At 40.4% G+C, this 288,358-nt stretch overlaps 1 protein-coding gene and 1 pseudogene across 8 annotated transcripts; both read left to right on the top strand.

Annotated features, from left to right (window-relative positions):
* Positions 1-31,885: 31,885 nt before the first annotated feature.
* Positions 31,886-31,982, top strand: LOC131764685 (U6 spliceosomal RNA; annotated as a pseudogene).
* Positions 31,983-57,903: 25,921 nt separating this feature from the next.
* HIVEP1 (HIVEP zinc finger 1) lies at positions 57,904-195,641 on the top strand. 8 transcript variants are annotated; one of them, XM_059075407.2, is made up of 9 exons: positions 57,904-58,257; positions 61,859-62,001; positions 126,528-126,581; positions 158,586-164,557; positions 167,754-167,887; positions 168,603-168,778; positions 173,294-173,395; positions 192,151-192,662; positions 194,250-195,641. In XM_059075407.2, exons 2-9 carry the CDS (start codon positions 61,962-61,964, stop codon positions 195,423-195,425), a joined length of 8,166 nt encoding a protein of 2,721 aa, XP_058931390.1. In that variant the 5' UTR covers positions 57,904-58,257; positions 61,859-61,961; the 3' UTR covers positions 195,426-195,641. The 8 variants fall into 8 exon arrangements, with proteins under 8 accessions (XP_058931390.1, XP_066862865.1, XP_066862868.1 ...); XM_067006764.1 differs by lacking the exon at positions 57,904-58,257 and adding an exon at positions 58,541-58,781; XM_067006767.1 differs by lacking the exon at positions 57,904-58,257 and adding an exon at positions 58,871-59,029 and having other exon boundaries at positions 61,925-62,001.
* The last annotated feature ends 92,717 nt before the right edge of the window (positions 195,642-288,358 follow it).

The raw sequence follows: 288,358 nt of genomic DNA, 5'->3' as shown, positions 1-288,358 counted from the left end.
GCATAATATGTATCCACTGTACATATGATCCACAGTGTCATGCAGAACAGTTTCACTGCCTTAAAAATCCTTTGTGTCCCACAAATTTATCCCTCCTCCTACATAATCTCTGGAAACCACTGAACTTTTTACTGTCTCCATAGTTTTACCTTTTCCAGAATGTCATATAGTTGGAATCATACAGTATATAGCCTTTTCAGATTGGCTTCTTTCACTTGGTAATATTCATTTAAGGTTCCTCCGTGTCTTTTAATGGCCTGATAGCTAATTTTTTTTAAGCATTGAATAATATTCCATTGTCTGGATGAACCAGAGTTTATCGATTCACCTAACAAAGGTCATCTTGGTTACTTCCAAGTTTTGGCAATTATGAATAAAGCTGCTATAAACATCCATTTGCAGGTTTTTATGTGAACAGAAGTTTTCAACCCATTTAGGTAAATATATACCAAGGAACATGATGGCTGGATCGTATGGTAAAAGTATAGTTAGGGTTTTTTTTAAACATCAAACTGTCTTCCAAAGTGATTGTATCACGTTGCACTCCCACCAGCAATGAATGAGAGTTCCAGTTGCTCCATATTCTCATCAGCATTTGGTGTTGTCAGCGTTTTGGATTTTGACCATTCTAATAGGTTGTAGTGGTATCTCATTGTCATTTAAATTTGTAATTTCCTAATGCATTATAGTGGTGAGCATCTTTTCATATGCGTATTTACCGTCTGTATATCTTCTCTGGTGAGGTGTCTGCCCAGGTCTTTTGCCCATTTTTTAATTGGGTAGTTTGTTTTCTTATTGTTGAGTTTTAAGAGTTCTTTGCATATTTTGGGTAACAGTTTTATCAGGTATGTCTTTTGTAAATGTTTTCTCCCAATATATAGGTAGATTGTGTTTTCATTCTCTAGATCTGAAGACATTTTTGGTCATCACAACTTGGGGCTGCTTCTGGCATCTTGTGAGTAGATCCCAGGGGTGCTGCTAATGTCCTACAATGCACAAGACAGTCCTCCAAAACAAAGAATTATCCAGACCAAAATGTTAATAGTGCTGAGATGGAGAAACTCTGAACTAGATAATTTCTTGGTTGAGATAGATGGTGACTGTTGAAGTTGATAAGCTCCATGAAGGTAGGAACTTTGTTTTATGTTTTTCATCTCCATATCCCAACATTTCTCTCAATGAGCATTTGATGAAGTCTTTGTAGGGTTTTGAGCACAGGAGAGATGTGAACTTGCCTCGCTTTTAAAGGATCATTCCAGTTGCTGGATTGAGAAAATACTATAGGGGAGCCAAAGCAGAAGCAGTGAGATTGGTTTGGAGGTTATTGAGTAATTCAGGCAAGAAATGATGGTACCTCAACTTTGGTGGTAGCCATGAAGGTGGTGAGAAGTGGTAAGAATCTGAATATCTTTTGCAGATAGAGCCAAAAATACTTTCTGAACAATCAGATGTAGGGAGTGAAAGAAGAAATGGAGCCTATTATCAGCTAAGATGGGAAGACTGAGAGGGAGTGGGTTTGTGGCAAAGATCGGTTCATGTTTGGATATGTTGATGTTGATGTCTTTATTAGACATCTAAGTAGTGATGTCAGGTAGGCATTTGTTATAACAAATCTCTGGAAATATGCTGTGGGAGCCATCAGCATGTAGAGGGTGAAGCCATGGCACTAGATGAGATCAACAAAAGTGTGAGTGTGAATAGGAGACAGAGGCAAGGGCTGAGCCCTGGAATACCCCAACTGGAAGAGGCCTGGAGAAGAGGAGGAACCAGCAAAGGAGAAGAAGACAGAGCAATTAGGAGCATGGAAGGAATAAACAGAGTGTGGAGTCCTGGAAAGCAAGTGAGGAAAGTGTATCAGGATGGAGTGATCTGCAGTGTCAAATCCTGGTGAGACATCAAGTCGAAAGAGCCCCAAGAACCGACCATTGTATTTAGCAACATGGAGGCCCCTGGTGACCTCGACAGGAGGAATTTCAGTGGGGTTGTGCGATGAAAGCCTGGTTGGATGTGTAACGAGGAAGCTGGAGGAGAGGAAGACAGCAAGTAACAAAAACTCAAAGAGTTTAGCTGCAAAGGGGAGCAAACAAACAGGACCATAGATAGGAGAGGGGGTAAGAGGAAGCTTCTGTCAGGGAGAAGAAATTACAGCAGAGTGACCCAGTGGAAGGGGGAAATGATGTTGAAGAGAGAGAAGAGAGACTTGCTGGAGTAGATCAGAGCAGATGGGATTTAGTGCAGGAGAAGAACGGCCATCTTTACCGAGGAGTTTGGCTAGTTCAGCTGTGGTGAAGGGCAGTAACACTGCAGAAATGTGCTGCCTGTAACACTTGATGTACTGCTGTGATGCTGTCGAAGGGCTGGCTGCCTTTACAGGGTCAGAGCAGGCAGAAGTAAATGTTGTGGAACTTGTCCTTTGGTAACTTCAAATGCTCCTTTGTTGATGTGTTCAGAGTTCTGTTCCGTAGGCAACCTTTTCCTTCATGAGAAGGCAAAGGGCACATATGTTTTCACCTTGACTGTCTCCAAAAGACAAACACCACAGGGGCATTTGAGGCACTCAGCTAGGACCCTCTCTGTGTTTGGTTTCTAAGCTACTTCTATTCCATTTCCATGCTACCAAGCTCCTGCCCTTGGTCTTCATCTCAAATTTTGGTCACCTTTTGGCCCTTCAGAATTGGCACTTGGATCCTGTTTCCCTGGTTGGATTTCAATACTCCCTCCTAACTTTGGCCACAACTCCTCTCCATAGCAACTAGCTCCTGAGAGGTGCATGACCTGCACTATTTCCAACTCTTTCAGGCCCAGCTCCTGACTTTCTTGGCTAATGTACTGGCCTGGATCTCCTCCATCATCCCTCAAAAGGAAATAGATACATTCAGTGATAGCTGGGATGTTGTGGTAAAACACAAATTCATTCAGGACAGCAGGATAAATTACCACTGATAAAGAAATAAATGTATAATTGTTTAGCAGAATGTAGCCCAGGCTCATTAATCAATAACAGGTGAAAGCATCTTACTGATGAAACAAATCACATGAGATGCTGCAATAGGCGGAATTCCAAGATGGGCCCCCAGATTTCTCCCTCTCTACCCAGTGTACATACCCCCACATAATACTTGGAATTGTGAAGATGATGGATTTTACTGCCACGAAGAGGTCATGTTATATGGCACAATTGACTTCACAAAGGGAGATCATCAAGATGGCATTGACCCAGTCACACGAGCCCTTTAAAAGCAGACAGTTTTCCTCAGCTGGTCTCAGAAGAAGAGTCAGAGAATCGAAACACAAGAAAGAGTCCATGGGCATGCTGTTGCTGACTTGAAGATGGAGGGGGCCTTATTTCAGAACTGCAGGCAGCTACTGCACACTGTGTGTGACCCCCCAGCTGACAGCCAGCAAGGAAGTAGAGACCTCAGTTACAAAACCACAGGAAATGAATTCTGTCAACACTAAGAATGAACTTGGAAGCAGATTTTTACCCAGAGCCTCCAAATGGGAACTCACTCTGGCTGACACCTTGATTTCAGCCTTCTGAGACCCTGAACAGAGAACCTAGTTATGCCATGCTCTACTTTTGAACTACAGTCTGTGAGCTAATAATTGGGTATTGTTTTAAGCCTCTAAATTTGTGATAATTTGTTACACAGCAATGGAAAACATACAGATGCCATTGGCTGATAGCAAGGGGTGCTTGGCAATTAGGCCATAGAATGCCTTCCCAGACAAGGTGGGTAGCCTGTAGAAAGTAGCTACAGAATATCCCTGCAGCCTCTGGGAAAGGCAGATTCCACCTTTTGCCATCTACTCCAAACCCTCAGTCCCTGTGGTCCTATTTCCCTAGTTAACAGCCCCCCCTCTACCTTAGCTCCTCTGACTATTAGCCAATATGGACATTTTATGGGTTTGGGCTTTGGTTTCTCACGTGGAGGCTGCTACTCCTTGAGTCACTCTTGATTCTGCACTTTTCACACCAGGACTAGACTAGTCCCTTACCTACAACGACCAACCCACTCCTGCCACTTCCCACCCCAGGACCAAGCTAATGTTCTTAGAACTCTGAATCCCAATCTGTACCGAGCATACTGGGTTCCTGTTTGTCTGGGGGTGGGGAAGACGGGTGGGACTGGTCAAGGCTTAGTTTTATGGAAGGAAAATGCTGCAGATATGCAGTACCCTTGCAAAGCAGGAACTTCTGCTCTGGTTTTTGAATTAGACTCACCTCTTCCTTACTTTAAAAGGAATTAATACCAACAGCATTGATGTGAGAGCCCAAAATGATGATACTGGATGTTGCAAATTCACATTTTTTCTCTTTACCTTGGATATCTGATGTTTTGAAATGACAGAAATTCTTTAAGTTCCCTTTAGATATTTATAAAATACAAAAGTTACAGGGTCTTTTCATTCCCATTGGGCTATGCTAGAAATAGGCCCAGTGGAGAAGCCTGTAGATTATAGGTAGAGCAGCTGACAGTGCTGATCCGAGGCAATGGCATAGCAAGGCACTCACTACTGCCAGGATCAGCCAGGTATGAAGAAGGGGCAGGTGGAGCTTGGACAGGAAACACCCGCAGTCACAAGAAGAAAGTGCCTCCATTTGTGATATTCTATGAGTGGGTAAGGGAGGCCAGGACTGGATGAAGTCCTGGCAGGAGGAACGAGAATAGCAGTAGCATGCCTAATTGCTGTCCAATGCTGAGAGCCACTGAGCTGGCTTACCAGGTCCAACAACATAGGGGGCCTGGGAAGATTGGGGACCATGGGACAGTTGAGAAAAACCACAGGAAGTTAGGGCGGGGGACTTGAAATTATTGAGTTTCTACATCTTACCAAGTATCATCACAGGTTCTTTGCATAGGCATTTTCTTCTCAACCACCTTATAAGATTAGGTACCATCATTTCAATTTTACAGATGCAGAAATGGAGATGACTCAATGGATAAATGACTTATCTTTGCTCACATCCCTAGTAAAGTGACAGTTAGACTTAGAATTCGTGTGACTTCAATTGGCATAACCTTGTCTTGCTGTTTCCTGATGGCTACTCCATTGTGTAACAGAGGCAGCCCTGAATCCATGACAATTATACTAATTCTATTCAGTAAAGTTTCTTGAAGTACCTACTACATACCAGACACTATACACAGTGCTAGAGATATCTGCTTCTCTTTGCTCTATCATCCATGGTCTAGTGGGCACTCATTATAGAGAAGGACTAATGGTGAACAGGGATTTTTGTGAGCTCTGTGAATATGGTAGCAGCAATAAAGACACATCCAGCATACCGACTGCCACTGTGCTTCAGGCACTGTGCTAAATACCAGAAATGCCAAAGGCAACAAAACAGTACTCTTGGTTTATGACTATGCTAGTATCCTTGCTGTCTTGCTCTGGGGGACAGCCTTTACAAACTTGAGAATGGTCTTAAATGGTCTCAAAATCTTTAAAGGAGGTATCCTGAGGAATTGTTCCCCCCTAAAAGTGAAAGTAGACGACTTGGCCTGAATGGGATCAGTGAAAATAAGCCAAGAGATTTCCAGTAAATACAGGACTGGAGAGTTTGGGCAAGATCCAAGCTCAAAAAACCTCTGTCAGAGTCATATTAATCAAACGAACAAAAATTAAATTCAAAGAAAAAATATTAAAAGCAGCAAGAGAAAGCAAAAATTAACATACAAGGGAATCCCCATAAGGTTATCAGCTGATTTCTCAGCAGAAACTCTACAGGCCAGAGGGAGTGTCAGGATACATTCAAAGTGATGAAAGGGAAAAACCTACAGCCAAGATTATTCTACCCAGCAAGGATCTCATTCAGATTCAACAGAGAAATCAAAAGCTTTACAGACAAGCAAAAGCTAAGAGAATTCAGCACCACCAAACCAGCTCTACAGCAAATGCTAAAGGAACTTCTATAAGCAGGAAACACAAGAGAAGAAAAAGACCCATAAAAAGAAACCCAAACCAATTAAGAAAATGGTAATAGGAACATACATCTCAATAATAACCTTGACTATAAATGGATTAAATACTCCAACCAAAAGACGCAGACTAGCTGAATGGAAACGAAAACAAGACCCATATATATGCTGTCTACAAGAAACCCACTTCAGACCTAGTGACACATACAGACTAAAAGTGAAGGGATGGAAAATGATGTTCCATGCAAATGGAAATCAAAAGAAAACTAGAGTAGCAATACTCATATCAGATAAAATAGACTTTAAAATAAAGACTGTTACAAGAGATAAAGAAGAACACTACATAATGATCAAGGGGTCAGTCCAAGAAGGAAGATATAACAATTATAAATGTTTATGCACCCAACATAGGAGCACCTCAATACATAAGGCAAATGCTAACAGCCATTAAAGAGGAAATCGACAGTAACACAATAATAGTGGGGGGATTTAACACCCCACTTACGCCAATAGACAGATCATCCAGACAGAAAATAAATAAGGAAACACAAGCTTTAAATGACACAATAGACCAGGTAGATTTAATTGATATTTACAGAACATTCCACCCAAAAGTGGCAGAATACACTTTCTTCTCAAGTGCACACAGAACATTCTCCAGAGTAGAACACATCTTTGGTCACAAATCAAGCCTCAGAAAATTTAAGAAAACTGAAATCATATCAAACATCTCTTCTGACCACAACACTATGAAATTGGAAATCAATTACAGGAAAAAAACTGTAAAAACCATAAATACATGGAGGCTAAACAGTATGCTACTAAATACCCAAGAGATCACTGAAAATCAAAGAAGAAGTAAAAAAAAAATACATAGAAACAAGTGACAATGAAAACACAATGACCCAAAACCTATGGGATGCAGCAAAAGCAGTTCTAAGAGGGAAGTTTATAGCAATTCAAGCTCACCTCAAGAAACAAGAAAATTATCAAATAAACAACCTAACCCTACACCTAAAGCAACTAGAGAAAGAAGAACAAAGAAAACCCAAAGTCAGTAGAAGGAAAGAAATCATAAATATCAGAGCAGAAATAAATGAAATAAAGACAAAGAAGACTATAGCAAAGATCAATAAAACTAAAGATAGTTCTTTGAGAAGATAAACAAAATTGATAAATCCTTAGCCAGACTCATAAGAAAAAAAGGGAGAGAATGCAAATCAATAAAATTAGAAATGAAAAAGGAGAAAACACAACCACAGAAATACAAAGGATTATAAGAGACTACTACAAACAACTATATGCCAATTAAAATGGACAACCATGAAGAAATGGACAAATTCTTGGAAAGGTGCAATTTTCCAAGACTGAACCAGGAAAAATTAGAAAATATAAACAGACCTATCACGAGTAATGAAATAGAAACTGTAATTAAAAATCTTCCAACAAACAAAACTCCAGGACCAGATGGCTTCACAGGCGAATTCTAACAAACATTTAGAGAAGAGTTAACACCTATCCTTCTCAAACTCTTCCAAAAAGTTGCAGAGGGAGGAACACACCCAAATTCATTCTACAAAGCCACCATCACCCTGATACCAAAACCAGGAAAAGATATCACAAAGAAAGACAATTATAGACCAATATCACTGATGAACATAGATTCAAAAATCCTGAACAAAATACTAATGAACAGAATCCAATAACATATTAAAAGGATCATGATGGATCCTTGATCACCATGATCAAGTAGGATTTATCCTAAGGATGCCAGCATTCTTCAATATACTCAAATCAATCAATGTGATACACATATTAACAAATTGAAGAATAAAAGCCATATGATCATCTCAATAGATGCAGAAAAAGCTTTTGACAAAATTCAACACCCATTTATGATAAAAACTCTCCAGAAAGTGGGCATAGAGGGAACCTACCTCAACATAATAAAGGCCATATATGACAAACCCACAGCAAGCATCATTCTCAATGGTGAAAAACTGAAAGCATTTCCTCTAAGATCAGGAACTAGACACGAATGTCCACTCTTGCCGCTCTTATTCAACATAGTTTTGGAAGTCCTAGCCACAGCAATTAGAGAAGAAAAAGAAATAAAAGGAATACAAATTGGAAAAGAAGTAAAACTGTCACTTTGCAGATGACATGATACTATACATAGAAAATCCTAAAGATGACACAGGAAAACTACTAGAGCTAGTCAATGAATTTGGTAAGGTTGCAGGATACAAAATTAATGCATAGAAATCTCTGGCATTCCTATACACTAAAAATGAAAAATCAGAAAGAGAAATTAAGGAAACAATCTCATTTAGCATCACAACAAAAAGAATAAAATACCTAGGAATAAACCTACCTAAAGAGAGAAAGACTTGTACTCAGAAAACTATAAAACACGGATGAAAAAAAATCAAAGGTGACATAAACAGATGGAGAAATAGGTCATGTTCTTGGATGGGAAGAATCAACATTGTGAAAATGACTATACTACCCAAAGCAATCTAGATTCAATACAATCCCTATCAAACTACCAATGGCATTCTTCACAGAATTAGAACAAAAATTTTACAATTCATATGGAAACAAAAAAGACCCCAAATAGCCAAAGCAATCTTGAGAAAGTAAAGCAGAGCTGGAGGAATCAGGCTCCCTGACTTCAAACTATACTACAAAGCTACAGTAATCAAGACCATATGGTACTGGCACAAAAACAGAAATATAGATCAATGGTACTGGATAGAAAGCCCAGAGATAAACCCACGCACATATGGTCAACTAATTTACAACAAAGGAGGCGGGAACATACAGTGGAGAAAAAACAACTTCTTCAATAAGTGGTGCTGGGAAAACTGGGCAGCTAGAATGAAATTAGAACTCTACATAACACCTTACAGAAAAATAAACTCCAAATGGATTAAAGACCTAAATGTAAGACCAAACACTATAAAACTCTTAGAGGAAAATATAGGAAAAACACTGTTTGACATAAACCACAGCAAGATTTTTTTTGACCCACCTCCTAGAGCAATGGAAATAAAAACAAAAATAAACAAATGGGACGTAATTAAACTTAAAAGCTTTTGCACAACAAAGGAAACCATAAACAAGATGAAAAGACAACCCTCAGAATGGGAGAAAATATTTGCAAATGAAACAACGGACAAAGGATTAATCTCTAAAATATACAAACAGCTCATGGAGCTCAATATCAAAAAAACAATTAAATTTAAAAATGGGTGGAAGACCTAAATAGCCATTTCAGCAGAGAAGACATACAGATGGTCAAGAGGCACATGAAAAGATGCTCAACATCACTAATTATTAGAGAAATGCAAATCAAAACTACAATGAGGTATCAGCTCACACTGGTCAGAATGGCCATTATCAAAAAATCTACAAACAACAAATGCTGGAAAGGGTGTGGTGAAAAGGGAACCCTCCTGTACTGTTGGTGGGAATGTAAATTGATACATCCACTACAGAGAACAGTATGGAGGTTCCTTAAAAAACTAAAATAGAACTACCACATGACCTAGCAATCCAACTACTGGGCATATACCCTGAGAAAACCATAATTCAAAAAGAGGCATGTACCCCAATGTTCATTGCAGTGCTATTTACAATAGCCAGGACATGGAAGCAACCTAAGTGTCCATCAACAGATGAATGGATAAAGATGTGGCACATATATACATATGGGATATTACTCAGCCATAAAAAGACATGAAATTGAATTATTTGTAGTGAGGTGGATGGACCTAGAGTTTGTCATACAGAGTGAAGTAAGTCAGAAAGAGAAAAACAAATATCATATGCTTACACATATATATGGAGTCTAAGAAAAAATGGTACTGATGAACCTGTGGCAGGGCAGGAATGAAGACGCAGACATAGAGAATGGACTTGAGCACACGCAGTGGGGGGAGGGGGAAGCTGGGGTGAAGTGAGAGTAGCATCGACATATATACACTACCAAATGTAAAATAGGAAGCAGCAGCATAGCACAGGGAGATCAGCTTGGTGCTTTGCGATGACCTAGAGAGGTGGGATAAGGAAGGTGGGAGGGAGGCTCAAGAGGGAGGGGCTATGGGGATATATGTATGCATATGGCTAATTCATTTTGTTGTACAACAGAAACTAACACAGTATTGTGAAGCAATTATACTCCGATAAAGATCTTTTAAAAAAAAAGACACATGTACCCCAATGTTCATTGCAGCACTATTTACAATAGCCAGGACATGGAAACAACCTAAATGCCCATCAACAGATGAATGGATAAAGAAGATGTGGTACATATATACAACGGAATATTACTCAGCCATAAAAAGCAACGAAATTGGGTCATTTGCAGAGATGTGGATGGACCTAGAGTCTGTCATACAGAGTGAAGTAAGCCAGAAAGAGAAAAACAAATATCATATATTAACACATATATGTGGAATGTAGAAAAATGGTACTGATGAACTTATTTGCAGGGCAGGAATAGAAAGGCAGACGTAGAGAATGGACATGTGGACACGGAGGGGAAAGGGAGGGTGGGATGAGCTGGGAGATTAGGTTTGACATAAATACACTACCACGTGGAAAATAGAGAGCTAGTGGGAACCTGTTGTATAGTACAGGGAGCTCAGCTCCGTGCTCTGTGATGGCCCAGTTGGGTGAGATGGGGAAGTGGGAGGGGAAGAGGAAGGGGACGTGTGTATGCATATGGCTGATTCACTTCGCTGTGCGTCAGACACTAACACAACATTGTAAAGCAATTATACTTCAATTAAAAAAAAATCAGGGAAAGAATAGGATTGTAACTGTGAAAGCTGGAAACTTATCAATATACCCTGTTTGCACAAAGGCGTTAAAAGGGAAGATAGTCTGACTAGAGCTTAACAACAAAATATTGTAATAGAGATCATTTTGTTAGTGTTAATATAATACAGCCAACTGAGGCAGAGATTTAAGTCATTTAGAGAGATATAAACCACTGGGAGACATAGATGATTTTTTTCCTGGTCCATAAGAAGTCCCTCTTAAAATTACCCCACTTTTAAAATTTCTAATTCCATGTACCTCAGCAATGTTTGATTAATATTTTGACTTTAGTATCGGAAGTTGGGGTCTCGATTCTAGACAATTTATTAAATTGGAAGTCAACTTAGGAAAAATCCTACAAGATGTTAAAATTTAGGCATAGTTGTATCCCAGGGTCTGGTCCCTAGATTTAAAAGAGTGGTAAAGACATTAGATTTTGAAGCTAAGGACCAGAACCTGGGGAAAGGGGACAATGTCCAGTATTACCATCATCAAAGAGATTGTTCGGCCCCTTTCTATGAACGCATTGTGACTTTGCCAATTGCAAAAAGCCCTAGGAGAACATTCTTTGAGCGTGGGCATACTAGTAAATAGGTCATGACTGAAATAACTGCTTTCTTAGCCACTTTAGCTTTTTAGAGTATCATGAGGCTTCTCACCCTGGAAACTACAAAGAGTACAGCTCCTAGACTACGTTTGTTGATTTTGCATGACATCTTCTTTTTTACAACGGTCTTTCTTCTTAGAGAATTGGCTTTCCCCATCCTTGAATTTGCAATCAGAAAATTGAATCTACCCCATGGAGCTGAAATCAGTTATCTGTGTTGATTGGCAAAGCCTCTGAATTACGTTTTTCTTGTAACTTCCTGTCCCTATTGAAAGCCTGCTGTTTAGAGGCAGTGTTTATATTAGAAACAAATGCTTTGATGTCTTTGGCAGGGAGTAAAGCTTTCTTACTGGCTAGAGTCCAAAATGAAGTGACATTTTGGGGGACATGGATTCTAAAAATAAGGATGCTCTAAATATGTCTTCTAGATTTCAGTGATGAAGTAGATGTCCTCCACATAAGAGCAACAGGCTGTGGATTCATTTGATAGATAAAACATCTAAATGATGAATGATAGAGCTTATCAACATTACACTTGGAAAAAATATTTTGTTTTTAATTGTGGTTAAAAATGCATAATATAAAGTTTATCGTCTTACCCTTTTTTAAAGTATACCATTCAGCAGTGTTAAGTACATTCACACTGTTGTACCCTGACTTTTTCATCTGGCAAATCTGAAACTGTATTCATTGAACAATAGTTCTCCATTTCTCCTCCCCCGGTCCCTGGCCACCTCCATTCTGCTTTCTGCTTCTATGAATTTGACTTCTTTAGATTTTTCATATGAGTAGAATAAGTACAATCACACAGTCTTTGTCTTTTTGTGATTGTCTAAATATGCTTTTAATAATAAGCCCAGTCCCTAACACCAGTTCCTCAACTGCACATTCCCTCAGTTGAGGCACAGCCAAGCACTTGATTTTGTCATCATGATAATAGTGAACATGTACGTGAGTGCACCGGTCGGTGTGCTAAGAGCTTCATATTGGAGATCTCTGTTGGTCCTCACATCAGCTCTGAGAGGTTAGTACTAGGATTAGCTCCAGGTTACAGATGAAGACACAGGACTAGAGCAGTTAGGTAGCTGGCCCAGTGTCATACAGGGAGCAAGTGTTCAAGGTGGCATTCACAGCCAAGTGGTCGGAGCCCTGAGCTTAGTCACTAGACCACACTGCTTCTCCCAGCGTCTGTCATTTGCCAGGGATGCAGTGGTCTTCTCTGCCGAGCCCCGTACTTTTCCCTTCCAGACAGGGTAGGCGTTTCTTAGATGGGTACCCTTGGTAAGGCTAACGTCCAGTTTTGCAATGATTTCCAAGTAGTCGTCATAATGCCAAGATTTTTGTGAGGAAGGTTATTATCCTCAAGGTACCTGAGTTCATCTGCATCTGCAGTGATCAGTTCCTGGGCTCCTGACAGCTTCTCTTAGCTGGTCTGCTGGAGACTCTCTCAGATGCCCAAACTGTGCCAGCTTGTCCAGCTGGCATGCAAGGCAGCTGGAAATATTGGAGATGTAACACCCCCAGGGGAAACTCAACCACTCCCGGGTGGAAATAAGGGGATGACTTACTTCTCCCCCTGCACCTCTTTCCTTGCTCCATCTCTCCCTTTCACCTAACCCTCATTTGGACCTTCTGCAAGGACTCCGTAAAAAAACCCCAATTTCTTATCTCAGCTGTGCTGAGGAACCCAAACTAAGCCATTTGACAAACGTGAAAGTGGAATTGCAAGCCAGCTACTCCGCGGTTTGTTGTTTTTGCTGTTGTTGTTTTTAACCGAACTGTATCCTCATACCAGATGTTTGTTGGAGTACCAAGGGATGAACAGCCTTGAAAATGGGACATTGGGCAAATATGACTCTGGGATAATTCACCAGAGCATGGAGGTACTGGCATTGAAAAGGAACTGGCCAGCCTTGTACAATAGGCCCTGGTAAACAGAACAGACACTGTGAAATTTTAAACCACAAACAGCATTAATTAAATTGGAACTAAGGTGTATGTGTCACTGTTGGCTCTTTACAGAATAAATGAAACGCAAGCTGAACAAATCTAAAGGGCAACTTGTTTCCTCTTTTTCTGAGGAAGCCACCCATGAGTTTCTGTTCATTGGTACTAAGAGCACCATACGTGGTTATACAATGTATTTCCCATGTGTACTACTACTGAGCTAAACCAAGCATTCAAGGGAAAATAAAACAGTAAATGCATGTTAAAAATGATTTTATTCAAGAAATATTTCACTTCATCAAACCACAATGAACTCATCAGAAAATCATGAAAACATTATTTTGTTACACTCCAATACAGCTGGTTCCAGTCTGATTAATTATTTATAAGTTAATCGATCATAAACAATCAAGCAAATACCCTGTTGCACATTTACCTTTTTTTTTTTTTTTTTTTTTTTGCGGTACGCGGTCCTCTCACTGCTGTGGCCTCTCCCGTTGTGGAGCACAGGCTCCGGACGCGCAGGCTCAGCGGCCACGGCTCACGGGCCCAGGCGCTCTGCGGCACGTGGGATCCTCCCGGACCGGGGCACAAACGCGTGTCCCCCGCATCCGCAGGCGGACTCTCAACCACTGCGCCACCAGGGAAGCCCTAGATTTACCTTTAATAAGCAGTCATGTGCAATTCACCCTACAGAAACATGGCATCCAAAACTTTATGTAGGTTGAGAGGGGACATGCTTTCTTGTTTCAGGAATCCTGTATATAATCTATGCTAAACACAGGAAGTTTGGCTCAAGAAACTCACAAGCGACTCAACTACTCAAACCAAATACAATAAAATGATTCCAGAATGATATTTAGTGCTTCTGTTTTCTCAAAATAAGTTTATTTCAAGGGGGAAATATGAACAATGGAACAAAGGCAACAAAAATTAAAATAAGGAATGGGGACTTCCCTGGTGGTGCAGTGGTTGAGAATCCACCTGCCAATGCAGGGGACACGGGTTTGATCCCTGGTCTGGGAAGATCCCACGTGCAGCAGAGCAGCTAAACCCATGCGCCACAACTGCTGAGCCTGCGCTCTAGAGCTTGCGAGCCACAACTACAGAGCCCATGCACCACAGCTACTGAAGCCCGTGTACCTAGAGCCTGTGCTCCACAGCAAGAGAAGCCACTGCAATGAGAAAAGCCCACGCACCACCATGAAGAGTAGCCCCTACTCGCCACAACTAGAGAAAGCCCTCACGTGGCAACGAAGATGCGACACAGCCAGAAATAAATTAATAAATTAATGAAAATAAATGATGGTTCCGAGTGATAATGAAAGTTTTAAAAAAAAAGAGTCAAAATTAGATGGAAAATTACCACAGCCTCACTTGCACTGAGAAATTCCATTTAATCTCTTTCTGCCATGACAATAATGGAGGAAAAAGAATGATGGAGGAAGAATGGAATTAATGAAAAGATAAAAGGTAAAATTAAAACAAATGATTCGCTTTCTGTCCATGAAAACTAATCAACAACAGCAACAAAGCTTTGAGACAGAAGAGAGTTAGGAGTTTCTAATTTAGTTTGGAATGTTTCCATTGGAGTGAAGTCAGAAATACTCATTTTGTTTGGCTACACTCTTACCTATCTCTAGGTGTGTCTGTCTCATCTATTTTTAGAACAGAAGATTCTTGAGCCCAAGGATTATAATTTACTTATTATATGTTAACAGAGAAATTTGGTATATAAATCTAGAAGCAATCCTCTTTGCCCTAACCTAGAGTTACTGATTCGTTTTTGCCCTCTTATGCATATAGTGCTGAGTAACTATTGGAATATGAGTGTGTTTGAGATCATCGATGGTTTGAACACATCCCAACTTGAGGGGGCACCGTCCACAGGCTAGGATGGCATTGTGGGGTGTTACCTGCCAGTGAATGTGGCCGTGTGGCCTACAGTGTGGCAGAGGAGAGCTCACCAGAGCACCAGAAAGAGTCCCGTAGAACTGAGCTCTGCACAGCCGTTAGGGAACAAGCCGTACATAGAGACCAGTTGCGTTGATCTTTGAGTACTGACATTTTAAATCCTTGACCTTTATAAGAAACATAATGTGAAAGTGTTTGAATGCTTAAATACATTATGTAGTATATAATGAACCCTTCTAAAGGTATATAAATATTATTTCAGCTCACAAAACGTTTATTGTTTTGCGTTTAAGGCAACTCATAAGCATTGGACAAACAAAAATGGGAACTAGGCTTTTTCTCAGTGATCCCGCTCCAATGAAGACATCGTATCCGTTTTTTATGGAAAGTAGTAGATAACGATATGTATATAGAAAACAAGTTAAAAATAGTCCAGAGGTTAGAGTTGAGGTACAAAAGAGAGAAAGATCTAGAAGGACTCTGGGTTTCTAGTCCAAGTTTCCATGTAGATTGTGGAGCCATTTGCTGAGAAGGGAATGGGAATGCTCCACAAGGAACAAGGATTTAGGGGATGATAACAAGCTTATTTGTGAGTTATTGTCAATAACAACGAAGACAGTGTGGGATGTATGGCCCTGAGAATGGCCCTAAAACGGAAAAAGTCACTGATGTTAGCATGCATTTGGGGCATTTGACTTATTGTTATAAAGTGAAATGTAGACCTTCCAACACCACACACGTGACACAGCCACACACAGTCACACGCTACTCCTGCCCACAGGACATCGTGTCTGTAGTTCAGTGCAGGTGGCTGTTTGTCCCCTCAGAGTACGAAGCCGTATGAACTTCTGTGTCTTCATCGGAGGTTGTCATCTCCTCTGTGGTCAGAGTACTGTCTATTTACTGCTTCTCTGACCACGTTTAAGTTGCTGCCGGGGCTCGCTAAAGTAACCACTTATCTCTTCAGCTCTCTACGGAGTCATCTTTCTTCTTGACCTGCTTCTTGCCAAATCTTCAGTAATGTTTCTCGGCCTCCAAGCGAACGCACAAACCAATACGCATAGGTTTTTCTCAATATCACCGTCTACCACAGTGCTCCAGGGTCCCTGTCACAGCAACAGGGCTCTTGCTCCTCTCGGTGGGTTGAGAGTTGCGAGTTGTAAGCGCTCAGTCCCTGGCTCTTGCTTCCCGGGGGGGTGGGCTGGGGGTTTTGTCCGGGCCATTCCCAATTTCAGTCACTTCTGAAGTCTGAAGTTTTCAAATGCCTCAACTTCTGAAACAATGCAACTTTTGTTACATCTTATTTCTGAATTTGATGTTTTTACTAAAGGCAAGCATGTTCAAATATAAAAGTTATTTTTTACCTTAGTTTCTGCCAAGAAGTTCTTGAAATGATGATTTTTTTTCATGCCATAATAAATCCGGAAAAAACAGCAAGTAGATACTACCTTAGTCTCACATTATGAAGGGACTTGTAAACTGAGTTCAGGAGGCTGGACCATATTCTGAAGGCAAAGAAAAGCCCCAAAAGGTTTTGGATAGAAAATGACAGAGTCCTCCTCTTTCCCTTGTTCCTCTCCCCCCTCCCACCCCGAGATACAAGAAGCAGGTTTAAGAAATTTCGCTCTGAGAAGGAAAAGCCTTTCTCTGGCCTCCACTGATTTTCTGAAAGTGGCTTCAGTGTGCCCTTGATTTCTGTAGAGTCAAGGGGATAGCCACTCGGGATGATTGTAAGACTAGCTCACATTGTTTTTTGTTTCACCCACGCTAGAACATTCCCTGAGTGCACTAGGATCATCCACTTCCATTTTTCCACTTCCTGTGTGCCTGTCTCCCTCCTAGTGGGCATGTGATACCTCATTCTTTTACCATGTGGCTCAACTACGGCCCTTTAGAAAGCATTCTCCCTTTCCCTCATGTGAGTTGGCCTATCATTGACAAGATATCTCCATTATAGTTCTTAGCATGCGGGATTGTGGTTCTTGTGTGTGACCGTCACGTGGACAGGGAGACCTGCCCTATGTACCCCCAGAAACCAGCAAGGGCTCTGACGCTTCATAGATTCAATAAGCGTTTGTGGAATGGGATGGAACTAATTGAATTGATTGAGGGTAACTTGGCTGGTGTTCTTTCTTCCAACCTGTCAACCCCCTGTGGGGTAAAGTGTTATCACCAGCATTGTCAGACCAGTGATGGTGGACAATGAAATACCAGAGAGGCATACTCCAACCCCCTACATCTCAGCAGTTGTACACCCTACAATATACCAAAGGATATATAGTAAAGAGAGAAGACCAAGGGAAGGAATCAGTGATTTATAGAAAGCAAATAGCAGGAAAGGAAATAAGCATAGATGAAAGGAAAAAGAAACTAATTCCTGGCACGCTACTATTTATCCCAGCTCAGGTCCCGTCTTTTGCCAAAACGTGCCCTTTCGTTTTTGTATGAGGATCTTTCTGATACATATCGCAAGACAACTCTTGGTTAGGCCAGGCCTTCCCCCTGCCGTCAGACACACCTCTCCTGGCCAAGCCTGGACAGCACAGTATCGAGTTTGGTTGGTGTACACCTGTTCTTGCTTCAGTTCTCAGTCTCTGATTGTCTTTCTCTGCATGTTCCTGAATTGCACTTTCTGTCATTCTCTCTATGTGACTTTGTCCATTTCCTCTTCAGTTTCGATGTGTTGTTCTGTATATGATAATGGGCTTTCTTTATTTCAAATTGACTAATTGGAAAACTCAGAATTTTCTATACATCATTTTTGATTAACGAGTTCAAGCATCTTTATACAGGGTTCACCAATTACTTTATACATGTTGCTCAAGAAATAATGCATTCATCAAAAAAAAAAGGTAGATATGGGAGGTGATGCTGTGTTAAATTAAGTCGATGGGAGGAATCCTTTCACAATGTATATGTATGTCAGATCATCACATTGCATACTTTAAGTATCTTACAGCTTTGTCCATTATACCTCAATAAAGCTGGGGAAAAATAATTAGTAAAATAATATCTCAAGTAATTTAAAGGCACCATACCTTTATTTTTTTAAGAGATGATTGTAATCTATTATGATACAATACAATAGATCTAAAGATCTATTAAGATCTTTTAAAATTCTTAAGTCTGTCGTTAGTTTAGATAGACAAATAGATGAATATAGATATGATCAAATGATCAAACTGGAGAACAAGTAATCTATATGAAATAATTGTTCATTTTTAATTGATGTGTTTTCTTCTGAATTATATGGTCTATATTCGATATTACATTATGATATGAATTATAACTTGTCATATATGTGGCAAAAATTTTTCCCATCTGACATTTGCCTTATAGCTATGAATGGCATAGTTGACTTGCAGTTATTTATAATGCTTGTGTTATTTAACTGATGAATACTATTCTTTACTGGCTTGCCTTTATGTCACAGAGAAGGCTTTGCCATGAAGCTGTAAGCTTCAGGCTCCTCACTTATATATGCGTCCTTTTCAGAGTTCTGGAAGGGAACCTAATAATATGTTAACATGGTCATAAAACTTTTCAAAAATCAAATGCATTAATCATATTCCGTCTCTTTTCACTCTCATTTCCTCTCCATTACACACACTAAACTTCATGTCAAAATGCAGTTATAGAGACTATATACGTTTCGGAATCCAACCAAGGAAAGTCGAGTTCCGGTCACATTGAGCTCAGCAGGACTCAATGTGTTTATGTGGTTTGCTCTCATTTCTCAGTATAGTTTTGTTACTGCTACTGTGTCTCTGTAGGAATGGCTTCCAGGAATAGGCACAATATGTTTGAAATGTACAGAGCCAGGAACGAGTCTGGAAAATCCTTCCATGTAAAATGATAAGCACCGAGTTTGGTTCTCAGCAATGCCCGGTCATAACAGAAAATTTCTCCTGGTAATGTGTAGAAATAATTAAAACTTGATAATGCAGAATATGTAATTTTAAGGGTCCAGGCAATAAAATTATGTGTTGTATATTTCTATATGATATCAATAGAAATTATTCTGACATTAAGAAGCAAATTGTAATTTAAAAATCTCAGTTAATATTAAAAACATCATTCACTAACACAAAGAAATAGAAATAGTGAATAAGCCCTAGGATTGTTCCGGTTAAGGAAGAGAAGTGACTAATATTAACAAATTGGAAAAAAGATTTATGTTTTTTGCCGTTTCTATAGGAAATAATAACATTAAGAAGATAACATAATACGACACCACAATGCCATCAAGTACAATTGGTTAAATGAGTGTAACCAATTCAAAAAGTGTTTTAAGATTATACCCTTATATGGGATATAAAATATCCCATGCCTTCCAATTTATATATGAAATAAACTTGTTAAAGGTTTTCCCAAATTCAACAATACTAAAAATTTGCATGATGTTGTCCATTATGAGTTATGAAACTATAAGAAATTTTTCTAACCTATCAGTTTAAGGAAAGCTCTCTGATTGGCCATGATGAAAAGACTGGATTATCTTTTTCTTCTTTCTTTAGAAAATGATATTTTAAAAGTTATTGGCATATGAAGAGGCCATACAGCCAAAAAAATGTAGGAGAAAAAGGTGTTACAGTGTCGAGCAGTTAATTAATAAAAATCTTATTTTTTCCAGATTTTGTGATGTCTATGATATTTATCAATTTTCTTTTCTTGTTCATACAGGTGTTCATTTTTGTTCCTAATTTTGCATTCACATTTTTACATTATTTTGTTTAATGAAAACTCTAAAACTGATTAAGCTTGAAGCGTCACAAAAGTTGGATACAACGTCTGTATCATGCGTGGAGAATTCTTCTTGACTATAGACATGATTTTCTATATTCAAAACCTTTAAGCTATCAGGAATTTATTTCCGATTATGGTACGGGGAGGGAAATCTGTCTTTTTTTCAAAACGGTTAACCAGTTGTTTCAGCATCATTTAAAAATAATATGTATTTTTTTCCTGTTGCTAACGAAAGTCACTTTAGGGTATGTTAAATTCTTAAGTATGCTAGAAATATTCTGTTCATTGTTATTTCATTCCAGTACCACTGTTTTAATTATTATATTTTGAAAATTTATTTTGAAAAATATGAGCGAAAATCTCATCTCTTTCTTAGTTTTCAAAACTTTCTTGGTTATTACAGTTTGTTTATTTTTCTAGTCAAATTTTGAAAACACTCGAGTCATGTGTTATAAAAAGTTCATTATAATTCTTATAAATTTGTAATTAATTTAGCAAAAACTGGTATCTTAATATTGAGTCTTCTTATCTGGGAGCATTATTTTTTGTAGTTGTCTGTGTTCCTTGGAAAATGTTGTAAATGTTTTCCTGTGGATCCTATGTATTTCTACTTAAGTGTATGTCTAGATGATTTACTCTTGTTGCTGTTGTGAAGGGCTCTCTGCTTGGTTATTGTTGGTTATTATTGGAAAACTATTTCGTAATTAACATGTCTGTGTGTGTGTGTGTGTGTGTTGTAAATGACCATTTTACTGAACTTTCTTGTTTATTTAGAGAATTTTCCAGCTGCAAACATTGATATCAATGATACTCTTTCATCTGAATATTTTACAATTTTTTTAGCTTTTCTATTATATTGGCTAAGATTCCAACATCACAAAGTAGTAATAAACTGTTTACATCAAGTATTTGTGACTTCTATAGGAATGCTTCTGAAACAGAGAGACAGAGAAAGAGAGAGATCCATCTAAGTATCTGTGTATATGTTTGTATATGTATGTATGTATATTCACACATATATATGAAATGTTGAAGGAATTATTTTTTTCTAGTTTCCTTAAATACTTTATCAACCATGGATGCTGAACTAAACTGGGCACTTTTGGAGGATATCTTTTGATATAATCATTTTATTTTTATCATTTGCATCTGTTACGTTAATAGATTTCTTGCTAAACCGTCCTAAGAATAAACCCTACTATGGTAGTAATTTGTTGTTCTTTTAATACATCTGGATTGATGATATTTTATTTAGAATTTTTTCTTCTCTATAATCATAAGTGAAATTTAGCTGTAGTTTTCTTTCATTGTGATAATTTTATCAGGTTTGGGTATAAGGTTAAAATAAACTGGGAAGATTTCCATCTTTCTTTATTCTCTGGGATATTTTAAATTGCAGAAGAGCTCTATAATTTCAGAGTCTAAAATAACATCTATAAAATCATCTGGTTTTGGCGAATTTGGGGGCTAATTATCATCTTTTTCAGTTTTATTCATGGTGGGTCTTCAACATATTGAGCCAGTTCGGGTTATTTATATATTCCATGCTGACAATGTATTTCATCATGATATTCTAACTCACTTGCATAAAGTTTTATGAAGTGTCTCCGAATGTTTTGTCCATGTACCCTATCAATTACAGATATTTCAGTAAGCACCACAACTTACTTAAGAATTGTATATATTTACCACTTTACTCATGGATTACATTCATTATAAAACAAACTTGGTAATAGAAAAATGTAAAGGGTAAGATAAAGGTGAAATAAACTATTTTGAAATAATTTTCACTTTTTTAGCTCCATAAAAGAATTTTTTAAAAAACACCCTTTTTGCTCCTCTAAAATAGTTCCTTTTTTCCCCAGCTTTTTTGAAATATAATTGACATATAATATTGTGTAAATTTAAGGTGTACAAGTGTTGATTTGACACACTTATATATTGCAAAATTATTAGGTAACATCTCCATCCCGTCACAGAATTACCATTTCTTTTTGTGTGGTGAGAACATTTCAGATCTCACTTAATGGGCTTCCCTGGTGGCGCAGTGGTTAAGAATCCGCTTGCCGATGCAGGGGACATGGGTTCGAGCCCTGGTCCGGGAAGAACCCACATGCCGCAGGGCAACTAAGCCCGTGCGCCACAACTACTGAGCCTGCGCCCTAGAGCCCGCGAGCCACAACTACTGAGCCCGCATGCCACAACTACTGAAGCCCATGTGCCTAGAACCCATGCTCCAGAACAAGAGAAGTCACCGCAATGAGAAGCCCCGGCACAGCAACTAAGAGTAGCCCCCGCTCCCCGCAACTAGAGAAATCCCACACACAGCAACAAAGACCCAACACAGCCTAAATAAATATAAATAAATAATCTATTTTTTAAAAAGATCTCACTTAACAACTTTCAAATATATGATCCAGTATTATTTGCTATAACCACAATGCTGTACATTAGCTCCCTAGAATTATTCATCTTACAACTAGAAGTTTGCACTCTTGGACCAACACGTCCCCATTTCCTCTACCACCACCCCCAGCCCCCAGCATAAAGTAGGCTTAATATCTTAGTACAAGTTATGTGATTAAATAGACTTTTTTAAAAAAATCTTGATTTAACACTTTGTGATACAGTGATCAAATATCTTTATTCTAAATTCAACTTATTTTGATATTTATTTTTAAAAAGCTGTCCTAGCTACAAAGATACCTCACAGAAACACATCGGTCCAAACTGGAAAAAAAATAGGTACATCATTGGTAAGTTTACTAAATCATTATATTCATCTTTTTGAATTAATTATATACAATTATATAGGTATTGGTTAAAATATTAGGAAATGTTCACCTCTCCTGAAGCCACTCAGTTGGTCTTTTAAAATAATCAGAAGTTGTTGAATTTTTATATTTTTAACAAATGAATTTACAAACCACTGGGACTGTATATTTTGAATATTTTAAAGCACGTTAGGTCATTTTGTGTCCAGATTTTGAGAGTATGCAGATATAAGAAATATTATAAGTAACAAATTCTGTTTTCAGCAACAAAATTACATAATGGTAGAAACATTTCCAAATACTGATTCTACAAAATGCTGTCTCCATAACAGAAATTTCTTTCAAAAGCAGTCACTTTCTATTTCCTTGTAAAGACATCATCATGTTTACTTTTGAGTGGTAGATTGTGCTAATATGTTTTTCAGTGACTTTTGAGTTGATACAACTGATGGCCATTTACCTTTGCAGAAATGGTCAGCGAATTTGGGATACTTGTCTCAATAAAGGAAACATGCATGATTCAGTGACTTTTGAGTTGATACAACTGATGGCCATTTACCTTTGCAGAAATGGTCAGCGAATTTGGGATACTTGTCTCAATAAAGGAAACATGCATGATTCACTGATAGTTTAAATCTGTGTTCTCAAATTTAAATCTCAGGTGTCCTCTAAGAGGAAGTGAAATCCCACCAATTTTTAGGTTGACATCTTATAGTTTCCATCAGAAGCTCATAAATTTGCAAATATATGATTTGTGGCATTTGGTAACTATCAACATTTAAAAAATAAAACAAATCACATCATATCTAATGGCATCTGAATAGCATAATAATTTGATGTCTACCACCATCCATTTTTTAAAATATATGAATCAACCCAATCAAAAAATGGGCAGAAGACCTAAATAGACATTTCTCCAAAGAAGACATACAGATGGCCAAGAAGCACATGAAAAACTGCTCAGCCTCACTAATTATTAGAGAAATGCAAATCAAAACTACAGTGAGGTATCACCTCACACCAGTTAGAATGGGCATCATCAGAAAATCTACAAACAACAAATGCTGGAGAGGGTGTGGAGAAAAGGGAGCCCTCTTACACTGTTGATGAGAATGTAAATTGGTGCAGCCACTGTGGAAAACAGTATGGAGGTTCCTAAAAAACTAAAAAGAGAGCTACCATATATGATCCCCAATCCCTCTCCTGGACATGTATTTGGAAAGAAGGAAAACTCTAAGTCAAAAAGATATATGCACCCCAATGTTCATAGCAGCACTATTTATAATAGCCAAGACATGGACACAACCCAAGTACCCATCAACAGACAATTGGTTTAAGATGTGCCATATATATATATATATATATATATATATATATATATATATATATATATATATATATACATAATGGAATATTACTCCTCCATAAAAAAGAATGAAAAATTACCATTTACAGCAACATGGATGGACCTAGAGAATACCATACTAAGTAAAGTTAAGTCAGACAGAGAAAAACAAATGTATGATACCACTTATATGTGGAATCTAAAAAGTAATACAAATGAATCTATATACAAAACAGAAACAGACTCATAGACATAGAAAACAAAGTTTACCAAAGGGGAAAGGGAGGGGGGAGGAGGGACACATGAGTGTGGGATTTACAGATACAAACTACTGTACATAAAATAGATAAGCAACAAGGATTTACTGCATAGCACAGGGAACTATATTCTATACCTTGTAAAACCCTATAATGGAAAATAATACAATATATATATATATTTTTTCATATGTGTCTGAATCACTTTGCTGTACACCTGAAACTAACACAATATTGTAAATCAACTGTACTTCAATTTTAAAAAATACAAATCAGATCTTATTTAACAATGGGAAATTGTACTTCATCATTTTTCTCCTTATATTACTATCCTCCTTCCACTATCTCCTCCCCCCAGAGCATTTATTTTAATATATGTTTATTTTTGAAACTCTATGTTAATCACCATTATTTTCTCCAATAAAGAATATGCATATAAATTGAATGTTTAATTTTGTAATTACCTGTGAACATAAGTCTCTAAGTGTTAATTGCCTCTTGGATAGAGCTATCATTACAATTGTTAGTAGTACATAATTGGTCAGAACAACTTAACTATATTACAAATTTACATAAATAATCATTAAACAACATTTTTTAAATTACTGGGAAAAAACTCTTAATGGCATGAATGAGGTTGGGTTATTTTCATGTATCCATGGATAAATATTGCCTATGGCTTGAATGAGACAGGGCTTAACATCAGTTCTACTCATGTGTTTCATGTTTCTGTATGTGAGCCCTGAGAAACCTGTTCATATAAATAGAGAGGAATGGAGGTTTTGTTAGTGCAATGCTGCTCAATTTATTTAACCACTTCTGGATCATATGCCAAAAAGTCACCTACTGATGAAATTACTTCTAATTATCTTTTGATGATTCTAATTCATTCTTCAACTTTGTTGAAAGCAAAGAATGGGTATGTTACCTAGTCATTAGAATTCATTCACTTAAGCTTTATTGAGATCTACCAAATGATGATTATATTAGTCAGCCTTTGCCGTGTAACCAGCAAAGTCTTAGTGGCGTATAACAAAAAGCAGTTATTTCTCTCCCTGGCGAGTATGTAGGTCAATGGGGACAACTCTGGTTCACGCAGGGGGTCAATTCTGGTCTGTTCCGTGTTTCTCCTCCTGGAATCCGGTATGAAGGCACAGTGGGCATGACCTCCTCATGTCAGCGGTCAGACGCAGGTGGTGCATCTTAAAGCCCCTAGGCTCAGAGTTGGCACACTGCCCCTTCTGCCCACATTCCACTGGCCAAAGAAAAGCAGGTGACCATGAATATTATTATCATGGATGCCCGGGGTAGAGGAATGAGTGTTTGCTAACCGATAATCTAGTCTACCACACCTCTTAGCTGCTTCTTTATTGTTGTTTGTTTTTATACTGGGTTTAATTTTTGCTTTGTGGTAACTTTGCTCAAAACAATACACTAAAACGTTTTGGTAGATTAAGAAAAGCATGAGGCAGGCTTCTGAGATGCTGGTAAATGCTCTGTTTTTTTACTCAGGGGGTAGATACACAGATGAGTTTGCTTGGTGATAATTCACTGAATTGTACATTCAAGATTTGTGTACTTTTTCTGTGAGTATGTTATACTTCAAATAAAAGCTCATTTTAAAAAAAGGAGGTGAGACAAACAAATTCTCTTTTATTCTGAAATCTTTTCCAGTGCAAGAGTTTTATAAGGATCTTTAAAAATTTACCACAAGCTTTAAATATGTATTTTATTAATGTCTTTAGAGCTGTAGTTTTAAGGCATTCAACCTATGGAAAATGTCTGCTCTGAATCCTAATTAGCTAAGTCATTTCTCATTTTCAAATCTGTCAACTAAATGAGATTTACCTTGCATCAGAAAAACATTCACTGCATTTTTCAGTTCAAAGAAATATGCTAATATTTATTTCAAAGAGTGTTATTTAAAAACCACTGTGAAATTTTGTAATACAGTTTACTAGAAGTGATTAAGGTTATAATTGTGTAGATTCAATGTGATGAATTTATCTGCTTTATAAGTTAAAAAGTAAGAATAAATCTGTACACTATTTTTTATATTTTAACATCTAATAATGCAGTGCAATGTATAGCTAAAATGATGTTATTGTGAAGGGAGAAATATAATAAAAACATGGTATTTATTAAATGTGTGCATACATGTAAGGAATTTGACATTTCACTTTTGCAATAATTAACTAAAAATCATGTGTAAAAATACAAAAATAGCTTTATTAATTTTGTTCACCTCATGAGCAAACATGTTCTACATTTAATGAAAGAAGTTTTATATACTCCTAAAAGTTGATTATTCTAGCAACTATCCTATTAATTTGAAATTTAATAAGAGGTAGAAAAAAGTAAACAATTTAGACGATGAAAAAGTATTTTTAGGACATGAGTTGATAAAACAAGTTTTAATAAATAATTGAATAATATATACCAAGTCTAAAATGAAGAAAATACAGTATAACTTGAAAAATTTGGACCCCAGTTACTTCAAAAGCAAATAGTACTATCAATCTATGTTGTTCTTTGAATACGCTTCTCTTTCCAGTCAGTGACACATCCTAGGTGTGGGTGTTGGGAGCAGCTGAAGAGAACTGCTTGTGTTTAAATAAATGAAAGAAAAAAGAAACAGTCACTGTAACATCCGTATGTCTAATCAGTGTCCCCTTTGCTTCGTCCACACTAAACTCTCCCTCAGGGTGCTTTGCACTTCGTGACAATCCTTGTGAGAAGTAAGGAGGGAGGTTGTAAAAGGAAATAACCCTCACTCCTCTCTCCCTGAAATGCTGGGTTTCAGAACAACCTACCGAGGGCAAAAAACTCTTGTTTTCAATACACCAGCTGTACTTTTAAAAAAGAACTGTGTATGAGAGAGGGAAAGACTAGCAGCCCTATGGACTTTTATTGATCCATGGACTCATCATAGAAGGAGGCTTTCAAGAAAATGGTATTTCCAGGAGTCCCTTAGTGTGGTGCCCTGACGTTTCCTTTCATTATGGGACAATACACCACCATGCTGAAGTTCAGGAGGGCTGAGGGGTAAATCTCCTATGATAGAATTAGTGCTGTTCACTGAACGTGTCCAAGCTCTTTACCTTCTAGGCTCGTGGTAGACTCAATGAGACCAATGGACTAGTTCTGCCTACTGCATTGTAAAGGGAAATGATGTATGTCCTTTCCAGGCTGGAGCATTTAGTCTACTGCAAGACCCTCCAGAGCTATCTTTTCCTTCTGCCATGATGATTGGCCACCTTCCATCCAATGACTACCTGGGTCACAGAGTAAGAACAACATGATACAAAGACCCAAAACTTCCCTGGTTGAATGTACAGCGTACATGAGAAATAAACATCTCTGTTTTAAGCCACTGAAATTCTGGGGTGGCTAGTTTCCCAGAGCGTCCTGACCAATTCAACTTTCTTTTGTAATGTAGGACAAGGTTCTTTTGAAAGGGGAGATACGAAAGAAGAGAATCCATATTATACTAAGGAAGAAGATATATCAAAGTTATGCTCTGCATATTGAGTCCTTTAAACTATCCACATTGTATGCCATTTTTAAAACATAGACCATCAGTTAATAAAACACATATTTTAAATACTTTTCCAATAGATAGTTGGGGAATCTCAATGGAAAACAAAAGACATTCATGATAATTCCCCATCTTATTTCAGAGAATTCTGAAGATTCTATTATTTTAAATCTAGTCTGAACCCCACTTAGCTAGGTATATATTAACCAGCTTTGTGCCAGTACACTGAAAGTGAAGAAAAACCAAAGGCAGCAATGTCAACACCTCAGCTGAGTGAAATGGAAGACACAGGCCTGACATACGTATCAAGTGAGGATCATCTGTTATATACTACTTTCAGCATTAGGAAAGTTTATTTTCATTTTTTTAGATAAAATACCTAAAATTAGATTTTCCAATATTTTATTTGCAGAACACTATGGATCATTCTTAAGGATACATCCACATCACACGAGAGAAAACAGAGTGTTCACTCCTAAATTCAAATTAAATCTCTTTTAATCTGTAGTTAAGTATTCTCTATCATTACTAGTTTTAGGCATTTGTAACTTCGTTCTTGTTTTTCTTAATTGACTTGGTCAGGTATTTATCAATTCTTTTGGACTATTTAGGAAATGATCTTTTGTATTGATCAATTTTCTTTTTTTATTTATTATTACACTTTTATATTTAATAATTATTTGGTGTTCCTTTTCTTAAGTTTATTTTATTGTGATATTAGCCTCCTTTTAAAGAAATTTATTTATCTATTTTATTTATTTTTGGCTGTGTGGGGTGTTCGTTGCTGCGTGTGGGCTTTCTCTAGTTGTGGTGAGCTATATTAGCTTCTTGAGTTAAATACTTTTGTAGTTTCATTTTTTCTGGTTTAGTGATCAAAATATATTTAGGACTTCATTTTCAAGATGAATGAGTTCTGAGTCTCCACTGTGCTCTGCACTTGAAATTTCCTAAGAGAGTAGATCTTAAGTGTTCTCACCACCCAGATGAAAAAATGGAAACTCTGTTGGGTGACAGATGTGTTAATAAGCATGATTGGGTAATCATTTCACAATGTATACACATATCAAATCATCACATTCGAAACCTTAAATACAATTTTTATTGGTCAATTATACCCCAGTAAATCTGCGGGGAAAGCATTTAAGATGATTATATTTTCACTTCGAGTATAGCTTTCATTGTATTGGTAATAAATGTTTTCCTTATGGTCAATGTCTAATTATATTCATAATGTTTAAATCTGTAATTATATAGTGCATTTGATTTCTTTTTTTTGACTCAAATGATATTTAGATAGGTGTTTTAATACTTTCAATTAGTTGGACTTAGAGAAAGAAGGATTTTGGCTTTTATTTTCAATTTTAAATCTTCGGTTGCATTTATAACACTACGATTAAAAAAAATCTATCTGTACCATTCTGCTTTGGGGAATTTATTAAGATTGTTTTCAGTTATTGATTTGGGGAACTGGTTGTCGTGGGTTTGGTGGGAAGGGTCCTGGATTTTGTATTTAATCTCTAGTCCTTTCTTACTAGGTCTAGGAAGGGCATAATTCTTAACAAAAAAACTCTCATGATCAATAGAAAATTAGCTTTACTATAATTTCTTGAGATCACCCTCAAAGAAAACTTCCATTCCCAAAAGAAACACAATCAGCAACGGTAAAATATGTTCTTCTGCTTCCTGGAACAGGACAAGATAGCCCCTGATTTCCTTGGAATCGTCACTCTGGCAATTGGCTGAGAAACCAAGAAAAACAGTAGTGTGGACACCCTCCCTGTGTGCCAGGCTGTTTTGTTTTTCCCTTGGAGCCATGGGGTTGGGGGATGGAGAAATGGGGTTAAGTCTTGATGACTGGTACCACAGACCTGACTGTACTACCTAGTCTTCTCACCCACCTGTAGATAATGCCTTCCCAGCTGTGACCAGAGTCAGACTGGCCTGGCCCGGAAGGTAATACAGCCTACACATGTCATGAATATTCTCAAAATCAGCTTTGCTAAAGGAAACAAAAATACAAGCTTTCCAAACATACCTACTCAAAAATTCTATGAGCTTATTATAAAAGAAACCTTTATTTTATTTTTTAAATCTATTTTGTACCAGTAGGAAGTAGGTAAAGGAGATCCTTCGTTACCTAACAGCCAGCCTGGGGGAAAGAGCCTTGACTCAACAAGCCCAGGGTTTCTCTCCTAACCAGATCACTACAGGGACCTGATTCACCAATATTGATATAAACATCCTGCCATTCTCTGGGCGCTAGGAAAGCAGGGACACACTCTTTCTAAGGGACAGGTTTTATTTATATCCATTAAACCATCATTACAAATGATATTATTAGGTTCTTCATATTGATGCTTACATCATTGCCTACTTGATGTTATTGCTTTCCTCAACTCAAAGACTGAGCTGAAAATTTTAATTACAACAGTAATAAGGCTCATTGCAAAAGTTAAATAAGAGATCATAGAAAATGAAACGTCTTTACCTCCACCCCTCCCCTCCTGTCCTCCTGAGGTATTAACTCAACGTTAGAAATTTGGGGGTATGCTCTTCCACATTGCTCTTCTAACAAATACATACAAACAAGTATCAAGGTTTTTTAAATGGAATCATGCTATAGGTATGAATCCCATAATTTTATTTGAAGTTAAAATTTTCTGATATTCTTTATGTGTATAATATGCAGTGCTATTTAGCTTAGCATATAAAAGTTGGACTAAAATTTTCATTGGATCAGTATAAAATAATTTATTTGGCTCTCACCTTATGCTTAACATCTTAAACTGATGTTTTTGCATAGTTTTATTGACAGATAATTACATATCATAAAGTTCATCTGTTTTAATATACAATTTAATGAATTTTAGTATGTTTACCGAGTTGTGCAACCATTTCTAAAGAGTGACTTTAAAACATTGCCATCATCCGAAAAGCAAACCTCATGCCATCATTCCCCCTTCCCATGTCCCCAGTCTTGAGCAATAAATAATGTAGTTTCTGTTTCAAATTGTTTGCCTTTTTTTGGACGTTTCATATAAATGGGACCATACAATTTGTATGGCTTCTTTGAACGGAATGTTTTTGAAGGTTATCCATATTGTAGCTTTTATCAGTACTTTATGCCTTTTTTATTGCCAAATAGTAGTTCTTATATTGATCTTTGCCTAGCATACATTTACCATTTTATTTTTACCCCCAGTAAAATCCTTGTGTTTTAGGTGTCTTGTAAACAGTAAAAGATTACATTTTGTCTTTTATCAAATTTGAGAATCTTTGTATTTTTTTCTTTTTAACAAAACAGTTTAATCCACTCACATTTTTATTTTGATACTAATAGAATTTCACTTGTTTCTGTCATTTGTTTAATGTTTTCTACTTTATATCTGATATCTTCCATTTTTCTTTTTCCAGAATATTTCTGTTGAACTTTTCCTTTTTTTTTTAATTTTGTTTTTCACCACTGCTTAACATTTGGAAAGTATATAACCTACTTTAATTCTTTGAATAGTTTCTTTAAAGATGAACTTACATTTCTCCATGTTCATGAGTGAGATTAGCCCGTAATTTTTTGCTCATTTTGTTTTGTTTTGCATCGAGGTTGTTTTGGCCTTATAAAATGAGGAATATTCCCTTTTTCTATTCTTTATAAAATTTTGGTAAAATTAATGTCTTTTTTTCCCTAAATGATTGGGAGTTTTCTTTATGGGAAAGCTTTTAATTATGGATTCAATTTCCTTAATAAAAAAAGGATTGCAAAGATGTTCTATTTCTTCTTCTATTTCATATTTTCACTAGGAATTTGTCTATTTCATCTACATTTTCAAAAGTATTGGGATAATGTTTTTCTTAACATTTTTACAATCATTGACATTTTTCAGGATTAAATAAATAATTTTATCTTTTTTTTAATTTGACAGTGGTTATTTCTCCCTTCTCTCTTTTTTTTTTGTTTTCTTTTCCCCCAACTGGCCCATGAGCACTCTCAGTGCTTATTAAAGAAAATGTGTTCACTTTGGCAGCACATATACCAAAACCGGAACGAGACAGAGAAGACCAGCACGGCCCCCGTGCAAAGATGACACGCAAATCTCCCTTTTATTCTTGATCAAAGAACTAGTTTTTGGATTTCTTGATTTTCTTTATAGTATTTTTTTTTATCATTAGTATCTCTTCTTTTATTATTGCACTACTTTTTTTTAGCAAAAGTTTAAATTTTAATATAAAAAGATTCTGAAAATAAGGGCCCCATAACATTAGAGAATAAATAATACATTTTTCAAATTCAATTATCATGGAAATTCTAGGGAGAGGCTCTGGAGATGGAGTGAGAGTGACATTGGGACAGTAAGGACAGGGAGGGACAAGAACACCTTCAAGGGAAGTCTATGGAGCCCCTGGAGCCCTGGGATCACGGGCCAGGCTGCTTGCTGTGCATTCCCTTCAGCCCAGCCCACATCAGGCCTGTTTGGTGTGAGCTCATCTCTTGCAGTGCATCTCCATTTGGAGAGGCTCCAGGAGGGCAGGACTCTGTCCAGCAATTTGAAACTCTGCTTGGATTTCTTCAGTGACCTTTGGAATTTGGGCCATTAGGGAACAGTTATGAAATCCTGAAGCTGAAGAGTGATGACTGGGTCCAGTGTTGCATTGGACACACTGGGATCCAAAGGCTTTTATTTAGCTTTGGGGCAAGACCCAACCCAAATCTGTCTTTGGAAAGAAGATTCACCTTCCCTTATCATTCATTCACAGTTAAACAGTCCAGTACAGCTGGGGCAGAGCAGGGGAAATAGATAGAGTTTGGGGTAGCCTAGACATATTTTATCTACTTCCACAAGAGTAGGTTCTTGTCCTTCTACCAAAGGTTAAACAAAAACGAGCTTGTTTAAAGCAAGGTTCTTTAAAAGCCGGATCTTCCAACCCTAGAATCGGTCAACTGAGTGTCCTTTTCACTGGAGAAAGGAAAGGGCAGGGATATGATCTTTGTGTTTGCACAGTTACCAAAAAAGTCTTCTTCGTGACTTCTATGACTATTACTGCTCAACTCCACCTCCTTTTGTATTTTTTTCGTGTAACTTACCTTTCCTTTTTCTAACTTCTTAAGGTAGATGTTTAGCTCATTGATTTCAGCCTTTCTTACTTCTAATTAATGAATGTAAAGCCATAAAACTCTTTCTAAATGTAGCATTAACTTCATCCCACAAGTTTGATACATAGTATTGTATTTTCATTGTGGTGTCTTCTTTGACCCATGTGTTACATAGATTTGTATTTCTTAATTTCTTAGTTTCCAAACACATAAGCTTTTTTCTGTTTATCTTTTTGGGTTGTGTTACCACTTAACTGCCCTGAGTTAGAGAAAATTCACTGTGATTTCAATCCAAGTGTCTCAAGTCTTACTTAATGGCCCACTAGATCGTCAAGTTTTGCATATGTTCCACGTGTGTAAAACGAATGCTTATTCTTAGTCATTTGATCTCAGTGTTTCATATGTGTTCATCAGGTCAAGTTTTTCGATTGTGTTGTTCAAATTTTCTATATTCTTGCAGACTTTTCATCTGCTTGTTCTATGCGGCATTGAGAGACATGCTAAAATCTCTGAGTACACTGGAAGATTTGCCTGTTTTTCCTTACAATTCTGCCAATTTTGCTTTATATATTTTGGAACAACATTGGGTATATGTCAGCTTAAATTTTTTTGTATCTTCCCTGTTAATTGAAATTTTATCATTAAACTGCATCTCTTCATATCTAGTAAAGAGATTAGACTTTGCCTTAAAGTCTCATTTGACTGATATCAATCTAGGGACACTAGTTTTTTGCGCTGACAGCTTATATAGTGTATCTTTTTCTATCATCTTATCTCCAACCATTATATACCCTTATGTTTTAGATGTGTTTTGTCTAAGCAACTGAGTGTTACATTTTTATTCAGTTTAACATCTTAACCTTTTAATTGGATCATTTAGTCCATCTCCATGTGATGTAATTACTAATATATTCTTTCAAATCTACTGTCTTATTGGGTGCTTTATTAGTTGTCCTATCTACTTTATGTTCCTTTTTAGCCTCCATTTTTTAACTTCTTTTGGACTAATTATTTTTATTCTTTGGTTTTTCCGCTACTAGTTTGGAAGCAGTACACTCATTAATTATTCTTTTAGGGATTGGCCTAGAGGTTAGAGCAGTCATTCTTGACTTATCAAAGTCTAATACTAATTTATAACTTTTATTCTTCTTCAAGAAAATACAAGAACATTACAACACTTTCATTTTATTTGTCCTGTTCTCAGACTCCTCCCTTTTTATTACTACCTGCTCTTATTTTTTCTTTTTTAAAAATTTTTATTTATTTATTTATTTTTGGCTGTGTTGGGTCTTTGTTTCTGTGTGAGGGCTTTCTCTAGTTGTGGCGAGTGGGGGCCACTCTTCATCGTGGTGTGCGGGCCTCTCACTCTCGCAGCCTCTCTTGCTGCGGAGCACAGGCTCAGTAGTTGTGGCTCACGGACCTAGTTGCTCCGCGGCATGTGGGATCTTCCCAAACCAGGGCTCGAACCCGTGTCCCCTGCCTTGGCAGGCAGATTCTCAATCACTGCGCTACCAGGGAAGCCCAGCTCTTATTTTAATAGATGTGATGTACTCTCAGATCATACTGAGAATATAGAGCAGAGATTTTTAAAATAGCCTTTGGTTTCTTGCAGTAAATAAAGAAGTTGGTAAGGAAGAAAGGAGACTCGCTCGTCTCAAATTCATCCCCTTTTCTGAACCTCCAAGTCTTTTCGTATGTCTGGTGATTTGTTGCTACTTCTTTTTAGCTCTTCCTTATAGAGGAAGGTCTTTTTATTTGTCTAGTATTGGTAGTCTAGATGGGTTTTATTGGAAGCTCTGTGGGTAGCTTTGGTAAATTGTATAAAAAATGGAAGCAACTGTTTCTCTCACTGAGTATACAGCCTTTTGCTATACGACTTCTCAACTTCTCCTATCAAGGTTTGGAGTCTATCTCTCTACTTCTCAATTTGGGCTGGCCTTTGACTTTCTTTGACAAGCAAAATATGGCAGGGTCATATACCAATTCCAAGCCAAGGCCTCAAGAGGTTTTTTGCATTTTGGTTCTTTCTCTTGAATTTGGCAGAACCACCAAATAAGGAGCCAGCTAGCCTACTGGAGGATGAGAGGCCACATGAGGACCAGGAGGCATCACAGCTGAGGCCTTCCTAAATCAAACAGCCTCAGCCAGCCCAGCAGCTGATGGTACCCATAAGTGAATCCAGCCAAGACCAGAATAACCACCTAGATAAACCAGCCAAACTGCAAACCTGCAGAATTTTGGGCTAAAGAAATATTTTAAGTTACTAAATTTGGGGGTGGTTTGTTATGCAGCAAAAGCTAACAGGGACAAATCCCTATTAAAACCTTTTAGACTCAGAAGAAAGGAGGAAAAAAAAGTTTGGATTTATTTTCTCATGTTTTAATTTGAAGGCTTAGGCATCCAGCAGTCTGTCAGGTAAGGAGGTGGTCATGTGGATAGGGAGTTTCAGTGACCTGCTAAGACTACATGGTGCTAGGTGATCAATAAACCATGGCAGGCCTTATCCTCAACTAGCAGTAATCACGTGGTAATCAGAAGAAAGTCAATGGGCCAGAGGGCTGTTTCTATAGCATTGTGGCCTCTGAGAAAGCCCATGCCCCTCCATGTAAACATCCATAGCATGAACTAATACATCTATTTGATTTGACCTATTGTGCTAGCAAGATCAAGGGAATGTAAGAGCATGGCGCCTCCAAACAAAAGAACAAAAAAATAGGAGAAACTTTCAAATGATGATTCTTTGTACTGCGCCCCTTAGGCCTGAGTTATCGCTACAATGTAATCCAGTAGAAAAGTCTGACAAAAGTTTGGAGCCTCGGGGCTTCCCTGGTGGCGCAGTGGTTGAGAGTCCGCCTGCCGATGCAGGGGACGCGGGTTCGTGCCCCGGTCCGGGAGGATCCCACGTGCCGCGGAGCGGCTGGGCCCGTGAGCCATGGCCGCTGAGCCTGCGCGTCCGGAGCCTGTGCTCCGCAACGGGAGAGGCCACGACAGTGAGAGGTAAAAGTTTGGAGTCACTCACTCAAGCCAAGAAGTTTTACTGAATGCCTAATACTTGTGATATAGTTTGAAGAGGTAGAAAAATGATCATAATAAATCAGATATTTCCTCAGTATGGCCTCAGTGAGGGCTTTCCTCAAGGAAAAAGTGGGCTAGTAGGGAGTAAGGCAAGTATTTTAATATGGTAATATTATTTTAATAATGTTTCAATAATTGTACTGCATGCTCAGAATTGATGCGTACCATCTGGAAGTGTGAATTCCACAGGAATTCAGTGGCAAGTAGGGCTCAGTTGATGATTCATCAAGGGGGAGTCATCTGATCTTGAAGGAAAAGCAAGATTTGGATTAAGGTATAGGACTTCAGCGTGGGGTGGGAGGAGATGGAGGCTCTTTCAGCATTGGGAAGGACATCAGCCCAGACACTGAAGAAGGAAGCTTAAGTCAGAGTCCATAGATCTTATATTTAGGAGGCAACATGAAGGTTGACAGAAGACCAAGCAGGAAGTAGAAAACTAGCTATGTGACCCAACAAAGTCGCTACGTCTTGGTTTCCCTTTTCTCTCCTGTGAAATTCAGGTGTTAAAGTTGATGTCTAAGTTTCCTGCCAATTCTAAAATTCGGAAGGGCTTGGAACAAAACACCGTTGTATTTTAAGTCATTAAAGAGAGTTGTAGTCATAGTTTCATTTTCACAGTCTATTGCTGGTCACATTCTTGATTTATTTAACATCAAATCCTCACTTGAGAATGCAATAGCTAATTATAACACTAAAATGTTGGAAAATATGATTTGCCTTGCAACAATATGTTCTGACAGGAGCTCTAGTAAGGCCTTATGGTAAACAAAGCACAAACTTTGTGCATTAAGAATGTGTACAGTAGAAATTGGAAAATGTGTGAGAGGGAACTGAATTGTTAGATATATCTATAAAATAAGGATTAAAGGCTCTAGGAAGAAAAAAAAGATTAAAAAAGTAAAATGATACCTTAACTGTAAAAATGAGACTGATTATAGATAGAGGGATTAGAAAAAGAAATGAAATTTTTGTTGAAATTTGATTATGCTAAAAAGGAAGCTTCAGAGCTTGTTAATCATGTTTAGTTTTGTCTGAATAAGAATAAAAGCAGATACAGCCACTATGGCGAACAGTATGGAGGTTCCTTAAAAAACTAAAAATAGAACTACCATATGACCCAGCAATCCCACTACTGGGCATATACCCTGAGAAAACCATAATTCAAAAATAGTCATGTACCACAATGTTCATTGCAGCTCTATTTACAATAGCCAGGATGTGGAAGCAACCCAAGTGTCCAACAACAGATGAATGGATAAAGAAGATGTGACACATGTATACAATGGAATATTACTCAGCCATAAAAAGAAATGAAATTGAGTTATTTATAGTGAATTGGATGGACCTAGAGTCTGTCATACAGAGTGAAGTCAGTCAGAAAGAGAAAAACAAATACCATATGCTAACATATATATATGTATTCTAAAAAAAAAATGGTTCTGAAGAACCTAGGGGCAGGACAGGAATAAAGACACAGATGTTGAGAATGGACTTGACGACAGGGGGGCGGGGGGAGAAGGGTAAGCTGGGATGAAGTGAGAGAGTGGCATGGACATATATACACTACCAGCCGCATAGCACAGGGAGATCAGCTCGGTGCTTTGTGACCGCCTAGAGGGGTGGGATAGGGAGGGTGGGAGGGAGACGCAAGAGGGAGGGGATATGGGGACATATGTATATGTATAGCTGGTTCACTTTGTTACAAAGCAGAAACTAACACACCATTGTAAAGCAATTATACTCCAATAAAGATGTTAAAAAAAAAAAGAATAAAAGCAGAAAGAAGTGGAACTCTGAAGTTACACTGATTAAGAACTGAGATATACTTGCATGCATAAGGACTTAATAATCTACCCTGACTGCAGTAGTGTATAAAATCATAAAAATATATTCAAACATTATTTTCAGTACATATAATTTTAAACATTTAAAAAGTATTTTGACGCTATTCTGATACCTCTAAAGGTGTAATTAAATCTCCATTTACCTTCAAGTGCAAAACTTTTATGGTTTAGCTAAAATAGCGGTCACCATCCAGATTGTCTCTAGACACCACCCCTAGGTATATTAAATAATACTGAGTCCACATGTATATTAAAATAAAGTAGGATACAGTCTGACATGTTCCTGAACTCCTTCCTGAACCCTGACCTTCTTTCAATAGACTTGGAAGTCCGTTATTTAAAGCATCTCAAGTTAAATGCTGTCATTTTCCATTAAAAAGTAGGTTATTGATTTTTCTTCCTTCTTCACCCACTGTCACTGACCCATATCCTGTTAAGAGCAAGAGAGCTGTGGCATCAGATGGAGGGTAAGCGTAGTAGAAAGTCTCTGGAAATTCCATGCTGAAAAAAATGGATTGATGAACATGTACTGGGGTAGAGGATAAAATTCCTAAGACTGAATAACCTAGCATTTCATTCAGACACAAGTTAACCATTACACAAAGGAGCTGGTCTTTTTTTTTTTTTTTTTTTTAATCAGACATATAGTTTCTCGGTTCTAAAGCATATTTGTGTCTGCTGGCAGGCAAGTATAGGTAATTGCCTCCAGGTGTTTGCCTGCAGGAAGTTATTGAAATTCAGTGCTAGTAATCGCAGTTTCCGCAGCAGCAAAAACTAACCTGCAGGAACCTCGTAGGCACAGGTATATTTTAGAATAGCAATGCCAGCCAGTTTAAAGGCCGTAGACCCAGAAGGCCCAGTTTAACAGGGAACAAATTAAATAAAAACAAGATTGAGGGTGTATTTTTAAACTATTATCAAAAATTTAAGATTAAAAAAAATACGTTCTTGGTTTCTAAAAAGTTTGTAAACTTGTTTCTTTTTCGTAAATTTTTACTCATTTATGCTGACTGCATAGTAGATTCCCCCCACCCAAAGGGAATTACAAGAATATATGTTTCTTTAAGTTCTGTTTTTGTGAAAGTTCATGTTAAAAAATAATTCATTATTAAAAACGAATCTGCATCTTTATTCCACTGTGAATAGATACCCTATGGTATTTAATTTATCTATTTTTTATTGAAGTATAGGTGATTTATAATATTACAGTATTTTCGAGTGTACAACATAGTGATTCAGTATTTTCATAGATTGTACTCCACTTAAAGTTTTTACAAAATAATGGCTACATTTCCCTGTGCTGTACAATATATCCGTATTGTTTATTTATTTTAAACAGCAAAATTAATCCTATACCCCTATCTTGCTCCTCCCCCAGATTAACCATTAGCATTTAGCTCATTTCCTCCACTCAAATGACAATAACATTTTGAAAGGCACAAATCTATGAAGACAGAATAGACAAGAATGAAGGCAACAGCAACAAAAATTTGGAAGCTGGGAACAGATCTGAGAAAGCTAAATTCTAAGTCAGCTATGGGAAAAGTTGAGAAGTAGCCTGATTTGGGGGAAAACTTTTCAAATAAAGCTCCAGGAATGGGCATCATTAGGTACCTCTGGAAGTTCTGTTGCACGTGAGGTTGTTTAAGGAGGAGCTGGACCTCCAGATCCCCTCCCTTGTTCCATGCAACAGGTCAACTGCCAACCCCAGCAGATGACTGGAGAAAATGATTTCCTGGAGACAGACATGCAGAGGGTACAGCCCTAAAAACAGCAGGATTGAGCTTACATACTGAGTGCTAGGATTTCCTTCTCCTTTTCTGGTCTGAAACACTGGTGGACACACACACACACACACACACACACACACACACACACACACACACACACATTCATCCAGGCAGGTGATTGAAGTCTGCTGTAGAGAATTTGACAAGCCTAAGAGAAAAGATCTGAAAATACTGACACTGAGGGCTCCACCAGTAAGAGCAAAGCCAGGTCAGCATACAGTGAAGTCCCTTGTGAATAAACACTAGTCACACACTCATCTATTGAGCTTTCAGTTTGCACTCCTTGTGTGACCATCCAGACAAGGATCACCAGGATCTAATTCTCCTATGAGAGAGACTGAAACAAATAATCAGCAATGGGAGAAAACAGAGACTGCGGGGAGAAGAAAACTGGAAAACTAATGTTAGTACACTCAGAGAGAAGCTATGGCATGTAGAAGACAAGAAAAAGATGCTATTTTATAAATTTTTTTATTTTATTTATTTATTTTTGGCGGCGTTGGGTCTTCATTGCTGCATGCAGGCTTCCTCTAGTTGCAGCGAGCGGGGGCTACTCTTTGTTGTGGTGCGCGGGCTTCTCATTGCGGTGGCTTCTCTTGTTGCAGAGCACAGGCTCTAGGTGCGTGGGCTTCAGTAGCTGTGGCTCACGGGGTCTAGAGTGCAGGCTCAGTAGTTGCGGCCCATGGGCTTAGTTGCTCCGCAGCATGTGGGATCTTCCTGGACCAGGGCTCGAACCTGTGTCCCCTGCATCGGCAGGCAGATTCTTAACCACCGTGCCACCAGGGAAGCCCAAAGATGCTATTTTTACAAAAAGAATATTTTGGGGGTAAAGAGCCTGTAGAAATTAAAACCAGAATTGTGGAAATAAAAAATTCAGTAGAAGAATTGGAAGATAAGGTAGAGGAAATCTTCCAGAAGTGGAGCCAAAATGAGAAATAGAGGATGAAAGATAGGAAAACTAGAGGGCACGTCCAGGAAGTCAAACACCTGTCTGATAGGAGTTCCACAGAGAAAACTGAGCAAATAGAGAAGAGAAGATGCCCAATGAAATAACTCAATACTTCCCCAAACATGTCCCCAAAGGACATGTGATTTTAGATCAAAATAAACCCAGCACCAGAGATAATAATAAACCTACACTAAGATACATCATTGTGAAATTTCAGAACTCTAGAGATACAAAATATACCAAGAGCTTCTAGAAAGATGAGATTTCATAAGAAGAATCGAGATTCAGAATGGCAGGACATTTCTCAACAGTAATGCTCAAAGCTAGAAGACAATGAATTAATGCCTTCAAAATTCTGAGCAAAAATCTCTTCCATCCTAGAATTCTTATCTTGACAAATTATAAATTAAGTGTGAAGGTAGAGTAATGACATTCTCAGATGTTCCAAGTCTCAAAAAGTTTTGTTTTCTATGAATCCTTTCTTAGGAAGCCCCCTGGTGGGTGGGCGGTCAACTAAGAGGAAGTCAAGAGATCCAGGAGATGGTGCCCCAGCTGAGAAACCCGGGGAAGGCAATCCCCAGGGCGATGGTAGAGGGGACCCCCCAGGAAAACAGTGACACGTCAGCCCTTGGGGTCACTCTTCGGAACACAAGTCAAGAAGCTCCAGGACAGAGCTAGTCACTAAGACCAAATTAATACTGTACTGAGTCAGTTTGAATGTATTAGGGTGGCATTTACCCATCTTAGAATGAATTAACAAATACAAAGCAAATGCACGAATTAGGCAATTATTTTCACCAGGGAAATAGAAAGAGAAAGCATTGTAGTATGTGACATGGTTTAGCTGTGAATAGTGTTCATAATAACACACGTAGTCATGTGATAATGTATCTGTAAACACTTTTGGTCCAAGCAAAATGATAATCTCTGTGGGGCAAAAGGGGGGTGGCCATTGTAACCTTTTGTGCTGCAGGATAGAGAGAGTGGTGGTGATAGAGATAAAGGCTCATGTTTCAGAGTGAGAAGTCAATAGATAAGTCTAAATAGAAAGGTCAAAAATTAGCAATGTGCATTTGTTACTTATACTCACAAATGTCAGTATTAAAGAATTGGCCAAAAGGATTGAGAATATTTGTGTCTAAGGAGTGGGAAAATATGAGAATGGAGATGATCGAAATCTGCTTTTTTCATAACATGCGTTATAATATTTGACTTTTTAAACTTTAAACTTTGATGAAAAATTGTACATTAATTTTTTTTTTTAAGTTCAGTTTAAAAAATATACTCCAGAAATCTTTGAGTGAATTATTCCTGGAGATGTGGCTAAAGAGGATCCTTTATCTGACGGAGACCATACCTCACTACTTCTTTTTTAGTTATTTTTTTATTTTTTTATTTTTATTTTTGGCTGTGTTGGGTCTTCGTTTCTGTGCAAGGGCTTTCTCTAGTTGCGGCAAGCGGGGGCCACTCTTCATCGCGGTGCGCGGGCCTCTCACTGTCGCAGCCTCTCCTGTTGCGGAGCACAGGCTCCAGACGCACAGGCTCAGTAGTTGTGGCTCACGGGCCTAGTTGCTCCGCGGCATGTGGGATCTTCCCAGACCAGGGCTCGAAGCCGTGTCCCCTGCATTGGCAGGCAGATTCTCAACCACTGCGCCACCAGGGAAGCCCCCTCCCTACTTCTTCATTCATTCATACATACAGTGATGCTGTGAATGAACATTTGTTGAATGACTCTTTGTACAAGGTACAAAGAGTACCATGTGAGATACCATGGAAAACGTAAATAGGAAGGAATACTACATGATTTCCTTCCTCATATTGCTTGAAAACAATAGGAACGATGTGAAACATGTTTTTACATGTTTATATGAATAACTAAAAAAAGATGTGTGGTGGTAGAAGAACTACATGTGACAGTATAAAAGAAACAGATTGGGACATTTTCCTGTTGGATGTGGCAATTTGAGCTGAACACTGAACAAAGAGGTAGACCAGATAATACTAACATGAGCAAAATCAGAAAGAAAGGAAATGTTTCAGCCAGTTGGGATGGTTGCAAATTACTCAGCGTATGAGAACAAGGAATGACAGTGTCGGCTCCGAGAGAGCAGGGGCTTGTGGGGCTTGTTCATCTGTGTATTCTCAACACCCAGACCATTGCCTGGCATATAATAGATACTCCATAGACATTTGCCCAATGAGTGGCTTGATAGGATTGGAAAGAAAACTTAAGAGTTGGTAACAGAGGGCCTTGAGGCCATGTTAAGAAATTTAGACTGTGTGGAATAAGAAAATATTTGAAGAGAAGATTTTCAGAGTTCTAATTTTGATGGCTGAATTCAGGATAAACTGGAAACATGAGACATGTCAGGTTAGTTGGGAAGAAATGAGAAATAAAGGACTAAATAATATACATTAGCCACTAAAGTAGAAGGGAAGAAACAGTTATTGAAGAAGCTTGCCCTGATTTTATGTACATATACTAAGTCTGGGGTTAGAAAATCCGAGTTTAAAACTTGTCTCTGTCATTTAATGTGTGTGCAAATCCTGACAAGTCACAGAAATTCTTTTATGAATATCAGTTTCCTTATTAGTAAAATCAGAAATTAAAAATCCTTTACCTGTTGTCTAAAGGGTATCAGATAACTTTCAAGGCTATCGAAATATTGGGTTGGCCAAAAAGTTCATTCAGGTTTTTTCCGTGTAAGATGTTATGGAAAAACCCGAATGAATTTTTTGACCAATGCAATACATTAAGGCAGGATAAATTGAGTGGAACAAAGGAAGAGAAAACCTTAAGAGTGGAAACAGGATATTCACAGGGTTGAGAAACTGAGTCTAAGCAAAGCTTTTTTGAATCTAGCAGGTATTTGAGCAGATGTGTAGCGGAAGAGCAGGAGAGCTATAGAATAAATAGGCGGGGAAACTGATGGGTGGAGCCCTGGAAGAGATCAAAGGAAGCACAGTCAGTGGGTCAGCAGATTGACCTTAAGTAGAGAATAGATTCATTTCCTCAGGACCAAGAATGCAGAAGAAGGTGGGGTAACAAAGATTGTGGAGTATCAGGGATTAAGGGACTTCCCACTTTAATGATCTTCACTTTCTCCACCAAGCTAGTCAAGGGCTTCTGCTAAAAGCAAGATAAATGGGTGGATCAGGGTAGGAGTTAGGAGTTGCAGAGGAGCAGGAAAGTTTCCAGTCCTGAGAGGCAAGATATAGAGCCAGCTGTGGGAAGGACTGTCAAGTATAATTTCACCAAGCTCGTTGAGACCAAAGAACCAAATTAATACTCAGGCATACCTCCTTGTATTGTGCTTCGCAGATACTGTGTTTCTCACAGCTTGAAGGTTTGTGGCAGCCCTGAGTGGTTCAAGTCCATCGGTGCCATTTTTCCAACAGTATTCTCTCACTTGTATCTCTGTGTCACATTTTCATAATTCTCACACTATTTCAAACTTTTTCATTTTTATGATTGCTTACGGTGATCTGTGATCAGTGATCTTTGATGTTACTATTGTAATTGTTTTGGCACTTTTTAGCAATAACATATTTTTAAATTAAGGTGTGTACTTCTTTTTAGACATAATGCTATAATTGCACATGTAATAGCCTACGATATAGAGAAAACATAACTTTTAAATGCACTGGGAAACCAAAAATTCGTGTGACTCGCTTTATTACGCTGGTCTGGCCCTGAACCCGCAGTAACTCTGAGTTACGTATGCATTGCAGTTACAGTTTATATAACATATTATGCTCTTTGAAACAGATTTTTTTAAAAAACGTATTATCTCACTAGTCTTTATATGCTATCACTATACTATAAAATCAGGAAATTGAAGCTGAGAAAAAAATAACTCGCCCAAGATGACATGGGCAAGTAGGTTCTTGTATCACATTAAAAGAATTTTAAGGGCTTCCCTGGTGGCGCAGTGGTTGAGAATCCGCCTGCCGATGCAGGAGACACGGGTTCGTGCCCTGGTCCGGGAAGATCCCACGTGCCGCGGAGCAACTAAGCCCGTGAGCCATGGCCGCTGAGCCTGTGCGTCCGGAGCCTGTGCTCCGCAACGGGAGAGGCCACAACAGTGAGAGGCCCGCATACCGCAAAAAAAAAAAAAAAAAAAAAAAGAATTTTAAGAATCATATCTGGTCACTAGTGGGAAGAAATCACTTTATTTAAGTTATGAAATAGGTGTTGTTAGTTGGATAGTTCCTTGGTCAGCACGGAAGTTGAAAGCTTCACAGAGCTGAGATAAAGTCAAGATTGCCCCCGATATGTGTGTGTGGGGGGGTGTTAGTATTATATAATGTATATGTTTGCAATGAATGAACACAAACTTCTAACAATTGGGCAGAAAAAAGTTTTGTTTTGAAAGAGACCATATACTGAAACCAAGTAGGTACTAAATATATGTAGGATTTCATGTTTGCATAGAAATCTGATTGTCATCTTTTCTACTTTGCAGTGCTTCTGTGGCTAATCTCATCTTGAGGACAGGAGATGTTGAAAGCAGTGGCGTTTAATGTTAGCTTACTTGTAATTGAATCATAGTTGAATTGGAGTAAAGGAAGGTGTGTTTACACCTAAGTTTAGAAAGATTTGCAAAAAAGTAAAAAAAGAAGAAGAAGAAGAAGAAATTCTCTCTTGGAGAACAGGAAGCCTTTCTGGATCTCAGCTGAGAGTAAAATAGTGAAAACCTGGATAAATTAACAAGACAGAGAAAAGTACTGTGCTCTTTCTTTAAAAGACATTAGGTGATAGATTGCATTGAGAAGGTAAGAGTTTTATGTGCAGTTCTTACGACATTTATTAGAACCCATCACATTTTAAAAATACTAAAACTATTAATTTTTTACAGCACTTTTAGGTTTACCAGAGTGCTTCTTACCCTCCCAAACTCATTTTCCTCTCTTATTAGCATTTTGCATTGGCTGGTACATTTGCTACAACTGACAGGCTAATATTGATATATTGTTATGAATTAAAGTCCATGGTTTACACTCGAGTTCACTCCTTGTGTTGTACCATTCTGTGGAACCCATAGCTTTTTAATCTACCATTTTTAATTGTATTAAATAAAGTCTAAGAAGGTGAGGCTAATGATTAAAGATTATTATCACAATTAGAATTAGAAATTTCACCAGTCTTTGAAGTAGAACCAACGAAACTGTAGATTCTTTACCCTAGAGTGGAGTTTCATGAGCTCGTCCAGCACCGTCACTTCACAGGTAAAAACTAAAACCCAATGAGGCATCAATGTTAATGATGAAAGTCTCTACCTACCTATGTTTCACACACACACACACGCACACACACACACACAAAGTATTGGACACAAAAAGTAATAGCCTGTGGATCTCATTTCCCCGTAAGGATGCTTCATGGGTAACATGGAGTCGGTTATTAATTAATTAATAAGGAAGACTAAAGGGGAGGGTATGTGGAATTATAAGAGTTGTCTATTCTAAACAGTTTAGACCGGAAGATAGAAACCTAAAAAAAGTTAAACAATGGCAGACGTGATTAACTACCTAATTGGGAGTATGCCCATTTTATATGAATCTATTGGCCCGTCTCGTGGAGTGGTCCCAGGAAGGCTACAGTTCAGCTGGATCTTCGAGAATGGGTAGGGCCTGGATGAGCAAAGGGGAGGAAGGCAGGCACTCCTTGTAGTGACAGTGATTGGAAATAGGGGGAAAAGGAAGCATCAAACTTATTGCAGAAACAGCAAGTGGAACCATTTAGCTGAAATGAAAACTTTATTTAGGGAAGCAGCTGATGATACTGCTGGAAACGCACACTCGTATCAACGCTGTGGTTTTGAAAGCCAGCTCGGAATATGGACTTCATCTTGTAGTTAGAGGGGAGCTTCTGGGTTTCTTTAGTCAAGGAGTTACACGATCAAAGCATTATGTTTAGGAGATAATTAGTGCCTGATTAAGTGAAGCTGGGAATGTTTGGACTCCAGCCCTATCTTTTTTGTGTGTGTGCTAGGCGGGCCTCTCACCGTTGTGGCCTCTCCCGCTGCGGAGCGCAGGCTCCGGACGCGCAGGCTCAGCGGCCATGGCTCACGGGCCCAGCCGCTGCGCGGCACGTGGGATCCTCCCGGACCGGGGCACGAACCCGCGTCCCCCGCATCGGCAGGCGGACTCCCAACCACTGCGCCACCAGGGAAGCCCTAGCCCTATCTTTTCCAAGTTGTTTTCATGACGGACTGCTGTGTTCTTTCCCCAGACCCCAATGTTACTATCGGCAACACTGGAGTACTACTGAATTAAGCTACTATTGAGAAGCTTCTTATTAAATGTAATATAGGCTGTACTTGCTTTTCATCTTTAGCAATCTTTTGAAGAAAAGAGTGAGCAAAAAACTTTTTTTAATGTATCACAGTGGACCTCTACATCTTAGGATGATAATGATGAAATCCCAAGTCTTCTAAATGTGGGGGGAAAGGGAGTTAGTGTTGGGAAAACAGGCAGGAGGGTGTTGGTTAAGAGAAAATTGAGGGAATTAGAAAATGTGGTTGGAAATGTCAAACTTGTGGGTTATGGGTGGTTGTAAAGAGATAATTCTGATTTTAATTAGTCAGAGAATCTATGAGAAGCCTAATGTCAGGTCAAAACAAACTAGAAGAAAAAGAGAGATTGTGCAGTAATCCTCATCAAAGAATTCAGTGCACTTGTAAATATTAACAGGAGTAATTGTAATTGAATTTAAGAGGGCAAATGTCCAATTCACAGACTTCGTAGAACCTAAAAATAATATTGTCCTGGGTTTAAGAATAAGCCATTCACTTCAAATTCAGAAGCAAAGAAGAAGAGCAGTAGAATGGCAGGTAGTTACAAGTATGGAAATAAATGCTTAATTAAAAAGGAATCCAGGGGCTTCCCTGGTGGCGCAGTGGTTGAGAGTCTGCCTGCCGATGCAGGGGATGCGGGTTCGTGCCCCGGTCCGGGAAGATCCCACGTGCCGCGGAGCGGCTGGGCCCGTGAGCCATGGCTGCTGAATCTGCGTGTCCGGAGCCTGTGCTCCGCAATGGGAGAGGCCACGACGGTGAGAGGCCCACGTACCAAAAAAAAGGAATCCAATTATGTACTATGTAAGCGAAGAAAGAAAGGAGGATACAACGAAGAAACATGGAAGAATAACATAGAAGACATTACACACTGTGAAGGATAAAGAGAAGGAACTATTTAGATAGATACTTTTGTAGAAGCGGATACATCCAGATTACTTAATAAGCACTCGTTGCTCTTTTGTAAAGCATCCCTAGAAAGTATGTTATGATTATCACCCCATTTTACAAATGAGGACACTGTAAAATGCCCCTTAAAGCTTTAGCACATTAATCTTAGGTTGCTAATTGGCAAAGCATCTAAATAGTAATTTGGCCATGATCTGAAACACTATTTCGTTCCGTTATCTGGGATCTTTAGTTTAACCTAGAAGAATGGTTCCTTTGATTTATCTGGTACACAACTGGTCAGTATCCCATGATGACATCTCAGTACTACCATATATTTTACGTTACCATAAAAATGAAGCAAGCTTCAAGGATATCTTAGTAGCAAGAAATCCATACTCATGAGTATCTGCTAATATTTCTGCAGCATCTTAGAATTTCTTTTGTTAAGTACTGCCCAAATTTATTCTGGCTTTCTTTGAATTTGTGAAAACAGACACAAATGAAATATTTTCTTGTGACTTGTTGCAGGGTGGCAGCTTGGCCTTTTGGAAATATGAATCACAGACCACTGACATAAAATAACTTGTGTTTGGAAACTTTTTTGAATAATAACTGGTTTGGGACAAACCAGTTTTCCTAACTAAGAAAATGCAAAGTTTCTTAATAAGAAATTTCATCAGAGATTTGAGTGAAAAAAGAAATGTGTGATTTTGTTTTAATGGTACCAAAATGGATACAAGATCATCAGATGCTCAGAATAGATACTTGTAAGGAATGATTATTGAGACAGTAAAAAAATATATTTTTGAAGAAAATTCAGAAGCTAACTACCTTCCTTCCCCCAAACAGACTTTAGGGTGATAGAAAACTATGCCTCTAGAATGTGACAAATAAGAAAAGAGCTACTGTTAGGGAAATGTCCGATTTACCTTTCTGGAAATCATGTTGTTCCCACAGGGGTGGACCATGGAACTTTCTGAGAGAGCAGGCTTAGGAAACTGTTGTGTGATCAGAGCTCAGGGAGGGACTGCTTTGACTCTCCTGTTACTATGTGAGGGATAGGATCTTGCAACCAGAAGGTTCCACAACAGTTGGGAACGACAGTTGTATGAGTAGCAAGTGGAAGACAAATGTGTGTCGTGTTACTCCTGCTTGGAGACTACATACCACGACTGTGCCAAGATTTCCTGCTTGCATCAGTATTTTTTATAATTACCGAACCTCGTGTGTACGTAATCCACGAGTAGCAAAAAATCTTACAAATAATATCTACACCTTCTTTAGGTTGGGCACTCTGTCTGGCCGATATTCACACACACACACACACACACACACACACACACACACACACACACACCCCTCACACACACAGCCTTATTTAGATGACTTATTATAGCCCTTGGTCCTTTTCCTATCTTCCGCTATAAATTCCTGCAGAATTAAAAGAGTGGAAATTTTAAAAGCATGTTAAAATTCACCATGAGCTGCTATTGTCCTCTTATTAGTGGCTAACTCTTGTCGTTCATTTCCTTGCTGATCACTTATCTGGGTACTAATATTATTTCTGTTCTCCTTGGCTTTTATACAGTCAGTTCTGCCCGTTGCTGTCTCTGACTTGTCCCAACGTGGACTTTGACTCTTGATTCCTGGGCCCTGCTGCACTGATACCCACAGACATTTCGGCATAACAGGAACTATGATGAAAAGACGATACCGATAAACTCCAAATTGTAAATTAAACCATGAGCGTTTACGAACAAAATTAAACGAAATAGTAGAGTAGTACAGCACTGAGTTTAGGGGGAAGCAGAAACAAGGATAGGTTTCAGAGTGGTTCACCAGAAGCAATTCAGTCGCAAAACTTCATCCAAGGAGCAGGCATGTAGAGAAAACTTTTTGGAGCCCGACGACATATGTAGAAAGCCAGAACCTGGTGAGTTTGGGAGCTGATAAGATTCGGGGTGGCAGAGAAGGTAGTGTAGCAGGTAAATATACACTGGCAGTGGACATGTGTTGGAGAAAGAGGGCGCCTTAAAGCTGGTAGCGTTGGAGTTGTGGTGCTGGCAGTTTATTTACAGGAAGAAAAGGTTACTTATAATCAATGACATCCAAGGGAAACCTGAACTGCTTAAACGCTGTGTTGAATCCTGTCCTGTAGCTTGGCCCACACACCTACTGTACCCCTGTGTTGATGCTGAAATTCCATAATTATAGATGTAACCCCCCCATTAAAATGAAAATATGCCAGTAATAAGCTAATAACCCAGCATATTTTGAACCTGAGGTATAAAATATATTTTTTTAAACCTGAATATATATATATATATATATATATATATATATATATATACATATATATAAAACGTGAAATCAGGTTCTACTAGATAGACCATCAAGGTGGGAATTAAATCTCAAAGAGGAGGAAGGGAACTTGGAAAAAAACACTGTCTGCTGCAGAACTGTGTTTAGGTGCCACGTGCTCTCCCAGCACCTCGACGGCTCCAGGTGAGAGTGTAAAGGAAGCTCAGATTGACTAGGAGGCAGCAGGTGCGGGGCGTCAGGAGGTGGTCTGCGTTGCAGATGGTGGGAGTCCCTGTAAGGCCAGATGTGATTGTACCTTGGACACGTTACTTAACCTCTCTAGGCCTGAGTTCCTTTATCAGTAAGGTGTGGATAACAACACCTTGCAGCTGCCAGTTATTATTTTTAAAATAACCTTTATTTGAGAATATTTTAGATCTACAGAAAATTTATCAAGGCTGTACAGAGAGCTCTTGCATACCTGCATCCAGTTTCATCCATTGATAACATTTTTATATTTCTATGGTACATTTGATCAAAAACAAGAAATGCCATCAGTGCATTACTATCAACTAAACTCCAGGCTTTATTTGGATGTTACCAAATTCCTCCATTAATGGCCTCTCTCTATTCCAGGATTCCATCCAGGGCACCATGTTCCATTTAGTTATCAGGCTTCCCCAGTCTCCAGAGACTCTTTTTAATATTTAAACGGTAATTAATGTTAAAGAACACTTAGTAGAGTGCTGGGCATGCAATAAGGAATTGGTCAACACTCCCATATATATGTTTATAACTATAAGACAGGCACTATTCTAAACACTTTAGAAATACCAACTCATCTAAACCTCATGATAATTCTATGAAGACTCCAGTTATACCCACTTCACAGATGCATAAACCGAGGTTCAGGAAGGTCGAATCAGTTGCCCAAGATCATGCATCTGGCACAGCTGGGATTCAGTTCAGGCTGGCTGGCTTCCAAGTTCATGCTTTTAATCATAGGTTGCCTTTCTCTGCAAATGCTTAATACATGCTGCTCATCAGTAGTAAATCCTGGAACTGGGACTTCTCTCCAGTGTAGTAGGGGTATTACTAACTAGTTGTTTTCTCCCCTCCATTCCTCACTAAGAATATGTTTGTTTCCACGTTGTTAGGTCATGGATAAGGTTGTATTTTTTTTTTTTTAAGAAAAATTTATTTATTTTTGGCTGCGTTGGGTCTTCGTTTCTGTGCGAGGGCTTTCTCTAGTTGCGGAGAGCGGGGGCCACTCTTCATCGCAGTGCGCGGGCCTCTGACTGTCGTGGCCTCTCCCGTCGCAGAGCACAGGCTCCAGACGCGCAGGCTCAGCGGCCATGGCTCACGGGCTTAGTTGCTCCGCGGCACGTGGGATCCTCCCAGACCGGGGCACGAACCCGCGTCCCCCGCATCGGCAGGCGGACTCTCAACCGCTGCGCCACCAGGGAAGCCCGGTTGTATTGTTTTAATTGAATGCTGTTGGCTCTTCCTAGTGTTCCCTAGTGTTCACTTGTCAACATTGTGTATGAGGACTCTTTTAGGAACCACAAGTATCACCTCTATCAATCACTTCTAGTACTTTTTCACCTCTTTAACAGATAGGACACCAAATAATACTCATTAAACTCTTCTACTAGTTGGCATTGAACTAGGTGCTTTTAAATGAAGTTAGACACTAAGTTCCTTGTAATAGTGTATCCTGTAAGGTTAATGGTATCAATATCGGCATTAATGTGAATTAAGTCATTGTTCTTAAACCTTGACATGGTTACGTTTAAAGTCATTTTCTCTTCTCCCCCTCAAGCATCACACCATACCAACTTCCCCATTTTCATCACACAATCTACCAGGTTCTCAAAACTTGAAACAGTGGACTTTTTCTTTTTTTCATTCCCTTTTCTTCTTTGTTTCAGAGACGTACAACGTTATAGAGTTATTGTAATGTTTTTCGGAAAATATAATCTTTAAGCTTTAGCATCTCAGTATTCTCTGGGTTCCAATCACAGCACTACCACTTACTGGCTCTATGGCTGCAGGCAGATTATTTAGCATTTCTAAGCCTCTCTTTCTTCATCTGTGGTATGGGTTTATGGGGGGGAGTAAATGAGTTTATACAGGAAAGCCTGGCAAGTCATAAACTCTGAATAACTGTCAATTACTACCACCACCGTTACTGCTGCATTCCTCCTGCTGCTGATACAAATACTACTATAACAACTTCTGCAATATAAATGCTATTTACTATTCCTGCCCATGCAAATGCTACTATTACTATTTTTGCTGATACAGACACTACAGACAGTCCCAGACTGTATATTTTTTCACTATACAATGGTGCAAAAGCAAGATTCAATAAAAGTCATACTTCTAAGTTTCTACTTTATTTTACTTTGATCTTTTCCCAGGCTAGCAATTCGCCTGACTGTGATACTGGGCAGTGGCCCCAAACCACATCTCCCAGGCAGCCACACCATCCAGAGGGTAAAGAACCAAACACATACAACTGTTCAATTTTTCACTTTCAATACAGTATTCAGTAAATTACATGAGATATCCAACGTTTTATTTTTAAATAGGCTTTGTGTTAGATAATTTTGCCCAACTGTAGGCTAATGTAAGTGTTCTGAGCACGTTTAAGGTAGGCTAGGCTAAGCTCTGATGTTCAGCAGGTTAGGTATATTAAATGCATTTTTGCCTTATGATATTTTCAACTTACTACGGGTTTACTGGGCGTAACAGTACTGTAAATCAAGGAAGACCTGTGCTATCACTATTTCTGCTGATACAAATACTACTATTACTGCTACTGCCAATAAAAATACTACTATGACAGATTCTAAATCCATCAGTAACAATAATTTTCCTTAAAAATATCATTCTCAGTCCAGATGTCTCCAAATGACATGCAGTATCATGTCTTAATTCCTTCTTAAGGATGCCCAAGAAGGCTTTTCTCAGCCCATTCTGTCTTCACAGCTCCCTGCTGGAGAACGCATTCTTCCTGTTTGGCGGGGACTGGAGAGGTGAGTGCCTCTCGTCTGGGCATAGTTATTCATGGCTTCCCACTTCTTCTCAAAAGTGCCCTGGTTTGCAGGCTGCATTTATATGGCCACCCTTCTTTTTTTTTTTTTTATCACATTTACTTTGACTTTCTGTTCTAGCCAGAAAAACCATCACACAGAGTTTACTTGCCGTCTCACCTTCAAGCTATTTCCCTTACCTGGAATGCTATTCTCAGACTATTGCCAAATCACGAACTTTCTCTCCTTCAAAATCCTACTCAGAACTCACCCTCATGATGGAACTTTCTCTGATAATCCTGCCTTCCACCCAATCCAGAAAGCTCTCAGCAATCATGTAAGTAACTGTATAACTTTAATTGGCTCTGTTTATAAGTGGCTTCTTGTATCTTTTCCCCTCTAGGTATTTTTCCATGTGTTTATTCTATCTCCATTAATTTGTAAACTCCCAGAGGGCAAGGTCTGAACACAGGTTGGTGTTGGCATAGAGTGGATGGACAGATAGGGCTGAGTGTTAGACTGTGCATTATTTCTTGATTACTGATCTGTTAAAAAAAAAAAAAAAAAAAAGCATGCTTTGTTAGTGCTTTGTTTGTGATGGTCCTGAGCCTGCTAATCTAATGTAAAAATATATCCAGTTTCTGCTAGTGTCCAGTTAAGGAAGATAAAATCAACAGTTACAAGCTTTCCATAAAGGGAGGGGGAGGGTGCTGGGCGATTCTGACCTGTAAGAATGGTATATGAAAGGCATGTTACTACGGAATTTATTTTCTTCAGAGGTATCTTGTCTCTTCAGGGCTGCAGGTCTAAGAAGGGAAATAATATTTACTTTCAAAACTGAGATCTAAAAACCAAACAAAGCCTCAGAAAACGTACAGTACCACCTTGTTCTAAGTTTGTGCTGAGTGGAGGGAAAATGAATCTAACTGAGAAGGCCTCTCTTCTGTGTGTCTAACAGAAAATGCCACATGGTCCAGCGCTCCAGGATTACTAGATAGGCGGATTGTTCATTTCAGACCAGGTAACAAAGGGAGCGGGGCAAATGCTCCCTTCTCGCTGCGGGGCTAAGAGGTGGGAATACTTTACCGTGACCACCTGCTTCCCTCTCTTCAAACCAGCACGTAAAGTGCCAAATATCTGTGTATCATTCTCGGCGCGGAGCCCACGGTATAAACCCAACGTAGGCGGTGCACCAGATAACATCAAAGCCCCAGGCAGGGGCCAGAAAAGGGGGGGCAAAGGCAGCGGAGGGAATGAAGCGCCTCCCCCTAGCATTTCCTCTCACGCCCACTTCCAACCTAGGAGGCTTTTGGTTTCTGCTTTTGTTGTTTTTAAAATTAAAAGTTAAACCCAGGAAGCTTTGGATCAGAGTTTGGCGTGGCAGTTCGGGTAAGTTTTTCCTCGGCTCTTTTGTCTGGCGTCTGGCTGGGGAAGAGCCCGGGCGTGGGGCACAGTTGGCAGAGCGTGCGGGGCACGTTTTGTCGCCGGGTCGCCCCGAGGAGGAGGGGATTCGGCCGCTGGACGGGAAAGCCCAGCGCGCGCGGAGGGCGGAGGGCGGAGGGCGGAGGGGAGGGACGGGCGGCAGCGTGACCCGGCCGCCAGCTGGGAGGAACCTCCGGGATCTCCGCGTGGCGGAGGCGCTGCCGGGCCGCGCGCTGGGCGGAGGGCCGGGGCCGCGGGGCCGCGCCAGGGGGGGGCCCGAGCCGGGCGGGCCCGGCGGCCGCGTGGGAACCGGGGCAGGGGGCGCGCGGGCGGCGGCGCGGAGCCCCGTGGACGCGGCGGGATGGCGGGGTCCCCGGACGAAGCCCTGCGGAGGACTTGTGCCGGCCCCTAACTGCCCTGCGAGGAAAATGTGTGCGGAGCCTCTCTGTGACACTGCCCTCGCGTGAACCCCGCTCCCCGAGAGCGTTCACACGGCCGGGAGGGTGCAGCCAGAGAGGAAGGGGGCCCTAGGAGCCCCCTCTTTTTTTTTTTTTTTTTCCAGAGTACGGTCATCTCCCCCAGTGTGCCAGAATTTTTGACAGTTCAAACTGCTGTTTACCATTCCCATTTATCTTGTGGTTAAAAAAAAAAAAGAAAAAAAAAAAAGAAGCTTTTCCCCACATTCCGTTTATAAGATACAATTTGAGAAACTGTATTCAATTTGCCATACAATAATTAAAGCCCAGACTAGCTACTTTATAGTTTAGATGGATTCCCCTACATTCTGATAACTAGGAGGTTAGAATTGTAGGCAGAATTAGGAAAAGAAATTGCACTTGGAAAATTCGGAACTTGAAAATGGGAAAATGTTCGGTATTGTATTTATTTCAAAAAAGATTAATATTAATTTGATGCTCAAGATAGTTAAATTGTGAATAGTCTATTTAAGAAAAAAGTTCTTTAACAAATTAAAATGACAAAATTAATCTATTACAACTCCAAATTGCATGTTTAATTTCTTAGCGAGTTCACAGCAATGCCAAATCCATATAAACCTTGTGTTCACACTAGGTATTTGTTATGGTAACAACTATTGGGTTAAAATGTATTCAGTTAGCATTTTTTTTTTTTTTTTTTTTTTTTTTTTTTTTTTGCGGTACGCGGGCCTCTCACTGTTGTGGCCTCCAGTTGCGGAGCACAGGCTCCGGACGCGCAGGCTCAGCGGCCACGGCTCACGGGCCCAGCCGCTCCGCGGCATGTGGGATCCTCCCGGACCGGGGCACGAACCCGTGTCCCCTGTATCGGCAGGCGGACTCTCAACCACTAAGCCACCAGGGAAGCCCCAGTTAGCATTTTTGACTTAGCAGGTGACACAGAGTAGTCAGTTATCATCAGCCTACCTTAATCTTTATCGTCTGACAGATTAGGTGTACTTTCACATGTAAATGGATTTAAAAAATTATTTATTTATTTTTAACATCTTATTGGAGTATAATTGCTTTACAGTGTTGTGTTAGTTTCTGCTGTATAACAAAGTGAATCAGTTATACATATACATTTATCCCCATATCCCCTCCCTCTTGTGTCTCCCTCCCACCCTCCCTATCCCACCCCTCTAGGTGGTCACAAATCACCGAGCTGAGCTCCCTGTGCTATGCGGCTGCTTCCCACTGTTTTTTTTTTTTTTTAATTCAACTTGTAAAGTTACATTTACATACGTTTTGTGATTGCAGTCCATTAGGTGTCATTTAATTTCATACCAGAGATGATTTTATCACATCGAAAATGAAAAAAATTGCATTCTTTCATTGCAAGGTTGGAAGCATAGTGTGCTAAACATTATTTCAAATTTAGGCAGTTGTTGGCTGATCTTCGCTTTTATGACCAAGTCTACTTTTTAATGGGCATATTCCCCCCTTTACATGACATTATTTTTGGTTACAAGCTCGCCATTATTGAGTATTCCATTTTTAATCATTCGCATTCTCGTGCATTAAGCTTTTCTTAGCTCAAATGAGCTAGAGGTAGGATTTCCTCAGGGGAATTTTAGGGGTCAACCCTAGGAGGACAAACCTACATCTCTTTATGGAAGCCCCAGGGAACAAAACAATTCAAGTTTGCGCAGATGGCCAGCAGAGAGGGTGTACGGTCGTTCAGCATTCAGCATTTTTATTCCTTAAAAGGGGAAAGCACTTTGGTTTTTATATGAGAATTTTTTCTGCATCAAAATTTTTCTTTCACCTTATTCCTCCCAAGTTCAGCGTGGTTCCTTAAACCGGTCATTTGTGCCTCTTGTTTAGGTGTACGTGTGGAATTTCTGAGCCCCAAACTTCTAACGTTCTTTATTTAGCTCTAACCCTGAAAACCTTCATCATTACTCGGGTCCAGCCCCTCCTGATTTCTTTTCCATAGATTTCCACTCCTTGCTTCCTCTGTTGTTTTCTAGCAGCCGGGGCCAAACTCTGGTTTATGGTAATTACTCCCTCTTTCCCCTTTCTCTCCTCCTTGCGACCCTGCGGCCAGGTCGCTGCCCAGGCCCGCAACCCCCTTTTCCTGACCCCAAAGAGCCCTCTCCTCCCTGCCCCAAGCTGTCAGGCGGACCGGCAAGGGTTAACTGCGCTCGCTGCTCCGGCTCTGGGAACCACCAGCGGGCATTGCAGTGGCCTCTGGAATAACCTTGGCTTTCCTCAATCTTTTAATAGAACATCCGCCACCAAAAAGTAGTTTCAGTTCAGGGTTAAAAATATGTCCCCTTCCACCCTTCAACCCAACACCCCGCCCCCCTCCCGTTTTTTTATAAAGTTGTTTTTCAAAGTTAATGAGTTTCAAGTTTCACAATGACTTTCCCCTTCCCTCCACGCGTTGCTGAGGAAACCCCCTTGGGGTCCCCCCGCACCCTGGCCCGCCCTTCTCCCTCTCCCCTCCCCCTTTCGGCCCGGGCGGGGGGCGGGGCTGGGAGACCCCATGACGTCACCGGGCCGGCCCACATCCTGCTTTAAAAAGTAAAGAGACGGTAAAGAGAAACTATCGCCCCGCCCGTCCCCGCCCCTCTTCCCGGACCAACCGCCCCCAACTGCGCGACCCGGCCAAGCCTTCCCTGGGCCGCGTGACCGCCGGGCCCGCCCCTCCGCCCACGCCGGGCGCCAGTCCCCGAACCAGCACGACCCCAGGCTCCCGCCCCTCGCGTCCCTAACCCCGCCCCTTCCCCCCTCCGGCCGCACCGCCCCCTCCTTCCGCCCCCCCTCCCGTCCCTGCGGCGGCCGGGCGGGGCTGAGCCGCGGGCGGGCAGCGGGGCGAGGAGCGGTCCCGGCCCCGCCCCGCCAGGGAGACCAGGGACTCCGGGCTCCAAGCGAGCCCGGACTCGGGGTACCCACCCTACCCCTACCCCACGGCAGGGCTGGGCAAGCGGCGGCGCCAGTCCCGCTGGGCCTCTGCCCCCGGGGTGACCCCGCCCCTCCCCCCGCAAAGCCCCCGCCTTGGTCCCCGCCGGGGGACGCCCCCTCCCCCGCCCCCGCCTTGCAGCACACGGCCTCCCCGCCTCCCGCCCCCGGGGATCCCCTGCTGCCCCGCCTACCCGCGGGAAAGCCTCCGACCTTCGCCCTCCCTACCCCGCGCCGCCCGGCCCGCGCTCCTCCCGTCGCCCCTAAAGACTCTAAACGTGCCCTACTCTGCCCCGGGGAGAGGTAAAGCCCGCGCCTGCCCTCCTCGCCCCAGACCCCGGGGTCCCCCCGCCCCGCCTCCCGCGGTGCGCGCTCCCGGCCTCGCCGCCCGGCCCCCCGGACGCCCCCTCCCCGGCGGCGGCGATCATGCCGCGGCCCCGGGCGCCGGCGAGCGCTGCCTCCTCTCCCGCTCGGCGCTTGCGGCCCCCGCCCGCGCGCCCCGCGCTCGCCCCCCCGCCCCCCGGCCGGCTCCCCTGTTTAATATTTCAGCGCTGGGTGGTGAGAGTGCCAGTCGCCGGCCTTTAGTGTGGCTGCTGCTGGGGGCGGCGGCGGCGGCGGCGGCGGGGAGGGGGACGGAGCCGGGGGGACTGGGAGCAGCAGCCGGAGGAGGTTATGTTTGTGTTTGGGGTTGTCAAGTGAAGGAGGGATCCCAGGCGCCGCCGCCGCGCGGGGGTCGAGGAGATTTCGAGCTGCGGCCGCCGCCATCAGCAGCGCAGCTCCAGGGCCGGCTGCAGCGGCAGCGGCCCCGCCGGGCGTCCTGGCAGCAGGTTCGGCGCGGTCTCCGCGGCGGGGGCGCTGCAGCTGGGAGGGCGGCGGGGGACCGGCGTAGTTGGGGGTGGGGAGCAGGACCACATCCCTCTCCGCGGGCGGGGGGCGTGCGGGCGCGCGTGTGTGTGCGTGTGTGTGCAACCGCAGACCTTGCAGAGGGGATGGCTGCGTGCGGGAGGCACTTGCCACTTCTGGGCGCCCTCGCCGTGCGCGAGCGGCCCGAGCTGCGGTCCTGCGAGCCGAGCAGGTACGGAGGGACCCAGCCTCCCCGCCCGCGTTCCAGCCGCAGACGCATTTTGCAAGAGGGTGGGGGGGTGAGGAAGGCCAGGCCTCGGCTTCCCAACCTCCCGGCTTTGTGGCTTGCTTTTCCTTTCGTTCTTTGCTCTAAGTGCCTGTTTACTCCCAGCCACCTGGGTAGTTTCTTTCCGGGTTGGGAGTACGCGCCTGCAGCAGTTGGGAAGAGGGCGGTGGGTTTGGGCGCGGGTCGGCTCCGGCTCGCCTTGGGGTCGGGCTGGCGAAGGAGTTGCTGCTGGAGAGGGGAGGGGGCGGCGGCGGAGCCGGCGGCGAGGAGGAGTCTCAGGGCTGCCGCGCTCGCCTCGCCTCGCCTCGCCTCGCCTCGCCTCGCCTCGCCTCGTCTCGCCTCGCCTCGCCTCGCCTCGTCGTCGTCGTCCTCCTCCTCCTGCTCTCCGCATTCACTCTGGGCTCCTTCCTGAGCTGGCACTTCCATTCCCCCCTCCTCCTGGCATGCGAAGCGCTTTGTTCAGTGCAGCGTTGCAGAGGGGTTTTCCCAGGCTCCGCCCTCCACATTCATTCATGTTTTTTCTCCTTGCAACTAACTGTCTTTACGCTTTTTGATCGTGTCATGTTTTTGCTCCATGTAGTATTTATTTCTTTCCGTAAAGGAACGGTTCATCACTCGTCTTCATCGCTACAGTGCTGCTGTCGTTGGAAAGACTCACTCCCCCCTACAAGGATTTAAACATGGGATGGACAGCTAGGGACAGTGGGTAGGCAGAGAACAGGGTACCAGAAAGCTGTTACTGATTGGGAATTTGCATATTTTATGTGCAGGCTCCGGATCTTGTGGTGTCACGTGATTGAATTACAGTCGGAGTTGTCGCTTTAAAAACTTCTAAATATCTTGACCTTTTAAAAGCGTTAAGTTGGGAGTTAAGCCTTCATACAATTTATTTGGCCCTGACGTCTCAACATTCTCTCTTGAATCGGAAGCTCCGTCAGTTGGATGGTGGATGTTTCTAGTGCAGGGAGTTGGGGAACTATATCTTTTATAGACCATTTAGCACAGTGCTAGATGAAGTACATGGTATTGAACCTTCATATTTCATATTCTTTACCATGCAGTTAAACAATTGCAAATACTTTTTATGCAGTGCCCACATGCAGCCTTATCGGGGTTAAAATACTGAAGTTAATCATAGCCTTCTTTCTTTCTGCTTCTCTGCTGTATTGAAACCATAAATTTCTAAAACCTTATACTGGTTATTAGATACAGCGCTATGGTCCCATATAGGTATTCTTAAGGAGGATTAATATTTGATATTTCCGTGTGCCAGGCAGTGAGCAAAGCACCTGCATTGTTTGCTTCTTACAACCCAATGAGGTGGATACTATTTCCTAGTTTTACAGTTGGGAAATCTGATCTTCAGAGAGGTTAAGTACCTTGAACAAAGCCACACAGTAAGCCCTGAACCCAGTGTGATTTGACACCGAAATATATAGTCATGACTTGTTGTGCTATACAGCCTCTTGAATAAAAACCCCCAGAGCAGGTACTATTTCCAGCCCGGAAATAAGCGTTGAGAGTACCTGAGTCGGGTGGTGCCACATTTCTTAGTTGTGGGCTGTGGGCAGGTTCCTTAACCTCTTCCTGTCTTAATTTTCTTATCTTTAAAATGGATAAATGATAGCTACCTAAGCAGTTATCATTAGGATTAAATTAGGTAATGTGTAGGAAGTGTATAGGCACACAGTAGGTGCTCTTGTTTTTTTCTGTAGTACTGGATGTTTTAAAGGTATTAAACAAAGCATTCCTATTCCATTCTTGTGTCTTTGCTTAGTGATTAAACATAATTTCATGTTTAACACCATCATCATGGGCTTTGCTTATCAGCCTTATTGCAGGAAGTTAAAACTAAGATTTTATAGCTCAAGGATCCTTGAGGCTCTCATGGGGGAAAGAGATGGATAAGTTTTGGATTGTTACTGTTTTGACACATTGTATTTCAAATCGCTGTTTTTAAAATGTGTACGTCAGGACAGGGTTGTGCTGCAGTAACAAATAACCCCTAAACCTCAGTGCTTAAAACAACAAAGATCTCCTTTATGTTTCTGCTGCATGCTCACTGTTGGGTTGGCGGGGAGCTCAGCTCTGTGCTGTCAGATGAGCTGTGTCTAGAACAGTGCCTGTCTCATGGCAGAGGAGGAGCACTGGGGGAATGTGGCTTTGATCACTAACTGCTCCACCCTGGAAGCGATGCCTGTTTCTTCCAGTCACAGGTAATCAGCCAGAACTGGTCACACATTCTAGCTAAACACAGGAAGGGAGAAAGGACAGTCCTAAAGGAGCCTAGAAGAGAGAACTGGAATAATTGGGGAACAGCCTCAATAGCAACCACATGTATTAATTGAATTAACTCAGTAAGACAAAACGAATGAGACATGGTCCATGTTCTAAAGAATTTATAAACGGGCAGACTTGTACTATATACAGCAAAACCCTTTTATAGCCTGATGTTGTACTTTAATTGTACCTGGAAATGTTGCTTTAAAACACAATTCACTGAATTTTTTCACTCTATTTTGATAAAGGTACAGTGATTTTTTTATTTCCCTGTGTTTTTCACGGGAAAGCCCAGATAGTGGCAAAATGATGTGTCCTACATCTAATTAAAAGTTAGTAGGTAATCTTTTGCAGTGGCCTTCAGCTTGATTAGATTAGTTGAGATTTTTGTTGAGTTTAAATTAGTGCTGTATTAAGCCATAACTTTTGAAGTGTCTTTTGCCTTTAAAGGTAGTAAAAGGTAGTGAAATGTGACTTTTTTTTCTTTTTTTTCAGCACATGGATTAATTGATGGACATTGGGTTTATGGAGCTACCTTTTTGTGACCTGCTCTTCCTACAGTTTCTAAGAAGAAAAAGGGGCCCCTGAATCAAAGAAGATGCCTCGAACTAAACAGATTCATCCCAGAAACCTAAGAGGTAGGGCTCTGCATTAGTTAGAAGTAGGGTTTGCAATCAGTCTTTAGTCAAGTATCTCGTTGGCAGCAGGAATTGTCGACAGCTTGTTAGACGGTGACCCTGCCCCATGGTGCAGCGGCTCCAGGACCCCTGTTCTGTTTCTCTGGTTCACTTCCTCTTGCCCTGCACCATTTCTCTCTCTCAGGAGATGCTTTGTAAATATTTGTTGAATGAATTAATTGAATCTGACAAAACTACAGTGCCTTCCCAACCATTAGTGTGGCTATTAAAGTCTGAGATTCACTGTCTCTTAACAGGCACCTTGTTTGGAGTGAGGAGTCTGAAATAAATGGTTGGATATTCTTTGCCAACTGGATCACCATGAATTAGTTTTTTCCACCCCTCCCCCATACTTCTTTTGAGATTTATTTTTGTACCAGTCTATACATTAGACTAACGAGAAGTGAGGACAATTGTAGTCAACATTAAGTCAGACCACTGTTTGCAGAACTACTCAGGAAATAGGTATACTGATTTATACTGATTTATTTTCCATAGGGAAGCAATTGGTCAAAAATGTATATGTATATAATATACATTTCATATAAAACAAAAAAAATATGAGCATTTCCTCTTAAATGTGAAGAGATATTTTAATACTAGGAAAGTCAGCTATTTTTAGCTTATTGTTTTAAAAGATTTGTATTATTCTGATGTGCTTTATCACAGTGGGAATGGTAATTATCTTTTATATTTAACTTAGTAGATAAAAGTGTGTAGCAGTGTTAAGCAAAGAACTGTTAGAGCATATAATTCCAAACTGAGTAAAGTTATCTTATGAAATATTTACAGTTACAGAAAAAATATTCTCAAGCACACGCAAGGTAAGAAATAACTTAAAAATCAGACAAATTTAATTGAAAATGTTTCTTGGTGAAATAATTTGGCCAGTCCCTCCCTGTAAGGTGGTAAGTGAACATGTGGCCAATTGCGTGGCCTGCCTGAATCTGCAAACAGTGCTCGTTTCCTGCCTAAGCGTACTAGAACTCTCTGCTGGCACAGGTGGGTGCCTCAGCCTGCGTCCAAATGGATGATCTTAGCACCAGTGTTCAATGAGATGAGGATTTAGATGGAGTGCGTTAAGTGTCGTTTTTCAGGGTCACGTAGAAAATGTTGGAAACTGACTGTATTTGCCTGTCTCTTTTACTAGAATCTGAGCCCCCAAAGTCGGGACTTTCTCTCATTTACTTCTATAGGCAATGCCTCCGTGCTCACAGCCAGCTGAGGCGGGCATTTGGAGTCCTGGGCTCAGCTTTTATAATTCATCTGTCCGGAGAGGGTGCCCTGTTCTGATGGATTCACATGCTCTAAGGCAGCCTTGGGGCTGGTAGGGGCCCTAGCCCAGCACAACTCCTGGCAGCCAATTAGGAGCCCAGATACTCACTGAAAGAATGAATGCGTGATTGATCTGAAAGTATTATTCATTAGGTCATAAACATTAAATGTTTTTCATATTTAAAATATAGCCTTTATTGTATTCTAGATAACATGGCTCTCCAGAGAAATGCAGATTTTTAGGCCATAGACTTTTCCTTTCTGTATCAAATAAATGTACAACTCAGCAGGTATTTGTTTTTTGTTTTTATGAATTTATTTATATTTATTTTTGGCTGCGTTGGGTCTTCGTTGCTGTGCGTGGGGTTTCTCTAGTTGCAGAGGGCGGGGGCTACTCTTCATTGTGGTGTGAGGGCTTCTCATTGCGGTGGCTTCTCTTGTTGCAGAGCACAGGCACTAGGTGCGTGGGCTTCAGTAGTTGTGGCATGCAGGCTCAGTAGTTGCGGCTCGCGGGCTCTAGAGCGCAGGCTCAGTAGTTGTGGCCCACGGGCTTAGTTGCTCCGCGGCCTGTGGGATCTTCCCGGACCAGGGCTCGAACCCGTGTCCCCTGCATCGGCAGGTGGGTTCCCAGTCACTGCGCCACCAGGGAAGCCCAGCACGTATTTGCTGAACGCCCTCCTGTGCTGCCGTTCCAGGTGGCAGGGATGAAATGATCATCAGACATGGACGCTGCAAAGAGAAGGTAGTGAGGGAAGAGCAGCCGTTTAGAGATTACGCTGGAGTTTGGGGATCGTGTTACGTTCCAGTTTTGCAGGGGCTGGTTTGGAGAGGGGCGGGGTGGGAAGGAAGGAAAACATCTGAACTGGGTTCTTAAGGCTGAGAGATTACCCAGGAAGCTGACAAGACAGGATGAGTGCATTTCATCCTGGGGTAGGAGCTTGTGAAGCTACTTGGGGAATCCAAGCTCCTCTAAGTTACCATCCATGACCAGAGCATCAGAAGCTCTGCTCGGGGGAAACGAGGGAGGGAGGGAAGAGATCGGAGTGGTAGAATTTGGAGGAGTCAGATTATAAAGATCACGAATTCTGGGTCTAAATTTAATCTGCAAAGTGAAGAGTTTTAATAGGAAAACTTGCTTGTTTTCTGAAATTAAGATGTTTTGAAAGTTTTCGAAGAGAACTTGTGATAAGTTGGGTGCTGGCCCATTGGTGCGAGTCTATAAAGTTGTTTGACTAAGGCAGTTATGAACTCTCAGCCTCTAAAGAAAGGATCAGAGTAGATTAGCACCAGATGACAGAAGCAACTTTGCTAAAGCCGCGTGGGCAGGTGAGCAGATTGGCCAGGCGCAGGGCAGGGGGCGCTTCATGGAACGGGCGGCGCCTGAGCCCGTGAGCTCACTCAGCTGAGAGGGGTGAGCGCCAAGCCGTTCCCACTGGGAAAACCCAAGTAAGCAAAGGACACAGGCAAGAACACCTTTACAATGTCCTCTTTCCTTTTAAAAATGTATGAGGACTCTATCCCTAGGCACAATTGGGGGGTTAAAGTAAGCAGGGAAACAACAGCTACTACAATGAATTTTTTACCGTTTTACAGTTGTCCCTTGAACAGCGAGTTTTGAACCGCAGTCCATGTATATGTGGATGTTTTGCATCCACAGGTTGGGTGAATCTTCAGAAGCTCAGTCCCTGGATACGATGGAGGGCCAACTGCCTTAGGCCGTTTTATTTAAGGGACTTGGGCGTCCGTGGATGTTGGTACCCATGGGGGTCCAGAACCAACTCCCTGTGGATACCGAGGGACGACTATTTTGTATCTCAGTTGTGTGATACAGTTGGAATGTCATGCTTGCGTGGCTTTACCTGTGACCCACTGCGTTGTCTTGTAGAAGAGCTGTCTCATAAAGTCAGCTCTGCCGTGGGGAGAGACGCAGTCAGAAGATGAGCTCATCGCTGCTACTCGGTGGGCTGTCATCTTAGGGGTTTCCATTAAACATGTTGCCTCTTTTCTGGTCTTCCTTAGAAAATAGCCTGTGAAGTCTTTGTCTTGTGCTTGGTCATCAAGTCAATAATTAAAGCTTTATATTTAAATCTGAAATCATTTGTTTATTATGCTTCCATGGCGTGTAGAAGGATTGGGGGAACATATGTATACATGCACGTGTGTGTGTATTCATGTGTTAAAGTATGATACAAGTGTAGCAAAAATACATACAGGGCTCTATCATGGAGGAGCATACAAAGTTAGTACGGATTGAAATTAGGCCCGCAGGCTGTGCTCCCATAAGGAGGCGGAGTTTACACGTCTCTGATGCTAGAGATTCTTTAGTGGAAAAGCGTAGAGAAACTGGTATGTTAAGGGCAGGACACGAATTTGGGGCATAACTGAGTCAGAGTTAGATCTGATGGGTGACTTGTACGGTTTGTGAGAGTGAGGTTTGCTGAGTTCTGGTCTCTTCACCCTTGGCCACACAAACCGGGTAGAACCTTTGTCTCTGGCGCCCACTTGCACCCTGTGGGTGGGTAGCATCTGACAGTGACATTTCCTTTGTGAGGCTGAATAGGAATTTCTGAAGAGCACGAGAGGAGCGCTTGGTGTTCAGAAGAAGGGCTTTACGTGTTGTCCTAGGTTCCCCGGAGAGGGGCCCTTGGCCAACCGTGGGGCAAACTCCAGGGCCAGCTCCGCGTGTGGTCTTGCTGAGCGTGCAGCGGGCTGGCACCTTCCTCCCCAGCAGTCATTCCCGACCCGTCGCCTCCTTCGCAGGTCTTTGCAGGGACTCTCGGGTAACATGGAGTGGAGGAACTGGGGACTTGCAGGGGTTCCATCTGTCATTTTAAGATAAAGGGCTGTTTTTGTGCTTTGCCATTCGTCACTGTGAAAGTTTCACGGCTTTGGAAAAAAAGAAAATGGGTGTTACCTGGTTTTGGTTGTATTTGGGCCTAGGGTTTCGAAGATTCATCGGCTTTAGGATTGGAAATCGGTGTGGAAAATACTAAGTATTAACCTTTGCAAAATGTATTTTGAGAATTTGGTGTGGCTGTTTTTCATTTTTATTGGTTGAGTGCATTTGGCTCTGAACACATCGTGAAAGAGGAGAGCTCTTTTCCCTTCTGAGAGCCAGCTTTATTATAATGTGAGAAGTAACACTTGGGAGGGTGATCAGAGCATAGCCCAGACCCGCAGGTGGGGTCTGTGGATGCCCACCGCCTTAGAAGGTAAGGTCCCAAGCTGTGAATTTAGCTGGGACACACTTGCCTCGCTCTGGCCGCCTTGGTCTCCTGTGTATCTGATGGGTAGTCACTTGCCGTTTCAGGGGCTCGGCGTGCAAACCCCGCATTTCTGTGTTGCCCTCCTTTCCGGAAAGTATCCCTTCCCCCTCCTCACTTCTACTCTGTTTTCTTACTCTGTGTGGGAGGTGTGTCTGCCAAAGAAGATTTCACCACTTCTTTGACTTTTTTCCCCTTTCCTCCTCTCTTCGCCCCCTGTACTCTGCCCCCCGCTGCCCCCGTATACAGTGGGCTTCTGTTGCTTGTGTCTACAGGTGCCTTATTATACTTTGTAATTGCATCATGATTATTCTATAGCTCTATCATCTTAGCTGTATATAAATTATGTCAGAAGAGACTGTTTTAGTCTTGTCTGTGCTCAACAAAATAACATTCGTGTTAGCTTATTAGCCAACTAGAGGGTAAAGAAGATTTGCACTCATGAAATTTGTGTACGTTTTTGAACCTTAAGTAGCAAGTGCTTCTTACGATATTTGGTCGCCTCTGATTAAGTAACCTATTCTAATAGAAAGTTTGAATCGCCTTAAACAGATAAACCAAGTAGTTATTATTAACTTTTGTTTTATGTGCGGTTTTGTCCTTGGATTCCTAGAGTTTATCCCTTTGGTACATTTAGTTAATATAACTGTAAAGAGTAGGGCTTTAAGCTGTCCCGGATTAGCTGTGTGGCCTTGGGCAAGCTGGGAGTGTTGGTTTCCTCGTGGTAAAATAGAGACAATGTGTGAAGATTAGATGATATGGCAAGTGTAGGCGGTTGGGACAATGCCCGACACTGGGTAGACACTCAATCCAGAGACCTACCTGTCTGTTACTTTTAGGTAAACAACTGGTTTGTGTCCAACTCTTGAGTTACATGTTCTTTGCAAACAGAGGGCACCGAGGAATACCTACCTACGTGAAGCCTTTAACCGCGTTTTGATAACTCCATAAAGGAAGCCGCCTCTGTGCTCAGCATTGATTACTCACGTGCCTCCTCCTAGTCCGGACTCCCCGAGGCTTGGGATTTGGAAGAGAGAGGTCAGTGCGGACAGTCATCTGGGGAGGAGAATTCTTAGCCAGCGTGCTGCCGCTCAACTCTTTCAAACCCTGCCTCATATTTGACAGTGTTGAATGAAGTGAAACATGTTATTTGTTCTGTCTGCGTGGAGTTCTCCGGAAACTGATTGTGAGGTCTTCTATTTTGTTATAATTGAACTGTTGTTAAAAATGTTGACATCACTGTCACGTGGGACAGCAGGGATGTACTCTGGCCATCACTATATGGTACCGTCTCTCCGTGCCCTGGCCCCTCCTGTGTGAGACCACAGGAACCCAGCTGGGGTTTCAGAAGTAATCTCATTACTGCGAATATTTTCATTTGCTGTCAGTGTATGAACCTACTCCAGTGATCGTTTAGTAAAATCTTACTGTGAATATAATTTTATGTTTTCTTGTTATGTGGGGATTATCTTGTTGAGCTTATCTGTAGAATAGGTTTAATTTTGATGATTTTCAGATGGAATTCCAGCTGCTTATGCATTGCTTTTCACATTTGAATGTTAGGTTAGTACAGCCTTAAGATTTGAGAAGTCAGAAATTTTGCTGGGAGGACCACCCCATGTCTTACAAAAAAAAAATTCTATATATGACTGTAGCTAGAAATAAAGTAAGTAATAAATTAAAAGATAGTTTTGATGACAAAGGTGAAAAAGCAGTTGCAGTTATTAGGAACTATTGTGTAAGTAGCTGATATTATTTAGTTTGATGAGGATAAAAATAGAAGAATAGACTTAATATAGCAAGCCTCTGTTTTTTTTTTTTTTAATTCCAGATAATTATTTTTTGGCTCCTCGAGAGCTTATCTGATGCTTCTTGAATGCTTATTAACATTAACCAAATGCTTTTTTCTTTTTAAAAGCAAATACAAAATGTAATAATATGATTAATCGGAGTAATGACTTTATTTTAGAACATCTTTGCAGAAAATATGTTCTGATGAGGTATAATTTTATCTTACCATAGACTAGAAAAATACATAATATGCATAAAACCCCGGTCACATACATAGGTGTTAAAGCTGCACATTTTAGAATGCAGTGTAACGTGAGTAAGTCTGGGCTAACGTTGACTCTTGAGTTACCTGAAAAAATATTTTATAAATAAATTAAGTGCCTTATTTTTTCATTTATATATTGAATTCTTTTAAAACAGTTAAACAGTATTTTTTGCTTATTAATAACGTGCTATTAATAATGTGCAAATTACAAATGATGCAAAGCTGTTCTTATAAAGCACTGGATGTTTGTAATACTGTTAGCCGTCTTTCACTGTAGCACAAAAACTTATCACCAGTTAGGGTCCGTCCTTCTCAGTACTCAAATCGTTATGTTAGAAGGAAGTTCTTTTTGACCATTAGGTTTAAAGCTTATAGTTGGTGCCATATTGCATTAACTTTGACCTTTTTAAAAATAACTTTAAAATGAAGACTTTTCAGAAGGTTCTTAGACATTTTCTATAATGAATTTTGTTCTAGAAAATATTCTGAGGCTGTGCTGCCATGCAAAAGTATTCAAAAGATATACAGTGATCACAAAATAGTTGGCTACTGTGTAATTAACTAGAAGAGCAGTCACAAAATGTGAGGTGGAACCATAGTAGTTTAAGAGTTATACCCGCTTGATTGATACAAAACTTGATTTTTATTGTACTTAGGTGTTCATGTGTCTATATTATTTGTGTGTGCTTATATGAGTAGAGTATGAATTTGCTCAAACATATTTACAGGTTTGTATTTTGAAGTGTGCTTATTTATATGTGCTTGTCTTCCAACTCTTTCAGATTCTCCAGTGAAGAAAAAGATACAGTCAGCATGTAGCCGCTTAATGTTACAGTATCCAAATAGAAGTTGATTAAACATATTGCTACAATGGGGCAGTGTTTGATAGTTTAAAAATCAATAAAAATGAACTGAGCTGCTACACAGGGACCTGGAAGGTGGTTTAACAGTGCCGGGAGTTCTCTCTCCAGTTGCTAGCCTCTCATATGCTTCTCCAAGAGAATTATCTAAGTTTTACAGCTGGGAAGGACGGACCTTTGAGGTATTTAGTTCATCTTCCTCATTTTACAGATCAGAAAGTTGGGCAGAGACATTTCGGTGAATTGATCTTGAGCAGCTTATTTGTGTCTTGTTCAAGATGACGTTTGTGGAATAGTCTTTAAAATCTTTTCTTATCATATTGCTTGCCATAGTTACAGTTTGTTGTGGGCCGGTAGCAAGAAGGAGGTTGTGCTGTATCATTTTTATGATGATGGAAAGAGCTAGCCTATTCACAGGTCTGTGTGCTAGGCTGTATTCAAAGAGCTTTTTGCATGTTTGTTTGTTTAATCCTTACAACCATGTGAGATGGCTGCCGTCACTGCTCGCATTCCATGGACGTGGGACTGAGGCACAGAGAAGTTGCTGGTTGCCCAGAGTCCCACAGCTAGGAGTTTCCAGTGCCTTTGCTCTTAACTGTCATGGTTATGCTTGTTCATGTTGATAGCAGAAAGAGCTTTCCTGACTAGAGTTAAAGGGCTTAGAAATGCTCTCCATCCCAGTTACAAGATAAAGCTTGTCAAGCTTGGCACATAGAGCTGAGGTTACTCAGCAGGTCAGAATTTGAAGGACCTTTTCCCCCCTCTAAGTCTTTAACTGTTGGAAATCCATTCTGGAATTGTGCACGTAGACCTTAGTGCAAGTTGGACTTGCTATTGCAAACAATCCAGGGAATTTCCAAGCTCTTCAGGAGAGAAAGTATAGTTGTTCCATCAGAGATGTTTACTTACATGATTTGCTTAGTAAGATGTAGTTGAAAGTAAAGATGTCTTGCTTAAGGTGGAGAGTGGTCATATTTAAACGGGAGTTTCAGCATAAAGGTTGAAATTACGGACATAAAGGCTCAGAAACTATTTCAGGGAAAATGAATGACAACATTAAAATTCTAAGTAAAATAAAGAACAAAACATTTTATATTTTTTTCTCATGCGGTAGGTACAGAAGAATATAGAAAAGATGTACTGTTTTAGATATATGTGGACCTATATCCAGATTGCAGATGTAGGTAAAGGGCAAATGAAGAACCACTTTTAGGGGTGAGAGATCAGGGTTAGGAGATTTTATTAGTCTTTCATTTTAACAGTGAGCAATAAACCTTGTTACCCTCCTTCAGAGAGTTTTAGAACACATGAAAAAGATCTAAGGGCAATATAAAGCAACACGTATATAATTTCAGATGAGTATGGTACAAGCAGTATGGAATCCTCAAAGGGAAAATGGACCAAAAAAAAAAAATGTGAGTGGGATAAAAGCAATCAGAATATACTTTTCTGGAGAAGTTAACTTTGTTCTCCTTGAAAACCTAAAGGAGGCAGAGATTTGAGATGGGTTTTAAAGAAGAGGAGGATAGATTGACAGAGAAAGTAAGTTTTGAGGCTTTTGCAGAAGAACGAATGGCGGGAAATGACACAGAAGTGGCTGTTGGTCTAGTTTGCCTGATTAGAGTGGATTTTTCTCACTGACGTTGAAACTTTAATGAAGAAGAAGAGAGGAAACTTTTTAGATTTGATACGTGTAGTTCCATTTATTTATGGTAATTGTACAATTACCAAGTTGAGTTCTTTTAAACTAAGTTGAATATTTACAGAAGGCTAGGGACAATTTTCTAACACTTTGAAATTAAAAAACAACCTCTCCACAGAGTGTCTTTAGAGCAGTGAGTCTCTTCTGTATGATGCTGTAATGGTGGATACGTGTCACTGCATTTGTCCAGACCCGTAGATTATACACCAAGAGTGAGCCTTAATGTAAACTATGGACTCTGGGTGATGTGGCGTGTACGTTTGTCATTTGTAACAAATGTACCACGTGGTGGAGAACGAGGCTGGTGGGGTAGCCTGAGCCTGTGTGGGGATGTATGCGAGATCTCTGTACCTTCTGCTTAATTTTGCCGTGAACCTCAAACTGCTCCAAAAAAGTGTATCTAGAAAAAAATCCAAAAACACCTCCACCTAGGTCCGTATGATTTGTTGATATCCAGGAGATAGGGTGATAGGTTAAAAGAATGAGTCTCTCTGTCTCTCTGTCTCTCTCTCTCTCTGTCTCTCTCTGTCTCTCTCTCTCTCTCTCTCTGTCTCTCTCTCTCCCCGCCTGCTTCTCCCTCTTTTTTATTTCAGAAAATTATCTTCATGCACACGAACAAACCAGCAAAAACTAATATGCGACCTCGAGCAAATAACTTGAATTTCATGTCCTCGTTGAGAACACGGCATGGGAGTAGGCAGGGGTCGGGGGCAGGGTGATGTTGATCTGTAATTTCCTTTTTGTCTGTAAACAGCTGTTATTCCAGGCAGGGGTCAGCAAGCTACAGTCCAGTGGTCAGATCCAGCCTCCCACCTGTCTTTTTAAACGTTTTTTTTTTGCTGGAACAGAGCCACGCCTACTCATTTGCATGCTGTCTGACTGCTTCCCTGCTAAAAAAGCGAGGTGCTGCAGGTGGCTGAACAAGGCCTAGAAAAGTTACCATCTAACACTTTACAGGGGACGTTTGCTGACCCCTGTCCAGGAAAACGGAGGAGAAGTCGATTCTTTATTTATAAACCCCTTTCTGTTTGGGAGTAAGTCAGAAAGCTCCACCTTTCCGTAGAGTTCTGCTGTAAGGGTGAATCACAGGGGCGCTCAGAGCTGCTGCATTAGCATGTCAGGGCCTGCCGGCTCACATCTGTTTGGGAAGGAGCCCCTTTGCTTGCGGTTCTAAGGTGAAGAGAGCCTTAGAGGCCGAGTTGGTCTTGCCAGAAAAATTCTGTTGTGTCTGATGTTCTGATGCCAAGATCGTTGGTCCCCACCCAGAAGGCCTGAGCCGTCAGGGAGGGAGCCAGCTGCTGTGTCAGATAGAGCGCTGTCCTTTGTCTGTGTGCTTCCCGTTCGCACCGCTGTATTTAACTCGCAGAGCAGAAAAATACCATAAGCAACGATTTCCAATGCTGTACGTCTTGCGAAGGATTGTTCCGCAGAGAAACAGCCGTCTCTGAGAGGAGGGCCTTCTGAAAAATGCGCTTGAAAAGGCAGGTCTGCCACCTGTGAGCGGACCTAGGGATGGGACAGGTCGTCTGAGCAATGACTGTACTAACACGTGAGGCATTATTACCCTTCGTGCTTGGGTGTTTGAGAACATGCTTCATACCTGGTGGGTCTGCCTTCTCAGTGTTCCCTACAATGCTTTCTTTCATCTCCAAGTGATTCTTTATTTCTGTTGGTTTGGGATAGTGAGTAGGCTGAGGGTGAATAGAGGAAGTGATATTTTTGTGTTCTGGTTTCATTTTACTTTATTTTGCTTAAGTTTAGATACTCTGTGTTAAGGAGAGGCTCGATTGAGTTCATAACAACTATTTGAGTAGTTTGAGAAATGCTTTTGAAAGCACTGTCAGTTCTCCACAAGCACATTGGAACCTTAGCGTCTTTACTTTGGTACCGGCTGATCTCAGCACATGGCTCAAAAATGGTCTGAGAATCGGGAACCGGTAACGCGTTGCCTTTCTCGGTGAAAGGAAGAGCCTGTAGGGTCATGAAGTGACCCAGAAGCCTCAGTCTGGAGTTCTGCAGGCCCTGCTGTGATGCGTGGGACACACTGTGGAGTTCAATAGCTCTGCCCCTGTCTTCTGGGAAATTTATAGTTGGAGACATTTAAAGACCGTAATGGCTTACACATGCAAGTTCAGACAGCTGTGCAAACATCTGATGAGTGAATATGTAAGTAATACTCAATTAACATACATAAGCAGATGTGTGACTATGTGACAAGGGTTAAATGCATCATTTGGCCTCGTATTTGTTGATAGTTTAAGTTGATTTGTTGTGTTTTGACGAAATTAATGCCGTGTGAGTGATAAGTTACATGGCTATAGCGTTCACACCAACATCCTGGACGAGCCAGAGTTTGCAGTGTTTGTATCTGATGCTCTTTCATGGAAAGAGTGCCTTTGTCGGTCTCCAGACAGTAGTTTATAATTGCCTCAGTCAAACCACTATACAATATATTTTTTTTACAGATTTGTTAAGATATAATTCACATGCAGTAAAATTCACCCACTGTAAGTGTGCAGTTCAGTGATATTTAGTACATTTATAGAGTTGTGCAACCCTGACCACAGTCCAGTTATAGCACGTGTCCATCCGAGCCCCCAGGTTTCCCTGAGCTTTTAGTGTCAATCCTTGCTCCCATTCCTGGCCCCGGTAGCTCCTGGTCTGCTTTCTGCCTCTTTACGTTTGCCTTTTCCGGACATTTAATATGATGGGATCATGCAATTTACAGACGTTTATGTCTAGCTTCTTTCAGCTAGCATGATGTGTTTGAATTTCACGTGTGTCTGGTTTTTAGTTACCTTTCATTGCTAAGTAGTATTCTGTTGTACGACTAGATCCCGTATGATTTACCCGTTCACCAGGTGGTTTTCACTTTTTAGTTATTGTGAATAGTGTTGCTGTAAGCAGTCATCCCCAAGTCTGCAGTTAGTTGGAGTTTCTCTAAACGCCACTTAGGTCAAGTTGGTAACATGTTTTACCTGATACAATTATCTCCAATTCCAGCTCTCTTAGGGTTGCTGTTTGCATAGTATATCTTTCCCTGTCCTTTTACTTTGAACCTTTCTTTGGCTTGTTGAACCTAAGATATGTCTCTTGTGGACATGTCGTTGGAATTGCTTTTTTATCCAGTCTGACAGTTTGTCTTCTGAGTGTGGTGTTTATTCCATTCACATTAATGTAATTATTGTTACTGATGGATTTAAGTCTGCCATTTTGTTATTTTCTGTTTGTCTCATAATCTTGTTTTTCTCTATGTCACTGTCTTCTTTTGTGTTAAATACTTTTTAGTGTACAATTTTGATTTCTCTGTTGCTTTTATTATTGTTGTTATTATCATTTTGAGTCCATTTCTCTGACCAAGTCATTTGGTTGTTTTAGAGGTTATAATATGCATCTTAATGTATCACTGTCTACTTGAGAATCATGCTAATTGAACTATGGTACTCTGTTCCAGTTTGTCTCTTTCTTCCCCTTTATGCTATTATTGTCATGTATGTGTGATCCCTGTATGTTACAAACCCAGCTATACAGTGTTAAATTATGGCTTTATACAATCTTCTATGTTTTAAAGAATTTAAGGGAAGAAATGAGAAAAAAAAAGAATGTAAGAAACAAGAAAAAATATTAATAGAGTCTTATTTCCCACTTACAGCAATCTTTGTTTCTTCTTGGGGATTTGAGTTATTGTCTGTGTCATTTCCATTCAACCTGAAGGACTCATATAGCCTCTTTGTAAGGCGGATCTTCTAGCAATAAATTTATCTTTTCGAAAAGTCATGGGATGTCGTTTTTTTCTCATTCTGTTTTGAAGAGTGGTTTTCTGGTTATAGAATTCTTGGCTGGTAGCTCCCCTTCCCCCCAGCACTCTGGACAGCCCGTGGCCTTCGGTCTTCCATTGTTTCTGATGAGAAATCAGATGTTTATTGTGTTGGTTTTCTCTGCATGATGTATTATTTTTTGCTTGCTGTTTTCAAGTTTTTCTCTTTGTTTTTGGCTTTCAGCAGCTTGAGTACTATGTGTTTAGGTGTGGATCTCTTTGTGTTTATCCTGTTTGGAGTTTTGTTGAACTCCTTGGATGTGGAGATTAATGTTTTGTTTTGTTTTTTTTAATCAAATTTGGGAAGTTTTAGGCCATTAGTTATTCAAATATTTTTTCCACCCTTTTCTCCCATTACAAATATGTTGGTAAGCTTGATGTTATTTCACAAGTCTCTGAGGCTCTGTTTATTTTTCTTTGATCTTTTTTCTGTGTTCCTCAGATTGATGAATTTCCTTTGCGCTATCATCAACTGTACTGATTTTTTCTTATACTAGCTCAAATTTGCTGTTGAACCACTCTAGTAAGTTTTTCGTTTCATTTATTGTACTTTTCAATGCCCGAATTTCATTTGGTTCTCTTTTTTTCTACAATTTATATCTCATTTTTTGAGATTCTCTATTTGTTGAGTTATAATACTTTAATTCTTTAAACATGATTTCCTTTGGTTCTTTGAATGTATATTTCATATAATGGCTACTCTGAAGTCTTGACCAGTTAAATCCAACATTTGGGGATAGTAGGGATAGTTTTTGTTGACTGCTTTTTTTTTTTCCCTGAGTGTGGGTCTTGCTTTCTTGTTTCTTTTCATGTCTCCAAGTTTTTTGTTGAATATCTTACATTTCCGACAATAGATTGTAGCAACTCTGGATTCTACTTCTTGTCTTCTGAAGAGTTGTTATTCGGTAGTCTTTTGTTTAGTGACTTGCATGCAGTCAATCTGTGAAGCCTTCTCTCGCACATTGTGTGACGTCTGGTGCCTCTGTTCCGCTTGTTTTTTGGTTTCTTTTCTTGTTATTACTTTTAAGCCCAGCTCCCCAGGGGTCACCCTTGAGGCAGCATAGTTTTGTGTTCAGTTCAGCCAAAGCCTGAGCAGAGGTTGACGTAGGGTCAGGAACGCTTTTGCTCTCTGCCAATGGTTCCATGTGTGGGCAGGGAGCACCTTCAGATTTCAGGCAGTTGTCCTCTCTGCCTGGCTTTTACTTTCAGCCAGACCCCCTCGCGTCCTCGTGTGTGTAGGTGCCAGCAAGGGATGTGGGGAGGGGGGAGGATGTGTCCACTCCGGCATCTGCGATGCGTGTGCAGGATCTCCGGTCCGCCTGGGACATCTGTGGAGAGTTGCCTCACCTCCCAGAACTCCCCTTGAAATCCTGGCTAGTCTGCTGGGCTCTTCCTTGACCCACCTTGACCTCAGCCTCAGGCTAGCTGAGCCTCAGGCCTTTGTGTTCTCTTGCTAATGGCATCACCTCCTTAGCTGACAGTGCCCCGTATCTAGTGAACCTCCCCTGCAGTGGCAGTGAAGCTGTTGGTTTTCTCAACTGACCGCCCACCCCCGCTTGGCTAAACCATTGCAGGATAGGAGCTGAGGGCAGGGGGACAAGAGCGGCCCGGAGCAGGTGGCCGTGGCATTGCATTGTGCTGGTCTTACCTGAAGTTCTGTGCTTTTCGAGAAGAAACATTTCTGTTTGTGTATGGCTTTCATTGACTACCAGAGTGCTGAACTGGTTGTTTTAAGGTTTTGTCTTACTTCAAAAGTTGTGTTTAGGCTTCCCCAGTGGCGCAGCGGTTGAGAGTCCGCCTGCCGATGCAGGGGACACGGGTTCGTGTCCCGGTCCGGGAAGATCCCACATGCCATGGAGCGGCTGGGCCCATGAGCCGTGGCCGCTGAGCCTGCGCGTCCGGAGCCGGTGCTCTGCAATGGGAGAGGCCACAGCAGTGAGAGGTCCGTGTACCGTAAAAAAAAAAAAAAAAAAATTGTGTTTAGGAAGGGAAGTTATCAACCTCCTCATTTTGCTGACACTGCATTTCCTCTGGAGGTGCTCTGAGTGTCCCCCTGTGTCAGGCCCTGCCCTGGGCCCTGGCCAAGTCACACAATGTGTGTGTTTTTTTTTTTTTTACATGGTACATTTTATGTATGCTTTTTAAAAAAAAATTTATTTATTTAGGCTGTGTTGGGTCTTCGTGGGCTTTCTCTAGTTGCGGTGAGCTGGGGCCACTCTTCATCATGGTGCGCGGGCCTCTCACTGTCGCAGCCTCTCCCGTTGCGGAGCACAAGCTCCAGACGCACAGGCTCAGCAGCCATGGCTCACGGGCCTAGTTGCTCCGCGGCATGTGGGATCTTCCCAGACCAGGGCTCGAACCTGTGTCCCCTGCATTAGCAGGCAGATTCTCAACCACTGCGCCACCAGGGAAGCCCCCACACAATGTGTTTTAACCAGCTTCTACTTGACTGCTCATAGAGACCCAGCTAGTTGGCTGAAAATCTAACTGCTTTTTAAAAGGTAGGAAAAGGGAGATGATTGTGTTTTTAGGATACTATTGCAGCCATTATTCATATTTTAAATCCATACTACTAATATAAATATTAGCCCACTGATAACTTTTATATCAAAGCTTCTATCACTGAAAGTGTGGTTTAGTGGCGGGGGGGGGGGGTGGGGGTAAGCAAGGGCTTTCGAGTTTGGGGCTGTGAAATTGGATTGACTCCTAATTCTGTAACTTACTAGGTCCGTGAGTTACAGAATGTTATTTAGTCCCTCTGAGCCTATGTTTCCTCACCTTACATTGTGGCTCATCGCACCGATCTAATGAGCTGTTGTGAAGATTAAATACGATACAGATAGAAGATCTGGTGCATAGCAGGGGTCCAGTAGATGTTACTGTTCCTACCCAACAGGTTTGTGCGTGGGAATGTAGTTTGGGTAGGTTTTTCTTTATCAGATTATCTGTTTCTTGCTTTACTTAGCTTTGCTTCTTAAGCTTTCTTCTCCTTTTATTGAATAATTTTGGTATTTATATGGTTATTGAAATGTACAATATATTTTTTTCAGAGTGCATTTTGGTTGAATGCTCTTTCCAGATATCCAAATGTTCCCAGTGTTTCGTAGTGATTTCCTTCCTAAAATCTAAACTTTATTGACCATGAAACTTTTTACAGCCACTTTATTGTGAATGAGCTTTTATATATATATAAAAAAATATATATATATATTATATATATAAGCTTGTCTTGTGGGGAGGTCTATACAATGAAAGAAAGTAGATCATTATCTAGACATTCTCAGGACATGATTGGAAAGGGCAAAACAGGGTCTCTAGTAGAGAGTATCAAAGACCTTTACAGAGAAATTTTCTTGGATCTTGCTGGATCAGAGCTCACCCGGTTCAACCTCAGAGGCTCTGTCCTGTGATATTTTTGTTAATATGGAGGAAGTGGTGACTTTGGTTACATCAGGTTTTAGTGTCATCTTTGGTTTTAGAGAGGATGTGATTGGACTGTGGCATATCCAGATTCTCTTAATAGTAGCCATACTTTCATATGATTCATAGAACCGACAAGTTAACAATTCCTCTTGCTTAACATTTTGCTTAACTCCGACAGCGCACCTTACGCCAGAATATTTTGTAATGCTTTTTATTAAACTTTTTAAAATTAAATTTCTAGACACTGCCTCTTCTTAGAATTCTTTAATTTTCTTCTGAAGAATGTTTGTTATGGATAATGTGTTTATCAAGAGTAACTCTTGAAAATAAACTACTTGGATAACTATAAGTTTTTCAATATTGACATTGCAGAATTTAGAAATACAGGAAATCAGGATTCAGAGCTCCCTCATTGTAGAGTGAAGTCAGGGAGTCGCTGGTCACAGGGTGGACAGAGTCAGGCAGACACTGTATATATAGGTAGTGCCCTCCCACTGACAGACGCAGCCGTGTGCTGTCTGGAATGAGTTCTCGTTTAACAACCCATACATGCCTGTGACATACGTGGTACAGCCCAAGTTCTCGAGTTAAATAATGGACTTTGTAAACACGAAGTGGTCCTTTAGCATGCGTATCTGTTGCAGGGGTAAAGGACAGAGTGATATATTCACGTTGCTCCTGTTAAACACGGATACAAATGTGTCTCTGGAGACAGGTCTATAAAAATGATTACTTTTTTTTCCTTTCAGGCTTTAGAAACCATATTTTTGGCAACAGTGTCTGTGATAAAAATTTTAGAAGAGTTTTATTAAATGAAGTAAAAGTTTAGACTTTCCGTTCTGTGTAGATTGGATGCTCTGTCCTGTGTGCTCAGTGAACATTTGGTGAATAGGCGTGCAAGGTGCTGGCCCGTTGCGCACTGTGGCGGGTTCCAGAGGAACCCTGGCCTGTAGGACCCAGCCCCCATGGCTCAAGAGGAGCGGCAGGACCGGCCCCCAGCTGTGCAGACGGATGCAAAGTGGTCAGTGCCATGGGCCCCTGGAGCTGCTGGGAGGAGCCTGGGAAGGGAGGCAGTGCTTTCTGGTTCAGAGGGGAAGTTACCCCCGAACCCCAAGAATTCACCTCCTGTGTCCAGATCGAACTAATTCTCCAAGCCCCTTTTAGTGCATGAACCTACATATATACATATACACACATATATATGTATATAAATATATATGTGTGTGTGTGTGTGTATATATATATATATATATATATATATATATATTTTTTTTTTTTTTTAATTTCCTTTCATTGTGGGAGCCTGAAAGAGAGGAAAGAGGAATTCAGTGGTGAGAGACTTGGTTAAGGAGAATAGCTTGGACGCTTGGTGTGGTTTCTCCACTTGCTGGACCAGGTTGCATGTGGTGTCTGACCTGACATGTCTGTCACTGGAAAAGCCCTGTAAGTACAGGATCTCAACAAAAATACCCTGGAAAAACAACTCGATACCATTTGTGTGAATCACGCCCTTGGTACCTAATGTATGAAGAACTACTGACACCTCATGGATGTGGATATTATTTTTTTCAGTTGCATAAAGAGTGTGTGTGTGTGTGTGTGTGTGTGTGTATCTGTGTGTGAGTCCAGACACTATGTGGCCCTGGCTCAGATTGATCTGTGAGTTTAATCAGTGACAATGAAGGCAGTTCAGTATATTCCCAAGTTATTTGAAAAATAAAATAAATTGCAGTATATTTGTTCAGTGGAATCACAGCTTAACCTTTCCAAGAGTGCCCAGATTTGGTCTACAGAATTCCACCTATAGGAGAAAGTAGAGACAAAGTAGTATTTAAATAATGCCTTATCCTTTTCAAATGTATGGGCATGATTGCAATCATGCTTTTTTCCCTTCCTTTTTAATGAAATAATAAGAACAGTTCAGAGACGTAGAGTGTTAGGACCCATTTACAAGTAAATCTAGGAGACTGTAATTTCAGGGGAAAATTACATACAGCACATTTTACTTTTCATGTATCCCTTGCTCTGTGGACTTGTGTGTATATCAGCAAAGTTGGTGTTAAAACCTATTTCTAAAGTGCATTTTATTTTCTAATATTTACAATTTTGGAATTATTCTTCGTACACACATGAATGCATATACACAAACGGAGAAGGATCATTTAAAAAGGATGTTGGGTTTAACTGAGAAGGCGCTTGGGAGAGAAGGTACTGAAACTTCACCCCACAAGTCAACATTTAAAAGAGTGGACATGTAGAAAACCAAAATATATTTTTTTTAAAAAGTAGGAAACGTAGAAGAACATGTCAGACTTCTGCAGAGATTACAGTCTCAGATTTGAAGAGTTAGAATTCAAATAAAAAGCATGACAGATAACAAAAGTATAAAATATTTATCTCGGAGCTGATAGACAAGGTTAATGTTAAAGGTAGCTTATTCTAATACGGAAGAAACTACGATAGGTAAATGGACAAAGGAAACTAGAAATGATAAAGTAATATCTGGAAAAGTTACTCTCAGTAATAAAAAGTGAAAATGGGATAGAGATCATTTCTATTTACCAATGCATTTGGTATTTAAAAAAACGAACACCTGGGTCTCCTGAGGTTGTGTGCAACAGGTGGAATCGTTTGCTGTTGGTGACATGGAGTAGGTTTCAGGGGTGCAGATGAAGGTGTGGCGTGCAGCTCACGGGGGATGCGTACATATGCAGAAACCGTCTTGTCTCCAGGGTGAATTTAACAGTGAGGAGTGGTGCAGAGGGCATGCAGTGGGTGAGGAGGACGGGGCCAAGGACGGTGTGGATATGTCGTGAGCGTTGGAAAGGACTGCCTCCCTTTCACCTCCCAGCTCTTTCTTCTTTCTGAGTATAGCGTGAGCGACCTGTCTTGTTCGTGGTGCCCCATGCTCATAAGCGTTGAACTTCTGGTTGTCTGGCTATTTGCTAAATACCGTGAAGTGCACAGAATCAAAATATACTCGTCCGTGTAAGTTTCTTTGTGTACTTGCTGTTGTGGTCATAACTATATGGAGCCCTGATAATTTTCTTGAGACTGTACGTGAATCAGTGGCAAAAATTAGATTTTCTGACTCCTGATCCATGAAAGTATATTCCCTTCAGAGGTTTATTGCTGAGTAATCAGTTATAGCTAAATTAAACCATATTTGTGGATCATGTGGTTTTAAGTGGTTGGGAAACAAGTTTTATTGGATATTGTAGGAAGGAATTTTGTATATGCAATAGGCTGTGAGTGTTTCCTGTTTTTTTTTTTTTTTTTTTTGGCCGTACGCGGGCCTCTCACCACTGTGGCCTCTGCCGCTGCGGAGAACAGGCTCTGGACGCGCAGGCCCAGCGGCCACGGCTCACGGGCCCAGCCGCTCCGCGGCATGTGGGATCCTCCCGGACCGGGGCACGAACCCGTGTCCCCTGCATCGGCAGGCGGACTCTCAACCACTGCGCCCCCAGGGAAGCCCAGGGAAGCCCTGTTTCCTGTTTTTTAAAAATTATTCTTCAGGGCTTCCCGCGTCCGGAGCCTGTGCTCCGCAACAGGAGAGGCCACAGCGGTGAGAGGCCCGCGTACGGCAAAAAAAAAAAAAAAAAAAAAAAAAAAAATCGTCAACATTAATATCTAATATGTTCTGACATTTACTGTTTTTCTTTTTTTTAAAGTGTCCTATATAGAAAAAATTAAGGAACATGATATATCTCTTAGGCATTAATGTCGGGCAACTTCATTATGTTTTAATGATTTGAGCTATTGATGTCCTTTCTATTGAAGGCAAATAGCAATAGTTATTACATGCTCTGTTAGAGCTTATATAACATCTTCATAAAGAAGCATAAAGATATTATGATTTCTCAAATGAATTTTAAAAATATTTAATATAATTGGTTTCTTTTTTTATTACCCTATGTGTTTTATGCATTTAAAAGCAGTCTGAGAAGAAGTCTATAGATTTTATTAGACTGCAAGTTGTATACAGCACACAAAAAACGTTAAGAGCTCCCCACCCCCTAATCCCTCAAATCTCAAAGCCAGGAACGGAAGGGACCAGGATGAACTATAGAAATTAACAAGTAGACTTTTGAATCTCTACTCTGCCTTTTATGACCCTCATCATGTGGATGATACATTTAACTTTCGAGCTTCATTCTCTGCATTACAAAATGGGTATGATACATACATCACAAGTTTTGATAGGATTAAAACAGATGCCATATGTAATATACCTGGCAGGGTAACTGGCACACAGAAGAAATGTTGTTACCTTTGGCCCTAACTCTTACCAGAAACTAGCTGTGTGTCCTTGGGCAAATTCCTTATCATTTCTGGGTCTTTGTTATGTATTACTCTAAACTAAATGGATTTAAACTTGTCTTTTTCTACTTCAGCTAAAAAAGTTATGAGATTATTTTGAAATTCAGGGTTGCCTTTTTCAGAGTTGAATGATGTACATGTCTCTATGTGACACCCCAATGGGGAGAAGACACACATCTTTGTTTTGTTGATTAAAGACAGGTGAACGTTATTTTTCGCTTCTATACCGCCTAGCTTTTCTTTACCAGTTTTCTTTCATTAGATGTTCGCCAGTCACCTTTGGTTGAAACCACGCCTGTTGCCTCAAATACCAGCTAGAGCGATATGGAGGTTATCCTGGTAAACAAGCCTGTGTTTGGGGTGGATGCTAGGAATCCCACTTCGGTTCCAACAACCATGCTCTTGCATTTTGGGACTGCTCACCCTCTCTCCCTTATATCTTCATTTCCAGTAGCTCTTTAGGCCGCCTTCTTTCCTTTGGCTCCAAGTTGGTGAAAGGGCCATAGGATCGATCGGTTGATGGTGGGTGGGTGGAGGGCTGGCATAGGCTTATGATAAAGTAGCAGTATTCAGTCAGCGTTCTTGATTGCAAAGGTTAGAAGCACATTCCAAGTCAGTGAAGGAATTCATTGGAAGGCTATTGGATAGCTCACGTAATCACCCACACAAGTGGATAGCTGTGTTTAAAAGGCAGGTGGGAAGCTGTGTGTGCAGCCAGAACCTGCAAGGTCACGGCAGCAGCAGCGGGATGAGGTTGCTGCGCAGGGCACTCCTGCACCTCGGACAGAGCCTGGTGGGGAGACGCTGTGAATGAGCGCCCCAGTGGGTGCAGCGTCCAGGAGCCCATCGTGGGCTCCTGCGGCCTGAGTCAGGGAGGCAAGGCGCCTGGCCCTGTAGCCCTGGAGAGGGGAGGGAGGACCTCAGCCAGTGGTGGATTCCCCAACCACGGGGTGAGGATTCAGATGCTGGGCAGCTAAGGGGAGGTACAGACCAAAAGAAAGGTGAATGTTTTCTACTGCTGGATGCAGGGGTTATCGAAAGTGCCTCTCCTTTGTGTGTTTGAGTCTGTACCTGCGCTGAGCATGCGTGCACGCGCCTGCTTTCGCAGAGGAGAGGACCCACGGCTTTCATCAGAGTCGTAAAAGGGCCTTTGATCCAAGAGCAGCCGAGAAACACTCTATAATAAAGAGATTTAATGTGTTTGAATCTTTGCTTTTCCACCAGGTGGTGCAAATCTTTTATGATGTTCACAGAAGTTAAATCTTACAAGACAAGAAAATTTTTAAATTCAATCATTTTCTTTCTTTAAGAGTTTAGTTCTACCACATAATGAAGGATCGTTGATCTGATTCTTGCCTTCTTTCTGTCTTTCATGGAGAAATAGGTGGATTTATATAACTTTTTAAATGCTGGCCATTGCTTTACATTTTCCATAGATTTTTGAGACTGTAACACACCATTTTGTTTTGTTCTTTCTCGGAAAAAAAATATGAAAACTGGGAAAAGGTAGTGATATATTCAATATACAGATTGTTTCATGCTCTTGAAGAAGCCAGAAACACTCAATTTTTATAACTTTTTGCTCGACAGAAAAACGTGTATGATTTAAATTTTTGGAAATTAAAGGGTATCTTAACAGACATGTCACACTTTAGCTGTCTTGTAATGTGGCTCAGATGACAAGCAGGATTGCATTCAGCGCAGGAGGGAGCATTGCTGAAGGGAGAGGCCCCTTGACTTCATCTTCCATCAGCGTGGCTTAGAAGGTGGGGGGTAGGTTGTGGTTTGCAAAGTGTAAATATTTCATTCTCAGGGTAAAGAAAGACAAGCAAGAGTGGATTTCCAGTTTGAATATGTTTAAGGTTGTCTTAGGAACGTGGAAAATTTTCAGTTTGGACGTGTGTTGAATATTTGGGGGAAAAGTATTTGAATATACTTACTAAATTTAAGTCTTATATAGACTTGCCATTAACAGGGTTGCTTAAAATATACACTGAGATTAATTTTTAATAGTTCAGAGGTAGTTTAACATTTGAATTTGATTATTTGATAGTTTAGATGTTTATACCAACAGCTAGCTAGTAACGGTTTTAGTTGATACCTAACAACAGGTGAACGAGTCCAAGCCAACTAGATGGCCTCAAGGTCCATGCTGTGTGTCTCGAGGTTAGATGAGAACTCATTAAATGAGATCTTTTTTGATATTATTATATTTGTAACTCTACTCATTTGGCATGATCAGTGTTTCTCAATTTTCATGATCACCCCCAGTTTATGGACCCTTATCATGAGCTGGTCAACACACCAACCACATGGATAATGTTTTTCTAACAGAAAATATATTTGATTTTTTTTTTCTTTAAATTTTTGAATTTTATTATATTTTTTTATATAGCAGGTTCTTATTAGTCATCAGTTTTATACACATCAGTGTATACGTGTCAGTCCCAATCGCCCAGTTCATCACACCTCCACCACCACTGCCCCACTGCTTTCCCCCCATTGGTGTCCGTACTTTTGTTCTCTACATTTGTGTCTCAATTTCTGCCCTGCAAACCAGTTCATCTGTAACATTTTTCTAGGTTTCACATATATGTGTTAATATACGATATTTGTTTTTCTCTTTCTGACTTACTTCACTCTGTGTAACAGTCTCTAGATCCATCCATGTCTCAACAAATGAACCCAATTTCCGTCCTTTTTATGGCTGAGTAATATTACATTGTATATATGTACCACATCTTCTTTATCCATTCATCTGTTGATGGGCATTTAGGTTGCTTCCATGACCTGGCTATTGTAAATAGTGCTGCAATGAACATTGGGGTGTATGTATCTTTTTGAATTATGGTTTTCTCAGGGTATATGCCCAGTAGTGGGATTACTGGATCATGTGGTAATTCTATTTTTAGTTTTTTAAGGAACCTCCATACTGTTCTCCATAGTGGCTGTATCAATTTACATTCCCACCCACAGTGCAAGAGGGTTCCCTTTTCTCCACACCCTCTCCAGCATTTGTTGTTTGTAGATTTTCTGATGATGCCCATTCTAACTGGTGTGAGGTGATACCTCACTGTAGTTTTGATTTGCATTTCTCTAATGATTAGTGAGGTTGAGCAGCTTTTCATGTGCTTCTTGGCCATCTGTATGTTTTCTTTGGAGAAATGTCTATTTAGGTCTTCTGCCCATTTTTGGATTGGGTTGGTTTTTTTAATATTGAGCTGCATGAGCTGTTTATATATTTTGGAGATTAATCCTTTGTCCGTTGATTCGTTTGCAAATATTTTCTCCCATTCTGAGGGTTGTCTTTTCATCTTATTTATGGTTTCCTTTACTGTGCAAAAGCTTTTAACTTTCATTAGGTCCCATTTGTTTTTTATTTCCATTACTCTAGGAGGTGGATCAAAAAAGATCATGCTGTGATTTATGTCAAACAGTGTTCTTGCTATGTTTTCCTCTAAGAGTTTTATAGTGTTCGGTCTTACATTTAGGTCTCTAATCCATTTTGAGTTTATTTTTGTGTATGGTGTTAGGGAGTGTTCTAATTTCATTCTTTTACATGAGCTCTCCAGTTTTCCCAGCAGCACTTGTTGAAGAGACTGTCTTTTCTCCACTGTATATCCTGGCCTCCTTTGTCATAGATTAGGTGCGTGGGTTTATCTCTGAATATTCTATCTTGTTCCATTGATTTATATTTCTATTTTTGTGCCAGTACCATACTGTCTTGATTACTGTAGCTTTGTAGTATAGTCTGGAGTCAGGGAGTCAGATTCCTCCAGATCCGTTTTTTTCCCTCAAGACTGCTTTGGCTATTTGGGGTCTTTTGTGTCTCCATACAAATTTTAAGATTTTTTGTTCTAGTTCCATAAAAAATGCCATTGGTAATTTGATAGGGATTGCATTGAATCTGTAGATTGCTTTGGGTAGCATAGTCATTTTCACAACACTGATTCTTCCAATCCAAGAACGTGGTATATCTCTCTATCTGTTCATATCATCTTTAATTTCTTTCATCAGTGTCTTATAGTTTTCTGCATACAGGTCTTTTGTCTCCCTAGGTAGGTTTATTCCTAGGTATTTTATTCGTTTTGTTGCAATGGTAAATGAGAGTGTTTCCTTAATTTCTCTTTCAGATTTTTCCTCATTAGTGTATAGGAATGCAAGAGATTTCTGTGCATTAATTTTGTATCCTGCAGCTTTACCAAATTCACTGATTAGCTCTAGTAGTTATCTGGTGGCATCTTTAGGATTCTCTATGTGTAGTATCATGTCATCTGCAAACAGTGACAGTTTTACTTCTTCTTTTCCAATTTGTATTCCTTTTATTTCTTTTTCTTCTCTGATTGCCGTGGCTAGGACTTCCAAAACTATGTTGAATAATAGTGGTGAGAGTGGACATCCTTGTCTTGTTCCTGATCTTAGAGGAAATGCTTTCAGTTTTTCACCATTGAGAATGATGTTTGCTGTGGGTTTGTCGGATATGGCCTTTATTATGTTGAGGTAGGTTCCCTCTATGCCCACTTCCTGGAGAGTTTTTATCATAAATGGGTGTTGAATTTTGTAAAAAGCCTTTTCTGCATCTATTGAGATGATCATATGGTTTTTATTCTTCAATTTGTTAATATGGTGTATCACAATGATTGATTTGCGTATATTGTAGAATCCTTGCATCCCTGGGATAAATCCCACTTGATCATGGTGTATGATCCTTTTAATGTGTTGTTGGATTCTGTTTGCTAGTGTTTTGTTGAGGATTTTTGCATTTATATTCATGAGTGATATTGGTCTGTAATTTTCTTTTTTTGTCATATCTTTGTCTGGTTTTTGTTTTTTTTTTTTTTTTTTTTGCAGTATTTGGGCCTCTCACTGTTGTGGCCTCTCCCATTGCGGAGCACAGGCTCCGGATGCACAGGCACAGCGGCCATGGCTCACGAGCTTAGTCGCTCCGCGGCATGTGGGATCCTCCCGGACCAGGGCACGAACCCGTGTCTCCTGCATCGGCAGGCGGATTCTCAACCACTGCGCCACCAGGGAAGCCCCTCTTTGTCTGGTTTTGGTTTCAGGGTGATGGTGGCCTCGTAGAATGAGTTTGGGAGTGTTCCTTCCTTTGCAGTTTTTTGGAGGAGTTTGAGAAAGATTGATGTTAGCTCTTCTGTAAATGTTTGATAGAATTCACCTGTGAAGCCATCAGGTCCTGGACTTCTGTTTGTTGGAAGATTTTTAATCACAGTTTCAATTTCATTACTTGTGAATTGTCTATTTATATTTTGTGTTCCTGGTTCAGTCTTGGAAGGTTATACCTTTATAATAAATTGTCCATTTCTTCCAGGTGGTTCATTTTATTGGCCTAATGTTGCTTGTAATAGTCTCTTAGGATGCTTTGTATTTCTGTGGTGTCTGTTGTAACTTCTCCTTCTTCATTTCTAATTTTATTGATTTGACTCCTCTCCCTCTTTTTCTTGATGAGTCTGGTTAATGGTTCGTCAGTTTTGTTTTATCTTCTCAGAGAACCAGGTTTTAGTTTTATTGATCTTTGTTATTGTTTTCTTTGTTTCCATTTCATTTATTTCTGCTCTTATCTTTGTGATTTCTTTCCCTCTGCTAAGTTTGGGTTTTGTTTGTTCTTCTTTCTCTTGTTCCTTTAGGTGTAAGGTTAGATTGTTTATTTGAGACTTTTCTTGTTTCTTGAGGTAGGCTTGTATAGCTATAAACTACCCTCTTAGAACTGCTTTTGCTGCATCCCATAGGTTTTGGATCTTCATGTTTTCTTTGTCATTTTTCTCTCGGTATTTTTTGATTTCCTCTTTGATTTCTTCAGTGATCTCTTGGTTATTTAGTAACATATTGTTTAGCCTCCATGTGTTTGTTTTTTTTACGTTTTTTTTCCCTGCAGTTTATTTCTAATCTCGTAGCGTTTTGGTCGGAAAAGATGCTTGATATGATTTCAATTTTCTTAAATTTACCGAGGCTTTATTTGTGACCCAAGATGTAATTTATCCTGGAGAATGTTCCGTGTACACTTGAGAAGAAAGTGCAATCTGCCATTTTTGGTTGGAATGTCCTAAAAATGTCAATTAAATCTATCTGGTCTATTGTGTCATTTAAAGCTTGTGCTTCCTTATTAATTTTCTGTCTGGATGATCTGTCCATTGGTGTAAGTGAGGTGTTAAAGTCCCCCACCCTTATCGTGTTACTGTCGATTTCCTCTTTTATAGCTGTTAGCATTGCCTTATGCGTTGAGGTGCTCCTATGTTGGATACAGTCTATGCATATAGATTTATAATTGTTATATCTTCTTCTTGGATTGATCCCCTGATCATTATGTAGTGTCCTTCCTTGTCTCTTGTAACATTCTTTATTTTAAAGTCTATTTTATCTGATATGAGTATTGCTACTCCAGCTTTCTTTTGACTGCCATTTACATGGAATATCTTTTTCCATCCCCTCACTTTCAGTCTGTATGTGTCGCTACGTCTGAAGTGGGTCTCTGGTAGACAGCATATAGATGGATCTTGTTTTTGTATCCATTCAGTGAGCCTGTGTCTTTTGGTTGGTGCATTTAATCCATTCATGTTTAAGGTAATTATCAGTATGTATGTTCCTGTGACCATTTTATTAATTTTGGGGGGTTTGTTTTTGTAGGTCCTTTTTTTCCCTTGTGTTTCCCACTTAGAGAAGTTCCTTTAGCATTTGTTGTAGAGCTGGTTTGGTGGTGCTGAATTCTCTTAGCTTTTGCTTGTCTGTAAAGCTTTTGATTTCTCCATCGAATCTGAATGAGATCCTTGCCAGGTAGAGTAATCTTGGTTGTAGGTTTTTCCCTTTCATCACTTTAAGTATATCATGCCACTCCCTTCTGGCTTGTAGAGTTTCGTCTGACAAATCCGCTGTTAACCTTATGGGAGTCCCCTTGTATGTTTTTTTTGTTTTGTTTTGTTTTGTTTTTTAAGAAGGACATCAGCTCAGCTTTTATTATTTCGATATTTTGGGCTGTGTTGGGTCTTTGTCTCTGTGCGAGGGCTTTCTCTACGTGTGGCAAGTGGGAGCCACTCTTCATCGCGGTGCGCGGGCCTCTCACTATTGCTGCCTCTCTTAGTGCAGAGCACAGGCTCCAGATGCGCAGGCTCAGTAGTTGTGGCTCACGGGCCTAGTTGCTCCGGGGCATATGGGATCTTCCCAGACCAGGGCTCGAACCCGTGTCCCTGCATTGGCAGGCAGATTCTCAACCACTGCGCCAGCAGGGAAGCCCCCTCGCCTTGTATGTTATTTGTCGTTTTTCCCTTTCTGCTTTTAATAATTTTTATTTGTCTTTAATTTTTGCCAGTTTGATTACTTTGTGTCTTGGCATGTTTCTCCTTTGGTTTATCCTGTATGGGATTCGCTGAGCTTCCCAGTCTTGGGTGGCTATTTCCTTTCCCATGTTAGGGAAGTTTTCGACTATAATCTCTTCAAATATTTTCTCTGGTCCTTTCTCTGTCTATTCTCCTTCTGGGACCCCCATAATGTGAATGTTGTTGCATTTAATGTTGTCCCAGAGGTCTCTTAGGCTGTCTTCATTTCTTTTCATTCTTTTTCTTTATTCTGTTCCGTGGCAGTGAATTCCACCATTCTGTCTTCCAGGTCACTTATCCGTTCTTCTCCCTCAGTTATTCTGCTATTGATTCCTTCTAGTGTAGTTTTCATTTCAGTTATTGTATTGTTCATCTCTGTTTGTTTGTTCTTTAATTCTTCTAGGTCTTTGTTAAACATTTCTTGCATCTTCTCGATCTTTGCCTCCATTCTTTTTCCGAGGTCCTGGATCATCTTCACTATCATCATTCTGAATTCTTTTTCTGGAAGATTGCCCATCTCCACTTCCTTTAGTAGTTTTTCTGGGGTTTTATCTTGTTCCTTCATCTGGTACATAGCCCTCTGCCTTTTCATCTTGTCTGTCTCTCCGTGAATGTGGTTTTTGTTCCACAGGCTGCGGGCTTGTAGTTCTTCTTGCTTCTGCTGTCTGCCCTCTGGTGGCTGAGGCTATGTAAGAGGTTTGTGCAAGTTCCCTGACGAGGGGGACTCTATATTTGAATTTCAAAACAAAAAGATTTTCAGTTGAACTGTCGCATTTTAATTAGGGCCTCAGTGGGGTCACCGAATTATACCTCCGTTAGCTTGAGCCCGCCAGCCCCGCTAGGGCCCTCTCAGACCACACGTCTCTGACTCCGGACCGTGGGGTTTCAGTTGCCCTGTCCACACCCCCCTCCTCCGTTCCAGCAGCCTTTGCACATCCCTCGTCTGCCGTCCTTCTGGAGCCTCCGCTCTGATGCTTACCTGTCAGCGTCTATGGAGCGTTTCTTTTCTGGTTCCAGGGCTTCTGTGGCTCTTCAGGAGAGTTGTCAGGAGCTAGACTAGAGGGGTCACCAGGCTGATGAGACATTGTGTGGCTCTCGGCACACTCATCTCTGTTCCTAGCCCTGGTCGTCCCCTGAGCATTTTTATACCTACCATTGGTCAGAAGTTAGATTGTGTGAATATGTGTGTGAGTCCAAGTAAATTTGTCATCCGTCTCAGACAAGCAGCTTAGTCTGCGGTCCTGGGAGGGTCCCATGAATTGCCTGGTAGAGGGAGGAGCAGGAGATTTGCTCCACGTTAGAACTGGTTCCTGACAGGTTCGATTAATCTGGAAGGAAGGTGGAGCATGTTTGAATCGATTTGACATGTTAAGGGAGATTTATTTGGTTTGTATACTTCCTTTAACGTGTCATGAATTGGGCGCATTTTTCAAGGTGCTGTCAGAGTGGAAAGGTGGCCCAGGGATACTGTGCTGTCAACTCCAGAAGTCCGGGGGGATGGTGCCCCCTGGGGTTGTGCAGCAGGCAGGGACTGGAACTAGCCCCTTAATTTCTTCAGTAAATTCGTGTTGAGTTAATGCTTGGTAAGGGAGTGTGTCCCGTGGTCAGTGGAGATTGACCCACCTGAGCCTCAGAGCGTGTGTTCATAGCATGTAAACACCTTTTATCACCTCTCAAACAACAATTAAAGATGCATTATGATTTTTGCAGTGCATGCCTATTCAATGCTTTTTGTAACACCTGTAGTGGCACAAACATGCCTAATAAAAATTTGATTGTAACATTTGCAGAAATTGGGAAGCCCTGCTTTATAGTTGTCTTTTAAATTCTACCAATTTGAAATCTGGCAGTTAATTGTCTTCTTAATACTTGATGTTTCTTTTTATAAATGAATGTGATTTTTCAAAAGAATGTTAAGTATCTTTTGTGAAACATTGACCCAACAGATGAAATACATATAGTAATTGAAATTACCCAGAATTCACTAGGAGAAGATTTTTAGAAATAATTGTAGCGATATAGAAACTAGAAAAATTTTTCCTTGGTTGCCCTGAGTATCTGAACTACTTCTGTAGATTTTATAGACTTTCAGATTGTGTTAAATTTTTTAAAATGTACTTTCAAACACCTAGATATTCTAAACTTGAATAGTAGTTTAAATATTAACCATATGGTAATAATATTTTGTGTATGTTATTAGGGATGGTGGCCAACATTTATTGAGTTCTTACTGTATTTCTAGACCTGTCCTAATCTTATTACCTCATTCAATCCTACCAAAATTTTTGTAGCACGTTCGTACTTGCTTGTCACCATTTGAGAAAGGAAAACTGAGGCACTTAGGAGGAAGAAGCCACAGGCCCCAGAGCAGAGACAGGAAGTAGAGTTCTGGTCCGCCCTACCCAAGGCCTTGTCCCTCATCTGACTGCTGCCACACTTCTAAGTGCATAAAATGCTATTCAGATACTTTTTGTAACAATATTTAAATGACACAGTAGTGCCATAACTCTGAATGCCTGTGAGATATGTGTACATCTTATAAGATTTAAGTTTGGGGCCGTGCTGGTGTACAGTATACCCCTCGTCCAGTGACGTACCAGGATGCCAAGAGACAGTGCAGCTTTCAGCAATTGGAGGCACTTTGCCAAGATCATTGTCAAAGGAGTCAGGGAGCCGCACAGTTGGCCGGTGGGTGCAGCAGGGTTTGGGGAGGCATCCCTGGGAGAGTGAAGGAGCGGGGTCGTGTGTGCGGGCGCTGCGGTGAGGAAGCAGCCTCCTCCCAGCCCTGGGCAGTGGCGGTAACCTGTCCCAGGTCACTCAGGCGCCGGGCAGGCGGGATTGTTAGAGACGAGGGCGTCTCCCCCAGACCTGTTTTCTCCATCTGTCACGTTGCTGATCGCTGTTGCCCAGGCGGCCCTTCCCTCACTCTGCTTGGGGGCGGTGTCTGAGGGCATGTTTCCTTCTGTTTCCACCCCTAAGTCCATGGAGCGGTGGGTCCTTCCACGCGGGCCGCCTCACTCTGTGGATGCACCGAGGAGGTGACATTTTAACTTGCTGCTCTCTCCACCTGCAGCCAAGGGAAACTCGGAGTTGTCTCAGTGAGCCAGCCGGGAGAGAGTTTCAGACCCTGGCTTGGGTTCATTGCACCTGAGTAACTGAGCAGTTCGTGTAGTTGGGGGCATGGCAGAGACCCTCCGAGTTTATCTCTGAACCCGGCTTACGCTTCACGTTCCCGTTTAGGAGTCATGATACACTTGGGACCTCCTTTTCTTACCAGCTGTTGTGCCCACGGATGTATTAAGCCTTTCCCAGTCTCTCTGTTAAGCAGGTACCCCCATTTGGGGCAGTTATTTGTTTCCCTTAAAAGTCACGAATTCTGGGTACGTCGGGGTCCGCCGGTGAGGGCAGGTGGGCCGTGCAGAGTGTGTGACTAGCCGTGGAAGGCACCTCAACACTATTCCTGAAAAGAGCACATTACAGAGGCCCAAGAGTCCACGTTTTTCCACTTCTTTCCATAGGGTATGAAAATTTGCTTTAATAAAGAACTATGATCATACTTTTCTGAACTTTGTCACCCAGACATTAAATGAGCGTTTAGTACTTGGAAGAGGCGGCTTATATTCCCGATACTTCCTCTGTCTACAAACAGCTGTTGGCTTACTTCCAACCACAAATGTCCACCATCCCTCCCAAAATTCCTACTGTTTTTTTTTTTTAGTTGTCAAGATGTTACTTGTGATTCACAGCATGTTTCAAAACATGCATCTGAATCTGTTGTTAATGGAACCTGGATACCCTCTCTATCTGAAAAGTTAGTAGGCAGGGTCAAAATAGATGCTTATTTTTCAAAATATCTTTCCGGTTGAGTTGAAGAACTCTAGAAGATAAAAACAGATTTTTCTCCTTTCTAATATTATTTAAATAAAAATGTCCTCAGTCTTTGAGAAACTGGCACCCGGGGTTGCTTTGTGACGCTTTCTTCCCAGGTACTGGGAATGTTGTGTTAGTTTCAGGTGTACAGCAAATATGTATATTCAGTTATATATATATATGTATATACACACATACATATATTTATATTCTTTTGTAAATTCTTTCCTCTTATAGGTCGTTGCAAAACACTGAGTATAGTTCCCTGCTTGGGAACATTTTTCTATTATTTTCTTAGCCCTAGTCTGTCTGCTCAGTTCAAACCAGAATCAGGCCTTGAAGTGTTTATGTGATGCCTACTGGCTGCTTACTGCATTTTAACAAGAATGTCGGTAAAAGAATGTTAAAATAGCTATCCATTGTGTATAAGATTCTGGATTCGAACATACAGCAAACTCCTGGTTGTCCAAAGGAGGATGGCAGAGGTGAGAATACAAAAAAAGGCGTGTGTGGCTCAGGGCGGGTGATTCTCTCAAAACCATTTACAACCATAGCATTCATTGTGGAGCACCCTTGAAACAGATGCTAAAATACGGGAATCTTTTCGGTATATGGATCTTGGAGATTCATGACACCTACAATGGCAGAATCCGTTTGTCTTTAAGGTGAAAGGCGATTTTGGTGCGCGCCCCTCACCGTGAGCAGCGACTCTCTTTGTGTCCCCCGCTCAGATTCCCGTGGTGGGCGAGTCACCACCCCGAGGAGGAGGAGCCAGTGGCAGCTGAGGTCCTCAGGCAGCTGTGGGGCGACCGTGCTCATTTTCTGTCTCTGCAGGAGCGCATGCAAGGCTTTTCACAGACCATCGTGTCGGCTGCTCTTCCTGAATTGCTGCTTCTCTTTCACTGACTATATAGACTGTTAAAAATCTAGCAAGTGGGCTTCCCAGGTGGCGCAGTGGTTGAGAGTCCGCCTGCCGATGCAGGGGACGCGGGTTCGTGCCCCGGTCCGGGAAGATCCCACATGCCGCGGAGCAGCTGGGCCCGTGAGCCATGGCCGCTGAGCCTGTGCTCCGCAACGGGAGAGGCCACGGCAGTGAGAGGCCCGCGTACCGCTAAAAAAAAAAAAAAAAAAAAAAAAAAATCTAGCAAGTGCTTTTTGATATATAAACTTCAACCAGTTCTCTGTTAAAAAAAATCAACACAGGTAGCTAAAGAGGATACTTTTCTGTCTGCACCCTCGGGTAAGAAATACCACTTATATGTAGAAAAAATTTGACAAAGATGGAAGTATGATATACAGATGACTCAGGGTTATTTAAACACAAATTAAATTTGTTGTTGTCTAGCTAAGAAGTATATACTTTCCCAGCAAGTTTGAGTAGTTCTATTGAAAACTTCCTTTTTCTAGCATGCCCTATTTGGGATTTCACCAATTTTTATTATGTAATGAGGGAACACTTCTTTTGTGAAATTTTGCTTCCTCTTTAACGTGTAACTGTTATAATGAGAAGACTGAAATTTGATGACCTGGTCTGTGACATTCAAATGAGGGTGTAAACTCAGGCATTCGTTGGGAGAATGCTCAGGATGGGGTGTCGCTGGGTGTCGTGAGCTCCGTGGTGTAGGGTGTCAGTCAGGACACCCTCGGTGTCTGTGGCCTCGTAGCTCCTGAGAAACCTGGAGCCTCCCGTCCCATCGGCTTGCCTGGGCCTCTCGCCTCTAACCTGTGCGAGCAGTGACCCCGCTATCTGCCCTGAGCGCAGGGCACCTGGTCCAGCAGCCCAGGGGGAGCGGCCCCGTCTTCGGGAATCTTCAGGCTTGGATCCTCGTTTTCCCCACTTACTGTCCGAGTGATAGACGCACCTTAGCATCCTCACCCGTGAAGGGGAAGGGTCCTGCCCGCCACACATGTGGACTGAATACCACAGTTCCTCAGAGGAGCCGGCACATCGAGTTGCTGAGTATTCGCTGAATCTGAATCGCCTCCCTCGCTCCCTCCCGTTGTCCCTTTGGGTTGAGCTGCTCGTTCCGGCGCTCAGGCTGTCTGTCCCCCCTTCCTCCCCTCCACCAGCCGCGCGGCAGTGCCCTCACCTCACAGCCTCCGGCCAGGCGGGGCTGCGTGCTTCATTCGACAGACTGGGCTCCTTCCGTTTTTCCAGGCTCTGCTCATCCTTCTCCTCCCTCCGCTGGCCTCCAGCTCTTGGGCTCCAGCAGCTGAGATGCTCTGCAGTTGACCCCCGGACGCGGTGGGGGATGGAGTCTCTGGGAGCCGCAGGCTGGGCGCTGGGTGTGTTCATCGGTGCTGGGCTGGCCATTGTTCCCACGCCTGTCCGGTAGACTCCGTGTGTGTGTGTGTGTGTGTGTGTGTGTGTGTGTGTACACACACAAGTTACACATACATAGTTGAAGACAAAAATCATGACTGTAGGGTTTTTATTTTTCCTCTCTGATCTTAGGTCTATATCTCCTTTCTCTCACAAGGAGAAACCCGATTCTCAGTGACTCCTGGAATGGTAGAATTACATACTTGCTTTATCCCACGATGTACCCAGGATAGTTTCAGAATAACAACGCCAACATCACCATGAGCATGTTTTTGCATTTTCCTTCTTCCTTAGGGTACCTGTCGCTAGGGCTGTGTCGTCAAAGTATTGTCTCTTGATATCGCTTGTTCCTCTGTGTACGGTTATGCCACAACTCGGTACATCCTGAAATTCATTCGTCGCATTTGGTCTTTGAATTTGGGGGATGGTTTCATTTTAAAATTTTGTTTTGTAATTACATAAAACATTTACGTGGCTCCCAAGCGTAATCTAGAAAACAAGCTACTACTGTTGTCAAAGAAGTTCAGCTCTCATCTGTGTCCTCCCCCTGCAGTAAGTAGCCATTCAAAAATATTCTGGTTTGTTCTTCCATTTTTGTCTTTATTGTGTGTATATTATATAATTTGTAGGTAAAATATAAAAATGTAGGTATATACGTGTGTACGCTGACCCATGCTTTGTATTTCCAAAGGAGAGGAAACGAGCCTAGTTACACTTTACATGTTAACACGCAGACTATAACCATTTTTGGTTCTGTCTGTCTGTCTGTCTGTTTTTCCTGCGGGAAGGGAGGATGTGTGGGAGGAATGCACGAGTCCGTTTTTGTTTTTGTTACGGTACACGGGCCTCTCACTGTTGTGGCCTCTCCCGTTGCGGAGCACAGGCTCAGCGGCCATGGCTCACGGGCCCAGCCGCTCCGCGGCATGTGGGATCTTCCCGGACCGGGGCACGAACCCGCGTCCCCTGCATCGGCAGGCGGACTCTCAACCACTGCGCCACCAGGGAAGCCCACGAGTCCGTATTTTTGAAGTCACCTCATTAGAGGGACCGAAGCCTTTATTTGTTGTTGTTCGTTTTTAGCCTTCCTAACCTTCTTCCCGAGTAGCTCTTTCTTTCCCGTGGTTCCCTTCTCTTTCCATCACTACCCTTGCCCATAATTACACTTTGGCAGCCTCGGGAGAGAAACTCTGTGGCTTTCTGAAAATTGTTCTTTTTTATAAACTTGGCCCGTTGAGTTATAGGAGGAACTGTCCTCTCTGCTTTCCAAATGAGTTCAGATACCGCGTGGGGGGACTTGCCGGTGAGCAGAGCGTGTGTGGTCAGCCAGCCCCAGCCTGGGGTCCGCACAGCTGTTTCTCACTTGGGAAGCAGCCTCTGGGGTTAGGGCACGTTTGGAAACTCCACCTGCCAGGTGTGCAGCGTGCTTGCGTAAAGTACTGTCTTTTTTTTTTTTTTTTTTTTTTTAATAAGAACAACATTTATTTATTTCATATGGAGGTAAAAGTATATAAAAGATGACTAAAAAGATTTGCTAGAAGTTAAAAAGACAGCTCAGAAAAGCAAAATCTAAATAAAACATACAAACACAAACTAGGAAAAATGTCATCAATCTGAGCTATACATAATAGGTCTAAATTTCTTTTAATATACAAATATGGCAGTGCTTTATATCAAAGATATAAAATCTATCAACTGCTTTCAGATAATAAGCCATAAAAGCAAGTGAGCACCAACTGTTTACGTTAACAATTTACTCTGTATTTGTTACCTTTTCGAATGTTTATATGATATATAGGCATCATATCAATTAAAATAAATAAAATATTTTAAAATGAAATCATGGATACAAATCTATTAAATGTTACCTATACAACAGAAAGAACAATGTAAACAGAAAATGAAAGGTAATTCTTTTTTTGTGTGTGTGGTACGCGGGCCTCTCACTGTTGTGGCCTCTCCTGTTGCGGAGCACAGGCTCCGGACGTGCAGGCTCAGCGGCCATGGCTCACGGGCCCAGCCGCTCCGCGGCACGTGGGATCTTCCTGGACCGGGGCACGAACCCGCGTCCCCTGCATCGGCAGGCGGACTCTCAACCACTGAGCCACCAGGGAAGCCCGAAAGGTAATTCTTAATAAAGTGATACTGATCATAAACCCACTTAAGAGAATTCTGACTCCTGATTATTTAATCATACTACTTGCAATAGAAAAATAATCAAGAACTTGAAACTGATACAAACTAAACCACATTGTAAGTAAAGGACAGCAAAGGCAGAGAATGGAGTGGGCATTTGGGACTCTAATAGAGTACTAAGATTCAGAAAACAATTTCTACAAAGGCAACAAAATTTAACTCGTAAATTGGTATTTTATAAGGAACCTCCATACTGTTCTCCACAGTGGCTGTATCAGTTTATATTCCCACCAGCAGTGCAAGAGGGTTCCCTTTCTCCACGCCCTCTCCAGCATTTACTGTTTGTAGACCTTTTGATGATGGCCATTCTGACCGGTGTGAGGTGATACTTCATTGCAGTTTTGATTTGCATTTCTCTAACGATTAATGATGTTGAGCATCCTTTCATGTGTCTGTTGGCAATCTGTATATCTTCTTTGGAGAAATGTCTATTTAGGTCTTCTGCCCATTTTTGGATTGGGTTGGTTGTTTTTTTGATATTGAGCTGCATGAGCTGCTTGTATATTTTGGAGATAATCCTTTGTCAGCTGCTTCATTTGCAAATATTTTCTCCCATTCTGAGGGTTGTCTTTTCATCTTGTTTATGGTTTCCTTTGCTGTGCAAAAGCTTTTAAATTTCATTAGGTCCCATTTGTTTATTTTTGTTTTTATTTCCATTTCTCTAGGAGGCAGGTCAAAAAGGATCTTGCTGTGATTTATGTCATAGAGTGTTCTGCCTATGTTTTCCTCTGAGAGTTTTATAGTGTCTGGCCTTAACATTTAGGTCTTTAATCCATTTTGAGTTTATTTTTGTGTATGGTGTTAGGGAGTGTTCTAATTTCATTCTTTTACATGTAGCTGTCCAGTTTTCCCAGCACCACTTATTGAAGAGGCTGTCTTTTCTCCATTGTATATTCTTGCCTCCTTTATCAAAGATAAGGTGACCATATGTGTATGGGTTTATCTCTGGGCTTTCTATCCTGTTCCACTGATCTATATTTCAGTTTTTGTGCCAATACCATGCTAGCTTGATTACTGTAGCTTTGTAGTATAGTCAGGGAGTCAGGGAGTCTGATTCCTCCAGCTCTGTTTTTCTTTCTCAAGATTGCTTTGGCTATTTGGGGTCTTTTGTGTTTCCATACAAATTGTGAACTTTTTTGTTCTAGTTCTGTGAAAAATGCCACTGGTAGTTTGATAGGGATTACATTGAATTGGTAGATTGCTTTGGGTAGTATAGTCATTTTCACAATGTCGATTCTTCCAATTCAAGAAGGTATATCTCTCCATCTATCTGTATCATCTCTAATTTCTTTCATCAGTGTCTTATAGTTTTCTACATACAGGTCTTTTGCCTCCTTAGGTAGGTTTATTCCTAGGTATCTTATTCTTTTTGTTGCAGTGGTAAATGGGAGTGTTTCCTTAATTTCTCTTTCAGATTTTTCATCATTAGTGTATACAAATGCAAGAGATTTCTGTGCATTAATTTTGTTTCCTGCTACTTTACCAAATTCACTGATTAGCTCTAGTAGTTTTCTGGTGGCATCTTTAGGAGTCTCTATGTATAGTATCATGTCATCTGCAAACAGTGACAGTTTTACTTCTTCTGTTTCAATTTGGATTCCTTATATTTCTTTTTCATCTCTGATTGCTGTGGCTAAAACTTCCCAAACTATGTTGAGTGATAGTGGTGAGAGTGGGCAACCTTGTCTTGTTCCTGATCTTAGTGGAAATGGTTTCGGTTTTTCCATTGAGAATGATGTTTGCTGTGGGTTTGTCATATATGACCTTTATTATGTTGACATAAGTTCCCTCTATGCCTACTTTCTGCAGGGATTTTATCATAAATGTGCGTTGAATTTTGTCAAAAGCTTTTTCTGCATCTGTTGAGATTATCATATGGTTTTTATCCTTCAGTTTGTTAATATGGTGTATCCCATTGATTGATTTGCATATATTGAAGAATCCTTGCATTCCTGGGATAAACCCGACTTGATCATGGTGTATGATCCTTTTAATGTTCTGCTGGATTCTGTTTGCTAGTCTTTTGTTGAAGATTTTTGCGTTTTATGTTCATCAGTGATATTGGCCTGTAATTTTCTTTTTTTGTGACATCTTTGTCTGGTTTTGGTATCAGGGTGATGGTGGCCTAGTCGAATGAGTTTGAGAGTGTTCCTCCCTCTGCTATATTTTTGAAGAGTTTGAGAAGTATAAGTGTTAGCTCTTCTCTAAATGTTTGATAGAATTCGCCTGTGAAGCCATCTGGTCCTGGCCTTTTGTTTGTTGGAAGATTTTTAATCACAGTTTCAATTTCAGTGCTTGTGATTGGTCTGTTTATATTTTCTATTTCTTCCTGATTCAGTCTTGGAAGGCTGTTCTTTTCTTTTTTTTTTTTTTTTTTTTTTTTTTTTTTTGCGGTATGCGGGCCTCTCACTGTTGTGGCCTCTCCCGTTGCGGAGCACAGGCTCCGGACGCACAGGCTCAGCGGCCATGGCTCATGGGCTTAGTTGCTCCGCGGCATGTGGGATCTTCCCGGACCAGGGCACGAACCTGTGTCTCCTGCATCGGCAGGCGGATTCTCAACCACTGCACCACCAGGGAAGCCCTGTTCTGTTCTAAGAATGTGTCCATTTCTTCCAAGTTGTCCATTTTATTGGCATATAGTTGCTTGTAGTAATCTCTCATGATCCTTTGTCATTTCTAATTCTGTTGATTTGAGTCTTCTCCCTTTTTTTCCTGTTGAGTCTGGCTAATGGTGTATCAATTTTATCTTCTCAAAGAACCAGCTTTTAGTTTTATTGATCTTTGCTATCGTTTCCTTTGTTTCTTTTTCATTTATTTCTGATCTGATCTTTATGATTTCTTTCCTTCTGCTAACCTTGGTTTTTTTTTCTCTTTTTTCTAATTGCTTTAGGTGTAAGGTTAGGTTGTTTATTTGAGATTTTTCTTGTATCTTGTGGTAGGATTGTATTGCTATAAACTTCCCTCTTAGAACAAAGCACTGTCTTCTGATGGTAACACAACCATGGCATATCCACTGAGATTATGTTTGTGCCTAGTGAGGACACTGGTCTGAGTAATGAAATGTGTCTGACCAGGAACACCCAAAGTGGACAGATACATACTTAAAAGGGATAGCCTTGTTAGCGTGATGTAATATTTGTGGATTTTTATGAATACTTTCTAACTTCCTGAAACATCATTTAAAAAAATTAATGTTCTAAATATACTTCCTGTGGTATATCAGATAGTTTAAATATTATCGGACCCTTACGCTTGTGAAGTTATTTGACAGTTTATAAAATGTGTATTTGAGAGAAAGGGAGGACGAGCTGACTGGTGTATATTGCCCTTCCCCTCAGTGGCTGGTATGTTACATCAGTTATCTCGTTCAGGAATTAAAACCATCTTGTGAGGCAGATGGTACTGTTTAATTTGGGGGTTTTGGTTTTGGTTTGGTCTTTTGATGGAAAAGCTGAGGTGTGGTGCTGGGAGTAGAGTTGCTTGTCCCGTGTCACACAGCCAGTGGGTGGCAGAGACAGGACGGAGCCTCAGTTTGTCTGAAAACAAAACCCTTACTATTCCCACTGCACACTGTTGCCTCAACTTTCCTTTCTTGTCCTAAAATGAGATCCAAGGATCTCATTTCACCAGATTAAGATTAGGTAACTGCTTGTCAGGTAGAAATTTAGTTGACGTAACAGTTGTTAAAAACCATGCAAAATGGTTAGGAAATGTTACATGAAGACTTGGAACAAATACTCAAACGGTAGTTTCTTGGAGTGAGAAGTGGGGATTCTCATTTTAAAAATAATATCTAAAATAATCTAGTTTTTAAAGTAATTTGATTTTCATTATTGGAAAAACTGTATAGTTCCTATAATTAGGCCATGTGCCTATTATACTTCACAGCTATAATTTTTCCCTAGATCACAAGACTTTCTGTGCAGCTGCTTTAATTCACATACCCATTTTGGGGAAAATCTAAAAGGATATGTGTCTCAAGTATATGACGTTTTAGAATACTGATTTGCCTGCGATGAGATACAAAATCATTATAAATACTTTCTGATGTGCTAGGTTTTTTGTGTGTGGATTGGAATTTTCTATGGCAGGTCTAGTTAAATTTTATTTTCTGCTCTTTAAACATTGAGATCTCCTAATATCAATTTATGGTTTGCTTAAAAGAAGAGAGTGAGGGTTTCTCTTGGTCAAGTTAGAAGATAAAGTTTACCAAGGGTCAAAATAAGAGAAATAGCATAGAAGTGTGGTATAAGCTCTGGAAAAAAAAAAAAAAAGATTATCATAGGAAAACATTCTTAATTATAAACTCACCGAAATGCTTGGATATAACAGAAAACATACATAGATGCTGCAAGTCTTGGGGCAAGAGACCAATAGAAATGCTCTCAGACCCTGGGGAGGTGTTCTAATTCCCTGTAGGGAATTCTCAGACTATTACAGCTCTAGGTAAGGGCTTAACTGAAACGAGTGTGTTGGCAGTAGGGGATGAGTGTGAGGGTTCTGTAGTGCTTCAGCCAGGATATGTTTGGAGAGAAAATAAAACACCAGTTTTCCTTTCCCAGTTTTACCAAACCCCAAACAAAACAAGAGATGACATAAGAACATAAGAGATAAAGACACACAGCTCGGGCTCCCCTGGTGGCACAGTAGTTGAGAATCCGCCTGCCGATGCAGGGAACACGGGTTCGTGCCCCGGTCCGGGAAGATCCCACACGCCGCGGAGCAACTAAGCCCGTGAGCCATGGCCGCTGCGCCTGCGCGTCCGGAGCCTGTGCTCTGCAACGGGAGAGGCCACAACAGTGAGAGGCCCGCGTACCGCAAAAAAAAAAAGACACACAGCTCTGTTATGTGGTGGCTTCCCGTTCTTTTCCAAAATAAATGCTATTATGATGCATATGTGGATACATAGTGCTGATTCCATATTTAAGGTCATTTTGTTTCAGTGAAGAATCTCACAAGTAGGGTAACAGAAGGAGAGTGTACATTTTCATCGTTCCCCGTTAGAAATAAGAGCTACACCTTGTTAAAATCAGAAAAAATGGGTTATCTTTCTTTCTGCATTGCAAGAAGAGTCTACTATACTTGAAAGCTAATAGCGTTCAAACTCTTAGAGCTCTTAGGTCTCAGCAGCAAGTATAAATTGTCTGTTCTGTATTCAGTTAACTTTAACCTGATGCTCCTTTAGTCAGTGGTGATGCCAGTGTGAGGTATTTTAGAGTACTATATATTTGGTTCGATGACTCTGTGAATAATTAGATTGATACCAATGTTTATGCTGTGGAAATTAAGATAGGAAGAACAGAACATAGTCCATCTTTCTTTCTCCCTCTGTAGGGAGAGCTAGCAAAAAATATTATTTGTTGATAGGTTTATTGCTGAAAATTTGAAAGATCCACATACAAAAATTAGTCACTCATAATTGTATCATCCAGAAATAACTACTAACAATTTGATATATTCATATGTGTGTATGTATACATGTATCTAGACTACGTACATGCACATTTACACACACATATGCATATGAACATATAATTATATGTGTGTAAATCTAAAAACACAGTTAGAATCATGTAGTATGTACTTTGTGGCGCTCCCCTGTAATGGTATCTGTCGCTAGTAGTTCTCCATGTCATCAGTATTCCTTTTAGACATTGTTTCACATGGTAACATGATATTGCATCATATTACTTTGCCATAATTAACATTCTCTTGCTGTTCTATGGTTGGTTTATTTCCGTTTAAATCATTATCGTGGAACCTCTTTTTTCACTTTTCTAATTAACATGGTTTAATGACAGCATATTATTTGATCAAAAATGTCTTGCTTCTTGTTCATTAAAAAGTCTGAGCATTTGAGAAGCTGATTCAGGACTGTAATATTCCATTTCTATATTTATGCTGCAATAATTTTAAGAAAAATACTTTGCATTTTAAATACCCATTTGAGAAACTTATCTTTATTAGTTTCAGTTTGATCTTTTGTACTTTCATCCACTCTTTCATGAAATACAGATCGAGTGTCTTCATGCCAAGTAGTCAGACTACAGTGCAAAACTAGATGGACAAGGTCCCTGTTCTTGTAGAGCTTATTGCCTGGTGGGAAAGTGTAGTATGAAATAATTACCTAAATTATTATAGAATTACAGTTCGTAATAAATGTTACATACCAAAAGTCACAGTGGGCTATTAGAACATACGCTTGAGGAATCTGAACTGGAAAGAAAAGAGGATTCTTCAATTAAAATTATTCTTATGAATTTTATTATCATTTATGCCTTCTGTTTAAAATAGAAAACCTCTGTGCTTGATTTGAGGAGCTGCCACAAACCAGAGGATACAATACAGACACTTTACTTATGTGTTTTCCTCTCACCGAATACCCAGTCTGGGGGAGAAGAAATCATTAATCCTTCTGGTTGCGTATTTGACTTCTGAGCTGGAATATTCTGAGTTAGCAAATTTCAGGGTATAAGTTGAATGTTTTCAGCCAGCATTGTGGTTTTGAAGTATAAGATTTCATCGTCATGAGTAAAAAGCGTTGACCTGCTTACAAAGTTAAGTTAAACACAAAATAAGCAAAATGACCTAGATAAACATGTACCCACGACAAGGATCCGATTAAACCAGTGCTGTTTATAAAGGTAATGCCGTGAGACGTGGAGGTCTCAGTACATCATTTAGGGAAACTGTGCCTCGCGGAATACTCTCGGAAAGAATGACTTAACGTTTGGTTCTTTTATTATACATTTGATTGCTCAGCAACTTAGTTAACCAGAAGTCCTGTATTGGATTAGAAAGGCTGTGGGAGGTTCTAGGGATCCAGGTTAGATTTAACCTCCATCGTGTGCAAAAATTGGAAGAAAAGCTGAGACCTAGAGTGATGAGTTAATGAAGAGCCAGAGTGAAGAATACAGAGCAGAAAAATAAGTTTAAATGCCCTCAGATTTATTTAGAGGTAAAACAGGATAAATAAACTGCCAATAGGGTAACTGGGCAACGTGGGAAGATTTGAGGAGGAAGAAAGTGTCCTGAATTTAAACTTCCCGTGTTGTACGGAACCTTGCCTGGAAGGAATGTGATATTCTTAAAAGTAATAAAATTAATATACTTAAATCCGCATGTTCCCTTCACTCAAATGCTCATCTGTTAACATCTTGCCACATTTGCCTTATCTCTCTCTATATGTACTATTTTTGGTTTTGCTTGTGGTACATTTGAAAGTACATTGAAACTATCTGTTTTTGTGAGTTGACTGTGTATATGGCCACTTTACTGAATTCTTACTCTTTCTGACACTTCAGTTGCTTATCTTGGTTTTTCTCATTAGATTATCATATCAAATGATACAGCCACTATGGAGAACAGTATGGAGGTTCCTTAAAAAACTACAAATAGAACTACCATACGACCCTGCAATCCCACTACTGGGCATATACCCTGAGAAAACCATAATTCAAAAAGAGTCATGTACCAAAATGTTTATTGCAGCTCTATTTACGATAGCCAAGACATGGAAGCAACCTAAGTGTCCATCAACAGATGAATGGATAAGGAAGATGTGGCACATATATACAATGGAATATTACTCAGCCATAAAAAGAAATGCAACTGAGTTATTTGTAATGAGGTGGATAGACCTGGAGTCTGTCATACAGAGTGAAGTAAGTCAGAAGGATAAAAACAAATACCATATGCTAACACATATATATGGAATCTAAAAAAAAAAAAAAAATGTCATGAAGAGATTAGTGGTAGGATGGGAATAAAACACAGACCTACTAGAGCATGGACTTGAGGATATGGGAAGGGGGAAGGGTAAGCTGTGATGATGTGAGAGAGTGGCAGGGACATATACACACTACCAAATGTAAATTAGATAGCTAGTGGGAAGCTGCAGCATAGCACAGGGAGTTCACCTCTGTGCTTTGTGACCACCTAGAGGGGTGGGATAGGGAGGGTGGGAGAGAGGGTGATGCAAGAGGGAAGAGTTATGGGAACATATGTATATGTATAACTGATTCACTTTGTTGTAAAGGAGAAACTAATACACTATTGTAAAACAGTTATACTCAAATAAAGATGTTAAAAAAAAAAGATTATCATATCAGCTGCAAAGAAACGATTTTTTCTTCCTTTACAATTTTCGTGCCTCTTTAAAATTTCTTTTCTTATTTTATTGAATTGTCCGGGACCTCTAGTCAAAGTATTAAATAGTATCACTGATAAAATTCTGACTTAGATGGGAATGCTTCCGATAGTCTGCAGTTAAATACAATGGTTGCAGTTAGCTTCTTGTGCATATTATTTATGAAGTTTCAGAAATTATCTTCTAATTATAACTTTCTGGGCCTTTTGGTAAGAATTGATATGCAATTTTAGCACTGTTTTGGCTTCTATGGTGATATTTTTCCTTACTATTTCTTTCTTTTTCTTTTCTTTTTTTTTTTTTTTTTTTTTTTTTTTTTTTCCGGTACGGGGGCCTCTCACTGTCGTGGCCTCTCCCGTTTCGGAGCACAGGCTCCGGACGCGCAGGCTCAGCGGCCATGGCTCACGGGCCCAGCCGCTCCGCGGCACGTGGGATCCTCCCGGACCGGGGCACGAACCCGCATCCCCTGCATCGGCAGGCGGGCTCTCAACCACTGCGCCCCCAGGGAAGCCCTTTCCTTACTATTTCTGTGTAGTGAATTGTAGGGATAGATTTTTCTGATATCAAGCTATCCTTACGTTACTGAGATAAATCCAACTTGGTGTGATGATCTTTTGATCATTTAATAAATTTTGGTGCTACTTTATTTTAATTAGATCAGTTAATATAGATGCTGTTGTAACTAGTGAAATACAGTTCCATTTAAGAGTTGCTCTTGTATATTTTTATCATTGATAAGATTCCAACATCAACCAGATAGTAAAAGTATAACTACGATCACTGGGAGAACTGCAGAATTTTTTGTTAAAAAGAGGTCCTCACACTCCAAATGGTTGGGAATCAGTAATCTAGGAACTTAAAAGCAGGTCTCATGCTCACCTTTGCCCCCGTCATCCTGGTAGTTTTGCTTATGAGTCTGTTGTCTAGAAGATGGTCTTAAAGTTAATCTACACATCATACAATCTCAGACATAAAAGGGATTTTAAGAGGTTATCTCTTATATTTTCTAAATAGATTAGAATTGTGAATATGAAATTTATTTTTAGAGGATGGGAGGGGTGTTGGTATTTCTTCAGAATCCCTCACAATCAATAGTCATTACATAGTAGTTGTAAAATGTGAAGAACATTAGGTTTTGAGTTAATAACTCCCTGAAGCCCAAATGTTGGATTGTCATGTCTCTTTAGTGAGGGAAGGAAGGAATCCAGATGATTAGACATATTCTCACAGCTATTGTGTCTGTTTTCTTTTCTTTTTTTTTTTTTTTATTTATTTGCGGTACTCGGGCCTCTCACTATTGTGGCCTCTCCCGTTGCGGAGCACAGGCTCCGGATGCGCAGGCTCAGCGGCCATGGCTCACGGGCCCAGCAGCTCCGCGGCCTGTGAGATCTTCCCGGACCGGGGCACGAACCCGTGTCCCCTGCATCGGCAGGCGGACTCTCAACCGCTGCGCCACCAGGGAAGCCCTGTGTCTGTTTTTAAAAATGCCTCCGTATCTCTGCGATGTCTGGGTATATTCCTTTCCCCTTTTTACAGAATCTATAAGCCAAATGCGTGGATTGTAGAAAGATTATTTAAAACCAAAATGCTGCTGTAACGTAGGGGGTTTTGATCTGGGAGCATGTGCTAGTTGTCAGTATTGCTGGTGATTTGGAAAACGTTGTGTAAAATTTTCGTTTACTGCATTTATAAAGTGCCTGCAAGTAATTCTGACAATTGTGGTTTTTTGAAAATAGCGTTCTCCCAGTCCCGTGTTTAGTGAAATACAGATAGTCAAAAGAAGGTTAAAGAAAGCAATTGGTGACGTAAATTACATTTTAGGCCCACTTGCAAGTTGGCTGACTCTTTTGAAGTTGCTTCTCAAATAAAATTCTAGGGTCATTGCTCTTAATAGCTGAAAGGAACCTGGAGAGTATTTTTTCAAAATATTTTGGGACATTTCTGATGGAGCAAATATTTTGTTAGATGTTAAGTTTATAAAAATGAGCACGGCTCTTGCCTGTAAAGTCTAGCCTGAGAGACAGATAGCCTGAATCAAGAGCTTACTTGGGGATAGTATGTTCTGGAATGGAACCTTTCGGCTGGAGGTGGATTTCCCGGGTTTTGTGGGTGTCACTCCCACAGCTGGGCAGACAGCCCAGGCTCACACAGCTCCAGAGTGATGTAGTGATGGCGCTGCTGAGTCTGGATTCCTGGTCTCTTGACACACGTCTCATGATCTGGTTCACCCTGGGTTGACCTGTTAGGCTTCGAAAAAGAAAATTTCACTTAGCACCTCTGCTTAAAGTAGCTTGCTCTGTGCACTTAACAGCTGTTTCATTGAGGTGCATAGGCATTCCTGTGTTCTTATCTCAAACTTTTTTTTTTTTTGATGGGGGAGGAATTCCCACTAAACATTTAGAACCAAAAGCAATTGGAGTGATCATTTGAGTAGTTTTTAATCTGATCATGTCACGTGTTCTCTAAAATCCTGTACTCTGACCGTATACCTCAGGATCATGGCTCAGATCCTTTCTGTGGCGTTTAGTCCTTCCTGATCTTGCCTACTTCTGCAGCCACATCCTTCTCTGTGGTCCCTCTTTTACACTTGAACTTCAGAAAGGCTAAATGCCTACCTGCCTGTGGTTCAACTGATTTGACGTGCTGTTTCCAACCTTCATGCTTTGCCCAGAACCTCTTGACTCCACTTCTGCTGTGGACTAATACCTCTTTCTGAGAGCTTCGTCTTTGGGAATCTTCCAGAACCCTGGGCCGGTCTAGTTGAGGGACAGCACTGACCACCCCAGAGTGGTCCTTCGTGAAAATGCCTCATGTTTAAAAAGAAAAGAAGAAAAAAAGTTTTAAAACTGCCTTTTTCATGAGACAGTAAAAGTGTTTCCACATACCTGGGTGTATTTAAAATTTTTTACTGATTATTCTGTTCTATTGTTTTTCCTTGGAAAATACATCTTTTAGAGAATATTAAAGCAATCACATTTTATTCTTCATCAACCACCAATGGGAGCTTGCTCCATGCAAGTTCAGTTGGAATTCTTATTAATAAATAATCACATGTTGGATGACAATTTGCAGAATTTGATATTTTGTTGCATTCTATGGATTAAAACATGTATTTAAAAATAAGGTATTTTAAAATTTATCAGTTGCTGTTAGTCATGGTCTTACGGACAAGAATTACTTCTGTTCTCCAATCTCTGTAGCCATATGAAGTATAAACTAGCCATTATATATTTTTTTTCTTTAAAATATATTTAGGAAAGGAAACTGTTGGATTACAATATAAGCTAAACCTGATAACAATTGAAGGATAATCTGTTCAGCTTTTCCCTTCTGTAGCATTATTAATAGATAATTGACTATTTGGTCAAAAGGTAAAAACAAACCTTAATTTTTCCAAATAAATAACTCGCAGGAGAAACAATGCACACTGAGTGCTGAGTGTTTCCTGGTAATCATAATGGATGGTCTCCCTCTCTCTTTCTCTGTGTCTCTCTCTAAGGAAGCCAAATTACAGGATAGTTCACATCTTAAAGGATGCTTATCTCAGATGCTAGGATGCCCAGATACAAAAGTACTCGCTGAGGTACTGCCTCGGTAAATGAACCTCAGCAAATCATAACCGTCTTTGGATTCTCAGTTACGTTATGTAAGTGGTCACACAGATGGATTTTTAACTGATTTTCCTAAATTGCTTTCCCATCCATTAAATGGTGGAAGGTGTTCTGAAATAAAAAATAAGAAGAATGCACTGCTGTTACTTTAAGAAGGAAATTAAGGAGGGAGGGAAGAGGTGAATGTTGTGACTGCTGACATTTGTGGCCTCTTTTCATTTGCGTAAGAGGTGGACTGGCTTTTCTGTAGCTGCGTTGCCATGGAGAGGTAGTGGGGGAGGACTCCCAGGACCACAGCCTGTGCGAGCAGTTCTGTCTCCGCGCTGCTGCTCCAGAATGTGACGCGCAGGGCAGGGAGCTCAGGTGTGCCAGCGGCACAGATCATGGGGGCTGGCTGACCTGTCATGGCTGGTAACGTGACGGTGCAGAGACCCCTGGGGGTGACAGACACGTTTGTGGAAGTGCCTGTGGATTCTCTGTGTGAAGTGAAAGGATTGTCATGTTGTATGTATTCCCACCCTTCATGATTTCTTGCACTCAAGATTTGATGACAAGAGTGTAAACATATTAAACCAAATGTATGCCCTTGTTATAAGAAGAAATGACATAACAGCAAGTCAGATAAATGCTGATGGGAATAATACACTCAGAAAGATCTAATATGGTAGGTGAGACTAACCAGAAAGGAATGTGTTACTAACCTGGAATCATTAGTGAACGGATGCTATAGAGCTGTGTAGCTAGATAATATGAGAAAAATGGAACAATGAAAGTTATAAGAATTTTTCTATGTAACAGGTAGAAGAAAATCAGTTGTGTGTTTTATAGATAAATATGCTTGTATCTTAAGAGATGAATATTAGGAATTTTGTCATTGCTGTTAATAGATTTTATTGGGAATAGTTTTATGTCAAATAGAAAAGTCTTATTAATGAGTTTGTAGTATGATCATTTTGTGGGGTCTTACTGGCTTGTTTTCTTGACATCAGTGGTAAATTGAATATGATGATTATATCAGTCTTTTGATTTCTCGTGGCTATCATTGTGGATAACACCTTTGTTTAAAAACAAGTGCGATTGGTAATTTTAGCTTAAACTCTGAGCTGCTGTTTAAAATATTTCTAAATAAAAATATGTTTCTCTTGAGGAAATCATATAATACATTATGTTTACCAAATATAAAGAAACTGATTTGACATCCCAGTTTTCTGATGAAATCTGAATGATTGTTTTATAGTAGTTGAGTCAGAAATGGTTTGCGTGCATATGCATCGTACGGCTGCGATAGTCATTGATGGCGTAATGCATATTGCAACTTATTTTCAGAAGGATAACCCCTTGCCTAATTAAATCCATGAAGGAAATGCCAAACCAAGTCTTTTTTAAAAAATAAAGATAGTATTATTTATGTAAAAATCTAGACATAGTGTCATACATAGAGGTACATAGTACTACTGTAAAGATTTGTAAGATGTACAGCTTTATTACTGAATTTACTTGGAAAGTAACAAATTCAAATTAAGGTATTTCAGAAATTGTTCACTAAGTGTAGAGATTTTATATAAGTGATAACCTTATTTTGCTTACTAAAACCTTCTACTTCTTTTGTGTTTGGAATATTATATATTAAGAATAGATTTCCTTACTTTTTTTTAAAGATAATATTTAAAGGCATAAAAGTTAACAAGTTATTAGGTACAGATGTTGATGGAGTTGACATTTTCTTTATTTTTCTTAATTTTTAAATTAATTCCCAGGTACACCTAGTCAACAGGAAACCAAAATTAGTTTTCTCGAGTACTCATGGAAGCCAAAGGGCGATGAGGTGTAAAATATTTGCATATGCCTTAGATAATAATAGGTAATTTTTAATGAATGTTAACTACAAGCTAAGTACGAAACATTTGTGCTTGTTGTCTTTTCTGAATCTCACACACCTTTGCGAGGCGGGTGGTTTGGTTTTGTTTTGTTTTTACCAATTTTACAGATGAGGAAGCTGACGTCTAGAGGGTAATTTGATGTCATGGGGATAAGAAGGGGTGGTCTGGGCTTCCCTGGTGGCGCAGTGGTTGAGAGTCCGCCTGCCGATGCGGGGGACGCGGGTTCGTGCCCCGGTCCGGGAAGATCCCACGTGCCGCAGAGCGGCTGGGCCCGTGAGCCGTGGCCGCTGAGCCTGTGCATCCAGAGCCTGTGCTCCGCGACGGGAGAGGCCACAGCAGTGAGAGGCCCGCATACCGCAAAAAAAAAAGGGGGGTGGTCTAGGATTTGAACCCATGAAAGTTTTTAACCACCACGCTGTTGGTTGCATGTTAACTGTTGCCTGGCATAGTGTGGAAAGCTTTCCATCCAGGTATCCTGGGATGGAATCCCAGCTTTCCACACCTTAGCCAAGTGATAGCAGAAGTTGCACCTCTCCGTGCCTCGGGTTTTTTTTTATAGGTACTTAACGATAGAATACACGCGAGTACTTTAGTCCTAGCGCAGGCGTGAGGCCCGCTTCCCCTAACCTCCATGGTAGTAGTTACTGTTATAATGTATTATCATTCGTTACGTTAAAATATAAGATAGTAATCCAAATTATGTTTTATTACTTCATTTGGAAAGAATTACTAGGATAAAAGAGGAGTAGAGAATATGATTAAAGTAATATTGAACCTTTTTCAGATACCCATACAAATATGTATCATTTTAAAGCCGGGTTTCTCAACCTCGGCACTGATGATGGTTTGGGCTGGATAACTCTTTGCCGAAGGGGACTGCCCTGGGTGTCGTAGGATGTGCAGCAGCATCCCTGGCCTCTGCCCGCTAGATGCCAAGCCCTCCCCCTCAACTGTGACAACCAAAAAAGTCGCCAGACATTGTCAGATACCCTTTGAGGGGCAAAAACATCCCTGGCCGAAAACCACTGCTAGAGAGCTATGTAGACATTAATCAAATAAGTAAACATAATGTAATTTCAGAGTGTGCTAATGGACAGGGCTGAGATGCTGTAACTGAGCATAAAGTGAGAGAGCAGACTGGCATTTGTGGCAGGTGTGGCTGCACGTGGAGTCCAGCAGGGAGGGGCGTGAAAGGCGCGCAGGCGTGAGCGGAGGCTGTGGCCTGGGTATCAGTGAGAGGCGCAGGCTTGGACCCGCTGGTGACAGTGGACAGTTTAGAGTGGTTTTTAAAGGGAGAATCAGAGGGCTTGGGGTTTGTTGGAATCCTGCGCCCTTAACAAAGGGTAAATAAAGAGCAGGAAGGTTTGAGGAGTGGACGCGGGTCAGTCTGCAGGCTGACTCACCGGCCCAGTGAACCCTGTGTGCCTGCTTCGCTTTGCACGGGACTCACATGTGTTTCTCGGCAAAGTTAGAAATTACTGAATGTCCTCGACCTTCATGAATATTGGAAACCATGAGTCGTAAACGGTCTGTGACTGCCAAATGACTGCATATTTAAAACCTGAATGCTTCGCCGTGCTTTACCGAGCAGATGTGCTCTTGAGAGAGACGAGAGCTCCCACGCTTGACTGTGGCATGCCTCGCTGCGTGCCCCTGCTTCTCCCGGGGTTCCTGCCCTTGCCATCCCTACCTAGGTTTCTGTCCCGGCCCCAGAGATTTCTCCTCCAAGTGCAGCCGCTTGTAACGCAATCAGTTCTTTGGACAGCAGATGATTATCTTGCTTTTGAGTCGCAATTGTGAAGTTTACAGATGACTTAAAGCAGTGCCTCCCTATGGTGGCTCCAGTGTGTACCCCAAATTTAACAGGTGGTAAGAACAGAGCATTCCAGGCCCTTTCTGTGGCACAGCATTGAGGGAAGCCCGACGGGAATGCCTCTCTTTCCACAGCAGATAACTTCAACAGGCTGGTTCACGGTGCTATTTTAGTAAGATCGTCATAAGTGTAATTTAATGAACTGTTGTTAATAATAGTGAGTAAAATTGCTGACTTGTTGTTGCAACTTAAATGTTAATATTACAAGATTGTAATGCCCGTTTCCTCAGCAGTAATGATAAAACCTTTTTTTTTCCCCCACGAAATTAGGTTGTCGAAATTGTGTGTATCTGAGTGTGTCTGTCAGGGATTTCTACCACGGTAAAATGGAAATTCATTTTTGAGCCAGAACTGAGGCCTGTCGGTTGTGAAGTCTGTAGCCCAAGGGAGGACAAAGGAGCCGGAGGAGAGAGAGGCTGCGTCTCCTGACAGCTTGCTGGAGTCTTGCTTCTCCGCCCCCCTCCCCTCCTCCACTTCCCCACTCCACTTCTATTGATCACTTAGATCAGTTATTGGCTGCCTCATTTTCCTCTGGGAAAAGACATTTTCCACTCAAGTTTCCATCCACTGCCGTCCTCCCAGTGGGCCTGAGTAAAAGTAGTCAGACGTTTTTAGTCTGGTCACTTGCTCTGAAAGATATGAATTCAGCCACGTTGGAACACGTGCCGTGTTTCTAGGATTGCATTTGTGACGTGGACATCCCTTTTCCTACCATGAGGTAGCTTAAACATCTCAGCGATGGAAGAGAGGCTTACCACGAGAATTTAAGGAATAACTGAGACCACACGTGACAGCGGGCAAATGGGATACAATTAAATACCATTAAATAGAGGCTTTATTCCATACAGTAGTGTGGAATAGGTGGACTTCTGTGGGATGTGTAGGAAGGTAAGAAAGTGTTGCTTTTCTGGATTTATGCATACAAGTTTCAGAGAGTTGGGGTTTAAGCTTGGTCATGAGAAACTGGAAAGCTGTGGATAAATACTGCAGGCCAGGATGTTGGGTGACCGTGATAGACGTTTATCATGGCGTTTATGACTTTAGCAGGTGATCCAGGCCTGAAACGAGCAAGCTCACGGACACACGTGCGGACACACGTGCGGGCACACGCCCTCAACGCAAGAGGAGCCCGGGTGCTGTTGGCACACGCTGTGGTGGCCCCCGCAGGGGCTCAGGAAAGGCTTCAAGAGCACGTGGTGTTCAAGCTCAAACATGGAAGATGAGGAATTGCCAGCTCAGGCAGGACACCCTTTTAAATAATACGGAGAAATAGTATAGCATAGTGTTAAGTTCACATCCTGGAGGCCACGTGCCTGGGTTTAAACGCGACGCGGCAGACAGGCTTCTCCTTATTAGCTCTGTGAAGTTTGCTTCCGTGACCCGTGGTTCGGTTCGCTTCTCTGTCAAACAGAGGTCAAGGGTGGTTCCTCCCTCGTGGGCGGGGTTTTTGGGGAGGGCTGAATGAGCGAGTACCGTCAGGTCCTTAGAGCAGTGCCCGTACACAGCAAGCACTTAGATTTTCGCCATTATTGATAGATTTTTCCCCGGTGGGGTCAGAAGGGAGGACGAGGGCTTCCCAGGCAGGTGTGAGGGGAGCGTGGGGAGGCGGGTCCCAGAAGGAACCCGCGAGTTTGATGCAGCGCTGGGGGCAGGCCAGCTGCAGGTGGGCGCCCCCCCAAAGGCAGTGCCGCTTCTCCTCTTAGAAGAAGCTTTTCAGGGGGAAGGATTCTAGCCACGCGTCCGGACAGGTAACTAACTTGTCATTTCTCCCCCAGCTTTCAGAAATGCGTAAATGTGTTAATTCTGTTTTGCTGGTTTGTTTAACATATCTTTTAGGGAGTTTAAGAAATAGTTAACCTTATTCGCTCCCCAAAATAATTGTATGCTGAGTATTCTCATGTGCTACAATGTTATTGAAAAGAGCTTTCAATCGTGTTGAAAAGAGCTTTACGTTTTCTCAAGCTCAGTTATATTTCTGCGTGTTTTCACCATAATTTGCCTGACTTGGTCTGTATGATTAGAATTAGCCTCTAAAACAAATGCCTGCAGATGATAAATGACCAGAGCTGTTTTGGGCTTGACCAGATCAGATCCATACATACTGGGTTACAAGCCTAACCACTGTTACTTTTGGCCAGAGTCCGAGCCAGTGAGGGAGGTAGCCAAGTACTTCCTCTGTGGAAAAAATGACATTTGTTCGTTGTTTCAGTTGTGATGATTGCTGAAAACATATGGGCTTTTTTTTTACTGATTGGTTTGTAGAGATGCAGATCGGGAATTTTATGCATTGTAAAATTTATCATCAATAAGTGTTTGTTCGCAACCACTTAACTGTACTAAGGGCCCAATGCTATTATTATCTTCTGTGAGCTGTTATACTAGGTAACGGTGAAGACAAGTAAATAGAGGACATGTGCATATACACGTATAATGGTGTGGTGGGTATATTTCAAACCAGGTAATGGATACGTACACACTATATATTATACAAACACACACATCCATTATAAACGAGCACTTGCAGGCATATACAAAATTGTATGAACTCTTATTTGATTATTTAGGCTAATGGCCTCAAACAGTAATGTGAATGGTTCCCAAATAATTTATTTTCCTAAAATAAAATTTAATATAATGTAATCAGCAGATTTAATGATGTGTTTTCTAAGTGTTAAATTTGTTTCTGAAAATCAGTTTAGGGACTTTCTGAATGTGTTGGCCAGTGATGAAAAGCTAACTTTTAAGTTCGTGGTTGACCATTAATATTGTGGGTCACACAGGTGACCACCTATAGATTTCTGCACTTCTTTACGTTTTGTCTTTGTAATGAACTAGGTCACTCAGTAGTTCATATCTTTTACATGTAAAATTATAGCATAGGATATTAGTAATTGGAAATTGTTATATGCTATATATTTCCTTCTATTTCTGTTTTTCTCTGTGAAACTATGAAAAGTTGGGGGACTAAGTTATCTAGGCCAATTATGAACCTATAGCACAGAAGAGATAATAAAGATTGTTTCAAAGATGTAGTTAATTTAAACTTTTTGAGCTTGGATTTTTTTTTGCGGTCTATTTTTCTTGTGGTTGTCAAATTTTAATTCTTCCCTGCTTTTTTTTTTTTTTTTTTTTGGTGCTAGGCGGGCCTCTCACTGTTGTGGCCTCTCCCGTTGCAGAGCACAGGCTCCGGACGCGCAGGCTCAGCGGCCATGGCTCACGGGCCCAGCCGCTCCGCGGCATGTGGGATCTTCCCAGACCAGGGCACGAACCCATGTCCCCTGCATCAGCAGGCGGACTCTCAACCACTGCGCCACCAGGGAAGCCCCTTCCCTGCTTTTGAGTAGCCTTATAAGGTGTAGAGTGGTTAGGACGTAAGACATTTATCTGACGCCAGTTTTAAGAGTATTGGACAGCTTACCTGCTGTGTGTGTCCATCACGGTGTGCGGACTCGGAGGCTAGCACCCACCTGCCCTGCCCTCGTGGGCCTGCTGGGCTGGTGAGGAGTCAGACCTTAAAGCAAGAATTGCTCACAGTAAAATGAGGTCACCGCAGTGGCAGGGACAGTGTAAGGTGCTACACAATTACTTAGCAGTGGCCCCTGACAGTCTTGATAGAGGACAGAATGTGAGGGTGTTTTAGTTTATTTTGACTGTACTTCCCGCCATAAAGATCGTATCTGTGGGTGATGACTAAAACTGTTAGACTTTGTCTGTTTTCACTTTATTTGTTTCCCCACCACCTCCTACTTCAAATTGTTCATAGCCTTTTACCTTCTGATTCTTTCTGGTTAGGGAATTACCCTTTAGAAGGGATGCAGATTGGACTATTTTGAGTTGAAAAAACAGACTTCTTAACAGACCTCTGAATATTTTGACTTAGCATGTTGAATTGGATAAATTAAAGTGTGAAGAATAGTGGATTGCAATATTCATAATGGTATTATTTTCTGATCGGTAAATGTTAAAATAGCCTCAATTTGGAAGGAGGAGATAGGCATCAAATAATTTGAAATAATACAGAGTTTAAGTGAGAATATTGAAAAAAAGAATCTGAAAGTATGCATATATATTCATATGTATACATATGTATCTACAGATATATGTGTGTGTGTATATATGTACACACACATAAGTAATAATATGTATTTTTTAAGCATATAAGTAAATAAGCACTTATATACTTTTAGGGAATTGAGGCATTCAAGTTTTATTTTTGATTTGGCTACCCATATTTATACATACATACAGTTTTATCCATACATATATATTTAAATGAGTAAGTGATACATCTTCAATATGAGTAATAAACTTAATTTTAAAAATTAACTCGTATAGAAACATATACAATTTTAAAAATGAGCATTTCTCCCTTTTCCTGCCCCTGCTCTTTATCCTCTTCTCAGAAGTAACCACCCATATTAATTACTTGTCACTTTTTTCAGAAATGTTTCTGCAGACATGGCAACATCATTTTAAAAAATATGCACACATGTCCACAAAAAATTGAATTACATAATATCTACTGACCTGAACCTGATCTTTTTTAAAATTTAAGATTTTCATACTCCAAAAAGTCATTGCCCAAATCCCCGCAGTTAGAAGCAAAAATTGAAAGCAAAATCCATGACCATAGAAAAACGTCTACTAGTGAAAGTGATAAAGTTTGGCCCCACCCAAACCTCTTGTGTGATTTTAGGTACCCAGTTATTCTCACCCAGAAGTGTCTTTTTCAGTTTATTGCCGATTTTTAATTTTTTCACTGATAATAGTGTTATTTACAGAGTGTACCTGAAATAGTATGAGAACAAAGCACTTTCAGTGTTCTCTTGTGACCAAACGTGATAAAACACAAACCAGAATCTATTAAAACAAAAAGAAGTCTAGACTCAATTCCAAATCTGTATGTCCAGCCTTAACCAGTCAGATGTGTTCTGTTTGGCTTCTCTTTAAGCATCTTTCCTGGAATAAGCCCTAATCCCTTCGGTTTCATGTTGCAAATTCAGTATCACGTCTGCAGGTGGACTTCTCATCCCTAAAGGACCAGTTTTGGTTCTTTATTCATTTGTTCATATAGTAAGTGATTGAATGATTCCTAAGTGTTAATAAAATGCTCACTCTTTGTTCTGTATGTGTGTGTTGTGCTAGGGGTGACATGGTGGTGAAAGCAGGTCATTTGCCTTTATGTCACATAGACTGGTACCATCTTTGGTCCAGCCATCAAAACCTGAATTTCCCATGTCATTTTAGACTCTCTGATTCCTTAGTCAATATGCGGACTTTTCACCACGTTCTCCTCTCACTCTGCATATTTACTTCCTGCCATGTAACACCTACTCATGGTGTCCCTTATACTGTATGTTTAGTTCTGCTGTATAACTTTCTTCATGCTCTTTCCTCACAGAAGCCTTTTCACTTCCCCTGGAATTGATGTCAACTCTCACACTTTGCCAGTATTTAATAGGATGAACTAATTAGTAATTTATTTTAAAAGAACTTTAAGAAGAGTGCTTTCAGCTTTTCAAAAGATTTTCAGAGCTGGTAATTTGCTTGCTATTTGTAATGTGTACTAGAGAGTAGATTGGGGAAAAAAATCATCTATTTCAGTTTTGTGTCTTTTAAAAAATAATCATTTCAATCTAGGACTTTAAGATTTATTTGAAAGAATATGAAATAACTTGAAGGTACTAAGATTCATAGTTGTGAGTTCGTTATTTAGGGATGTTGGGGACATTTTTAGGTAAGTAGATGTTTTTGGTATATATTTGGCTTATACATATATTATAAACTCTATAATGCGCTGTTATTTTTTTTCCTTTGCACAGTCCACTGTCTTTAAAAACTGAAGAAAAATAAAACCTTTTTATTTGCCTTGTCACCCCTCCCTGCTTTGCAATTTTTTGGGGAAAAAGGCCAGATAGTAACTATTTTAGGTTTTGCAGCCTCATACAGTCTCCATCACATGTACTTCCTGTTCTTTTTTATTCCCTTTTGTTAACATTTAAAATAATGCACAGGCCTTACGCAGACTGGTTGTGAGCTGGATTTGGTCCACAGGCCATAGGTTGCTCCCCACTCTAGATACATATTTTGTTGTCATTTCCCTTCAGGCCTAAATCACCACTTTTAGCATTGCTCATACAGATTTTCTCAACTTTCGTTTATCTGAAAATATCTTTATTTTCTTTTATTTATTTATTTTTTGCGGTACGCGGGGCTCTCAATGCCGTGGCCTCTCCCGTCGCGGAGCACAGGCTCCGGACGCGCAGGCTCAGCGGCCATGGCTCACGGGCCCAGCCGCTCCGCGGCACGTGGGATCCTTCTGGACCGGGGCACGAACCTGTGTCCCCTGCATCGGCAGGCGGACTCTCAACCACTGCGCCACCAGGGAAGCCCCAGCCAGCATTTAAAAAAATAATAATTTGCCGCATTATTAGGGTTTTAAATTTCTATTAAATTTAATAATATTTATTTTTACATTAAAATATTTATTATAGATAATTTAGTAATTGAAGAAAATAGAAATAACATTAAAACTGTTAATATTCTACCCTCACATAATCATTACATTTGAGCCTATTTCTTTATAGATCTGTGTGTGTATGTATATGTACATGCACATCTATGTGGCACAAAATGTTTTTATGTAATACACTTTGAGCATTTTTCCTATCAGTAAGTATTTTTAAAACATTTTTAATGGCTAAATAATATTCTATTGTATGGAAGTACCATAGTCCTTTATTGTTTCACATGTAAAATTGTCCGCAAATAATTGTTAATTTAACATAAATGCTACCGTAAATACTGTTAATTTAACATAAATGCTACCGTAAATATAGCAATAGCAATTCCTTTATTGAACAAGTATGTGTTGAGGCTCTAGTGATCTAAGCACCTGTGTACTCTGTTGAATAAGATATAGTTTTAATGAAGAAAGCGGGTGAGCATGCAGGCTTCTTGGAATATCCCGTGATGAATGCTGCTCTGGGCCTTAGAACACTGTACTGGGGGCGCAGACCAGGGCCTGGGGGAAGGGTCAGGGAAGGCTTCCTGAAGGAAGTGATAGGTTATTGGCTAATTTCTCTGATTTAGGGTGTTTATTAGAACACCACTTCGTTAATATGATGAAGCATATCCTTTTTTATTTATTGTGGAGGGTTTTTTGTTTTGTTTTTGTTTACACTAGAGATAGGTGTTTTAATCAAGTACATGTTGGACATTATTTAAATTACCTTCCCCCACCCCCGTCCTGTTACAAATGATAATAACATGCTTCCTAATACTGAAATATCTTTGCATGCTTATTGTACACCCTACTTGGACGTGGCTTTCTAATTGTGGGATGTACTTCTGGATGTAGATTGTTGCATCCATATTCATTTGTGAGGCTGGTGTGGAGTGTTGATTCTTCTGCCCCTTCAGTCACATTTTGGTACCAGGGTTATATAGCAGCTTTAAAAAATGATTTAGAACACTTTTTGGGTTAGCTTGTACTCTGGGACAGTTTAGGAAATGCTTTATTCTTCAAAATTGGTAAGAATTTGATAATAAAACCATCTTGGCCTTTAACCTCTAAAAAAGTAATTCTGCGTTATTCTCTGGTGACTTTCTCAATCATCCCTCGTTATTCTAGTCGAGTTTTTCTCTTTCTGAATCAAGTTGATTAATTTTATATTTTTCTAGAATTTTTACTAGTAAATCACAGTTTTCAAATTCATGAGTGCCGAGTTGAGTCTCTTTTATTTATTTATTTATTTATTTTACTTATTTCAAGCAATATTTTTCAGTTTGAAATACTACTAGTCTAGACTATCATTTTCGGCATTATTGTAGGGTCTGACTCCCTGAAAGACATAGGTCTAGAGATAGGAAAGATGTGTAACTTACAGGTTAAAACGTGTTACTTATAAAGGTAGGTTTCCTTAGCTGATTTAGCAGTGAACACTGGGATCATCATTTAGACGACCATGCATACGTGGTTATGGGTATTGGACTTTTTTTTTTTTTTTTTTTTGCGCGGTACGCGGGCCTCTCACTGTTGTGGCCTCTCCCATTGCGGAGCACAGGCTCCGGACGCGCAGGCGCAGCGGCCACGGCTCACGGGCCCAGCCGCTCCGCGGCACGTGGGATCCTCCCGGACCGGGGCACGAACCCGCGTCCCCTGCATCGGCAGGCAGACTCTCAACCACTGAGCCACCAGGGAAGCCCTGGATGCATTTTTAGCATTACGTCATTGTCATATATTTAGTCTTATTGAAATAGCTCTAGCAGTTACAAGTGAGAACAGGGAGCTCGTACTGACGTGATGAGGGACATGGGAGTTAGGCTTATTCAGTAGTAAAAATAGTGCAGTCACATATGGTGATCTTTTTTCAATCAGATGGTATCTCTTTCAGTAAATAGAGGTGCCTTTTACAGTTCCTTAGGATCTACTTCATAAAATTTACTGTTGGTGTTTCCGCTTTATGTTTTTAGGGCTCCGTGAAGAAGGAGAGCCTCTAGGTGTCAGAGCAGAAGTTATGGGTGCCTATCGGAACAGCAGGAGAGAACGACGAGCTGCTAGAATTAGGGTAGAGACCGTTTAGCTCCTTGATAATCTAATGGAGTGATAAAATAGTTGATCCAGGTGCTTTCAGTGCACTGATGCAGTTTCCCGAATGTGGAAATCATTTATAACGTTAAGGAAGTTAAAACGCCGGGCTCTTCCGTGAAACCACCTAATTCCAGTTTCAGTTTGTGTGCAGATGCTCCTCTCTCCCTTTCTCCGAGCGCACCCGTGCTTCCGTGCGTCACGTGGCAGGCTGTCGTCAGCGTTTTTACGAGCAGTACATCACTCAGTCCGCCTTACTGTCCTTGTTACTAATGATCACCGGATACATAGCTGTGGAGAGACGGGTCCTACCTGCAGGGGTGGTGGCACAGAGAAGGAAGCAATGGCTCTGAGGAGGGTGTCAGAGCAGGTTTCCTAGATAGGAGGTGACATCCTGAAGGGATGGGGTGGGGGGGCAACTAGCTGGAAGAGTCTCAGGTACCTGAGGGGGCCTGCACAGGGGTGTGCCTGGAGCTGCAGAGGCGGGAGTGGGGTGACAGACGACTGTGTTCGCTGCACAGGGAATCAATCAGGCTTTATATTTACCATCAAAGTGATGTTAAAATGCTTATTTAAGAGGTAGAATAATCCGCAAGCTCCTCCAAGGGAGCCATTCTTTTAGCTTTATATTTCTGGTTCTTCCTTTTGTACCTGACACCAGGTAGACATTCAGTGCGATATAAAACCCTCAGCAGTTGTTGAACCAAATCCTAACAATGTAATGGGCTGGTCCCCAAAGCTGTGATGTATGTCCTGAGTCGCAGGGCTGTTCAGGAGCGGTGTCGAGGGTCTGAGATGGCACAGGAGGCCCATCGCCCCCTCTTCACCGCAGGGTGAGAAGGGTCAGGGAGCAGGCGCTTGCTGTGAGCTCTCATTTGAAGATGGCTTTATTTTTCTAAATGATTTGTTTTTAATTCTCTAGTCTTCTTCCCAGAACCCCAAAAGAACGGTGGTTTCCTGAGGGCTCCAGGACTTCTTTTTTTTTTTTTTTGGCTCAGTGGTTTCAGATTATGCTCCACAAATCAACATTTTTTTCTTTATTTACAATTATTTACCTATGATGAAAACAAAATGTTTTACATTGTTTTCTTGTACAAACAAAAGTTTTAAAATATGTAAGGCATTAAACAAGATTGTTCATAGCCTTTACCGTTAACAAATAGTTGCTGTGCTTTACCAGAGAAGAAAAACTGTGAGAAGGTGTACATTTTTAACAGTTGCAGAACCAAAATCTAACCCACACTGTCAGTACCCTTCCTCTCAGCCTCCCAGTCTTTCAGCCAGTGACCCTGGGAAGGGCGCGATGGAAGATGTCTCAGAGACTGAGATCCCGTTGTAAACCACGCGCACCCCGCTGCCAATCAGGGCTTACAGTGAGGTGTGTCCTGGCTGGGAAGTGTTGCCCTTGGTTGAGAACTGCTCTTTCTAGCAGTGAGTTTCAAGCGGAAGGTTTGCTCCAGCAGTGGGTTGTGAGTGAAATCAGTGTATTTGAGTGAGGCAGAATTTTTCGTTTTTACTAGGAAAGGTTAGAAATTAGAGTGTGGGTAAGTTTGGTTTCTGCATTATGTATACACATAATATATATAGATACACATGTGTAATTGGTTGGAATGTAAAAATATCTTTCTTACTCTGGGTCGTAGTGAAAAAAAAAAAAGATAAATGTTGCTTTTAAATACTAGTAAATTGCCGTGTCTGAACCAGTGAAGAGCATATAATAAATGAGTACTTTCTCTGTAGTTTTGGAGAGTGTCTTTAAAGCATCATATTTTACCAGGAGAATTAAAAAACACAGGTTAACTATAAACAGGACTTTTTCTAAAAATTGAGGCAAAATCTTATAATGGCTATTATAGGCTCTCTCACTGAAGATTGTATTTACCCATTGAACTGGAGCTCCAGGTAAAGCCATTTAAGTAGATGCCTATACCTAACACACTGGATATCCTAAATCTACTGATTTATACACAAATGTAAATTGAGGTCATTTTTGCAAGAATTTGTTAGGTTAAAATACAAATAGATGGTGGCCAAACCTCAATATACTAAATAGAAGCTGTTTTTTAAATACATGTCAAGTCATGAGTTTTTGCTGCCTTGAGCCCCAGTTGATGCTATTAATAAAAAGTTGTTTTATTGTATAATGCCAAATTATGTGTGCGTAAACTCTTAAACACAGTCATTACTACTGTGAATATATATAATCTATGTATATATTATTTATGGTTCTCAAGTTTGGACAAACTGCTGGCATAGAAATAATAGTGCTTTTCATTTTTATGTTTCTCAAAGACTGTATATTTAATATTTATTTACATTTTGAATGTCTCCAGTGTACTTAGTACATTTTATTTTTTGAAAAAATAGGCCTTGTCTTTTTGTTACTTGTATTAATACAGATTTCACCCATACATTTGGAATTCTCCTTTTGAAGTAAAAGTACTGCTAAGTGCAGGATCTACTTGCTGCATTTAATAAGGGATTTTTTTTTTTCAGTACTGTTTCCAATTTCACTCATCATTTCATGAGAAATAACTAAAGTTTGTAAATGAGAAAAAGTTATTTCCAAAGATTGTCTCTTCTCCCCTCAAATCTTATCCTGGAAACTGGTACTTAGCAGGAAGCAAATAGGACATTGCTATGGGGAGTGCATTTGTCAGGATGAAGACTGAGTTGTGATTCACCGTTGCTTGTTTCCTTTATTCTCACGCTCTCCCTCCCCCCTGATATGGCAGGCTGGATGGATCAATGTGCAATTGAAAGAAGTTTGATCAGTAAATCGAAGGTTCTGTGGATTTCTGGCTTTTCTGAAAAGGCTGATGGGGAAAAGGCAGATAGAACCAGAGCTTGAAGGGCGTATGGTGGGATCTGTGCCCTATTTAGTTGGGGAAGGATGCCATTTTGGAGGCTGCGTCTTCCATGGCCAGTGGAGAGCATTTTGGGAGCTGCTGGGAGGCGTGAATGGCTGACAGACCCATATTTTGAAAGCACTTAAACTGTACGCCAAGGGACTGTCTAAAATGTTGCATAATTATGGTTACTGTATTCATTTCAGTACAAAATAGTGCCCTAGGAATTTTATTACTTTTACCATTATAATTAGCACTTAGACCACTGTGTTAAATTTGGCATTGGTTGCTGTCATAATCATCAAATATGTATATCCTTATAAAATTTAAATTAGTTGTTACCAAAGTAGAACTTGTGCTTATTTACAAAATCTAATTGTTCTCAAAGCTCACATGGGAGACCTACAGGCTCCGGGCCCACGTGCCTCCCTCCCCCATCCACTCCTGAGGCAGCCATCCCAACTCTTTGTTAGTTATTGCTTCTTTCAAAACTCCATGCATATACAGCACTTCTGTAGTCATTAGTTTTATCTGGTGTCTCTTTAATGCAGTATTCTACCCTCACACTTCATGGATAACTATTCTGTAATCAGGGGTTGGCAAAAGTGATGGGTGTTGTGTTGCTGCTCTTCAGCCCATCATTTCCTTTATTTTTCCATCCTTTCTTTTATTTCTTCCATGTTTGGCTTAGGTCTGAGGCCATCTATGAACTTGGCTTAGACTTGTTTCTAAGCCAGTAGGCATTTGCTGTATCTCTCTAATAAAATCTGTGTGTCTTCGTAAAGAAAGTATTATGTTTACATATTTTTATTAATCAGCTAAACATCTTTAAACTATGGTTCAGTATTTAAAATGCGCTAATTACTTGCATTGTGGAAACAATTGGAAGTAGTCCTTGTGACTAAGACATAATTAAAATTATATTTTTTAAAAGGACTTTATTATTACTTTAACAGTTTACACATATTTGTTTCATAAATAATTCATTCAACAAATATTTATTACTATGCGTCAGGTACTGTTTATAAGTAATATATTTGTTTTACTGTATTCTTATTTGTGTATGATGAATTGACTTATAATTTTTTGTTGCTGTTTTCCTTAGACAAAATTGAAGAAGCACAAAAAGAACTCAATGGGGCAGAAGTGTCAAAAAAAGGTAAATTAAAATCAACCCCAGTATAGGCTTTATTTTTGCAGAGATTCCTGTATAAATATCTTATTATTGCAGCCTCTCTAAATGAATCAGTGTAAGCATATCCCAAAGTTAAAAATCACTTTAAACTGATTGATACTTAAAAGTCTGTGGACTTTGCTTTATGAAACGTTTTAACTGCATAGCATATTCTGTAACTGTTTCCCACACGTTACTGTTTTGCTGGTGGGAATATGAAAGATTGTTGCAGCTTTTCTGAAAGTCCTGTTTGGGAGACTGTCCCATAGCAATCAAGTTACCAGTACAATGGGTACTGATGGTACTGTGTTCACATAAGTGTGTGCATATGTGTGTTCACGTGGAGCAGTATTCTTTCTAAAATGACAGAAACCTAAGACAACTGAAATAACCCAAATGTTAGTCATTGTGGGAATAATTGCATCAATTGTAGTACCTTCATATTTGGGGATGTTATGCAGCTTTTAAAAAATGTTAATTATTTCAGTTGACTGTGGTGATTTGTTGCAATGGTGAGAGAAGGGGCAGAGGAAGGTGATTAACTTTTATTTATCTGGATTTTGTTCTTTCACTAGCTATAATGAATGGGTAAATTTTGTGTAAAGAATAAAAAGCTTAAAAGCAAAAATCGGTTTTCATCACAGAAAGCATACTGATTATTTTCCCAGGTAATATGAAAAAATGCTTTCGATGTACAACAGCCTGTGGGAGGGGAGGAAGAAAGGAAGGTGGGTAGAGTTCCAACACTCTGTTAATGCGTGAAATCGAATAGAAGGATCTACGGTTCTCTTTATGGCATTTAGATTTCATGATTTTTTATTGCTTTATCCTTGTTGTATCTTCTAATTACAGTGGGATATTCTGGCAGAGTAATTTAGCTACGTAGGAGTCCAATGGAAAGTCTTTTTTTAAAATCGAGTTAGCTTCCTAACTGGGTATCATTGGTGGAAATAATTTCCGGTTGTCCAGCTTCTCTATCCCTTGGACCAGCCTGTGAAGTCTCCAGGGTTGTTTGGGGTTTGTCTGAGTAGTGACGCTGTGATGTGCGGACACCTTAAAGTGTCTTCCTTCTTTTTTCTCTCCCCTCACCCACCACGGGATCTCTGGGAGGACGGTATCAAATATGACCCTTTACTGACACTCGTGCAGAAACACAAGTCTAAGAAGAGCAGAGAAGTCACCACAGCCACACCGTTCCTTTGAAAGGTTGACTGAATATCCCTTCCCACATTGCTGAAATCATGAAGCCTTTGAGACACTCAGGCTATAAGAACCTTGTGTAACAATTTAAAGTTCTTTGTCATGGTCAATCTTTTCCGCATCTACTGATGGTTTAGAGCTGCTTCAGTTAGGAAAATAAATGTGTTCTTGTCTTCCTTTTCCCTCCTTCCTACCCCTGTGGCAAAGAGCTTTAAAAACCATGAACTAAATGTCTGATAGGAAGGAGGAAATGGAACAGAGGTTCTAGAAAAAGAAATTGGATAATGAGGTTGAAAATAGTCCAGTGGGCTGCATTTGGCAGGCTACGCTTATTTAAGACCTAGGATGAATACCAAGTGAGCATTGTTCTGTGCAATTCACTGCCTAGTATTTCTACTCAGCTTCCGTTTTTACATACGCATTCTGGGCAAATTAAAAATAAAATCGTTTTCCTCCAGAATATAATTGAGGAGTAACATCAGTTTGTCTTTAACAACATGAGATAAAAATTTTGAGTAATAAACGTCTTGAGATTTCTCAGATCTTTGCTTGCTAAGCTGTTTGATGAAAGGAAATTCATTTCCTCTTTTGAAGAATATACTTTAAAAATTTAGAGTTATTTATTGTTTTTATTGATTAAGGTAAGTCATCTAGAACAGACCACTTTTTCACTATTTTTTCCAACATGCTTTTGGTTATTTCCTCTGAAATTTTAACTTTTTCTACATCTGCTTTTTTTTCTACATTGCTCATGTTTCTAAGGCTTCATCTCCATTGAAGATGCTCTGGTCCTTAACCTATTCAAGGTTCTTTCTCCCCCACTTCTTTTTTTAAACATTAGGGCAAGTAACTAATTTATCTTCAGAAGCATTTAACATACCGGTAGGCTCTTAAGGAAAACAAACCTTGCTTATTGGTAGATTAAAAAAGATATCTTTCCTGTGTTCTAACATTTTAAGGAAGGATTCATCTGTTTAGTATAATACGGTGGCAAAGAAACTGACCTGGCTCATTATACAACAATAGAATAAAGAAGTGCACTAAATTATGGTAATATTTTTTTTTAAATTCTTTCCACTTATGAATGAAAGTCAGATGACTAGAATGTGATTTATTTTGATTTTAACCAATTTGGGGATAAATATAGCATGCAACATTCATACAGTTCTCTATAATGTCCTCATTTTCTTCCTTACAGCACTGTTTACTTGGTCTTAACATCCACTGTGCTTGACACTATTTCTAAAATTATTGCACGAGATTTAAATAAAATAAATAGTGAATGTCACAGATGTAGTGTTGAATATGTATGAAATAAACTGGGAAGAAATAAATAGATCAGTTAGGAAAGCTTTTATATGCTGTCTCATGAATAAACTTTAATTTTAATACTTTGTTTTAAATTTTTATCACAATATTTGACACATAAAATAATATATGTAAGTATATGTAATATATATTATTACGTATGTAATATATTATCACATATATCACATATTATTACATATATAATGTGTGATATTATATGATCACGTACATTTAATACATAATACTTAGTATATGTAATATGCACTATTATAAATCATAACATGGTAATCTTTGATTCCAATACCCAACTTAAGAACGGGCACATTGCTAATATGTACTGTTTATCAGCCTACTTGCTAGTCTCCATTTCATCCCACTATCTGCTTGGTAGAGATATTTAACTGTTTGTAAGTTTGCATCATCATTTTAGTGCTTCTTAAAAATAACTGTGTATTCTCAAACAATATCCTTTTTAGTTTTGTCTGAGTTTGAGCTTTAAAAATAAAATTATATTATTTGCAGTTGGAAAAATTTCATTCCTTTTTATGGCTTAGTGTTATTCCATTCTGTGTATATGTATTCCACATCTTCTTTATCCACTCATCTGTTGATGGACACTTAGGTTGCTTCCATACCTTGGTAATTGTAAATAATGATGCTGTGAACACTGGGATACACGTATCTTTTCAAACTAGTGTTTTTGGTTTTTTGGCTGTATACCCAGGAGTGGAATTGCTGGGTCATATGGTAGTTCTAGTTTCAGCTTTTAGAGAAACCTCTGTATTGTTTTCCACAGTGGCTGCACCAATTTACATTCCCACAACAGTGTACAAGGGTTCCCTTTTTTCCACATCTTCACCAATATTTGTTATTTGTGTTCTTTTTGATGATAGCCGTTCTCATGGGTGTGAAGGGATACCTCTTTGTGGTTTTGATCTGCATTTCCCTGATGATTAGTCATGTTGAGCATCTTTTCGCGTGCCTGTTGGCCATCTTCATTTCCTCTTTGGGAAAATGTCTATTCAGTTCTTCTGCGCCATTTTTTAATCAGGTTTTGTGGGGAGTTTTGATGTTGGGTTGTATGCGCTGTTTACGTGTGCTGGGTATTAATCCCTATAGGTCACATCGTTTGCAAATATTTTCTCCCATTCAGTTGGTTGTCTTTTCATTTGGTTGGTGGTTTCCTTTGCTGTGCAAAAGCTGTTAAGTTTAATTAGGTCCCATTTGCTTATTTTTTACTTTTATTTCCTTTACTTTAGGAGATGGATCAAAAAAGAATACCACTGTGATTTATGAAAAAAAGTGTTTTGCCTGTGTTTTCCTCTAGGAGTTTTGTGTAGTATCCAGTCTTAGGTTTAGGTCTTTAATCCTTTCCGAGTTTATTTTTGTATATGGTATTAGAGAATGTTCTAATTTCACTCTTTTACATGTAGCTGTCCAGTTTTCTCAGCACCACTTACTGAAGAGACTGACTTTTCTCCAGTGTATATTCTTGACTCCTTTGTCACAGATAATTGACCAAGTCAGTGTATTTAATAATATGAGATTATTCGAGTTTTCTTTTTTCTCTTCAATCAGGTATTTTTCTTATAATTTATCCATTTTATTAACTGTTCACATTTATTGACAAAAAGTCATTCATGGTATTCTCTTACTGTCTCTCATTGCTGCTGGATCTGTAGTTGTGTCTCCATTTTCTCACTGTTAATATTGTTCATTTGTGCCTTTTCTCTCTGTCTTGATCAGTCTTGCCAGAGGTTTGTCTGTTTCACTCCCCTTTTATTGTACCAACTTCTGAGTTTCTTGATATTCTCTTGTATCATACTTTCCCGTTTCATTACATTTTTCTCTTTATTATCTTTTCCTCTTTTTTGAGCTTATTCTGTTATGAAATTTCTTAAGTTGGAAACTGGGCTTATTCATTTTTAAGTCTAGAATCATTTAAAGCTATTGATTTCCTTGTAGACCTGGCTTTAGCTATATTAAATATGACTTCATGTTTGCTACTTTCATTAATTTCTGTGCTGGTTTCTTCTTTCACTCTCTTGATAGAATTTTTTTCCCTTGGGGATGGTTGGGGATTTTATTTATTTTTTTGTTAGTGATTTCTGACTTAATTGCATTGTTATGTTGTTTGATTTTAAAAACCAGTTTGTATTTCTAAAATAATTTGCTCTCTGTTTCTGAATATACAGTATAGTCAAAAGTTTCAGGGAATGTTCTATAAATATGCTCCTAGGATTTATGTTAGAAATTTAGAATTCAGCATTTTACAGATAAATGCACCATTTTACAAAGGTGGAAAAGCTGAAGTTGAAAACTGTTAAATAACCTTATCCCAGGGCCTGTAACCAGAAAGTGGCATGTGAGGACTTTTCAAGTCTGTGTTATTCTAATATTATTCTGCATCATAACTGGATGAGAGCTGTATTCTAGTGATCGTTGAATCTGTAGTACAGTTAGTCCTGTTCTAAATTAAGCCTTTGAGTAAAGAGATCACCTTTTATAAGAATATTGTAATGATTCAGGAAAAAATAGGAGTCAAACAATGGGTATAGAAAAAGGTGGAGATTTTAGGTCAGCTTGCATTGGGATTTTTCATATTATTCTGTCTCAAACAGCAAAATCCTGAAATCACCACCATAATACCTATAGTTTCCTTTTAGCAGCCATCACTCTGAAATTATATACTCTAGCCACCAGAAAATTGTTATTTAAAAAATAATTTCAGTGAATCATCTATTTTACCATGTATATGAGAATAATGGGTCCTAAGGATATAAGCAGTTTATGGCTTAAGAAATACATTAAGGAATCTGTCCTGCTGAAATAACTCTGTGATAATTCAGACTTGCTCCAAGGAATCACTTGACAAGTAGGATTTTTGTTAACATAGGCATAATGAATGGCCTGGAATTACCCTCTTGTTATCTCGGAAAGCTTGAGGGAAGTTAGGTTCCTATGTAAAACTAGATTGAGCAATTCAGAAGTGAGCGTGACAGACTAATGAGCAAAAAACTAGACTGTGAACTCTAATTAGTGGGTAAATACGAAAGCCAGAGTTTGCACACCTACTTTCCTAAATTTTTTTAAGCTCCTTATAATATGAATACGTTTGCAAGGAGTGAAAAATACTCCCTTTTTTTTTTCTTTTTTAAATAGCACATGTGATATTTTTAAAAAAGAAATGAAGGTTCATTTGGAATAATATTTTGTTAATAAGGTTATGCTTTAATGCCAGTGACATTCTCTTCCTTAAGAATTCTGCTAAGAATACTTAAGAAAATACAAGAGCATATTCCTATAATTAGGGATGATGAAGTCCTTCCTAAGTGAGACTAAACTTTGGGTGGCGTACTGGAAAATTGGACTGATTTTTATTAAATTAAAATGAATAATGTTAAGATAAGATTAAATATAAGATAAGATTAAAATGTTTTAAAACAGCCTGGGAGAAGGTATGTGCAATGAAACAAAACTTAGTTGGTTACTTAAAATGTTATAAACTTGGAAAGGCATTAGCAGTTTATAAAATGAAAGCTCACACGGATACAGCCAGTGGAAGGGCTAGTGTAATATATTAGTGAGATGTCCGAACTATTGAATTTTTAAAGGAATGCAGTTTAATTATTTCAGTATTATAATAATGCTAGCTAGTTTATAAATTAATTACCAGGAAATAGTGTAATTAAATGAGCATTAATGGCTGTTTATTTTATTTTTATATCCTAACCAAAAGTATGGTTAATCCCCAATATTTCTTATCTTCAATTGTGAGATGAATTCTGGTTAGTGGGAAAGACAGACAGAGAGAGAGAGAGAGAGAGAGAGAACGGGAGAGAGAGGATAAGGGAGACAGAGAGAAAGTGTGTGTGGGTGTGTGTGTGTGTGTGTGTGTGGTTGTTTCCTTTCGGGTTTGTGTCCTCTTTTTTTTTTTTTTTTAATACAGCAGGTTCTTATTATCTGTTTTATACATATTAGTGTATACATGTCAATCCCAATCTCCCAATTCAACCCACCGCTCCCCCCACCGCCACTTTCCCCCACTGGCATCTATATGTTTGTTCTCTACATCTGTGTCTCTGTTTCTGCCTTGCAAACCAGTTCATCTGTATGTACCATTTTTCTAGATTCCACATATATGCGTTAATATACGATATATTTTTTTCTCTTTCTGACTTACTTCACTCTGTATGACAGTCTCTAGGTGCATCCACGTCTCTACAAATGACCCAAATTTGTTTCTTTTTATGGCTGGGTGATATTCCATTGTATGTATGTATATGTACCACATCTTCTTTATCCGTTTGTCTGTCGATGGGCATTTAGGTTGCTTCCATGAACTGGCTCTTGTAAACAGTGCTGCAATGAACACTGGGGATGCAGGTGTCTTTTTGAATCATGGTTTTCTCTGGTATATGCCCGGTAGTGGGATTGCTGGGTCATATGGTAATTCTATTTTTAGTTTTTTAAGGAACCTCCATACAGTTCTCCATGGTGGCTGTATCAATTTACATTCCCACTCACAGTGCAGGAGGGTTCCCATTTCTCCACAACCTCTCTAGCATTTATTGTTTGTAGATTTTCTGATGATGGCCATTCTGACCCATGTAAGGTGATACCTCATTGTAGTTTTGATTGCATTTTTTAAATAATTAGTGATGTTGAGCAGCTCTTCATGTGCCTCTCGGACATCTGTATGTGTTCTTTGGAAAAATGTCTGTTTAGGTCTTCTGCCCATTTTTACATTGGGTTGTTTATTTTTTATATATTGAGCTGCATGACCTGTTTATATAGTTTGGAGATTAATCCTTTGTCCATTGATTCGTTTGCAAATATTTTTTCCCATTCTGAGGGTTGTCTTTTTTTTTTTTTTTTTTTTTTTTTTTTTTTGCGGTTTGCAGGCCTCCCACTGTTGTGGCCTCTCCCTTTGCGGAGCACAGGCTCCGGACGTGCAGGCTCAGCGGCCATGGCTCACGGGCCCAGCAGCTCCGCGGCATGTGGGATCTTCCCAGACCGGGGCACGAACCCGTGTCCCCTGCATCGGCAGGTGGACTCTCAACCACTGCGCCACCAGGGAAGCCCTGAGGGTTGTCTTTTTGTCTTGTTTGTACTTTCCTTTGCTGTGCAAAAGCTTTTAACTTTCATTAGGTCCCATTTGTTTATTTTTGTTTCTATTTCCATTACTCTAGGAGGTGGGTCAAAAAAGATCTTGCTGTGATTTATGTCAGAGTGTTCTTCCTATGTTTTCCTCTTAGAGTTTTATAGTGTCCAGTCGTACATTTAGGTTTTTAATCCATTTTGAGTTTATTTTTGTGCATGGTGTTAGGGAGTGTTCTAATTTCATTCTTTTACATGTAGCTGTCCAGTTTTCCCAGCACCACTTATTGAAGAGACTGTCTTTCCTGCATCGTATATCCTTGCCTCCTTTGTCATAGATTAGTTGACCATAGGTGTGTGGGTTTATCTCTGGGCTTTCTATCCTGTTCCATTGATCTATATTTCTGTTTTTGTGCCAGGACCATACTCTCTTGATTACTGTAGCTTTGTAGTATAGTCTGAAGTCAGGGAGTCTGATTCCTACAGATCCGTTTTTTCCCCTCAAGACTGCTTTGGTTATTTGGAGTCTTTGGGGCTCCATACAAATTTTAAGACTTTTTGTTCTAGTTCTGTAAAAAATGCCATTGGTAATTTGATAGGAATTGCATTGAATCTGTAGATTGCTTTGGGTGGTATAGTCATTTTCACAATATTGATTCTTCCAATCCAAGAACAAGGTATATCTCTCCATCTGTTTGTGTCATCTCTGATTTCTTACATCAGTGTCTTATAGTTTTCTGAGTACAGGTCATTTACCTCCTTAGGTAGGTTTATTCCTAGGTATTTTATTCTTTTTGTTGCAATGGTGAATGGGATTGTTTCCTTAATTTCTCTTTCTGATCTTTCATTGTCAATGTATAAGAATGCAAGATATTTCTGTGTATTAATTTTGTATTCTGCAACTTTACTAAATTCATTGATTAGCTATAGTAGTTTTCTGGTGGCAACTTTAGAATTATCTATGTATAGTATCATGTCACCTGCAAACAGTGACAGTTTTACTTTTCTTTTCCAATTTGTATTCCTTTTATTTCTTTTTCTTCTCTGACTGCCATGGCTAAAACTTCCAAAACTATGTTGAGTAATAGTGGCGAGAGTGGACATCCTTGTGTTGTTCTTGATCTTAGAGGAAATGCTTTCAGTTTTTCATCATTGAGCATGATATTTCCTGTGGGTTTGTTGTATATGGCCTTCATTATGTTGAGGCAGGTTCCCTCTGTGCTCACTTTCTGGAGAGCTTTTATCATAAATGGGTATTGAATTTTGTCAAAAGCTTTTTCTGCATCTAGTGAGATGATCATATGGTTTTCATTCTTCAATTTGTTAGTATGGCGTATTGATTGATTTGCATATATTGAAGAATCCTTGCATCCCTGAGATAAATCCCACTTGATCATGGTGTTTGATCCTTTTGCTGTGTTGTTGGATTCTGTTCGCTAGTATTTTGTTGAGGATTTTTGCATCTGTATTCATCAGTGATATTGGTCTGTAATTTTCTTTTCCTGTAGTATCTTTGTCTGGTTTTGGTATCAGGGTGACTGACGGTGGCCTCATAGAATGAGTTTGGGAGTGTTGCTTCCTCTGCAGTTTTTTGGCAGAGTTTGAGAAGCATGGGTGTTAGCTCTTTTCTAAATGTTTGGTAGAATTTACCTGTGAAGCCATCTGGTCCTGGAGTTTTGTTTGCTGGGAGATTTTTAAATGCAGTTTCAATATCATTACTTGTGATTGGCTTGTTCATATTTTCTGTTTCTTCCTGGTTCAGTCTTGGAAGGTTATACCTTCCTAAAGACTTGTCGATTTCTTCCAGGTTGTCCATTTTATTGGCATAGAGTTGCTTGTAATAGTCTCTTATGATACTTTGTATTTCTGCGGTGTCCATTGTCACTTCTTCTTCATTTCTGATTTTATTGATTTGAGTCCTCTCCCTGTTCTTCTTGATGAGTCTGGCTAAAGGTTTATCAATTTTGTTTATATCTTCTCAAAGAACCAGCTTTTAGTTTTATTGATCTTTCCTATTGTTTTCTTTGTTTCTATTTCATTTATTTCTGCTCTGATCTTTATGATTTCTTTCCTTCTACTAACTTTGGGTTTTCTTTGTTCTTATTCCTCTAGTTCCTTTAGGTGTAAGGTTAGATCGTTTATTTGAGTTTTTTCTTGTTTCTTGAGGTAGGATTGTATTGCTGTAAACTTCCCTCTTAGAAGTGCTTTTGCTGCATCCCATAGGTTTTGGATCTTCGTGTTTTCATTGTCATTTTTCTCTAGGGGTTTTTTGATTTCCTCTTTGATTGCTTCAGTGATCTCTTGGTTACTTAGTAACATATTGTTTAGCCTCCATGTGTTGGTGTTTTTTACGTTTTTTTTCCCTGCAGTTTATTTCTAATCTCATAGCATTGTGGTCAGAAAATATGCTTGATATGATTTCAATTTTCTTAAATTTACTGAGACTTGATTTGTGACCCAAGATGTAATTTATCTTGGAGAATGTTCTGTGTACACTTGAGAAGGAAGTGTAATCTGCCATTTTCGAATGGAATGTCCTAAAAATATCAATTAAATCTATCTGGTCTATTGTATCATTTAAAGCTTGTGCTTCCTTATTAGTTTTCTGTCTGGATGATCTGTCCATTGGTGTAAGTGAGGTGTTAAAGTCCCCACCCTTACTATGTTACTGTTGATTTCCTCTTTTATAGCTGTTAGCAGTTGCCTTATGTACTGAGGTGCTCCTATGTTGGATACAGTCTATGCATATAGATTTATAATTGTTATATCTTCTTATTGGATTGATCCCTTGATCATTATGTAGTGTCCTTCCTTGTCTCTTATAACATTCTTTATTTTAGATATGAGTAATGCTCCTCCAGCTTTCTTTTGATTTTCATTTGCATGGAATATCTTTTTCCATCCCCTCACTTTCAGTCTCTATGTGTCCCTAAGTCTGAAGTGGGTCTCTGGTAGACAGCATATAGATGGGTCTTGTTTTTGTATCCATTCAGCTAGCCTGTGTCCTTTGGTTGGAGCAGTTAATCCATTCACATTTAAGGTAATTATAGATATATATGTTCCTGTTACCATTTTCTTAATTGTTTGGGTTTTTTTTGGTAGGTCCCTTTCTTCTCTTGTGTTTCCCACTTAGAGAAATTCCTTTAGCATTTGTTGTAGAGCTGGTTTGGTGGTGCTGAATTCTCTTAGCTTTTGCTTGTCTGTAAAGCGTTTGATTTCTCCATCATATCTGAATGAGATCCTTTGTGGGTAGAGTAATCTTGGTTGTAGGTTCTTCCCTTTCATCACTCTAAATATATCATGCCACTCCCTTCTGGCTTGTAGAGTTTCTGCTGAGAAATCAGCTGTTAACCTTATCAGAGGTCCTTTGTATGTTATTTGTCATTTTTCCCTTGTTGCTTTTAATATTTTTTGTTTGTCTTTAATTTTTGTCAGTTTGATTACTGTGTGTCTCGGAGTGTTTCTCCTTTGGTGTATCCTGCCTGGGACTCTCTGCGCTTCCTGGACTTGGGTGGCTATTTCCTTTCCCATGTTAGGGATGTTTTTGACTATAATCTCTTCAAATATTTTCTCAGGTCCTTTCTCTCTCTCCTCCTCTGGGACTCCTATAATGCAAATGTTGTTGCATTTAATGTTGTCCCTGGGGTCTCCTAGACTGTCTTCATTTCTTTCCATCTTTTTTTTCTTTATTCTGTTCCACAGCAGTGAATTTCACCATTCTGTCTTCCAGGTCACTTATCCTTTCTTCTCCCTCAGTTATTCTGCTGAGTTATTCTGATTCCTTCTAGTGTGTTTTTCATTTCAGTTTTTGTATTGTTCATCTCTGTTTGTTTGTTCTTTAATTCTTCCAGGTCTTTGTTAAACATTTCTTGCATCTTCTCAATCTTTGTTTCCATTCTTTTTCTGAGGTCCTGGATCATCTTCACTATCGTTATTCTGAATTCTTTTTCTGGAAGGTTGCCTATCTCCACTAAATTTAGTTGTTTTTCTGGGTTTTTATCTTGTTCCTTCATCTGGTACATAGTCCTCTGCCTTTTCATTTTGTCTATCTTTCTGTGAATGTGGTTTTCCTTCCACAGTCTACAGAATTGTAGTTCTTCTTGCTTCTGCTGGCTGCTCTCTGGTGGATGAGACTATCTAAGAGGCTTGTGCAAGCTTCCTGATGGGAGGGACTGGTGGTGGGTAGAGCTCAATGGCTGTTTATTTTAAATAAATATATTTATAAATTATACTTTTTAATATTAAATGCTCAAAAAATTCATCATGTTTTCCTTGTAAAGTTGTTATTATTTCATTCTTTTATTCAGTAATTTTTTTATTATTCATCATCCATTCTTTTTAGCCCTGGGAAATAGATAGGAAAGAAAAAGTCTGTGCCTTAACGGAACCTTTTTAACTCAGCTCTTGCCCAAATTATCATAAAATCTGAATTGGTAGAATCAAAATTCATGAGGTTTTCTGTAGTCTGGTAGCAGTGCCTAACTAATTCCCCTTGGGAAAACAGGAACAGATTTTGTTTTTTAGAAAAGAAAGTCATCTCTTTTTTCTTTTCATACTATATTACTTGGAATTTCAAATTTAAGTATTCAGGTCTCCTGAAGTGTTCTTTTTTAGTGTAATAGGCAATGCTAATGGCTCACATAACAGGAAGATTAGTATTATTTTAATTATTTGTGCCATGTATATGAGTTAAAGGTATCATATATCAATCCTGTCAATATTTTGAGATTTAAAAATATTAAATCCCAAGAGATCATTGCTTTGCAACTAGACTGGTGCCAGCTTTATAGAAGATGATTTGTATAATGATAAACAAAGCACCTTTTAGTACATTTATGTAAAATAAATGTCTTTAAGTATTCTGTTCATGGTGTTTAAATGCAAAAAGTAATAAAACTTTGCTTCCTATAAATTATGAGAGGCAAAAACCCTCAGTATATTTCCTAAGAATTTTACTGATTACACTCTATGGAGTAATCATTTATTAAATTAGAGGGTAAAATAGTTAGCAGGATTTAACTTTTATAGAATTCATTGAAAGGGTTGCATTCTTTTACAGTTTTATAGCCTATTCTATTGACTTCAAAATGCTATTGATTATAAGATGGAAAGTGATTTCATGCACCATTTAGGAATGGAAAAAGTCACTGCCAGTTAAGTCAGGACACAGTGCGTTTATAATTGATTGGAAGGTGCCCCAGGGTTTCAGGGAGATTAAAATGTTCAAAACACATTTGTTTAAGATTCTATAAAGTGTGTGTTTACATCCACTGCTTCACTTTTTCACAAGAGAGATATGGAATAGTTCAGATTATGATGTATGGATTTGAGCTACTTTGAGGACAGCATCTCTCAGGACTGTGGAAAACAAAGAAATGGGTCTCATTCTTTTGGTTCACTTGGGGATTCGTGGAAGAATGATAAGGAAAAAAGCCCAGATTATGTTTAATTTACCATCTTTACTTTCTTAGATAATTGACCTCATGCATATGCCTCTGTATTATTTTTTATATGAATCGTGTTGCAGGATGACTTAAAAGGATAATGTGTACTGCTGTTGATTTATTTAAGCTCTTCTCCAGCTTTGCTTCTGTAACCTATGTATGGGGCAAAAGAATGAAAAAAAAGAGAGGCGGGCTCAGATGTTTGTTGCCTACATGGAGACTTGTTCTTTTTTCTCATGTTTACTCAGATCAGAGAAGGCAGTACACATGTTGTCTGGAAGTCAGGGATATAATTCTGGGGAAGAAAGAACAGAAAATAAAAGCAAGTGGGAGGCAGAATCAGTTGAAGATAGGTAAACGATTGTGTGAAATTCTAGAAAATAAATCTTAAAAAAATTGAAAGCAAACAGCTGTGGAAACAACAAAGTACCATTTCACCCAAATAGGGCGTTCTTTTGCTACTGTTTCAGTATTCAGAGTGTGTTTTGTTGGGCTATGCTATATATAAGAAGAATATCAAATTTTAAGGATGATAATTTAGAATTTTGCACTAACCACCAAGCATGGGATACAATAGTAGCTATTTGATTCAAGAAAAGATTTGGAAGAAGAAAATGAGACTCTCTTGATGAGTGAGAAAAGGCAGGAAGAGGACTGAAGAAAATATAAGTGAGAGCAAATGTATATAGTAACATGTGTGCATAGTTGGATGTTTAGCTAGCGAGGAAAGGATTTGATGGATTGTATTGGAAGTACAGCTCTGCAAGGGAATCAAGCATGGGGATGTTGCTATGGGTGTTTATTTCTTGAAGCCCACCACCTAGCATGAAGTTAGCCACTTAGTAACTGTTAACAAACCTCTTTAATGGCTTCCTGTGTCTCTGCAGTGTGAAGACAAAGCTCCCTAACACAGCCTATGAGATCTCATCCCTTAGGCTCTTCCCCTCACCGCTGCCACACAAGTGTCCTCATGAATGCTCCAGTTCAGTTTGCCCAACATCATACACTGGCACCTTCTATGGTTCCTAGTGCATACAGTAGGCATTTGGCAAATATTTATTAATTAATGAAGTTGGATGGCTGGGTGGGTGGATGGGGGTGTGGTAAGGATGGATTCCTTTACACAGCAGGCATGGCTTTTAAACAATATATACTCTTACTTTCTTCTGTTTTTGAAATGTGTTTAAATCGATTTATTTTGTTTCTCCTGCTGTAATCTAGACTGCATATCTGAAGTGAATTGTTTGCTTATATCAAATTATCTCCATAATTTAACTGTATATATCTGCAGTGATATATAAAAATCATTTCTGTATGTCTAACAAAAATAAAAGCGTCATTCTTTAATCTTTAGTAGAGACTGTGGACATCTAGTACAAATGAATCCTTTCTTTTGATTTTTCTGAACACTAAGACTTGGTGTAGTTTATAATGTTGATACAACATTTTAGTTAACCTGGTGGGAAGTTGTGATGTTCTGAAGAATTGAGGAACTTTCTTAGAAAAATCACCCAGGTTTTTGGAATCTTTCTCAATGAAAACAAAGCAAAAGGATATGAATTTTTATTACTCTTTGGTCAGGGAAGTATGATTGTTATTTTGTAAACTTATTGTTTGAATCAAAGTCTGAATCAGCTTTCTACCAGATAATCTTTTTAAACCTGCAGAAATATATCAGAATATTTGGTTTTTATTAGTGTCAGCTATCTTGTTGGCAACATTCAGATTTTTATCTTTTGTTTCTTCAACTCACTATTTTCATACAAACCGTATTATAAGACATTAGAACAAGTTATAAAAATAGAAAATATACTTATTTTGTAACACCTCATCTCGATTGTTGTCAATTTTCTATTACTTTCTTTGTTAACTTGGCTAGAACATAGCCAAAGAGGACCTGTTTTGAAGTACAAGGTTGTTCTTACCACTTTCTCTGAGGTGCTCCTTAAAAGTCAGGTTGAAAGTGCTTATCAAAATGGCAAATAAGAAGGTTTAAATAACAAATGCTATAAGTATGCACTTGCTCTCCTTCTCTTAGTGGTATCTTTAAAAGAGTTATAAGTAAAAATTATATCATAGTATTGTTGGAGTGTCATGTTTATGGATATGATATGTATAACAATAATTCCACAGAAATAGGGGGAAAGAGACAGGAGTTATATAGTTGTAATGTTTCCATATCTCACTGGAATTAAGTTAGATAAGTTAAAACGTAAGGTAAGCCCTGAAGCGCACTACAAAGGAAATAACTGAAAAAAATCGTGAAAAAGAATCATCGAAGAAATTAAAATGTTATATTAGAAAATATCACCTAATGTAACATAAAGCAGTAAAGCAGAAATGTAGGAACAAAAGAGACACAACATGTATTAAAAACAAAAAGTAAAGTGGCAGAGATAAATACAGCTATGTCAATACTAGCATTACATGTGAATGCATTAAACAGTCCAGTCGAAAGGCAGAGATTGTCAGACTGGATAGACAAACAAGATCCAACTATATACTGTCTATGCTGAGATAAACGTTAGATTCAAAGACACAACTATCAATAGATTGAAAAAGACCAATAGATTGAAAGTAAAAGGATGGAAAAAGATATGTCATGTAAATGGTAAGCTTAAGAAAGCTGAAGTAGCTATACTAATATCAGACAAAAGAGACTTTAAATTTTAAAATGTTACTAGAGATAAACAGGGGCATTTTGTAATGATAAAAGAGTCAGTCCATCAGGAAGATACAACAGTTATAAACATAACAGAGCCCCAAAATATATGAGATAAAACTGACAGAAACGAAGGGAGAAATAGACAATTCAATAGGACAGTTGGAGACTTCAATACTCTACTTTCAATAATGGATGGAACAACTAGGCAGAAGGTCAACAAGGAAATAAAAGACTTGAACAACACAATAAACCAGCAGACCTAACAGACATCCATAGAGCATTCCATCCAACATCAGCAGAGGACGCATTCTTCCCCAGTGTACATGGCACATTCTCTGGGATAGGCCATAACAATTTTTATCAGTAAGTTTAAGAGGAATGACATAATACAAAGTTTGTTTTCTGACCACAATGGAATGAAATTAGAAATCAATAACAAAAATTGTACTTATCTGAAAAAGTTCTTCTGATGCTATGGTGGTCGGCAGAGTAAAACTTTTATGTGCAGATGATTCAAAGATTTTCAAAACAAGTAGACTGAACATTGCTATGAAATGGATAAAATGGCTTCTACATTAGATTCTCTATCTACACATGAGGAAGCTAACACAGATAAAGCCCACTGGAAATACTTTCTTTGAAACAAAAATACAGCTTGCTTTAACAGTTTTTTTTAAAGACTACAATTTCTCCAAAAGAACATAGAGTTCTAAAGCATTTCCTTAAGTAATGTAGCAAGAAGGGGATTATTTGGTTCCACAGTCCAGAGAAATATATTTGGAACTCTCTCATCTCTTTTCTTTTGAGTAAAATAGAGTCAGAACATCTTAGCTGCTGAAACTTTTAGCAGAAAAATAAACTTGTGACCCTGTTTGGTTACCTTGGGTCTTAAGGATATACTACTGAAAAGATATAATTTCTTAAGAATATATACTACTGAAAGAGGTATGATTTTGTTTTGCTATGTTGATTTAATATTCTTTATTTATTCTTTATTTATTTTTTTGCGGTACGCGGGCCTCTCCCGTTGTGGAGCACAGGCTCCGGACGCGCAAGCTCAGCAGCCATGGCTCATGGGCCTAGCCACTCCACGGCATATGGGATCCTCCCGGACAGGGGCATGAACCCCGTGTCCCCTGCATCGGCAGGCGGACTCTCAACCACTGAGCCACCAGGGAAGCCCTATTCTTTATTTTAATGGTGTTCAGTTTATTTCAAATAATAATTCTTATTTTATATTCTAATACATGAACATATTAGAATAATGTTAGCTCTTTTATAGACTAAGACATCAAATAAAATATATGTTTATGATTTTTCATTAGAAGAGTATTAAAATTTAGTTTCACTGAAGCTAAAATAGAAGTGTTAGTATTATTTAGTATTCAGTTTGGTATTATAGAAAATGAATGCTAAAATACTGGTTTATGTATTTTGTTCTAGTATCACAATTCAACTGATGATGATGATATGATAATAATAATGGTAATAATAATATTATCAACGATAGCAATATTAATGAGCTAAAATTGAAGTTCTGGACACCACACCATGCTTTCTACATGTATTATCTCAAAAAAACCTCACAACGCCATGAGGTGCCATTATGTGCATTTTACAAATAATGAAGCACAGTAACAGAACTTACCTAAGGTCACATAGCTAGTAAGTGGTCAAGCCAGGACTTAAACCCAGGCTTTCTTCTATCCAAAGTCCACCAGGGGACATATTTGTGTAATGATGGTTTGGTGAAAGAACAAGCAGCAGTGATCACTGGGTACAAGAGAAGGATGGATCCAGGATAATTTCTGGCTTTGGAATGGCTGTGCCATGCACTGAGATTGGCCTGTAATGTTAAATCTGTTTTGATGTGTCAGGACTTAATTGATTGTGTTGGGTGGTTTTCCTTATGTTTAATATGAAAGTTTACTGTACGTTACTTCAAAGTTGAGTGTTTGCAAAGGAAGAAGAGTATGTATGTGTATTCAGTAGTTGTATTGTTATTTTCTTCCTTAATTAGAGGCTTGTTCAAGTTTGTGCCTTCTTTGGTCGATTGTATTTATAACTTATTATATTCTATATGTTATACAAGTATCCAAATATTTTAAGATGGAGTATAACCTTCTCTTATAATTTTAAATAGTTTTTTTCTGTTGTTATGTCCTACCCTTTTTCATTTCTTTTTTAAAAAATGTATTTTATTTATTTTATTATTATTATTTTTTTTATGGCCACACTGCGCGGCACACGGGATCTAAGTTGCCCAACCAGGGATCAAACCTACACCCCCTGCAGTGGAAGCACAGTCTTAACCACTGGACCACCAGGGAAGTCCCCCTTTTTCCTTTCTGAGAACACTTATTATTGATTAGATTGATTTTTTAAATAAATATATTTATTTTATTTGTTTTTGGCCATGTTGGGTCTTCGTTTCTTCACACGGGCTTTCTCTAGTTGTGGTGAGCGGGGGGCTACTCTTCATTGCGGTGCACAGGCTTCTCATTGCGGTGGCTTCTCTTGTTGCGGACCATGGGCTCTAGGTGTGCAGGCTTCAGTAGTTGTGGCACGTGGGCTCAGTAGTTGTGGCGCCGCACAGGCTTAGTTGCTCCACAGCATGTGGGATCTTCCCGGACCAGGGCTCCAACCCACGTCCCCATACATTGGCAGGGGATTCTTAACCACTGCGCCACCAGGGAAGCCCTGAATTTTTATTTAATTAAAATTTTCACATAGTTGTTACTTATTCAATTTAAAATTTTTTCAATTTGATTTATCTCTGATTTTATTTTTATTTTTTATTCCTACAGTCAGAATTATTTCTCTGAAATTATATTGACTGCTTAAGAAATTTTCTTTTATATATAAAAAAGTTCTGCAGTATTTCTTTGCCTTTGAATGATTAATAACACAAATATTTGAGTACCTATTTTGTCTATCTGCTAGATTTTGGTCTATATTTTAAATTATTGTTAAATAAGCAGTTATTTGTTGGGTTCTTAATTTGCTCACTACCTGCTTTGGGGTTGAGTATTTCATTACACATTTATTTGTATGTGAATAATACCTGTGCATGATGAATTTAAAAATACGGAACTCCAGGTGACAGAGATGTGCCATCTCTATACTCCAATCCCGTAGTATTTTAATATTTTTGAAACTTAATGAAATTTTTATTTTAACAAAGATTTTGTAATGTATAAAATTTAATATGTCTTTATTCTACTACATTTTCCTTTTCTGTTAAAACCTATATTCTTTTTCTGTTTCCTGTTTCCTGATTTTTTTTTTTTTTTGCTACATCATAGCCTGTTAATGGTGAATTCAGATTCCCTCCCTCACCCCATAATTATTTTTCTATTTCTTATGAACAGTTCTTTAAAATGTATTCTGTTGCTAAGTTTAATGTTGTATCTTGCATTGTTTAAACCCTTGACTAAATGATTCTTGTTGTTACTTTGGAGGAGTTGATCTCAAATTCCACTTATATCCCATTCCTGCTTTTCTTTTCAGGGCTGAGGTTCTTGTTCAGAGTTGCTGCTATGTTCTGATTGTTTTGCAGTGTATTTCCCCCGTTAGGAACATTGTCAAAGCTTTGAATCTATTTTGGTTAGTAAAACTAAACTTATTTTTCACTAAGTGCTGCAAGAACACTCTGACCTTCTTCTCCATGTACCTTTAGTGAAGCGTGGTGATGCTCCGAGAGGCTGCTGTCGTGTCAGATACTGGCTCCAAGCTTTCGGGGCTCTGCATCCATAACATTTGTTCCTTCCTCTCTTATGGGTGTGTCCATTTACTCTGCTTTTGACTTACATGCTATTATCATCATGTATTTGAATTCCACCTATATCTTTTATTACTTTTATGCAGTTGCTATTCATCTTCATTTTTTACACGCATTAATCACTTTCGGACTCATTTCGTCTTACATCTCTAGTTTCCCATGTGGGATAATTTTATTTTACATGAAGAATTGTCTTCAGTTTTCCATTAGTGCAGGTCTGTTGAGACATTTCAAATGACAGATTATTTCAAGTATCATTTATTAGAAAATGTCTATTTCTTTTTCATTCTTGAAAAATACTTTTTCTGAGTACAGAAGCATAGGACTCTAGCTTGGCAGTTTATTTCCTTGAGTACATTGTTGCCGCTGAGTTGTCACGTGTGAGCCTACTTATTGCTTGTTTGGAGGTGATCTGTCTTTATAATTAAATTTTCTGTTACTGTTAAGACTTTTGGCCTTGTCTCTGACCTTTGCAGCTTCGTAGTGACGTGCTGCATAAGTGTGATTTCTCTGTATTTATCTTGCATGTGGTTTATAGTACTCTCAAATCTGTAGATTCATGTGTTTCATTAATTTGGGAAAATTTTTAGACCTTATCTCCTCAAATATTACTTTTGCCCAATTATTTATCTCCTCACCTTCTGAGATTCCATTTCCAGCCTTTGCAATTTATCCCTTTGTTTTAGATCTAGCTCCTGAATTTTGCATTCCTTTGTCTCCTAGCACTGAGTTGGCCAAAAAGTTCCTTTGGGTTTTTCCATAATATGTTATGGAAAAACCCAAAGGAACTTTTTGGCCAACCCAATACTTTATTCCCTGTTGTTTCTTTTGACTTACATCTCAGTTTCCTATTGTTTTCAGCTGTTATGTTCTGAACTTAAATCCCTCCAGTGAGGTCTAAATTTGATTGTATTTTTTCAGTTCTGTAATTTATATTTGGCTTATCAAATATGTTGTCTCTCTTTTTATACTTCTCACTTCTCCTCTGGAATCTTCAGTATGCTTGTCCTTGAACAAAATAAGCACATCTATTTTTAAGTCTCTATATTAATTCCAATATATTGAACCCCTGTCAATTTGTTTGTTACGTTGGTTGTTTCATGTTGAATTCTCTTCTCAGGTGCCTGGTTATCTTTGAATATGAGTTAGACATTCTATTAGAAAAACTAATGAAATAGTTTGATGCCTAAGTTGATGATATCTTCCTCCAAAGAAGGTTTTAGTGCGCTTCTACCAGGTTCCTAGGAGGACTAGCCAATACAGTATCAACTTAATCAAGTTTGGGGTTTGTGGATTTTCTGGGTCCCTGAAAGTGAGTTACAGTTCATGCAAAGGTTGGTCTACGTCAGTTCTCTCGTTCCTAGAATGAAGCCCTTCCAGCTCTCAACTGGAAATGTAGGTTTTCATAGGGACTCCATGCATGGCCTGCCCTGGGTTCTATCATTTATACCCTTCACTTCTTTAGATTGTCCAAAGAGCTGCTCAGCTTTTCATTGCTCCTTCTGGTTAAGCAAACCCTCTCTGAGCAAAAGAAGCCCCAGATGCTGATTTCACTTTTTGGACTTTTATCCTCCCCTAGATCTTGGCCGAGTACCTTTTCATTGCCTTCTTAATGTTTTGGTGCCTTTAAACTGATAATGTTCATATTTTGTTTAACTATTCTGCTGTTCTCAGGGAGGATCATTTGATTTACTTAATTTGTCATTACTAGGAGTCCCTTATAAATGTTACTATAGTTAGAATATTAACTTGTTGTCAGCCTATGTGTTGCAGTACTTTTCTCTGTCATTTGCTTTTTTATGTTGAAGTGTTTTTGATATACACTGAGAGAGTTTAACTTTTATATATTAAAGTGATTTTTCTTTTGCTTGTTTTTTTTCTTGTTTTGGGGGTTTTTTTGTGTGTGGTTTTTTTGCTTAGTAAATGTGCTTCCACTCTCAAAATTAGCTAAACAGTTATCCATGTTTTTCTAGTTCTTTCTGTGGTTTTATTTCTTACACTGAATTCATTTAACTTATTTTGGAACGTGGTGTCTGCTTAACATCTACTTAACTTTTTGGTCTCATTGTGAAACCTGCATTCCGTATTTTAGAACTACATTATCCTTTTACCAAGATTTTGAAATATGCCACTTTTTCATATACTAAATGCATATATAGTCTTTCTATGGATTTTCAGTTTAACCATTAATTTTGAGAAAATACTTTACTATTTAATCTCTTTCTCTTTTTCAGAATTTTATTGTCTAATTTAGAATATCTGTTCTCCCAGGTGAAGATTAGAGTCATGTCATATTTTTCAAAGAGCAATTTTTAAAAATTGTTTGAAATTGTATAAAATTTAGACATTTGGAAAGAATTGATAGCCTCAAAATATTGATTCTCTCCAGGGGCATGGTGTGTTTCTTCATTTTGTAAGGACCTTTTGAAATCATATCAGAAGACTTTTAAATTTTCTGTATGTTTTGAATATTTTGTGCTAAATTTATTTCTAGGCATTTTTCTATTTTTATTGCTGTTACAAATAGAATATTTTTTCATTGTATTTTCTAACTATTTTTGGTATAAGCAAAAAGATTGACATATGTATGTTTTGGGTGGGCAGCTGACTTACTGAACTCTTGTTAGATGTAGTAGAGTTTCAGTTACTTCTCCTAGGTTCTCCAGGAGACCATTATGTTATCAGCAAATATTGCTGTTTTCTTCTTTCCCATCATTTGTATCGTATTTCTTTTTATTCTGTTATTGTATTAGCTAGATCATCTGGAGACATGATTAAAAATCATAGAGATTATTACAAGAATCTTTTAGTTGTCCCAGACTTTAGGGATTTCTCTTGTGTTTGAGTTTGAGTATTGCCTATCATTGGTGTGGTAAATATTCTTTATCATGTTTTCCTAGTGTTCTAAAGGTTTGCTTTAATTTTTCTAATTCCCCTATGACTTCCTCTTTAACCCCTAGGCTATTTGGAAATATGTTGTTCAATTTCCAAACATTTGGGGATTTTCCTGATGTCTTTCAGCTGTTTATTTCTCATTTAATTGTGTTGTGGTCAGAGAACATAGTTCTTTTTTTGAGCAACAGACTTTGTTTTTAAGTTTAAATAGTCATATATGGCCAGTGGCCCCCTATGATAGTTTTCTATTGCTGTCTAACGAATAACCATAAGCTTAGCAGTTCAAGAAACACTTCTTATCTTATAGTTCTGTAGGTCAGAAGCCTGACATGGTCTCACTGGGCTGCGGTCGAGGTGTCAGCAGGGCCATGTTTCTTTCTGGAGGCTTTAGGGGAGAATCTGTTTCCTTGCTCATTAGGCAGAATTAAATCCTTGTGTGCTTCTGAGTTCCTCCTCTCAGTTCAAGGCCATTCGCAGCCTCTTGAGTTCACCTGTGTTCCTTGGATCCTGGTTCCCCTCCTCCATCTTCAAAGCTAGAAATGGCAGGTCAAGTCTCTCATACTTCAAATCTCTTTCTTGCCCCTTCTGTCAATTGACTAAGTTTGAAGGGGTCCTGTGATAATCTACGATAGTCTCCCCAGTTTAGTACCTTAACCTTATAACACCTGCAAAGTCCCCTTTGCCACGTAAAGGGGCTTATTCTGAGGTCCCTGGGATTAGGGTGGACTTTTACAGAGCCATTATTTCGCCTACCAAACTACTTGTATTATGCACTACAACTTTACGTGGCATTATATTTTAAAGTGATGACATTTAAAAAATTCTTTTTAAAATTTCCTTTCGTTTTTATCATTTTCAGATCTCTTTATTTCTTTATTTATGTGTATAGCTCCACATTAAAGTTTTAACCTTTCAGTACAGGTCTGCTGGCAGTGAATGCTCTCAGCTTTTGTTTTTCCCACAGTCTCTGCTTTGCCTTCATTTTTTGAAAGCTGTTATTTTTTGATGTAGAATTCTGGGTTGGCAGTTTATTTTTTTCTTTCAGTAGTGTTAAAATGTCACTCCATAGTGTCTGTTGAGAATTTGACTTTATTTTATCTTTGATTCTCTGTATAATTTTTCTACCCTCTGGGTGCCTTTACCCAGCTTTTCTCTTTACCTTTAGTTTTCAGCAGTTTGAATATGATTTGTCTAGGTGGTTTTTCTCCTTTTCTTTTTTTTTTTTTTGTTTTTAACTTTTATTGCTTTTTTATTTTCCACCTTCTTTCCTCATTCTTAATCTTTCTTATTCTTATTCGTTCCATGGGGGTTCTCTAAGCTCTTTGGATCTATGGTTTGTTGTTTATTTTTGGAAAATTCTTGGCCATTATTTGTCACATACTTCTACCTCCCTCTTTGTTCTTTCTTCTCCTCCTGTGATTCCAATTATACATGTGACCATTTGATGTTGTCCTGTGGCTCTTAGATGTATTGTTCTTGTTTCCCCCCCCCCCATGTTATTTTTCTTCTTTGTGTTCTGTTTGGTTTATTTTTATTGGCCTATCAGTAAGTTTACTTATTCCTTAGTTTTGTTGAGTCTGTTAATGAGCCCATCAAAGGCTTTCTTTATCTCTATTACTTTGTCTTATTTCTAGAGTTTTTGTTTGACCCTCCCACTCTGTTTAAGTTCCCCTTTGTGAATGTATGTTGTCAACGTTTTCCATGGATATTTTAACATATTAATTATAGTTATTTAAACTTCCCTGTCTGTCTGAGAGTTCTGACATCTGGATCATCTCTGAGTCTGGTTCTTTTGGTTGCTCTGTCTCTCGACAGTGGGTTGATAGTGCACGTATCTTAACTTTTTATTGAATTTTGGAAAGTGTGTGCCTCACAGTAGATACTGAGTTCAGTAGTTTTTAATGGCTGGAAATGGGCCCTGCTCTCTGTCAGGTCATCAGGTGGGGAGTTGAGGCAGCCTGCTCAGGAGTGGGGCTGCGTTAGGATTTTGGTTCACTGTGTTTATCTTCAGTGTACCCTGCTGGCCTCCAGTTCTTCTAGCAGTGGCCTGCCCTTTCACTGTGCTTATAGCAGTGCTGGGATCTGGAGTCTCCCCCTCCTTGCCCCTCTGCTCGTAGTAGAGCGCTGGGCAAGGCTGTGGTCAGGCAGGCGAGGGCTGCTCTTTATCCTGGTGCAGCCTCAGTTGGAGGCAGTTCCGTGTTCCCTGCTGCTCTCCCAGGGCAGCAGACCTCTCATTGTACTGGAATGGGATTTTGGTCCCAGGACAGTTTCCTCCCTCCCCTGGGACAGAGGTCTCCTCATCTACTCTCCCCCAAGTCACAGTGGGTTTTACCCAAGGCTCTTTGCCCAGCAGCTTGAGCCTTCAGGCTTTTGCTCCACATCAGAGAAGCATCCAGGCAGGGCCTGGGGCTTAGCGCCTTTTCTGCGGTGGTGGCTGAGCCCCTCCTGCGTGCCCGCCATGAGCACCTGGGGGAGGCCTACGGAACAGAGCCTGGGTGTGCGTGTGAAGCCCCGTGTGTCCAAGGCCAGGCCTATCCACCCCACACTCAGCCTCCATCAGTTTGTTGCTATTTGGGGTGATGCTTTCTCACTCGTTCGCGAGGCTGGCATGTCTTCCTCCACGTTCTCCTCCCTGCTTTTGCCCCAGCGGAGCTGGTCCACACATCCCTCTGTGGAGTTCAGGCTGTTCGGTTGCCTTGTGATTCTGCTGTATGGTGAACTCAAGAGAAGTTCTCATTTTTGTGATATTTCTGGCTTTTTCTTACTGTTTGGGTCAGGGCAATGCTTCTCGAGTTTCTATATCCTCAGGCAAGAATGGATGTTGAATTTTATTAAATATCATTCACCCTTATTCAGAATGGTCATGTGAATTTCTCATTTATTCTTCCTGATGTGGTGAAGTATATCAGTAGGTTGCCTGATATTAAATTCATCCCTTATTTTCTCTTACTCGGAGAATTCTTTCATTAGCAAATATTTTTTTTAACACCTATTAAGGGCTGGATGTATAGGGATGAATTGTAAACATAAGATCTTATAAATCTTATATTCTAATCAGAAGGTAGACAAAACATATAAGTAGATAAATAGGGCATTTCAGATTGTGATCATAATTATGAAAAATAAACAGGGTTTGGGCAATATGGGGCAACTAAAGTAGGCAGGTAGACAGTAGGTAACACTGATGTTAGGATTTAAAGGTTGAAAGTGATCCCAGCATTTAGAGTTGAGAGTAGGGAAGGCTTTTCAAGAGATGGCGAGTCCAAGTTCCCAGGGGCAGGAAAGAGACAGGCCTGTTGAGGCATCAGAGTTCACCCATGGCTGAAGCATAGTGAGGAGAGCGAAATGGTGTGGAAGGGGGCATGGGAAGCTGGGTAGAGGACCACGCTGTCTTTTGGCCAAGTTAGATGTTTGAATTGCATTCCATGAGGAATGGGAAGAACTCGGAGATGGATGTGGCTTTCTGTCGCTTGCTAAGTGAAGTTAGTTGTTCCTGTATCATACGTGGTCAGTCCCTGGCTGCTCTACTTCTAGTGTGGTTCTTCATTGCACATTAATTTATTTGTTATCTGTCTTGCATTTTCAGTCTCTTTCTCTCTGCTGACTTTTACTTCCTGTTTATAAGCACACGCAGCACCCCTTATCCTACAGAAACCTTGCTATAACCTCCTCTCCTCTGGTATTGGCATCCTGCCTTTCTCTCTCCCTTCCTAGCCAGATCCCCAGAACATGGTATGTGTTTGCTGGCCCTGCTCTTCCCCAGGCCCTCCCTCACTCCTTGCCCTTTTGTGATATGGTTTTTACCCCCCAGACCCAAGTGATGACTGCTCTGAGATAACAGCCCCCCAAGCCCAGCAGCCTCGTGTCTCGTCCTGTTTATCTGAACGTGATACTTAACACTGTTGCCCACATCTTCCTCCTTGTAAGTCTCTAAACGCTGGCTTCCTGAGCACTTCACTGTCGCATATTTTGTCTCATGTTTCTTATTACTCCCTGTTTCTTGTCCTTTCTAGCTCACCCTTAAATATAGCGATTACCCACGCTTCTGATGCCAGACTTCTCTCTACTGTATATTCTCTGTGGCTTATCATTTCTGTACTTTTATAAAAACAGCACTCACTACATACTCCCAGATCTATGCCTCTAGCCCAGACTTCTCTCTAGGTAAAGAAAAGAATATGCATATATATTTAATATATCATAATTTTCATATTGCTTTGTAATCTTTGTAATTATTTTAAATGGATGTATAATGTTATGTTAAGTGGCTCTGCCATAATTAGCCTAACCATTTCCTGTTGAAAATTTCTAATCCGGGGTCTGCAGCTACAGTTTGTAATTTTACACATGGATATTGAGTTTGAGATTTGGTGGAATGGAAAGTGAGTTGATTTTTTTTTTTTTCCCCTCCCAAACTAGCTCAGTCCTCCCAGAGAGACAGGAAACCTCAGCAGAATCTTTGGCAAACCTTCCTCAGGCTTTCTTGCTTTGAATCAGCTAAGAGGCCCATTGTCACTACATGAGTTCAAGGTAGCATTTTTAACTCTTGCATGAACGACTGAAAGGCCTTCTGAATGGTCGCCCTACCTCTGATCTCTTGATTCTCTGACACAGTATGCCATCAATTGTTAAAAAAAACAGGTGGTCCTTGTGTCCCCAAGACCTAAGAGAGATCTGAAGTTTTTCACACTGATGTGTCTTGGAGTCAATTGGAAAAAGAGATTCACCTTCAGTCAAGGCAGGGTTTTAAACACAGTTAGATTGTAGCTCACCATACTTGAGAAATATCCAAATGTGAGAATATCCTTTGTCATACTTTAGCTCCCATTTCCCTAACCATTCACCTTTTTCCAGTCAAGTGGCCTTTGCCATCTCTCCAAGCTGTTCTCGACCTCCTACTTGATGGAGAGCTGGCTTGTTCATAAAGCCCAACAAGTCAGGGATTCTGACAGTGGCTATGCTGCCAATTTTGGTCCCTCTTCTAAGTGCGATTTGTGTCTTTTAAATGAATTCCTACTTGGATTTCTGACCTGTTGATGCCTCAGAATTGCTGCCTGATTGTCAGCCATTTCCAGTAGCATGCTGACCAGAATGTAATTTTCAGCAGTTGGTCGACCTTGATTTTGAGCCTTTCCCACGCACTTCCTGACCGGAGTGTGCATTCTCACTGTGCAAGGAAAGAGGGTTGTGCTTCATCATTCACACAGAGAGGGTTATGTGCCCCCAAGGATGTCCAGCCCTAGTGTTGGTAAAAAGCAGCAGCTCTGGAATCATATGGTGATAACGGTAAAGCAGCGTCTATACCATGAGGCAGAGGGAAGGCCTGTGCCCTGGGAGGTGGGGGAGTGGGCAGGTTAAAAACGCATCATCCTTGTACGCCTTCCACCACTGTCTCACAGTCTTTCTTTCTGCTTCCTCTAATTTATTTTCATGTTAGTCTACCAGAATAACAAATTGCCGTTAAAAGTATTGAAAAACCTAAGCATTGATGGTAAAGAGCTGCTCCCCTCCCATCTCCCACCCCGAGATGTATTTCTGCTTTGAGGCATTCTGGTCTATACCCTCTCTTAACTCCATGGCCTGTGGTAACTGTATACCAGATGTTGTCGATGTAGCCACAATGTTTGATTATTACATTCTTCCCTGTACATAAGGGGGCGGGAGAAAATAACTCCAGTCACGCTTTGATAGGTTTGAAACTAATCAAGATTAAGTTGAGTTGAAAAAACTATCCTGAGTGTGTGATTCTCCAAGACCCGAGGGTCTGCTACCTCCCACTTCAGGGCCTTGGTTCCCAAGAGGGGGCTTGTATCTCTGATTCCTAGCCAGAAGGCTTAGCCTTTCACTCTGTGCACTCCAGCCAAGGGATGGAGAGTAACATTCACATGCAACTTGCCTTATTTCCACCTCTCGAATGATAACGTGGGGTTCACCTCAGATGTGCCTGGTACCTTCGCTCTTTACGTCTGTCTCATCTGCTCCACCACCCTCTCCCCTCCTGACAGCAGCAACAGCAACAACAAGCTCCTTGCCTGTAGAGACTAATCTAGCATTGAAGGTCATCCCCTTCCAACCACCCGTGATGCAGTGGACGTTATCCCTTGAACGAGGGGAGTGAACCCTGGTAAAGGAGATCCAACAGGTCTTAGAAGAGTGAACACAACTCAGAAGAACACTGTTGGGAACATATTCTCCATTGAATGCCATTCCCTGTGATTCCCCCATGATCTCAGGCAATAGAAAAGCAGAGAGAATGTGAAAAGACAGACCAAAAACTCGGCCTTAAAGGAAATATTACCTCAGAAATAGAAGCTTTTTTTTAAACATTGAACTTAATAAGAAGATAAATTTATTAAAGCAACATTTCAAATATAATATGAGACAGTAAAAGGAGATGATATGGGCAACGCGGAACTTAGGGAACAAAATGAGAACAAAGCAACGTCAGTCCAAAACTAATAAGCGAATTTGAAACAGCAAGGAATTTAATGGCCTGAAAATCAAATTACTGATGTAAGGGAAGAAGCTTTAGATAATTCTAGAAAGAGTGAAGGAGAAAAACAAAAAGATTGAAGAGATTTAGATCATCATAAGGGTGGTCCTGCACAAAGGTCATTTTCTTTTGGCTGCGTTGGGTCTCCGTCGCTGCACGCGGTCTTTCTCTAGTTGCAGCGAGTGGGGGCTACTGGGCTCTAGGTGTACGGGCTTAATTGCTCCGTGGCATGTGGCATCTTCCCAGACTAGGGCTCGAACCCGTGTCTCCTGCATTGGCAGGTGGATTCTTAACCACTGAGCCACCAGGGAAACCCCATAAAGACAATTGATGTCAGTAAAGTAAAAGAGCCAACCCCAAAGAAAACAATTGGCCAGAAAATGTATTTGAAGAAATAATAAAAGAAAAATTTTCTGAAATCAACTAAATGAATTTCCTTTTAGAGGTCATTGTGTTCCAGGAAAAAAATGAAAAGTTGTACAGTGGTTAACTCTGAGCTGACTACGAGTTTTGTTATTAGACTTTGAAAATAAAGGCTTTTGCAGACATGCTGGCAGAAAAAAGGCAAGTAACCTCAAGGAGGAGAAACTACCAGTCATGCTGGCAGCAGGCTTCTCTTTACAAGCTTCATTGCCAGAAAGCAAAAGGAGTGTGCAAAGTTTTGAAGGAAAGAAATGGTATGTTAGCACCAGGTCTTAAAATTCAAATAGAGAACGAAGCGTAAACAACTATGCAAATAGAATGTAAATGTTATAAACATTCATCAAAGAGAGATGGGTCCATCTTCATCTAAAATTGAAACATGATTCATAAAATCTGTTTAAAATGTGTTTTTTCAAATTCTTAACTTTAGAGGAATTATGTCGATAAAGAAATAGGGATCTTAAGTCATTCCTTCCTTTTCATTTCAACTTCATTTTCTTTAAGTACAAAGTTGAATTGTACTTTTTTTTTTTTTTTTTTTTTTTTGCGGTACGCGGGCCTCTCACTGTCGCGGCCTCTCCCGTTGTGGAGCACAGGCTCTGGACACACAGGCTCAGCGGCCATGGCTCACGGGCCCAGCTGCTCCGCGGCATGTGGGATCTTCCCGGACCGGGGCACGAACCCGCGTCACCTGCATCGGCAGGCAGACTCTCAACCACTGCGCCACCACGGAAGCCTGAATTGTACTTCTTAAAACAAAAAAAAAGTACATAGAATGTTCCCTTTAAAACTTAATGTGGTATTTCTGGTTTTAGCTGTGGGTTGAATTTTTGCATTTTTTTCTTTGGAGTGTCAGCCATTGTTTAATTTTTTTTTTTTTTTTTTTACACATAACTTTACCTAAAAATAAAATCTTACTACAGAAAGTATGTGTAAAACATAACAAAATAAACCTGTCTACCCCACCCAAGGCTCTGGTTGCATAGGGTTGCGGTTGGGCTTGGCATGGGCAGATTTTTAAAAAATCTCGTGTCTCTGCTCTGACAGTTGCCTGAGTTGAGAACTGCCGTTCCTCCAGGTGGCTGCCGGGCTCTGCTTTTGTATTTATTTTAACAGCCTAGTGGCTCTCACTTTTGTTTCAACCCACCTCCAATCTCCCGGGAAGTGAGTGGGGAAACTGCGCACCCGAGATGCTGATCGTCGTTTTCATCTCACCTGCTTTTGCTTGTGTAGTTCACGAGAGGCATGAAGTGCATCACTGACTTCGTTGCATTCATCCCGAAGAGGGGAAACCACTGGGGAAGCATCATGTTATAAATGAGTGGGCGGACGAATAAAACAAGGTGTGCTCAACAGCATCAGCATCATCAACTATATGATACTGTTTTTTCTATTTTTCTTTAGCTCACATAGTTTCATCATGAGACCCTCCACACACCCTTTCATTTGCCCTTCTGATTATGGTGGGTAAATGTATCTTTAGTGGATTCGTATGCAATTTTTTTCATTAAATTAATACGTGAACACACATAAACTGATGTCACAAGATGACCAGAATATTTTATTTTATGTAAATTCTCCTGTTAATGCAAAGTGGTTATTTTGGTATAGACATTTTGGTCTAATATGAATTTTTAATAGGTACATTGTAACAGCTATTTGAAAATAATGAGGAATTAGAGTATTTGGCTTTTCTACAAGTAAGTAATACAAGCTTGAATAATTTTTGTTTACATGCCCGAGGATCCGACAGATCGAAACAGACGAAATTATGGCAAGCAGTTATTGCTCAAAAATACAATAGGTGACAGAGATTGTGGTGGTTGATGCCATTTAAATGGTGATTTATTTCAACACAGCAAGAAATGGAGGCGGTTTCATCTCTTCTCTCCTGTTATAAGTTCTCTCTACCTACTCACCTATCATTTAGTGGCAAGAAACATAGCCATTGAATATTTTGTTCAATAAAATGGTGATTTTATTTTAAAACTAAGGGCCATTACAACATTATGACTTTAAAATTTTGTTGGTGAAGAACCATAAGTAAGTGTATTATTTATTGCTTTCATATTTTTTTGTTTATTGATATAACTGCTATATTAGCAATTCTTCACGGTTCTATCAGTGAATATCCCACGATCATCTGAGGTATCTGTGTCTAAAAATTATTGTATAGTAACCTTTGTTCTCGTAAGAATATCAGTATTGCCTGTTTTGGAGCAATACTGTTATGTAGAAACTTGCTAAGAAGTTTGCTTTAAAAGATACTAAGTGTGATCAGACAAATACCCAGTGTTAAAAGGTTGAATTTTCTTCTTTGTGGGCCAGCTCTCTTAAGACAATTGTGTAGGGTCCTCAGCTGCAAGGGTGAAGGGGGAGGATAAATTAGTTTTGAAACATCAGATTCCAGGACTGTGGTGAGATAGGGGGTCAAGAAAGGAACACAGCGTTCTAGAAATGTGCACTAAGGTCTTCGCGTGATTGTTTCAACAGATATTGATGGCCAGCATGCTTAATATTGCCAGAATGTAGGAATGCCGTTTTATCCAGACTGGCTTTCCTTTAACTTGCCTTCTTCAGTTGTCATAACACCCTTGTGATCGTAACGTTAATCTAAAGAAATCATAGTTGGTGTACACACCATTTTACCAATTGGTTTTCTTTTTTCTTTTTTGAACAGAAATCTTAGAGGCTGGTATTAAAGGAACTTCAGAATCACTTAAAGGTGTGAAACGAAAAAAGATTGTAGCCGAGAATCACCTGAAAAAAATACCAAAATCCCCACTGAGAAATCCTCTTCAGGCAAAACACAAACAAAATACAGAAGAGTCATCCTTTGCCATTCTTCAGAGCGCGGCGGAGTCCCCCAAGAAGCAGAATCACAGTCCTGTAAAAAATGGGAAGCAGTTCACCAAACACAATGGAGAAACCCCTGGGATAATTGCCGAGGCCTCTAAATTGCAAGAGTCTGTCTCCCCGAAGAAGCCCTCGTTTCTGCAGCACCCGTCTGAGCCGCGCCGGTGGAGGTCGGAAGGCTCTGACCCCGCCAAGCCCAGTGTTCCCGAGGGAAAATGTGACTCCACTTCTCTGTCCAGTAAAAGCAGGACTGACCAACGTGAATGTATCTCCTCTCACTGCAGCCCCCCGCCCTCCTCGTATGCAAACACCGCGTTCGATGTCTTACTCAAGGCCATGGAGCCAGAACTGAGCACCTTGTCGCGAAAGGGCTCCTCTTGTGCGGTTAAGAGCGAAAAACTGAGAGCGAGTAAAACCGTACGACCCCCTTCTCACCTGAACAACAGCCCAATGGACGCTCCCGATCCGACCCCGCAAGAACCGGCCGCCCAATCGCAGCCGCCGGCCCGGACCTCATACTCTGGGCACGTGTCTGCCGCTCAGAAGAGCGACCAGGCGGCACTTCAGGCCGTTTCTCCTTCCTGTAACCCGCGCGAACACTCTGTTTCTAAACCTGGCCAACAAAATCAGCAGCTTCCAGCGTGTTCGGGTTTCGCCAGATCACTCACGAGTCTGCAGAGTCAGGAGAACGCCCAACTTGAACACGTCGGTAACGCGGCGGTGATGCCATCCGTAGGTGTGACTTCACCCTCCAGTAGAACTCAGGTTTCTCCTCCAAACCAGCAAGTGGATGCTGCCTCGCCGCTGTCAGTGAGCCCCGCCCTTTCCACGTGGTCACCCCCCACGCCAATTTACAACTCAACTCCTGTCGCCTCTGTCGTTAATCACAGCGTGGAACAAATGTGCAATCTTCTTCTGAAAGATCAGAAGCCAAAAAAACAAGGAAAATACATCTGTGAGTATTGCAATCGAGCTTGTGCAAAGCCCAGCGTGCTTTTAAAGCACATCCGCTCCCACACCGGAGAGCGACCCTATCCCTGCGTGACCTGCGGGTTTTCATTTAAGACTAAAAGTAACCTGTACAAGCACAAAAAATCCCACGCGCATACTATCAAACTGGGTCTCGTCTTGCAGCCAGATGCTGGCGGCTTGTTCGTGTCTCACGAGTCCCCCAAAGCACTTAGTATCCATTCGGATGTGGAAGATAGCGGGGAGAGCGAAGAGGAGGGCGCTGCGGACGAAAGACAGAGCGACCCGGGCTCCGTGGACCCGCAGCCCGTGCAGATGATGAAAACGGTGTCCAGCTCGGAAGCTTTGCCAAAGTTGGGTTCCGTTCCAAGCAGTCCAGATCCTGTGGTGGGTGACTTCTCACTACGGGACAGACCTTCAGAACCACAGGCTGTGACAGAGTTACCAAAGGCTGCGGTCCCGCCCATCAGTGTGTCCCCCTCCAGAGCTGACGGCCCGAAGGTTACGGATTCCAAGCCTGAACCTCCTAGTGCACAGAAGCACAAGGACCTTCAGGTGGCCGGCATACTGTCCCACGCAGGCTGGGCGTCGTCCGTGGAGATGGACGAGAAGTCCCATCAGAAGGGCGACGGGAGTCAGCCAGAGGGAAAACAGGAGTCTCACGTGGGAACGGCACATGCCCAGCTGCAAAGGCAGCAGGCCACCGATTACTCCCAGGAGCAGCAAGGAAAGCTTCTCCTGAGTCCTCGCAGTTTAGGGAGCACGGACTCCGGTTACTTCTCACGTTCTGAAAGTGCCGACCAAACGGTGAGTCCGCCGACCCCCTTTGCCAGAACGTTACCCGCCCCAGAGCAGGACTCGACCCAGAATAGTGGGGCCTCTGCACCTCGTGTCAACACACCAGCAGCTTCGGCTCTTCCGGCGGGTGAAAAAGCGCCACTCCTGCCAGGTCAGATGCGCCCCCCTTTGGCGACCAAAACGCTCGAGGAACGGATATCAAAGCTTATCTCAGACAACGAAGCCTTGGTAGATGACAAGCAGCTGGATAGTGTAAAGCCACGGCGGACCTCCCTCTCACGACGGGGAAGCATCGATTCCCCCAAGTCGTACATATTTAAGGATTCTTTCCAGTTTGATTTAAAACCGGTGGGACGGAGAACAGGCTCGAGCTCCGATATACCAAAGTCCCCTTTCACTCCCACAGAGAAGTCAAAGCAGGTGTTTCTTCTGTCCGTGCCTTCCCTCGACTGCCTGCCCATCACCAGAAGCAATTCCATGCCCACCACGGGGTACTCGGCAGTACCTGCGAGCATCCTCCCTGCGCCACACCCACTGAGAGGAAGTCAGTCCTTCGACGACAAAATCGGCGCCTTCTACGACGACGTCTTCGTGCCCGGGCCTAACGCTTCTGTGCCCCAGAGTGGACATCCGCGCACCCTGGTCAGACAAGCAGCGGTGGAAGACGCTTCGGCGAGTGAAAGTCACGGCCCCGGTGCCGGGCAGCCCTTGGACGAGGGCCATCTCGGAGGCAGCCCCGCTGGGGAGGCGGCGGCAGCGAGGGGCAAGCCCCCGGCCCCGGGTTCACACTTGGAAAAGAAGAAGTCCCACCAGGGGCGAGGGACCATGTTCGAGTGCGAGACCTGTAGAAACAGGTATCGGAAACTGGAAAATTTCGAAAACCATAAGAAGTTTTACTGTTCAGAGCTGCACGGACCAAAAGCCAAGGTAGCTCTGAGGGAGCCCGAGCAGAGCCCGGCGCCCGGCGGTGCCCCGCCCCCCGCTCCGCACTGCAGGCTTCTTGCCGGTGCCCCCGGGGTCTGGGAGCAGACGCCCCAGATACGGAAGAGGCGGAAAATGAAAAGCGTCGGCGACGACGACGAACTTCCGCAGAACGAGAGTGGAGCTTCTCCCCAGAGCTCCGAGGGCCTCCGGTTTCAGAGCGCGATGGGCTCGGTTCCCAGCCCGTCTCAGCAGAACGCTGCCGTGACTGGCGACCGGCCGCCTGCAACTATCCAGCTGCAAACCTCCCCGATTCGGCTCGTGGCCGGAGGCCCCGAGCAGCCCCCGGACCCGAAGCCGTCCGCCGTCTTGGAAGAGCAGATGAGCTTGGCTGCCCAGGACAGGACAGAGCCCAAGAGGCACGGGGCCGGCATCTCCGTCATCCAGCACACGAACTCGCTGAGCAGAGCCGGGGCGCTGGCCCGGCCGGAGTCTCGTGGAGGCGCCTCCCCCGTTTCTTTGCAGGGGCTGAGAGCGGGGAAGCACGGGTCTCCGCACGTAAGAGGGGTCTCCCAAGAGGAAGGCCGCCTGCCCCGGCACACGCCTCAGCCCGCCGAGCCTGCGCTGTCCGATGCTCTGAGAGGGGAGCTTCAGGAAGGTTCCAGAAGGATCTCAGGTGAGCGACACGTGTTAGGACAGCCCTCAAGACTCGTTCGGCAGCACAACATCCAGGTCCCAGAAATCCTGGTCACAGAAGAGCCAGATCGGGACCTGGAGGGCCAAGGCCACGATCAGGAGAAGTCCGAGAAGTTCAGTTGGCCTCAGCGGAGCGAAACCTTGTCCAAACTGCCAACAGAGAAACTGCCGCCCAAAAAGAAGAGGCTCCGTCTTGCCGAGATCGAGCACTCCTCAACCGAGTCAAGCTTGGACTCCACTCTCTCCAGGAGTCTAAGCAGGGAGAGTAGTTTATCTCACACTTCGAGTTTCTCTGCTTCCTTAGACGTGGAGGACGTTTCTAAGACTGAGGCCTCCCCCAAAGTCGATTTTCCGAATAAAGCGGAGTTTCTCATGATTCCACCTGGCTCTAATACCCTGAACGTTCCCGGGAGTCACCGGGAAATGAGGCGCACTGCATCGGAACAGATTCACTGCCTGCAAATGTCGATGGAGGTCTCCGATTTCAGAAGTAAATCATTCGACTGTGGAAGCATCGCTCCACCTCAGCCAGCACCGCTTGCTGAATCGCAGCCTCCGACATCCCCTTCTGGCATGGGGGTCGCCGGGCACGTGCCTCTCTTGGAAAGACGGAGAGGCCCACTGATACGGCAGATCTCTTTAAGCATCACTCCGGAGAGTCACCTGTCTCCTGGGAACCCATCCTCTTTGCAAACTGTCTCTCGTCCTGGTGTGAACACAGTGCCATTTCAGGGGCCTCAGCTCACTCATGCACCTTCCCCTGAGTTTCCTGCAAACACTTTGCACTCCCAGACTCAGATGAAGGATCTGCGAGCAGAAACTTCAAGTTGCAACTCTCCAAACGTCTTTCCTGTTCAGCAGCTTCTTGGTATCCATTTGCTAAATCAAATCCACACGCCCCTTAGCCTCCCAGACACACAGATGTCTCTGCAGGTGTCTACACAGAGTGTCAAACCAGATGCAAGCCCCGGTGGACATGTATCTTCTAAAAGTGAGGATTGCTTTGCTCCCAAGTACCAACTTCAGTGTCAGGTGGTCCCTTCGACCCAGCCTTGCACTGCTAACCCTGTACATCCTCTGCCAAAGCAAGTTCTTTCAGACCCAGCTGGGGCCAGCCGTCACGCGACCTCGTTGACGTTACCAGCCAAGTTAGTAGAAGCCACGTCTAATTCGTGTCCTCTGCCACCGCTGACGGTCGGGCCTCTCGTCAGTCAGGTGTCGAAGGTGCCAGCGTCCTTTGCGCTGCCCTTGCCTCTGCAGAGTCGGGTCCCAGCGTACTGTTTCACCACAGCCACAGCTCTGCCGCAGATCCTGGTGACCCAAGATCTATCCAGTCCGCCGATTTGCCAGGCTAATCGTAGCAGGGTGCCAATCAGCGAAGAACAAAATTCCGTGCCAAAATCGCAATACGATCACCGGAATGCTTTGCCAAACCCAGAGGGAGAACTTGTCTGCGAGAATGTTATTTCAGAGATGGGCCAAAATTCGTCTCCATCAGAATCCTTGCCTGTAACTCAGAAAATGTCTGTTGGTAGACTTTCCCCCCAGCAAGAGTCTTCAGCTTCAAGTAAAAGGATGCTGTCCCCAGCAAATAGTTTAGACATTGCCATGGAAAAGCACCAGAAGCGAGCCAAGGATGAAAACGGAGCTGTTTGTGCAACAGATACGAGACCGTTGGAAGCACTGAGTTCAAGAGCTCATGAAGTTAGTAAACAGAAGAAGCCTGTTCTGGTGAGGCAGGTTTGTACTACAGAGCCCCTTGAAGCTGTGATAGTGGAGCAGGACATTTTTTCTCACCCTGAAGTTAGTAGTGAGGCTCTGCATTTGACTGATGTCTCACCAGCTGAGAATTTGTCATCAGGACACGCCAAGCCTGTGGTTATAGAACCTATAAAAGAATTGCAGGAATTTGAAAGCATCCTGTCGGCCACATCGCTGACTCTGACAGTTAGAAATTCAGCTGTCCCTGCAGAGAAAACTCACATTTCTCCTTCGGAACATGTAGACAATAACCACGAAAGGAAGTCACCAGGGGTTAAAAATCCAGGCGACAAAGCGAACATCCAAGAACAGAGTCAGTCCGCAGCCACCACTCCTTCCGCGTGTGAGGCCGGTGACACACAGCAGCCCTCCTTCCCCAGCCTGAAGACTGCAACCAGCTTCACGTGGTGTTACCTGTTGAGGCGGAAGGCCCTGCACCTGCCCCAGAACGACCAAAAAACTTCGGCCTACACCGATTGGACCGTGAATGCCAGTGATCCAAATCCGCTCAGCTTGCCTACCAAAGTGGCTCTTTCTCTCCTGAACTCAAAACAGAAGACCGGAAAATCTCTATATTGTCAAGCAATAACGACCCATTTCAAGTCAGATTTACTGGTCTATTCAAGCAAGTGGAAAAGCAGCTTAAGCAAGGTACTTGAAATATCATTTATCTTCAAAAGTAGTCTGTGCAAGTTAGTTCCAACATGTCTGGATGCCTTTAAAGATTTCAGTTGGAGGTTGTGCTTTAATATTGAATGACAGATTGTGCTTTCTTAGTGTACAGCTATTTGAAAGAAAGAATGATAAGTTTACCCAGGGAGTTATACTGATAAAGATTCTCCAGAGTCCTCTAAGATTTGATTTTCTTGTCAGGTGAGAGAAGATTACGTTTATGCTTTATCCCTGCTAATGAAGGGGAACAGAGGTGTGAATATTGGAGATTTTGTTCTATTTCATTTTAAAATGTAAGCAGAGACCCATTCCTCCTTGTTTTATGCACATCTGACCACTCTCCCCTCGCCATGCTGATCCCAACTCTTAGTACTAGAGAGAACATTCACAAAATAACCGTGCACTTGATACTTAAGTTGGTTTGGTCAGGATTTGTACAGTAAGGTCGTAAGATGATAATTTGGGGTTATTTGTGGAATAAAACTATAATTAGAGTTGTTGGCTTTATAAAATGGGGAACATCATTTAAATGATTAAGAATAAATAGATAAGGGTATTAGGTTGGACTCTGGACATTCAGGATTATAGATTAAGTTCTTGATCTCTACAGGCTCACAAGCACGTAATACAGGTTCATAAATATTTATTTATCAATAAGAAAATATCACAGTATCAGTATTATAATAGAAGTGCCTACAACTTTAATAAAAGAAGGAAGTCTCTAACACTGCCAGTAGCTTGAGGAGGAGGTATGGATGCAAGGAGGATATTCAAAAAGTGGTGATACTTCAGCTGAGTCTTTAAAAAAGGAAAAAAAAAAAAAAAAAGTAGGGATTTTTTTTTTCAGGCAAACAAGAGTGAGAAATTTTAATAGTCTGCCAAGTGATGTGGAAGTGAGAATGAACTTAGTTCGTTTAAAGAGCCCCGAGGAGTCCAACATGGCTAGAAGGTTTGGAAGTTTGAAACACTGATGTAGTTTGAAGTTGGAAATGTAGATAAAGACCAAAGAATACGCATGGTGGTAGAGAGCCTTTGATACTTTCTCAGTGGAGGAGGGTGCGTCCAAACCATTCAGAATTTAAGTTTTAAATGCTCAGACTCTACATCTACTAAGTCAGATGGAAAATGAGGCTTGAGCGTGAGAATTTAAACAGCGCTTCATGTATGTATGTTCCTGAAGTGCCTGTGAAAAGTGGCTCTCCTTCCGTACCAAGTGCCTTGATAGAAATGCCTTGGGGAATGCACGTCTAGATTTGGAGCTGGGAGAGAGCTCCGGGTGGAAGGCGTAGAGATCGCTCAGTACATTAGGTGCAATTCATGAGGTCTTTAGAGAGAAGGGCCTGGAATGGATCCCGAGATCCCTGCTATTCAAAGGCTTGAGTGGATGAAGAAAGTCCACATAGGAAATGAGAGATTGTTCATAAAGGAAGGAGGGGGACTACAGAAAAGTGGTATCACGCAAATCAAGGGAGAAGATATTTTGAAGAGAGTTGTTCAAGCCAAGAGGTCAAAGAAAGGTGGAGACTAACGTGGTTTCTGGACTGAAGCGTTCTCACGTCCCAGAGACGTGAGTTATGCGGGCAGGTGGCCGTGGAGGGCTCGGTACTGGGTTGAGTGTTGACGCACAACCCAAATGTGCACGTCTTTATAATTCAGAATGGAGGAGAACAGGTCGGTGCTGAAGTGAAAGCATTTCTAAGAGAAGCAAGGTGTCAGCAACATACAGTGCGTAGAACGGTCAAGCGTATAAACTAAGGAAATAGTAAAGATTTTGGCATTTAGCTTGTTGGTGAGTAGAAGTCAGATTTGATAGCAAGAAAGTGCGCAAAAGGTTAAGAGGGAATTTGGTACTGAGAAGAAGGTAAGAAATAGGATTACTGTTAGAGGTATAATGTCAAGGAGAGGTACGTGTGTATTCCAAACCTGATGTGTTTGCCAGAAAAAGGGGAGACAGTTGCACTTGTACATGTCAGGGTCAGTGTCATTACCTCTTCACACCACCTTTTTGAGACACTCGGGCCAGCAGCTTTTCTTTACGCCTGGCTTTCTAAGGACAGAGCCTTCCCAGGGGATTCTTCCCGAGGCCACATGGGCCCCTGGGTCCATGATAGACACACCGTCTTGTCACTTACTGTTATTATGTCATCGCAGTATGACAGCTGTCTACTTGGTGGTGTAGTTTTTAAAGGGACTTTGTAACAAAGAGGACCTTGATCAGAAAAGTTGTGCCTTGTGTTGGGCTTGGCCAGAGGACTGGGGTTTGAGCCCTTGCTGTTAACACTTGACGTTGGACAAGTGACTTAATCCTGCGTGTGTCCTTCCTCACTGGGATGTGATCCACCAGTGCGGGCTGCCTCACAGGGATACGTGAGATCAGAGTAGGCTGGGGAGTGAGAAAAGAGGTTGTAAGTAGTGCGGTTGTGTAAAATCATGAGGTCACGTCACTACAGAGCTTCCGTAGGAAAAGCACGCACTGTTTATTATTCTGATGTTCACTACTTTTTTCTAGAGATTTAAGTATTATCAGGCCGAGACCTAACTTTTGACCCGAGCTATAATTCACAGTTATCAGTATTCAGGAACTTTTGAGTGGATATAGAGAGGAAACCTAATTATGGTTTAAAATGATGGGAGAAGGGGAGAATAAAATATCGGGAAGTGGAGCTTCGGCTCTAACTTTACACTGCATCGATGCTGAAGGGAAGTTAGTCATGTTTTTCAGGAGTATGAGACATTATACCATAAGGGGGTAACTATAACTAGCTCTTTTCCATCTTTAAATAATAAACTCTTTAACAAGTATACTTAAACTGTAGTCTGAGTGGTTGGTTAGCTATAAGAAAGAACATTTCGTTCATTTTTTAAAAGTTCCTAAAATTGAACTCATGGAATACCAGGGTGTGGAGGGTTGTAGAGTCTTTATTTGGGGGTGTCAGTGGAATGTGGTGGGATTTTAAAGTAGCATAAGATGTGTCAGTTTGCTGTGATTCAGACAGATAAAGGAGGAGATAAAGCAATGGCCTTTAAAGCTGTTACGCCCTTGAAATGCCTTCCGTTAAGCTAACCGTATGCACTGTACTCTGCCGTGTTTTAATTTCCAAGTGAAACACTAGCATGTTTGTGTTTTCAGTTTTATTAAATTAGTGTCTCTCTCTTTTTTTTTTTTCCCTTTCAGAGAGCATTAGGTAATCAAAAGTCCACAGTAGTTGAATTCAGCAATAAAGATGCCTCTGAAATTAACAGTGAGCAAGATAAAGAAAATTCCTTAATCAAAAGTGAACCAAGAAGAATTAAAATATTTGATGGAGGGCAAGTACAAATTTTCCTTCTTAAATGTACATTTAAACTTACTTTTTAAATGTACATTTGCTTTCATGTGAATGAAGACTTACCAGTGCCGATTTTATATAAACGTTGCAAGGTTTCTCAGCTTATTAACAGAATCTTCATGGCAAAATACATGTTAGGTATTATGTTAAATAATGCCATTTTGATCAAGAAAATGACAACTATTTAGAAAACATTGTAGGTTCTAGGAGGCAGCTAAGCACTGAGTTTTCAGAGTGAACCCTGGCTTTCACGTTGATTCATAATAAGGAGTGAACTGAAAAAATCTGCTCTAAAAGAGATGAATCATTGCCTGTTTGATGTCTTTTGTGAATTCGGTTGTGAGAGAAATTGTAAAAGCCAAATGTAGTTAAAATGAAGCTCAGAAATATTTCAGTACTTATAGCCGTGATTGAATTTAACAATAAAGAAAACTTTTAAAGCAGTCACTTAGAGGAACTATTTTAAAATTAAATCTGGTATTGAATAAAGTTGTTTGATTAGAATTGGCTATTAGAATATTGTGTTGATGTGAAAAGCTGGAATATTCTGTTACTTACATGTGCCATAACATTTATATTGATTGAGTGTAAAAATTGTGCCTTGTTTTATTTTTTAGGTGGAATTTCAATCATCAGTATTTTCTCAAAGACATAGTATCCAATTGCCCTATTCATTTTCCTTTTCTTTAAATTAGATATAAATCAAATGAAGAGTATGTATATGTCCGAGGCAGGGGAAGAGGAAAGTACATTTGTGAAGAATGCGGAATCCGTTGTAAGAAACCTAGTATGTTAAAGAAACACATACGAACCCATACAGATGTCCGCCCCTACCACTGCACTTACTGTAACTTCTCCTTTAAGACTAAAGGTATGAGATGACATCGCTTCACGGTCCTTTGTTATATGCATTGAGTTAGTAGAGCTAAGACCCAACTTTACATATTCCTTGACCAAGGATGCAGTAGCTTAAATAGAATAATACAAATTACATCTTGTCAACATCGTAGTCTTATCTCTTTACATATTTCTAGACCTCTTGAGAAAAAGTTTTTAATTACACACTTTTAGAATATACGTAATAAATATGACATTTGAAAAGAAGCAACTGCCCTTTTTTCTTTTACTTCCCAAATTAGAGTTGTATAACATGATGACTAACACGTTTTCAAAAATACTTACTTTGGAGCTAAAGCAGGAAAAAAGAAGTTTTCATGATCACATTGTAGAATGCATTTCAGTGCTAAAAGATTAAAGAAAAAATTAAAATAATAACTACAGTAAAGTTATACTGATTACATTCATGTTTTATGATCTAATTTTAGTCATGCATAGCCATTTCTTTTTCTTTCCCATGAAGCTTTTTTACTGAAGCACTGCTGAATATCAGCTTCAAAAAATTTCTAAATTTTGTACTATTTAATGTTTGTGGAACTCAGAACTAGTAATTAAAATTATATTTAGTACTATTTCTGTATTCTCTATATGTTTTTATTTAAATTGTGAGCCTTTATTATAGTTAAGGTAATTTTACTCTCTACAAATTTCCTGTGACATATAATGAATAAATACACTATCATAAAATGTTTGCTTTCTCCATTAGGTTCCTTGTTTATGAATCATTATACAAAAATGTCTTGCTTGAGACTTTAATTTCATATACCACCCTTTAGAAAGTAAGAATCTCGCAAATACAAAGCAATATAATCATAAAATTATTTGTCTGAAAGGACAAAATCTGTGAAAAATATTTAATCAATATTTTTTATAGAACTACATTTTTATTAACATTTTCAGTTTAACATTTTCAGTTAACATTTGCTTTTTTTTCTGATTATATTGGTTGTCTTTGCAGTTTTTGTTTTAAAGATTGATCAGCTCTGTAGCAAAACTTATTCTATATTTTGGCCAGTATTTATTGGCATTTAAAGAGTATGTAGTAACTAAATAGCTTCAAATTAGCCCTCCTTAAATGCCAGTAAAACCTGAAACAAGAATGATGGGGGAAAAAACAAAACTGTTCTTCAGATAGCCTTGAATATTTCTAAAGTTTCAAGAAATCATAAGTCAGAAGGAGCCCTAATTCTGTCGTTCTTAGGTTGTGGTGTAGAACCTTCTTCTGGAAATGGAGGGTGCATTTCAGGATGATTTTCCTAATCTTGTGTGAAGGCTTTGATAGGATTAAGTGCTTTGATCTTTTAACCCAACTTACTGCTTTTACACTGGCTTTGCTCCTATGATTAAGAAACGTCCGTCTGTTGAATAATTTCCAGTGTGAGACCAGGAGACCAGTAATAGGCCAATATTACAGATAAAACATTACCAGTTACAGAATGATGTCACCATATAAAAGAGGATCCAGGTATCATGTGAAATGGGTGTTTCTCAAAAGAAGGAGGAAAAGGAATCAGGATGTCTTATAAAGTAAAGGGCAAAGAAAGGAAGGAAAACTTTGACGTGGAAAACAAATGAAGCTACAGAGATTTCTTGGCAAAGAAAAATATTATGAATCATCAAGTATTAATCCTGATGAAATAACTCAAGCCAACATCATGTAAAATATTAGATCAATGTTTGTTAAATGGTGGACAGGGCATAATGATCTTCGAAGAGTGAGCAGTATATGTTAGCAGTTTCCATGTCTTTCATTTCTCAAATATGCTGGATCCCTGAATTTACATTAAATGTTTTGTTTTGTCAGATAATTCATTGGAATTATGTGATAACTATTTATTGGGAGAAACCTACCCTAGCTAAGCAGACTGGTGAAGAAAATATTAGAAATTCAGTATTTCCCTATTCTCGGCATGGCAGTTCTCTTTTTTACGGTCGCTTCCTTGTAGAAGTCTACCTTTTATGAATACATGTCAAACAGATTCCATAGCACCTTGTAAAGGTAGCTAAATAATAGAAGACTTGTTTTTAGATTAGGCTGTAAATTTTGCCCTACTCTGCTTCACTTTGTTGCCCCATTCTTGAGTGTGTCTGGTTATTAACAGAAGGCAACAGTGACGTAACGGCATGCTATGTAGATAGGAGTGTGCAAAGATAGCATGGTACTATCGAAGGAACGATCTGTCCTCCTAGAAATTGATGCTTCTGATGGTAATGCTTGTAAATCTGTACTTCATCATTTGTCCTCTCGGTTTATTTTATGAATGCATTTTCAAAATAATTTTAATTTATTTGTTTTCACTATTCTGCTTTAAAGGTCAGTCAGCTCAGTCTTAGCTTGCATCTGCAGGATTTAGTTCCATTTATATTACAGAAAGCTGGACTTTATATATAGCTATGGGAACCCAGAAACAAAATCTTTCATGCTTTCCAGAGGATTTATATTAATTTTTATTAAATCTGTTGAAAAATGTATCTGTTAAGTTAATGCACAACCTTGCCGGGGGATATTTGCATTTTGATGCAAATTAATTTTATTTTAAATTATTTAAGAAGTTGGTTAATAGTAAGTAATAGCTCAAGTTATGAGAAAATATGCTTATTAAAGACTCATATTCCCAAATTTGCCTAGTTACAGTTACACATTAACTTCTCAGAAAGCAAGTGACCTCCATGGCTGCCTGTTTAAGGAACAAAAGCATTTTGAAAGAACTATTAGTGGACCTTGTGATTTGGTTTATACTATTGTCATCATACTAGAAAGTGTTTTGACTAATAAGTGGAAATTTCAGCCACAATAAGATGGGAAAGCTACTTTTCATAACTTCTAATGGGAAATTTTTGAAGCATACAGAAAAGTAGGTATTTGCATAATGAACACCAGTATGCCAATCACGTTGTAATAATTGTTACTAATTTGCCGTATTTTCTTCATATTTTATTTTTAAAGTGTATTTAAGGTAAATGTCAGACATGGCCAAGTCATTTAAGCCGGGCGTTATCTCTAGAATCACAGAGGTCAAGGTTTGCTGGATCTTAGACATTATCTGGTCCGGGCCCTCTCTTACACTCGAACCCCTTAAGCTTAACTAAGCCCTGGGATGCTCTGCATACTAACTAGTGCAAGAATTGGCCTAAACGGGTGTGACCAGTCCGACGGGCTTAGTGCAATTTTAGTGAAGGCGAGGCTCTATAAATAGTGCAATTTTGCAGGTCTTTCAGCTACTGCAGACTCAAATCTGGACCAATGATTCAAACATTTTTAGCTCTTCTGGAGGTTTATTCTGAAATACTCATTTGCCCTGCTCGCCAAACTCAGCATTTCGATTTTATTTTCAAAAGAGACGATTTTCCCTTCTTGGCAATTTTGTGTGTGTGGCATTTATCTACTCAAGCTGCTTGGTATCAAGAGAGTTTGAGCTCTCCCCCTGCATTCATGATCACGTGCGGCCAGCACGCCCAGTGGTTCCCAGTTAATCTGGTGACACTTACAGAGGTGTACACCAGCTGCCAGAGGAAACACACCTCTAGGGATACTATTATGAGACTTGTCGTCAGTATGGTGAAGTAAAATTAATGTAGGGAATTCTTTCTTTTGTTCCAAGCACACAGAAATACTATTTATAGTACAACAACCAACTGTAGTTTTAAATAGATAGCCAAGCTTGAAATTTAGAAAGAAAGATTCCCAGCCACCAAAAATAAGGAAACTCCAAACGAGCATGGTGAACAGATACTAAAAAAAAGTCCATAGGGACATCAAGCCAGATATATGCCCACAGGCCTGGGGTTTAATGCTGGTCCTGGAATGGCATCTGAGGCCTCTGAAATAAGCATGGCTCTCTGTCCAGTGACTTTGGACCACGTGGGGAAAAAGCTGCCTGCTAAAAAGCAAAAAAAACCCTATACCTGTGCCATGCCAAAAAAAAAAAAAAAAACCCCACGAACTGATCCCGAATTAGTGAAATGAAACTGTGTTAAGGTCCCAGGCAGAAGCAATTGGAAGCCTGACCCATAGAGATGTGTCTACAACCCAGGGTACTTAAGACTCCATGGACACCAATCTTGCTAAAGATAAGTTTACAGTAAAAACTAAAAAATGTGCAAGGAAATAAAGTACTATGAGGGAAAGCCAGCGGACACAACTGGTGGAGAATTCAGAAACCACAGATCATAATGCAATCTGAAAGGGACTTTTAAGTATATAAAATGTTCTAAGAAATAAATAAGGACTAGAGAATAGTAACCATAAGGCAAAAGGAGACATTATCAAAGTTGAGGCAGGTTTGAAAAAGAGAGAGATTATTACTAATAACAAGGTTATTACAGCATATAGATACCAGTATTATTTTTTTGAGCAAATTTTAGTCATTGGAATTGTATAACCACAGCCTGTACTTTCACTTGAAATAGGAATGGAATTTGCCAGTGTTGACAAATGCAATAGCAAAATAATACTATGTAAGCTTAGTAAACATTCTTTTCCCTTAAGGAAATCTGACAAAACACATGAAGTCCAAGACACATAGCAAGAAATGTGTGGATTTAGGCGTCTCAGTAGGTTTAATAGATGAACAAGATACAGAAGAATCAGGTAAGGCTTTATTCCATATTTTTCATAACTGCTATTTACAATGTGCTCTTTCTTTTCTTTGCATCCATACTCTTCTTTCCATTCCCACTGATACTGCTTGGTTCCTACTTTCATTACCTCTTATTTATACTATGTGATAGACTCCTAATCAGTTTTCTCACCTTTCCTTTGTCTTCCTTCCTTTGCATCTTCCCCACTGATGTTACGTTAATCTTCCTGAAGCATGTGTCTGGTCATACCGTTCCTCTGCTCCAGGTCTTCCATTGGTTTCCATCTGCCTACCAGACAGAATATGAGCTACTTGACCCCAAGTAATTCCTCAGAATCCTTTATAATCCGATGGCTGCCTACTTCTTCACCTTTATCCCTCATCTTTCTCTTCCACCTGCCCTAAATGCTTGAATTTCCTGCTTACACGACACTGATCCGGCTCTCTGCCTATAAAGCCCTCACCCTCAATCCCCATGCAAACGTGGCTCCCCGTCTGCATTGGTCAAAATCTTAATTGTCCTTCAAGATCTAGCTCAGATCCACTGCCGTCATGAAGCCTTCTCTGATTTTCCCTTCCCACACCACTTGCGGGAAGCAATTTTTCCCTTTTCTCAACACCTGTAATATTGTAGCGTTCACTCTCTGAGAGTATTGAATCCCTTTCTGCCATAACTTTTGTTTTTTATGATTTACATGCTTCCTCCCTTCCCTCTTCGCTGATTCTCGAGCGTGTCATGAGTAGAACTGATGGCCTGAGTGAGATTCTCTGCGCCCGCAGCCCTCGGCGCAGCGCCTTGCTCACGGCAGCTGCTCTGGAAATATTTGGGGAGTAAAACATGTGTTTGCTTCCCCAAATGGTTTATTATTTTGAAAAAGGTTAACTGGTTGTTTTCTTAACGATGTTAACTCAACAAGTAGAAGTATTTATCTCTAACCAGTTTTAAGGGGAAATTAAGCTGTTCATCTGTTCTGACTAGTCAGACAATAGAATTATTTTTTTGTTAAGACTTTTTGTTTTAACCCAAGAATTTATCAAGAAGAGACAAGTTAAAAAAAAAAAAGTTGTCCTATTGCTTTTTTGAAAAACACCCTAAATTAAACATTTACCTGCTTGCTATGTTTTAGTTAGTATGTACTAGTTTGATGTAGAAAAAATTTCCAGAGAGAAAATGGTGAGGACATCTTTGAAAATACAGGTAAAAACAAGCAAATGCTTTTCATTCCACCTGACAACCAGTAACACACTAAATGAATCAGCCTGAATTTGTTTCTAAATATGCAAGAGAAGTGACTCACATCTTAAGTGCTACAGTTGATATGATTTCGTATTTTAAGCACAAGGAAAGGATTGCCTTTAACTTGAATTTTGGGAAATAAGTGGATGTATTATTAGTAGAAAGAAAATATAATCATAGCAAACTTAGGACAATAAGGAGGTTTTTAGTGCTTTATAGACACTTTGATGCTCTGATACATATTGGGGATGGCAGTATCAGGATTTAAAAGTATATATCAAATTAACATATGTGTAACTTTTTTGTCCTAGGAACATACGTATTAAAAACTGATTTTTGAATGGGTAGGAGTTGAATTCTGTGTTGATGTCTTTGTATAAAGACACACATTTAATAAAATTAATTAACTGATTTACTTCTGATGTAAATAATCTGTTTGATTTATTTTCTGCTCTTAGTAGTCATGCAGTAAATTAACTACCATAACTATTTAAGTGAAAAAGAAATCCCTCTTTATTATTTATTTGCTTTACTGCTATTATGCTGAGCAATTCAGAATTAAAAAGCTAGGAAAAATGAGTAACGCTTTCAGTGAGTATATTTATTACCCAGAGACTAGAAGAGGCACAAAGTAGAGGTTATAATATGAAATACTAATTTCTGAAAACTGTATAAATGTTAAAAGCATTATTATTATAATATATACTCTTAGGTGTTTTACTTCTTTAAGAAGATGAGTCTTATAAAAATTAAGTAAAGTGTAGAATCTTCTAAACTGTCAAGGGAAGGTAGTGTTTATATCCCAAACTTACATAGGAGAATTAAGTGTAGTTTCCATTAATTGTCATGCATCGTTTAGATTGGCCAGCTGACTGATGGACGTACCTATCTGTCCGTTCGTTTTTGTTATTTCTCACCTGATTCCAGAAACACTTGAAGCAGGTCTTAGACTATAACTCAAACTTGATAGCCTAATTCCCAGTTCAGATGAGATTCTCTGATAAAACTCTAGGTAGTTTTACCTGTTTTTTTCTGTGTTGTTTTTGTTTTTAATTACTGTACTTATCAGTAGTATACTCAAAGTTTTTCCGCGGTTTTTATTGAAGAGTAAATTCTAGCACGTAGGTGGATTTTGCCAAGTGCTATGTCCTACCTCATAGTTCTTTATAATATGCCAACAAAATATATTCCTCCCCTTTTGCTTTATTAGAGGCTTGGGATGTAGGCATAAATGTGGCAAACGTTGTTTCAAACAAATGGTCTTGTTTTCCCTTTATTATTGTCTTTTGTGCTTTTAGAAATATTTTGAGATGTTTTTTTAAATTCAGAAAGATTACAAAGCGTTTTATTACATGCACTCATGTATGCACACCAGAGTTGGGGATTATAAATATTTTCTCACATTTGCTTCAAGTCTTTTTCGTCAATTGTGTTTTTGAAAATTGTATTTTCATACATCTGTATTTTTGGAGAAAAACAAGCTAATAAGTAAGGCATTACACATTAGGTGCAGTATCCCTAACTCGGCCAAGCCCGGCACACTCCCTCGCAGAGGCAAACACTAACCGCGCTTAGGGGTTTTCTTTCAATTCGGTTAACACACGTGTGTATATCCACACATAGCGTGTGGTTTTGTTGAAGTTTGTATTCCAGATTCGCATGAACAGTACCACCTTGTATGTAGATGCCTAGAAAATTAATTTTGCTTTATAACTTTAAATTGTTCTCGAGGATAATTTCTGTTTCTGCACATCCTGAACTATACCTGATACTACATGCATTTTAGTTTGGGGCCAATTTGATGGATGATGGTCTGCTGTCTTTACTTATATTTTCTTGATTGCCATCCTCAGTTTGGATCTTATTATTCTTTGGGAAGAAGTTTCACTCTGTCAAACTGATGGTAGTTAGAGATGGGGTCTTGCTTAGCAATTCTTTTAGGTGTCTATGTTTCTAGAGAGGGAAGCGCAGAAGCCCGCAGTGTGATGCTGCGTGTCTGCAGGGTGTACTATTTTCTAGTCCAACACCAGCCTAGAATATTCTAGGCATTCTTTCTTCACCCTCCTTAACTGGCTCCTCCTCATCTCCCCAGCCCCTAAATGCAGTGCCCAGGGCTGTGGTCTCTAACCTCTCATCTCTTCTGTCTATGCTCCCTCCCCAGGTAGGCTCATCCAGTCTCCTCCCACTTTACACACCATCCATATGCTGATGATTCCAACATCCACTCCAGACTCGCACGTCCATCTTTCTACTCACCATCTCCACTTGGATGTCTAATAGGCATCTAGAGTCTGACGTGCCCCAAACTCCTGGTTTACCCCTTCTGTGACTCTTAAGAAACACGCTTCCCTGAAGTCCTTCTCCCATCCTTCCAGCCGCTGGACCAAAAACCTTGAGGTCGTACTTGGTGTCCTTTGGCTCCAACCCACCAGTGAAACCTTTGGCTCTTCCTTCACGGTGTACTCGGCAACCTACCACTCTGAACCACCTGTTTCTCCCAGCCCTGGTCAGAGCTCTCATCACGTCTTCTAAGTTGCTTGCAGTAGCCCCTCACTGGTCTCCGTGGCTCAGCCCCGGCCCTCTTTACAGCCTGCTTTCAACACAGCAGCCGAAGTGGTTTCTACAAGTTACGTCATTGCTTTGCTTAAAGCCCTCCATCGGTTTCCCCGTCTCGTTCGGAGCCGTGGTCTGTGTCCCCTGCGAGTACCACGCCTCTGAAACTCGGCTCCACTCCCTCCTGCCCTGCCCCTCAGCTGCAACCACCCTGATCGCCTGGCTCACTGGCAGGCGCACCCAGCTGGCCCCTGTCCAGGGCCTTTTCTCTTTTTCCTCCCTTGGGAATGCCCTCCCCCAGGTGCTGCAAGACACCCCACCATCTCTCAGTGCTCTTCTGCTCAGCTGTCACCTTACCAGCGAGGCCTTCCTGAAGCTCCCTAGAGAAGAGAGCACCTCACGCTCTTACTGCCAGCAGTACTCCTGCCCCCGACCCGCTTTATTTTCCCGTATAGCACTCACAGCCACTCACACCTTACAGATGAGTGTGTGCATTTGTTATCTGTCCCTTTCAACTAGAAAATAGAACATAAGGACGGTGATCTCCCTGTGCTCACGGCTGTATCGCCAGCACTTGCTGGGATTGTGGCTGGCAGCAAGTCGTAGATAGTAAATAGTTGTAGATTAAATGGATGACTGGAAAGAAGGGACCTATAATCTGTCGGGAAATCATTCAATACTGTTGTTTTTAAGAATATGATATACTAGTTTTCCATTAAATTCCTTCACTACAATTAAATGGTAGCTGGAATACAATATTTAATGCCTTTACCTGTGAGTAGTGTTTACATGGTTTGGCCGTGGTCGATACAGGAATTTTCAGTGATGACGGCCATTCATTTGTGAATTTTTCATTTATTGGTTATTAGATCAGAAGACTAGAAGATATTTTAAGTTATCCTGGCGATTCCATTTTTTCATCCTCAGTCATGATCTGTGCAGATTGATAAATATCTCTTCCATTTTTTTCAGTGGTTCCAGAGAAGAACAGTTTATTCCCTTTGTGATTGATTATTTATTTAGCACCGCAGCAACTGTCTAGTATGTCCACGGTCACTGCCCTCCGGGGCTCCGTGCCTGTGGCTGTGACGTTGGGACGTCGGAGTGAGCTCAGGCTTGGCAGGGTTCACTCCTCAAGGCTGGGATCTGGGAAGGACAGTGACGGCCTCGTCTGGAACAGAAGGGTGACTAAGGGTATCCCAGGAGAAAGAAAAGAAAGGAAATATACCCAAACATAATTATCCATCTATTGCTTTGTTTGAAAAAGCATTGATGAGGGGGTGGGGTAAAGGAGGGCAAGCATTCTGGACCGAGGGAGTTGTTGAGCAAAAAGCCCAGAGGTTGGGAGAGGGGACTAAGGGCATCAGGAGTACACATGGGGCAGGATATGAGAGAGTTGGGCAGGGCGCTGGGGGACAGGTCCTACTACGCAGGGGAGTTTAGCACCTTCCTTTAAGAAAGTCTGAGGGAGGGGCTTCCCTGGTGGCGCAGCGGTTGGGAGTCCGCCTGCCGATGCGGGGGACGCGGGTTCGTGCCCAGGTCCGGGAGGATCCCACGTGCCGCGGAGCGGCTGGGCCCGTGAGCCACGGCCGCTGAGCCTGCGCGTCCGGAGCCCGTGCTCTGCAACGGGCGAGGCCACAGCAGTGAGAGGCCCGCATACCGCAAAAAAAATAAAGTCTGGGGGATTTTTTGTTTTTTCTTGTATCATCTAAAGTAATTTAAAGCCACTACCTCTTTAGTCCCATATACATCTGACTTTTAATCTGTATTATTTTCTCAAATGTTTTTTAAACAAGTCAACAACAAATAGTAGGCTTTTAATTTGTGTCCCCAGGAATTTTCATTGCTGACCTTTTGTTTGTTTTTTCTTTCTGCCGCCGCTGTTTTATTTTGTGGTGGGAATTTAGACAATAGTGACTAAAAGAAGCAGGATTTCTTTAAGTGGTTAGTCCCATTCAGCAGCAACAATAATAAATAATACCATAGAGCAAAAATCTTTTGGGGGGAACTTCCCTGGTGGTCCAGTGGCTAAGATTCCATGCTCCCAGTGCAGGGGGCCTGGGTTCGATCCCTGGTCGGGGAACTAGATCCCACAAGCCACAGCTAAGAGTTCGCATGCCACAACTAAAGATCCCATGTGCTGCAACTAAGACCCGGCGCAGCTAAATAAATAAATAAATAAATAAATAAATATATATATATATATATATATATATATATATATTTAAAAATCTTTTTCTGAAAGGGTGTTTTTATTAAAAAAGTACTTCAAGGTTTCAGCATCCCTCATTCTCTACCAGATGGAGTTTACAGGTTTGGGTGGAAAGTCTGGTACAATTTTTCCCTTGTGACACCCAATTTTGTATGTATATATGTATAATGACTCATTTAGAAATCTTGCTCTTCATTTATTAAATTAGGGAGCATTATTTCTCCTGGAATTCATTTCTACTCTGACCCAGCAGCACCAAGGTGTAGAACTTTCCCCACAGAATAGACTATCATAAAAGATAAGGACTTGATTTTTTTCCTATCTTAATGTTTCCGTGTATGTTTTAAAACCTTGCCCTTATCAACCCCATAAGGATGTTGTAAGGAGTAGTGGCATATGTTATGAAGCGTTTCATTTTACTATCAATTTAATTTTCCAAGGAAGAATACAAATTATTAGCTATATAGTAGTAGTAGAAGTGACTAACTTTAAAAAAAAAAAATAGGAGGGAGAATAAATATTTTCAACTATCATAGTTTTAATCTTTGAAGTGTACGTCTGCTCACAGAAGGAAGCTTGGGGTCCAGAAGCTGGTCAGTGCCGAGTGATCTGACATGCTGGGTTCTGTCTCCCCCTGCTTCCTCCCTGCCCGTAGGAGTTTCCCGCCTCCCTGATCACACCTGGAAGCCTCCGCCTTCTCAGGGATCAGGCTCACGGCAGCGGTTCCTTCTGAGACTTCAGCCGCCAGCTCGAGATTGCTGCCTGACAGTGTATTCCCTATTTTCCTGGCCCAACAAATGAAACTAAGTGAAACTAAATGAAACTAAATTGCATCGTGTAATGTAGGGTCTTTCCACACATAACTTGCTGTCTTTTCCCTTTAATGGTGAACAGTTTTATCAAGTGCTTTTGTGGCGTCCTGGGGTCACGCTATCATTTCTCATACTCTTGATCTAATGTAACTCTGGTGTCAAGCCCACTGCACAGTGCACTGCTAGAAACCGCACTGGGGTTCCATTTGCTGCGTGTCTACATAAAAATTCAGAAAAGTGCTAAGGTTTGGCCAGCAGTTATGTGTCACAGCAGTTTCTTACCTGTGTCCCAAAAGGTAGTGATTCCAGTGGCTCTTCCGATGCCTTTCATTTTGCCCTCGCGGCTGCATTTATCCAGGGATGTTACTGATCTACTGTGTGAAATATGCAAGTATGAAATTACTGAGTAAACTCTTATCAGTAGACTCTCTTTTGTCACCTAGGCTTTCCTAAACACAGTCGAAGTTTCTCACTTAATTATGCAACTAGATTACAGATGGCTACCAAATAACGGTGATTAAAGAAAAATAAGTAGCCAAGTTCAGGAGCCACGTGTCTCTTGGGAAACCAGTACACTGACACATTGTCTTGAGCAATATGAAAATTTGTGACATTAAGTCTTCTCTAGATACTGAATAAAATTCTTAAGTAGTTTTGATTTCACATTGACAGCAGGGCAGTTCTGTCAGAAGTGGAGTCCTACAGCACCTTAGGAAGGACTATTAGATTCAGCACACTTGTATGAACGTCACATATACCTAAACAGCCAGTGCTAATAGGATATGCAAGAACTTGCTCCAGATATTTACACCTTGATTATCTCAGACATCTGGGAAATGGGGTAAACATTTTAAAGAAAAAAAAACCCACAAGGATATTATTTGGGAGCCCTGATTCTAAATGCCAGGCTTTGCAGAATAGCAACCTGAAACCTAAGGATAGTGTGTTTCTAAGGTTTACAGGAAAAAGTGGGGGGCTTGGTCGTTTGATCTTTTCTGGAGCACATACATAATCATCAAGAAATATCATCTCTGAGCTTTCATTTATTCAACAAAATTTGGTAAAGGCTCTCCAAAGGCCAGTGTTACTACAGAGCATCCCACCATATTTATTTTTGAAAAATCATTACCATTCGGTAATGTCTTGGTCAGCTTCTGGTTTTCTGGGAAAAGTCCGAGTCTTTCTGTTCTATGTTCATATTTAATTTTTCCTTAATATCTGCCTTGTTTTGTTTATTTTCATCAAAGGTTTACTGTAGATTTATTTCTACTTATCTACAGTATTTCTTTTCCTGGTATTATCTTCAATCTTTTTCTTTTTTTGACTGTCCTAAACCTGTTTTCTACTCTCTACCAACTTGATACTCTGACTGTCATTCACCAGCAGAATGTTCATGTTCCCTGGTCGATAGAGTGCTTACTAAAGGTCAGTGAGAAGATGCTGTGATGAAGGAGCAAAGACCCCTGATTTTTCGATTCTTTACTGCCCTTAAAACAATGGGCTGTATGGCTGCCCATTTTATCCTTCAGCCGATGAATTCTTGTTCTAATTTTCAAATGGAGTAAATTTAGAGATGTTGGGAAACAATTTATTTTGAATTAAGCAGAGGGGACTATAAATTTATCTAAGGCAGCCATTAAAATCTGGACATTTGACATCTCAAAGAAGTTTCCGTGTAGTTTAAAACTAGCAACTCAAGCTGTAGTTACAGTAGGTGTTCGTGAAAAGTCTAATCCCTCCAGCCAGCTGCACATGTCCCTGTGTTCTCGCCATGCAAAACTATATAGTCTCAGGAACTTTGTCCCTGTGTTCTTGGGGTATTAGTGGGTACTTTTTCTTTTTCACCTTCTTGTCGAAAATCATGCTGCTGGCTATTTGCTTTTCATGCCTTGATCCGAAGAGTGTTTTTGTCAACAGACTGCTCGGAATGTTAACATGTGCCCTCCACCGCCAGACTGGGAGAACCATTCAGTGTGGCAAGGTGCAACTGGAAACACTGTTCCCGCTGGAGGTTAAGTACGTAGGATGATGCGTGTAAGAGGATGGCATTAGATCACAGGATTTAAAACCTGTATCACATTTACCCTTAAAATAAATTTAATGAATTTTTCTAAATGAAGTGCTTTCAAAATGAGACCTGTAGAATATGTTTTTGTCACTGGGATGTTTACAGAAAACATTATTAGTTCTTTTAAGAGAAACTTGCACTCACCGTTAAGAAACCATGATAGGTCTTGGGACTTAACAGTTAAAGAAGTGTGTATGCCGTTAATGAACAGTGCAGATACCACTGCCTTTTGGTTTACCGCCTAAAGTTAACAAACGTTAAACCCTGGCTCATCATATTGTTAAGATGAAAACATAGTTTAATAAAAACCCCAAACAAAAACCCATTGCTGCAGTAGTGGCATGCTTTAGAAGACTTTTTCCCCAGGTTTCCCTTGTTTGTCTGGATTTCAGAGTAAGTTTTCTAAACATGAGGAAAACAAAAGCAGACAAATTACAGCAGCAGCAGAATGTTGAAGAAGGAGGTGCTGCTGACCTCCCAGGGGAGCCTGTCTGAGGGAGGCCCCGCCTGGCTCGGCCAGCAGGGGTCGCTGTCGGGCAGCGATGGGAGGGCAGCCCGCGGTTCACCCAACTGAAATCAGATTGTGAAACACACATCTTTGGGAAAGTGGTTTGACATAAATTACTTTTGAAAAGCAATATTGCTGCATTGTTTACCTTCTTTTTCCCTCATGAATTTAAATTCACCGAAAACAGAAGAATTAATTTTACACATGTGTAAAATGGTACTGAGTAGTAGAAATTTTTATTTATAATGAGTTGGGAATGTATCTAGGAGGACAGAAATTAAATAGAAATTTTATAGGCCATTTATTTACGAATTTGTTAAGTAAGTACGGGTTCCTTATACCTGTTCTAGGGTCCCTGGGGGATGCAGAGGGTTGAGCTACAGCCTTCACCCTGCTGGAATAGTACAGTCTACATTGTACAGACCAAGGCAGGAACAATTGTCATATATCTTACTGGAATAATGACAAGACTCCTAAATACAAAAAAAAAAAAACCACCTGTTTCCAAATTCTGACGTTGATGCTTTCCAGCTGTGTTTAAGTCTCTTAACTTCCTGTGTAAAATGAGCTTGGTATCAGCTCTGTCACGAGTGGCTGTTAGCTTTAAACATAAAGAGTAAAATGTTGGCAAACTTTTTCTGTAAAGGGCCTGATAGTCAGTATTGTAGGCTTTGTGGGCCACACGGTCTCTGGCATGACAACTAAACTTTGTGAGTGTGGCAGGAAGGCTGCCATAGACAGTATGTCAATGATGGGCCTGGCTGTGTTCCAGTAAAACTTTATTTAAAAGAACAGGCGGGGGCCGCATGAGGCCAGCAGCTCTGGTTTGGCAGCCCCTGGTACAGTAGGAACTCAGTGTATATGCCAGCGTAGTTCCTATGCCCAGTAGCAGGCTGGAGCAAAACGAGCAGTATCACAAAGTCCAAAATGGCAGGTTCTGGAACAGTTAACAAGTCTGTTCTTGACCTTTGCTGACTTGTGGACATGGGCAGGTCACTCTTCCTTTCTGGATCTTGTACCCTGCACAACTTCTGACTGGATAGTAACAGTCTTCTTTGGGGGGTGGGGGTTAAGGGGACAGGGCAGTAATACGAAAGGACTTTTCTTAGCATGAATCCGGAGAGCAGAGGTGTCTGGGCTTTGTTTTGGTGCTCTGGATATTTAAAAGGATGCCGTTGTCTTCGGTTCATTTCAGTTATCCACCGTATCTGGTTCCGGTCACTCTAGAATACGCACCACCGTGTGTAACAAATATGTATTGACCCCAAATTCATTTTCAGGTTCCCAAACTTTGACAGGGGTCTTCCCCTGCAGGAGGTTTACGACCCAGTGCACGTAGAGAGATAAACACGATTCAGTCCTTATCTTGGGGAAGGAAAACTACAGAAAGAAATCCCAGCTCTTCTCAAGTCCTCTGTGAGCTGTAGGCATGTGGCTCTGTCCAGGGAGAAAGAGAGGTCCAGGAACACCAGCCTGTGCGTCTTCCCCCCATAATACTGCAAACCTTGGTCTGAAGTATGGGACGATCAAGGCCAAAGAACATTAAAATGGAGCTAAGTAGTTTTACCCCCTTCCCCATTAAAAAGCGTATGGTATTCTTTATAAATCCTTCTCATAAATTGCATACACTGAAATTTTATATCTATATGTAAAATAAAAAACTAAAGATTTACAGTATAACTAATTATTCTTAAACTTCCATACTTACTGTAAAATACAGTATATTTGTTGTGAAATTTAAAAGGTTATTAGTTTACATTCTCCTTGGGGATTGTATTTTATGTGTTCTACTCTTCATAATGAAATAATTACATGAAGCTTTTAATGTCTGTACCTGTAAATATTCAACTCACTCATGCATATTTATAAGCTAGGTTATTGACTGTAGTTCATTGTTGACCTTCTTTCAGATCATTCTGTAGGTTTTTATAATATGATACCTGAATGTGGAGACCTGTGTTTAAATCTTGGCTCTGACACTTCTGAGCTGCGGGCTTCATACTTTAAAATAATTAACTGCTTTTTAAACTTTTTAAAAATCATTGTCTGATAAAAAGTCAGGTCCTTAATTAGTCCTTGTTTTAGTTGTGATCAGATAGCACTGGTCTGTCTGTAGTACTAAGCCAGGTTCTCTCGCAGTCTCGATGGCTAGAACCGGAGTAGAGGCATTCAGGCATCACACATACAACCGAATAAGAACTGCAAAAATAGGTACAAGATACAAGGTAAGAATAGCGTTAGGTGCCAGATATTGAAAGAGTGCGTGTGTGTGCGCGTGCGTGTGTGTGTGTTAGGATGTATTTTGGAGAAATGACCTGTGCCTTTAAATTAAACAAGAGAAGCATTGGAATTTGTTTCAATTAATAGTTTCCTGTTAAATAATGGGAAAGAAAAAAATTGCTTGTCAGAAAGAGAAGTCTTGATGTGTATAATAAGAACAGCAGGGAGATGGAGATTGTGCAGGCGTATCTGAATGAGACAGAATATTGGTGTCGGTAGAGTAAAATAAAGGTCCTGGAGCATTGGCAAATAGGTTTTTCCTTAATGTCATTTTTAAAAAGATTATTTTGGTCTTTGTAGCAAGTCGAAAAACCAGTAGCGAGAGTTCCTGTATATTCTTTATCCAGCCTCCCCTGTGCTAGCATCTTACATAACCAAGAGCATTGGTCAACACTAAGAATTTAACCTCAGCTCAGGATTGCCAGGTAAGGCGTAGGACTTACCAGTTTTTCCCCTGATGTCCCTTTCCCGTCCCAGGCTCTCGTTCAGGATCCCACGTCACGCTTAGTCGGCGTGGCTCCTCCAGCGTGCCCCTCAGTCTTCCCTGTCTTTCACGACCTTGACACTTACAGAGAGTACTGATCAGTTACTTTGTAGAATGTTCTCAGTTGGGGGTTTTCTGATATCTGCTCACAGCCGGATTGAGGTTATACATTATTGGGAAGGCGCCGTAAGGTGGTTATGCTTTTCTTACTGCATCGTATCGGGGGTGCAGTATGTCGGTATGTATTACTGGTCATGTTAACCTTCTTTACTTGGCTAAGGTGATGTCTGCCAGGACTAGCTACTGTAAACTTACTGTTGTTCCCTTTATAAATATTAAATATTTGCGGAGATACTTTAAAACTATGCAGATACCCTATTTATGCGTTGATGGATCTTGCCTGTGGTAAGTATTGCTATGGTGTTCTAATTTATCAGTGAGAATTTTTCTGCAAGGAAAAGTTACCATTCCTCCATTAGTTCATTCATCCATTCATTCATTTACATCAGTATGGACTAAAGGTTATGTATTTTATTCTTTGGGTTATAATCCAGTTGTTATTTATTGTGTAGCTCAAGTTCTCGTTGACCATTGAGAGCTCTTTGAGGTCTGTTCCTGTGCCCTTTCAACATGCTGCTGCTTTTTTTTCTTTAAGTGTTTCCTTACTTTTTTTTTTTTTAATTTTTATTTTATTTATTCATTTATTTTTGGCTGTGTTGGGTCTTTGTTGCTGCGCCCGGGCTTTATCTAGTTGCGGTGAGCGGGGGCTGCTCTTCGTTGCGGTGTGCAGGCTTCTCATTGCGGTGGCTCCTCTTGTTGTGGAGCACGGGCTCTAGGCGTGTGGGCTCAGTAGTTGTGGCTTGTATGCTCTAGAGCACAGGCTCAGTAGTTGTGGCACGTGGACTTAGTTGCTCCTGGGCATGTGGGATCTTCCTGGACCAGGGCTCGAACCCACGACCCCTGCATTGGCAGGCAGATTCTTAACCACCGCGCCACCAGGGAAGTCCCAGTTCCTTACTTTTTGACACCCAAGATGTTCCGCCATGGAATTCACCATTTCCCCAGGGACCCCAGGTTCGCTTTACTGGAGAATGGTATTTAGGAACCAAGATCTAGCTGCTAGGTGGTGTGTTCCTGGCTACTAACCTGTCACTGCTTGTAGCCCCTCTCGTTGGATAGAGCTGGGAAATATGCATATTCATGCTAACTCGTTCATATACGTACATCTGTGTTTATTTCTGTATCTGTGTATGTGTACGTGCGCGCGCACACACACACACACGCACACACAGAGAACATGAGTCCATACGGATAATTCCAGTTCCAGTCCAGTCCCACGGAGTTTATGTTAGCCTGCTCTATTTCCTTTTTCTTTTTCTTTCACCAACAGCGAGAAACCGTCTCATCTACAGTATGTTCACTTATTTGTTCAACTCCAGCATACCAAGAAACTGGTTCCAGAAATGCTGACCCACCTGTGAAAAACAGGTTTACAATCACAGCACAGTGTCTGTGTGCAGCTCTTTTTGTCTTTAGCCTTCACATTGTCTGGTCAGAACCCCCTTTGCCAGGGTTACCTGGGTCATGGTTACAGAGTTCATTTGTGCTCAGCCATCTGTCTCAGCTTGCGTTTCATCTTAGATTTCCACCACATCCTGGTTAGTTGTGTTTTGTATTTACACACCCTGCAGTTCCCCTTAGGGTGCACAGTTCTGTGACCTTGTACAATCGTGTGTCCAGCCCCACAGTTCCACAGAGAACAGTTCCATCGCCCCAAAATTCCTCTGCGCCACTTCTTGATAGACACCTCCCCCCCACACCCAACAGCCTCTAGCAGCCACTGATCTCTTTTCCTCCCTGTATTCGTATGTTTTCCAGAGTGTCATATGAAAGGAATCAGAATAAGCAGCTTTGGGGGTGTGGCTTCCTTCACTTAGCAGAATACCTGTGAATTTGTCCATGGTTTTGTGGGCCTCAGTAGTTCATGCCTCTCTGTTGCTGAGCAGTATTCCGTCGTATTGATGTGCCATAGCTTTGTAGCCACTGGCCACTTGAAAGATACCTCTATTATTTTCTTCCTGCTCCTTGCTTTTGGTTTAGTGTGACTGTCTTTTTCTAATTTCTAAAGCTGAGAACTTAGATTATTTATTTGAGACCTTTCTTCTTTTCTAATAGAAGTGTTGGATACAATAAATTTCCCACTAACCACTGCTTTAGCTGCATCCCACGAATTTTGAATGTTATATTTTGGTTTTTATCCAGTTCAAAATATTTCTAACTTTTCTTTGAGACTTTCATTTCTGACTCATGGATTATTTAGAAATGTGTTATTTAATTCTGAAATATTGGGGGATTGTTCAGATGTCTTCCAGTAACTGATTTCTAGGTTATTCTGTTTTCAAGCAAAAACGTAAGTATGATTTCTATTCATTGAAATTTCTCGAAGTTGGCTTTGTAGCTCAGAATATACACAATGGTGAATGTTCCACGTACACGTATAAGGAAAGCATATTCTGCTCTTTGGGTGGAACATAAGTAGGACTAGTTGGTTGACAGTATTTTTCAAGTCTTCTGTGTTCCTGCTGATTTTCTATATGCTTGTTTCATCAATTACTGAGTGTAGAGTGTTGAAGTCTTCAACTGCTATTGTGGATTTGTTAACTGCTTTTTTGTTTTAGCCTCATTTATTTTGAAGCTCTGGTTTCATTGCTACACATTTAGGATTGTTGTATGTTCGTGGAAAGGTAACCCTTTTATCATTATGTAATGTTCCTGTTCATCCTTGATAATATTCCTTGTTTTGATGTCTGCTTTGTCTGATATTAGCATATAGTTTTTTCAGCTGTATTTTAGTTAATTTTTAAAGGTATATCTTTCTACAAACTTCACTTTCAGTCTATTATGTCTTTATATTTAAAATGGATTTCTCATCCATGATATATACTCAGGACTTGCTTTTTTACCCAGTCTAGCAGTCTCTCTCTTTAAATTCATATGTTAGACCGTTCCTTTTATTTTTATTTTTCATGTAGTTGGAGTAAAATCTATCATCGTGCCAGCTGTTTCCTATTTGCTTCATTTTTTCATTCTTTTTATGCCTTAATTAAGCATTTTTATGGTTCTGTTTTTCTCCTCTGTTGACTTATTTGTGTCTTTTAAGAAAATTTAGTCCTCTGCCTTCAAATAATATTCCATTACTTTACATGTAGTGTAAAGACTTTATAAAACAGTGTATTCACAATTCCTCCTTTTCATCCTTTGTGCTATTATTGTCATACCATTTACATTTACACATGCTTTAAACATATAGTACCTTTTCACTACTGTAGACATTAAATTATCTTTTAGAACAAGCAATTAAAAATTTTTTTAAAATTTTATCTTCATTCATTGTATTTCCATTGCTTTTCTTTTTTGGGGGGTAAATATGATTTCCCATCGGATACCAATATTCTCTGTGCCTAAAGAGCTTCCTTTAACATTTATCGTCAGGTAGGTCTCCTGTCAGTGGATCTCCTCAGTTTTTGTTTTCTAAGAAAGTTTGGACTTCTGTTTCATCTTTGAAAATTATTTTCAGTGAGCATAGAACATAGAATTCTGGGGTTTTTTGGTTTTGGTTTTTCTTTTTTTTTTTTTTTTTCCTTATCATTGTTACTGTGTTTTTCATTGCTAGCATTTCTTTTTTTTTTTTTTCGTAGTTTCATCTCAGATGAAATTCCCGCTTGGTAGTATATATTGTTCACCTTTCTCATTAGAGCCTTTAACATGTTGGTCAATTATTGTAAATTTTCTGAAAGTTCTAACATCTGTATCATATCTGACTGGTTCCAATTGCTTTTCCTCTTCTGCGTATGTTTTTTCTTGCCTTTTTGTATGCCTTGTAATTTTTGTTGAAAGCTAGACATCTTGCATAAGACAGTAGAGACTAATGTAAATGGTTTTTATGCCTAGCGAGGCCCTTTGTGTGGGAGTTAGAGCCTTTCTAGTCAGGAGTTGGACTGGGTTGGAGAGATTTGTTGTTGTTAAGGCTACCATCAGAGCACCAAAGCCTTCAGATTCCTATAGAGCCACTTCTTGTTTGGGGTGGGGGTTGGATTATAAGAGAAATGCTTGTTCCATTCCAGTTTTAGGTGTTTCCTTTGTGCTATGCCTCAGAGAGGGTGCTCTACACATTCTATTCTTCTCCTGGTCCTCTTCCAGCAGTATTTTTCTGTTACCTCTCATTTCAAGCTCCTTAACTTGGCATTAGGGGCTGAAGAGGAGGATGGGATGCCACCTCTGTTATGATGCAGCCTCAGCCTTCTACGTGCACCACGTTCTCAGGTTTCTGGACTGTGGCCCTCTTGTTCTCTTTCCCTAGCTCAGCTGTTGTGGTAGACTTAGGTGGCAACCTTTTCCCTCCTTAAGGAGTAGAGTTGTGTTTTTTCTGTTATTCATTCCCTTTCCCTACTGCAGTAAGTTTTCACCGATGTCCCAAGGGCAGCAATGCTTGTTGCCCTCCTCTTCACAGGACAGAGTGTTTGTTCCCTAGTAGAGAAAGGGGAGATGGACCTAGGGGGAGTTCCTTGCCCCTCCTAAATGCTGCTCCTCTCCCCCGGATCTGGACCACAATGGATACTTAGTGCTCTTCTAGAACTGTGAGTGCTTGAATGGTGTTTGTGACATAGAGCCTGCAAGAGAATGTAGCCCCAGAGGAGTCACACCGCCCTCCCAGCCCACTCTTAGCTCTAAACCAGTCTGTCAACCATTTAGCTGACCTGCCCCAACCCGTGTCCTGTTGCATCTGCCCCAGATGACACAAGCGTGTGTCTCCTCTCTTCCTACAGACACTGTCTCTAGAGTTTGGGCTGTTTGATTGCCTGGGACTTCAACCTTATGATGGGTTTAAGGAAAGTCATAAATTTAAAGTTAGGCCTGTTATTAAAAAAAAAAAAGAAGAAGAAGATGACGTAATAGCTTTTATGATAAAGCAAGTCTCACCCTAGTCAGGCTTTGTGGCAGGCTTGGCTCTGGTGAAATCAGCCTCCCTCTCCAGTAACCTGTTCCCTCTCGTCAGTCATCTGGTTTCTTCTGTTTTGTTTTGATTTTTTTACTTTCTCCTTTGAAAGAAAAATTTTTTCTCATATTAAAATCTCTAAAAATACATCTGATTTGGCATTCATGTGGCAAATTCAAAATATATGGGGGATGACTCTAATTTTAGCATTTCAAACATCAGACAAGGTATCAGAGAGGGATCTGTGAGGCAGGAGGCAGGGCATCTACCCGGAAATCACCCATTCCACGTCCAGCATGGGCATCTGGTGGGATTCAATAGATTGGTGGTATTTTATGTATGATTTTACAGCAAAATAGTAGAACCCATAAATCAAAAGACATGAAATCACATATTAGAGGAATCTAAATGTATATGTTTTGTGTTTGAATGTTTTAATTATAAAAGTAACATATGCTTGAGATAGAAAAAAATAAAAGTTCTAGTCTGTTCTAGCTCCTAGAAGTAATCATCCTCAAATGTGTTGGTGTTGATGCTTCAAGACTTTTCTCTAAGAACTTATCTTTGTAATATAGAAAGAATAGTAAATTAATATGCAAACCATTTGGAAAACCCAGGAAATATACCTATTAATTATTTCTCTGTTTACATTTTTTTCTCTTCAAAAAGAACATATAAATGCAGAACTCGGTCTGATGCCTTCTTTATTATAGCTCAATGACAATGAATTGGGGTCGAGATTTTGCATTCCTCCTCCATTTAACTTTTTAAACTTTATTAGCTTTCTAAGGGAAAGTACCTCTGATTTTGCAAGATTTTGAATAAGGTTTTAAATCCAATTTCACATGAGCTTATGAGATATTTGAAACGATTCCCTGGATAATCTTGAATATTCCTTGTTAAACATAGTCTCACATGACATTATAAGGCTGATATTAATGACTTTTAATTAATGTTCCCCTTCCTGTGAGAAGTGGGTTGAGTCATTATAGAAAAAAAATGATGGGAAAATTTAGTACCTTTCTCAGTTTAAAAAAAAATGTACAAGGATGAAATATTACAGAATATTACTAAGAGGACAGTGGAAATATGCCTAAACTACTATTCAAATATAAAGGAAAATTATTCTGTTTGCAAATATGAAATACCATCATTTTTTTGGTTTTGTGTTCATTTGTTCAATAAAAGGGAGATACAAACAAGTAGACAGAGAAAAAGAGCTCAGAAAAAGAGTTGCAGCGAACTCTTGGTTAATTTTCTTGATAGAGTTCAGTCTTCTTTTGCAGGTTTTACGAGTATATTTGAGGCCTTTGTTTCTGGTTTTCGTTGTGTATCGCCCCCTGCCTGTCTGCTCCCGTGAGGTTCATTTCACGTTCTGCATCCTTAACAAGCCTCCCTGGCCACGCCCCACTCTGTCGGCGCCTCACTCCTCTGATTCCTGCTGCACAGACTGACCTCCCCATGTCATTCTCCTCGACTAAACTGTAGCCTCTTTATGGGTCGAGCCCTCGCCTTGAACATTCCTCCCAGTATTGCCAACCTTATAAAAAAGAAAAGGTTGCATTCGACCACTTGCAAAACTTTCTATAACATACCCTCCCGGTTGTTTTTATCAGATGAAAAACAAAGATTCCGTTACGAGCGGTCTGGATATGATCTTGAAGAATCCGATGGCCCAGATGAGGACGAGAACGAGAACGAAGACGAGGATGAAGACAGCCAGGCCGAGTCGGTCCTGTCGGCAGCCCCCTCGGCCACGGCCAGCCCGCAGCGCCTTCCGGCTAGAAGCAGCCTCCAGGACTGTCGGGGTGCTGACGAGGACGTCAGGATTGCTGATTGCTTTTCTGGGGGACACACGGACCCGATGGATGTTCTCCCGAGAGCGTTGCCCACCAAGATGACCGTGCTTAGCACGGTGCAGTCAGACTACGACAGGAAGCCGGGCTCTCCGGGGAGGACCAGGCAGCGGGCTGCGGGGGACGAGGGTGAGGCAGCCGCTCCTGGAGACTCTGCCCGGTCACCCGAGGCTGCGCCCAGGTCCCCGTGTCACCAGATGTCTGTAGACTACCCCGAATCCGAAGAGATCCTGGGAAGTTCTGTGGCAGGAAAGGCTGTTGCTTTAACACAGGTAATAACTGGGTGGTTTTCTTTTCGTTTAACCTCCTTAATATGGGGAACCTAATGACTTAAGAAATCAGTGCGCTTAAATTACTCATTTACAGCTAAGTCAGTTTCTTTAACCTTATTTTTTTGTTTGATTTAAGGCCAAAGGACATTTATGTCCTTTGGATTCTTGTTAGGTATTTTAGTCAGAGTTCATATATTATATTACAAGTCTGTGAAAGAACCAGTATATTTACAGCATACTCATTTGTTATTGTTTGGTTTTTTTTAAAAAAAATCTTGGAATAAAAAATATGTGTGTGCCAACAGAGAATGTGAGTCTTGGGACCTACGTATTCCACGGCTTCCTCTGAGATGATCTTCCTCTGGCATCGATGTGATGGATTTGCACTAAATTATCTGAACATTTTGCATTTTGCCCCTGTTAGCAGGCAGCTACCAGTTTCCATGGCAAAGTTAATGTGACCCAAAAAACGTATTAAGAAGTGCACTTTGCTTGAACGATCAAACTGCTGTGACAGCTTAGGAAAGCTTCCTGCCCAAGAACTAGCTCAGGGCCAGACTCAGGCCTCGGGGAAAGTCACCCTCCGTGTGTGCTGTGAATGATTTCCTGCTTTTACAAACCCTGGTGGGCTTGTGAGGAATCCCTTCTTCTCTCTCATTGACAGTTCTCTTACCTCTGGTATGGATTGATCATTGTAATAGGATTTATTTCTAAATGCGGCAGATTTTGGTTTGCTGGTTAACACTGGAGAAAACTAAAAAGACTGTGAAAAGATTGGATTTCTGTAGCCTATCCTACATTAATATAATTCAATTACGTTCCTATTTAAGTAACATTAATTAAATTAGTATATACATTAATGCAGTTCTATAATACGGATATACCAAGAAAAAGCTAATATTTATATGGTAATCTTGGGTGGAAGGGAGGATTGGTGAGATTTATCCCTTCTACTAACATTTCATTACTTTCACATTAGTCACCTGTGCTCTACCCTTCTCTATCCCCAAACCTCTCACACACCTGCCAGTGGCTGGAAATCTGGTTTTCAGTAGACATTTCATACACTTAGAATAAATGAACAAATGAAAACTGCAGACCTTTTCGTTAATGGCAGCTCTTTATTTCATAAGTGAAGAGTGCTCCAGTTAATTTTTCCCCGAGTCGATACTCATAGCCAACTAATATCTCAAAATTTCTCGATAACTCCTAATCTCTAAAATAGGGTGGAGCCGGTGGTGCCAGCAATAATAAAAACAACAACAATGGAAGAAGAATTATGGCCCCATCTCAGGGTTAATTTCAGTATAACGGAGATGATATCCAGGAAATTTGTTTGAAAAATGTAAAGTACTCTATAAAACTTGTTGCTGACCTTTGTAAAGAGTTGAAGAGTGTAACAGGTTTTAAGCTGGAAATTTATTGTTTAAATCAAAATACAACTTTTAGCGAGCTTATCGTTTTTATAAAATACAAGTGTACATACTTTTACCTCAGGAGGAATAGACTTTACAGGAGCTAAAAATTTTAGCTCAGTGACTAATAAGGAAGCTCTGCCATCAAGGACCGTTCCGTCTTGTCTTTTAGGGCCCATCATCCGTGAGCCTTCCTCCTCGGGGCATTGAGCGCAGCCCTCAGCCGGGAGGGGCACCTCCTTGCAGGACCTCGCCTCTGCCCGGCGCTCAGGAGCCGAAGCAGCAAGTCACTCTCCATCCGCCTCCAGGCCTGCCTTCTCCGCAGACGCATCTGTTCAGCCACCTTCCTCTGCATTCCCAGCTGCAGTCAAGGACACCGTATAATATGCTTCCGGTCGGGGGGATCCAGGCGGTCCCTGCCGGCCTCACATACTCCACGTTCGTACCCATCCAAGCTGGGCCAGTGCAACTCACGATCCCCGCTGTCAACGTCATTCACAGACCTGTGGGCGCCCCCGGGGACTTGACCGCCGAAGTGTCCGGCGCTACCAGCCCCCCCGGAGTGGCTGAATTGAGCAGCGTGGTGCCCTGTATTCCCATCGGCCAAATCCGCGTGCCAGGCCTGCAGAACCCGAGTCCGCCGGCCCTGCAGCCCCTGCAGCCCCTGCCGGCACTGAGCATGGAGACCGTCAACATTTTAGGCCTGGCCAGCGCGAACCTCGGCCCGCAGGTGCGCCCGCCCGGGCTCGCTCTGAACGCCGCCGTGGGGCTGCAGGTGGTGACCGCCAACCCTTCCTCCCAGAGCGGCCCCGCCCCGCCGGCGCCCATCCCGGGCCTCCAGATCCTGAACATCGCCTTGCCCACGCTGATCCCCTCCGTCGGCCAGGTCACCGTGGACGCCCCGGGAGCCCCCGAGAGGCCCGCTCCCCCAAACAGAGCCCGGGAGGCGCCGCCCAAGCAGCCCTCGGCCGCCGGTGCGCACCCGGGCGGCGGGAGCGCGTCGCCGCAGGGCTCGCCCCGAGTCCCGCGGGAAAACGCACCGAAGGGTCTAGATCCACCTGCCCCGGCCACAGACCACGCCAGGCGAGACGGCTCCAGTCGCCTGGACGCGGGGACGGCCGCCTCCAGGAATCACCCGAAGCCCCGGCACGAACTCCCTGCCGCCCCAGGCAAACCAGCATCCGGGCCCCGGCCATCCGGCCGCCAGCCTCGCCCCCTGGACCGGGAGGGACCCGCGGCCCGGCCCCCGACCACGCCCCCGGCCCCGCCCCCGGCCCGGAGGCAGGCCGCACAGTTCAGCGACGTGAGCAGCGACGAGGACGAGGACAGGCTCGTGATCGCAACCTAGGGGCGTTTTATTTGGGGGTTTGGGGTTTGGTTCGGTTTGGGGTTTTCTGGAATTTTTTTTTTTTTTTTTTTTTTTTATAGAACACAGGTTTCTTTGAAAACCCTCCTTTCCTTAAAGCACATTTTTCTGACATAAACTCATGACTAATCTTTGTGCAATCATGAACTTTTGACCAATAATTGTTTTGTGTCGGCTCCAGCCATTTTTGTACATGTTGTATAGACAATTGTGCCTTTTAGGAGTTTTATGTTTAGAAACTGTACAGATTGTTGAATATCTATATACATAAAATATATATTATATATGTATATGAAAACCAGGTAGTTATTTGTGTTTAGCAAAAAAAACCCTGTCAAATAAATCCAATGATTAAATTATATGTTGCACTGTTAAATATAAATTTTTATGGCTGTGGGACAGAGTTTCTGTGTATAAATTAGTATGTGAACTCCATATTTATTGTATTCATATTAGTCTTCGAAAATGGGTCTGTCCTTCTTGCGTAAGACAGTAACTTTACACTTCAGACAGAGTTTCTGTGTTATGTTTCAGTAAAATATCGTTTACTGACTTTACCATCGCTTTAGTTGTGCTTTCTTTATGTCACGTAGGGGCCAGCAATCTACATTCGGAAGATAGCCCTAGGTTAACATTCCTTCCACACTTGCCCCCCTCCACCCGTATTTTTGAGAAATGGGGGCTTTATAGTGGTGTTACTGCTGTGTGAAACTCACTGAAATCCATTTATCCAAGTGACCGGTTTTTCCAACTTGTGAGGAATAATTCTGTAGCCATTAACTTATGAGGAGATTCGGTACTTGAGAACACTTTCTGTAAGTATACATAGCATATGGACAGAAATGAGCAAAGTTCCTAAAGGTGGATATGACAGCTTCTGGGAATTGTAAAATAAGTTACAAAGCAGTCGTCCGGAGAGCTCGGCTTGGGTGAGGTGCATGAAACCCCATGCCTCAGGCATCACCCCAGGTCTGGGCTTGAGCCTGGCCTCTTCTTTCCCTCAGCCCTGATCGTTATACCCGGAGACCTCTGTCCAGTACCAAACTACAGGGGGTCCGGGATTTGCAGAAGAACCAAACTCAGACTTCAAAATTACTTCAGTTGACTCTTTAGAAACGATTACTCCCTGTCCTGAGAGGCTTAACTTATTCAGAAAAATGGGGAGGGTACCCACAATTACCACTGCAGTGATTTGCATTATTACCTGAGCATTGTAGATGCTTCATTTGTGAAAAAAATGTTTTCATGTTGGAATTGGAATGCTTAGCACATTATTAAGGCAATGTGTTCATGTTTCTAAAGGCCTACGCTGTGAAGATTTCGGCAATACGAAGTTGGTGAGACAACAGTGCATGAGGGAAATATTCTAAGGAATTTGGAGGCCTCCTTTTAGCCAGCCCCTGTTTCAAATCCGGGACTTTGGGAAAAGTGCCTGTCATCTGGGCATGCGGGCTCTAATCTAAATTATGATCTCTAAAAAATGTGCCCCAGCCCCAGTAGGCTGTGATAGATGAGTGATGCTTTTGATGCATGCTTCAATTTACATTTATACTTTTCCACAGATTAAGTACCAAAATTCTCAAAAACAATAAAACTACTTTTTATATTCCAAGATCTATTTGAAAAGAATTCTGGACACTTCTGTCATAGGAATTGTATTGCTCTAACAATAGAGTTGTTGAAAATGAGGTCCATTATCAGTCAGATTTCTCAAAATAAGTTTTAACTTTGTGTCACACCTCTTATTACAATTTTATTGCCTAAAATTTTAAAGCAGTATAGTAAACATATTTTTGTTTCCTAATCACATTTTAGGTACATATGACTTATCTAAATTCAAAAGTAATGCTAAGAATTTTAGCATTGAGGTGTTTTGTTTGTTTGTTTTTTAGTTTATATAAATAGAATTTTCTTATTTTGAAGAATTCCTGCATTTAACCAAATACTAAATGTTGTGAAATGCTTGGATGCTCCCTTGAAAATTTCATAATGCCGTAACACACCATAGGCTTATCTTGTACTCTTGACTTTTTAAGATTCATTACATTGTACACATATCTTTAGTATTACTGGCTATAATGCCTTCATGTGGCTTTCAAATATTTTGCTAGCATTTGAAATATGCAGCTAACTCAGAAACATTATCAAAGTTTGTTCCATTATATTTTGAAATAGTCCCGTGAACAAAATATAAGGGGATAATTTTGAACTGTTTCTCCAGAGTCCTCTTTTCCCAAGGAGCAAGTCATTCTCAGATATTAATGACTTACAAACAATGACTTGGATAAATTACTTACAAGTAATCCAGAGAGCTGGGAAACTACATTTGACTTTTTGTTGTACTCCTAGAATGCAAGGACACAGCAAATCTCTTTAAATTATTATCAAAACAGGTGAAAACCATAATGTGAACCACTTCAATATCTTCTTGTATGAATCCACTGAAACCATCAAAAGTGTCGGAAATAGCAGAAGAACCAAAGTTCATCTGTCTAGTTTTTAAAGATTAGTACATCTGTTTTATGAATGTTTGCTATGAGTTAACATAAATCAATGGCACTAAAGTAGCTTATTTTTATTCTCTAAATTTTAGGCTACAACAATAATTATTTCAGAATGAGATGATCAACTGATAATATTTTATATAGAGATTTTGTTTCTCATCTTCTTTCATAATATAGGCATGACTTTCCTTTCACGGAGAAGGTATAAACAACACTTTTCTTATTAGTTGATCTCTGACCTGAATTTTAAATGGTGGGGCTTAACAAAGATTAGGGATCATTATTTTCCTTGGAAGACTGTCAAGATAGGTAACATTTCTTTCATGATGCGTGCTCAGGGCAAAGTACATGCTCTTCTTAACCTCTCTGTTTTTAGCGTTACAATTTAGGGTGAAGTTTGAGATCGACTTGAGATCATTTTGAGATCAAGCAACACCAAAAAGATGACTTTCGTTGGAGTAGTTTTGTTTCCAAACCATCTATAAATTTGAAACATGGGATATTAAATGTCCCTAAGATAAGAATCTTCTCCCAAACTGACTTCCCATGACTTTGGAGAATTATTTATTGAATATTCAATAAAGATTATTGTATATATTTAATATATAATATGAATATGTATTTTAATGACAGTAACTCCTTGCTGTCATAACCCCCCCCCCAAACTATGCAGGGAATAAATTTAAAGCAAAGATAGTAAAATACTTTTCTCTACTGATTGTATCATCTGAAAATCATGAGGCTCTTACATATATTGGTTTCATCTAGAACCGTGCATACATAAAATTCTGTGCAAGGCAGTGTAGCTATGAGTTAAAGCAGAGGTACCTGCGCTCAGGCGTTCCCTGTTCTCTGAATCAGGGGTGGATTTGAAGAAGACTCTCAGGCATCCAAAACCCAGTAATAGTTTAAGTATAAACCAACTCCATTACTATGCAAGATACAAAAGGAATTCGAAGGCACACTTTCTACCCTAGAGGAGCAGGCCTTCTTAAGATTTAGGCCATAGAAACTGGAGAATAATACTAGACCACATAACATCTTAGAAACCACAGACTATAAACATTTCGAAAGGTAGGAAAGTTATTGCCTTAATAGTTAAAGAATGAGCTGTGTGTGTTGGGGATGGCTGTATTTTTGAAGGAGATGATGTAGGATTTGGGACTCTAGAGCAGAGATGACGCCAAGCAGCAGAACAAAAATAGAGTAATGAAGGTGGAGGTGAATATGTTATTTACGGTTATGACAGGGAACCAGTCTAAGTGGAAGAGAGAGGATTCATTCGGACTTTCAACAAATATTTACTTAGCACCACCGAGGTAGAAAGCACTTTGGAGATGCTAAGTTAATGCAAGGTAAATGGTGTTTACCCTCAGGGAGCTTATGTTCTATTGGAAGAGCACAACCAGACACAAAGTATCGTATCATCATCATAAGGGGCATAAAAGTGCTACAACCAAGGGCAGGAGGTGAGCACAGAGGGGAGAGCTCGGGGCTGAGTAGATCCGAGCGATGCTTATGGAACAGGTGACATTACTCTTGACCTTGAAGCGACTTTGCTAAGGTGAAAAATAGAAGGGAAGGGGATCCCAGACAGAAGGGTTGTGGAAGGGGACCAATGTTCATCCTTACTATGTGTCATTTGTAATGTCATCGATGCTCCAGGCAGGTGTTATTCTCCCATTTTAGAGACAAGGGGGCTGCATCTCACAACGTTATGAAACTTGGTCATGCAGGTGCTGGAGCTGGTACTCGAATCCAGGATTGTACACACAACAGCATTACACACAAGTAAAGCTGCAAGAAGCTTAAAGGAGTATGGAGACAAAGGGAATAGCCAACATTATTGGGACTTAGCAAAGCATCTAACTAAGCCATGATAACATTATAGAGAACAAGGGCTGAATTTAAAGATGCTGAGAACGGCAGGGGCTCTTCATGTGAAAAGGGCACTCAGTGGGTCAGAGTTGGTGGGAAGGGAGTGTCATATCATTAATGTGCTGATAATTTATGGGGGGGGGGCGGGGAAATAGGACAGCAAAAGTGAAGAGGAAAGGGGAGTAATGCAGCGACCGTGAAAAGCAAACACAAGTTATGCACTGCCGCGCTGGCCACAGTATCTCTTTAATTGGTGAACTCAATATATTATAGGAGACATTTGTTGATGATCCAAAGAAATGAGGACCAGCATCCAAGAAGACTGGACTTACTGGAGAGATGACATGAACAGATGCTCTGCCACTTGTGTTGAAAAATTAAACTGTATCTTAAAATGTTGCCGTTTCCTTTATACAAAGTTCAGCATGTGCCATCCTCACCCCCTCCCCAAAGCATCATTTTGGAGATACTAGAAATGCAATATTCAGACCCAGGTAAAAAGTATCCACACTCTATACCCTCACGAACAGAGCATCCTGGGAGTATCCCTCCTGACGGGGATTTCTGGACTCCAAGCTTGAACAAGATAGAGACAAATGAGCGCATTTCCAGGCCACCAAGCCCCGGAGGCAGAACAACCCAGATAGTTCATCCTGACAGCCAAGAAGTCACATCAGGAGAGTCCCAGCAGCAGAAATATAAGGAATGATTGTAGTGAATAATAAGAAGAAAGTTGCCTTTTCATTTAGTAAGGGACAGAGTTTAGGGATTATCAAAAAAGAAGTCAGGCTACTAGGGAAATCCTGCGTCTCCATTAATGTTTGTGTAAAACCAGGATTAACCTCACAGCAAGCAGCCAGTGGGCATTCAGGGCTCACAAACTAAAACTCATTTGCATAATAACCAGGCATAAATGTTAGGAACTTATTTATCTTCAAGGGAGATTGCAAGATTAAAAATTCTACTATTATTCACACCAATCCTTTAAGATATATCAGGATCGACCAGGGAGGAAACGTGTAACTGTTCTTCCCTCCAGTTTATTCTGAAGCGAGTTCTGAACGAGCACGACTTCCAAGAGCTCGGCTGCTGGGGACCAGATGTACTCTGGCAAAACCCAGAGGCAGCTAAGAAGAGCCCAAGAGTCTTATCAGTCAGTGATCCACCCACATTTTAACAACAGGGAGAAAGACCAAGCCGATGTTTCTGTCAAAGTCATGGATCCTGTGTGGCTTAGTTTGTAGTTTGAGTCTTTTCTAAATTAAATGTCCCCCTGAAAAACACCAAAAAGTGTTCTTATCGCCTTGCTTTTGTTGTCTGAAAAGTTAGGGCTCTCTTATTCCATAATGTTTGAGGGTTACATTAGAAAATAAGGATTTATTTCAGGACACTGAAGAATTATTCTTTTGAGGCACTTGATTGTGGCAGAGGTGGGGAGTGCATGTTGGGGAAATGATGGAAGAACGGAAGTTAAAGATCTAGGAAGTTTTAAATTTTATTCCGCTCTCCCAGAATTAGGTGATACACCTAATTCTGAAAAGACGTAATGAATTCAGGTAATAATGATGAAACCTCAAATGAAATGTGAAAATCTCCTGGTTTAACAGGATATGATAAATTAGTTTTCAAAATTAAGTAAATTTTCTTTAAAGGTATTCGTATAGATTTAAGTTTTGAGATTATACACAGTTATGCTCCATTGACACCGTAATGGTATTTTATGAGTAGATCGCATTATATATAACGCAGTATTTCTAATTTTAACAATTACAGCGAATACCATATTATGTTATCTGCATTTTATGTTTGAGACAATGTCTCAGGGTTACAAAGCTAGTTAAATAGTGACGCTGTGCTTTAAAGCTAGGTCTTTTTTTCCCACTCTACCATGCTGCTTTCAGTAATGATTTCTAGTAATTGGGTTGTATTACATTCATTTCTAGGTGAGAGTCTACTTAGTATTCATAAATCATCCCATTTAAATTTCTTACTGAAATGAACATGCCCAGTGCCAGGCATATTTGTGTAGCTAATAGATTTTATAACCTTTTTCTACACGCTTTCTCATAATTGATATAATAGGAGTCATAAAAATATTTAGTGAGGAAATATTTAGTTAAAATGGCAGGAGATAAAATGGCAATCTAAAGTGATAATTCTAATCAAGCATAAAATATGTAACTCTCCAAAGTGTATTAGGTTGCAATTATTAATCGTTATTGAGAAAAAAGTCTGTTACATATCATATTATGATGATAAAAGCTAAATTGAAAGGAGGAGAGTTGAGTGTGGACTCACATTGTTTAGGGTGTAGACAAGGTCTGAGCACAGCGTAACATAATGTTATCAAGTCTCTGAACTTGATCCTTTCAGAAATATTTCCAGAAAGAAATAGAACAATTTTCCATTACTTTTGATAGAAAGGAAAATTATTTAAACATATTTCTCTTATGAGAGGGGACATCAAATTGTACTATTTTTCCAAGGTACCAATTTAAAAATAATGTAAAGAAAGCAAAGATAGGAATTTAAAAGGAAATGAAGACATTTATAAATTCTTTTTACAAAAGCAGTGAAGAAAATAAATAATTGATCTATTTAGCAAATGATTCCATATCTCAGGATAAACCAATAGAGGTTAACTATATAAAATTTAACGTTGTTTTTCTTAATTTTGGTATCTGGAATATAGAAGTGAATAATTAGATACCTTTTATGATGTTCAGGTATTCGTGGGTTTTATAAAGATATAAAGACCAATAGACACTTGTTGGAAGTTGGTTTTGCTTAAGACAAGACATCTTGCATTCATTGTTTTCAGTTACTTGAAAGACAGCGTGTTTAGTTATTTACCTATGAATGTTGCCAAATGGGATCTAAGGAAACCTTGTAGGTGAAAGACAAGAAGGCTTCACATTCCTGAAGGTCAGTCATGGAAAGAAAAGCCAGCTTTGGGATCAGTCAATTAGCCAGGCATGCCTAGTTTTCTTTGCTAATAGCAAGGCTTATTTTTCCCCCAAGGGTCAAATGTTAAGACTGGGTTTGATTCAGCAGTTGTATCCTTTGATACATTTGAATTTAGTTATTTCAGAACATCTTTATACCTTATACAGTGAGACATTTTTTGTTACTTTGACACTTATATTCCCTAAAAGTAGTTCCTTAGAAGTAGTTTAAGATTTCAAGCAGTCTGCTTTTATAACCAACCATGTATAATCGTAATCATTATTGATTGAAAGATCCAGTCTTCATGAAGAGTATATGAACTATTCTAATAAAATAACTTGCATCACTTCATAGTAAGAAAGGGGCTCCAACCTTTTGAATTCATTTTGATAAGGAACTGAATTCCAAAAACTAATCTATGAGGAGAAAAATAAAATAATTTTTTAAACTTACTTTTTTAAAGATGAATTTCAGATCCAAATTATCAATGATTTTTTTTTGTTAATGGCCATGAAGTTAAATGCTTAATAAAATACATTTTTCTTTGTCTCAGCCTCTGTTGGAAATGGTTGTAAAATGTTCAGTACATGGTACATCAATCCTCTTTGATGCTTAAGCAGCCCTGAATGCCTTCAGGTCAATGCTCCTAAGGTCCTTTAAATGGAGATAAAGATCAGAACTGACACAGGGACCCCAGGGGCCTATCCTGGAAAATGTTTTGTTTGTTTTGTTTTGTAGCTAAACAAATTCCTGCGAACTCTTTGTTGTCATTTTTCTAAATCCTTCAAAAGAAGAGGGGTTTGGAAGACAAAACAGATTCAGGCATCAAAACATTTAAACTTTCTGCTATAGGTAGGTAAGGACATATATTCTTTAGAATTTCAGCTAAAATAGATTAAATATTTCATAACAGACTTTCATTAATGTCTCTCAGAGGCACTTAAAGCTTTCATTGTGGTAGTTTTTATGTTGCTATTTAAATAACTGTCTCTGCCGCATGTAGAATACATGCTGAAAGTATTTGTAAATGATTTGTAATGTGAAAGATTTGTAAAACCTCCACATCTCATTAATTCAGTCCAGAGTTAGGGAACACTTAGATCTGTTGGCTGAAGTGTGTTTGGATTTTGGTTCAGTCTCTGCTCAAGGCTTATTTCAGTGGCCATAAGATTGTATCCTTATTGTTGCAAATCATCTCACAAATTTATGATCACATGGGGTATGGAAAAGAGAGCAGGGATTTGCAGAAAATATCTCAGGTTCATGATCTACACACTGCAACAATGTTATTAGCACAGATAGTACTGATGGTCTACAGTTTGTCAATCAAAACATAAGCTTAATTTTCTGTTCTTATTTTTAAAGATGACATATGGAGACAAGTAACATATTGCATATGGAAACAAACAATCTTAAGAACAGATTGCCTAAATTTAAATGCCAGGTCAATGACTTATCAGCTAATTGTCAAATTATTTCTTTTCTGTGCCTCAAGATTCTCATCTGACATTTAGGGCAAAAGTGAGCAGCCACCACACAGGGTCTGGGGGAGGATTAAAGCAGACAGTATGTAAAACAGTTAATTCCTGGTGCATAACATTATCTGAATAAATGGTAGCTCTGATTCTTAGAGTTTTTCAATGATTTTGAATGCTTTGCAATAGGACAGATACTGACAGTCATCCAACAAATAGTTATGAAGCATTTACCACATGCAAGACCACGGTCAGATCTTTATCTGTGACTATGTTAAAAACTACTGATACCCCTTTTAAAATGCTGCGTTATGCTAAAAATGTTTTCTAACATTTTGCTTTGCAGGAAAACCAGACAAAGCCAAAGTAAAATGAATAAACCAAATAGGTGATTTCTAGCAGCTTACATGAACTCTCCTGTGTAAAAGTTCAAAAAGGTGAAGTTATTCCTGTTCATTTTCAAGAAGAGGGGCTGTCAGCTGGCAGAAAAAGGTGTGTGTGTGACATTTGCAGATGATGGAGCACAATCCCGAAGGGAAGGTACCCATTTCCCCGGGCTGTCCTGTGGTCGCCTCTATTCTTGGCAGGGTCTAGCAGGAAGTGGGCACCAAGAGCTTTCTTTGCAGACATCACAGCTGGGCCCAGGCGTCCCCAGACCTGCCCCGAGACCAGCGTAGGATAAAGATTAAACCTCCCGGAGGCTTGGGGAACCCATCAGCAGAATCAGGCTGGTGTCTCTCAGCATCTCTAGTTATTCTGGAATTGGGGTCGTTTTTCATTACCTGGCAGCTTACTCCAGAGTGGGATAGGAGAAGATCCAAATTAGATGCTTAAGTGGAGATTGAAAACAGCTGATTAGTCAGTGAGCTATATGGTTCACTTCTAGGTTATTTTTTTTTTTTAAGTCTTGGGTGTGTTTTTAAGAATCACAGAATTTTAGGTGTAAAAAACAAACTCAAGCTAACTCCTTCAATCTCCTCATTTCATGAATGAGGAGAATAACGTCCAAAGAGGAAAAATACAACCTTTAAGAAAAGTACAAAGTGGCCACATCCGCACTGGCTGCCAGCATGGGATCTGGAGAGACAGTGTCCCCCTCCACCAATGAGCTCTCTAAACTTGAGAAGGTCACTGAGCCCTCCTGTATCTCAATTTCCTGATCTATAAAATGGGTACAAGAATACCAGCCTCAGAAGTCAGTGTGAGGGTTAAATGAGATCTCATACGGCTGTTTAGGAAAGTGCCTACCCAGCCTGTAATAAGCATTCAATCACAGTTACCTCTTACTATTATTACTATTATACTTATTGCTATTATTGGGGGGAAATGAAAGTTAGAAAGACACCAGAAGACTATGACAGACAATCCAACATTCCTTCACTCTAAGCCTCTAATGAGTTGGCTACATGATAAGGAGAATTTTTATGCTTAGGAGTATTGGGTTTTGTTTTTAATTTGTATGTCAGCAAAGTACTTGAGAGAAGAGATATAAAAGTTATGCTTGTGGGACTTCCCTGGTGACGCAGTGGTTAAGAATCCGCCTGCCGATGCAGGGGACATGGGTTCGATCCCTAGTCCGGGAAGATCCCACATGCCACGGAGCAACTAAGCCCGCGTGCCGCAGCTACTGAAGCCTGTGCGCCTAGAGCCCGTGGGCTCTGCAACAAGAGAAGCCACCGCAATGAGAAGCCCGTGCACCGCAACGAAGAGTAGCCCCCGCTCGCAGCAACTAGAGAAAGCCCGCGCGCAGCAACGGAGACCCAACGCAGCCAAATATAAATAAATAAAATAAATAAATCTATTTTAAAAATACGTATAGAGAGACATAACCAAACGACGTATAGATTTTTGGAGTCATAGCTCTTTACGTAAAAGCACAGGAAAAGGCATGGAATGATACTGGGCATCACTGGAGAGGAGCTGAGGATTGTGGGGAAGGTTTTCAGGGGGTGGTTGGGTTTTATGGGGCCAGCAAAGAATACACTTGTTTTCTACTATGTAAAACATTAATACATAGATGGACACAAAAATGCCAACTTTATGACTTATAAAGGCTGGGGCAGAGCAGGTGGCTTAGGTTCACAACCAAGTGGGCTTGCCGGGGTCTTGCTCCCTCACCTCGCGTCACTTTCACCTGCCCTGCCTGTCCCGTCCCCCCCGCCAGGCCAGGCTTTGGGACAGTCCATGAGAAGGGGACTTTAGTTCTGCATAATTTCATCTCGGTCAGTGCCAGAGGGGAAAGTGAAGAGACTGATGCCTCAGTCTCATTGCCTCTTAACAGATGAGCCCCACCTTACCTAAAAAATACAGACCAGGGCTTCCCTGGTGGCGCAGCGGTTGAGAGTCCGCCTGCCGATGCAGGGGACGCGGGTTCGTGCCCCGGTCCGGGAGGATCCCACGTGCCGTGGAGCGGCTGGGCCCGTGAGCCATGGCCGCTGCGCCTGCGCGTCCGGAGCCTGTGCTCCGCAACGGGAGAGGCCACAGCAGTGAGAGGCCCGCGTACCGCCAGCTGGTAATTCATTTCTCCTCATCCTCTGGAGACGTGAGGATGGAAGGGATGGAGCAGGAAGAGGGTGAAACCAAGATCCCTCTTGTGATTGCTGCTTTTATTGTTACTTTCGCTATTGTTCCGTGAGGATGGTGGGTGTTTGTTCTAACAGTGTTACTAACAAGTAATGTGTTCAGAAAGGAATGTGTTCTTGTAGCACAAGTGAACAAAACCAAAATTTGAGTAGAATTCTACAATGGGCTTTAGGCTTTTTTCCCAACAGTAGTCGCTTATAGGTAATGTTTTAAGGCTTCCAAAATGGAAAATGTATTCTTGTTACCTTCATGTAATAAAGAAAAAATTAAGATAGAAAACAGAATGGGAGGCTAATGAGCTATGACATCAATTTTCTTTGAAAAGACTAGAAACTATTTCTATGAGATTTAACATGTAGAATTTCAATAAGCTTTCCAGCAACAGCAATATACATTCAAGAATTGAGCAGCATTTGTGAAATAATAATTATTAAAATATATGAACAGTTACTGTCTGCCAGGTATTCTGTTACTCACTTTACATTGTTTGTTTGTTTAATCCTTTTATTAGCAGTATGAAGTGGGCAGTCCTCTTTAGTTAAGGAAACTGAGACTTGGGATGGATAAATATTTGCCCAACGTTCTAGAAAGTGTAAGCCCATTTCAACCGTGTATCTATCTTCCCTTTTCTTCACCCATATACTCTTCTAGCTGCCAGGCCATCACTGGGTAAGCTGAACATATGCATATTAAATTTAAATAAGTTCAATTGTTTTCTTATATACTTTTGCAGTGATTCACAAACTTGAATCTTCATCTACTGAGAAGAAAGAGTCCTTTATTCTTATAAACTGTAATTATAAGCATTCAATATTTTTAGAGGGAAAAATGTATCTGTTTATACTAGGTATTTAATAATCACCTACAGATTTGCTCTAATTGTCAGCATCTCCCAAATTACTATTGTTTTCTAAATTTCTTAACAACTAATTATAAATAGATGTTTTGGTATGAAAAATGAGAAAAGATATTCAGTGTTTCCTGTATTTCATAAACACCACATAATTTCCATTCATCACAATTTCCATTTTTGATACGCAATAGTGTTAGGCCGTGCCAGGGGCCCAATCTATCCTGGAAGCTGCCATAGATTCTTTTCCTTCTGGATTACTGCAGATCTTCTCTGCAATGTCAGAAATTTACACAGATTTATATTTAAATACATGAACATATCTTTGTTTTCATTTGCAGCAAGGGATTTTTTTAAATTGTCAATGCTGTTTAACGTTGAATAGGCTTGAAAGGCTATACCAAGTACAGGTATAAACAACATATGATTTCCTTAGTAATAGTAAGTATAGTATAGTAATGTTGGCAGCTGGGTCAGATTCAAGGTAAGAGCTGATACTCCGAATGTGGCGACTACTTATACCTCTGATTGTACGTATGTTTAGCTTGGCTTATGAACCTGATCCAAGCTGTTATTGCAGAGAACTGAGGTAATGCAAAGGAAAAGTATTTGGGGACTTCCAGTAGCTTCTTGAGCCAACAGAAATACACCCAAATGCCGAAGCACGGACTTCCTCACTAAAATCAATACACGAAAATGTGAGCATTATCCTGGATGCCTCTGTGCTGATGCAAGTGTGCAAAGGTGAGAGTCTATGTTTGTCTAGTGCAGATTTGATTCTTCTCATGTCATAGAACGGGAAAGCTAACATCTTGATGACTCACCTTAAAAATCCTTTCTTTCCCCTCTTTCGATAATGATAATGTATTTTGTAGTACAGACAAGAAAAGCTGCTTTTTAAAAATCTGCCAAAACACACTGAGATTATGACAAGCCAAGATACAGAAACTATGAGATACCTCGTGTTTCTTTTCCCAAAACTTAATTCCCTAGATATCCAAATCCAGTAATTCTGTAGTTTATTCACAGCTCCTAGGATTTGGGGATTAGACAGTCCATACACCAGGAACAAAGCGTTAAGTGCTTTCTGTATTAACAATAGGAAACAAAATATCACTCAAAAGGGGAAAGCAATTTAAGATGCTGATTAAAGCAGATATTTAGAAATCTGTTGTAGGAAACTGTCAGGCTGAAAAGTCAGAGAGAAAACAATTCACACGTAACAGCAGTACCCCCTTTTTTTCTATTTTGTTCTTTAAATTTCCCCTTTTATTTAAAAAAAAAAAAAAGAAAAGAAAAAAGAAGAGCCAAAGAAAGGTATTTCAGGAATCACACTGAGAAATTACTTCCTCATCCCAGGCCTCAGGGTGTGAGGCAGAAAGATTGGAATCATCGGTGCACTGGTCATAAAGCTGGCAGATTATTGGCACGTCTAAGAGATCTTTTGTTCTTCTTCCAACAAGGAGCAGAAGTTCTGATCGTGTGTGAATTAATAAGAAGCCAAGTATTTTCATAGAGATGTCAAAGTTCTAATTGAATTCAGAGCTGAAGGAAATGCCTGTTTCTTCAGGGAGGAAGAAGGGCTAGTGGATTGTGTCCCTGACCAGGGAGGGGCTGGAGAGGATGGGCCCTCCCTGCAACTCTCCCACTATTTTGATCTTTCATTTCTTCCTTCTGAAGGAAAACGCCTGTCATGCCTGCCCCGAAAGAGCCTTGTGAGGAAGAGCTGATGAAGATGTATTAGAATCACCTAATAAAGTGAGCAGTACTGTATAAGTAGACGATGTCACCATTCATATCAGAATTGCCTTGTAATTACTCATGAGTGTGGCACTGTGTGAGTCCTTGCTGCAGGGGTGAGCTGTCAGCTCAGAGAGTGGCCCTCCCCAGTGACTCAGAACATGATGTACATCTTAGCACAGAAGGAGACTTAATTTTATTATTATTATTATTATTTGCGGTACGCGGGCCTCTCACTGTTGCGGCCTCTCCCATTGCGGAGCACAGGCTCCGGACGCGCAGGCCCAGCGGCCACGGCTCACGGGCCCAGCTGCTCCGCGGCATGTGGGATCCTCCCGGACCGGGGCACGAACCCGCGTCCCCCGCATCGGCAGGCGGACTCCCAACGACTGCGCCACCAGGGAAGGCCCAGGCTTAATTTTTTAAAGTGAAGAAACAAGGAACAATGCCAGAGACCAAACTGCAGTATATTATCATCTATGGGGGAGACTTTGTTGCAGGACATTTAAAAAGAGAAAATGTATGTATTAAAAGATGAAGTGGAGACGGCTTAAAGATGGCGGAAGAGTAAGACGCGGAGATCACCTTCCTCCTCACAGAGACATCAGAAATACATCTACAGGTGGAACTTCTCCTATAGAACACCCACCGAACGCTGGCAGAAGACTTCAGACCTCCCAAAAAGCAAGAAACTCCCCACGTACCTTCGCGGGCGGAGACTGCGGGTGGCGGAGGGGGGAAGCTCCGGAGCCACGGAGGACAGCGCAGCCACAGGGTGTGGAGGGCAAAGCGGAGAGATTCCCGCAGAGGATCTGTACCGACCGGCACTCACCAGACCGAGAGGCTTGTCTGCTCCCCCGCCGGGGCGGGCGGGGCCGGGAGCTGAGGCTCGGGCTTCAGTCGGATCCCAGGGAAAGGTCTGGAGGTGGCTGAGTGAAAACAGCCTGAAGGGGTTAGTGCGCCGCGGCTGGCCGGGAGGGAGTCCGGTTGAAGTCCGGAGCTGCCGAAGAGGCGAGAGACCTTTTCTTCCCTCTTTGCTTCCTGGGCGTGAGGAGAGGGGATTAAGGGCGCCGCTTAAAGGAGCCTCAGAAATGGCGCGGAGCTGCTGAGGAGACGGGAGACTTTTTCTTGCCTCTTTGCTTCCTCGGGCGCGAGGAGAGGGGATTGGGAGCACCGCGTAAAGGAGCTCCAGAAACGGGCGCGAGCCGCGGCTGTCGGCACGGACGGTGGAGACGGGTGTGGGACGCTAGGGTTGCTGCTGCCGCCACCAAGAGGCCTGTGTGTGAGCACAGGTCACTCTCCACACCGGCCCTCCCGGGAGCCCGTGGAGCCCGCCACTGCCGGGGTCCCGGGATCCAGGGACGGCTTCCCCGGGAGAACGCGCGCCGCGCCTCGGGCCTGTGCGGCGTCACGCCGGCCTCTGACGTCGCACGCTCGCCCCGCCTCCGTGCCCCTCCCTCCCCCCAGCCTGAGTGAGCCAGAGACGCCGAATCAGCTGCACCTTTAACCCCGTACTGTCTGAGCGAAGGGCAGAGGCCCTCGGACGACCTACACGCAGAGGCGGGACCAAGTCCAAAGCTGAACCCCAGGAGCTGTGCGAACAGAGAGGAGAGGGGGAGGTCTCTCCCAGCAGCCTCAGAAGCGGCGGATTAAAGCTCCACAATTAACTTGAAGTGCCCTGCATCTGTGGATAACCTGAATAGACAACTAATCATCCCAAGTTGAGGAGGTGGACTTTGGGAGCAAGATATACTATTATTTTCCCCTTTTTTTCTTTTTGTGAGTGTGTAGGTGTGTGCTGCTGTGTGAGATTTTCTCTGTATAGCTTTGCTTTCACCATTTGTCCTAGGGTTAGACCGACCCGTTTTTCTGTTTTTTTTTTTTTAATATAAATTTTTCTTCTTTATAATTATTTTTTATTTTCATAACTATACTTTATTCTACTTTGTCTTCTCCCTTTCTTCCTTCCTTTCTTCCCTCCTTCCCTCCCTTCTTCCTTCCTTCCCCCCTTCTTTCCTCCCTTCCCTCCTCCCCTCCTCTCTTCCTTCCTCCCTTTCCTCCTCTCCACCTTCCTTCCTTCCTTTCTTGCTTTCTTCCTTCCTTCATTTCTTCCTTCCTTTCTTCCTTCCTTCCCTCCCTCCCTCCTTCCTTCCTTTCTATTTTTTCTCCCTTTTATTTTGAGCCGTGTGGATTAAAGGCTCTTGGCGCCCCAGCCAGGCACCAGGCCTGTGTCTCTGAGGTGGGAGAACCAACCTCAAGACACTAGTCCACAACAGACCTCCCAGCTCCACGTATTATCGGACAGCAAAAATCTCCCAGAGATCTCCATCTCAACACCAAGACCCAGCTTCACTCAAGGACCAGCAACGAACAGTGCTGGACACCCTATTCCCAACAAAGAGCAAGACAGGTCTACAGCCCCATCCATTAGCAGAGAGGCTGCCTAAAATCATAATATGGCTACCAACATCCCCAGACACACCACCAGACGTGGACCTGCCCACCAGAAAGACAAGATCCAGCCTCATCCACCAGAACAGAGGCACTAGACCCCCAACCAGGGAACCTACTCAACCCACTGAACCAACCTTAGCCACTGGGGACAGCCACCAAAAACAACGGGAACTACGAACCTGCAGCGTGCAAAAAGGAGACCCCAAACACAGTAAGATAAGCGAAATGAGAAGACAGAAAAGCACACAACAGATGAAGGAGCAAGATGAAAAGACACCAGACCTAACAAATGACGAGGAAATAGGCAGTCTACCTGAAAAAGAATTCAGAATAATGATAGTAAAGATGATTCAAAATCTTGGAAATAGAATAGACAAATTGCAAGAAACAGTTAACAAGGACCTAGAAGAAATAAAGAGGAAGCAAGCAATGATGAGCAACACAATAAATGAAATGAAAAATACTCTAGATGGGATCAATAGCAGAATAACTGAGGCAGAAGGACGGATAAGTGACCTGGAAGATAAAATAGTGGGACAACATTAAACGCACCAACATTCGAATTATAGGGGTCCCAGAAGAAGAAGAGAAAAAGAAAGGGACTGAGAAAATATTTGAAGAGATTATAGTTGAAAACTTCCCTAATATAGGAAAGGAAATAGTCAATCAAGTCCAGGAAGCACAGAGAGTCCCATACAGGATAAACCCAAAGAGAAACATGCCAAGACACATAATAATCAAACTGTCAAAAATTAAATACAAAGAAAACATATTAAAAGCAGCAAAGGAAAAACAACAAATAACACACAAGGGAATCCCCATAAGGTTAACATCTGATCTTTCAGCAGAAACTCTACAAGCCAGAAGGGAGTGGCAGGACATATTTAAAGTGATGAAGGAAAAAAACCTACAACCAAGATTACTCTACCCAGCAAGGATCTCATTCAGATTTGATGGAGAAATTAAAACCTTTACAGACAAGCAAAAGCTGAGAGAGTTCAGCACCACCAAACCAGCTCCACAACAAATCCTAAAGGAACTTCTCTAGGCAAGAAACACAAGAGAAGGAAAAGACCTACAAGAACAACCCGAAACAATTAAGTAAATGGTAATAGGAACATACATATCGATAATTACCTTAAATGTAAATGGATTAAATGCTCCCACTAAAAGACACAGACTGGCTGAATGGATACAAAAACAAGACCCATATATATGCTGTCTACAAGAGACCCACTTCAAACCTAGGGACACATACAGACTGAAAGTAAGGGGATGGAAAAAGATATTCCATGCAAATAGAAATCAGAAGAAAGCTGGAGTAGCAATTCTCATATCAGACAAAATAGACTTTAAAATAAAGACTATTACAAGAGACAAAGAAGGACACTACATAATGATCAAGGGATCAATCCAAGAAGAAGATATAACAATTGTAAATATTTATGCACCCAACATAGGAGCACCTCAATACATAAGGCAAATACTAACAGCCTTAAAAGGGGAAATCGACAGTAACACAATTATAGTAGGGGACTTTAACACCCCACTTTCACCAATAGACAGATCATCCAAAATGAAAATAAATAAGGAAACACAAGCTTTAAATGATACATTACACAAGATGGACTTAATTGATATTTATAGGACATTCCATCCAAAAACAACAGAATACACATTTTTCTCAAGTGCTCATGGAACATTCTCCAGGATCGATCATATATTGGGTCACAAATCTAGCCTTGGCAAATTTAAGAAAATTGAAATCGTATCAAGTGTCTTTTCCGACCACAATGCTATGAGACTAGATATCAATTACAGGAAAAGATCTGTAAAAAATACAAACACATGGAGGCTAAACAATACACTACTTAATAACGAAGTGATCACTGAAGAAATCAAAGAGGAAATCAAAAAATACTTAGAAACAAATGACAATGGAGACACGACGACCCAAAACCTATGGGATACAGCAAAAGCAGTTCTAAGAGGGAAGTTTATAGCAATACAATCATACCTTAAAAAACAGGAAACATCTCGAATAAACAACCTAACTTTGCACTTAAAGCAATTAGAGAAAGAAGAACAAAAAAACCCCAAATTTAGCAAAAGGAAAGAAATCATAAAGATCAGATCAGAAATAAATGAAAAAGAAGTGAAGGAAACAATAGCAAAGATCAATAAAACTAAAAGCTGGTTCTTTGAGAAGATAAACAAAATTGATAAACCATTAGCCAGACTCATCAAGAATAAAAGGGAGAAGACTCAAATCAATAGAATTAGAAATGAAAAAGGAGAAGTAACAATTGACACTGAAGAAATACAAAAGATTATTAGAGATTACTACAAGCAACTGTATGGCAATAAAATGGACAACCTGGAAGAAATGGACAAATTCTTAGAAATGCACAACCTGCCGAGACTGAACCAGGAAGAAAGAGAAAATATGAACAGACCAATCACAAGCACTGAAATTGAAACTGTGATTAAAAATCTTCCAAAAAACAAAAGCCCAGGACCAGATGGCTTCACAGGCGAATTCTAGCAAACATTTAGAGAAGAGCTAACACCTATCCTTCTCAAACTCTTCCAAAAGATAGCAGAGGGAGGAACACTCCCAAACTCATTCTATGAGGCCACCATCACCCTGATACCAAAACCAGACAACAATGTCACAAGAAAAGAAAACTACAGGCCAATATCACTGATGAACATAGATGCAAAAATCCTCAACAAAATATTAGCAAACAGAATCCAACAGCACATTAAAAGGATCATACACCATGATCAAGTGGGGTTTATTCCAGGAATGCAAGGATTCTTCAATATACGCAAATCAATCAACGTGATACACCATATCAACAAACTGAAAGAGAAAAACCATATGATCATCTCAATAGATGCAGAGAAAGCTTTTGACAAAATTCAACACTCATTTATGATAAAAACCCTGCAGAAAGTAGGCATACAGGGAACTTTCCTCAACATAATAAAGGCCATATATGACAAACCCACAGCTAGCATCGTTCTCAATGGTGAAAAACTGAAACCATTTCCACTAAGATCAGGAACAAGACAAGGTTGCCCACTCTCACCACTCTTATTCAACATAGTTTTGGAAGTTCTAGCCACAGCAATCAGAGAAGAAAAAGAAATAAAAGGAATCCAAATAGGAAAAGAAGAAGTAAAGCTGTCACTGTTTGCAGATGACATGATACTATACATAGAGAATCCTAAGGATGCTACCAGAAAACTACTAGAGCTAATCAATGAATTTGGTAAAGTTGCAGGATACAAAATTAATGCACAGAAATCTCTGGCATTCTTATACACTAATGATGAAAAATCTGAGAGTGAAATTAAGAAAACACTCCCATTTACCATTGCAACAAAAAGAATAAAATATCTAGGAATAAACCTACCTAAGGAGACAAAAGACTTGTATGCAGAAAACTATAAGACACTGATGAAAGAAATTAAAGATGATACAAATAGGTGGAGAAATATACCATGTTCTTGGATTGGAAGAATCAATGTTGTGAAAATGACTCTACTACCCAAAGCAATCTACAGATTCAATGCTATCCCTATCAAATTACCACTGGCATTTTTTACAGAACTAGAACAAAACATTTCACAATTTGTATGGAAACACAAAAGACCCCGAATAGCCAAAGCAATCTTGAGAATGAAAAATGGAGCTGGAGGAATTAGGCTCCCTGACTTCAGACTCTACTACAAGGCTACAGTAATCAAGACAGTATGGTACTGGCACAAAAACAGAAATATAGATCAATGGAACAGGATAGAAAGCCCAGAGATAAACCCACACACATATGGTCACCTTATCTTTGATAAAGAAGGGAAGGATATACAGTGGAGAAAAGACAGCCTCTTCAATAAGTGGTGCTGGGAAAACTGGACAGCTACATGTAAAAGTATGAAATTAGAACAATCCCTAACACCACACACAAAAATAAACTCAAAATGGGTTAAAGACCTAAATGTAAGGCCAGACACTATCAAACTCTTAGAGGAAAGCATAGGCAGAACACTCTACGACATAAATCACAGCAAGATCCTTTTTGACCCATCTCCTAGAGAAATGGAAATCAAAACAACAATAAACAAATGGGACCTAATAAAACTTAAAAGCTTTTGCACGGCAAAAGATACTATAAACAAGACCAAAAGACAACCCTCAGAATGGGAGAAAATATTTGCAAATGAAGCAACTGACGAAGGATTAATATCCAAAATTTATAAGCAACTCATGCAGCTCAATAACAAAAAAACAAACAACCCAATCCAAAAATGGGCAGAAGAACTAAATAGACATTTCTCCAAAGAAGATATACAGATTGCTAACAAACACATGAAAGAATGCTCAACATCATTAATCATTAGAGAAATGCAAATCAAAACTACAATGAGATATCATCTCACACCAGTCAGATTGGCCATCATCAAAAACTCTAGAAACAATAAATGCTGGAGAGGGTGTGGAGAAAAGGGAACCCTCTTGCACTGCTGGTGGGAATGTAAGTTGATACAGCCACTATGGAGAACAGTATGGAGGTTCCTTAAAAAACTACAAATAGAACTACCATACGACCCAGCAATCCCACTACTGGGCATATACCCTGAGAAAACCATAATTCAAAAAGACTCATGTACCAAAATGTTCATTGCAGCTCTATTTACAATAGCCAGGACATGGAAGCAACCTAAGTGTCCATCAACAGATGAATGGATAAAGAAGATGTGGCACATATATAAAATGGAATATTACTCAGCCATAAAAAGAAATGAAACTGAGTTATTTATAATGAGGTGGATGGACCTGGAGTCTGTCATACAGAGTGAAGTAAGTCAGAAGGAGAAAAACAAATACCGTATGCTAACACATATATATGGACTCTAAGGGAAAAAAATGTCATGAAGAGATTAGTGGTAGGACAGGAATAAAACACAGACTTACTAGAGCATGGACTTGAGGATATGGGGAGGGGGAAGGGTGGGCTGTGATGAAGTGGGAGAGTAGCTGGGACATATATACACTACCAAATGTAAATTAGATAGCTAGTGGGAAGCTGCCACGTAGCACAGGGAGATCAGCTCTGTGCTTTGTGACCACCTAGAGGGGTGGGATAGGGAGGGCGGGAGAGAGGGTGATGCAAGAGGGAAGAGATATGGGAACATATGTATATGTAAAACTGATTCACTTTGTTGTAAAGGAAAAACTAACACACTATTGTAGAACAGTTATACTCCAATAAAGATTTTTTAAAAAATAAATAAAATAAAAGATGAAGTACTTTCAACTAGAACAGCTAAGAGAATTTTTTTTTTTTTTCTTTTTTACTTTTAGGAAAGTATGAAGCCAAAGGAAAACAAAAGAAATGTTGGGAGGCTACCAAGTCCAGTTTTAATGATTTTGAGAAGCAAGAATATTTGAGAGCTGATGAATTCATAAACATGGTGCAACAAAGCTGTTGTTGGCACTGGTCTTAAGGTCCTCTGCAGTATTAAGCATTGACACGAAATTCTAAGGAAGCAAGCTGAGAGAGAGAGAGGGAGGGAGGGAGGGAGGGAGAGAAAGGCACATTTAAAGGGTATGACTGCCGTGGAGCAAACTGGATCCAGCAACTTCTCTTGTTTATTAAATATTCCGTGCAAAAGTCTGGGTTGCAAAGCTGCATTATGGAGTTCTTGGCTATTATCTTTTAGATAAAAGCCCTCACTTTTTAGATGAGAAGGATACTGAGATAACTAAGTTATAATCCCTTAATTTAATTTTGTCCTTCTTGGGCTAGAATGCAGGTTCTCTGATTCCTAATCTTTTTGCTGACTTTCATCATTTTTCACATTTACAAGATAAGATCTTTTAATTATTGGACAGTGTTTTCAGCTCATTTCTGGAAACCCTGTCTAACCACGGCCACTCACATTTATATTCGAGCACGCACTGCTGACATACAGATATGCATAACAATGAAGTATAATCTTAATAATTTTCTTACATCCCTTGAAATCAGAGATACAAACAGAAGGGGTAGAATCTATGCTCATATTTTTTGATGTGAAGTGAAAAAGATTTGAAATACAGATTGCTAGCAAAAATAAATTTTAAAGAATTTCAGATGATTAAGCTCAGTATAACTTTAAGAAATTACACTGGCAGGGATTGTAGGCTAAATCACACTATTGGTATGAATCCATTGATAATCTTTTGGGTATGTGTTAGCTATTTGTCAGAATTTAAAAGGGGACTGTTAGCATCCACCTGTCAGGTACTTGCACTTGGGAAACAGTTACAAATTTAATGGGATTGCCTTTCTTTTTTTGCCTTCAAGAGACTATAGGAAGAGTGTTTTCAGCAAAGATCCTAGTTTGGGATCTCTGCAAATCTTTGTATTGAGAAGGCAGCTGATCCATTTGTGGGCTAATCTGGAATTTTCTAGAATGTTAGCTACCCAAAGTTGAGATATTAATCCCTGTAATAACATTTGGTGTAAATATAAAATTTTTTTCTTTACCACCTACTTACAATCATATATCGTCATACCAAATACAGACTCGGACAAGCTTCCACTATTGCAGACGTGCACACGAAGTATAGTTTGATCTGTATTCGTGGCCCTCTATTAGTATGGCATTCACTAACAATCCAGTTTTGGCAGACTATATTTACATTTTAATTTCATTATGATCAGAATAATGAGGCTATTGATGTTTCCATTGTCTCTTTGAACGGCCTCTTCAATTTGAACTGTGGCCCTTTTGTGCATCAAACTGTTGTCACAGATGGAATATTTTAGCATGCATTTTTTGTTTCTATGAAGCAATTAGAATAGGAAAAAAAATCTATTCACACTCACTAAATTCCATCAATAAGACCAAAACTTTTATAAGTGTTTATTTTATCGTTCTATATAGTAGACGTTTCAGCGAAAAGTGATATGTATTATTAGTTTATTGCATTAAAATAATTAAAAATTAAAAATCTAGGGACTTCCCTGGTGGTCCAGTGGTTAAGACTCTGTGATTCCACTGCAGGGGCGTGGGTATGATCCCTTATGGCACGCGGCATGGCCAAAAAAAATTAAAAATCTTCCTAGAAGAAAGTATTATTTATTTAAAAATGAAAAGCAGTGGAGGTCTTCAAAATATTTCAGCCTAAAGATTAATCTATGTGGAGATGGAAATACATATATATATTCTCTATGAATACATACTTTTAAAGTAAAATTTCTGGGATAAACATAAACCTTTTAGTATTTAAAAAGAAGGGACTTCCGGTTATGGATATGACCAAGTAACAGGTACTGGATTTAATTCCCTGAGTAATCAACTATCAACCCGGACAAAATATATGAAATACTTGTTTTCAGACATTGGACAATATACCACACAGGTCTACTGTTCTTAGGAGAAGAAAAACAGGACTGTGGATATATCTTACATTCACCTTATCTTTCTGCCTGTGGCACTTTCCAAACTGTAGTACAAGGAATTTAACCCAGGCTGAGAGCAGTGGTCTTCTGGGTGGAGGAAACAGATACCAGAGTTCAGGGCTGCTGTGTCATCTGTAATTCATGGAGGAGAGTATCCAGAGATGAAAGCTGCACAGAGAAGTGGCTTTAGAAATCTGCATAGACATTCCTTTGAGTCTCTCTCCAGGTGCTAAACTGGGCGTGCTCAGAGCAACACTCCATGATTACCATCAGAGAAGAGCCACTGACAGGCTGACAGTTGCAATGGGTGGGCTCCTGGAGGTACCATCATGCAAGGGGGTACTGGAGTTCTGACCAGAGTGGAGTCATTTCACTAAATCCCCCAGGCATTCTGTTGAAATCATAGGAAAGCCACCTTAAAAGTAGGGCTAACAGCCGAATGAAAAGTGAGCAAAAGATTTGATACATATTTCATTTCTAAAAGATCCATGAATGGCTGATAAGCACATGTTGAGTAAAATTTGCCATTAGGGAAATATGTGTTGAAACAAAAATGACGTACCACTACACACCCACTGAAATGGCTGCAATAAAAGGTCAGACGATACCAAGTGTTGACAAGGATGTGGAAAAACAGGAAGCTTCATGTGTTGTGGTGGGAATGAAAAGGCACAGCTACTATGGATAACATTTTGGCAGTTCCTTAAAGTGTTAAACATAAATTTACCATTCAACCTAGCAAATCCACTTCTAGAAATCTACCCAAGAGAAATAAAAACATAGGTCTGCACAAAGACATGTATGCAAATGTTCACAGCAGCATTATTTATAATAGCCAACAAATGAGAAACAATCTAAATGTTCTTCAGTTGGTGACTGGATAAACAAAAATTAATATATCCATACAATGAAACTGTATATTCAGCAACTAAAAGGAATGAACTGCTGATGCATGTTACAAAATATATTAAGTTAAAAATGTGCTAAACAAAAGAAGCTAGAAACAAAGGGCTATTTAATTTATAAGCAATGTCTAGAAAATGCAAAGTTATCATCAGAAAGCAGGTCAGTGTCTGCCCAAGACTGAAGATAGAAGCTGGAATTGACTGTAAATGGCCCAAAGGAGTTTTGGGGGATGATGGAAATGTTCTTAAACTGGATTGTGGTGATGGTGACACAATTCTAGAAAATCATTGAATTGTTAAAAAAGAAATCGGGCTATACTAACCATAGAGTAAATGCCATTCTAGAGCCATCCTAGTAAAGCCAAATTCAAGCTGATCCACCAGTAAATTAACTGCCTCTGAAATAAAACTCACAATTGTTTAAAGGGAGGCAAAATCCAGACTGTAAGCAACATAGCAGCTGCACTGTCCAACATGCAATAAAGTTACTAGACAGGTAAAGAAGCAAGAAAATGGGACCCATAACCAGGAGGAAAAAATGTCAATAGAAACAGACCTGAGATGATTCAGATGGTGGAATTATGCAATAAAACCTTCAAAGAGTATTATAAATCTGTCTAAGGTTTAAAAGAAAAACAGACATTTTGAGTGAAGGCACAGTGAATTTCAGCAGAGCAATTAAAACTATAAAAATTAAATACATGGCAAATCTGGAACTAAAGAAAAGTCAGAAATGAAAAAGTTACTGGGTGGGTTGATCAGCAGATTGGAAAATACAGAAAGAAGTAACAGTAAATTTAATGCAGGGCAACAGAAAACTTAAGTACAGAGAAAGATTTCTTAAAAATGAAGTGACGTATGAGACATGTCAAGTGGTATAACACATGTAAGTATGTTTAATAATATGAGAGTAAGACAGCCTTTTCTAAGCATAATACAAAATATAGCAACTATAAAAGAAAAGACTAGTGAATTTGATGATATAAAAATTAACAGAAAATTTTGCTCAGGTAAAAAAATACAACATGCAAAGTAAGTTATAAACAATAAATGGAGAAAACACCTACACATTAATTAGAAAAAGCCAATAACTTGATGGAAAAATCAGCAAAAAAACACGAAGAAATGATTAATCAGAAGAGAAATACATATAAAATTTTCACCTATGAAAAATGTTCTACCCCACTCATAAGTGAAATGTCAATTAAATGACTATATACTCACAGATATAGAGAATAAACAAGCTGTTACCAATAGGGAGAGGGGATGGGGGAGGGGCAAGATACAGGGTAGGGATTAAGAGGTACAAACTACTGTACCTCTTAAATAAATAAGATACAAGGGTGTGTTTTACAACATGAGGGGAACTAAGCCAATATTTTTAAATTTTAAAGGGAGTATAATCTATAGCAATATTGGATCACTATGTTGTACACCTGAAACTAATGTAATATTGTAAATAAACTATACTTTAATTTTAAAAATAATAAAAATAAATAAATAAAACTACTATACACTACACCCCACAAATGATTACCGATAAGAACAAAAGTGTTTGATAATGCACTACGAAATAAAGAGATATTAGCACTGGTGCATTACAGCACAGTTCACAATAGCCAAGGTGAGGAAACAACCTAAATGACCATCCACAGATGAAAGGATCAAGAAAATGTGGTTTATACATAAAATGGGATACCATTCAGCCTTGAAAAAAAGAGATTCTTCAATATGTGACAAAATGGATAAAACTTGAGGACATTATGCTAAGTGAAATAAGCCAGTCAAAGAAAGACACATACTCCATGATTCTATTTATAGATTCATAGCATCAAAGAGTAGAATGATGGTTTTCAGGGGCTGAAACAAGTGGGGAAATGAGAGTCATTAATCAATGGGTATAAAGTTTCAGGTGAGTAAGATGAATTCTATAGCTCTTCTGTACAACATTTTACCTACAGTCAACAATAGTATATTGTATGGTTAAAAATTTAAGAGAGTACATCTGATGTTAAATGTTCTTACCACAATAAAAAAAATTAAAGAAAAATGAATTCTGATTGAGAGAATATATGGAGAAACCATTAGTTTCATACATTGCTAATTAGAATAAAATAATTGTTCCAACCAATTCAAAGGGCAATTTAACACTAGATATCAACATTAAAGATAACATGTCTAGGAATTTATCCTATTTGTAGGAATTTATTCTTACATATTCACACATGAAAAAAATTGAACAATGATATTTGTTGTGTCCTGACGTGTAATGGCAACAGTTGGAAACAATTGAAATGTCCAAATGAAAAACAGACTAAGTGAATGATGAGATATTCTTTGAATAGAATGTGATTCAGCCACTATAATATATATAAATGAGGCAAATCTATATGTATTGACATAGAACACTCACTAAGACATATTAGATAAAAAAGAAATTAAAGTGCAGAACAATGTATATATTATGCTACCATTTGAGAAAAACTATAAATATGTTTGTATGCCCACATCTCCAACCCCTGCCCCATACACAGATCCAAAAAGCTGATAGCATTTGTACCTTCTGGAGCAGGGACTCAGGATTGGGACAAGGAGAAATGGGAGAGGCTGGCTCTTTACTCTATAACCTCTTGCTCCCTTTGAATTACAATATTTACTATTTGTATGCATTACTTACTTTAAAAAAAATAGAAAATAAAAAATTTCGAAGTTGAATAAGCAAGGTGGAGGGGTATTGCACCCAAAATAAAAGTCAAACTTCTTTCCAGAGTTACAAACCCTCCTTAAACTGACTTTTCCCCCATTTCTTCAATCACTTCTTATTTCTTTGTCCTCCTCACACTCTGTGGTTTCCAGCTATGCATTAGTCCCAGGAACCCCTTGGATTCCAAACTCTACAGATGCTCAAGTCCTTCATATAAAATGGCGTAGTATTTGCAAATAACCTACATACATCCTCCTGTGTATGTGTGTGTGTATATATATATATATATTTTTTTAATAGATCTTTATTGGAGTATAATTGCTTCACAATACTGTGTTAGTTTCTGTTGCACAACAAAGTGAATCAGCCATATGCACACACATGTCCCCATATCCCTTCCCTCTTGAAACTCCCTCCCATCCTCTCTATCCCACCCCTCTAGGTCATTGCAAAGCGCCAAGCTGATCTCCCTGTGCTATGCTGCCGCTATCCACCAGCCAACTATTTTACATTTGGTAGTGTATATACGTTGATGCTACTCTCACTTCACCCCAGCTTCGCCCTCCCACCCCACGTCCTTAGGTCCATTTTCTATGTCTACCTCTTTATTCCTACCCTGCAATTAGGTTCATAAGTACCATTTTTTTTTAGATTCCATATATATGTGTTAGCATATGGTATTTGTTTTTCTCTTTCTGACTTACTTCACTCTGTATGACAGACTCTAGGTCCATCCTCCTCACTACAAATAACTCAATTTCATTTCTTTTTATGGCTGAGTAATATTCAATTGTATGTATGTGCCACATCTTTTTTCTTTAACCCTTGCTTTTATTTTTAATATTTTTCACATCTTTATTGGAATATAATTGCTTTACAATGGAGTGTTAGTTTCTGCTTTATAACAAAGTGAATCAGCTACACATATACACATATCCCCATATCTCTTCCCTCTTGCATCTCCCTCCATTCATCTGTCGATGGACATTTAGGTTGCTTCCATGTCCTGGCTATTGTAAATAGTGCTGCAATGAACATTGTGGTACATGACTCTTTTTGAATTATCATTTTCTCAGGGTATATGCCCAATAGTGGAATTGCTGGGTCATATGGTAGTTCTATTTTCAGTTTTTTAAGGAACCTCCGTACTGTTCTCCACGGTGGTTGTATCAATTTTCATTCCCACCAATGGTTCAGGAGGGTTCCCTTTTCACCACACCCTTTCCAGCATTTATTGTTTCTAGATTTTTGATAATGACCATTCTGACCAGCATGAGGTGATACCTCATTGTAGTTTTGATTTGCATTTCTCTAATACTTAGTGGTGTTGAGCACATTTTCATGTGCCTCTTGGCCATCTGTATCTCTTCCTTGGTGAAATGCCTATTTAGGTCTTCCACCCATTTTTTAACTGGATTGTTTGTGTTTTTGATATTGAGCTCCATGAGCTGTTTGTATGTTTTGGAGATTAATTCTTTGTCTGTTGTTTCATTTGTAAATATGTTCTCCCATTCTGAGAATTGTCTTTTGGTCTTGTTTATGGTTTCCTTTGCTGTGCAAAAGCTTTTAAGTTTAATTAAGTCCCATATGTTTATTTTTCTTTTTATTTCCGTTACTCTAGGAGGTAGGTCAAAAAAGATCTTGCTGTGCTTTATGTCAACAAGTGTTTTTCCTATGTTTTCCTCTAAGAGTTTTATAGTGTCTGGTCTTACATTTAAGTCTTTAACCATTTGGAGTTTATTGTTGTGTATGGTGTTAGGGAGTGTTCTAATTTCATTCTTTTACATATAGCTGTCCAGTTTTCCCAGCACCACTTATTGAAGAGGCTGTCTTTTCTCCATTTTATGTTCTTGCCTCCTTTGTTGTAAATTAGGTGCCCACATGTGCGTGGGTTTATCTCTGGGCATTCTGTCTTCTACCATTGATCTATATTTCTGTTTTTGTGCCAATACCATACTGTCTTGATTACTGTTCCTTGCATCCCTGGGATAAATCCCATTTGATCATGCTATATGATACTTTTAATGTGCTGTTGGATTCTGTTTGCTAGTATTTTGTTCAGGATTTTTGCATCTATGTTCATTAGTCATGTTGGTCTATAATTTTCTTTCTTTGTGATATCTTTTTCTCGGTTTGGTATTAGGGTGATGGTGGCTTTGGAGAATGAATTTGGGTGTTTTTCTCCCTCTGCAATTTTTTGGAAGAATTTGGGAAGGATTGGTGTTAGCTCTTCTCTAAATGTTCGATAGAATTCACCTGTGAAGCCATCTGGTCCTGGGTTTTTGTTTGTTGGAAGATTTTTAATTACAGTTTCAATTTCATTACTTGTGTTAGGTCTGTTTATATTTTCTAATTCTTCCTGGTTCAGTCTTGGAAAGTTGCACCTTTTCAAAACTTTGTCCATTTTACTGGGTGGTTGTCCATTTTACTGGCATATAGTTGTTTGTAGTAGTCTCTTATAATCCTTCGTATTTCTGCAGTGTCAGTTGTGATTTCTCCTTTTTCATTTCTAATTCTGTTGGTTTGAGTCTTCAACATTGTTTCTTGATGGGTCTGGCTAATGGTTTATCAATTTTGTTTATCTTCTCAAAGAACCAGCTTTTAGTTTTATTGATCTTTGCTACTGTTTTCTTCATTTCTTTTTCATTTACTTCTGATCTGATCTTTATGATTTCTTTCCTTCTGCTAACTTTGGGGGTTTTTTTGTTCTTCTTTTTCAAATTGCTTTAGGTGTAAGATTAGGTTGTTTATTTGATAATTTTCTTGTTTCTTGAGGTGAGCTTGAATTGCTATAAACTTCCCTCTTAGAACTGCTTTTGCTGAGTCCCATAGGTTTGGGGTTGTCCTTTTTTTGTTGTCATTTGTTTCTATGTATTTTTTAATTTCTTCTTTGATTTATTCAGTGATCTCTTGGTTATTTAGTCATGCACTGTTTAACCTCCACGTATTTGTGTTTTTTACAGTTTTTTTTTCCTGTAATTGATTTCCAATCTCATAGCATTGTGGTCAGAAAAGATACTTGAGATGATTTCAATTTTCTTAAATTTTCAGAGGTTTGATTTGTGACCCAAGATGTGATCTATCTTGGAAAATGTTCCATGTGCACTTGAGAAGAAAGTGTATTCTGCCACTTTTGGGTGGAATGTTCTATAAATATCAATTAGATCTATCTGATCTATTGTGTCATTTAAAGTTTGTGTTTCCTTTTTTATTTTCTGTTTGGGTGATCTGTCCATTGGTGTACGTGGGGTGTTAAAGTCCCCTACTATTATTGTGTTACTGTTGATTTCTCCTTTCATGGTTGTTAGCATTTGCCTATGTATTGAGGTGCTCCTATATTGGGTGCATAAAAATTTATAACTGTTATATCTTCTTCTTGAATTGATCCCTTGATCATTATGTAATGTCCCTCTTTATCTCTTGTAACAGTCTTTATTTTAAAGTCTATTTTATCTGATATGAGTATTACTACTCCAGCTTTCTTTTGTTTTCCATTTGCATAGAATATCTTTTTCCATCCCTTCGCTTGGAGAAACACAACAAGACACATATTAATCAAACTAACAAAAATTAAATTCAAAGAAAAAATATTAAAAGCAGCAAGGCAAAAACAAAAATAACATACAAAGGAATCTCCTTAAGGTTATCATCTGATTTTTCAGGGGTAACTCTGCAGGCCAGAAGGGAGTGGCAAGTCATACTTAAAGTGATCAAAGAGAAAAACCTACAATCAAGATTAGTCTACCCAGCAAGGATCTCTCTCAGATTCGGTGAAGCAAAAGCTTTTCAGACAAGCAAAAGGTAAGAGAATTCAGCACCACCAAACCAGTTTTACAACAAATGCTAAAGAAACTTCTCTAAGTGGGAAACACAAGAGAAGAAAAAGACCCACAAAACCAAACCCAAAACAGTTATGAAAAAGGTAATAGGAACATACATATCGGTAATAACCTTGAATGTAAATGGATTAAATGCCCCAACTGACACAGACTGGCTGAATGGATACAAAAACAAGTCCCATAGATATGCTATCTACAAGAGACTCACTTCAGACCTAGGGACACATACAGACTGAAAATGAAGGTATGGAAAAAGACACTCGTATATATTTTAAATCATCTCTAGATCACTTAGAATACCTAATACAATATAAATGTTATGTAAATAGTGGTAAATACAACGTAGATGCTATGCAAATAGTTGCCAGCATGTGGCAAATTCAAGTTTTGCTTTTTGGAACATCTGGAATTTTTAAAAAATATTTTTAATCTGTGTTTGGTTGAATGTGTGGATGTGGAACCCAGAGATATGGAGGGTTGATTGTACTTATCTTCTTTCAGTTGCTTGAACAGAGTCAGTCATCCCCCTCAGAGTGTCTGCACTTGTTTTCTTTCTGCCTCAACTCCTTTCCTCCAACTCTACATGGCAGGCTTGTCTCTACCTCCTTGTCTCATCTCTGGTGGTCACTCATTCAGAGAAGCCCCACCTGAACCATCCACTCTCAAGTAGGGTTCTTTTTTTGTGTGTATGGGGCACCTAATTCCTTGCAGTCACATTTATCACATTTAGTAGTTTTTTACACTTTATCTGTGTGTTGGCTTGTTTAGTATCTTTCTACACCCCTCCTCAAGACTGTAAACTCCTTGTGGTACCATTTCTATTTTATTCTCTGGGCAACTTCTATGATAGTGCCTGACACATTGCAGGTTGGTTGGAATGCAAATATCTCTTGAGTCAATTAACTCATTCATGAAAAACCAAAAGTTTTATTACAAGTTAGAAGAACTGTCTTACTGATTGGTATTTAAGTGTAAAAATGTGGCCCCTATGTTTTATATTTAAAACTCCCATGATGTCCAATATTTTCTACTGCTTTATACACTCAACTTTCATGCACATTTTTCATTTTTCTTAACAATCTCAGTGCTTTGACAACCAAATCAGAAAAAAAAAAAGCACAGAAAAGTGTAATTTTAGCAACTACTAAATGGACTAATAACTCCAGTGGTGATTTTTAAAAATTCTTAAGAAGCATAATTCTCAACTAATTTTTCTTATAACAGTAAACTAAGTAAGAGGCAAGCTGATGCATATAAGATGTGGAGGAACCACATCTTGTGAAGGGAGGCTGTCATTTCATCTACATCAATTTGTTGAAATATCTTCCATGTGGCCCAACCCATAAAGGAAACCATAAAATCTGTACATGTTAACATGCAGTGTTGTTTGATTATTTTTTCCAAGTCCAACACACAGTGTAGTTATAGGGCTGAATTTTAAGAGTAGTACCAATGTAAATGGTATGATATTTTAAATTACTTTCATAAATATTATCTCATTAGATCCTCATTATAAAAACACAACAGAGATGATTTTGTCCCTTGCTTTTGTAAAATCATACAGTTTTAGACCTGGGACATTTACAATGTCATGTAGTTCTGTTCAGTTTATAGGTAAGAAAACTGAGGCCAAGAAGCATTAGAAAGGTGTGTTCCAGTCTCACAGCTCATTAGGATCAGGACCCAGGTCCTTTCTTGGGTAACTGGAAAATGACTGAATATGCTCCTGCAACACCTTAACATGATACAAATGACCTTAAGAATGTACAAATTTATTTATTTAAATAAATTGCACCCTTTTCTCTTAAAACATGGAGCACAGTGCAATAAAAAACATCATCTATATCCTATTACCCAAATAGAACCATAGTTTTCATTTGGGGATATTATTTTCTAGTATCTTTCTTTGATTTGCATAAATATATTAATATCAGTAACATTATATAATAATGTTATATATTATATATTAAAAATACATATCTTAAAATATATATTTAAAAGGTATATAAAATTTCATTCTATGCTTTTCACTTAACATTTTATTCTCTCATTTCTAGTGCTGAAAAGTCTTCATAATCATAATTTTAATACATATTTAATATGCTGCCTAATTAATGTACTGTAATCTACTTATCCCATTTTCCATTTTGGACACTGAGGTTGTTTTTACTTTTTGCTTTTATAAACCATTCTGAAGTAAACATTCCATGTAAATACCTTGGTCAATATCTCTGATAATTTCTATAGGGCAGATTCTCTGAAAGATGATTACAGAACCAAATAAAATGAATATTTTAAAAGTCGTTGACTCACATTGTCAAAGGGTTTTCCTTCAAAGAATGTGACAATATCGCCAAGAGTGTGTGAGAAACATTTCACTAGGTTTTATTTTCACTGGGTATTTTCATTAAAAAATACATTTCTAATTTAATAGGCAAATAGCTCCCAATTGTTCTTTTATTTTGCATTTATTTGCTTGTTATTGAGATCAAACATTTTCCAATTTGTTTACCTGATATCTTTTAAGCCTAGATTAATCTAATACTTTTTTTAAGGCAAGCTATGACACTGAAGATGAAAAAGAATGAAGAGCAAGAAATGAGGGAAACAGAGGCAGAAGTGACAGCAACCCCTACCAAGGTGATGATGATCTCAGATGATATTGTCGGGTACATTAATAGTCACCTTATGAGAAAAAGAAGAAGCTAAAGTCACAAGACTTGAGCTCAGAGTGAAAAACTACTTCACCCTGGCTCCATTTTAGATCTTAAGGGACTTTTATCCTTTGTTACAGTTTTTACAAACTAAATGAATTAGTTTAAGGGAATTAATTTAATAATAAAAGGAAATAATGAATAGCATAAATATTAGAATAGCATGAACAGCATAATACTCTGCACGATGGGTCTATAGCTGTGCTGGGTGATATGGTAGCCAGTAAGGCACGTGGTTATTGAACATTTGAAACGGGGCTAGTCTGAACCGAGAAGTGCTGTAAATATAAAATACATGCCTGATTTTGGGGACTTAGCACCAGAAAAGAAAGAGTGTAAAATAGCTCAATAATTTTTTTATGGATTACATGTTGAAATGTTAATGTTTGGGATATAGTATTTTAAATAAAACATTATTAACATTAATTTTACCTGTTTAATTTTGCTTTTTAAAAAGTGACCTTGAGAAAATTTATAATTGCATATATGGCTAACATTGGCCAGCACAGGTCTAGAGAATCTTTATGATCTCAGATTTTAGGAAGACCATTATAAAATTTCAGTGTTTTGGCCAGAGATCTAAAAGGATATATGATGAGAGAGAGAGAAGGAGAGAGAGAGAGGCTGCACCATGTAATTAAATGAAGTAAAGACAGTGGCCCTGCAGCAACCAATATGGCCAGCCAGGAGGTATCTGATGAGCTCAGATACTTATTCATACATTCCGTTTTTAAATAGACCTACTACAAAAGACAGAAAGGAGTATAATCGCTATTGTCAGGACTGCTATAAAGAATGAGCTAGAAGCAACCGAAGGGCTAAGAAGAGCAAAGAAAGACAGACACTGCTTAGGAAAGTTGGGAAAACATTTCCACATGAGAGAGAAGATAAAATTATGCAATTCCTATTTTGCTTCTGTTCTCTCTATAAGGAATAATGATCTTCTTACTGGAAAAGAAAGAAAATATATCGAAAGAAAAAAACCCTCAAGCTAGAAGAGGAGATATTCACAAATATCCAGGTGTTATAAATAAGTGTTCATCTCTAACTGCAGATACATTTTATTTCCGGTTAATGAAATCATTGGTAGTCTTTGGCACTTGACTTGTTCCAACACCGAATTCATCTCGTTACTAGGTTGTCAGTTCCATGAGATCAGGGACCTTATCTCTTTCATTCACTTTTGTATCATCAGTGCCTAGAACATTGTCTAGCATGTAGTAAGTGCTCAATAAATACATACAGACTAAATGAGCAGGGAACACAGAATGGCCAGATGATTTAAATGGGAAAATATCTAGGTCCTCAAAATGGGAAAATGAGGATTCTCAGTTGTATAGATACCCAAGCATCATGCAAGCAAATGTCAATAGTTGAAAAACTTGTGGAATGGACTAATTTAAAAATTAAAATTAACCATGTGCCAGGATTCCTCTAGAATTTTATATCTAGTTTAATCTTCACAGTAACACAATTAATTGGTGTTATACACATTTTACAGATAAGGGAACTGAGGCCCAAAGAAGTTAAATAATTTGCCTAGGGTTCATGTAGCTGCCAAGCAGAAAAGCTGGCACACAGAACACATCTATCTGACTCCAAAGTCTTGTTATTTTCCCTTTTCCGAAAGGGATATCATGATTACTTTAAACCAACAGATATACAATGAGAATGATTATGCTAAACACTCCTAATTTTTAATCAAATTGCTAAATTTGTTAATACCATAGGTAACTGGTTTGCACACTATTTTTTTTTTAAGCAGTGAAACCCTTACTCCAAATCTGAATATATAAAGAAGTTCCTAGTGGAACTTCCTAGCTATTCTGGGCGACCCAGAGGTTCGGAGAACTATAAAAATAGCCATCCATTCACCGTCGCAGAATGGTATAATCCACTGTCATAAACAACATATAATCAGATTTCAGCTGGGCATTTGATAAAGGTCGCTTATAATAGTTTTGCAACGAAGGCTGGATTATGACATTCAGGCCAATTAGCAGTATGTGGAACCACTGACCTGAGTAGTGTGAATTAATAAGTTGACATGAAACGCATAGGAAGTCATGTGAATAAAGCTCTGTTCCTGATCTTTTTGTGTTAAAAAATGTCAGTGACTTGGAGAAAGTAATAACATTCCCATTTTTATCTGATCACACGATTTTGTATGAATTCTTACACTTGGACAATTAACCAATACACTCCCATTACACATGTCCTCTTTTCTACTTCTTCCTCTAGTAGAACAAGAAGTGACCTCGATGTGTTCTATTTAGGCATTGAATCCATTTATTTTTAAGCACACATTAAATGGAATTTTCCACTCTTTAGCCCTCAAGAAAGAGTCAGCACAATCGTAATTTCCTCATTTTGATCATTACTCCAAAAAAGAATTCTTGGGCGTGGACCAGGTGTTGTCTGAGGTAAGCATTCACGTTCTCTTCAGCCACTGGTCCTATTCTCTGTATCACACCACTCTGGAATATCTTCACTACTCTGTTATTCTTCCTGCTAAAGGGAAGTGACATCAGACTGACTTTGGGTTTAGTCGCTGTCACGTCGACACAAGTCCCTGCTCCAAATCACTCCTTCCTCTCCCCTTCCGCACCAGCACTTGCCGTCCCCATCACAGCTCTGAACTGCTCTTTCCATTTCTGACACGTTGCCCCGGTAGAGATAGAGGACCAGTGGTCGAATCCTCTTCCCAGACTCCCGGTGAAAGTAGCCTCAGTCTTTTACTTAATCTCAAGTTACTCTGTCACAATCCATTTATTTCATTTAATTAAGATTTATTTAGCTTTATGCTGTGCTGGGAACTGACAAGAAAAGCAGTTATTTCATTTAAATAAGATCTATTGAACACTTCTTCTATGCCAGGAATGGAGCTAAGAACAAGGGCTAAAAATATAGAAAGACATATTCCTTGCCCTCAAAAAATGCTAAGTTTGGGAAGATGGAGTTAGTGAGTAAATCAACTTCAGTTCAGGGTCATAGATGCCAGAGACTGAGAAGTGTATAGGTGATGCTGTGAACACTCCAAGAAAGTGGGTCTGAATCATCCAGGTGGGGGAGTTACACAAGGTGAATGTTTAGCAGTGAGTACCAGTTGGCTGCGTAAATAAAAGGGCGATGGGTGTTCCAGGCAGAAGTGTCAGTGTGAATGAAGGCAAGAAGGCCTGAGGAGGTGAAGGTCCCTTGTGGACAGATCACGTAGCTGGCAGTTTGTAGGTCTTTGTCAGGAGCGTGGCCTTTTCTCTGAGTGAGATGGGAACCTACTGGAGGGTTGTGAGCAGAAGAGGGACAGGGTCTGACATCCTTTAAAGGGTCATTTTGAGGCTGAGTTGAGGACAGATTGTTGGAAGCTGTGTTAGTCAAGGTTCTTCAGGGAAACAGAGCCGGTAAGGTGTGAGTGTGTGTGGGGGTGTGTGTTTGTGTGTTTATATGGAGAGAGAGACAGAAAGAGAAAGAGGGAGAGATTGATTTTAATGAATTGGAGCACACAATTGTAAAGGCTGGCAAGTCCAGAAATCTACAGAGTTGACCAGCAGGCTAGAGACTCAGAAAAGGGTTGAAGTTCAAGTATAAAGGAGTCTGCTGGCACATTATCCTCCTTTTCTTCGGAGATGGTCAGTCTTGTTTGTCAGGCCTTCAACTGATTGGATGAGGCCCACCCACATTATGGTAACGTGAAGAAAGCTTAGTTTGTGGAGGTAAAAAAATAACTCATATATCTCCAATATGAGAAGTTACTTTTTAAACAAGTTTTTCCTAATTGCTTCTTTCTAAGATTTTTTTGGTGAACTTTTTATTGTTTGGTTTTATGGCTATGTGTAGGGGTCTCATGAGAATGACACTAAAATAAGCTTTTGCTGACTTGGAGGATAAAAGGTAGTGGGAAGAAATCCAAATGTGTCCAACAAAAATGGTCCCCTCTGCACTTGAGAAGTTATTTTTCTATAATTCAGATATTTGGAAAAACACTGATCTAAATCCATATTTTCTCATATTGCCTTGGAGTCAAAAAAATTTTAAACAACTTTATATACTACGGTAGACAATTTTTATATTCTACTGTCTTCTATCATGGAGAGTCTTTTCTTCCATATTTTATGACTTTGAAAGATTTATTCTATTTCATAACTTGGAGCACATTTCTCATTTTCTTGCTATGTTTCCAGTAATGCAAAATTATTGACTGTTTTAGGTATTGTCTGTTCTTAATTTACCCCCATAATTGAGTTAAGACATTTCTGGATCACTTCTCCCCTTCCTGCGTTTTCTCTCTTTCTTTCAAAACCTTCTATGTCAGCAGAGTGTATTGTAGGTAAATGCTTGCTGAATATAAAAGAGTTGATGCATATGCAGAATATGCAAATTCATTGTAATATTAAGTTTAAAAACATATCCCAGGGAAGGGAAGTGCATTCCACCCCCTACCACTTGCACCAAACATGCTGGATCTCTCTGTCTCCCTTGATCCATCGTCTACAGTGTGAACCTTGAATTAAATGTCAGAAAAGTTACAGTTACTAGGAAATTATGTGGAAATCAGAGCTCCCTCCTTCAATTTTCTGAAAATGAAGTAATCACAGGGACACCCCTTCAAATCTCTGTAATGAATGTAAGTACAGAAAGTGCATTTGTGAACTGAGAACCCCAAAGGTTTGGCTTGCTAAATTCCAAAAAAGGGCGTGCATTTTTGGATGTCAAATGTACATTGATGTCAGACATCATTAATGGTAGCACATTTTTGCATTTTGCAGTCCAACTCCCAAAAGATCTCATCGAAGAAAAAGTCTCTCCGTCTTGCCCTTGATCTGTGGGGAGGATGGTCTGACACATGAAGCTTTGTCACTGAGAACACCACTTTGGCAGCTGGAAATGACCTTATATAGTAACATCGCTTCACACTCCCAGTGTTGGAAAGATCGGTTTGGAATGTGGTGACTTCGGCTGCTGATAAGGACATTCCACGGGAGGCTGGATGCCGGGGTGGGCTTGAGGAAGTTTGGCTGCAGCACCGTCGCCCATTAAACATAGTCCTCGTTTCAGACCCGTGAAGAGTAGCAGCCGGCAGACTTTTCATTCATCATAGACACTATGACCTGGGCTGGGCCCATTTTCCTTTGAAACGTTTGGAATTGCCAGCCAATATGCATCCCGTGGAGCGAGTGTGCCTTTTAGTGCAGCCGTTTATTATTATAGGGATGACACTGGTACACAGAGTCGCTAGTGAGCTATTGTTTCCTTCGCTGAGAACAGCAGGAGGAGATAAAAAAGCCCTTCAGAAAATAATTTATCTAGACATTTGTAAACCCATGAGCTGAGCAACTGTGTCCTGAGGACAGAAAATGCCTCTGAAGGTGACCGCACATCTAGAAGCTTCTCTGCTCATCTTGCTACTGTTGGGCAAGTGAAGTCCAGGGATTCAGAGAATATCCTTTCTCCTCGTAAATGAGAATGAAGAACAGGGGCAGTCAGAGCGCTCGCCCAAGCAGACAGCCAGACCGGCAGGAAGTCAGGCGGCCTTGTCATTTGTGTACCATCTGGGACAAGGACCCATCCCAGGCTACCAGACTTCTCACGGGCGCCCCTCGTTTCTCATCTTTGTCGCCCCCTGCTCGGTACACAGCTCAGTGCACGGTGGGTGTTCTAACTTCCTCCCTTCCCTTCCTTCCTCCTTTGCTGTTCTCGCCCTCCTTCCCTGTTCTCTCCTTCCACGCCTGCCCCCCACCCCCGCCCCAAGCCCACTCCTTTCCTTCTATCCCAGGCACTGTGCTCAAGAACAATTTGCAAAGCCTCATGCAGGGTGAATTTCAGCAACAAGCATCCTCCTAAATCTTAAGAAAAAAAAAAAAAAAATCCCTTGCCAAAGCATTCAGCCCACTTCTGTGCCGCTTTCAATACATTTTGGTTTCTGCATTTTAAAAATGGCAGTGATTATATATTCAGCATGGTCAGGCCCAGTCGTAGGCACCTAATTCATTGCTTCATTTCTCCATTCACAAATACTTATCGTGCCCCTGTTAACCACTAAGCTCTGGGATTACAGCAGTAGATAAACAACAAAGACTGTCCTCAGGAAGCTCTGGGGGTGGGAGAGAGAAGCAATATACAAACAATCAGTAAACATATATCACATCCGGCGGTAATGAATGACACAAAGAGAAACGAAACTCTCTATGCAGGAGATGCAGAGAGCGTGGCCGGTGGAGAGATGGATGCCTTTGGAGCAAAGACTGGAACGAGTCCCGCGGAAGCCAAGGGGAAAAGCATTGTAGCCAGAGGGAAGAGCAAAGGTCAAAGCCCTGAGTCAGAGAGTGGCTGGGTGGGTGTTCCAGAACAACAGTGTAGCCAGAGCAGAAGGGTTGAGAGGGATCATGGGAAATGAGGTCACAAAGCAGGCAGGGGTGAGATCTCCCGCAGTCCTGTAGGCCATGGTAAGGACCTTGACTTTCCCTCTGAATCAGATGGAAAGCCAGTAAAAATTTTTTTTTTTTTTTTTTTGCGGTACGCGGGCCTCTCACCGCCATGGCCTCTCCCGTCGTGGAGCACAGGCTCCGGACGCCCAGGCTCAGCGGCCACGGCTCACGGGCCCAGCCGCTCCACGGCCTGTGGGATCCTCCCGGACCGGGGCGCGAACTAGTGTCCCCTGCATCGGCAGGCGGACTCTCAACCACTGCGCCACCAGGGAAGCCCTAAACTAAATGTATTTTTAAAGGATCTCTTTAAAAATGTTTGCAGGGTAGTTTTGACCTATTTTTCAGCAATTACTACAAGTGACTTTCCTAAGGCCAAAATTTGCAGATGACCGGGTCAGGATTTATATACAGGTCTGCATGACCCTGAAGCCCACATTTTACCGTACAACACGGTACCTACCTCTTTCCCTCAGCAGCCCCAGCTGCTAGAGCCATCATTAATGGGGTAGTAACACTGCAAGTTATAAGTTGAATTGTCCCCCCACCAAAATTCCAGTGTTGTAGCCCTAACCCCCAGGACTTCAGAGTGTGATCTTATTTGGAGATCGGGTCTTTACAGAAGTTATCAAGTTAAAATGAGGTCATTAGCGTTGGTCCTAATCCAATATGGCTGGTGTCTTTATACAAAGGGGAAATGTGGACACAGAGACACACACACAGGGAGAAGGCTGTGTGGAGATTGGAGTTTTGCAGCCACAAGCCAAGGAACCACCAGAAGCCAGAAGAGAGCCTGGAGAAGATCCTTCCTCAGCAGTTTTAGAGGGTGCATATCCCGGCGACACTTTGATGCTGACTTCTAGCCTCCAGAATGTGCGACAATACATTTCTGGGGTTTTAGCCAGTCAGCTTGTGGTACTTTGTTACAACAGCCATAGGAGACTAATACTCTGTGTTTTAGGCTATCTTTAATATTTTATACACTTGAATTAATCCCTACCAAGTTTCTAGCAAAGGCCCAGTGCTGGACTCCCTGCCCAGCTAAGAGGCCTGAGTTGCATCCAACTTCATCGGTGTCCAAACCCTTTGCCCGGCACGTGACTGAGAAGCTGTAGCCAATCATTTACAATTCAAGGTGATGGCGAGAGTCGCATCTCGCACCTAGGTCTCTGATGTGCGCTCATCTCCTCCTGTAACTACCCCGTCAACACCACCTGTTAATAAACCTAGGGGGTTGCCAGCATTGATCAAGTAAAACGTGAGGAAATTGGATCCTATGGAAAAGTGTCACATCAAAGTATCAGAAGCACTTAAAAAAAGATCTGTTCTGATTCTGCTGACTTTTTAAGTAGGACGCTTCATTTTTTTTTTTTTTTTTTGCAATACGTGGGCCTCTCTCGTTGCGGAGAGCAGGCTCCGGACGCGCAGGCTCAGCGGCCACGGCTCACGGGCCCAGCCGCTCCGCGGTACGTGGGATCCTCCCGGACCGGGGCACGAACCCGCGTCCCCTGCATCGGCAGGCGGACTCTCAACCACTGCGCCACCAGGGAAGCCCCAGGCCGCTTCATTTTAATTGCCTGTTGTGTGGTTTCATTGTAGCCTGAGCTCTTCATTCCCACGAATGATTTCCACAGCATATGCGCACTGAGAGGTAATGCACCTGCTGAAGATGGATTTAACCACACACTACACTCTCCATTGAAAAGACCTAGTCAGGGACACTGCCTGTATTTAATTTTTAAGTGTGTGTGCAGTGTGGTGGCATATGAGTGCTCAATAAATATCATTTTCATTATTACACTTGATGTTTTCCCTCAACCTTGATCTCTTCCCATAGATAATTTAAATTCCCTGTGTTAATAGTAAACCAGAGGTTTCCACTGAATTCCTATAGGTTGCACACTCTTCTACAAATGCTTACTACATTGCCCATAACTGCTGAGAAGCAAGCTCTGAAGCAGACTTGGGCGGCCTACTTAAGGTCTGATCCATTGCTTAGAAATTTCATAACTACTGTGTAATCAAGAATCTAGATTTAAGGATCATGGTGTGGAATATGGCCTTGATTTGAGTTCAGCTGTGCCACTCATGAGCTGTCCGTCAGGTTATTGAATCCCTCTGGGCTTCTGTTACTTCAAATGTAAAATAAGGATGATAATAATATCTCAGTCGGGATTATTTTGAAAATTAAATGAGATAGTACACATAAAGTTCCTGACACCCTCTGGGCTTCTGTTACTTCAAATGTAAAATAAGGATGATAATAATATCTCAGTCGGGATTATTTTGAAAATTAAATGAGATAGTACACATAAAGTGCTTGACACCCAGCAAGCACTCTTCAAATGGCAGGTAGCTAGTGCAGCTCTTACTCACTACAGGCTGTTACTACGTGATGTTTTTAGAAATACTTTGAGGCCATTGCTCCCCTCAATAATAATAATAAAAGGCTATAGATTTTTTTTTTTTTGCCTCTGAAGAAGCAATTGTTGAGTCCCTGAAAGAAGGAAAGTCCATAAGGATTATTTAAGTCAGTGCTTCATTAATCCTGATATTTCAATAGGAGACACAGGACAGTAGTAATTACTTTTTTCTAGTTCTTGATTTACACCTTCCATTAACTTAGACGAGTGCTTTGAATCACCTAATGTCTCCCAATCTTTTGAGCAACTTCCCAGAAAAAGGTAATAATGATAATAATGACAACTATCATTTACATAGTGCTTGCCAGGAACCAGCTACTAGTCTAAGTACGTATACATATATTTTTTTTCTTTTAATCCTCCTAAATCACCCTAAGAAGTAGGCACATCTATCCCCACTTTTAAGCTGAGGAAACCGAGGCACAGAGAGCTTAAGTAACTCCCTCGAGATCATATACAGCTAGCAAAGGGCAAAGTAGCAGAACTCAGAAGAGGAGATACTGCCAATCTATTGCTCTTCGTGTTCTTTTATCATGTTTTATTATTATTTAAAAATATATCATGAAACATTTCATATATACAAAAAAGCCCAGGTGACGTAATCAAGTTGTTGCTGGTGAACTTTCTAGGATGTAAAGCAGAGCAGAAAGGGACAAGAGCCCATCCTGGGGTCAGGGCTCAGGGAGGAAGAGAAGGCATACAGAAAGGAATCACTGCCATGGAGTACAGACTATATCTATCGGCTAGTCATAGGGTATTTTGAATTAAGTTTCTTGAAAATGTTTATATTCTTGATTTCATAATTCACCTCTAGGAATTTGTCCTAGGGAAACTATTGGAGGAAAGTACAATTTTCATTGCATTGTTATTTATAACCAAAAAATAAAGAAATAGCTTAAATTCTCGGAATAATAGGTTAGCTAAGTAAGTTGTGATATATCCATGTGATGGAATAATATGTAGCCCTTACAATCAGGGCCTATGGGGGGGGTCCATCATCCCCTTTGTACCCTCTCCATCCACATTTCTATTTGAGAAAGTATCTTTCTTTAATGCAGCAATATATCAGGATTTGGATGTCAAAAACAAATTTTATATATATATATATAAAAAGTATGAAGAAAAGACAACACTCTTATTTTTACTACCCAGGTGAAACTATAAAATAACACCAATAGCACTGAACGGCACTATGTAGCCTTCCCCACTGTAACCCTAGATAAACACTATCAGAGCTTTGTGCTTGTGTTTCCTACTCATGTCTTTATTCTTTTATTTGTAGATCCCTCTACACAATATTGTTCAGTTTTGCATGCTTTTAAGTTCAGATTTCCTGGCACATTGACTGTATTTTTTGATAAGATCCTTTTATTTTCCCTTCTCTATTCACCTCTCTTCCAGTTTCTCTTTCCTTTCCCCTACCCCCATTTCACCATTCACACCAGCCTCCAGAATCACAGAGTTCGGGGGGATGGCAGGTTGAGTTTTGAGCATTAAAGCTCCAAATCGCAGTGCGGCGAGCCAGGGCGAGAGCAGGAGAGCTAACACTGACATTGCAACATTAAAAGCATAGTATGATATCCTCCAATTTCTCTTTCATTGACCTGAAGGGTTTTGTAGAAATTCTCCTCTCTGTTCCTCTCTCTCTCCTCCTCTTCCCTCTTCTCTACACCTTCCACTGGACATTTCACAAACAAATCTCTGGAGTGGAGTCTATTCTACTTAACCATAAGCCCCTCTGGCAGTTGGAGTCACAAAACCACAGTCAGATGTGGAGACAGCTGTAAACCCTGATTTCCCAGATGGAGAGCAGCCCGAGCAGGGATTTGGTAGATGGAGTTTCGAATACATTAGGCAAAGTCTGCGATGAGAACAAAAGGAGCAGATGACTGGCCACCACTCCATCTTAGAGGGCAAGAGTGTAGCATTCCAGATTTGTCATCACCTTGGGGTCTGGCAGGGTCATTAGCATATTTTGAATAAGCACGAGAAAGAAACAGAGAGTGACACGTATCTGGGGGGGTGCCTGCCCTCCTCTCTCTTGTGCAGACAACTGGAAAATATGACTGCCCCCAACCCCACAGGGGAGGGAGAAATTTGGAACTGTTCTGATGAAAGAGATGATGAAAAAAGAATGGAGCTAGATGAGGAGGTTCAAATGCTGTTCCTGGTTTGAGAAGGAGGAATGATTCATTTTTCATAACATCAACTGCAAAGAGTAAAATCGTGCGGGTAGAATCCTCTTCACACTGGCACCCTGGCGGGTAGAGGGGGGATAGGACATCCGGCACACATATGTGTGCACCAAACAGCGATGCAGTAGACTAAGGGGAGTCGTCCGTAAGCCCCCAGGTAGACACAAGGTGCAGGTCAGCCTGGCCCTGCCCAGGCCCATGGCTACTGCCCGGGAGAGTGTATTGCAAGCACCACATCGTTGATTTGCATCACCTACAGATATGTTTATGGATACCTTTATTTTATTATTTTATTTTTTAACATCTTTATTGGAGTATAATTGCTTTACAATGGTGTGTCTGCTGTATAAAAAGTGAATCAGCTATATGTATACTTATATCCCCATATCCCCTCCCTCCTGCATCTCCCTCTCACCCTCCCTACCCCACCCCTCTAGGCGGTCACAAAGCACCGAGCTGATCTCCCTGTGCTATGCGGCTGCTTCCCACTAGCTAGCTATTTTACACTTGGTAGCGTATATATGTCCACGCCACTCTCTCACTTCGTCCCAGCTTACCCTTTCCCCCTCCCCATGTCCTCAAGTCCACTCTCTACGTCTGCTTCTTTATTCCTGTCCTGCCCCTAGGTTCTTCAGAGCCATTTTCTTTTTTTATTTAGATTCCATATATGTGTGTTAGCATGCAGTATTTATTTTTCTCTTTCTGACTTGCATCAATCTGTATGACAGTCTATGGATACATTTACGAACAAAGTGTCTAAGTAGCACAACTACACAGGAAACAAAAACGATAGACTTATGCAGGTGTGGATTTATTTTAACCATTCCATTCCATGCCTTTCTCTAGCCAGGTGAGTCTAGGCTACCATCGCTCTTGTCTTGGTCGTCTCTAACCCCGTGACGCTCATTCTCTGTGGATGACCCGGGTGTATGGCGGGCACTGTTGTCGTAAAATCCCGCTCTGACATTCGCTACAGCTCCCCATCAAAACCACTCCTTCCTCCCCCTTTCGTGGCAGGGTGTTCCCGCCACTATAGCGTCTGACGATGGCAGATAATCATTTTCCTGGTGTCTTTTGCAGCTCAGCAGAGCAAGCGTACCCAATTCTGGCCAAAGGAATTTGAATGTTTCAGGAAAATATCTTACTTTTCCTGATTCCAAAGAGAGGTTTCTCTTTGATTTTTTTTTTTTTTTTTTTTTGCTTCCGTAGAAGAAGCATATGATGCTTGGGACTGCAGCCATTGTCTTGTGATCGTGAGGAAACAGCCCCAAGATCATGAAGAAGCTGACCCAGATCCTGGACATCGCTGAGCAACTGAACCAGTCTTGGAAACCCCTGTCTCTAGGCTTCTTGGTAGGTAAGAAAGATGAACTTGTCTAAGCTCCTTTTAGTCAGATATTTTATTTCTTGTAGCAGAGAGTATTAATGATAAATTGCAGCAGAAACTGACACACCATTGTAAAGCAATTATACTTTAATAAAGATGTTTAAAAAAATGATAAATTGCAACATATTATGCCATGTAGTAATGAAATGTGTAATCACAATGCCCTTTTATAGACCCCTTGGGTGGGCTTCCTTTGCAGGTGGAATAAAGCATAGAGTCCTTACCTGGGTTACCAGGCCTTGTGCATCAACCCCTCCACCTCTCCAAGGACTCTTAGACTTTGTCCTGTGTTCCCTACCCACATCCTCCTTTTCTTTCTTGTTTTCCATCCTGGCCAAATTTCTACCACAGGGCCTTTGCACACATTGACTCTATCCTATTCCTTCATCTATACCTAGTTTTAAGCTTTAAGGCAGCTTCTTCACAACAGCCTTGCTTTGTCCCCAATCTAAAGCAGATCTCGCCTGCTACGCCTTCTGACTGCTCCCTGCTCTTTCCTCGGTGACTATGGCTGACAGGCTGGGCTCCCTCAAAGTGCATTCCAACCTCCTTCTAGAAGGCAGGGACTAAGACTGAAACTGCCTTTTCTGGGCTCCCTGGAAACTGGGTTCTAGAAGTGGTTGAGATTCTGCCTATCAGACATACATGCAGAGATGGTTTTCACATGCTGTTGCATGAGCAGAGAGTGGTGGCTAGAGGAGTTATTTGCTGGCTGGGAACCTGGAGGAGGAAATGTGATTTTCACCTTGACAAAGGCACCAGGTCCCTTCGTGGCCTAGTTTTACAATATGGTTTGGGGCATTGATATTGGAATTTTTGCGAAGAGTTTGTTTCTTTAGGCCTCTTTCAAATGTGGAGCCAGCTATAATTTTTAACACATCCCTTTCTGCTTAAGTTGTCTAGGGTGGATCCTGTTGTCTGTAATTAAGAACCTGACCCATAAAGAAATACTCACCGTGATTGTAATTTTATATCTATTCATATATTGCCTTGTTACCTGGTAACAAGGGGTAACACTCAGCATGGGGTATGGCACATGTCTAGGGACATGTGTTATAGGGACACAGTTATTTATTGAGCGGGTAAATGAATGATTTAAAAACACCAGACATTGCATATAAAGCTATAAGAAAAAATAAAGTCCTGAAGTCACATGTTTGATATTTGAAACTCTAGCCATGTGTAAGAAGCCAGGAAGCTAACATTTACAGTGAATTTCCAACTTGCTGATTTCACCTGTCAGACTCATGGGTATAACAGCCAAATTAAACAAACAAACAAACAAACTGAAGACCAAGGAACATGAACTCTGTTATGAAATGAAGTAATAATCCTGACCATAATGCTTTTGTTTCTCAAGATATGGAATTTTACTTAGGGAGATTTCCCTGGCCCTTTCCAATCCCTCCCAGGAGGGCAAGCTACACTCTGATCTGAGACGCTGGCATAGAACCATGGAACTCTCCATCGGAGAAGCAGCCTCACCTTCTCTCTTGGGTGATTCCCTGATTTAGACACTGGCCATGCCATGCCCAGCAGACCGTCAGATCCATGAGGGCATGAACCCATGTCTGGTTTGAGTAATCACTGTTCCTGATGCTTCCTAGTACAATGCCTAGCACACAATCAGCACCCAGTAAATAAATAGATTGTGCTGCATGCTGCTTAAGCATCAATTTTGAGGCGTTTCATAAAGGACTAAAGTTAGTGTTATATTTACATTAATGAATCAGATATCTCTTTTTACATCTTATTGGTGTATGTACAGTATAAACACACAACCTCTGTCTCATACATGTAAAAATATATTTTCTACAGCCTACACAGTCTTCTTTAATTGTAGTAGGCTCTCTGTTTTACTGTGGTTTTTTCCATCAACTACTAAAAGTAGCAAATAAGTGTATCTCTTGTCCTCTTTGCCCTCCCTCCCTGTAGCTGGGCTTGTTCCCTCAGTCTGCTCTCTATCTCATATTGCAACTGAAAGCTCATATTCTCTGAAGTTGCCCATTGTTTGGAGTTGTTCCTGGGTGACTGACTCTCACCATTATAAATATTAGAGGGGAGGGAGTGGGAACTGAGGGGACAGAAGGAAAAGGGGAGAAACCACAGACCTCAGAAAAGCCCTCCAGAAAGATCATCTCCCCAGGAGACAAAACAGAGTTTCATGTTTCTTCACTGTGGCCACATGTTCCTACTCAAAGGCTGGTGTTGGCTGGAAAAAAACATATTTCTGCCATGTTTTCTTGTGTTTAATTCTGTTTTGTTTACTGATCTTTAAGTTACATTAATAAATATAGATTTTACCGTGTTTTTTTTGTTTGTTTTTTTTTTTTTTGCGGTACGCAGGCCTCTCACTGTTGTGGCCTCTCCCGTTGCGGAGCACAGGCTCCGGACGCACAAGCCCAGCGGCCATGGCTCACGGGCCCAGCTGCTCCGCGGCACGTGGGATCCTCCCGGACCGGGGCACGAGCCCGCGTCCCCTGCATCGGCAGACGGACTCTCAACCGCTGCGCCATCAGGGAAGCCCACATTTCACCGTTTTAATCCAACACAATTTGCAGTACATTTCATCCTACACACAGTAGGCATATATGATGTGGATATCATTTATGCAAATCAATAATGTATTTTCTCTTCTTTGATGTCTATAATTGGCTTTTGTGCCCCAAATCTCCACTGAGTCTAGGAGTTTCCATTAATGCACAGATTATCACATCCTCACTTTATGCCACCAATAGTTGAGATTCCCTAGTCCCGAAACACTCTGATGCTTTCTTGTGACCCAGAGCTGAGGACCCTGCATCTGCCCTCGTCCTCCCATTGCATCCATCTTCTTGCACATGACTCCCAACACACACAAGCACACACACACACACACACAAGCGCACTCACACACACACACACACACACTTCGCCTGTCCTTGAGTCCATGCTCCCCCGGGATCTGGAATCTAGCCGGTGCTCTCAGAAGCCTGTCTGAGGGCATGACACACACATGCTGAGCTGCAGGAGTGAAGGTAAAATTCAGACACAAAGACGGGGGCACAGAGACTCTGAGCCCCGGAGCCTGGGATGTTTGGGAACCAGGGAGAGGGAAGGGAGGGATCAGTGAAGGATGATGGAGAGGAACTCACGCAGTTTTTCTCCAGCACCTGCAGCTCAGGACGCCCCCAGACCCACACCCTTTTACCTTGAAATTGCTAAACCAAGATTGCCTTCAGGCTCTGGGAGTCTTTGCATTTCAATGTTGTATCTTTTGTAGTATTCAAGTCATGCAAAAGAATATGTGCAACCGGAGTAAGTTTTGTCACAAAATGATAACCTAAATACTTGTGGGCTTGAGATTCACATGTCCATAGGGGACCTTGTAACTCAGTTTCCACTAACTTTTCACAATTACCTGAAATTCCTTTTGTAGAAGACAAAAGCTTTCATGCTAGACATTGACAGGAAGGCTAAAAACGCAGCTACCAGAGAGAGGTGACACATTGGTATGAATGAGCTTCAGGCAAAGCCTAAATGGTGACAGCCCGGTGATTTGTAGGTGCTGGGGGCTTGGGGGAGGGGCAAGGGAGAAAGGGGGCTCAGAAACTCTAAAAGCAAATGCCCCGAGCTGAGCTTCACACGATTTTTTCCATGCCTGTGCCCCTTACTTCTATCTATTCAGGGACACAGGAAAATTGTGGACAGAGGCACTCCAAAATCCCGTGCTGTCACAAGTGAGCCTTCTAGAAGCTGTTTCCAAGAAAGCAATATTGCTATTAGTAATATTTATAATGTACTGAGTGCATATGAAGTGTATTGTGCTCAGCTCTGGGGCTTCAGCTCCGAGAAAAAGTGAAATTTAGAGCTCACAAACACTGTAGTCTACCAGGGAGACAGACAAGAAATCAGGCAGCTATCACACAGCCTGAAAAGTGTGATTTTTATTCCAGTTTAACGCACACTTTCACAGCATATCCTAGAGTCTCCTTAAAATGGAAACCAAAGACCTTTCTTGTGCAGTGTTTTGTTCAATACCCACCTCCCCTGATCTATTGTTATTCCAAGAGGCAGAGGGCTTGAGTCCGTCCTGCAGACGCTCTACACTAGCCTCATGGTGGCAGGAACGTAATAAATAATCGCTAAATATCTGAGCGAGGAAACGACCAAATACTAGAAGAGAGGCGAGCATGGAGACCTGAGGGACAATTAACTCTATCCTGAGGCTCAGGGAGGCTTTGGGGAAGACCAAAGCCTGAATCCTACAAGGAAATGGTGTCGATCCCGGGAAAGAAGGAGCAAACCCCATAAAGTCTGGGAGGCAAAACCACTCAGCATCACGTTGGAACTGGGACCCGCGCAGCTGGAGCTCAGAGCTGCTGCTCTGTCTACGGATTTTAGTGCAAAACAGAAAACGGTGCCATCACCAGGTGGATAAGTTGCCAAAAGGCGCCCCCTCTCTAGACCAACCAATTAGAAAAAAGACACTTTTCTTCCAGGATGATTGACTGTGTCTTGCCCTTGTCCGGGGCCACCTGCCCGGCTGGCCCAGTAGCCTTGGCAGTGGGGAGGTGGGTGGCCAGAGACGAGCTAGCGCTAAGAAGCAGGTGCACACTCACAGACCTTTTGAAGAACTTTAACTTGGGAATGACGCTCCAACAGAACTTGATTCAGCAGACACTTCTTGAGCTCCCGCTTACGTGAGAGGCTCACATTGGTAGGGTACCTGCACTGGTGGAAGCTACAGTTTAGTGGTGAGAAAATGGGCTTTGGGGCCAGCAGCAGGTAGGAAGAGCCTCTTGAACTAGAGAGAGGATCTTATAACCAACCCTGCGAGGCAGACATGGTGATCCCCGTTATACAGATGAGAAAACTGAGGGAAGGGAGGTGAACTAACTTACCCACTGCTACACAGTTTCAAACTCATATCTGTGTGATCATAAATCCCACAGGCTGGCACCGCAGAGAAAAGAGCAAAACGCTGAACAGGATGTCCTTACAAAAAACTGAAACGTGAAAATAAGAAAGATAAATCACTAATTGAACACACACACACACACACACACACTCTAGTGAAATACAAACTCACTTGCCAGAAAATGCAGTCTGGAAAATATTGGTCAGAATATGGCCAGGGGCCTAGCTTTAAACCCTATATGGGCTTTTTCAGACAAGTGAATTCCGTCCTGGGTGAAAACATTCCATAATCACAGACCTTGCCTCTCAGCTTAGCAGGGCCCCTCGAAAGTGGATGCTATTCATAGGCTCCCAGAGCTGTAAAAAGCCAGTCGGAGTACCCGATTTGGAGCTCTCAAATTCAGCTGAGCAGTTTTGTGAATTAATGTCACTTTTCTCTTCTTTTCTGCAAGCTCTCTAGGGGAGGAACTCCGTATTCCAAAGTTTCATCACCCTGATCAGTAAAACGTTCCACTGAGTTCAAACTCAATCTTATCTGCTTGAGTATGGGACCATCTCTCCCTTCTTTGGTCCTCTATTGGAAGGGAGGTCAGAAGGGCTCTCAAGCACATTTCTTCTCTGAACTGGACAAACCCCAGTTCCTTTTCAAGTTTACCCTAGGATTCATTTTCTCTCTTTACAGAGTATTCGTTTCTCTTCTCTGAACTGTCTCCTTTCCAGTTTCCTTTCTGGAAAAAAAAAAAAAAAAAAAAAAAAGCCGGAATATGTGTTTTGGGAAGCAGAAAAGCCAGCAATGGTAGTAAGACTGAGTCTCGTCTTTGGTGGTATTATGTTCTACAGGGTGGCTGTGAACATTGAATTGGTGAAGGCTGAACCATTGCTCCCAGGGGAAATAAGGGTTAGGTTCCTGTGAGCCTCTGGTCACATTTTCATCAATCGACCAATACCTAACCTTGTTTCATGTGTGTTTCCGTGGAAAGACACTTTATGTCAAGTATCGCGTTGATTCATTAACATTGAATTCGTGGCCATCAGAGCTATAACTCACACCTGAATGAAACTTACGAGACACACAGATTTTCTCCATAAGGGCACATCACACAGCCTCTGTGCTTAGGACACTAGACAGCCCTTTGGCACTATGCCTGGAGGACATTTTAAACAGTGAAATCACTCCAAAGACACAGAAATGCAAAGAACGTGGCACTAAAGAGATAGAAAAGACGACACTTTATCAGCATGGGAGCTGAAACAAGGAGCTGGGGACACGCACACTGGTAATTCATATGCTCCCCTGTCCTGCCTGCGTCCATAAATCACCGTGAAAGTGCTGTGAGTATTGCTTTGGGGGTTACGAATACATTTTAGCAAGTAGGTAAATATGACTGTATTTGTTCCTTTCTATTAGGTGATCAGGGCCTTTTACAGATGGTAGAAAAAAGGGTGAGAGGAGGGAAATGGGCATTTTTTTGGAGATCCAGAAGATTGTTGAAAATGATTTTGTGAGAGGTATTGTACCGGGACAGTAGCTAAATGGCCTAAGGTGGAGACATATAATTCCTTACGTCTCCAGCAATCTGCCTGCAGATCTCCTAGTGTGAAAATGGCTTGCTATAAGATGCAAGTTTTGTCATCCTGTACGTGTAATTATATTTTAATAAAAAATAGATTTATAGCTCGACAGTGAGCCATGGGATTATACAGCCCAGAAGCTGCTGTGAACTTTTCAGCCATCAAACCCTGGCCCTCCTGCCCCTACAGCAGCCCTGAGTTTCTGCCCGGTGGTGGGTGATCGGACACGCTGACCCACAATGGGCCGTGAGGGCTCCTGTGAGCCGCATTCTTTGCTGGGCACTTTAAAGACAGTGCATCAAAACTCCAGTTCAATAAATCAAAAGCCAAATCCATACTTAACAGGAAAAGACAAAAATCACTGATTTAAAGGGAGGACCCAAATCTGAAAACTGATGGAAAAATCATGTCATGAAATCCATTCAAAACATGTACTTCTCCGGCTTCCCTGGCGGCGCAGTGGTTGAGAGTCCGCCTGCCGATGCAGGGGACGCGGGTTCGTGCCCCGGTCCGGGAGGATCCCACGTGCCGTGGAGCGGCTGCGCCCGTGAGCCATGGCCGCTGAGCCTGCGCGCCCGGAGCCTGCGCTCCGCAACCGGAGAGGCTGCAACAGTGAGAGGCCCGCGTACCGCAAAAAAAAAAAAAACAAACCCCATGTACTTCTTGTAGTTTCCATATGCATTTGCTGCTCAAGCTTGACTAGTAAAAGTAATTTTTCTTCCCTCTTACTGGAACTAGCCTATAATTGGATTTCTAGATTCTTCCAGGGTTTGCTCTGAACAGAAACAAAATGAAAATATTTCAGGGGCTTATTTGACAACCACTGCAAAAGAAAACACATGGTTATCTGTGGAGCCGTAGGTTAAAGCTATAAATTTATTTTATTAAACAGAAAGGGAATGGGTGAAATTTAAAGACACTGTAACCCTGACCCTGTTTTCTTGGAATAATATTCTCGTCTGATTTATTCCTTTAATTTTTACTTAGAGATATCACATGCACACCAGTGGTAACCCCTTCTTTTTGGTAAGGTTTTATCTCTCATAAAAGTCTGATGTATTCAGTGATGAATTTGGATTAAAAGAAGTTTTTTCCAAAATATCCATAGACTTAAAACTACAAAGAACACATTAGCGTTTGCATTAAAGAAGGAAAGGGCAAAATCTTGACATTTCCTCCAATAGAGAGCAGTTCTTCACCTTCTTTATATAATCTCTTAGAATATAACATCTAATATATTTATATCTTATTTTATATATGTATATTTTAATACATACTATATGTATCTCAATATATATTATATATCTTAATATATGCCATATATATGCACTATATATATATATAATTTCTAGTAACATGATCACAGTCTCCATGAATACTAGACTAGATCACTGTTTGGGAAATCTGTTCATATTTTTAGTAATTGAGTTTATTTTTTTTTCGCAGACAGTAAAATGTCCAGTATCAAATAAATAAGGGTCAGATGATTCCCAAATAACATGACCAGAGTGTTCATAAGATTCGAAGAAGCTGAGTTAGATCATTTCAAAAGGACGAATGCAGCTCCTCCTCCAAATTCAGTGACTCGTGGAATATGTAGCAGTCTTGCCTTGTCTTTCCTCTGAGCCAAGCAGCCTGGTGCCGTCACGCTCATCTTTCATCTCCTGTGCCTTCCACCACGTGTTAGTTTTTATAGTTAGGAGAAAAATTTATGCATTACTTAGTTAAAATGAAAGTGAGTCTATGAAATTGAAGTTGATCCTAATGGACCCTGATTCCCTCACTCAAACTATGAATAGACTGAAGGAAACTGCTGTAAGATGTGAATTAGTGATGCAGCTTTTGACTGTAGCTGTTGTGACTCATTGGATTGGCCTTTCTTTAGTTATCTTATAATGAAAGGTTGTTGGGTACAGCCTTAAAAGCAATGAGAAAATCAACAGAATGTTCTTGGAATGACTGCTGGCAAACTTTCTTTTATTTGTCTCTGTTCTCTTCAGGGAAAAGAGAGGGCACGTCACTTTCAGAAGGATTAAAAGGTCAAAGGTCTTGGTGAAGGGACGTCTACACAAGCCTTTAGAACACTGTTATCAGAGGATCAGCTAGAAAACAATCTTCCAGCTAATCCTCTGCCTGGATCCAAAGAAAACCCCTTTAACTCCCCCTCCCCACCATTTTTTTCCCTTTACAGAAGCCATTTTCCACAAAAGCCTCTCACTTTGCCTTGATGTCTTAGCCTAGGTTTACAGGATCCGAGTTCTTCTCTCTCCAGCTCTCTCCCTTTTTCTCAGTACCATCTTGGTCTCCAAAGCTAGCCCTTCCTTGCTCACTCTGTACTCTTTCTGCCTTTCTCTGACCTCTTGCTGTCTTTGCTTGGTTTTATCTGGGATTCCCTGTAAAGCCCTCCTAGCCTCCACAAGAGCCCAAACCTTAGCTGATGCAGAACCTCTTCTGAGGGAGAAAAGACACTGACTTCCAGATTGCTGGTATTAAAGATCATCTGGTCTACCTGCCTTCTTTGTCCACCATGTTATAGGTGGTGAACCAAGTTCATGGAATTGCCCGAAGTCACACAGCCAGGTAGTGGCTGAGCCTGGACTAGCACTCAGAACTGTTAATTCTCCACGGCCTCCAAAAATGGCTGCACGTTGGCTGCAAAGTCCTTTAGATAGTCCAGCTGCTCTCCTAATCTAAGGTAGTTAACCCAGTGGGCAAGACTGCTCTTCTTGTCATGATGCCAACTCAATGAGACCAGGGTGGCATGCAAGTTGGCAAGCTGCAAATGAAGAGGGGTGGGCGTCAGCTTTACACCCAGAGCCCCGTGATCTGGGCTCATGGCCAGAGGCTCCAGTCACTGCACCACAAGGGGGAAGCGGACTTCTCACTGCCTCGGGGGGATGTCGCCAAGAGACCCTCCTTGTCGCCCTCACCACTGCACTTTGTGAATCACTGCTCACCAGGAGATTGAGTAAGACAGAAACTGGGGAAAATCACACAGTGTGTGTGTGTGTGTGTGTGTGTGTGTGTGTGTGTGTGTGTGTGTGTGTCGGTATAGGAAAAGAAACCCAGTAAAGCTGTCAGCTTGGCTGGGGCTGTCTTCCCCTCCCTCCCAGCTGGAGACGGAAGAATGAGGAGGACCCCGTGCTCCTTAGTGCCCTGTGCTCCTTGGTCATCAGTCACAGAGGACAGGAACCTATCTGGATGTTTGTATTAGGTTTGGGAAGTTGACACTTGGTAATGATGCTGAGTGCACTTTGCTGTTCACTTTTTGTGGTTGGAAAAAATCTTCCTACTATCATACATTAGAATAAAGCACCACCTTGTGGTCTGATGCATTTATTAAAGTGGCAAGATCTGAGAGCGGAGACTGGAAATGCTCCCCCACCTGGCAGCAGAGAAGCCAAGGTCTGAAAGCTGACTCCAGGGTGGCTGAAGGGAGCAGGAGCCCCAAAGTCTCTTTCTGCTCGACCTGGGGGTTCCCGGATCAGGTAACGACAGCAACACCTTCCATGGTGTGAGTTTCATGTCTCTGACCCTAAACGACTATGTTATTTACATAGAGTAACCAATTTAATCCTTTCAAAACCACAGGGAAATGAGTCTTAATATTTAAACTTCAGAGGTTGCAGCTGAGGTCACTGGGTGATCCAACAGCTCTTAAGTGCAGAGGGGTGTCCGAAGGTCAAGCCCTTCGGACACAAAGTCTCTGCTCTTAACCACTGCTCTGATGACCCCCAAACCAAGACCAAGACCAGGGTCCACTTCAAGCTCTCTCTTCTAGGGGAACTGTGGCTTTGGACTCTAAATCAAGTCAGAAACAGCTAGAGTCTTACCTGAAATTCACTCAGGGGGCTGGAAGTAACCCATTCCCCAAGGTTTACTTGGTAAGGAAAGTCTGTACTCAGAGGTGGAGACTCCACTGGTGCCCAGCTACCTTCTGAGATGGCCAGAGGTGAGGGATTTTGAGGATGAGCCAGAAAGTGACTGAGCAAACAACCAGACCTGAAATCATTTCACGAAGAAACAAAACCAGGAAGAGATATTTCACCTGTACAATTATAGTGCTTTCCTGAACCATGATATTTTATCTTCTTTAAAAAGCAATTATTTTATCATGTAGTTTGTTTTAAAGGGAGGGTTGGAGAGTCTGTTTGGTTAGTATATAAGCTGAGTAGGTAGTAGTAATATAGGTCAAATACTTCTAGAAGGGAGACCTGGCCCCAGTCTTGTTCCTGTGACATTGTGAGTATCTTTGGGCAAGTCACTTCCTTGTCTCGGCGTCTCAGTGATCTCATTTGTAGAACAGGGGGTTGGACTTGACTAAAGGATGGCTCTAAAATAGTGCACAACGCAACTGTGGAAAATCTGAGTCCAGAACCTCAGCTTTCTCCATTTCCTTCGAAAGTCTACCCTGCCCAATGCTTCCTTCCTTTTCTCAACTGAATCTGCTGCTAATTTTGGTAGCACAGTGACCTGCACACAGAGATGTTCAATACCATTTTCTAATGATGATGACTTGGGGAGATACATGCTTCTATGTTTTTCCGGAGGAGGTAAATCCACATAGTTCATGACTTCCTAGTCCCTTTCCATCCACCAAAGAGAAATCCAAACAGTGTTTTAAAGTTCTATAAAAAGAGGAAGCACGGCTATGGAGTTTCTTCCTTGGAGGGTTACTATGTGACACCAAGACAGTGCCTGTTTGTTTCAAAGCCGCTCATCTTCTGTTTCCTTCCTGTGCTCTCATTCTGGATGTCTATTTGTCGAGCCCTTCTTTTAACAGGTAATCTGTACTAGAGTAGACCCTAGAACAGGGCTTTCCAATAGAACTTTCTGCAATGTTGAAAATGTAATTAGTGCTTTGCAATGTGGCAATCAGTCAGTTGTAGGTGACTACTGAGCATTTGAAATGAGCTTCGTAAGCTAATGCACTGAATGTTTAATTTTAGTTTATTTAAATCTTAATTGAAGTTGCCATGTATGGCTACTGGTTACCACATTGATGAGTACAGCTCTATAACATTGTTATGACACAGATCTTTGCTGCAGACTCTGTGGTTTTTCTAGGACATCAAGCATATGTTATAACAGAGCTATCCTTAATCCTGGCTCTGTAAGAAGACCGTTAAAAGATTCTTTTTCTGTGTTGTTTCTCTTGAAAACAGGGTTTCAAAAATAATGGTATATCAGTCTTTGTAAAATATCTATCTCTGAGATAACTGAATTTTTCTTAATTTTACCCTAAATGATAGAAAAAGAATTCTGGTTTGATTCCATGGAAATAGAAATTATTCTTTAGTTTAAGTAGAAAAAGAAGTATTTCCTCACTCTGTAGATTTTTTTTCTGGTTAATAATGGAATACATTTGAACGTAATCTTAGAATATTTTCCAGTTAATGAGTATTTTTGATGTCAAACATTTAATAATAAAAATAGATCCTGTCCTTAGAAGTAGGGATTTATATATAAGTGTATTTCTTTCCCTAAAATATTTGATCTGTAGGATGAAATTTTTAAAAAACTGGTGAAATTCTCAATGCTTTATTATATAACTCCTATCTTGAATAAGCTCACGTTACATTCCAAGTATGTTTCTAATTAATTAGCCCAATATTTCTCAACTGGAACAAAGATTGGATAACATTATACCCATTAATCTCAAAATAAAGCCTTTATCCTCAAAAATATAAAGAGGTTTTCAGATAGGTGACAGTCCTGAGAAAGTGACTCCTATATTGGAAGAGAAGACTAGAGAGTCCTGTAAATCATTTTGATACATGCATGGAGGCTCTCATGAGAAAGCATGTTGATGCATTTCAGAACCTATGGTGGCAACGAGCGAACAAGAGATTCTGTCACCTGCAATGAAGGAGCGGTGCCCCTAGTGTCTTTCCTTGTCCCCTCCATTACGAAGTTGTCGAGCCGGGACCGTACGATGGTCTGCTGCTGTGGGCCTGTCCCGGCTTTATGATGATAGCATGCAGACACCGTTATCCTAGGCGACCAGAGCTCCCTTAGAAGGATTCTTCCTACACTTTTAACCTTGGTGCAGAAAATCATCCCGACTCCAGAAAGTGACTTAAAACCCCCAAACTGCATTTCCTGGGATTAAACATGTATTATGTGCCCACATACAAATGAATGGAAACCAACTTCAGGAGTTTAAAATAAGCCAAAGCGCTGCAGAAAAACAAAGGTAGCCCATGCTTCTATTTCTTTGTCATTTGTTTTTCAGGACAGTTTGTACTTGAGAGGATGTAGAAGTTTCACTGGGATCTGGAGGCACATTTACGCCATGATAAAAGCCAGTCCATACCCCAGTGGGGTCCCTTCCCAAGCCCTGAGTCATTTGTCCCACGTAGAGGAAGTGGAGAGCCCTTCAAGCCCACTCTACACCCACTCACGTGGCTGCAGCGGATGAGGGAATATTCAGCACCATCGGACAGGAATTGCCCTGGACTCCGTGACCCTTAGGTCCATGGGGAAGTTGGTCAACAGCATTTGTCAGAGACTTACCAGAGAACACACAGGGAGAGAAAACCCTTTCCAGGGTTGACTAATATAATACTCAGGCTGCTGAGTATCCTCGTAGGAGGAGAGGAAACCTCCTCTGATGCCAACTGCGGGTAAAGCAGGGCCATTCAGCTCTCATAGGAGGAGATATTGAAACTCTTTTACTGCAATCAGTTTGCAAGCCTAGATGTGAGGAACTCACCAGTGTTAACCCAGAAGTGACATCAAAGAGGAAAATGAAGCGCCATGCCAGCAAGAGCAGCAAGAGGCGTTTCCTTCAGGTCCACCTGACGAAAAGTTTCCCAATTCCTCAGGGAAGATGAATTAGAACTTACATGAGAACCATACTCTGTATCATTTCTCGATTAATACATACAGTGCAGAGGCCAATTGTTTGGAAAACTCAATATATCTCAATTAGGTCAGCTGAGCCATCCTCAACTGATCTTTGAGTAGCTGGCATAAAATTCCAGCTTTTAGAAACGTCTTCAGGATGAATTAGATGCATGGCAAGACCCATGTTGGCTGAAGAACCCCAATCAGGCATTGCTGTTAAATTCTGGGCGCAGATTAGGCAAACTGAATAGCCGGCATCTCGTTCAGAATGTCACCTCAGTACTGTTTGCTCTTCTCTTGCTGTGATACACATGAGAGTCTCTGTAGTAATCGTTCATTTCACTAAACTCATTTAAAAAAGACACATAGAACTGCTAATCTTTCCTGAATGTTCTTGCTCCCCTTCTTCCTCAATAATAAAACCTCTGAATGCTAGTAGCCGTGACCACCTAGAAGACAACCTCTATTTCCTTGTCTTCCAATATCTGTTTTCCCCGTCATCCTCAGGGAAAGAACCAAGGGTTGTAAACAGCAGTAATGTGTATGATATCTAGGAAGTGTCACTAGAGGAGATATTGTAGCCTTAGCCTGCCTTCTTTTTTTGTATCCTGCTGTCTGCAATGCAGATATGATGGCTGGTGCTGGGGCCTGATGAGACGAACGGAACATCAAGGTAGAAAGTACTGGATGCCCTGATTATGGTGGCGTCATCATCCCAGTCCTGGGTCAGCCACCTTCACAGAAGAGATTATACAAATTTTTGTCTCATTTAAGCCACTTTTATTTGAACTGTTCAATCACTCTCAGTTGAACCTGATCCCAACTTCTCCAAGAAAACATTTTCATTAGGAAAACTTGAGGATGTACCTATTGAGCAGACACCTTGAAAAATCATGGTGGGAGGAGAGATGGCTCAGAAAAGGAAGAAAGGGGTGCAGGCTCAGCACTCACGTTATAAAAAAATTATTTGCAAGAATCATGGCTCTACATTGTTTCCTGATGAGATTGCCCATTGCACTATGGCGCGTGAAATACCGATATAATTGCTCACCTGTTTTCTTTCTTCAGAAATTTAATAGAGTTCAGAACTGAAACCAGGCCTTTCTTCTCTTGCTCTTTCAATAGGAGACAATCACATGAGTGACACTTTTTTGAAGACTCAATCCTTGTTTCCGCTCTCTTACATTCCCTAGCAAAGGATTATCTTAAGCAACTTCTGCCAATTGCATCAGCACACATGCTTGAAACAAATTTAAATTCAGTAAACCAAAGAAAGCAAGGGCGTGGTGGTGGGAATTGCTCCTGAAGCAGTCAAGTGTAGGCTGGGGGCCACCCCCATCTTTACTGCTTTCCCATAAAAGGCTTGAGAAAAGGAAGTTAAACCACAACCCCATTAGGTAATAGGCTGTGCATTAATATAATTTATGGGGAATGAGGAAGGGAAGGACTCAGCTTTGAAAGATTTTCCTCAACAGCATATTTCTCTTTGCTGCAAAGCTATCCCTGAAACATCAGTTGAGACACAGGAGAAAACCTGGAATCCCTCACCCATCTTATACCAAGCACTTTCTGGAGGTGGGCGATCTTTCAGGATATTGAAAATGTTTCTCAGTAGACGGTGCAGTTTGACAGCCAGTCTTCACCAGGCTTCTTTCCAACCCAGGGAACAGAAGTGGACATAAAGAAGAGTCGTGAGGGCCTTTGACTTAACCCAGAATCCCTCATACCCTTAAAAATTATGGAGGACCCCCAAAAGCTTTTGTTTATGTGGGTTATATTTAACATATTGGAAATAATACTGAAGAATATTTAAAATATTAATTTTTTGTTTAAAATAATAATGAGAAACCCAATACATTAAAATAAAATAATTTGGAATGCTATTAAAACTGAAAGAAATTTAAGATATTTATTTGTTTCAAATAACTGACAAACTCAGTGCATGTTAGCAAAAATATAACTCATTTTAATGAACTTTATTATTTTTTCCTAATGGATCTTTTGCCCAAGCATGATTTTGCCATATACTGCATCAATCACTGGAAAGTATTGTTTTACTGAGTGAATATTTGAGCTTCCAAATATGGGCTATACAATATTTTTTTAATCACATTTGTTAATATCACTCAGCTCATTCGCAAAGTCTTGAAGCATCAGGAGGCTATCAGGTTTACATTTAGCAGATACAAGTTTTCCAAAATTCCAAATTTTGCTTGAAGGCTCAAATTTTATCTTTGGCAGCAAAGAATGGCTGTCATTTTCCTTGAAGGGACAAACTCTTTATGCACTCTCAAGAAAAAGTCTGTCAAAAGACAAGTTCAAATAACAATCGTTTGCTGTCAGCTGTCTTTCAGGGGAAAATGGTGTTCCATGAAAAAATAGGCTATTTCAGCTTGCAACTCAAACGATTGCATACATGATGGAGTATAGCTGTCGGAGTGCTTTATGCATACTTCCTATTTTATCACATAGAATATTGAAAAGACATCTGGTCAAGGGTCAAGATTAACTAAGTTAATCATTTCCCTGTTTTATTGAGGACATGAAATAGTCCCCCCACCGTTTTTTCCTGCAAGTTTGTGGTGATAAAAAAAAAAAAATAGCGACTACTGATGCAGGCTGGAGTCCCTGCCCGGTTGGTACAAAGGCAGCAGCTATTATACCTAGTTTTGCTTTTGCACAATTAATGCAAATGTCAACACAATGACAAAGGCAAATAACATTGTAGTATTATTATAAAAATAGTTTTCCTCTCCTGGATCCACACAAGGATCTCAGGGAATCCCAGGGGGAAACAGACTATACTTTGAGAATGGCTGTGGTGGGGGATTCTAGTATTAAATTAAGATTCATCAATATTACAGGGATGAAATTTACAACAATAGGGTCTTTTAATTAAGTGTCTTTTCTGCACTGTCTACCCCATCAGGAACAAATCAAGAGTAAAATGTTAACAAAAGTTTATGATGACTGCTATGATCTAAAATTGATCAACATACAAGAAATATCTTACCAATAATTTCTAATGTAAAAAAGCAGCCTCAGAATACATTTTTTTTTTTTTTTTTTTTTTTGCGTTACGCGGGCCTCTCACTGCCGTGGCCTCTCCCGTTGCGGAGCACAGGCTCCGGACGCGCAGGCGCAGCGGCCACGGCTCACGGGCCCAGCCGCTCCGCGGCACGTGGGATCCTCCCGGACCGGGGCACGAACCCGCGTCCCCTGCATCGGCAGGCGGACTCTCAACCACTGCGCCACCAGGGAAGCCCCAGAATACATTTTTAAAAATTTCTACCCCTGAAAACATTTCAGAATTTAAAAGGCAATAATAATAATAATAAATAACTACAAAATCCCCTTTGCGTGCATTTTCAGCAGCTCTTTTCCTAAAGGTTTACCTTATTTTATTTTAACTTGAAAACATCTCTGTGACGTGATTGCGCAGGGCTTTGTATCCGCTTCCTTTTGCAGGTGAAGAGTCTGAGACTATGAGACTTAGCCACAGACACAACGGGAAAGAGGGGACGAACCAGGGGAGTCCTCCTGGTCAACATTTTAAAGCCCTTTCCTTTCCACCTGAACCACTTGGTGTGTCCATCCGCAGCAGCCGCGTTTCCTTTCAATAAAAAGAGACGATTCCAATGAACTCAGAGGCCATAGACATCCCTAAGGTGGAGCTTGCCGAATAACTGAGAACCTGCAGGGAAAGTGTGACTCCCGTGAGATTTTTCCAGTTTCCACTTCTGCTGATAGGCAGAAGTTCATAGCAAGGAAGAAATTCTCTCAGCCGGGGTCGCATCACTTGCTAAATTGGGAATTCCAGATTCGAGAAACACCCTCAGCTGACTGAGATGCTCATTCTGAAAATACAGATGCATGTTTCCTTCCCCTTTGGAACCAGAGGGCAAACCCGGCTAAGACGTCTGCCACCCTTGGCCCTCGGGAGTGTTGGGGACACTCTGTGGAGGTTCAGGCAGAATGTGTTGAATTGGGAGGGGAGATGCGTGGGGACCGGTGATGAGTGAAAGAAAAGGAAATGTGAGCCGGTGGTCCTATAAGCAGGAGCAGTTTTAAAGTGGTCAGGTTCGTAACTTCCCAGCCGGTTCCAGGTAACAGAATCTTTTCTACCTGTCACCAGTGAGTAATTGCCACAACAATGCTGTATTTATGTGACCCATATTTTACCTCCCAAAGGTAGAGGAAAATCCTTAAAGAAACACATAGACCTCCAGTTGTGTGTAGAGAAGAGCGACTGTTTTCCCTCCTCTTCCATGTCATATGGCCCTTTCCTCTTGAAAATACCCCTATCTTTTACTTCTTATTTCCATCGTGCCCTCCTCTCTTTAAATCCCAGCACCGGATCGAAATGGAAGGCACATAGGAATTCCCTGGCGGTCCAGTGGTTAGGACTCCGTGCTTTCACTGCGGAGGGCCCGGTTCGATCCCTGGTCGGGGAACTGAGATCCCACAGGCCACCTACCCCACCCACCCCGCCCAAATAATAAGTAAATAAATGAATAAATTAACAGATAAATAAATACAAATAAATGGAAGGCACAGGCGAAGTGTTTTTGAATGGAGCCTGCCTGACCCGAGCTGGTTGGCAGGCAGGGCAGCATCTAAGAGTCCTTCTGGGGGCTTCCCTGGTGGCGCAGTGGTTGAGAGTCCGCCTGCCGATGCAGGGGACGCGGGTTCGTGCCCCGGTCCGGGAGGATCCCACGTGCCGCGGAGCAGCTGGGCCCGTGAGCCGTGGCCGCTGAGCCTGCGCGTCCGGAGCCTGTGCTCCGCAACGGGAGAGGCCACAGCAGTGAGAGGCCCGCGTACCGCAAAAAAAAAAAAAAAGGCCTTCCGCACTCCTCGTCTCAGGGGTCAGAGAGAGATCACAAGAATACACATTGTTCGGATGCAATCACTTCTTACCGATGAAAAACAGCTTGCCTGGGTGGAAAAGTATTTTCTCAGATAGCAATTTGCCCAGGAGTTGCAAGGACATTCTTTTTCTGTGCCAAGAATATCAGTCAGTTCAGAAGTCCCTCTCCCTTGAGGTCCTGGGCATGCCCGTACAAGCATGTGCGATCCTTATGTTTGGTGCTAGCGTAAATGTCAAGGAGGAATATTGGGATTATTCTGCCACTACTTGGTTTTCCTGGCTCCTCCACCCTCACCCCTTTTATGTTATCTCTTGACGTTTCCCAGCCCCTCCCCCCCTCTCTTGATTCTGTTGTTTCTAGCTTTACTGTTCTCAGTTTAAAAGTGCGAGCCCTTTGCGATGAAAGGTGATATAAAATCTGGGCAGGATCGAGAAGCCTCTTACATATAAAGGAAAGGGCTCCGGACCATGGTCCTGAAGACCCAGGTTGTATTTTACCCTGTCAGTTATTAGCTTACACAAAGCCACTAACTTCTCTTCGTCTCAGTATCCCACCTTAAACTGGGCGTGATAATCCTTACTCTGTCTGCTTTCCAAGATCTATGTAAGAATCAATTGTTATTGCGTAATATTATGTAACACTATTTGACATTGTTTATTTGCTTCATTCCAGTACCAAGAATAGTGCATAGCAGGTGCTCAATAAACGTTAGTTAAATGAATGACTATTTTCAGAAATGTTTTGTAAAGTGTGTAAGCACGGTACAATGTTTTTATTATACTTCTTGTAGATTATCCTAGTAGAGGGCAGTGCTCTAGACCCCTGTTTCTGTGATGTGTGGTTCAGGAGCCGGCGGGGTGCTGCCCCGGCTGGGGTTGCAGGGATCCCTTTCCAGACCATGGCATCTGCTTGTCTTCCGTGATCCCATCTCCTTGTGTGGATCTGAACCGCTCTGCCCAGCAGATTGCGATAAAGGACCTGTGGTATGTAAACGTGCTGCTGGAGGGCAAAGGGTGGTCTCCAGGGGGCTTGGCCTCCCATGTTCCTAACGCATTTTCATAAAACACCGAATGACACAGATACTGGCGTTGGGAATTTCAAGGGAGTTCCAGGTCAAAAAAAGGGAAAATAGTAAATACCAGGGTTATGGCAAAAAGAAGAATTTTAGGAGTATTCTTATGAAGAATTCCTACTTGCACACTTGTTATGGATTGAATACTGTTCGCCGTAGATTCTGCATTGAAGCCCTAAACCCCAGTGGAGCTGTCTTTGGAGATAGGGCCTCTAAAGAGGTAATTGAGGTTAAACGAAGTCATAAGGCCCTAGTTCTCCTCTACAACTTGTCCTTATAAGAAGAGGAAGAGACACCAGAGCTCTTTCTCTCCCCATGCCAGCCTCCACCCCTGGGGCCCACAGAGGAAAGGTCATGTGAGGACAGAACAGAGCAAGAAGAGACGACCATCTGCAAGCCAGGAAGTGAATCGGTCACAGCACCTGAATCTGGCATTGCTAGACTTCTGAAGTATGAGAAAATGAATTTCTGTTAAGCTACCCAGCCTTCGGTATTTTTCTACAGCAGCCTAAGACAGATTTTGGTACGGAGAAGTGAGGTGCTACTATAAAAAGTACCTAAAAGTGTGGACGTGGCTTTGGTACCGGGTGAAAGGTAGAGGCTAGAAGAGTTTTGGGGTGCATGCTAGAAAAAGCTTAGATTGCCTTGAAAGGACTGTTGATAGAAATGCGAACATTAAAGGCAATTCTGAATGAGGCCTTAGAGAGAAAAGAGGAGAGCTATAGAGAAAGCCTCTATCATCTTAAAGGATACGTATTTCATCAGGAATATAATGTTGGCAGAAATATGGACATTAAAGGCCATTCTAATGAACTTTCAGACAGAAATGAGGAACTTATCAGAAGCTGGAGGAAAGGCAATCCTTGTTATAAAATAGCAAAGAACTTGGCTCAATTCTGTTTCAGTATTTTGTGTACGCTAGAATTTGTGAGTGATGAAACTGGATATTTAGCTGAGGAGATGTCTAAGCAAAGTGGAAGAAGTAGCTTACTTGCTCCTTATGGCTTATAGTAAAATGAAAGAGGACAAAGGTGAGTTGAAGGAATTGTTAAGCAAAAGGCACCAGAGCTTAAAGATTTGGAAAATTCTCAGCCTATCCATTTTGCAAAAAATGAGGAAACCATTCTGAAGAGAACACTATAGGTGCTCTTATTCATTTGATAAGGAGATTAGTATGGGTATAATCACAAATTTAATGAGCCATTTCAGCAGAAACCCAGCACAGAAATGGGATTATACCATCAGAAACACTGCCAGCTGGGACCAAATTGAACAGAGAAACAGAACAGAGTGAAGGAAGGCTGTCAGATTTCTGGGATTCTACAGGACGGGACAATAGAGCTAGTCAGTTGTAAACACGAATTATCCTTCCAGAAAAGGGAAGAATGGAGCCAAAGGTGATTCAGAGAACATCAGGATTAGCACCAGAGGCCCGGGGAGCAGGGCTGGTTCCTTCTTGCTTTCAAAGGGTGGGGCTATGTCTTGATATTAACAAGCCAGAACCTCAGGGACAGGGCCACCACCAAAGGCCGTGGAGGTGACGCTACTGCCCCAGTAGGCCTGGAAGGATGAGCACGGAGCCAGAGAAGATTATTCTTGAGCTTTAATATATAATGGAGTTGGCCTTGCTAGGTTTGGGACTTGCTTGGGACCTAACACCCCTTTCTTCTTTCTGGTTTTTCCCTTCTGAAATGGGGATGTCTATCCTATGCCTGTCTCACCATTGTATTTTGGAGGCAAGTAATTTGTCTGGTTTCACAGGTTCATAACTGGAGAGAAATTTGGCTTCAGGATGAATCATATCTCGAGCTTCACTCATATCTAATTTAGATGTTATTTAGATGAGACTTTAGACTTTAATGTTGATGCTGGCATGAATTAAGACTTTTGGGGCTGTTGGGATGGGGTGAATGTATTTTGCATGTGAGAAGGACATGAGTATTGGGAGGCCAGAGGGTGAAACAGACTGAGCAGTACTTCCCTGCTACCCAACCCCAGATCAACATGTAGAAGCCCTAATTCCCAGTGTGACTGTATTTGGAAACAGTTTCCATAAGGAGGTAATAAAGGTTAAATGAGGTCATAAGGATGGGGCCTTAATCCAATGGGATTGGTGTCCTTATAAGAAGAGGAACACCAGATCTCTCTCTCTCTCTCTCTCTCTCTCTCCTGCCCCCCCAACCCTTTCTCCCCACTAATCCCCCCACTTTTGTGCCACAGAGGGAAAGCCATGTGAGATCGCTCAAGAAGCTGTCGGCAAGCCAGGGAGAGAAATCTCACCAGGAACCTAAGTGGCCGGCACATTTTTCTGGGAATTCCAGCCTCCGGAACTGTGAGAAATAAATTTCTGTTGTTTAAGCCACCCAGTCTGTGGCATTTTGTTATGGCAGCCTGAGCTGACAAAGACAAGCCTCCTCTCCTTTGGTTTCTCTGGCTCACTTGCGAGTAGTTTCCCTGCAATCGACAACTCTCTCTCCATCCCACATGCAAAGTTACATTGCAGTCCAGGAGTGAATTGAATGTATGTTTGAATATCCTTGTGATCCAAGCATGATGGAAAAGAGGAGAACAGTTACAATCCACTGAGTGACAGTAAATTGTAGAGGGCAGCTCTTTTACCTGCCTGGCCAGAGATAATTTTGGTATATTTCATTAAACTTCAGGAGAGTGAAAGATTATTTCAGTTAGCCTGTGGAATTTTCTGAAGAGCACATGTGTAAGGCCAATGACTTTCTCTTGCATCAGGTTTTTTGAACCAAAGTTAATTGTGACACATCAACTTTGCTCACACCACTGCTATCACTACTTGAAGCCACAGCTAGGCGGTATTGCTAGCATACATGCACACGGAAATTATTATCTGGGAAAGTGAAAAAGGTGTATTTTATATAACATGGTAATAGAATAAGTGTGACGAGTGAATTTTTGGAGCTCGGGTTCAAATCTCCACTTTTAACTTCTTTTGAAAGATTGTTGCTACAGTCTTATTATTTAGCACAAATATTGAAAAGGTTGGACATGAATGAGTCAAACTTAGTCTCTCACAGTCTTTCTCAAATTTTAATGTTCCTACATAGTACACGAAGGGCTTGTTAAGAGACGGATTCTGATCCGGTGGGTTTTGGATGGAGCTCCAGATTCTGCATTTCTGAGTTTCTGTTTCTGTTGCTGCCACTGATCTAGCGAAGATCACGTATACTGTGTATTAGATGGAATGCTGTTGAAGTGTATTGTTTTTCTCCGTGAATAAAATACCACGTGAGCTTGAGTTGTTGTTCTCTTTTGTAGTACTTCATAATTCCTCTCTAAGAATGGTTCAAACCTTCCATTTTGAAGAATTACATTATAGGGATTGTAAAGTGATTTGAGCTTCAAATGCTTGATGTGAATATCTGCTTCATACTGACTGGTTGATTTCTGGAAAGTAGATCTTCAGATATGTGTGATGAATGTCTCCCAGTGATATATAATGACACATTCTTATTTAGGGGCTCTAGAATTCTGTGCATTTAGAGACAAGACAAAGTTAATACTGCAAGATCCAGTGAGAAAGCATGACTAATCTGAGACTAGCACTACAGCTCCTTTGCAAATAGTCCTTCACCTGGGGTGAGCAATTGGTTTAGGAAATGGTAAGGAAGGTTTGTTTCATAATTTTATGACTGGGTACCTCCTGGAGTGAAGGAAAGGCATTGAAAAAATTTGGCAAGAGCTAGTAAAGCTGGAGTCCTTATTTGCAAGGTTTGGTAAGCATATGGGTGTGCTATTGTTTATTTCACTGTGATTTATGACAAGCAAATTCCTATTGCTGATTACACCTATTGGTGATTATGGCCGACTTGGGACCTCTTTCCCTCCAGACACCAGGGACTGCCAGAACCAGGCTTGCCTGTGGGTGAAACAAGGAAATTCCCAGGGGTCAAGGGAAGGCTAAAACTCCTCCGTGAAGCAATCTTTTGTACCCTTTCAGAATATATATACATGTACATACACATACACATATGTATGTATGTGTATTGGGTAAGAGATTATAATTCATAAAGTAAAACTGAAATTTAAGAGCATTTTTGACAGAAAAAATATGAGCTTTATCTACCTACTCCTATTGAACCAGATTCCTCAGAGGTATACAAGATAAATCAATTTCACAGACTATAAGTAAGACTGTTGAATGTTGGAGATACTATGGTGTCACATTTGTTGTCAGTGGCTTAAGTTCGATAAAGGTGGTGCACTTTTTTTGTATTTTGCTTGTTGTTCTTTGTTTTTGTTTTCTTTTGTAAGTTAGACTTGACCCTGGAATTGATACCCTACCAAGAGGTGTTTATGACACCCGCCAGTGGTGAAAACAACTGAAAGTTTTGCAGATGATTGACTTGGAGCAGGTATCTTCAGGCTCAGCTCACTTCAACTCTTTGCTCAAATAATTCCAAATTTCTGCGTGGCTTGTCATTATCAGTGAGTAGAAACTTTCAGCATTGCTAAAAGTTGTGATGTTCTGTGAGAGAAATTTTGGGTAAGATTGAGCTTTGAAGAAGTTTCATGTTGCATAGCCTAGGGAATTCCTGTTCCTGCTTACATCTAAACGAACTTTTCAACTGTTTATAAGGAATGCATTTAATCTCCTCTATGTCCAAATTTCATTTTACCTTAAAAGTACTCCTTAAGGGGCTTCCCTGGTGGCGCAGCGGTTGAGAGTCCGCCTGCCGATGCAGGGGACGCGGGTTCGTGCCCCGGTGCGGGAGGATCCCACATGCCGCGGAGCAACTAAGCCCGTGAGCCATGGCCGCTGCGCCTGCGCGTCTGGAGCCTGTGCTCCGCAACGGGAGAGGCCACAACAGTGAGAGGCCCGCGTACCGCAAAAAAAAAAAAGTACTCCTTAAAAAAATAGTACCCCTTTAAAAGGTTTCTTTCAAAAGATTCTCTCTCTAGGAGATGGAATTAAAGAATGAGGCCAATTACCCTTGTTTTTCTGTAAGTCCAGGGCTCCCTAAGCACAAATTTCCAAGGGCTCCTATAGCACGTTTGTGTATACCAACAGGTTTTCCATACAATCATTGCCTATAATACCATTCAAACATATAATGAAATCCAGCAAGTCATTTCTGCCCAACTGATGTAACACAGATCAACCTATGCTTCCTGAGACCGAAAGGTTAGCATGAATGTGACTAGGGCAAATGTCTCTAAAATTACTGCAAGGGCAAAAAAAGGGATATTGGACTGATGAAAGGCAAAAATCAGCAAAATAACATAATTAGGGAAGATCCATCTTAGCTTCTATGCCCCTGAAGTTAAATATTAGATGGATACATATCACAATACTCACATGTAACTCAAAAGATATTAAAATGAAAAGAAACCAAAAGATGTATTCAGCCATACTCAACCAAACCTATTCAACTGACTAGTTATTTCACCATTTGATAAAATGCATAGACCAGCGATGAATATCTCTTTAGTAGGAACATTGCAAAGTCTTACACGATGAAAGCCATAAATGACATAGGTCTTGCTAGAAAGTCGATAAAGCAAGTAAAACCACAGATCACATTAATTAAAGTGGATCACATGCCTTTGATGCATGTCACTCCAAACTTGAGGTGTTACTCAAAAAGACATACTTGCAATTTCTGTCTTTTGATTTCCTAGGAGAGATTACTATATTGTCTAAAATGAATGCACTATTAGGTGACTGACAGAAATGCATTTTAAATGTACACATCTTTAATTGTGTACGTATTTAAGTATGCAGCTAAAATATCCTTTTAGCTTTCTGCATTTATATTAGGCCAGACTGAAATACCCGTTAGGTATTGTTTGATGTGGATTCAGTTTTCATTGTTCTCCAACTCATTTGCTCCTAAAATCTGGTGGTAACAAAAAGTTCTTGGTATATTGTGTAAATATAAATGATTGCTGCTGATTCTGATAGGATTTTATACCTACTACAGAAACCAACTTCGTGGCAGCCAAGGGAAGAATAAAAAAGGAAAACAAGAGAAAGATATTTTAATTTCATGCATAATTTGTGTCATTGACAATGCTTTCATACAAATCATAGAAGCAATAAAAAATTAGGTTCCATTTCTGTCCCTTATCATGTCAACTCTCTAAGGTAAAAAATTAAGCATTTTGAGTAGGTCTCTGAAGTTCATTAGATAATAAAGGTATTGAAAGAGGGGCCAATTTGATTTGGATTCCAATAGTGGTGAAGCTTTCTGCATGGTCATAATGACTTTCCAGAACTTTTAGGTTTTGGTAATTCTGCAGGAACATAAGGTGGCATGCTTGACTTCTCTTAAGTTGTATCAATGTCAGTTGAACTTGAGATTGATAGTCAGGAAGTGAAATGGTGGCACGGCTTTAAGTTTACCTAAACATAATTTGTGTGTGTTTATCCAATATTCACTCCACACCTACCATAAGCCATATGCTCTGCAAGATACACAAACATGAATGAACTTGTCCTCAAGGAACCAGTAATTTTAAAGTTAAGAGATAAAGAAAAATATCCAACTTGCATCCCAGAAGAAAAACAAAAGGGTCACGTATAAAGAAATGAAATCCAGCAAACTATTATATCTAGAATGGATAAACAACAAGGTCCTACTGTATAGCACAGGGAACTATATTCAATATCCTGTAGTAAACCATAATGGAAAAGAATATATATATATATATATATCTGTGTGTGTGTAAAACTGAATCATTTTGCTGTATGCCTGAAACTAACACGACATTGTAAATCAACTATACTTCAATAAAATAAATGTACAAAAAAGAAATGAAATCCAGATAACCTCAGAACATTTCTTCAAACCTGTAAATGCCAAAGACAATGGAGCAACTTATAGAATTGTGATCAAACCACACTCTATATGTAATCTCTCTGGTGAGAGAATACAGAAAATATGTCCCCCACTCTCTTTCAGAAGAAAAAAATGCTTGAACGCATACTCTAGCAATCAAGAATTGAATAAAATTAAAGCTTAAATTGTGTAAGAAACAGATTGCCAATGAACAACGAAATTAGTGATTTAAAAACTGAATGCAACTGTCAAAAAAGGGAAAGAGAAGATAGTAATGGAAAAATCACCATTTTTTCAAAAAAATATTTGGCAGATCCCTCCAATTAACTAAATTTTGTTCTACACAGATTATAGCAGTAAATTAAACAGACAAAAATCAAATAAAAGGGGAGCTCTGCCATCTTGGAACTTATATTCTAGCAGAAGAATGAGAAAATGAACAAGATAAAATAAATGAAAGGCATAATATGAAATAACACAATAGCAACAACTGAGGCACAATACCTCAGATTTTATTAACCCAAGTTGGAATATAGTTAGAAAAGGAGAGAAGAAGTGAGCAAAAAAGGGATAAATTCCTTATTTTTATGAGAAACAAGAAAAAAAGTTTGATAATTTTCAGGTATTTACATACATGTGCACACACAAAACAAAGGCTAGAAAAATCGTTTTCTAGATAAAATAGAAGTCAAAGTAAACAGCACTAAATAGGACACAAGAACAATTTATATTAATAATAGTAATAAAAATCAGCACATCCCAAGTCAATCTTCTTCATCTGACTTGGTTTCTGCTCTTGCATCTGTAACTCAGAGGAGGGCCCTATAGCCCCAAAGTCAAGTCTAAAAGCTGGGCATCTTTCTTCACTCTCCCCTCCCCTCATCCCACACTCCCAATTCATCACTCTCCAAGTTCTGTTTTTCCACCTTTTAAATACATCTCAATCCATCTCCTGCCTTCCATGTTTACCACTGCTTTGCTCACTTAGGGCACCACCACTTCTTATCTGGCTTTCTACCACAATCTCCAAACTGGTTCATTTGCCTCTTGTCTTGTTTCCATCAAATCTATTCTTCACAGGGAGATCAAAGTAATCTTCCAAAGTCATCTTTCTCCACAGGGAGATCAAAGTAATTATTCAAAAGTTTTTGAAGTAAAAAATCACTTCAAAAAATGATTATGTCATTCTTATACATAAAACACCATTGGCATTCCATGGTCCAGACTCCTGAATATCATCCTTTATAAGTCTGATTCTTGATGATCTCTCCAATTACCTGGTCACCCTGGTTGCTTTTTATATCCAGCCACATGAACATTTGCAATTGGCAAATTAGTATTTGAAAGATCAGGCTCTTTCTCATCCTGAGGTCCTAGCACAAGCTGTTTCTCTCTGCCTGGTACACTCTCCTTTCCTCCTATCTTCCTTTGTCTGGTCAGTTCCTCCTTTGAGCTTAGACACCACTTCTACTTGTGAGCTTTTCTTGACTCCCACCTCTAGCAGATCTGGTTGAGTTCCTATTCTGAGCGTTCCATTAGAACCCAGAACTTCCTCTACCAGAGCACTTTTCTCTCATTAGAATAGCCTGTTGTTATATCTGCAAACCAAACTAGACACAGTTTAGCCTCCATGAGGCTGCTGGTCTTACCCTCAAGTCAAAGATGGCCATGAAGGACTTTTATTATTAAATAAAAACTATTTTTCAAAAAAAGAAGAACTTAATCTAAGAATCTAGAAAAGAGAATAATAAAATATGCCAAAGTAAATTAATAGAAAGACTCAGTCAAGATAAAAAAAATCGGAAAGCAGAAAGACAATAGTTCTTTGAAAAGAAACACGCACCACATAATGCATACATCTGTGGAAAACATAACCAAGAGGAAAAGCATACACACAAATAAAGAATTTGGTATGAGAAAGGATAATAGATACCAAGAATATCAAAAATTGTGTTTATGATTTAGAACATCTTAGCAAATTTCCTGGATAAACATGATGACCAAAATTGTCTTAATAATTAAGATGCCTGAAAACTCTAAAACTATGGAAAAAAATGGGAACAGTTCACAGATGATTATGTTTAAAAAAAGGCTACTAAGCTGGACAGCTTTAATATTCTCAAGGAGCACATCATTTCTGTTAGAGAAATTGTTCCATAAAATAGAACAAGGTTTTAAAAAACTATCACATTCATCTTAGTAAGATGAAACGACGGCTCCAAAGAGCTGAATAAATAACTCAAAACTACTGAATTGATTAGCAACCTCATCTTTGAATATAGCTGCAGAAATCCTTAAAACAACTACAATCCAAATACAACGGCACCTTAGGAATTCATCCACTGCACCCAAGTCGAAACTTTTCTGGGAATTCAAGAATGACTTAATGAGCGAAATAGGTTGGCATATTACATAAATGGATCTAATGAGGAAAAACATAGTAAAGCTCAGAAAACCATTTCAATGTCATTCTGGATAAAAATTCTCATAAAACTAAAGCACTAAGGACTTTTATTCAAATTGCTAAAGAATATCTGATGGCTAAGCAACAGAGGTTCTCTCATTAAAACCAGGCTTAGGACTAGGAGGCCTAATATCACCATTTCTGTACAGAACAGAAATGCCCTGAACATCAGTTTTGACTTAAAATTGACCAAAATCTGCTGGTATGTTTTTGCTTTGATTTTGGTTTTGGAAGACTGAATAGATAAATACCTGCTTCAGCTGGATTTCTGGCATCCTGAGATCCTGCCTGATCAAAAATTATATTTTATGTAGATGACCATCACATTTAATCAATGATTGACAGTTAATATTGCGATTAGGAGATTTTTCACTTGTAGGTCAAAATGTTCAAATGGCAGCCTTTTTTAATGGTTTAGTCTAATACAAGTATTGAGGAGAAATATGCTTGTTAAATAACTTTAGGGAGAGCATTATATCTGTGGAGATAAGCAGGAATTCACGAGTGAACCAGAAATTGTTAGCAGGTGTGTGGTAAGGAGGGGTCTATACCTAAACTCAGCTTCTCTTACCCGGTTGCTTAGGAACCAGTGTTTCCCTCCCCTCCCCTGAAAATCTGGCACAAAACGAGACTGCTTGTCATCTGAACTCAAAATAGCCTTCCCCACAACTCACTCCATTCCTCAAGGAAACATCAACCTAGCAAAGAGAGAGTAGCAAAGCATGGGTTCCCACTGCTGGGATACAGTTCCAAGGTGCATGCAGCTGTGACCAGGGAAAGCATCTCCCTGCCCAAGAGGCCAAAAGGATGGATAAGAAACTGCTGATTTTCTTCCTGTGAGCTCCATCCTTCACCAAGTGATCCTGGCTATAGTTTACCTGAGTCTATGACATGACGGTATCCATTTTGAACCAGCTAAGATCTATAAAAAACAATAAATAACAATATAAGGAGAATAATGGAATTAGATTATATATTGCTGGTAATCCTCACTGGATTGTTTGCATACTAGTACTCACATCATGGACTAAAATAATCATTAAGAACTGTACTGAATTTTCAGTTCTTTAACTTTGTGTAAGCTGTGGGTATTTCAGGAAATGTGCCGCTTAGGAATTCTTCATCTCTTGCGAAGACGAGTTAACAGCAGAATTGTCAGCACTACCGCCTTAAACTTTCATGAGGAGGTAAATCTTGAAAATCATGGACAACAGTAATATTGATCTTTTAGAATGATATAGTGAAGAGTATGAGAAAAGAATGTAAGAGAAAAATGAGGAACCAAACCACCGTTGATGGTGGTTTGGTTTAATCTACTGATGGTGGTTTAATCTACTTTCAAAAAATAGATTTCACACACAAGAATGCTCTAAGAAGATAATCCTTCATGTCTCTTGAGTCTCCAAAGGTAACAGTTTTACTATAAATCTTGTTGAAATGATTGCTAGACTGCTATCATTTTCAGGATTTGAAAAAGAAGGACTATTCAGATGTCCACAATCTACGAATCCTAGGTACAATGTCCATTTTTGGTATGCATATTATTAAGAAATATTTTCCTGAATTCCATTTTACTGTGCACAAAAGTTTACTGACATTATTAAATGTGCTACTTCTGCATCTTGTTTCTCAGTCATTGGGACACGCAGAAGCCACCAGAAGTCCTTTTAAATTTGATAATGTGGTGTGTTCATGCTGAATTAGCTAAGTTTCTCTTTTATGTGATGAATGAGAGATTTGAGGACACAGTTAATGAATCTGATGAAGAAATCTTTATAGAATGGAAAAATCAGTAAATATAATTATTACCAATGATGGACAGACATGATGAAGGCTATGATTGACTTACGAAAGATGGGCATATACTCTTTTATTCATACCCTTCAGCTGTGTTTGGAAACTAATCCTAGCACAGTGTATCTTAACAGAATTACCTACCCAAGAAGAAAGACCACAAAACTTCTTATTCTTTAATCAAAGACAAACTTCATGATGTTTAAGAGATTTTGGAACAGGCTTGCTGTGTTTAAAAAGATAAGAATGTAGCTATTATGTGTAAAAAGGCTGCTTGAACCAAATAAAGCCTCAGTACTGCAGGTTACAGTTAATGATACCAGCCTAGCAGGGGGTACTGGCTGCTAACTTTTTTTTTAAATTCAGATAAAGTAGTTTGTTCTTTGGAACGTTCTCAAGAAATAATCAAACTGATGAGTCTTAAGAGTGCAAATACTTATTACATGATTCCTGTTATAAAAATACTCGTGTTACTCCACTCCAGAAAAGATTGCTGCAATTTCTTTATAGGCAATAGAAGCTGAGATGCCGAGGGAAAATCAGAGATTATTCTGTTATCCCATAAGTTGATTACATTCCATTTCGGCATTTTTAGATTCAAAGCTTGAAGACAGATTTTTATCCAATGATTTATTTGAATACAAAGTATATTAGAAACGTAGCATAAGTGAATGTAAAAATCTCAAGTGTGATTCTGGAAGTATTTCAAAAGCTCTCACTCCAGCAGTGCACAAAACTTAAGTTGGTGCAATTGTTTTAGTGAAACTACACCATCACCATCAACCAAATCTCCAAGGCCAGGAGTTAAAGGGAAGGAAACTGCCTACTCTGAAATGGTCAGAGACGAAGGAAAGCTTGGTGGCAACATGTCCACCAGCAGTGCCTATTCTTGTATAACTATCCACAAAATTTCCCTCCTCTACCAGTCTTGCTGAAACTGAGCACTTATTTAATATCATCAATGTGCAGTTTGGTAAGTACAGGAGGAATTTAGTGTCCAACAGAGCTGAGGAATTACCAGTTCTAAACTGTAATATCAAATTTTTAAAAATTAACTACTAAAAATTTTAGTGATAAAATTATAATGATAACTTAAAATAAAATTTTAGATTAACTTTGTACCACTGCAATTTGTTCTATGTTGATGATATATGATTTTGCCATTGTTTGGGTAAATAACAAATTTTAACACTTGGCTTTTCTGTACTCTTCCAAAATATGTAGCCAGTATCCCTCTATTTAATATGGTTCAGAAAATACTGGTTAATGCATTAAATCATGAAATAGAAATGAGGTATAATTCCTGAAGGAGAGGAGGTAAAATCACCGTTATTTGTAGAGGGCATAAATATAATGGTAGAAATCTTATGAGCACAAACTGAAATATTCCTAGAGTTAATGTGAGCTCACTAGCAACTCAAAATTTTAGCAGCTTAAGTTTTAAAATAAAATTTAAATAATTAGAAAGATAGAACTTTATCGACACAAAATAACACTGTAAAGAATAAATACTTCTTAATTAATTTGTCACTTTTACAAAGTTCTGGTCACACTTGCAATGGAATTTATTTTGACATTTAAAATGTCAAAAGATCAGCTAGAGAATAAGTGGGTAAATTGGCTAAGAATTTTTTTTTAAATTAAAGTCATGGGCAGAAATTGCTCTATCATCTATAAACTATGTTATAAAGTAGCATTAAGTAAAATAGTGTTATTTTACTGAAAAAATTGAAAAATAGATCTGAAACAAAGTAGTCAGAAATATATCCCAAACCTATGGAGAAGGAATGGTGTTTGTGGTAAATACCATAGGAAAATTAGCTCTTTGGGGAGAAACAATTAAGTGCCTCCTCTCTCTCATATACCATTAATCGAATCAATGTTTAAGAAGAGCTTATAATAGTGTCTGGCACATACTAGTTCTATTAAAAAAAACAAGCATAAGATATCAAGATAGATTAAGAGCTTGAAGTAAAGCATCAAACCTTTAGAAATAAAGAAAATACAAGTTAATTTGTAAATTTCTATACAAAAAGGTAAATATTAATATACTTGGTGAATTTTGTCCAACACCAGAAACATAATACAAAACAAACAAGCTGGGTAAAATATTTCCTAGCAAACATGGTAGACAAATATATAAGAAGTTCTTATAAATCAATAAGAAAACCAGTAACATCTCTTGATAAATAAGTACATGAGCAGAGAAGTTACAAAAGAAATATGAAATTCTGATACTTATAAAAATACTAATTCCAAGTAATAAAAACTTTAAAAATTGGTAAAGACTTCCAATAATCTCAACATTTTAGAATACAGTTAAAATATATTTTATCAAAGTAAACGTGTTCCTGGTTAAAAGGGTCTCATAATGAAAATCAATAGGCCTCTTTTCTTCTTGTCCTTACTCCAAGTCCCACTCTTTGAAGGCAAGTACTTAACTCTTTGTTTCTTCTCATATTAATGTTCGTATCTCTGAGTAATAAGGTTACATTGCTTTCCCTATTTTTATCATTTTTATACCTCAGTTATTGATCGCTACAGTAACAAATACAATTTCAGCTCTCTTACAATACACTTTCCTCTCCTCTCCTACCCATGGCATTATATCACTTTTTAAAGTTAAATCATTACATTGTTATGACCATGTAAATGTCATTCCCTGCAAAACCAGGCAATGTTTTATGATTATATGTCTTTTACAGTTTTTGCCCCCTGATCCCCTGGAATTTCTGATTACTTTTATTTTTTTATGGCACTAATTGCCTTTATCATATTGTCAAGGTTTTTTCAAACTCTTTATACTTTCAAGGCATGCTAGCAAATCCTCTCCTGGACTTAAACTACCCTCCCAGAATCCTAGAGTTTTCTACTCCAATCTGGGCTGGTTGCTCTGTAAAGATTTGTTTAAAAGGTTATATAGAAAAAAAGGGTGTGGTGAGACACTCGAATAGTGCTGGTGGAGTGTACATTTTTACAACACTTTTGAGAGCACTCTTGTCAATACGTGTCAAAAGCTATAAACAAAGACTTTGACCCCATGTTTTACTTCCAGAAATTTCTTCCAAGACAACAACCAGAGATGTAATACAGAGTTATGCTCTAGGACAACTACTCAATGATATTTATGTGAAATATTGGAAGTGACTTAAAATGTCCATTTATTCCTGAATTATTAATAGATTATGGAGTATTCTGGATTTATTGACGTTTATCAGTAGAACAGTTTTTGAAATCTACTTTTGGGAAACACCTCAAAGAGAGAAGTGGCTATCTTGAAGCATCTAAAACTGAGGTATATTAAAGTATATTAAAACTGTAATAAAGGGAGATGTGATAAGAAAACCACGTGATTGATTGTCAACCAGTGGGTCTGTTTTTCACGCATTGGGAAAACCTAGATAGAGCAAGCAAAGTCTGCTCTCTAAATGATCAGCAAATCAAAAGACACAAGCATATACACTGCAAAGTCCTAAGTTCTGAATCACTGTAGTGTGGCTACTCACATGGGCAACCCCCTGCAGCATGCATGCCCCAAGTGGGTCGCAGGGGCTTTATTTTTAATTTAGTGATGGTAGTGAGGCTTCCAAACAATGAGGAAGATGGCTGAGAATGAATGGGTATGAGGAGTTAGGTAGGTATGTGAAACTGACAAGGAGGGGAAGAGTTATTATTGGAGAAATGCTGAAAGTTCACAGGGAGCCGCAAACAATGGCCCAGGCTCTAAGGTCCTGGGCAAAAGGTGTGTGGGGAATGAGTACACTCACCTTGAGAATGCCAAGGGGAATTATGTCATTGGAGGAGATCCAAGTTTCGGCTAGGATGAGGCAGAGGAGTATGTATTTGAGGCAAAGTTTCCAAATTTCTGAAAGTTTCTTGGCTATCAGAACAGGGTGCAGTGAGGGTGAGAGGGCAGGATGTGCTGGAGAACAGTCAGGCTGCTCTGCATGGAATGAAGAGCAGAGTAAGTGTGGGCCACCAGAAATTTGTCCCATAGCGACCCTGAGGATGAGAAATTCTGGGAATTGAGGGTAAAGACCCAGGGCATCAACAGAACCAATAGGATGGAACTGACAGCCCCAGGATTACAACTGAAACTTTGCAATGAATTGTGGAAATGCCTCCACAAAGTTTTGTTTCAGCTCTCTCAAGTCCACCTGATGGCTTATCAGGGCTTTAAGGATGACTTCAAGCACAAATATCTGGGAGAAAACCCTATGGCTTAGTCATCTGAATGAATGCTTTGCAAGAGAATGAAGCAGTAAGGAGGATGGATTTAGGATTATATATTTATTTATTTTTGTATGGTTTTTTTTGTTTTTATTTCCATTACTCTAGGAGGTGGATCAAAAAAGATCTGGCTGTGATTTATGTCAGAGTTTCTTCCTATGTTTTCCTCTAAGAGTTTTATAGTGTCCAGTCTTACATATAGGTCTCTAGTCCCATTTGGGGTTTATTTTTGTGTATGGTATTAGGGAGTGTTCTAATTTCATTCTTTTACATGTACCTGTCCAGTTTTCCCAGCACCACTTATTGAAGAGACTGTCTCTTCTCCATTGTATATCCTTGTCTCCTTTGTCATAGATTAATTGACCGTAGGTGCGTGGGTTTATCTCTGGGCTTTCTATCCTGTTCCATAGATCTATATTTCTGTTTTTGTGCCAGTACCATATTGTCTTGATTACTGTAGCTTTGTAGTATAGTCTGAAGTCAGGGAGTCTGATTCCTCCAGCTCCATTTTTTTCCCTCCAGACTGCTTTGGCTATTCGGAGTCTTTTGTGTCTCCATAGAAATTTTAAGATTTTTTGTTCTACTTCTGTAAAAAATGCCACTGGTAATTTGATAGGGATTGCATTGAATCTGTAGATAGCTTTGGGTAGTATAGTCATTTTCACAACATTGATTCTTCCAATCCAAGAACATGATATATCTCTCCATCTGTTTGTGTCATCTTTGATTTATTCCATCAGTGTCTTATAGTTTTCTGAATGCAGGTCTTTTTTGTTTGTTTGTTTTGCGGTACGCAGGCCTCTCACTGTTGTGGCCTCTCCCGTTGCAGAGCACAGGCTCTGGACGTGCAGGCTCAGCGGCTATGGCTCACGGGCCCAGCCACTCCGCGGCATGTGGGATCTTCCCAGACTGGGGCACGAACCCGTGTCCCCTGCATCGGCAGGCGGACTCTCAACCACTGCACCACCAGGGAAGCCCTGAACGCACGTCTTTTGTCTCCCTAGGTAGGTTTATTCCTAGGTATTTTATTCTTTTTGTTGTAATGGTAAATGGGATTGTTTCCTTAATTTCTCTTTCTGATCTTTCATTGTTAGTGTATAGGAATGCAAGAGATTTCTGTGCATTAATTTTGTATCCTGCAACTTTACCAGATTCATTGATTAGCTCTAGTAGTTATCTGGTGGCATCTTTAGGATTCTCTATGTATAGTACCATTTCAACTGCAAACAGTGACAGTTTTACTTCTTCTTTTCCAATTTGTATTCCTTTTATTTCTTTTTCTTCTCTGATTGCTGTGGCTAGGACTTCCAAAACTATGTTGAATAATAGTGGTGAGAGTGGATATCCTTGTCTTGTTCCTGATCTTAGAGGAAATGCTTTCAGTTTTTCACCATTGAGAATGATGTTTGCTGTGGGATTGTCATATATGACCTTTATTATGTTGAGGTAGGTTCCCACTTTGCCCACTTTCTGGAGAGTTTTTATCATAAATGGGTGTTGATTTTTGTCAGAAGCTATTTCTACATCTAATGAGATGATCATATGGATATTATTCTTCAATTTGTTAATTTGTTAATATGGTGTATCACATTGATTGATTTGCATATATTGAAGAATCCTTGCATCCATGGGATAAATCCCACTTGATTATGGTGTATGATACTTTTAATGTGTTGTTGGATTCTGTTTGCTAGTATTTTGTTGAAGATTTTTGCATCTATATTCATCAGTAATATTGGTCTGTAATTTTCTTTTTTTGTAGTATCTTTGTCAGGTTTTGGTATCCGGGTGATGGTGGCCTCATAGAATGAGTTTGGGAGTGTTCTTTCCTCTGCAGTTTTTTGGAAGAGTTTAAAAAGATGGGTGTCAGCTCTTCTCTAAATGTTTGACAGAGTTCACCTGTGAAGCCATCTGGTCCTGGACTTCTGTTTGTTGGAAGTTTTTTTTTTTTTTTTTTTTTTGTGGTACGCGGGCCTCTCACTGTTGTGGCCTCTCCCATTGCAGAGCACAGGCTCTGGATGCACAGGCTCAGCGGCCATGGCTCATGGGGCCAGCCGCTCCGTGGAATGTGGGATCCTCCTGGACCGGGGCACGAACCCGTGTCCCCTACATCGGCAGGCAGACCCTCAACCACTGCGCCACCAGGGAAACCCTGTTGGAAGATTTTTAATCACAGTTTCAATTTCATTACTTGTGATTGGTCTGTTCATATTTTCTATTTCTTCCTGGTCCAGTATTGGAAAGTTACAGCTTTCTGAGAATTTGTCCATTTCTTCCAGGTTGTCCATTTTATTGGCATAGAGTTACTTGTAGTAGTCTCTTATGATGCTTTGTATTTTGCAGAGTCCACTCTAACTTCTCCTTTTTCAATTCTAATTTTAGTGGTTTGAGTCCTCTCCCTCTTTTAATTCATAAGTCTAACTAAAGGTTTATCAATTTTGTTTGTCTTCTCAAAGAACCAGCTTTTAGTTTTATTGATCTTTGCTATTGTTTTCTTTGTTTCTATTTCATTTATTTCTGCTCTGATCTTTATGATTTTTTCCCTTCTGCTAACTTTGGGTTTTGTTTGTTCTTCTTTCTCTAGTTCCTTTAGGCATAAGGTTAGATTGTTTATTTGAGATTTTTCTTATTTCTTGAGTTAGGCTTGTATTGCTATAAACTTCGCTCTTAGAACTGTTTTTGCTGCATCCCATAGGTTTTGGATTGTCGTGTTTTCATTGTCATTTGTCTCTAGGTATTTTTTGATTTCCTCTTTGATTTCTTCAATGATCTCTTGGTTATTTAGTAACATATTGTTTAGCTTCCAAGTGTTTGTGGTTTTTTACATTTTCTTCCCTGTAATTGATTTCTAATCTCAGAGTGTTGTGGTAAGAAGAGATGCTTGATATGATTTCAGTTTTCTTAAATTTACCAAGGCTTGATTTGTGACCCAAAATGTGATCTATCCTGGAGAATGTTCCATGTGCACTTGAGAAGAAAGTGTAATCTGCTGTTTTTGGATGGAATGTCCTATAAATATCAATTAAATCTATCTGGTCTATTGTGTCATTTAAAGCTTCTGTTTCCTTCTTTATTTTCATTTTGGATGATCTGTCCATTGGTGTAAGTGAGGTGTTAAAGTCTCCCACTATTATTGTGTTACTGCCGATTTCCTATTTTATAGCTGTTAGCAGTTGCCTTATGTATTGAGGTGCTCCTATGTTGGGTGCATATATATTTATAATTGTTATATCTTCTTGGTTTGATCCCTTGATCATTATGTAGTGTCCTTCGTTGTCTCTTGTAACATTCTTTATTTTAAAGTCTATTTTATCTGATATGAGTATTGCTACTCCAGCTTTCTTTTGATTTCCATTTGCATGTAATATCTTTTACCATCCCCTCACTTTCAGTCTGTATGTGTCGCTATGTCTGAAGTGGGTCTCTTGTAGACCACATATAGATGGACCTTGTTTTTGTATCCGTTCAGCAAGCCTGTGTCTTTTGGTTGGGGCATTTAATCCATTCATGTTTAAGGTAATTATCCAATGTATGTTCCTATGACCATTTTCTTAATTGTTCTGGGTATGTTTTCATAGTCCTTTTCTTCTCTTGTGTTTCCCACTTAGAAAAGTTCCTTTAGCATTTGTTGTAGAGCTGGTTTGCTGGTGCTGAATTCTCTTAACTTTTGTTTGTCTGTAAAGCTCTTGATTTCTCCATCAAATCTGAATGAGACCCTTGCCGGGTAGAGTAATCTTGGTTGTAGGTTCTTCCCTTTCATCACTTCAAGTATATCATGCCACTGCCTTCTGGCTTGTAGAGTTTCTGCTGAGAAATCAGCTGTTAACCTTATGGGAGTTCCCTTGTATGTTATTTGTCATTTTTCCCTTGCTGCTTTCAATAATTTTTCTTTGTCTTTAATTTTTGCCCATTTGATTACTATGTGTCTCAGCCTGTTTCTCCTCGGGTTTATTCTGTATGGGACTCTCTGCGCTTCCTGGACTTTGGTGGCTATTTCCTTTCCCATGTTTGTTACGGAAATTTTCAACTATAATCTTTTCAAATATTTTCTCTCATCCTTTCTCTCTCTCTTCTCCTTCTGGGACCCCTATAATACAAATGTTGTTGTGTTTAATGTTGTCCCAGAGGTCTCTTAGGCTGTTTTCATTTCTTTTCATTCTTTTTCTATATTCTGTTCCACAGCAGTGAATTCCACCATTCTGTCTTCTAGGTCACTTATCCTTTCTTCTGCCTCAGTTATTCTGCTATTGATTCCTTGTAGTGTAGTTTTAATTTCAGTTATTGTATTGTCCATCTCTGTTTGTTTGTTCTTTAATTCTTCTAGGTCTTTGCTAAACATTTCTTGCATCTTCTCAATCTTTGCTTCCATTCTTTTTCCGAGGTCCTGGATCATGTTCACTATCATTTTTCTGAATTCTTTTTCTGGAAGGTTGCCTATCTTCACTTCATTTAGTTGTTTTTCTGGGGTTTTATCTTGTTCCTTCATCTGGTACAAAGGCCTCTGCCTTTTTATTTTGTCTATCTTTTTGTGAATGTGGTTTTCGTTCCACAGGCTGCAGAATTGTAGTTCTTGCTTCTGCTGTCTGTCCTCTGGTGGATGAGGCTATCTAAGAGGTTTGTAGGATTATATGTTTATTAAAGGAAAAAGCACAGATGAGAGAGGGTTCGAGGTGCACCAGAAAAAGGTGGAAAATCCAGCATTGGCTCAAGATAGCTGGGACAGGCTGGGTGCTTGCATGGGAATATTCTGGGACTATGTGAAATCTGGGCTTAGTTCTGGGTCAGGGTGGAGCAAGGTATGGATCTGTCTTCCTGGCAGAATGGAACTTACCCCATTGTTGAGGGAAAAATCTTTCAGAAATGACTCTCCTTTTGGACTAAAGGAAGGAGCAACTGTTATACAGTAAAGGAAGACCAAAAAAGGGAACAAAAAGGATTCATGCTTTAGAAGTAGACACACAAAAGTTTCAATCACCCACCTGATGATGTTTTGCTTTCCCACTTCCCCAGAAGTGTTTAGGTTTAACCTAGGGCATAATTCAAAGTGGGTGTGGTTGTGGAAGGTATATTTACAGGTGCTCTCTTATTTCTGGCTGATTATAAAGGGTCAATGTGCACAATTATCTTTAGAGTAACCATATAACTGTGAAGAAGACAGTTCCTATCATCTTATAATCATTAGCATTTCTGGGGATATTATTTGTGTTTCTTGTTTAAATTCAGTGGGCAAGTTGGAAGGGAGATGACTAAAGAAAGGAGGTTCTAGATATAGGGTGTGGCGTGTCAGCAGCCTCAGATATGGACAATTAGAGAAGTGGAGGGAAGATGAGTTGGGAGTAGGAGGAGATGAGAAAGTAAAATGTTACTAAGGCCGTCTTCTCTGCCCACCTGTTTCATAATATGAATAATGACACCTTTTTAGTAGAATTTAATATCATAGAGCACTTGATTTCCTAACTGGGGATTTCCTTTGTGAGCCATATTCTCAACTGTGCTCCATTGCGATTTCATTTATTGGAAGAGAAAAGTCTATCACCGAGGGAACAAGGAGGGAATAAAGGGCTGTACCACTTAGCCTCATGATGAAGGTGATAGGAATGCAGAGTTGGAGATGAGCATGGATGGAGTACTGCAGCAGGCTCCAAGGAGGACAGAGCTTTGGAGGAAGCTGCCTAAATGCCAACAGAAGCTTTGTACTAGACCTTGTCCAATGCCAAGCTAGGTGCCTGAGCTGATGTGTAATAATTTCTGAGTTTGTTGCATGAATGAAAATAAGAATCTACCTGTTAAAGGGTGAATTGTGTCCCCTCCAAATTCATATGTTGAAGCCCTACGCCTCCCCATTAGTCAGAATGTGACTGTATTTGGAGATAGGGCTTTTAAAGAGCTTTTAAGGTCAAATGAGATTGTTAGGGTGAGTCCTAATCCAGTGACTCATGTCCTTATAAGGAGAGGAGATCAGGACACAGAGAGACATCAGACATGTGCACACACGGAGAGTGGCCATGTGAGGACACAGTGAGAAGGCAGCCATCAGTAAGCTAAGAAGAGAGGCCTCTCCTTAAACAACCCAGCAGATATCTTGGCCTCGGACGTCCAGACTCTAGAACTGCAAGACAATAAACTTACATTGTTTAAGCCATCCAATCTGCAGTACTTGTTTATGGCAGCCCTGGTAAACGAATACACCACGCTTCTCATTTAATATCCCTCCAGATGACAATTATGCCTTAGTTATATTTGTTGTCTATCCCCATGGTAGCAACTATTTTTTTTTAACATTCGAAATGACTAAGCTAGGTGAGAGTTGAAGAAATTAAGAAATTAAGTTGAAGAAATAGGGACACACATGAATGGGGAACAGAAAACTGTAATTGAGATGGATGTAAAGTTGAGGGAACACTTTCCACACTTTTCCAATGACTCAGAGACTGGTCACTGTTTGACATAATTTTTTCCTAGAGAACTGACTCATATTTGAAGAGGAGGCAGACATTAGGACCATCATTTTAGCTCACTCTTTCACATAGGGGACCGTGGGGAGGTGATGATGAGGAGAAGCTGGAATTTGGGCCTTGGTTAGGGAAATAGGAGACCAGAGGAAGCGCTGGGGTCGGGGAAAATTCATCATGTCACTGCCTCCTGTATTCTTATATATGCAAAATAATTCAGAACAAACATCAAGGCAGAAAAGGGGGCTAATAATTATTGAGTTGTACTCTTCGGGGACTGTGTAGCAAAGATAGCCTTGAAAGCAAAAGCAAGTGGAGAAGATACTGTGAAAGCTCTAAAGTAAATGTCAGGGGTGGCCCGGGGGAGCTTTGCCCGATGGGCCAAGGAAGTAGGGGAGAGCTGTAGAGAATAATGTCACGGGAGTGGCACTGACCCAGTCATTATGATAGGCCCTTGAATTGCTCTCATTTATTTAGTGGGGATCCAGGCACAAAAGACACAGCTCACCTTCCCACGGATTTGCCAGCCCAGTGATGAACACTGACAAATAAACTGCAGCTTGACTACAGTGTTATAAGTGCTAAGAAGGGAGCACGTGGTGTTCAGCACAGAGAGCACAGAGGAGGGACGCCTTGCCTGTTTCTGGGCTGATCAGATGAAGCCTCCCCAGGAAAGGTGATGTCCAAGCCAAATCCTATGAGAAAAACAGGGCTTAGGCAAAAACAGAGAGAGGTGGAGGTGCCTTTCCGGCCTGTGAAAAGTTCATGAGATGACAGTGCATGACTCGTGGAACTACAGGTAGGTTCTTATGGGGTAGAAAACAGAATTTCCGGATCTTGTGTTTTCTCAGAGGTGGGAGGAAACGCAAGGGAAGAAACCCACAGTGCTTCTCTCAGAACTCAAAAGTGGCTTTATTTTAATAGCATAAACCAATATATGCAAATTGTGAATCCTCTACATGATTCGCATATGCCTGAGGGCTATTACAATAACGGTAGATTAGGACAACATGAAATTTAGCGATATATATTTTTTTCTTTTAAAGGGATGTGTTGAGACACTGGTGAAAGATGTAACTAGAATGGTAGGCAGGACCATATGTTTTAAAGTTATGGCTTTACCTGCAGAGTTCCTGGTTCTGACAATAGCTCAGGGATCTGCAGATTTCAGGGTGCTGAGTTAGCACCCCGATTCATCAGAGCATTGGAAAGATTTAGTGGATTCAGGGTTCAAGTGAGTTTCCTGTGTTATCCTTGAATTTCAGTAAGTGCCCTTTCTGTCAAGGATCCTGGAGAACTGGAGCTATGAAGAAAGTCTTCTAATGTAGAAAATGGAACCAAAAAGAGCCGTCAACTTTAACAGGAAGTGTGAAGTGGTCATACAATAAAAGAACGGTTGTGGTTAAGAAATACCGCTGGGTGAGTTGGGGTTGGGGACTGAAGGAGCAGAGTTTTTTCTTATGCTTGTGCTGTATTTGGCTTCCACTGCACCTGGATGAAATCTCATCTGTTACCTACACTTGGTCTTCACCATTATTTTAAAAAAATAAAAAGAAAAAACAACCCTTTGCTCTCAGAAGCAGGTATTGGTGCATTTTCGTTGTGCTTAAACGAATTGTCTTTTGACTAGTGAATTGTGAAGAAATACACTACACCCTGCGAGATGTATTAAACCACCTAAGATTGGAGTTTGAGATGCAACTGATGCTAATAGGTTCAGCTATATTTGGATATAAATACTAAAATTTGAAGGACTGTGAGGTAAGTAGCAACTTAAGAACTTTAAAATTCTTAAATTTGGCAGGGAGTGCAATGGAAAGTGACTAACTGCACATTTCAATTGGTTGCACGTTAGAACAGCGCCCTGTGATGGAATTGAAATCCATCGGACATATTTAATAAATCATGGAAATTCCCCCGTAAACGAAGGTAGGTTCCTGATGGAAAAGTGGCAATTTATTTTCAAAACGTTGATTTCGTTTCAGCCCAGATTCTAATTTCTTGTGTTTCTCCCCTAGTTGGAATGTAAGGACATGAGTTCGGGAACTGTGTGATTCACCACTGCATTGCCAGCATCTAGAACACGGCCTGGTCCATAACAGAGGCTACATAAATATTTCCAGGATGAACTAAAATCGTCTGCACACCTACTTTGGGCCAGGCACTGTGTGGGAGGGTTTTGCAATCCTCATCTCATTGACTCTCATCATAGCTAGTGAGGTCTCCTCTTGGTCCACGTGGAAACTGAGCTTCAGAAAGGCGAACTGTCCAAGAAAAGAGCCAGTGAGAGTCAGATCTGGGATTCCACCCAGGTTTTCTAACCTCATTCTCAATAATGCTTCTGTTTATCTTGAGTTTAGGGAATAATTCTGGTTCTTTGGTGGGAGGTCCTGACTACTGCAAAACTTTTGGAAGTTTTTCTTCTGCTGCTGTTATATATATCCTCAAAGACCCATGGTGTGAACTACATAAGTTACTAGTCGATGTCCTTCCAGACCTAAATGTTTAGTGATATGCCAAGATTCCATGCAACCTCCACAAACTTCTGTCCCAAGAGCACCTCCCGGGGCTCTTACTCATACATGGGCCACTAGGCTCCAGGACCCCTCACTTGACTGCTTGCTGCTGGCACCCACTTCCTTTCTTTGCACACAGGCTTCCTTAAGAGTCACAGGGGCAAACAGAAAGTACTGTCCTGATGAGTCATTTTTGGCCCTGAAGCCACTTCTCACTCAAGAGGCAGGAGAGGGATGGGAAGGAGTTTGGGTGTGAATTCTTGAAGAGAGAGACTTGGCCTGGTTACACATATTTCTTTTGTTATAAAATCCTGATTAAAATAGACATCTTTCACTTGACGCAGCAGATGTGCGGATAGTGTTTTTCTTCTCTACTGTAACCAAAATTCACTTTCCCCCCTCCTTTGGACTTGACCATGAAGATGATAACTCATCATAAAAATATAAAATTTCCCCCACCTTCTTCATAAGACGACCCAGGGCATACACCTTCAGGTAGGCTGAACAAACGCTACTTTCGGAAAACTTTACAGGGGGCATTTAAAAGGCAGAGGCCTCGCATTCAAATCTCCCTTCTTAATTAGCTGGTTAGGGTGAAAAGTGAGGACTTGGAGTGAGAGGGGCTTGGCTTGTGTGTTCAGTGTGTGTGCGCACATGTGTGCACCTATTTGTGCGTACAAATGAAAAAGAAGAATCCTAGCACACAAAGAGTTTTGTTAGTTACACAAAGCTGTTGATATTTTCAGAACAATTTCTAGGAGGGAAAATTTTTATCCAGCTGGCACGCCCTAACAGGGGGAAGAGAAGGGAACCCCGTGATGTTTAGGCATTGTGTTCGGGACTTCATATGCATCATGAATTCAACTTGTACTTAAAACTCTGTTTTCCCAAGTACCTTCTAAATGTGAGTTACTAGGCAAAGGCTGGGAAACAAAGATGAATAAAGTACATTCCTTTACGCCAAGAATTTACAGTCTAGAAGGTGAGGCAGGAGAACAACTGGTGATTATAATCGGGTGTAATAAGTGTTATGCAAGACGTCTGTACAGAGTTATTATGCAGAAGCGCTTAGGAGGGGCAGTGCCACTTAATCTTAGCCAAAGGACGCCAAGCCTTAGTACAGGTAGTCAGAGCAGGCTTGGTAAATATGTATGTGGAGGGTTTTAGGAAGTCTTCCCTAAGGGGTTTTAGGAAGACTTCCCTTACTTCCACCGTAAGTCTTGAAACACTGGTGCAGAACTGTAGAGACAGCTTCATTGCAGGGAGAGGAGAGAAGCACAAGGAAGCTGCTAGAAGCAAGAGAGGGCTTGACAAGTTCAAGGACACTGCTCAAATATGTAAGGCTGGGAGGCAAGGCCATTTTAAAGAGTCCAGATTCATCTTGATGACTGGGGGAAAGCAGCAAAGGATTAAAATAGAGGATAAATAGCATTGGTTTTGCATTTTATAAAAATAAATCTCAGCATTTTGAATAAAGGTATATGATTATTTTTGTTTGTTTGATTTTTGATTATCTGGAATGATAAGTGACGAAGGAAAGGGATCTTGCGATACATGTTGCTTCATATGATCTCCTGATTATGATGCTGGCTGTTAGCCTAATTTTCTCCCCGTGAAAATTTGTATTGGCACTTCTGGTAAGTTATAAAATAAACTGATCTCGGTTCATTGTCTTGCAATGCAGTGAATGCATTATGAAGAAAGTGAGACTGGAGGCAGGGGACCAGTCATGAGGTAGTTGAGCAAAGAAGGAGTGGCAAATGCTACCAGCAGACAGCATGGATGGAACTGGGAAGGAGTGGGTGGGAGAGACACAGGCATCAAAGATGACCTGTGCCTTTCTGGCTCAGGCAGTTAGCTAGGAGGATGGTGATAAAACAATACCTAACATTCCTCGAGCACTAACTATACGCCAGGTACCATTCTACACGCTTTACGTATATGCAACTCGTTTAGTACTTAACAAAAACATGGTGATGTAAGTACTACTCTTTCCACATTCTACAGATGAGGAAATGGAAACAGAAAAGGATACGTAGTTCGCCCAAGGTTACATACTTAGTAAGAACAAATTTAGGAGTAGTCAGTTTATAGAGGCACTGAGGACCAAAAAAATGGATGGAATTACCTAGAAGGCATCTGCTGGGCGAGAAGAGGAAAGAGCCGAGGGCAGGACCTCAGGAAATTCCTGGCAGAGGAAGAGATGTCTGTGAAAGACATGGAGTTGGCTCAGCCTAAGAGGTTGAAGGCCTCAGAAGACAGTCATGTGATCGATGCCAAGGGCTTGCAGTTTGGGGCTGCCACCTGCCTTTTCCGGAGGAGAAAATGGAATCTGGAAGGCGGTAGAGCTGGAATTCACTGCGGCCCCAGGCGTCGTGTGCTTCTCACTGCTCCGTGGCCCCTTTGCCATCAAGGCAGCATTCAGAGGACGGACACGTGATTCTTATTATTATTCTTGGATTCTTGATCATCTGGAACTATAAGGAATGAGGGACTAGGACTTAGTTATGCATTACAACTCAGATTATCCCTTTGTTATAGTGCTGGCTGTTAGTCTAATTTTCTCTGCATGAATTTTTTTACTGCAACTTTTAATGGGTTAGAAAATTAACTGATTTATATTCTATCTCCTCTTTTCTCACCACTGAAAATTGGTTAGAAGGTATCTAAGAGGAGAAGGAGAAAACCCCTATTATTCTCCAAATACTCATGGTTGGTCCAGTTAGCCTTGACAGCTTACAGCTCACAAAGTTTGTTGGCGATCATTATTATTTACAATAATTACCAAGGTAAACTCACTGAATATTTTCTCTGGATTAAAATTCAGCAAACGACATCAATCCTCGGGGATCTCTGCTTTTCTCAGGCCACTGGGCAGCTGGCCATTCCCTCTCCTTTTCTTGAATTGTGTCAG

Source organism: Kogia breviceps, chromosome 10 (genome assembly GCF_026419965.1).
Source record: "Kogia breviceps isolate mKogBre1 chromosome 10, mKogBre1 haplotype 1, whole genome shotgun sequence".
In the NCBI taxonomy this organism is placed as follows: Eukaryota; Metazoa; Chordata; class Mammalia; order Artiodactyla; family Physeteridae; genus Kogia; species Kogia breviceps.
Note: the sequence above shows the minus strand (reverse complement) of the source record. Positions and strands in the feature narration are given on the sequence as shown.

Excerpts from the sequence above, each read along its gene's own strand:
- HIVEP1 (XM_067006763.1), top strand. The coding sequence starts at position 110,635 with ATGGCTGGTAACGTGACGGTGCAGAGACCCCTGGGGGTGACAGACACG. Across the intron at positions 164,558-167,753 it reads GGAAAAGCAGCTTAAGCAAG|AGAGCATTAGGTAATCAAAA; the intron begins GTACTTGAAATA and ends TTTCCCTTTCAG. Across the intron at positions 192,663-194,249 it reads AGGCTGTTGCTTTAACACAG|GGCCCATCATCCGTGAGCCT; the intron begins GTAATAACTGGG and ends CTTGTCTTTTAG.